Genomic DNA, 288,358 nt, shown 5'->3' on the forward strand with positions numbered 1-288,358 from the left:
AAGATGGTTTGTGAGTTGGGTTTGGTATCTGTGGTTATGAGTGATGTAATGTCCTCTATAAATGAGGAGATGGGACCTGGTGGTCGGTAAATAAGGTGCATAGTTGCCGTGTGGTTGGGTGATAGAGGTATCTTGATAGACAAGGATTCAGCAGAGGGGATTTGTGCGTCCTAGATGACTTTAATGTCGAATGTATTTCTGAATATGAGGGCGAGTCCACCTCCCTTCGTTTGAGTGGTGTTTCTGTCGCATCTAATAATAGCATAATCATTAGGTATAGCAAGGGCCAGAGATGGACGGGAGGCAGCATTAAGCCAGGTTTCCGTGACTGCAAGGAGATCTAGCTTTTCGTGAGATATAAAGTCAGCGATGTCGAGAGCATGGGCAGGAAGAGACCTAGCATTCACCAGGGCTGCTTTAATGAGTTTGTCTTTTTGGGTAGATTTTGTCAGGTGGTATGGGTAAGTCATGCGAATGGGTCTGGGCTAACTTGTCTGAGTCAGTGGTCGAATTGGCGAGGTTGTGGTCAATATGCGAGTGTTTAATGCTGTGGGCTCTTAATCTAAAGTTTCTGGTTAAGATGCTAGGGTGGAAAGAGCATGGAAAGGTAGGTAGGCTGGTTCTGGAATTCAATCTAGAGTATCTATTATAAATGCTAGGGTGGTGGGAGCATGGAAGGATCGGTAGGCTAGTTCTAGAATTCAATCTAGTGTTTCTAGTAGCAGTAGTACAAGGTTGGTTAGGTGTTGGTCTAGTAGCAAAGTGGCGTATCCATAGTGCTGGATCATCCTTTACTTTACAAGAGAAGGATGTGGCTGAGTCAAACATGGCAGGACAGGGTTACAAGGAGAAAATGTGCAAGCAAGCCCAAGAGATCTTGGGAAGTTCAAAAATCACTCTAACAGTGTTATTAAAGGTGGGAAAAATCCTCCCAGTATTTGAAATAACAAACCCTCGGAATCTAAGTGGGGGAAATTGTCTAACATTCCTGTTGAATTGAACACCCCTACATTGGCTAACACAGGAGGCAGGGTAGGAGAATTACCATCAACAACAGAAAGGGAGACAAATATTGCAATCTAACCGCCCAAAGTGACAATTAAGAATCAGATCCAAGCCCCAATGGATTCAGAGCACCAAGCACCTTGGCGGAGGGCGTTGCCAAGATTGATACTCATTTGGGAGAAAAGGGCAAGAGTGGCTCACCTGGGGGCTCATGTTCAACACAAAATAACACTCCCACTTGTGAAGAGTACACATCTATGATACCTGTCTTCAATAACCTTAAACTGGAAATTGAGGTTTGCGTGGGGAGCTGGGATGTATCATGGGCGCAGTGGGAGAAATTAGGGTAAACATAAGGTCCCTCATGGGAGATGCTGGTATGAGATCCAGCACAACCCACAGCGAGACCCAGAAACCCGAGGCCAAAACAAAGCCCAACCAGTAAAATATAGTGAGCACAAGGAGGGTGCAGTCAAGGTCATCAAAATCCAGGAGGGTGCTCAAAGGCAGAAAGCCCAACAGAAGTCTTCCATACATAAGCAGAAGGTCTGTGGGGAAATTGTTGCTGGACCAATGGCGAATCTACCATCTGGAAATAATTGTTTTTACTTGGTGAATGTGCCCAAGTTAAATAAACACTCCTACAAGTCATACGAGGGTCTGGTCATCATCCATTGGCTGAGAGTAAAGAGGGGATGCTATTCCATAATACAGATTGATATAGCGCATTCATCACGCATGGTGGCACCAGACTAGAGAGACTGCATAAAAGGGCAGCTTTTGAGGGAGCAATTGATAGAGGGTATACTGGCAATTGAACAAAGAGCCCTACCACCTGAGGGTCAAGAAATTGAAATAAGAATGAGTCCACCGATACTCCATGTTAACCTGGCAGATGGTCCATGTAAGTTTTATGACAAACAGATTGAGCAATTGCATGGCCACCATGCCTGCTCCATATTGGCTGGTTCACCAAGCGAACGTATGGAGCAATTAAGTTGTCTCTATTAACCGCAGAGCAACCAGCAGTGATGGTTAACCAAGGCCAACAGGGTTATAGTGGCCAGAGTCAATGGGCACTAGTCACCAGGCCAACAAATGGTACAATGCAGAATAGTACATTTGCGAAGTAAATTTCATCACTACATTCCGGGTCGCTTGCTTTGCTCTGAAAAAGCACACCTAATGGTGATACCTACATTTTGTCTCTCCAGCGTTGGTGGCCAAGCCTTTTCAGTATGCGCCGCCAAACTTTGGAATAAGTTACCTATATCTTTGAGACATACTGAGAACTATTTCCTTTCTCGTTGACTTCTTAAAAGCTCCTGTTCTAGGCCATCTCTTTTAGTTGTACAGTAGCTTGTCCTTTGTGGCTGGTCTTCACGCCAAGATGCCCTTGGGTGGATGTGTGCGCTATACATTTTGTTAACATAACATAACATAACATAACATAACATAACATAACATAACATAACATAGTCAAGAGTGCCTGCTGGCAAATGGCCCCTTCTTAGGGGGGATCTGTGGGCAACAGGGCAATAGAGCAATTGGGATAACAAGGCCTGCACCCTACCCCCGAGTACCACTGTCCGGTATTGGAAAGGGATGAGATAACTCGGAGGAGTCCCAGCACATCAGGTGTAAATTTAGGTACAGGGCTGGGGTGTGCATATTTTCAGGGAATATAGCAGGTGTGAGTAAGCATTTAACAGATGAGGATTGGCTAGAATGTATATGCAAATTCAGACTAATTAACATGCAAGAGACATGGGCCATTAACCCCCCCTGCCCTCCATTTACAGGGATATGCCACCTTTGCAGTCCCAGCTACCCGAGGAAAGGGTGGACGGCCTAGTGGTCGTCTTCTAATCTGGGTCAATGCAGCTCTCTTTTCATCAGCAAATATTTTTGACAATGGGTCCAGAGACTTTTTAGAACTCCATGTTAAAATGGTTGTCTTCTTCTTAAATATTTCCATCAGGTATGCTACGGAGGGAGGGATGATGCTCTTTCATCTGCCTCAGGCGAGAATAGCCAGCTGGCGATCCAAGTAAGTCAATTGACCCAGACTGATAGTGATGGGAGTTATTAACATGCAATTTGAGCCATTGGGATTAATGATAGGGATCCCGCAGGAGGAAGGTGGTATCTGGAGGGTGGAAGAATTGAGAGCACAAAAGCCAAAGAGGAGATATAAAAAGATGGAAGAAGAGGCTGGCATCCTTATGATCCCAGCCTAAGGGCTTGCAATGGCAGGTTTAGGGGGGACTCTCCTGCAAGTAAGACCTTTTGCGTGGGCCACCACACGAGCCTCATCAACTATGTTCTGGTCAACCTTGAAGCATGGGTTCTGATAAAGCACTTTACCAGGCTCCAACATTTTGAGAGTGACTATTTTCCTTTGAGCATTACAGTAGATGGTTCTTTTTTGGGCCCAAACAGAAGAACATCTCCAGTTTGGATATGGACCCTACATTCACAGAGAATGCTAGACGTAGCATAAAATGGGCAAAGCTGGACCTTGATGTCCTGTTACCAGAAGTCTATGGCCACTTACTCCCAGCTCTGGAAGCTTTTTCTGTGATAGACGCTGATAAACAGGCAGATATAGTGGATGCTCACGTGAAACGTCTAATACGAATATGGGTATAACACTCTTTATTTGTTATGGGGGCTCGACTCTTGAGGGACTAATCAGATAAGGTGTATACATAATTGAGTACAGGCTTCTCCACCCTTTAACACAATATGGTATGTATAGTAGCCAACAGACGGATTGGGGTACAAATCATATGTCATGCTCCTGGGCATGTAATGTTGGCACAGGCTGTATGGTGTTGATTCGAAAAGACAAACATGAGCATGCAAAATTGAGTTTAGCTAGCATATGTCCTTTTTTGGGTACCAGAACTGCACCTTGTGAGAATGTGTGTGGGGTGTGTGTTGTGCAGTGGCATTCACATGGACCATTCACAGACAACATGACCTCAGAGCCTTTTAGTACAACTGACACACATGGAATTGATGTAAATGTCCTTAATATGTTATAAATAAATTACACAAATATGTCCATGTACTAGGGTGCATTTAGAATTTCAATGATATGCATGTGTGATTGTTTGGTTCTAACAGGCATTGTTCCTGTCAAATTGGTGTGCAGACAAAAGGTGTTTTGTGGGTGGGAGCTTGAGCATTCTCTATCTGTGCTTTGTGAGTTGTGGGTCTGCTTGACTGTGTTTGTGCTTGTCGTTGTCACTTTGGTGTGGTGCATTCTGGTACATGTACTTCTTTTGTTTATCGCTGTACAGAACTGATGTTGTTATGTATGCACTGGATATTCTTCATACATGGTGACACGCCTGTCAAGGCCTTGCGCTCTGGCATGCTACTACTGTGTTGCACCTTCAGTAACACTTATACACTTGCACATTTAATGCACTGAGTCGGTTCATATGCCCTTAAATGTTTGAAGTTTACTTCTATTACAATTGTCTGTAATAATGATCCTTGCTCTTATTCTTGATCTACCTTGCCCTTTTACATCCTCTGTGCACTTTCGTGGAGTTTTTGTAATTGTTTTTATGAAATTGTAGTAGGAGTAATAATGGATTGATGTATGCAGTGGGCACATCCACTGATCATGGGTGTCATATTTGTCCAAAATACAACACTGCAAATGGCCTTGTAGTTAGACTCTCCCAGCACCCAGGTACACTATGCTATTTTCTGCCCCCCACTCAATTCAACACTGCACATGGCCTTGTAGTTAGACTCACCCAGCAGCCGGGTACAATATGCTGTTTTCTACCCCCCAATTCATCACTGCACATGGCCTTGTAGTTAGACTCACCCAGCAGCCGGGTACAATATGCTGTTTTATGCCCCTCCCCCAATTCAACACTGTACATGGCCTTGTAGTTAGACTCACCTAGCAGCCAGGACGGTGTCCACCGTGATGTGCCATGTACCGAGGCAGCGTGGAGTTGTGCAGCACCATGCAGTCGTGTGTTGACCTGGGACATCTTGCAGAGCAATGGGTGATGAGGTGGCGGGCATCACAAACCATCCGCACGTTCAGTGAATGAAAAAGTTTTCTGTTGCTGTACACTGCCTCCACAGCATGCCTGGCCACCAGCTCCACATGTGTGCAGTTCCAAAGCACCAATGACATTTGGCATGCCTGCAAGGGTATGGAAGGCTATGTTTGTGCCATTTACCTAGTCAGCAGTCCTGGGTAGGCTGATGTGTTCTCGAAAGTGACACAGTAGTGCATCAATCACCTGGAATAGCACACAGGAAAAACAGGGTTGCAATATCCCATGCAGCTCACCAACAGTGTGCTGGTATGTGCCTGTGGCTAGAAAGTGTAGCAGAGACACTACCTTGGGCAAGGGGGGATGGCTGTGCGGATATTGATGAGGCTGACCAGGTTGTCATGGATCATGTCCACTATTGTGGTGATGGTGTCCCAGTCTAGCCGGTACAGGTTGTGAATCTGGCTTTGGCTCAGGTTGAATGGTGTGGCCCTTAATTGTGGGATTGGTGGCTGCCTGCGGGCTGCAACCTGCTGGACATGGGGGATTTGCTGGGCAATGATAGCCCTCCTTCTACTCAATCGCCTCCGCTGCATCCTCTGCCTCCCTGCCTCTTCAAGTAATAGCCCTGCAGGCATGGACTCCAGCTGCAGTATTACTACAGCTGCTGCTAGCATTGTGGGGTTGGAAGGGGTGTGGGGTGCTGCAGTGGTCCTTTTGTGCTGTGGCACAGCCCATTGGGACCACTTGTGCTGATTTTGTGAACCTGTAGCATGTTTCTACACACCAGAATCTACTTAACGCCTGGTCTGCGATGCCAGTGCTTACGGCATCAGTTTCACGTTGTTACCGGCATAGCATGTCCGTGCACCTCGGAATGTGCACTTACTGACGCCATGCCGGTATCTCAGGCACAGCTGCTGCGTCTCTCCGCAGATACCGGCAATGGTGTTGCCAGATGTGGTGGGTCACTTGCAATGCTGGTGTTACAGGTATCGCAACGCAGACTAGACCGGTCCGGAAAAAGGTGCCGGTACGGATCTACCGACAATGCTATTTCCGGACCAGCATACTTGTAATGAGGCTCTATGTGTCCCTTCTGTCTGACCGAGATGGAAAGCTGCATCCATTTTGTTCTCATATACCTGGCTTATTTTGATTTAAGGAAAAAATACCTAAAGCCCCTCTTTAGAGAGAGACAGACAAGAACTACGGGAGAAGTCATGTGGCTCTGCAGTCTCTCTACAGGCACTTTGGTTGTGTATTCTTCTGCTAACTGTCTAATCCGGGCATGGAGAAGAAGGCCGGCAAAGTTATTTCACAAAGACAGCTAGTAGCAGTCTAGCAGTGTCACTAATGTATCAGATTATTGCACCTGCACTTTAAACAATCCCTTTCCTTTTAGCTATATAACTAAAGTATGCCAATATTAATGAAATGTATTAACTGAACAATGCTTTTAGAATTGTATTAACATTGTATAAGTATTGGTTGTGTGATGTTATTCTGTACATGACATGTATTGTATAGTGCTTTTATGGTGCTAGATACCGAAGTAAAGTTACACTGAACTGAACTGAAAAAGTCTCCCCGTATTGTGAACCAACAACACATTATCCCTCCACTAACTGCCTCGCCCTCACCAACATAACTGCAGAAAATTCCTTATGGTACCCTAAAAAAAGCAGTGCTCCTGCTCTCAGCATTTCTGCTCTATGTATGTCACTTCTTGTAGAGGGTCTGGCCACCTAAAAAAATTTATGCAAAATGCAAATGGAGGGCCATGCACCAGAGCCAGATAGCTACCAAGGCATATGATAGGACTGAAACGACATGTACAGCTTGCACAATACGACTCAATATACCTGATTATCAGGGCACATTTTTTAACTAGTAAATATTGAATGAGTGCCTCTCATATACACATTTTGTACAGGGCTCAAGTCGAGGGTACACGCGGGGGGACGGAGTCCACCCACTTTATTCAGAGGGTCGACTCAGTCCCCCCAGCTAAAAGAGGAACATTGGATGTCTTCTTTGAAATTATGTAGACCTCAGGGATCAAACCACAGACATCAGGTTTGTAGGCCAGACACTTCATCACTGCACCACATAACCTGATCAAAAATAACAAACAACTAAAGGTGAAATATCCAATTTCGTTACTGCAAGTCCCAGGGAAAACATTTGTATTGGTTCTTGGATTTTAAAACATGCACACCTTTTAATGTTTTCAAAACCACTATTAGAAGAAACTATCATGTCTTGGTTTTGTGTGTCTGTTTATTTTTATGAAAGGCAAATGCCAATTCAATGAAATGTGCATATTTCACCTTGATATGCTAATTTCTGGCCACGTCACATCCCATCGCGTTTGTTGATGAGTCCCCCCATTTTAATTTTTAGGACTTGACCCCTGATTTTGTACCCTATACAAAGCTGATGATTTGCTGCTAGCCATTGTCAACCGAACAAATTAGGGCAATTGTGTGGAGCCATACAACCTGGGTCTACACCAGCATTCACTATAAAGGGGGATACTTAAATTAGAATCTACCAAAAATGGCATTAAGTGTTGGGCTCCACAGAGGAGGTTAAAAAATCTGGCTCGATGTGTCAATTTGGCAGTAAGATTTTAAGGGATCAAAGGGTAAAAGACCCTGTTAATTTTATTCATCAGTTACCATTCTAGAATGTCTCTCTGTGTAGATCTTTTGGTAGAAGCGTAGACAAAGGACCAACTGTCTTGGGAATAGGATGGGACTAGAACTAACCGGAACTAACATTAGGAACTTGCTTGGCAACATTCTTTGGTGGATCAACCCAAGGTCTGTTTTATCTCCTTGTGAATTACTTTTGATTTTGCTTTGGGGGACATTTGGAGGTTCTAGCCTCTTCTCCATCCTACATGGAGATTTCTCTTGCTTCCTCTCTCCGTGTCTCGCTCCTTCTCCCTCTAACTTCCCTGTTTTGTCCGTAACCCTCCTTTTTGGACCATTTCCCTGTGCCTCCTTGGTCAGTCTCTGCCATATTCAGCGCTCCCGGGGCTTGCCCTGATTCGGTGCTCCACGCCCTATCCCTTACAGAAGTAGTCATAGTAAAATGATGTCCCACATTGCTTTGCCAAAATCCTCTGGCCAATAGCGTGCAGATATGTGGCTTTCTGATAAGCTGTGGAAGAGAAGTCTTCAATGGATGGAGATTAGGACCTGACCAGAAATAGCATTAGTCACGTATGTAGTTTTGATTCTTTGGACTACCTCTAATAATAATAATAACTTGTCGTTGATATAGCGCTTTTATGCAAAACACATAACATATATACATACATATGTACAGTTATTAGTACCAAATAAAAATTGGTATTCACTTTATCAACCACGGAAGGATAAAAAGTTGAGTCGACCCTGATGGGATTCAAACCTGCGACCTGCAGATCACACACAGATTGCAGGAGCGAGCAGTTAACCCATTGCCTAGCTTTCCTATACCTATACTCTAGGTATCGAGTAACAGGGGAATCTTTCCACAAATTAAACTTTTATCTATCATCTTTCAGTCTTCCTTGAGACTACATGTTGTGCTAGAGTTTTAATGAACACACCATTGCACCAGTTAGTCATGGCACACATGTTTTTTGTGTTTAAGACCTGAAGCTCACTAAATAAGCATTGTATATACCGTTAGTTTTGGCTTTTGTGTAGGCATGGGAAAGGCACTTGCCACGCAATTTAGAAGTGGAAAAAACTGTTCATTGATGGTAGCAGGTGCACAATGGCGCGAGTGTTTAATAGCAGTGCCTGGCAAATGCCTAGTATTTATACATAAGGTAACACTGTTGGCTTTGCCTATGCCTGTTGTTTACAGGGCTTCAGTGAAGTACACACATCAGGCTTATAAATCAAGTGGCTAAAAGCAAACCTGGTTAAGACATAATTACACGAGTAATAATGGGCTTACTGTTCCATAAAGTCATTAACTCTCAGAAGACTGCTTGGAAGAAACACTGGCAAGCACTTTGAAAGCAAGTTTGATTGTAAGGCTTGGTTAAAGAGAGCTCAAAGGGTTCCCATGAGGACGTGTTTTGGGCAGGCAGGGGCAAGAACTGGGTGGGAATGGTCATAGGGATTAGCATGGCTATGGGCAGTCAATGAGTGGGCAAATAACCAAATGCAAGTATACATTGGCGTGAAAGAAGCAAAGTCCCAGCACTTTGCGGAACGTATACTTATGGCCCCATGTGCCTTCAGAGAGTTGTTTAGAATTGCTCAGGAGCTGCCCGCCTCTTCCTTGGCTCGGCTTGACCCTTCCCATTTTCAAGATACATGCAATTCTATCAGCCTGTTGTTTGCTGACAAAAATTGGTACGATCCGGAAGTCCATTATGATGTCTGGGTCGGAGGTAGGGGCCGTCACATCACAGGCCCAAACCAGTGGGTGTGAGCCTGCAGTGTTATCAAGCTTTGAGCCGGTTACAGATGCAATGGTTTTAGCTGCAATCTGCAAGCTTAAATCTGCCTCCCTCTCAGACCCGATTCCCCTGAAAATGTTCCAATCCTTTCCAATTGATTCCATTGCACTTTTCACCGCTGCACTTTGCCACTCTTTACAAGTGGGGCGATCCCAACTCCTTTGAAACAATCAAAGCTGAGGTCACTCTTGAAGAAGCCTCAATTGGATCCTTTGTCCACGGCCAGCTGTCATCTTTTTTCCCTCCTACCTGCCAATTGATGGAAACCAATGTTACTCCCCAACTCTCAAGGCTTCTTGAAGAAAAGCATCTTCTTCATCCATTTCATTCGGGATGTAGGCTCCTTATGGGGACAGAATTAGTAATGATATCCATCCTGGATGATATGGCTTTGCTTCAGGAATGCAGAGAGGTCGGAGTGTTGATTCTCCTTGACCTCTCTTTGCCATTCGATACTGTTGATCATGAGATTCTGCTGGAGCGTTTGGAGCATGCAGGGTTAACAGCTCCAGTCCTGGCATGGTTTTCCTCTTTCCTGTTGCATTGTATGCAAACCATTTCATTGCCACCCTTCTATGCCCCCCAACTCCACCCTGTGTGATGTCTCTTAGGGTTCATCTTTATCGCCACTACTTTTTCATCTTTACTCACGACCATTGGCCGACCTCATTGCTTTGTCTGGTGTATGTTTGTTTAACTACGCCGACAATACATGATTAATTTCTTAGACTGAACTGCCCTGTGTCAGAATCGCCATCGAAGCTGAAATCTTGCTTGCCAGACATCGGTCACGGGATATCCCAGAATTGGTTGATTTTAAATGGCGAAAAAACAGAGATTTAGTGGTCGGTCCGCCAAATGCCAGTTTGCTCTGGTATGCTGATTTTTGTCCAGCAGCTTTAGGACTCTGCCCAGCGCCTAGCCCTTTCATTAAGAGTCTAGATGTGAAACTCCTCCCCTCTGGCTCTAGAGAGGGGCAGATTGCAGCAATTTGTAAGGCAAGTTTCTTTAAATTGAGACTTTGTAAGAAAGTGCTTCCTTTTATCCCTCAGCAGTTTCGTGCAACAGTAGTCACAGCCTCCATAATGGGGGCATTGGACTACTGCAATGGTATCTTCCTGGGATGGATGGATTTTCTGATGCAAGGGCTTCAAATATTGCAAAATTCTGCAGCACGATTGCCACTGAACGCCCCGAGATAGTCTTCTGCCTCGCTTTTATTGGCTAGACTTCATTGGCTGCCTGTGAGAAGCTGTATAAAGTTTAAGGCATTGTGCATTGCGCATCAGGCCTTTTTTCTGACTGGTTCTGCCTTTCTCCATTTAAAACTCATCCTCTTTACGCTTTCTCGCATTCTGCACTCAGACTCTGCAAATTTGTTGCAAGTCACACGTTTTTAAAAAATTCGAGCAGGGGGACATTCCTTCTCGGTTTTGGTGCCTATTCTATGGAAATCATTACCAGCACATTTGCGTGAGATTCCGGACCATTTAAGCTTCCGGAAGGCTCTCAAGACCGTTTTGTTCTGATGAGGGGGGCAATATGCATGGCTTTCTTTACTGTTTGGCTTTCAGCACCCATATGCCTTCTGGCTGTGTCTGCTCTCAAAACATTTCTATACATACATACATACATGCATACATACATACATACTACATACAAGCTTTGTGTCCCTCCTCTTATGCCATTTCGCCATATATGTACTGTAATGCAATAGTTCCAGCTAATAGGTGGCGCAAGCGCCACCTAACAGCACTAACTAAAAAACACTTGGAGACTCTAAAAAAAGTCTGACAAATTCTTAAGCCATTTCAGCACTTAATAACATTATTTTGTTATCACATTTGCATATAATTTGAAGCTGCATAACTTGAAATGCAGTTTTCATGGATGTGCCTACCACTGTTAACAAAATGAAGGCTAGAGGTTGTTAACAATACATTTGAAGGCTGAATTGTTCTTATTTTGTTGCGTTCAGACTAAGCTTAAGCCTTGCCTGCCATGCTCCAGCTAGTTTCAAACTACAGTAGCTCGTAAACACAGACAAAAAGTGCTGTCAGCAGAACTACATTTTGAGTAGTCTAGCTCTCTTTTTTGCCTACTATATTTATTTTAATGTATTGCTGATGTTATTTCAGAATTGTTGCAAAGCTTGCCTCCAAATAACAAAGTGATTGATTTTAATGTTTGGGAATCTGACATGTTACATGCTATTGACTGGTTGCAACACAGTTCTAGGAGATCTTCCACCTCTTGAGTTTTCTTTCAGAATTCTTTGGCAAGCCACTGGCTTTGCAAGAGGCTCAAAAACATTGAACCGAGCTTCTAGTAGCTTCCTGAGGCAGCGATTTGGCATTGAGTTTGTGTGCTTGTTGACTGAGTCCAACATGCAGTGGGGGCAAGCAGAAATGGCATATGGCACAAAGAAACTTGAGACAAGCAGGCCATTTCAGGGTCAGTGTAGGTCACGGGCAGTTAAATGCAGGAATCAGGGTCACAATTTGTTCCTTGACTTCTGGGTTGATCGGAAGCTCAATCCAGGGTCCCCAGGGACAGGGCAGGCCATTCAGTTCTTCACACACACTCCAAAAAGTTGCCTGTCACCTACAGGGGCCCCATTTACCTCCAGTGTAGTATCCTAGTTCCAATACCACAGCAAGCAGAGATGCTGGTTCACAGCAATTCAAATCTACTGTTCACAGGGGATGGTTTGAAGACATAGCCCTCCTCTGCTCTGGATGCCATTGTCTTCACCTCTCTGGCAGAGAGGTTTGGGATAGACTGTATCCTCAAAAGAGGTCCAGTGAATTCTTCTAATTCGTCACAGAGTCTAAAGATGACTCAAAGAATGTGGGGTTGCCCCTCTCATTATGAAGGCAATATGTCAGAGGGGATTGGTGCAAAACAAGCAGGCTGTAAGAGGCCCAATTCATGTTGTTGTAACAAGTGTCCCTTGCCTTATGACATCACACACACAGTACCTTGGCTGGACCGGAGGATGAAGAAAATGGAAGAAAGCCCAAACAGAAACCAAGATGGTGAGACCCTTTTATCAGCCCACTTCTCCTCTCTGGTTACTGTAAATCCATTCCCTTACCATACCTGCTGACTTCAAAGGAATTCCAGTCATCAGCATGCTGGTGTGAGAGTGTTTTTTTTTTTTTTATCAGTGCTGCCATTGAATCACTCGTTCCCTGGAGACCACTTGGGGAAGTGCTAATGTCCTGTGGAAAGTGCTGCCCTTCATGCAGTAGAATCAAAGAGACAGCATCCTGGCTATTGTTCCACATGGCAGCTCTAGAGACAGTCAGACCAGACACCAAGGCACATCAGTCCTGACATACCTGGGCCCTGGTCACAGAGCTGACACTAATGTGATATAAACAAGACTGACTAAGGCATAGCGTTAGGCATAGCATTAGTACGTTTGGAAACAGAAACAGAGGTCCAGAAGATTAAAAAACCATTTGTGCCTGGTCTCACTTTGTATTCCACCAACTGTCAGGAATGCATACGCGACCCCATAACCTGCCCCATCTGACTGCTGTACTGGGGCAGAGAGTGTCTGCAGACTATTTCAGCAAAGGCACATGTTTAAACTATCATTCTGGCATGGACCAGTTATGAAAGGAGGCCCTTATTAGCAGACCTCTGTTTCAGAAACAGAATTACCTGCATCATTTTATGTTAATTAAAATAAAAAAAGACTAGGGCTTTCACACCCCCACACATTTTGAACCCCCATCTGTCACATGTCCCTCAACAAACATGTTGAGTCTCACCTGGCTGGGGCCTCCCTCGGGAACAGCCTCCCTGCCACTCCGAAACTTGAGGAGAACCATCTCTGGTTCCGGGAGCTCCTTAAGACCTTCCTCTTTGCTTCTGCCTTCACTCTGCCTCTCCCCTGCTGATCTGTTCTGCTTCCGCACCCTGCATCTGGCCACCCTCTGTTTTTGGGGTCCCAGGTCCCTGCGCACTCAGCCACACAACTGTACTAATCGCACTGCCTTCTTGCAACCCTTGCACTTGGGTCTGTATATGAAACCCTACATTTCCCTTACCTGCACTTATCAGACACCCCTTGACTGCACCTCAAATATTGCACTTGCCACCTTGGTGGCTGCCCTACCAGTTGTTGTGTTTTTTATCGCTTGCTCAGCACTTCCAGAGCTCCCCTCTCGCTTGCACTTTCCCCTTACCTCTTCCCCGCACTTTCACATTCTCAATTTCACTGTGCCTAGTAAGATCGTTGTTTTGTCCTCCCTTGTGCCCCTCCCTTACCTCGTCGCTCTCAAACACTTGTGTATGAGCGCTATACAAATATAATATCATATCATATCATCATATCACCTCTTTAAGGGTCTGGCTAATCCTCAAGGCAATAAATTATACTAAGACCACCTGTCTTGAGGTTTTGATCCAGGTTTACGTGGTCTGTCCTTATGGAACCTCTGTCGCTATATTGCCCAGTTCCAGAATTCTAGATTCTTTCTGAATTGTGTCCTTATTTCTACCTCTTCACATCAGCGACCTGCTAAGGTAGGCCATGGGCTGATCAACCTTCTAAGCTCAGTTGCGTGGAGTCTGCTCCAAACCCACATTTACAGAGGCCTGTCTTTCCAGTGCTGAAAGTATTTTTGGCAGCCAGAGGTCCGCTGACCTTTCTGTGATATCTGCATAGCCATACACATGAAGGGGGGTCCCCTGTCAGATATGACTTCCTGGGGGTATACCTTCTGAGAGAATTTCCATTTCACCCAACCTCAGGTAGTGGATTTAGGGGGTCTCGGTTGCCCCTCCTGACTTAACAGTGCCTTGGCAAGACTGGAAGACAGGCACTCAAGTCTTTATTTTTACAACCACCTGGTACCTGAAACAATGATGTGAAAAGCTGTCCGATTTCCCAGTCACCTTTAAGCGACTAGCAAGATTTTCAGGAGCCATGCCAAGTAGGAAACTCATGGGTACTGGGAGAACAACCTGGCTGCTCTGTGCTTCAGAATTCTTGGAATTACTATTTTTTAAGATGCCAGGACTCTTGCCTTGCACCTGATTCTTGTCTTACGATAAGCCAGGGCTCTCACCCTACACCTGCTCACCTTTCTGCTTCCGCAGTCCCACAAGAGTGGGACACACAATATCTTCCTGGCAAAAGTCAACTTGACCGGGCCTCCAGCTGAAGACAACTCAATATATTCGCAAAGGCCCTCCAGATCTGACAATACTTGGTCGTCTGTCTCAGGTACCTTTACCATAACAGTAGGCAACCCTGAAATCATTGAATCCTGTGCTACATCCATAGATACCTCTGTGACTCCTGGGTCCTCTCCGCCCTGCAAATTGAGTAAACACTGATGGCATGCTTGTTTATTTTTAATTGTGAGTATTGCAAGTGGCACAAACAATTACATTCAAATGCTGTCCGACATGCTCACATGTCGGACAACATTTAATTTTCGTTATGAACACTGCTTACCATACATGCAGGGTAAGCAGTGTTCACAATTACAAATAAACGATGTCCAACATGCAAGCATGTCGGGCAGCATTTAATTGTAATTGTAAATGCTGCCTACCATGCTAGCATGGCAGGTAGCATTTACAGTGGATCCTTACGGGATCCACCTGCTTTATGCTGGTTTAGTAAGCTGGCAGACCACATAGGTATCTTATTGTGTCTATGTCTTATACAGCGCAGCATTCTATTTTCTGTACATTCAATTCCATTTCTGAAATTGTGTTTGTTTGAGGTGAATCGGTTATGCTCTGACCCAGCAGCAGAGATGATGCGCTCTGCAAATAAAGTTATTGGCTTAACCTACCATACACCTCCTCATCAATGGAGACAAGGATCTGCAGCCTGTGAAGAGGGGGTAAGCGGAGAGGTCAGCCTGCGAAGTTCCCCTCCCCATGTGTGCAGCAGCTGCTGGTGTTCCGGGCCCCCATAGCCAATGCTGAGGGAGGCAGAGGCCTAGAGCGAGCAACAAAGTGAGATGGGCAGAGAGCGAGTTGCAAGGAGCTGGACCCCTTCCCAGTGGATGCAGCTCGAGTGAGGGCAGTCCCCAGGCCTCACTTCGATGGTGGATTTGGAAAAAACAACCTTCAGGTGCGAGAAAGCGTGCATGCACAGCAGGTTGCATCCATAGTTTAGTGGCGGCTGCTATCATAGGGCGGCCGGGCCCCGCCCCCCCAGAAAAGAAAGAGAGAAGCTAAAAGAGATTCAATCAGAGAAGGTGACGCTTCTAGAAGGTGCATTTCCTTTGCCACAGCGCGGGAGTGCTGTGGCAGGGCTACAATACCAGTGTGTATGTGTGTATAACAATAAGGGCCGGGCCCAGCTTTCACAGCGGGGCACGTCCCAATTTACTCTTCTTTTTTTAATAGTAGAGTGCGTGGAGCTCGTAGCTCCATGCACTCTACGTAAGCCCCTTTAATTAGCAGGCTGGCGGGGCGCTTCATGGGTGGCCCAGCCAGTATAAAATGTGTGCAAACAGCGCAAGAGGAAATGAAATTCCCTCCCCTGCATGGATACAGTAATGTCAGTGGCTGTTTGCCAGCCAATGACAACCCTTGCATTGGCTGGCAAACAGACAATGACATTACTGTATCTATGCAGATCACTGGTGCAGGGTGTGTGTGTGTGCGCCTGCGCCACCTTCACACGTCTCTCCCTGTGATTCTTTCTTTGAGCACGACGACACGACGAGTCACAACGCGACTGCTGAGCTGCTGCTTTCCAGAGACCACCACAGCCCAGCAGAGGTGGCCTGGTCCACGAGCTTGCTTGCCGGCGCTGCGGTAAGTACCCAGATGTTGTTTCTGTAGTTTGGGCACGGGGAGTGTAACACTGTGGCCCACGGCCCCAGTCAGCACTGAACGACGTGTAGGCCAGGGCCTACACACCGTTCAGTGTTGCTGACTGCCGTCAACTTGGGGCCTTGTTGTGTCTCCCACTCCCCGGGGGCCGGGGCCTTGGTGGTAGCGGGCCGCCCGCTATCACCAAGACGGGGCTGCCTGGCCCAGGCCTTTCTTTACCCCCGGTCCGTGCCGTGGCCCAAGTCCACAAGGCCCAGGCAGGCGTGCTGCTGCTGCCCGTACTAGAATCTCCAAAATGTGCCATTTTATATTTTCGGCATTTTTCGACAAAAAATGCTGAAAATATAAAACCGCACAAGTCACCAGGGAGAGGAGAGCCCTGGCAGCGCGAGGGAGAGGGTGAGGCCCGGCACGGCTGGTGGCCAGGGCCAGGCCTAGCATCATTAGCATGATGCGGGAGTGGTCGTGGCCCGCAGCTGTCCCCGTGTCTGTTTCTTGACAGTTTTTGGGCAGAAAAGGGCAGCACCGGCCAATGTTGCTCCACAATGCTTAGCCAGGACACAACATGTGCTATGCTTTGTTAATAACTTATATGCACAGCACAAAGTCTGTCACCTTTAGATGTGGCCTTCGGGTGAAGACTGCGAGGAGGCTCAGAACGTAACGTTTGGAGAATAAACGTTCATTCATCAATAACGGTCATTGTTTTGTTTTGACTCCTCCTGGAAATGGCTTTAGCCACCTATGCGAGAGCAAAACTATTGTGTGGTATCCGAGGTCGTCCAAAGCACCTGGTGGGGGTTCAAGAGCATGAGGATGTTAGGCCAGAGGAGAGAGAAGCAGTGCAGAACTCTGCGTGTATACTAGTATCTCGAACAAATACTCTTCAGTATAGATGGCTTGCCTGGTGCCTAACCTATTAGATACTGATATAGAAAGTGGATGTGAGCTTGGCACTTTATGGTATTTGTTATAGGCGCCACTACCATTATCACTGGCAAATTTGTCTGAGTTCTTGTCACATTAATTTGATGTAATGTAGCCATTTCTGCCTTCAAAAACAGCTACCTGACATGTAATTACACTTATTAAGCTGCTCATTATCTAAACTCTGAATCAAGGCCATTTATGGCAGATGTCTCTGTACCAAAAACATCTAACTGTAAACCTAGGGTTAATTTCATCTACAAAGCAGACCGTGGCGTATTTATTTTTTAAAGTATTAATTAATTGTGCCTTTAATCGCTTGATTTCTAAGCAGTGTAGTTAGTATTCCTGCACAAGAACGGAACTGCAGTATTTGGCTTTTCTTTTATATAGAAAGGTAACGTTTATTAGTAACATGTTATTAATTTTATGGGGATGATTTGCGTAAACGTGTAATATATGAAAGCTGTAATGTTAAACATGTATGAGTATATCTGACAATGGAAAAGCCAAAACCGTTGGCTTTGCCAATTCTTGTTTATTGTTCTTGCTTTTTCGTCTTACTTAATGAAGGTGTCATAGCAACTCTGACATGGTACCAATCCGTACGGAACCTTGATTTCTGAAAACAGCAGGTATTTTGTTTTGCATCTAAATTGTATCTTAGCCCATGTCTGCAGGAACCTAGTACCAAGCAGGTCAAGCCTCTATCCAGAGTCACATCGCTAGCAAATCTCATCCCACCTGTGAGGGCCACGCCATTGAAGCGCTTCAGCCAAACGCTGCAGGTAAACTCAAATACTGTACTACTGCACCAGTCATTCTCCATTACATTGCAGGCACGTCTCATTGTAGACGTGGAACTGAACGCAAATATTGTATTGAAAATGACCACAGTAGAATGCTTCCAAGGATTTTCTGCATGACTGATATCCTATAGGTTGTCACAGCCTGCATTTCTAGATTAAAATGAGCATTGGCATAGCCAACAGTTTGGGCTTTTGTGTAGGCATGTGATAGGCATTTCACAGGCACTACCATAATGGTACTACCTAACCCTAAAATGGCCCCATCTGGAAAATGGTATAAGTACCTGGGCACATGATGTCAGTAATACCTTTACACAAGCCGCGCGATTGGCTTTTCCAGTGCTTGTTTTAACCGGACTTAAGTGCAAGGAGCAGATGCATGGGCATATATATTTCTTATAAATCAAGTGGCTGAAGGCACACTTTGTTAAGTCATTTTCACAATGTCTGTAGCTCGTCTACAGTGGCAATTAAGCCTTTAACTCTCAGAACACCGCTTAGCAATAACATTAGCAGACACTTTACAGCACAACGTTTGGTGTTTTCCAAACGATAATGCTAGCTCAATGAAATCTCAGGCAAAGGTCTTTTGAGCAGGGGGAGGCAGTCAGTGGGATGGATTGACCAGAGGCATTAGCATGGCTATGAGCAGGCAGTGGGTGCATACAAAGCCAACCACCCACAAGCAGGGAAGGAATTGGGCCGGACATTGTGCTCCAGCAAAAACTGTCTTGCTGGAGCACCGTTCTGTGTAGACACGAGGCCTTTGATCAATAGCCCAGAATGAAAACATAAACCATCCAAAGCTGTATATGTCTCATGCTTTGCACACATTTTACTGTCAGGGTGTCTACTCTGACAGATGAAATGAGCACCATACCAAGTATGCATTACATGCTCAGGAGGAATTGTTTGAATTACTGTTACAGACATGTTTGATAAGTTGTGGTCATTCTTATATTCTCAAAATGCACTTTGATTTTATGCAAAGCAGCCAGCATCCCATATTCAGGGCATGCATATTATTTGACACTTAGCTCCGAGGTGCACGTTTAAGGCGCGTTACTGACCGTGGCGTGTGCACCTGCGTGCCAGACAAAGATGGCTCAATGTGCTGTGGGTCTTCTGTTCCCGCAGGCAGCCAGTGTGTCTGTCTGCACGCAGGCTCCGCTCCCTCTGTGAATTAAGGCCTAATATAATTCACTGGGAACCTTGTAATATTCATGTTAACGGGACATGAAAAGGAGAAAAAAAAACAGTTCAAAGAAAGCGAATAGATGAAAGGAAAAATGGCACTGGAGGCCTTTTAAGCCGTGAGTCAGGCATCGTGTGCAACGTCACACAGGGACAAGTAGGCAGGTTTTGAGTACGTCAGCAGTCTTTTTGAGTGGTGGCGTGACTCCCCCACCCCCTGGTAACTGGCCAGGTTTCGGGTTGAGCTAAAGTATAGTGACCCCCTTGGCAGCCTGACATGGGAAGGGGCATACCAAGAGTTTAACTCTGCCTAGAGCCAGGGATATTAAGGGCGGGGATTAAAACTGGGACGGCCAAATCAGTCACTACAAGTTCCCCCTGGGCACAATTGTGGGGCCTGTTCAGCTTGGAAGACAGGTCGGCCATCAACATCACCCATCCCCCCTAGTGACTTGAGGCCCTGGTTGACAACAGTTAACCTGGTTGAAGTGGCGGGTGTTCTAGCAGCCATGGTAGTGTCAAGGGTATCAGGGGTATCGGTGGTTGTCCCATCCCCGGGGATCAAACTGGTGGGGGCACTGCGTGTGCCCAAGAACTGCTGGCTTTCACTAATTAGCAGTTGGGAGTCACCAAAGGTGCTAGCTATGCCAACTGTACTAGTGTCCATCACGTCAGCAACACCTGGAAGAGCCAGGGTAGTTCAATCTAAAATTAGCTTTTTCCTCTTTAGGGTCAGTATTTTCCTTTTTGTTCCGAGGCCAAGCCCGGCGGAACCCAGTCCAGGCCCACGTCCAAATACAGGGCCAAAAACTGCAGCAAGTACAGGTGCCTCCCCAAATTCCTGGACAGGTAGGGCTGACATAATGATAATGCCAGCACAGTCAAAACGAAACACACCCAGCCGCTTGAACAGAGTGTGCTAAAACGTTTCACCGAGAATTCCTTTGAAGTCCCCACCCCCACCAAGAAACCTATCATGATCTAGCAACAGACATGTGCAAATACAAGAAACGTATATGCATCACGAGGAAAAGGGAGGCATTACCACTAAATTCCTGACTACAGTGAGCGATGCACATGCATACAAAACTGGTGCGCGTCCCCTGCTTTGAGGAAAAAGCAATGGCAATGTCAACAGTTTGGTCTTTTGTGTAAGCATGGGAAAGGCACTTGCCAGGCACAGCTGTAGCAGAATTAACTACCCATTGTTGTAGAAGCAGAAACATGGTGCAAGTTCCTGGACATCTAATAGCAGTGCCTGGCAGAAGCTTACACAGTATGCACAAGGTCAAAATGTTGGCTTTGTCAATGCTTACGTTTGAACAGGATCTCAGTGGCTTTGCCAATGCTGTTTTTAACAGGACTTCAGCGAAGGACACGCAGAGTGCTTATAAATCGGGTGCCTGAAGGGCTGCAGCAAATTAATTTTGTAATGTGAGCTCCGCAAAGCGCTCTTTTAAAGCCCCCGAACGAAAACATTACAAAAATGTATATATTGCAGCGTTATCTAACTGATGACTGGCACATGGTGGTAGTTGCTGGTACCTTCTTTACACATTGTACTAATGATTATTCTGGTGCAGCTTCAATGTTACAAGCAGTTAAGTCTCTCTCCTTCATGTGTGAAAACCATTTTAATACTGCTCTGAGCCTATGTTGCCCTTTCTCAGATCAGTCTCTCGCTTTCTCTTTACAGACCATCAGCAACACCTTACATGAACAAATCCAACCAGTCCAGGGTAATTGTGAAACTAAAAACATCAGACTTCAACCTCCACAGTGCACCTTCCGGGATTTGGATTTCCCATAGCCTGTGAAGGAGTTCATTGCAGTGACCATTCTCCAGAACGAGGTGAGCTAGCATGAGTCTTTTGTAGGGTTTGGTGCTCAGGGCACTCCAACTGTTTGTGTTCATCTGTAGTAAAGAAGGCACACAGCTATCTTGTTTAAATTTCTTTTTAAAAGAAGCCCATGTTTGTGGAGATCAATGAGGTGGGGGAAAATCTGATGAACAGTACAGACTACAGAATGGCATCTATGACTAGCTGAGAGGGTGGCATGTGAAAAGGGAAAGTCATACATATAATGCAAAAAGGCCTGCTTATGGTTCAACGGAAGCAAACCTGTCCATTTGGAAACTGTTTTTTGAAGGATAGGATTGGGTGGTGGTTCCCACTTACCTCATGAATTCCTGGTATCTTCCAGTTGAATGGTATGCAGTCATTTGTTTTACCGCTGAAAAATCCCACAGTCTTTCAAACATCTGAATACCTTCTTTCTAATCTTCACCATTGCTCCCACAGTGCTTGGGAGGGTTTGGGGTTGTGTGATGCAGCCATAAAAATCTCCCTACATTGTAAACAATGTTTTTTTTATAGAACAGTATTAACAGAATAAACTTGCCTAATTTCTTCCATAAGTACTCATTTGCCAAACACGCTGCAATACATACTGTGTCTGGTGTCACATTTGCTAATGGGCATATGTGTTAATGCATGCATAGATAACATCGGCAATTATACTCAACTGTACTGGTCGATGATAAGTACAGCAGAGTTGTGTATAATTGCAGATGTTGTCTGTGTCTAGTACCGACAAATTATACTTATGTGTTATTAAAGAGAATACCTAACAATGACTACATGATCCCATATACATGTACATAATCGATTTGGGGAACAGGGGCAGTGCACAGCTTTCTTTGAAACCGTTTTGGGTGTTCATTAGGGCTGTGTTGTGGCCCCGGTAATGTTTGCTCTCTATGTAAATGGTGTCTACCAAACCTTGGTCAAATCCTACACTGACTATATTACGGTGGGTGGTGTCCCTCTCCCAGTACTAGGCTATGCAGACGACATGGTTCTAATCGCTCGCACCCCTAGAGCCCTACAAAGTCTGGTGGATGTTTACACCCACTTTATGGCTTCACATGGGCTTTCTGTTAATTCAAAAAAATCTGCAGTCATGGCATGTAAGAACTCGGGAGTTAGACACCTTAAAATGCACAAGATATGGAGTGGAGGTAAACCCATTCCGACGGTCACTAATTTTGACTACCTGGGAATTTGCTTTACGGAGAATTGGCGAGGGTTGGGCCATGTTGATAAGCAGTGTCTGAGGATGAGGCAGGCGCTTGGGGGTCTGTCACGCGTTCAACAAAACTGTGTGGGGCGCCCAATTAAACTTATCTTAGAAGTATACAGGGCTCAAACAAAAACTTCTACTAACTACGGGGCTGCACTGTGGGGCATGGAAAGGATCAAAAAGATTGAAAACGTGGAGAATGCCTTCTTTAAAAAACTTCTTGTATTGCCGCAGTCTACCTCAAACTATGGGACATATTTGGAACTAGGATGCCCCCATATTGCTGATGAGTGGTTATTGGCTCTCGTCTCGCATTGGTTGGCATTATGGGCAAACAGAAAGCAATTCTCTCGCATAAGAAGAGCCCTCCTAAGCAGCTCAGCAGTAAAGAAAATCCCATGGCTTAGGTATATTCAGAAATGCATCAGACAGTTAAACGGCGCCAACCTAGTTTGCCCACCAAACATCTTGACCCCATGTATGGTCAGGGCAAAAAAGCAACTGTTCAAAACCATTTTGGTGGTAAATAGGGAGTCTGCTGCCTTACGCATTGTTGCAAACAGAAGGCATATTGTGTGTGCAACAACAGATGCTATTCAGCCATATCTAATCCATAGTGATAATCCTGTAGACCACTGGGCTTTGACTCGAGCACGGTTTGATTGCTTATGGTTAGGAGCACGAACTAAAAGCTGGACAGATAGTGTGCAACCCACAGCTTGCCCCTTTTGTCAGTGGCCGGCGGAGGATCTCCTACACTTTGTATTGTTCTGCCCACATTATATAGACTTAAGACGGAGAACACTTTTGCCATTACTCAGATCAGCCGGCATGTTTCAGGCTAAGCCTGCCTTATGTTATTTGCTGTCGGCAGCTACGATTCCAGTGGCCTGGGGTATGGTGGATTATTTGAGAAGGGCCTGGTATCGGAGATCCAAAACCATGGCACAGAATTTGATTGAGCTCTGAAATATTAATCGTAATGAATTGTTTGGCTGCTCTCTGTGGATGTTACCTGATTTACACACATGCACATTTTAAATCTGTATGCATTGTTTGTAAATGTATACTCTAGATATTTTTTATTACGTTGAATTGACTTTTGTAATGTATGCATTTTTTATTCTGTTAATGGTTTTTGGATAATTTGTTTCCAAATAAACTTTTATGATGATGATGACATAATCATTTTGCTTATTAACAGGTGTCACTCTTGCCGAAAATGAATTCACTGGACCAATTACTCTCAAAACCATTTTCCGGACTTGCACACAGTGAAAAACTGGAGGTGAAAAGACTAGGGCCTGATCGGCCAGATTAAAAAATGGAACACTCCGCAAAAAATAGGGGAAGGCTTACACACGCACATTTTCCATGGTGTGGTATGAAAAGAAGACATGGCTCACTGGTAGCATTGCTAAGCGGTCTTTGTTCGGATTCCCTTCCTGCTGTTTGGAGGTGAAACAGCCTGGACAAAAACAGGAGTCACTGACTTAAAGCATTTGTCAGAAAAAAGCAAGAGACATGAATCGTGCAAATCTCATATTGAGAATATATTACAGCTGTGCATGTTGGGAAGTGTAAACATTGCAACACAGTTGGATGATGCCTATTGCCGGAGCGTGATGAAGCATAATGAGGATGTGGATAAAACATCTTGTCAAAGTTAATCGACTGTGTGCGTTTTTGTGGTGCGTTTGAATTGGCTTTACGTGGCCATGATGAAACTGAAGATTCTTTGAATCCTGGTGCATTTAGAGGCCTGGTGGATTTTGTATCCAGCATAGACAGTGCAATGGAACTACACTAAAAAAATGCAACAGTATTCAAGGGCACGTCAAAAACAATTCAGAATGAACTGCTGGACTGCATGCTCACGGACACCAGAGAGATCATTGTAGAGCAGTTAAAATGCACAGATTATGTGGTTATTCAGGCAGACGATACAACTGATGTTTCCACTAAGACTCAGTCTGTGCTAGTCTATCGCTACATTGATGAATGATACAGAATTGTTGAAAGGTTTTATGGATTTACTCATCTGAAAGACTCTAGTGCGCAGACCATTGCTACTGCCATAATGGAAAAATTGGACAAAGTATTCCCTGAAGATTGCCACAAAAAAAGTAATTGAGCAAACATATGATGGTGCAAGTGTAATGAGGGGGGTGTCTGTTGGAGTCCAAAATAAAGTAGCTGAAGTGTATCCAAATGCACATTATGTACATTGCTATGCACACCAGCTTAACTTCATCATTGAACAGGCTGTTTCCAAAATCTCAGAAGCTCGAGTTTTCTTTTGTGATATCTCTGGCTTCTGTACATTTTTTTCTCATTCTCCAAAAAGAACTGAAGTTCTAGATGAGGTATCAGATAAAAGACTTCTAAATCCATCTCACACTCGCTGGAGCTACCATATTCGGGTGGTAGAAGCCATATATCAGCACAGGGAAGAACTACGTAGATGCTTTTAGATCATTGAAAGACAGACTGATTTTGAGGGGGGTTACTGTGCATGAGGCCCGGGGATTCATTCAAACTCTGAAAGAGAAGGAGTTCCTTTTCTTCCTTTTTTTGTTCAATGACATAATGCCCCATATTGACATTCTATACAACCAGCTTCAGAAGCGAGACATTGACTCTGTGTATGTGCATAAAGCTACTGCAACTTTTATCAAGTGCATTGGCAGAGTGCGTGAAAGCACAGACAATCTGGAAGCTAAACTTCCATCAGAGGCAACTTTTGCAAGTCGCAATGTAAATATGAACACTTTGAATCATTTGGCTAAAGAAGTATGTGATATTATAGTTACACAAGCCCAAGAATGCTTTGCATTTACTAACCACTTGGAGGGGGCCAAATTGTTGCAGAGTGACCTATTTCAAACACATGGAAAGTCTTTTCCCAGTGATGCACTGAATGCAACTGTCCAAGCGTACCCCATGTTAAACAAGTAAAGACTGCGCACTGACCTTTCAATTGTTTATGAGAGACCAGAATTCTGTAGTTCAAGTGGGGCAATTTCTTTATTAAAATTGTTCATTGAAAACAATCTCGAAGAAGCATTTAGTGAGAAAATGCAGTTATTAAAAATCCTGATTACTACACCCATGACAAGAGCTGTGTCTGAGCGCTGTTTCTCCACTCTGAAGCGAGTAAAAACATTCTTGAGAAACACAATGACTGAGGATCATCTGAATGCGTTGGCCATGCTGTCCATGGAAAAACAACTAATTCAAGAGATCCCTGACTTCAATACACGGACTATTGATAAATTTGCCTCTCTGAAAAATAGACGTGGACAATTTGTGTACAAATTTTCAAAATGATTGACCAGTGAATGTTCTGTTACAACAAGCTATTTGCAGTTATATTGTGGGTTACCTTCAATTCTTTGTTTCAATGGCGTTATATGTTAGGATTTTGTGTAAGGTTGCAGTGATCTATTTGACAGAACAGTGAGAAATGTGAAGTATGTTTTGATGTTATGGTTGTTGGATGATAATAAAGCACTCAACATAATAAATTTAGTAAACTATTTCTGTTGCATTTTTCTCCATGCAATATGTATGTGCTATTTCTGAGACCTGTGCATTCCACGTGTTGCAACTTTGAGCAACTGAAGCAATGGCAACTCAGCGAGGCAGACAGCCATTAGAGGTAGGGCAAATGTCGCATTAATTAAGTGGTTAAAAACTAAAGTAATATTTTAGCTTGGTTTCCCCCTTTCAGAAAATGCCTAAAATCCCACCTTAGTAAGAGGATGAACGCATGTGAATGCCAGTAACAGCATGACAAATATATGTTTCCATCATTACTGACTATATAATGAATTTCTTTATGCATACACCATAGTACCAGCTATTCTCAATACAAGCTGCTGTAAAATACACCATCACATTTGCACACGTAAGCATAGTGTACTACCATTAATATGTAAAACCTAATGCTTTTTTCATATTTTGGTGGGTTTTTTGGACAGTAAATTGCACATTTTGTAGGCCATTTTTCCAAAAATTTCACGGGGGAGAAGCCCCGGCACCCACCTTTGGAAATTTACGCTCCACCAGCTTTCAAACTCATCAGCCGCCACTGTCCATATTAATGAGACAGGTACGGAACGCGTTGCTGGCCTCTTTGTCTGACGGCAGTGCACATCAAGCCACAAGGATTGCCACAGCTTGTAGGGGTGCCAACGCGGATAGAATAAAAGATTTGAAAAAATAAAGTAAAAAGAAAAACATGGCATATAAGGAAAGGAAGCGTTGTAGACACAGGAAAATTAGGAGGAAAGGGGTGCCCGGTTAAAGGTGCGATTACAAAAGGTTCGAATGAAATAGGCTCGGGTCAATAGGACCGAAAACAAAAGGTTCGATTTTTTTTTATTATATATTTTTTGGGGGGTTTCCGTATAGGTAAAAAAGTGGTTTTTACCACAAAAACAGGGGTTGGGCAGGGACCCCCCCAAAAAAATAAATATTAACATTTTGTTTTTCAAACCTTTTGTTTTCAGTCCTTTTGTTTTGACCATATTGTATTTCGAACTTTTTGATTCGAACCTTTAACCTATAACCGAGGAAAGGAATTCTCCACCAGCTAGACTAAAGTAACCACAGCTAGTATGCCTCTACACATTATGGCAATGGCAGCGATCTCACACTCCCACCATTTTTGGCTGAACCCGGTACACCCCCAATTAGGTGGGACAGATGGAAATGATAGTTTGAAACATATATGCTTGCCATGGGTGGAGACAAGTTTGCCACAGCAAGCAAACAAGACCTCTTACTTCACAATTTGTGTACCAAAGGGTGCAGTGCGTTTGATGGTTTGCTGGATCTGGAAGCTATAGGTGCTGGTGATCTGGATGATTTCGCTGTGGGAATCAGGAAATTGCAAGATCTGTTACGCTCACCTGGCTCCCACAGAGGCGTCGATCGGAACTGGACAGCTGCGGTCTCCACCAATGTGACGCGTAGGGCCGAGATAACGGACTGGACTGGCCCACCTAGCTTCATTTGCTTGGCCCGTAGGAATATTCTTCTGCAAATGGAGAAAGGAAATTAACCACCCGTGGAGTTGAGCGTAAATTCCCCCACCCCCGCTGTTCTCCCCACAGATCACCTTTGATATCCCCTCTTATAGTCTCACCTGATGGTTTGAAAAGATGAGCTCTCCATCCTGCATTGAGCACAGGGGCGCGTTGATAACCAGTTGGTTCACTGGCTCGAAGGAATTGGTGAGTTCCAGAACAGTATTGACTCCTAGATTCCCGGCAAGACGCCGTAAGTATAAAGTTCGTAAGAGTTCAAATGCCTGACTTTCACTCTTGTCCGATTCCATGCAGGTTGCAGCTTGACCCTAATGAAGAGTTCCTCGTGGCAACCGGTAGTATTCTGATAAGGATTTGTATTTTCCAACACAGTTCGATAAAATAATGTCAATATGTAACCTGTTGCTTTCTCCCTTATTCAGGCGTTGAGAGAAAGTATGAAGTCTCGGGGAATAATACCTCCGGGGGTAAAATCAGGTAAGTCTATTGTGGTGGTGAGGAGGGTTCCCCTTGTTAGTCCCTTTGTTTCACCTTGCTGTCCTTTTGTTTCCCCTTAGGGGCCGGGGTTCGGCGAAGATGCAGTGGAAGCTGCACCGACCTGTGAAGAGGAATAGTACCCCCGGTGGTAAAATCAGGTAAGTCTATGGGGGGTAACTAATATTCCTCTGTGTATTCCCTTAGCTCACCTTGCTGTTCTTGTCTTCTCCTTAGGTGCCGGAGTGCGGTGGGAACATGCAGGAGGATGCGGTGGAATGTGAAGATGCTGCGAAGGCCGGTGAGTTCAGCGCGGCGCTGCAGCAGGCGAAGCGACGCGCATAAAATAACTTCTTTCTTCCAGCTCGAAGGCGCGATGGATCGGGAATTCAGGTAAGGATCATAGGTATTGCTCTTGTTCTAACCTTTTCTCCTTCTTTCTCCCTTTTTCTAGGAGCTCCAAACTCAAGGCGGGCGTGGCAGAAGGCTGGATGCAGACTTGCAGGCACGGTGAGCGTTACGCTGCTGGATGCAGAATAACGCGAAGCGTGTGCTGCTCTTCAGGCGTGGTTTAAATAGCCACCAAAGTAGTCCCAGGTAAGTATTCCTCCCAGCCCCGCCCGAGTAAAAAAAATAGTCCCTAAGTAAAGTAGTCCCTTCCAAGCCTCTTTTGGCTTGGAGCTCTTGCAGCATGGTCTGCATCAGGAAGTTTGCAGCATGGTCTGCATCAGGTAAGTTTTAATCTATGAGCCTGGCGCCTATGGCGCCAGGACTGACTCTCCATATAGACCCAAATAGCCCCTAGCAGGTGTTGTTGGGCTTTCTTAGGATAACTTGATGCTTGCTTCCGGGGTTGCTGGACTTGGTCTGGGTCCCCGGGGGTAGGCATCATGACAAGATCATAATGAGCCAAAAAAGACTGTAAATTTCAAAAGCCACAAGTTTTTTCAGAGGCGTCCAGAGCCACTGGAGCCAGTTGAGAATGATATTACTGTTCTTCACACCTTCACCTATGAATTAGGCCCTTTAGGAAATTCCCTGATGATGGACCAACTCGTAAGGTGCACCAACAACATTAAAGTTCAAGAAAAGTTGTTGGCAAAAGATCGTTCTTTAGAGCAAATTGTAGAATTGAACCGGAGTATAGAGGATACGGCTCACTACATGAGAAATATGAAGATGCCCCTAACAATGAGGTGTGTGCTCAGGAACAGGAGAACAAATGAAAGCAGCAGGGAAGTAAGATGCTTCTAATATGGCAGCACCAGGCATCTTTCTTTGAATATATTCTGTTCAGCCCGGAATGTGAACTGTATGAAATGAAGGCTTAAGTTTGCCATTTTGCTCAAGTTTGTAAAGAAGGAGGAGTGAACGCTATGAAAGAGGCCCCACTCAGAGTCGAACGAGAAGTGACACAGCCATCCCAAACAGAGGGCGGTGGAGGTAATGTCTGATATGAAGTGGCACAAGTGTCCCAATCAGAGAGCAAGGGAGGCAATGTCCGATGTGTTTTAAGTTTCAGCACTTAATGAGGCAAGAGAGGGCCTTTGGATGAGTTTACCATCAATGGAAAAACACTGACAATGAAGGTAGACAGTGCTTCTCCTTGGGCTATATTATCTGGCGAGACCTTCACAAATGTCATTGGGGGTAGAGTACAGAATCTTCTGGAGCATAACATCCATCCTCATGTTTATGGCGAGGTAGAGATAGAGATGCTGGGGAAATTCCATGCCACCATAGAGTACAAAGGCAGGGGATCTGCAGCTTAAGTGTTCATGGCAAAGAAAAGTTCATCCATTTGTTTGGGGGGGATGAACAGGCTAATCTGGGAATTTACATCCAAGCCAACCTGGAGGAGCTGTTGTCTATCGTAAGTGCAAGATAGATGGGTTATCGAGTTTCCAGAAGTTATCTCTGAAAATCTGGGGAAGCTAAGGGAGTTTGAGCATTTTACAAGACTGAAGAGGAATGCCAACCCAGAGGTGCACAGAGTTCATCCGGTACCCCACCATCTGTGGGGAGCAGTTGAAAGATGAATTTGATACACACCTACAGAAAGGTGTGATAGAAACAGTTAAAGGTAGGGAGTGGTTGTTCCTGGTGGTTTTAGTTGCAAAGGCACATGGCAAACTGAGACTGTGTATAGATCTCAGGGACCTCAATAGAAATATGTTGATGGACCGTCATCCCCTACCACTGATCTCAGAGCCGTTTCACAGTAATTGATCATTCGGTGGCTTACCATCCAGTGACCCTGGCACAAGAATGCCATGAACTGATGTCTTTTGTCAGACCGGAGGGAACTTTTAAATACCGTAGAATGCCCTTTGGGCTGGCATCAGCTGCTGCCGTGTTCCAGCGAATTATGGAAAAAGTCCTTAAATGTGTAAAGAATGTCATAATTTTCCAAGACGATGTGTTAATTCACGCTAGCTCAGTCCAGGAACATGATATGATTTCAAGAGAAGTAATGTGCAGGTTGAGGAGAGCGGGATTTACCGTCCAAAGAAGCAAATGTAAAATTGGTGTGCAAAGTGCAGAGTTTTTGGCCCATTGTATTTCTGCTGAAGGAATTGTTCCATAACACAGTTTGGGTGAGGCAATAAGCCCAAGGATAAAGAACAATTGTGTTCATTCTTGGGATTATCTGAATATTACCATAAATGTGTTGAAAATGTTGCACTGCTGTCAACACCCCTCAGGTCATTGCTCAAAAAGGGGGTGAGTTGGTTGAATGAATGTAGGGTGGGTTTTGAGAAGATTAAGGAGAGTATTGCTAATGCCCCATCTCTAGGGAAATTGTGTTCCAGGAGCAGAACTTTCCTTACTGTTGGCACCAGTATTTTAGGGTTAGGAACCTCTTTGACACAGCGTGACAGCAATGGAGAAGAATGTGTGGTGCCTCCAGACCCTTAAGGGGTGCAGAAGGAAACTATTCTGTAGTTGAGACAGAGGCATTGGCCGTATATTGGGCAAACTTGCATTTTAAATTGTTTGTATGGAGCCATCGCTTTATTATAAGGTCAGACTACAAGCCTCTTGTCCAGATGATGTCTAGTGTGGGGTGGAGTAATGGTTCTCACAGGATATCGAAATGGTTGCTGGTCCTACAGGGGTATGGTTGTGTGTGTGTAACCTGCCTGGGAAAGGGAAATCAGTAGCAGACTGCTTTTCAAGGTTGCCAGTTGACTCATCTGATCAAGAAGAATGCAACAAGGCATGAGAGCTGGTAGTGGCAACCATTGAGGGAGGTGCAATTAATGAAGAATAATGGGAACATGCAGCTGCGGAAGATGAGGTGTTAAGTGTGATTGTTGAATGGACAGTCATTGATTAGTCTAGCAGAGACATGGTGGACAGGAATTTTGAACCTTATTTTAAGATCAAAGAGTTATCCTTAGAGGGGGCAGGAGTTAGAAGGGGAACCAAATGTGTACCTCTCTGAAGGAAGCTAATAAAGATGGTACACCAAGGTCAATAGGGCATGAATGGCACAAAGAGGAAGTTGTACCGGAACTATTGGTGGTCTAGCATGGATGGAGCAGTGGAGAGGCAAGTAGGAGAGTGTGTGGAATGTTTTATGAGGGTCAAAACCAAGGTGGTGAGTGAGACGCCTTTACTTCCGGTAACAATTCTAGCCCAACCCTGGCAGAAAATTGCTGTGGATGTAATGGGAACGATTCCAAGGACTAGGTGATGATTTCAAGTACTTGTTGGTTTTGGTGGACTGCCACTCAAAATGGATGGAGTGGGAAGGCGCAAGAGTTGATTAATTTCCTGGAATTTTTTTTTTTTCAGAGAGGGATTTCCCAGAGTGTTGGTGACCGATAATAGTGTCCAGTTCCCCTCTGATATGATGAAGATGTTTTTAGAAGAATATTCTATATTACATGTCCATCCACCTTATATCATCCCAGGGCGAATGGCTTAGTAGAACGGGTGAACAGGTTTATCAAGGGTGGTATTCAGTTGGCACTGAGGTCTGCCTTAACCTGGCAGGCCATGTTGAGGCAGATGGTTTGTGGGTACTGCACTACCCCTCACTCAGTAACAAGAGTTTCTCCTTTTGTCACTTTGAACGGGTGTGAGCCAGGTACCAAATTCTGCACTGGATGGATGGGCTCAGCGGTCTCGGTTTGGGTAGGCCATGAAAAGATCACGAAGGTGGTGGAGAAGGGGCAAGAGCATTATGAGAGAGTTTTTTATGACTGTCATGGAGTGAAGGATTGTGTGTGGGCTGTTGGTGATTTGGTTTTGGTGAATAACCCCAGAGTGGGACAATAATGTCTTGAAAGCAAGTTCTTGGGCCCCAAAAATATTACTAAAGTGAGGCACGGAATTGTGATTGTGGAAAGATATGAGGTGTGGTCTATGGGCAGATTGGCACCTTAAAGAGGAGTAACGATGGGAAGTTATACTGTTGAGAGAAGTGATGCTGGTGAGAGTGCCAATAGTAGTGTTCCAATCAGAAGTTATCCAGTGGTGGAAGGAAGTAATGAGCATGATGGGTTTAGAGTTAATGAAGATTGAGGAGGGCTCTGTGTCACTTGAAGGATTTTGTACAATGTTAATGTTGTTGAGAATTCTGGTATGCAATGTTGATTATCTAAGCAATGTTCCATTATTCAATTGTTTTGTACTCATGGGCAGTCGTTCTGTGCATGCTAAATTGTTCTTTCCATGTGTTCTTTACCACTTTTGGGTTTTTTTGTTGCTATCTGCTCAATAGGTATTTCTAGCTGTTCTTTATCACTTTGTTTATTTTGTGGGTACATTCATTTAGAGGGGAAGATATGTTGTGAAAATCCATGCCAGTGCAGATGCTGGAGCATTTGTACGTCAGAGTAAAGGAGGCAGCGAAAATGACAGTGGCGTTTCGCCCCTCCTCGCCACCATACAAATGGAAAAACAATGTGCTGTGGTGTGATTGAAAGGTGTGACAGCCTTGCTGAATGCTTTCATGCCTTTTAATCAAGTTATGCCACAATGAAAATGAGCACCCAGATGTCTCCATGTCCTAGTGGAGTCCTACTCGAGTTACTGGACATCTCTATCACCAGCTTGATAGTGCAAAGCTATACTTTGAGTCTTAATATCTGCAAGTTGAAAAAGAGTCTCAAAGGGGCTTGGCTACGGTCATGAATGCTTTAAAGCAGGTAGGCTTGATTGGGCAGTTCTACTGGCAACTTGGGGCTTGATGGTTCAGGTGATAGTCCATTGCATGAAACTGTCTCACTAGTTGAATGCAGCTTGAAGATGGCGCAAAAGCTCAAAACTTGCTCAAAGTCCTTTTGGTTCTATTAAACAATGTGAGCTTCCAGAAGTAATACTTCTGGACTTTGGGAAGCTGGGGGTCTCTCCGTGAGACAACCACACAAACTGGAGACATCTTCTGCTTCTTTCCCCAGAGGCAGAAGTGAATCGAGACACGTCGAGGAACACTGCCTCTGCCCGGTTAACTAGGTGTCCAGGTCCCCGTTCCTCAGCATCAGGCAAGATTCTAGTTCTGTAGTCAGCGGCCCTCTCTTCTCTAGGGATGTTGAGTGAAAGGGCATTCTCCTTCCTTGAGTTTCCTTTCTTCACTTCAGTGGTTGGTGTCTTTGAGTCCTGAACATTCCCACCAACTCACCCACAGAGTTGAGTTCTCCCACAACATTTATACCTTAATCCTAGTATGGGATTGTTGGTTTCTAACCCACATCTAGGATCACATGAAAATATCTCTTTTATGGAGTGTGCTCCTTTTTTCACTAATACAAAGTTTCATTGATGCTCATGGAGACTGGGAGGCATATTCTGAGCATGCTGGAAGTTCTAACATTGTCGAAGGGATCTTCTCCGTCCCTCCGCTGGAGTATATAACCTGTCTGGCACCATCAAGGGTGCCCACTGATTACTGATTACTTCATACTGCAGTGTTGACAGTGTTGGCAGTTGCCATGACAGGTCAAAAGAGGAGATTATGCTTATGCTCTGCATCTTCCAGGTGGGAAGCACACTAGAGAGGATAGTGGCAAGGTCTGGGAAGTGTAGTCAGTAATGTCCTTCAGTAAACTCTAAAAGACTGCACAGGCAAAGGATCTGCACCCCACAATGTGTATTCATTACTTCACTAATTCTTTTTCTGATAATCTGTGTAGCCATTGCTGATTTTGCCTGCAACTGGCTTTCGGATGTTATTTGGCCCTGGATTCAATCCACTCATTGCTGAACTCGCATTTCCCTTCTCAAGCCTCCTGCTGAATCCTTATTCAGCTTTGGTCTCTTCATGGTTGTTGCCAGACCTTTTTGCAAACTGACCTGCCTATGGACACTGATGTGTTTTCTGACTTTGTCTGCACATTCCTAACCTTGACCATTTGTGAGATGTTGATGATCTGTAGAACTTTACACTATGTTGACCTGGAATACTTAATCTACATTGATTGAAATCTGAGCATTAGCTTTGTGTACGTCCTCTAACAATTACCTCTAACGGACATCCGGATTGCTAATAGCTCCATCAATGTTCTGTCAAGAAGATCCAAGGGCACTGCAATCTGCAATTATTGATTGGAGGGCAAACTTTGGTCTATGGATTCAGGGACTCTATGTTCATGCCTTTGGTGACTTGTCCTAAGGTAATACAGGACTCTGTGGTGTATATGCCTGTGTTCTGCTAACATCTGGGAGAGCATCTGTGATTTGCTTGTTTTTACCCTTTTCCCACAACGCATAAAACGAGATCTCCCCCCCAAAAAACAGGTTTCAAAATGGGCTTTTCCAGAAAAGAGTTAGATTCATTTGTCCTCAGGAACATCACCTTGTCCAATGTCCCTTCCACAGAATGCAGATGACTAGGCTTCCTCTGCCTCAAGGTAAATGTTTTTGTTCAAACAGGTCATGATGGGTTGCCTCACGCCTCAGTCACCTACCACCTCTAAGCTTCCACTCTCCAGGCCTGATGTAAGTGCTTCCTCCTGTCGAGGCCTTTCTCCTGACCTTATCACCTCCCCAAATCCCTTATTTCCTACCATCGCCTCCTTCTCTTTTTCATCCTCTGATGCTACATCTCCTATTTGGTTACAACCACCTGGTGTTCAACAATGTATTAACATTTTCCTATCAGTAGAAAAAATTGTGCTGAGGTCCCATACGAGGATTAAGAAATATGCAGCTATCTATTGTCTGGGACTTAATTTTCTTGGGCACAGAAAGGTTGCAGATAGATTTCATATCAAAAGCGATGGGTTGGAGACAGAGTTTGCCAATAGCTTGAATCCCACATTAAGTGATATATCTTCTTTGTCATGGGCACAACATCCAAGTATTCTCGTGGAGAATAAAAAGAAGAGCACGAGTTACAAAATCACAACAAGGTTCCCATGCCAGGCACAAAACCGATGTTACATTAAAAAAAGTAGTCATCCATTTAGCTTTAGATTGAGGCTAATCGCTCAAAGATTGAGGCTAATCATGCAACGTGAGCACTCAACTGGAAGGATGCTGCTGCTCAGACAGCCAGTGATCACTGACTGAGTCATGGAGAAAACTCAAAGAATGTTGGTTGATGTGACATGAGTGCAGATACAATTATTAAATACTTAAAGTAATAATAATAATTTATAATCACATCCAGCATACAGGCACTACTGGTTCAGTAAGCAGAGCTACATGTAGATATGTGGTTCAAAGTCTATTAGAGGGAATAATATGCATAATAATAAATGTTATCGCAGGCTATTTGAAAAAAAATTCCAATAACAAGCAGCAAGGCCTGTTCCTAAGATTTAGGCTGAATGTTCTCCATAACAAAACCACTCTAAGGAGATATTTATTTATATATTCAAAAGGCTTTGCATATACAACACAATACAATACATAGTTACATATTTAACACAGGACATAAAACAATCTAGCCTCATAAGGACAATAAGATAAGCTAAGCACACTTCAATGATCAATACAAGTCATTGATCGAAATTAAAACATGGTTGCAATGGAACAGAATTACAGGAATATATTAAACAATTCAGCAGCATAATGTTTTTAAAATTGCAGCACATTTCCAGTAGAATTTCACCATATAAAAGATTAAATTACAATCATTTCCCGCTTACAAACTCCACCAAAGGGAGGACATGTCAGACACATTAAAAGCATTTTCATAAGATTTCATATAACTTGCTTTGATACACATTAGATTCCTCCACTCAGTCATGAAATGGACTAATGTTTCTATTTCAAATGAACCACAAAGACGACAGAGGGCCTCATTCCGAGGTTGGTGCTAGTCATGGCGCTATTAGCGCCATGACTAGCACCAATACCGGTACCGCCACCGACTTGGTGGTATGGGGACTTACCGTCTATTCCGACCATTGCGGGACCGGTAAGTCCCCATTTGAAAAGCCATTCCCCATTCCCATTCGAGCCCCCATAGGGCTCAATGGGAAGGGGCAAGGTGGCAATAACGGTACCGTAAATTATGGTACCGTTATTGACCCGGTATCCCTTTGCGGGTCCTGTCCTTAACGCCTGCTAAAACCAGGCGGTTAGGAAGGACCCGCAAAGGGACCTCGGAATAGGGCGCAAAGGGATTTCCGGCACCAGTGTCATTACCGGTGCCCGGTATCCCTTTGCGCCCAGCTTGTAATGAGGGCCAGAATCTTTCAGCTGGTGGTATGTCTTCAAAAGCGCCTTTAGTGACAAGAGCTTCACTGATGTTAAACTTGAGTAGTAAGTATTGTCTCGCAATTTCGCTATTTGGATATGCAATAATATAGGTTTGTTTAGAAATGCTCGAAATTCTGTAATCACAATAAGGACTGCTGGAACATTATGTGTAAAGGTTCATGAGATCTTGAGCATGACTGTGCGCGATCAGAGCCTGTTTCAATCTATTTCCCATCAGATATACCTCTGCACATGTCTAGAAATGTTTAGGCACCCTGTCTGCCATTTAGTATAGAGGGATACAATGCCCCCATAGTCCCCAAAGATTGCCAATTATGAAGCTCCATAAATGAGCGTAAGAAGCTCACCATCATAATGCTGTTATGGAACACCCGCAGTTGTTCATATGACATGACTACTCTAAATATAAAGTCATAAGTTATACCTTTGAGCTCCCATTCTAAACACAGAAATACAGAAATTCAATTGACATGGCCTGGGGCATTCGAAACAGTTTACGCAACAATTTTGCTTCAAAACATTTCATATCTACTAAATAGTGGTGTCCCAATACCTCAATTCCAAAATAACGAATTGACAGCACTTTCGAGGGGTACAGTAGCAAGATTGTCGAAAAGATATGGATGTGAACAAGTAAACGACTAGTGCCGCCTCTGAGTCTCTCAGAGCAAAACTCTGAAACATCTGACACTGTTTTGCCCAAACTTGAAGGATTATGATCGATCCATCTTTACGATCAAATGTTTGGAAAGGCTGGTGTGGATGCCGAGAAGTTGTGGGAGGTTTTATATAGGGGCCAAAACAAAAGAACCACCCTTGCCCTGGTAAAATTCCTCAAAGCCGCTTTTAAAAAACTGGAGGAGAGTGGTAGCGAACAGTCTTAATTACCTGTGGGAAAACTGGACTTAATGAAGGACAGTACAAGTAATGTGGAAAGTGTTCTTCCTTTTCTTTTTTCTTTTATTTGTAAACGGAATTAGATGAATGTTGGAGTACAGTGTAAAGTTTGGAATAAACTAAACACTGAATATAAAATAATAAATTAAAAATATTTATGTTTGTTCCTTTATCATGATTGAGTGCATCGCAGATTCAATAGGGACATTTCTGGAGATGATTATTGTGATTTTGTTCACTGCTAATTAGTTTGTTGTTTGTAAAATCGTTTTTATGTCACTCTTCGATTACTTATAGATTTGTGCAGAGCATTTGCATTTATTTGGGATTTTATTCAGTTTTGCTTACCCAGTGAGTTTTGTGCTCAAATAATTTGGCGTTTAATTTCATTGCTTGCATTAATCCATTTCTAGTAACAGATTTCTTTGTGCTTCATCATGGTATGAAGGTAGAATATGAATTGTCAGATTTGTCAAGGCCTTTATTCATATTCCTGAATGGTTGGTATTTGCAGTGGCTTATTAAAGCATGTGAACTAATCAAAACATGTGGTTGTATGTTCAAACATGCATGCACACTGTCTAAATCCTGCACTTGGTTCCTTCATATTCAGTGGTTGATGTACCTGCCAGTGTTTGCTTATGGAAGGCACCAGCTCGCTTGAGTTATTGTATGTTTAGGAAATTAGGTCAGTGATTTAGATTTAATATTGATCTTCTGTTTTACTTTGAACTTTTTTTAAGAATAGTTTTTAATTCTTTATTCTGTAGGTCCTTTGATAAAGGGGCAATGCTCTGGAACATTTTATGACTATTACGAGGAAGATGAGTGTGGACCTCTTTTTAAATTGAGCATTAAAAAATTTGGGAGATATATATATGCACTAATAAACACCTACCAAATGCAGTCAAAAAACTTTTTTAAAGGGACGTTATGATTAAGTTGCACTAATAAAAACCTTTGGATTTGTATTTGTTTATTTATAAAGCGCCTTACGCCAAAGCGCTGTACATGGAACAACAATACATAAAACTTGAACGATATAACAGTGAAGCAATTACAGTGTGAATTGATCAAGCAATAAAACAGTGAGAAGAGCAATTAACTGAGAGGGATAGGGAGGACAGGGAGAGGGACATGATAGGGGGGAGTGGAAGAAGAGGGAAGGAGGAGGAATGGGGAGGGTGGAGGAGGGAAGGTAGAAGAGGGGAGGGGAGAAAGTTGGGGAAAAGAGTGAGGAAGGGGGGGAGTACAAGGGGGAAGGAGTTTCAAGGCGGAGAATGGAGAAGGAGAGATTTAAGGGAAGTGCGGAATGAAGTGAAGGTGGAGGAAGAACGGATATCAAGAGGAAGGGAGTTCCAGTGTAGAGGTTCTTAGAGTTGGAAGGAGCGAAAACGGGAGGAGGCACAGGGGGGTGGGGGTGAAGTGAGGAGGAAATGGTCAGCGGAACGAAGGGAACGGGAGGGGAAGTAGAAGGAGAGAAGGGAGGAGAGAGGAGGGGGGGCAAGACCATGGAGAGATTTGAAGACAAGGCAGAGAAATTGGAATTTAAGTTGGGAGTGAAAGGGAAGCCAGCCAAGGTAGGAGAGAGAGGTAGAGATGGAGTCACAGGCGGTGAGGAGACAGAGAGTGCGAACAGCAGAGTGGTAGATGGATTTAAGAGGGGCAAGGTGAGAAGTAGGAAGTCCGAAGAGTAAGGAAGAGCAGTAGAAGAGGCGGGATAAGATGAGGGAGGCGATTAAGAGTTTAGTGGCGTGGAAAGTGAGAGAGGGACGGATTTTGTGAATGTTGAATAGGTGGAAGCGACAGGTGCGAGAAGTGAGGGATATGTGCTGGGAGAAATAGAGAGAGGAGTCGAAGAGGACGCCTAAATTACGAGCTTGAAGAGAGATAGGAAGGTTGGAGGGAGGGAAGTGAATGAAAGGGGGAGGAGAGGGAGGGGGAAAAGAGTTAGAGGGAAAGAATAGCACTTCTGTCTTGTCTGCATTGAGAGAGAGAAAGCGGGAAGACATCCAGTTCTTAATGGCAGTAAGGCAGGAGGAGAGTTGTAGGTGGAGATCAGTAGAGTAGGAGGAGAAAGAGAGGAAGAGTTGAGTGTCGTCAGCGTAGAAGTGGTGGGAGATGCCAAACGAGGAGATAACAGGAGCAATGAGGGAGGTGTAGAGAGAGAAGAGGAAAGGGCCTAGTACAGAGCCTTGGGGTACGCCATAATCAAGAGGATAGTTGGGAGAGGACCAGCCACCCAGGAGACTGTGAAGGAGCGGGAAGAGAGGTAGGAGGATAACCAGTTGAGTACGGAGTCTTTGAAGCCAAAGGAGGAGAGAGTATGAAGGAGAAGGGGGTGATCAACAGTGTCAAAGGCTGCACAGAGATCAAGGAGAATAAGGATAGAGGATTGTTTGGCATGGCGAGCAGTAAGAAGGGAGTTAAGAATAGAGGTGAGAGTGGTTTCAGTTGAGTGTTTAGGACGAAAGCCTGATTGGAAGGGAGGTAAGAGAGAGGAATTAGTGGCAAAACAGGTGAATTAACAGGCAAAAAACCTGTCAAACTCAGTGAAAAAACGTTGTTAAAGTTGACGTTATGGTTTAGTTCCACTAATAAAAACCTAATAAAATCATGGAAAAACATTCTTAAAGGGTTATTATGTTACAAATAAAATAAAAAAACAGAAATGCACCAGTTATGGTAAGGTAAGCAACCATAACTCGTGCCACCACTCTGCACTTTTAAGAGTAGCATCCTTAATTTTTCTACATGTCCCTTACATCATACTGAACCAGTGCTCCCAACATGGGTTGCCAGTCATTTGGTTGAAAACATTTGGTCGACTGCACAACTGGTCGACACCATTTGGTCGAAAACCAAATGGTCGAATTTTTTTTAATTTTTATTTTTACCCCTTTTTTGTTTTTCCTTTTTTTTTTTTCCCACACGAAAACCCACAAAACACATATATAAATAAAAAAAAAGAAATTTCGACCATTTGGTTTTCGACCAAATGGTGTCCACCAAATTGCAGTCGACCAGTTTGCAGTCGACCAAATGACCGGACACCCCCAACATGATAACATGATAGCCACAGAGTCTGCAGACTTTGCGACTGTCTGCGGACTTCCGACTGCATTCCCACTGCCCAAAAGCACAGGGATTATCTTACGTTGTTGTATCCTGAAACGGGTAAAGACATATACTTGGAACAATAAAAGTTATATGTAGCACATCCAAAAAATAAATATATATACAATTTCTGTACTTACGAATTTAGAAGTAAGTTTTCATAGGTTGCACAACATAATGGAATGCACCAAGCACAAAGGTGAACTGTACACCTCAGTGGAACATTCCTTACACAGTGAGAAGCAGCTGGCAGTTATTCCCGAAGAAAGTCTTAGAGACATATTAAGTGCACTATATTTCTTTCTGTACCATTACAATTTATTATAGATATATAACTTGTAAAAAGTAGCAGTATTGTTTTCTTTCAACAGAAAATGGCAAGCACCCTGGAGTGGTTGGAGGAACATTTCCCCATGACAAAATTACTGAAGGAAACATCTATAATGGTACAGAATACAATTGTTAAACCAGAAAGGGTGATGTAAATTGTTGATATGTCATTAAAACATGATTTTCTTTTTAGCAGTAAATAGTGCAATTGAAGAAAGTGGCCATGAATTATGATTAAATGACCCAGAAGATGGCCACAGACAGCCTCTCACTCCAAATGCAGAAAATGAGCTCCTAAACCTATCTGCAAAAATTGATGAATTAAATAATAATGTTGTACATTTGTTAAAAATCATGTCAAAGTAAATATCCGATACCACTGCACGACTTGTACCTGTGCCCATTCACCTTGTCCCAACCAATCATCCCCATTAAATTCCCTAAATTAAAGACGCCATGATGAAACCTCAATCCCTTCCTCCCCTCCTGAACAGTGCGTAGAAAACCCCAATTCCCCCATATATGTTTCCCATTCTGCTACCCCATCTCTTTCCTAATTGATTTTATGTATTTGTTTTAATAAATATATATGTGTTTGTGTGTACTGCTGGTGAGTGAATTTTCTTTTTTTTTAAAAGCCCAATTTGGAGTCTGCGGACAGTGCGACTAACTGGGCTGTCTGTAACCAAAATGGCGGTGACCCTGGACATCGGGCCTGTCCGGAGATGTCCACTCGGTTGTGTCACACTTTTAATTAGTTCAGGGACTCCACCCCTCTCCTTTGGACACCTGCACTCATGCACACCTGTTCTCAATGTGACCCCGAACATGGTGGCTGTTTGGAAATGTGTGCTCAGTAGTGTTTTAATTAGTTTGGGTACTCCGCCCTTGTCCAACAGACAACGGCACACATGCGCAACTGATCCCCTTGTGCCCCTGGACACCTTGAGGTGCTTCCGGAACCAGAGATGGTTCTCTTCAAGTTTCAGGGAGGCAGGAAGGCTGTTCCAGAGGGAGGCCCCTGCCAAAGAGAGAGATCTACCACCAACTCGTTGCTTGGAGAAGCGACTGACCCTGAGGGAGTTGGATGCAGATGAGCGAAGAGCTCGAGAAGGAAGATATTTAGGAAGCGAGAGTTGCAAGTATTGCGGCCCCATGCCCCAGCAGGCTTTGTGGACAATGCAGAGGGTTTTGAACTTAATCCTCGCAGCCACTGGGAGCCAGTGCAGAGATTTCAGTCCTGGAGAGATACGATCCCTGGGCTTGAGGCCAAGGACAAGTCTGGCAGTCCTGTTCTGGATAAGTTGCAGAGGACGGAGAGTAGAGGCAGGCAGATTTAGATAGAGGCTGTTACAACAGTCCAGCTTAGAGAGAACCAGGGCTCTGGAGACAGTGAGCTTCTGGGGAAAGGAGAGGAAAGGAAGAATACCTCTGAGGAGGTGCAGGTGATAATGAAATGTTTTATATAGCTCCTTAACCCAAAGCGCTTTACAGAGCACATATTTACATACAATATCACAGAACCGAAATTGGTACTCATTTATCGACCTCGGAAGGATGAAAGGCTGAGTTGGCCTTGCTGGGATTCGAACCTGCGACCTACAGATCACGCTCAGATCGCAACAGTGAGCGCTCAACCCACTGAGCTATCTTACTTAAGAAGACAGGTCAAATAATTCACACTTTTTTGATTTTTCAAGCCTGAAAACAAAATATAAAACAAACCTGTGTATTTGTAAACATCTTACTGTGGGCACAGGGCATTAAAGAAAGCTCTCCAGGAGACATTAAGGAAAAGAGGAAACACACCAGCAAGCATAAGAATACGTTAAGAATACTTGTAAAACCCCACGAATGGAACTCGTATTTTAAGCACAGCTACTCTTTAAGAAGTCTTTGCCTTACTTACTCACATTGTTTACACTTTTAACTTTTCCTGGATTTAATTTATTACTGGGAGCACAAAAATTCTGCCACTGCAAAGCCAACTTGCCTGTGTTTGCTTGATGAGCTGGTGTAGCTCGCACAGGAGCTCCGATATACGGGAATCGGCAGACACTAGCGCCATTGCTGCATCACTCACTGCAGACACCCTAAAACATATTGCAAGAAGAATTACAGAAGCTCACTGTCTCTAGAGCTCTGGTTCTCTCTAGGCTGGACTACTGCAACAGCCTCTTCCTAAATCTGCCTGCTTCTACTGCTCGCCTTCTGCAACTCATCCAGAACAGGACTGCAAGACTTGTCCTTGGCCTCAAGCCCAGGGATCGTATCTCTCCAGGCCGGAAATCTCTTCTTTGGCTCCCAGTGGCTACACGCATTAAATTCAAGACCCTTTGCATTGTCCACAAGACTTTCTGGGGCATGGCTCCAAAATACTTTCAACTCTCCATCTGTAAATATCTTCCTACTCGAGCTCCTCGTTCCTCCACCTCCGACTCCCTCAGGGTCAGTCGCTTCTCTAAGCAACGAGTTGCTGGTAGATCTCTTTCTTCGGCTGGAGCCTACCTCTGGAACAGCCTCCCTTCCTCCCTGAAACTTGAGGAGAACCATCTCTGGTTCCGGAAGCACCTCAAAACCTTCCTCTTTGCTTCTGCTTTCTCGCCTCCTCTCTCTGCTAAACTCCTGGCTGATTCTGAAACTGCACTGGTCACCTGGTCACCCTCTGATCTGGGCCCAGGTCTCCTCCCCCACCAGTTGCACACCTGCACTGCCTCCCTGGAAACCCCTGTACTTGGGGACTGTTTTTATGTATCCCTACAGTCCCCTACCAGGACTTGACACCTGATGTCTGCACTTACCCTTGCACTGCCACCAGCTGGCCGCACCTTTTTACTAACGTATTGCTTTTATTTATTCTATTTATTTTTTACTGTCGATCCCTTGTACTGAACTGCCTCCTACCCCTCCCCCCGCACTTTTAGCCTTCACCCTTCCCCTGCACCTGGGCAATCTCAATGTCACCTGGCCTAGTAAGATCGTTGTCTCTGTCTTCCCTCTGTTCCCTCTCCCTTTCATCGTCGCGCCTTGAAACAATTGTGCATAGGCACGTTGTAAATGCTATAATATATTATATCAACAAAGTCAACCTGTATCCCCAGTCGTACAGCAATCAAAAGTACCATTTGCACTTCAATTTTATTGTGTCACCATGTTACAAAAAAAAATATACTACCCACACACTATGTTTAATTATTATACGCATATTATCATAATACTTGTTTCCAATGGCCGGATTCCATTTCTGTACACATATCATTACAATGGTTATGGCCAGTGGCCAAATTCTTAGGTGCATGGCTGTATTATGCTGTGGTGGTTGGGGCCATTGCCTAGATTCTTGGGTGCATGGCCTGCAGCCTATGGCCAAGCACCCAAGAATCTAGGCACTGGCCACAACCACCACAGCATAATACGGACATGCACCCAAAAATCTGGCCGATGGCCACAACCACCACACCACAACTTCCCTGAACATCCCAATTCAAATGACATCTGCCGACATCAAAATGGACCACAACCCTATTTTTCACCTATGCCAATATCCCCATATCATCTAGATTCCACTCATCTACCCTAACCAAGCCCTCTTGTAGTCACCAAATAACCCCAACTGTGTTTCTGAATCTGCCCGCCCGAGACTTATTATTACAATGATTGTGGTCACTGGCCAGATTCTTGGGTGCATGGTCATATGATGCTGTGGTGGTATGATGCTGGCCACCCAAGCAGTCTTTCATTCACCAAATAACCAAAACTGTCCAGCCAAACCTTCTTTCAGTCACCATATAACCCCAACTGTGATTCTCAAGCTATCCACCCAAGCCTTCTTTCATTCACCAAATAACCCAAGCTGTCCACCCAAACCCCCTTTCAGTCACCAAATAACCCCAAATGTGATTCTCAAGGTGCCCACCCAAGACTCTGTCTGTGGACTACCGCAGTGCCCGTGGACTGCCGCACCCTGTAAACGCTTTTTCCACCTAAACAAATAGCACCATATTATCTTATTTTCACTCTCCCACCCTTCCCAGCCCCTCTTTCCAACACCAAATGACCCAAAATGTGTTCCTCAGCCTTGTTCCCCACCGCGCTGTGCTCGGACAGTCACGGCTATCCGTGGATGGAACATGGCGGGCATTTCGGAAAAATATGACGCTCCTCGTGCTTTACACCAACCAATCAGTCGGCATGGCAGTTGTCTGCCGACATCCCGCCGCCCTCTGGACCAATCGGAGGCCTGTCCACAGAGCGAACAGAGAAGTGAGTTTGTGGACCGAACTCAGATATCACCTATTTGTTTGTTTGATATTTATTATTGCTTCTGAATTGACTAACAGCCAGATAACAATAATTGTTTATACTGAACACAATTTAACTGTATTTGCAAGTTCTGCTGAATTGACCAACAGCCATATGTTAATAATTGTTTATACAGAATATGGTCTGTTTTACGATTTCAACATAGTACCAGAATATGAACCAACAGCTAAATAAAAAAATCTGCTGCAACATAACAGCTTACAGTGTATCTTCTCAGTTTAGCATCTCAGTGGGACAATGAGTGTCCTATCCCACTGATGCATCACAAAGGTAACAATGTCTATGCACAAAATGATTGCATACACTGCGATTTGAGGGTAGGACGCCCCCCTGTTTATATTTATATGCCGAAAAGGGGTACACCTCTTGGAGCATGCTGCTTAACCAAAGTGTGCGCTCCATGGCAAATAATGTAATCGCATTGCCTAAAAATATTGTGAGTTCTCAAAGCCCGCATTTTGAAAGACATGGCTAGTGGTCTGGTAGCTTTTTAAAAGGGACAGTGGGCACGGCTACAGGCTGTGTCCACTGACCATGGCCAAAGACCATGCTAGTGGTCTGGAAGCGTTCTAAAATTCTATAGAATGACAAAATATTGCAACAGTGTAACAAAACCTTTGAAATTCAAGGAAGAAACTTTAGTTGCAGGGACGTTAAGTTCTCACATTAAGTTGCACCAATAACACCTAAGAAATTGAGTGAATAAACGTTGTTAAAGGGACATTATGTTAATGTAAATGTTAAAGGATATTTATACAGCACACTATCACCACCAGAGTGGTCCCATGGCGCTCTGGTGGATCTGAAAAAGAAAAAGGGGGTAGTTTCGGGTATGTTAGTAGGACAAAGTTTGGAGAAGGAGCAAAGGAGTAATGATGTGCTGTTTGCAGCTTCAGTTCGGTTAACACTGTTCGCTGAGCTTTTTTGTGTGGTATCCGGTCGGTATCCGTAGTCTTCTGTTGTGTAGGGCTAATTGTGGTTTGTTTGTTGTTGCAGTGTGGTGAAGTGTGTGAGGGTTGCTGTGGTTTTAGAGGTATGGTTTGAGGGGTGTATGCAGAGGGATGAGGTTTTAGTAGGGTTGGTTATTTTCATAGTTCAATCTTTAATGTGGCAGCAGCTAATAATTACAGTCCTCTCTAGATGTGACAAGGTAGCATTCACAGTCCTCTCAGGATGCGACACAGGTTAGTATTCACAATTCTATCTAAATGTGACTCAAGGCAATATTCGCAATCCTCTCTGGATTTGACACAGGCCAAGATTCACAGTTCTGTCTTAAATTGGCACACGCTATTATTCACAGTTCTTTCTCAAATTGGCAAAGACTAATGGTCATAATCCTCTCTTAATGCGACTCAAGGTAACATTCATAGTCCTCTCCGGATGTGAAGCAGGACAATATCCACAAATCTATCTTAATGTGGCACAGTCCAGCATTCACAGTTCTATCCTTATGTGGTACAGGCCAAATGTCACAGTCCTCTCTAGATGCGACTCAAGGTAACATTCACATTTCACTTTTGATGCGACACAGGCCAATATGCACAGCATGTGATTCTCCGCAAATGAACACGCATCAGAATGTATGTTATCGAAAGACTGTGTAATTAAAGTGGAAGCTCCTGTGAGAAAAGAGGAACTGTGTGCAGTGCTGAAAAACAAGCAAAATATAGACATCCAAAAAAGGGGAGCTGTGTGAAAACCTAAGTGGGAGCAAACTCCAGAAAGTAAAGGAAAGGAGAATTTCCATAAATATATGAATATTGAGAAGCATTGGGGTGGCCCTTCAAGCAGGAGACAGATCCAGGGGGGCTGCAGCGACCCCACAAAGATAACAGAAGGAACGCTAACAAAGTAAGGCACCTGGTTGCATGACGTGTAGTGTGTGGACCGTGCAGTCTGACAACTGTGCCAAGACCAGGGGAGTCTTACCTGTGAAAGAAAGCTGCCTGAAGCAGGGGCGTTGCTAGGGGGGGGCTAAGGGGGCTATAGCCCCTGATCTTTTGGTTGTAGCCCCGGATAGAATCTCAGGAGCTACAGCCAAAAGACTAGCTAGCCCCCAGTCCCAACAGTTCCAACATCAGCTTAGCCCCGGGTCTTTTCCAGACCTAGCAACTCCCCTGGCCTGAAGTACAAAGGTGGCAAACCCAAAAAGGACCTGGTTCAGAGTGGGGAAGGGAGACCCACCCGGAACCAAGGGGAAGAGAGACATTTTGCCAATAAGACGGTGTATTGAACATTTGTGTTTATCAAGAGGCAACCTTGAAACAATTGAGTATTTGTAAACAGTGGAGAGGGTCTAGCTCTGGCAAGGGAAGCCCTAAGGACCCGTTGCAGAGGAGTACCTCAACCAAAAGGTAATGTAAATGTTTTGTCAAATCTACAGAGTTGCCAAGGGAATCCTGAGACCCTGTGAAACTTGAAAACCTGAGTGCCTTAAACTTGGGGAAGGGAGCTCCAGAAGAGCTCCATTGTTACACTAAGTTTGAACACTATTGAGTTGGCCAAATCCCATACACCCTGTTATTCTGTAAAAGTGAGGGCAAGCATGGGTTTTGACGAAGACAGTTTTACTTTTGACTGACAGACTTAAACTTCCCTTACTTAACCTTTCGTTGGGGAACATTCCTACCTTAGAGTTAGGGCAAGTTAGGTATTTTTCAATCCTGACCACTGAAATAAAGGTTGTTGAAAATCGATATATCGGTCTGTTTCATCTCTGGATACCCTGCCTGTTAGGCAAGATTGTATGTAGAAGCCCTGTGGGAGATAACACCAGCCTTGTCCTCTTGGCAGTAGGTAACCCAACCTTTGGTATAGGCCTGTACTGGTAGAGTGGCTGAGCAGCCAGGCTTATCTCAAGAGGGTTCAATGTGAGCTGTAGGGTTGTAACATAAAGATTTGCAGTGACAGTTATTCAAATAACACTTATACTCAAGGTTTCTTGATTAAATAATTATTTATTGATTTAACAGTTTTAAAATAAGCATTCCTTAGAAGGGAGCAATATGCAACTCTTAAAATACACTTCAAAATACACTCCTTCAGTTCAATAAATTAAGTAGATACCCTTTTGGGATGGCAAACAGATATTCCTTCACCCTAAGGCAACTTCAATAGTTAAGGCACTGTGGACATTAACATATCACTTTTCACACTTAAATGGTAATGCTAAAGTTCTAGCAAAAAGGAAAAGGTTAGGGAAGGAATCAAAGTTTAACAAGTTTCTCAAACAGGTAAGCACTTTTCAATCCACCAATGCAATGTAAGTTAACCCTTTCCCTTTCCCGGCTAGGTACAGCACCCCCTGACAGGGATAGTGTGTGTTTCTGACTAGAGACAGTGATAGTGGATTCATTAACTGAGTGTATGAAAATCCATGTATATACTTAGGAGTGCTCCATCCCTGTTTTGTGTGTTATAACATATCAGTGAGATAACGGTGGAGTGTTTATACAGAGAGGGTTCCACAAACAATTTTAGTACCTGATGGTTCTGGTGTTGAATCGTTGGTAGAAACAAATTAACTAGCGACTTCGAGATACCACTACAGCAATCTGTGTTCACAACGCCTCGATATTGCAGCTTTCCATATGGTTGCAGAAGAGCTAAAAATAGCACGTGTCACGTTTGTTAACGCTCAACTCAAATGAAATGCCATTAACTGCGCATTAACCGATGATGACTGAAGGGGTTCTTTAAGAAGAGATTATCCATAGAAATCGGACAGCTTAAAGAACCATTTTGTTAGGAGAGAGAAATCAGAGAAATGTAACTTCTCCTACGTACCTATTGAGCTAACACTTAATAGGATACTACAGAATATTATGGAGTAGAAGACACGTCTTATTAAGTCTGATCGCTACCAGAGAATATTTTCAGAAAAAATACCCTGAAGAAGTTCCAACAATATTTGTCAATGTACTGCTAGGAATTAAACATGTTGGGTTATTAATAGCTTCACCTAATGTGCTATAACATTCTAGTAGAGTTAAAACCTAAGCACTTTAGCCAAGCACTTTAGTAGGATGGCTGATTGTTATAAATTGTGATTTGTTTGTATTGTGTTTTATAAATATTGTTCTCTATACTGTAGAGGAGGAGCCAAGTACCCCTACCTCAACCGTCCCGCATCTTTTACCTGTATGCTGGAAACCAGAGTATGTGACGTACACAGAACAGTTGAACCAACAAAGGGCAGAGTATAGACTCTGTGCGGTATCAGTGAAAATACTGTTAGGCTGACTGTCCCACATGCCCCACAAGCGGGCTCCCACCAGTCTACTACCACCGCCCTCTCTGGTCCCGGTCCTCCACATTTGCATTCTCATCAACCCAATTCGCCTCCCATTCATAGATCCCCACTTACTCATGGGCGGCAGCCACATGGTAAGCATAGGCAGCGCACATGGAGATAGCCTATTGGATATGGGCGCCCGAATTCCTTGCATCTGTTCCGCAACTACCTTGGTGTCTCACAGCTGTTCGGCGCAGCCACCGGCCCAACTTGCTGCAACGTCACGTGACCCGGAAGGCCCGGCCGGCTGTTGTTGCTGTGGATCACGTGGCACAGAAGCGTATGGGACCGCGCGTCATGTGATGCGATCACCTGACGGGTCCCTATTCCTTCAAATGCCCTAGGGAACGCTTATTCAGTGCTTCACAGCTGAATTGATTCAGCACTGTTTGGCGTTCCTGTTCCTTCGATCACGGTACTGATTTACGGACTGTTTTCTCTGATTTCTTCTTGCCAAGCCCTTGGATTTGTTCTGATTTGCTAACTACCGGACTTCTGGGCTGCTTCTGGCTTCCTTCAGATTATCCCTCGAATTTGTCGTGCTCATCTGGTTTAAGACCTCAGAACTCTATCGGATTGTCTACGGATCACCCCACTTATTGCAACACCCGAACTTGACATTCCAGCTCACGCAGGTATCCTAGTCCGAGTCCATCCAGATTGCCGTCCAGTGTGCTACACCACTTGCTGCTGCCAGTCACACCCTGTAACAACTCGGACCACCTCCCTTCCTGTCTTTCTAATTCAGGGTTTGGTTCCCTCCACCTTAGTAAGCTCCTTTAGTACTAAGTTACATTGTGGTCATCGCCTGTTTTCCTTGTCACTGTACTTACCCATTGCTTGCTTTACAGTGGTCGGGGGGTTTCCGGTGTTCCTGGTTCCTGGCATTCCGGCACGCAATACCTGTGGCCTCAAGGATCGCACAGGGAGTTGTTTCTGTATCTCCCTGTGTGGTACTTGGGGACAGAGGCCCTCATAATCTTCACGACCATCAAGATATAACAGACTGTGAAGCCTGATTGGTCGTCCGGATTATGGAGGCATCAACCGGGGACCCCGTGACCGCTCTGGTGCAAGCTGTCATGGTCTTGAGAGCGGACATGGCCGCAGCTACAACGGCGATACATCATCGCCTTGACTCCCTCCAAAGCACCCGCCATCCTCTACCAACTGACCCCGAATTCAGGGATACCACACCGCAGACCCCCGGTCCCTCTACTTCTCCATCCGCCACCATACCAGTGGTGGTTCCCATCCCCTTTCCATTGGCACCCCCTGAGAGGTATCAAGGCGACTCTAGGAAATTCCGTACATTTTTGAATCAATGCAAGCTCCACTTCCTCTGCAGACCCCTAGCGTTTCCCGATTCAACCACCAAAGCCGCGTTCATGCTGTCCCATTTGTCTGGCATTGCCGCCACCTGGGCGAACCCACTACTTGAAAACGACCACCCGGTCCTTTATGACTTTGACCTACTGGTGAGTGAAATGTCCAAGGTATTTGACACAAGGCACAAGGCCCAATCTAGGCACCTGGAGCTGCTCGAATTATCTCAAGGGAAACACACCCTCATAGAGTGCATAACGCGCTTTAACCAGTTAGCGGCAGAAACATCCTGGCCTGAAGACAAGAGAGCTGTGGTTTTCTATAGGGGTTAAGCGGCTCCATGAAAGACGCTCTATCGGTGGTACCATCACTTCCGGCTTTGTATCCTGACCTGGTTGACCTGGCACTACACGTAGACGCTCGACGAACCGAGCGAAGGGCAGAAGCCAGATTTTCTGGTACACATACTCCTGTACTGTCTGATTCGTCCAGCGAGCCCATGCAGGTGGGCGGGATACGCAGCCCCATCACTTTGACAGAACGGGAACGCCGGAGAGCAGACAATGCTTGCTTTTATTGTGGCCTTAACGGGCACTACATTAAAGACTATCCACGCCGCCCAAAACACAAGAGCCAGGGTTTTCCGACTGCTCGTCCCTGAATACGGGGACCAGGTCGAGCTCTCTTCAGTCCCCCTCCGGTTCACCTCCTGCATTTGTGTCCGTTAGACCAGTCATAGTTCATGCTATACTAAAACCTACTCCAGGTGTCATACATCCTGTTCAGATAGTTATTGACTCTGGGGCCACGGGCTGTTTTATCGACATACAATTGGCCAACACTTTGAATCTCCCATTAGTAACCAAGGAATGCCCTGAGCCTGTGCAGGCTGTGGATGGTACTTCCCTTGCATCTGGCCCTATCCGGCAACAGACAGCCCCTCTGGAGATGATCATTCAGGACACACATAGGGACACTTACGTTTGACCTCATAACCACTCCTCAGTTTGGTGTCATTTTGGGTATACCCTGGTTAAGACAGCATAACCCGCTAATCAACTGGGGAACTGGCCAAGTCCATTTCGAATCCGGGGTATGCCAACACTTCTGCCTTGTTGAGAGGGAGGGGATGTTCACGCCAGCTCGAGCGTTGGGTGCAGTAGCTCATCTGACTGTATCCGAGGAAGACAAATCCTATGCATCCGTCCACATGTGATCAGTGCTGTACTTGCCAATATACCCGCAGTCTACCATTATTTCCTGGCATTCTTTGATAAGGGTACTGTGGAGGGAATACCCCCGCACAGACGTTACGACTGTCCCATAGATCTGGTCCCCGATGCCCGATCCCCAAAGGCCAAGTTTACTCTCTCTCATCTTCAGAAGACTGGGCATTAAAAGACTATGTACAAGAGGCTCTATGTTTAGGCCACATACGGCCTTCCACCTCGCCCGCGGCATGCCCTATCTTTTTTGTTCTGAAGAAAGAGGGTGATCTTCACCCTTGTGTGGACTACAGGCATTTAAACACCATCACAGTTAAGAACCGATATCCGATACCCCTCATATCTCCGCTCCTGGATCGGTTAACACACGCCTCCATCTACTCCAAACTTGACCTCCGGGGGGCCAATAATCTGATCCATATCCGCAAAGGTGACGAATGGAAGACAACGTTTTGCACCCGACAGGGTTTATATGAATACACGGTAATGCCCTTCGGGCTGTGCAACGCCCCAGCCACATTCCAGCGGTTTATGGATGATGTCTTCGGGGACATCCTGGACACATATGTTGTGGTCTACTTGGACGACATCCTTGTATTTTCCTCCTCCTTGGAGGAACATATCCTCCACGTCTGAGAAGTTCTGTCCCGACTGCGCAAGAATGTGCTTTTTGCTAAACCTGAGAAATGACAATTCCATACCAAAGAAGTAGAATTCCTAGGCTTCCACATCTCGCCAGGAGAGTTGACCATGAACCAGTCCAAGGTGCATGCCATCTTGGAATGGCCTGTTCCAGTATGTCTAAAATCCTTACAGTCATTCCTTGGATTCGCCAATTTTTATTGGTGGTTCATCCCAGGTTTCTCCTCTATCGTGGCCCCGCTGACGGCACTAACCAGCCCACACGTTCCATTTGTCTGGTCTCCCAAACATCAAGCGGCTTTTGACTCACTTAAATCCTCCTTCACTACAGCTCTTGTCCTTCAACACCCGGACCCGGAGTTGCCCTTCGTGGTAGAGGCGGACGCCTCGTCTTTTGCGTTGGGACCCGTGCTTTCACAACCCTGCCTGACATCTGGCCGCCTACACCCGGTGGCATACCACTCACACAAATTCACCTCTAATGAGTCCCACTACACAGTTACAGAGAAATAACTCCTTGATATTAGGGACGCATTCCAAGTCTGGAGACACCATCTGCTAAGGGCTAGGCATCAAACCATTGTATATACCGATCACCGGAACCTGCAGGACCTTGCATCCCTCAAATGCATCAACAGCCGGCAGGTGCGCTGGCACCTGTTCTTTGCGGCCTACGATTTCTTGATTAAACATCAACCTGGTGTATCCCACGGCAAGGCGGATGCGTTGTCTCGTTCTCCTGGGGGGGTGTCCCTTCCGATCTTTCCGGAAACTGTGCTCGATCATGGCCATGTAGTCTGCATTTGCACACCCTCACAGCCCTTGTTGTCAGCCATACGCCTCTGGGTTTCCCAACACCCACATCAGTTATCGGAGTGGGATCCCGTTTATCAGGACGGTTTGCCTTTTGTACAAGAAAAGCTGTTCTTGCCCACTAGTGACACCTGGAACCTGGCCATGGAATGGTCTCATGACGCTGCCATCAATGGACACCCTGGGCAACAGCGTACTCTGGACTTACTTAAACGCTGGTGCTGGTGGCCATCGATGAGGCGTGACGTGGAAAACTATTTCAATACATGCTCAGTATGCGCCCAATGTAAGCCGCGCAGGGGTCGTCCTTTGGATCTACTCCAGCCCCTGCCTGTGCCCCCGAAACCTTGGCACACCCTCAAAATGGACTTCGGAACCGATCTGCACCGGATACAAGGCTACGGCACGGTGTTGGTAGTGGTGGATTCATACACAAAAATGGCCCGCTTTTTACCCTGTTCCGGTATCCCTTCTGCACCCACACTGGCTAGTCTGTTCTTCAAGTCCATTTTTTGTTTGTTTGGGCTCCCTGCGGTCCTGGTTTCCAACAGAGGCTCGCAATTTACGTCCCGTTTCTGGCGGGCTCTCACCAAATTGCTGGGTATAGATGGCCAATTCTTCTCTGCTTACCATCCGGAAACCGACGGCCAGACGGAGAGGGTGAAACAAGCCATGGAGCAATACTTACGCTGTTTATCACTACAGTACCAGAAATCATGGCTCAGTTTGTTACACCTCGCCGAGTTCGCACATAATAACGCATTGCATTCCTCCACCGCCTTTTCCCCGTTTTACTCTCTCTATGGCCAGCACCCCCGGACACTTCCCATCCTCAATCTCACACTGTCTTGCACCCCTGCTACTACTGCCTGTGTTCGTGACCTTGCCACTGTCCATGCCCAGACTCTTTCCCATTTGCGGGAGGCTCAGGTGTCCATGAAAGCAAAGGCCGGCAGGAAGCGGATTGCGGCACCCGATTACCGTGTGGGGGACCGTGTCTGGTTATCCTCTCATCACCTGCACATACCCGGCTGCCGCAAACTCCTACCTCGGTTCATAGGTCCATTTCGGGTGTCTGGGGTCCTGAATCCGGTTGCCTATTGTCTATCCGTACCCTCTACTTGGCGCATCCACCCGGTGTTTCACACCTCACTGCTCAAGCCTTGCCCTGGCCCTACCCGCATTGTTTCTCCTCCTGCTCCTGTGTCTGTGGCCACCCCCGATGAGTGCGAGGTTGGCAGCATTTTGGGTTCTCGCTTTATCAGGGGGAGGTTGCAGTATCTGGTGGATTGGTTGGGTTACGGTCCTGAGGACCGCTCATGGGTACCTGCCCGGGATGTCCATGCTCCTCGTCTGGTGGCCCAGTTCCATCGGGATTCACCTTCCAGCCCACGGGGTCGTGGGCCTTTGGTGGGGGCTCGTTAGGCTGACTGTCCCACATGCCCCACAAGCAGACTCCCACCAGCCTACTACCACCGCCCTCTCTGGTCCCGGTCCTCCACATTCGCATTCTCATCAACCCAATTCGCCTCCCATTCATAGATCCCCAATTACTCATGGGCGGCAGCAACATGGTAAGCATAGGCAGCGCACATGGAGACAGCCTATTGGATATCAGCGCCCGAATTCCTTGCATCTGTTCCGCCAGTGGAAACTACCTTGGCATCTCACAGCTGTTCGGCACAGCTACCGGGCCAACTTGCTGCAACGTCACGTGACCCGGAAGGCCCAGCCGGCTGTTGTTGCTGCGGATCAGGTGGCACGGAAGCGTATGGGACCGCACGTCATGTGACGCGATCACCTGACGGGTCCCTATTCCTTCAAATGCCGTGAGGGAACACTTATTCAGTGCTTCACAGCTGAATTGATTCGGCACTGTTTGGCATTCCTGTTCCTTCGATCACTGTACTGATTTACGGACTGTTTTCTCGGATTTCTTCTTGTCAAGCCCTTGGATTTCGTTCTGATTTGCTAACTACCGGACTTCTGGACTGCTTCTGGCTTCCTTCGGATTGTCCCCCGAATTTGTCGTGCTCATCTGGTTTAAGACTTCGGAACTCTATCGGATTGTCTACGGATCACCCCACTTATTGCAACACCCGAACTTGACATTCCAGCTCACGCAGGTATCCTAGTGTGAGTCCATCCAGATTGCCGTCCAGTGTGCTACACCACTTGCTGCTGCCAGTCACACCCTGTAACAACTCGGAACACCTCCCTTCCTGTCTTTCGAATTCAGGGTTTGGTTCCCTCCACCTTGGTAAGCCCCTTTAGTACTAAGTTATATCGTGGTCATCGCCTGTTTTCCTTGTCACTGTATTTACCCATTGCTTGCTTTACTGTGGTCGGGGGGTTTCCGGTGTTCCTGGCATTCCGGCACTCAATACCTGTGGCCTCAAGGATCGCACAGGGAGTTGTTTCTGTATCTCCCTGTGTGGTACTTGGGGACAGAGGCCCTCATAATCTTCACGACCATCAAGATATAACAAATACTGACTGCAAAGATAGTCCAGGAGGCAAGGTTCCCATTGAGAAAACCATGCCTGCATACAAGAAAATATGATGGTCATTTGAATGAAATCCCTGAAGAAGCAGAGCCAATAAATGGCAAGGACGAATGGTAAGGAGGCCAACCATCGCCAGTACACATCATGCAGAGCTGCGATGATGTACCTAGAAGAGATGCAGAGACCAGAGAATGCAGATATTGTGAAAGGCATCAAGAAAGTATCCAGGATAAATGACATCTTGGAATCAAGATGAAGAAGCTTATGCCACAGAAACAGATGGAGATATCAAGTCATTTTACACATGTACAGATGCAAAAGAAACGTAAGCAGACAAAGTAATCTTAAGGCTGGCTTTGTAGTGAATAGATTATGGCAAGCGCCAATATATATGCATATGGATAAGTAAAGGGTGGATGTTTCCATCACGCATTATACCAGTGCTGGACAGTAGCTAGAAGGCCTAATTTCTAGTGTGTCGCAGTTAAAAAGCAAATTGAATTACAAAGTGAATCTCAGCAGACCAGGCTGGATGGGCCAAAGAAGCTAAGGTCTTATCAAACTGGAGTGAACTGAAATTGGTTACAAATCATGTGAAAGAACAAAACTCCTGTTCAGAAGGCATGAACATAACAAGGAAGACGTCAGAGGTTTATTAAAAAATAGTATTAAATACACAAAAAGGCTCAATTGCATGGTGTTCAGTCACATGGAAGCATGAAGTTGGACGAACAAAATGATCACACCTATGCACGAGGGCAGATCGCGTTTCTCACTCCCTAAAATTCTCAGAGCTAAGAGCAAGCTCAAGGCCGAGCTTCAAAGGCCTAATTGACAGTAGACCACTGAGGTGATGATGGATTGATATGCTAATTGGTGGGTAGCTAATGTTAAGGCAAACTCACCAGCACCTGGATGGTCAGCCTGCAGGTTGCTAAACGTAGGTGGAAAAGTACTGACGGATGTTAGAGTGCCAACCAATTGTAGAGGACTGAGTATTTAGGGGTCCTATAGTTGTGTAAACCAATGGGGCATCGTGTAATTAGTGATGTTCATAGTGGTCATTTTTAGGGGAGGGCTTAGTTGCCCCACCTGATGTTAAGTAACCAATCACATAGTCACACTTTTTTGGATTAGTATGGATCGAATACTTAGATATTCACTCAGAACCAATTACCCATACTCATAGGTTTTTGTAGTTTGCCACATAGGATGACGTTGGTAACACGTAGGTTAGACATCATTGATGGTGAGTATTGCTTATAAGATCTCAGTTTTTACTAAGAATGTTTGAGTAAGAGGAACGAGCAAATTTGTTGATGTTTGTTATGCTCCCTGTTCTAGATACTTGATATTAAAACAGTCTTCCTTTTGCCAACTTCCTGAGTCGTCTCTATTATTGATGTATGAATAAAGTCTGCATCCCCATCCATCTCCAGGGTAATTGCTACTCATCAAAGGGGCTGGGTTGACCAGTTCACTTGGTAGCGAGAGGATGGTTCTGAGCCAGCAACCTGAGTAAACTTTAGAGTTTTGGAAATATCAGACAACCTTTGCAGTTTTGCTGAAAGGACGTGAAGCTCCCTGTAGGTTGTGGTTAGTGTAATTTGAAAAAACTTGCAAGTTGGGTGTGACGAGTGCCCTAGTTTCTATAGAATCCCCTCCTACGTCTACGAGAAGAGGATCGATCAGAAGGTTGAAGAGGCGGTAAAAAAAGGCAGACGATCCCGATAAGCAGAAGATGAAAGTGATACCGTGAGTAAAAAACTGAGTGAGTTGGCAAAAGTATGGGTGATGAGTGAAGAAACAAAGTGAGTAATGGAGGGTGGTGGGATAAAACATAACATGAGAGTAAGAGTGTAGTATATATGGGGAATAAGATATTGACTTGAGTGTGGCTAACTAATATATAAGAGAATATGCCCTGGCCTGCGTTTTTTACAAACGTAACAGAAGAAATTTGAGTCCCTTAGTGGAACATGTAGAAAACGGATTTGATTAAAAGGCAGATCTAAAGGGGTTAATTTAGACTACGTATGAAGTATTTTAGAGGCCCAGACGAGTCTTAGAGAGAAGATTGTAGGAGATTTATGTGACCGGTCAAGTTTGTTTGTTTGTTTTAAGTGGGTTTTGAAGAATGATGATGTCATAAACGGAAAAAATGTATCATTTTTAAAATTAAACTTGATGGGTTTTTTTTGCAAGATTAAAGTAAAAATTATGGTTAATGGGATTGGAGCTTGCGACAATTGGTGCTCGCTCATATTGTATTATTTTTCTGAAACATAACTTTTAAATCTGTGATTAAAAACAAACGAGTGTAAAACAGATTAAAAGTAGACGAGTTGAGAATGGAGAATATTATGCCACATGTGCATCTCTGCAAGCAGTTGCCAAAACATGTACCCAAGATTAGACAGTATAGCGCAGAATGGGTTAAAGGAACCGCAGATAAAATGTTTATGCCGTGGCCGCAACAAGGGTCACTATAGAAGGTAGTTGTCAGAATATGTCGTATTGTTGACCCCGTAGTGTAGCCGACAGATTCTTTTTAGCAATAGAACCCCCGTCGGGATTTTCACAGACTCAAAAGAATGGAAGCAGCAAACACTGTCAACCTAAGATACAAAAGAACACAATTAGAAGTCTTTACATAATTTGAACAAGGAATTTGGAGTTTCTAAGGGAGTAAACCAACCTTCTAATATAACGACCACTCCAATTAATATCCCAGAAAACCCAATAATCAGCACATTCTCAGACCTATGAACAAACAATGTAATTTTAATTAATGTGCTGGAAGGATGGATGTATGCTGGTATAAGTGGGAATATGTGTAAGCACTCACCAATGGTGGTAATAGTTGGAGGCCGTATTCTGAAATCCACTGGAGAAATTCAGCAGATGGAGTACCCCGGGACCTAACCCGATGAAACAAGGACGCCTAAGGCGAGCTGACAGTCTCAAGTCCCAGCGACTGACACCGACGGCACAAGGTCGCCTAATAAAATACCAAACACACAGGTGGGAATCCAGTCCGTGTGCCAAGGTAAGTTGATTGAGTAACTCCACTTGGCTGAACACTTTTTCAGAGATGTAGCTCGAAGAAAAGGCAAACTTGTACTGCAGTGGGTTTCCTTCGTAACGAAGAATGCCTAGATGGCAGAATGGTTCTTGCGTGAGATGGTGAGCTGTTTCAGAAAGTCTTCAATAACTTGAACGTTCCAAAACATTGTACAGCAGGAGCAAGAATTAGCAGTTCCGTAATACAGACCGGAAGTCAGAGAATAATGGATGTCAACAACAAAGTACTTGAGGAGGAGACAAGGCAGGTATGAGGGACGCACCGTGGTCAGGCAGGAAGCAATCCATGAGGAAAAATAACAAAAGTTTCTTTACCGAGGCAACAAGACCAAGAGGCAGAAACATAGCAATCCGTAGAAACGAGAGCCAGAAATTCCGTAACCAGAGAAACAAAGTACCAGGCAAGATTAGAAATCACTTCAGCAATCAGAAGCGCCGAACCATGGTGGTTATAATGTTGAAATGAGTCAATTCACACCACGTGATGCACGCGTACCTCGCAAGCTTCTGGCTTCCGTACACAGCCGTAGTTGCCATGGCAGCCTCCAATCCCAGCCGTAGTGACCATGGTAGCAGAAACACAGAGGCTTATGGTTCCTGTAGTACAAATGGAAAATCTTGTTATAGCGCTTTACAAGAGGAACTGAAGTTTACTGTGTGGTAATGTGTCTGCGTTTAGCTGTGAACTGTGTGCAATGTTTGCCAGAACGTGTAGTGAGGCGTGCTTGATACCTAGATAATGCCGTAGGCATGACAGTAGTCCTGCTGCATATGACGACATATTTACATGCAGCGTATACTGGGAAGAAGCTAGACAAGCGCCTAGAGAGCTTAGAGCTCTGGAAAAGGTACCAGGAGGAGCGAGTTGAACTGCCCCATGTAGATTGGATACTTAATATATGCAAAGAGCGGGGTGAGGAGCCCTCTGCTCCTCTGCCCTAGTTGAAATAGAAGACAAGAGCAAGAAAGACAATAGGTTATACCCACTGAGGGAGCTCAGGGAAGCAACAGGGTGTATTAACCTGGCATCTGAGTTACCTATGCAAAGTAGTGACGAGGGTCCAGAGAAAAGTACAGAGAGAGATGCAATTCCTAAAGTCCCGAGGGACAGGGGGAGACGCGATAAAGAGAGAAGTGATTGAGCAAACCCATCTCTAGATATAGGAAGAGAAATAAAGAGATGGAAAGGAGAAAGAGATAAAGCTGATGATATGGTGCTCTTACAGAATGTATGGATGGGTGGTCAGCTTTTGCTTAAACTCGATGGTAAAAGCTTTGAGGATGTAAGACAAAGGGAAGATCAAGACAAGCAAGATAAAAAAGATAAAGAAAGAGAGCAACGATTGAAAGACGATGGAGCAAAAAGGAAGGATAGGCAAAGATGAGAGCAGTTATACCATGAGGAGCAGTCAAGAAAACAAGAGGGAGCAGAAGAGCAAAGAAAACGAGATAACAGACAGAGAGCAATCGATGAGCAGGAAAGGCTAGAACAAAAAAAATAGAAGTGGAGGAACAGAAGTTAAGGGATAAAAGAATACAGAGACGAAAAGATGAGGAGATACGCAGGGCAAACGAGAGAAGGGATATGAAGAAAAAGGAAGAAGACAGAGTTATAGAGGAATCAAGGAAGCAGAAAGATTTTGAAGATGATATGGAATGTAAAAGAAGGCAGAGAGCACGCAATCTCAATCGCCTGGAAAAGAAGATAAGAGTTCCTGAGCCAGAAGTAGCATGGGAGGATATAGAGGAATTCTTTCCAGAATACGAGTCATTACCAGGCCCGTCAAGAATAAATCTAGAAGACGAGTTTGACTCTAGGAGCATTGGGGAAGCGATCGATAAAGTATATCATGACATGAAAGCCCAGAAAGACTCAAAGGGGAAGGAAAAAAATGATCGACTTGAGAGCACTCAGTTGTATGACACAGAGGGAGCCTCATGTAGTATGAGGCAACCGGAGTTGTCTCTAGATAGACTGACTCTGAATAGAGATGACGAGGAAAGAAGTTGCACGAGTTGGGCACAAGAAATGTCAGACGAAGACAGAGACACCATCCATGGGGAAGAGAGAGGGAATGTATGTGGTCCTGAGGGATGTTTTTCAATGGAGAAAGAAGTCAGATGGTCAGATTTAAACGCACCTGTAACTAGGGCGTCGGAACCATTGACACAGTCAGACCGACCAACAGGGCAACTCCATGGTGAGATGGGGAGTCGCGCTTTATGTGAGCAGATTAAGAGCACTACCAGGAAAAAGGCGATGTGGGAATATTGTCCCTGCAGTGGACAGACAAATGAAGAGAGATGAGAATGAGTTTGGGGCTTCACAGTTTCCCTTGTTAGAGAAGGGAGAGACCAGACTACAGTATATACCATGGCCCCACATGGATAAGGATAATTTAAGGTGTAAACTCCCAAGTTTAACTTCTGGTGCTGAGAAATGGATACATGAGTTAGGAAAAATGACGGGATGAAACACGTTAGCTATAGGGGACATTAAGGATCTCCTGATCGGCATACTTGGTGAGAGAGCTGATGATGTATGGACGAGGGCAGGATATGCTGGTGTTACTACAGTTAACACTGCTCACGATGGAGCACTGTTCAATAACTGTAGGGCAGCAGTCTGGAAAGCGCTTAGAGTACTGTATCCAGACACGTCCGATATGGGAGCTATAATGACAAAAAAGATGCATGGCGGAGATGATCCGCTTGTTTAAATTCAGAATTTTCAGGAACAGTGGTCCTTAGAAACGCGTGAATCTTGGGGAAAATCTATACCTGTGTTCTATCATATATTGTGCCAAGGGCTGCCGGACCCTGTACAGAAGCAGCTCAAGAAGTTAGTGGGTATAGAAGCCAAACCGTGGTTGGAGATTCAGCTGACCATTGCGCATTACTGCAGACTCTTGCAGGAAAAGAATCGGAAAAAAGACGATGCTCGGAAGAGCAAATTGGCAAAATTAGTGCAGAAGAAACTTCTAAATATGCCATTGAAGGGGCAATGTTGACTAGTGTAGATGGATCGATACACAGCAGACTGCAAATATGCCACAAGTGAATAACCAAAGGCAGTTTGATCAGAACAATTATGGGTTTACTCCTCGAGGACGGGTGGATTTCGAGGAAAAGGTTTTCTAAATAATCAGGGGAATTGGCAGAATAATCAGGGAAGCTTTCAAAACAATCAAGGTAGGTTTTCAAAATATGCAGAATGATGGTCAAAACATGCAGGATGGGCAGATTAGGAGGCCACCTACATGTTGGACATGCGGGATGACTGTGCATTTTGCTCGTATGTGTAGGAGTCAAGGGTTTCTGCAAAACAGACAGTTTTTGAGAGGAGGGGCTTAAACACGCCTGCGTATTGACAGCAGAGTGGTGATGGGTTTGCTCAGAATCAAACGATGCAGCAGCAGTAGGGCCAAGAGTACAGCAAGGTTAGCTAACACAGCAGGTAGCTGTCAACCCACCTCAAGGGCAGTCATAGCAGTCACCTATGCAGATTCAGCAGAGCACAAGTACAGGACAGTTTATGACTCCTAGAGTAGGGGGGTCACTGTACAGGTAACGGAATGAGGTTGTACCCACAATAGGACAGCTCACTGGGAGGCTTGATGTGTTCAGTACTACCTGTGACACTGAATCCTCACGAGGAACCGAGGGTAGACATCAATATAGGAGGCAAACGTTTTTTGTTTTTAGTAGACACGGGTGCAACACGCTCATGCGAGAGGGAAAGTTTTCAATGTCTGGCAATGCCATGAATACTCAAAGTGTTTCAGGAGCTACAAGTAAAGTTCCTTTCACTGATGAATTACCATTCTCCATAGGAGAATGCCAAATGAAGGTGCCTTTGCTATATTCGAGGCAGACACCTGTCAATAGATGGAATGCATTATTTAAAAGTGAGCATGTTTATTATGGCATTTTCAGGACAGATAGCCATGAGAGCAATACTGTTAGAACCAGAGGCTTTTCATTATGGAGTATGTATTCTATCGACATGGCTGCTTAGTAGACAGAACAATGAGAGTACCTGATGAATTTTTGTTTAGGCCAAAGATACCTATGCATGAAAAAGAGGGACAAGTCTTTCCCTTAGAACTGCAAGCAGCCATAGTGCGAGGTGAAATGGGGTTTCTTGATGGAAATGATGACGGTGTGCAGTAATTGCCATCGGGGAAGATAACAGATGAACTGACGTCACTGATGGCGATCTTTTTGGCGATCATTCATCTGTTGACGAAGTAATATGTAACATGAGTATTACTTACTGGGTGAGAGCAATGAAACGAGAGGTTCCTTAGAAAATTATGTTTGCACAAAAACGTTCTGCGTATTTTGATGAAGACATGGCAGAAGTGCCAACCTCATTATGGACTACAGGTCCTCATGACGTGGACTGTTGAAGGGGGTCGGAGAAGTGAAGATTCAATAAAAATCAGGAGCAATTTTATCTCAAGCACGACAGTATCCCATGTCTCGAGAGGCAGATGAAGGTAGTTTTAAGACGATTTCCGCCATGATGGATCAGGATATCTTAGTGATGTCAGAGTCACCATGTAATACAGTAATTTATGCTGTGAAAAAAGGGAAAGGGGGGTCTTGCAGACTAATTCAAGATTTAAGGCCAGTAAATCAGATTGTAGAGGCAGAGTTCCCTCTAGTTTCTAATCCGGCCACAATCTTATGTAATATACCTGCTGGAGCACGATATTTCACTGTGATTGATTTGAAAAATGCGTTTTTCTCTATCCCGTTGCACAAAGACTCACAGGATCTGACGTCATTTACGTTCAGACAGACTCGCCTGACACGCACTTGTTTACCCCAGGGGTATTGTGAGTCTCAATCGATTTTCAATAGAGTCCTGCAGATGGACTTGAGCAATATTGCTTTAGAAAGTGTTGTTTTGCAATATGTAGATGACATTCTAGGTTGCAGGACTTCAGAGGAAGAGTGCAGACGTGATTCTGTTCAGCTGATGATTACACTTGCTGACAAAGGATATAAGTTTAACAAAGAGAAGTTACAGTAGTGTCAACAAGAAGTGTTATATATAGGCCAATTGATTTTACATGAAGGAAAGAAGGTTACTCCTGAGAGAGCTGAGGCTATTTTGAAAACCACAAAGCCACACACAATAATGCACATGCAGAGATTTTTGGGATTGTGTAACTATGTCAGAGCATGGGTCTTTCAATACAGGTCATACATAAGGCCTTTATTGCAGGCTTTAAATAAAGCACAGAGGACACAGGAAATAATTGTGTGAACTGAGGAAATGGAAGGAGCATTTGATGAGCTGAAAAAAGCAATTTGCATGGCTCCAGTTTTAAGGAGTTATTCTTTTTATTCTCGCATACAGATGGCACTGTTATGACAGCAGTCCTTACACAGAGAACTACATTGGGGTACAAGCCCCTTGCATATTACAGTGGGATTTTAGACAAAGTAATGAGAGGTCACTTCCCATGCTAACAATCGCTGGCAGACGCCGCGTTCGCTAAAGAGAAAGCTGCAAGCATAGTGATGGGATGCTCTATGACGTTGTTTGTTGAGCACGCACTATTCACCATTCTAGAGAAACCAAAAGGCACGTTGAGTTCTCAAAGGGCTTCTGCCTACGAGGTAGTCATATCAAATCCAGTGATCAAAATAGTTTGATGGAGAATAGTGAACCCTGCGATGTTTATAGCTGAACCACTGGCAGAGGATGAGCATGCACATGATTGTTTGAACTATGAAGAGTTCTATGATGAAATCCCTAGGATAAAAGAAAATGCTGTCACGGTCCATAACCCCAAACATCAGGTACAGACCACCCTGCCCAAGGCGTTGGGTCCCATGGGGGCCTTGAAAGCCCCAAGGAATCTTGCAGGGGCTTCCTGGACTCGGTCCTGGCGCCGTTGGCGCCAGGCTCATACTGCCATCACCAACATGGTACGTTTCAGACCCAGAGAGGCACGTACAAAGCAATATGAGGCAGGGTGAAGGGATTATTGCCGTGGGACTATTTGCTTGGGTGTGGTTGCTGGAACTACTTTCAGAAGATTATATAAGCCACACCCTTCATACAGAACACGCTTCGCGTTATTCTGCACTCCTGCAGCATAACGCTCACTGTGTCTGCAGCTCCAGGCCAGCAATCAGCCACGCCCATCCAGTTGTCTCGAGCTACCTGCAAAGAAGAGTGAGAAAGAAGAGCAGAACAAGATACTAACCAGTCTCTTCATCGCGGCCGCTCGGGAGTCCACGCTTCTTCAGAACTGAAAAGGAAAGAACATCAGATTAGCCTTGCAGACCACAGGCTCTTCATCGCAGTTCAGCGCCGCACTAATACTTACCAGCGAACCATCAGAACGTCATCACTCGATCTCCGCTTCATCTTCCGATCGCCACTCCGGGACTGCCGCATCTGTAAAACAGAAAGAAGACAGGTTAGCAGAGCAGTGGGAAGGCCTCATTCTGACTTATAATCCTGCATGAGGGAGCTCTCACCTGAAGGCAGCAATCCTCACGGGCTCACAATTCTTCGTCACGCAGCCTTTGTTCAGGAGATTCCGCACCTGCAGAATACAAAAGCAGCAGGTTAGTTGTGCAGAAAAACAGTATTGGGTGGAAAGACTTTTGCATAGCACTGGCGCAAATCTTACCTTGGGAAGCTAGCTACCAAGAACCTCGCTCCATCGTATGCACTAAGAGGGAATCTGTAAAGAAAGGTACAGAGTGAACTTTTGCAACTTGAACTCTTTGCTATCCATATCTTTGGAATAAGACTTACCATAGAGTCACAGTTGTCTGGAACTTTCAATATGATCAGTGAAGTAACTAGATCCAAGAATTACAACGCACCCCTGCAAACAGTGGCAGGACGAAGAGCCCGCTATTTGTAACTCAAAGGTGAGATATGGCGGGGCGGTGCAAGAGGACGCCACGGGAGGCGGGAGCCGCCCTCATCCACGTGGTTGGGTAACCTGTGATTTACCTTTCTAGGCAAGGGGAGTACAAGACAACACTCACCACCAGATCATCCTGCTCCGTTCGGCGCCCCTGTGGAGATCAGGTGAGCGTAACAAATGCCTTGTCAGGTGGAGAAATTGTTTTTATTGACGGTTATTCAAAAATTGATCAAAATGATGCACAGAAGTATACGGGTGCATCTGTGGTAAAACACACAGCCAATGGGGAGTTTCAAATATTGGTAAGTGCATGACTCCCATCTCACTTTTCATCACAGGCTGCAGAGCTCGTGGCGCTGATAGTCCCGCTCGAGAATCATGCATACCGGAAGTAACAGTGTACAGAGACTCCACCTATGTGACGTCGACCGTGCACACAGGGTTAGCACGTTGGAAAAGGAGGGGCTACCTCTGAGTGGATGGCATGCCAGTGCAGCACGCCACCTTATTGGACAGACTTATTAAGGCAGTGCAACTCCCAGTGGCCATTGTGGTCATTAAATGCGCAGCTCATACTAAAAGGGCAGCTTGGGAACCAAGCAGCAGATGATGAAGCAAAACTTGCTGCATGTTCAGAAAACATAATGACCTTTGAAACACCTGATATAAATGAAAAAATGATTGTGATGATGACTGTGTCTGAAAAATATAGTGATTTGTCTAAAATGCAGCTCATGGAAATTTAGGGGGAAGCACCTCAAGATGAGAAGGATTTGTGGAGGTGAAGAGGGTGTTCTTTAAACCCCTCTGAAGCATTGCGGCAACAAGACAGCACTGGTAAACTGGTGATGCCTGTAGCCTTATTAAGGGAGGCGCTGGAACAGCTACACTACCCTCCACACACAACTAGAGAGAACCTCGCTGCAACTATTACAGAAGATTGGTTCGTACCAAACTTGTCAGAACATGATGCATTCTATGTAGTGAATTGCATCATGTGTCAAAAATATATGGCTGGGTTTACACTGCGCACAGTTAGGGGAGTTATTCCAGGGCCCACTGGCCCCTTTCAGCATTTGCATATCGACTATGTCGACATGCTGCAAATATGTAATGAATATAGATACATGATTGTAGTAGTTTGTCCTTTTTCAGGATGGATTGAAGCTGGTCCGTGTACACATCCAGACATGACCTATGCAGCTAAATTCTTAGTGCGGGAAGTGTTTCCCAGTTGGAGAGTATGTGAAGTAATGAGGTCAGATAATGGCCCAGATTTTGTGAATCAAACATTTGAGTAGATCAGCTTGTTGCTTGGTATAAAGCACAAGTTTGTCATCAGCTTATCATCCACAAGGAAATGGGATCTGTGAACGTTTCAACGGCTTACTTAAAGTAAGGATAGCCAAGTTAAAGCTTACTTTGAAGAAAGGGTAGTTGCATTGCCTATCACTGGCATTGTATGCATTGCGGAACCAACCAGGTTCAGACCACCATCTCACCCCCCCATGAGATAGTGACAGTGAGACGGATGAGAACACCCCTCACACCTCCATCCAGAGTTAGAAGTGATGCTCAGCCTATCTCTGAATTGTTAGGCATGGAACTACGAAAGTATCTTATGTGTATGACTTCAAGTATCTCTGTCTTTTCAGGTCAGCTACAGCGAAAAGGGTGTGGGGCAATACAGAACACAGAAGGAGATGCTTCAACAAATAGTGTTCAAAAACTTTGTGTACCCAAACTATTCCCTGGAGATGCAGTCCTAATCTGCAACCACACAAGCAAGAAGTTGGACGAACCCTGCTTCAACAGTCCTTTCATTGTGGAAGACGTCACACCGTCTGCAGTCAGAGTGCAAGGCAAACGTGCTTGGACTTTCTTAGGTGACGTCCTACTTTATACTGGAGAAACCCTTCTGCCCACACCCCCAACCAAAGCAAGCATCGGGGAAGAACATCAGCGAGTTCAGACAAGCTCTATGACGAGGAAGAAGGATGCAGAAGCTATTGAATAAAAGAAAAGGTTTTATCGGACTGTGGCTTGGTTTGGGACACATTTTTAGCCATTTCTGAAAGGGTTAAGGGAAGCTGATGCAAACACTGTGCTGTCATGTCAGGGTGAAAGAAAAATCATTTGTTCTTAAAGCCACAGGAGCTTGTTAAATTTTGGACTGAGGCATGCTTGAGCCTTGACAAGAAGAGAAATATGTCAGATTCTGATCGTGGTTTCGACAATTGGAAAAGTGCAGTATCCTGACTCGTTTCACACTGAGTTTTTATTCGGATTTGCCCATGGTGTTATCCAATGACAAAGTTTCAAGGATCATATTTGAAGTTCTTCTCTTTGTTCTGCGCTCTTATCTGGCAATGGTGGGGAGAACTTCTAGTATTTGTGTTTTCCTGCACAATCCTAAGAATGGCCCCATTGTAAGGAGACTACTTGCAGAAATCATCAAGCAAGTTTTGCATTTACCAGAGTATAGTGGGGAAAGCACATATGCCCCTATCAACTGATGCTGCACACAGACTTGTCAGTAGGGTGTTCTTTTATTTAATTGAAGAGTGTCTGCATCTTGCTGGAAGACACACGGATGTGCTCACCTTTCTAAGGGATCCTAGAAACACTGCACATTTGAATGTAATCTTGGAAGGTATTATAATACAAGTAAGCTTATATTCCAAGCAAACGGTGTGAAACTTCCCTTTGAGGGACAGATCGAGAGGTTGCTGATAAAAAAAGACTTGTGTTTCATGCTGAAAGAAATTCATCATGTCGTCTGGTCTAAGGCAGATTTGGGGAATTGACTGGGCGCTAGTGTATGTCATTGAACTTGTCTAGACATACTGAGAGCTGTTTTCTTGTTGCTGGAGAGGCCTACATTTCATCTGGTTAAGGACTGGTTCCAGGGAGACATTGAGAGTTTGTTCTCATTATTCAGAAAGCAGACAGCAGATCGAGGACGAAATTGCTGAGTCAAGACAGCAGCTCCAGAAACAGTACATACTGCTGTTGTATTAAAGATTACTTTTTTCTTCCTCAGGCAATAAAAATGGGTAGCATCAACAGTAATATCATAATGCCTGATGTAGAGAGACGTCAATGTTGTCCACGAAGTAGATGCTGTAAATTGACATACCTTTGTGTCATTTACGCTTGCATTTTGTTCATAATTATACTGCTTTCACTAACAGTTTGATTAATCTTATTATGTTGATATACATGGAGGTAAGACTCCAGTGAATCTTCCTGAGCAGAAGGAGGTTTCAATTGTGGCAATTACTAGGCACCCAAGACCCTTTGTAGTAATTCCAATTCCAAAGAAAGATGATAAATTGCCTGAGTCTGAGAGAAGTGTCTCTGGTAATCGTTCACATGCAAAAGGTGTTTTAGAGATTTTGTTTGAACACGAGCGACAGTCTTGGCAAGAGAGGCAAGACAAGAGATTATTAGATGGTGTGCCTATACAGGTAATGCATGCAAACACACCTGGTCCAGTGATAAATGACCCAAAGATAATTCCTAGAAGACAGACACACATGGAGATTCTGCAAGACATTTTCATGCCCAAATGGTATGCTGAGAGAATGAAACTTTCTGAACTTTCTCCTACTCAGACAACACATGTAGGTGTACCCTCTCCACTGATAGATGTGCCTATGATTTATTCAGATAGAAGAAATAATGCTGGCACACTTCATAACATGATTATGGAAGCTCACATGAGAAGAATGAGAACTAAAAGGAACACTCAAGAAGATGATTTCAAACTAAATGATTACATGGGCAGTACAGCTCACTTGGGAAACAACATCTGGTATCAGCATATGAAAGAAGTGGCAAGAAGAACCTCAAATGAGGAATAATGTGTGTGTGCACCCCTGCCTTACAGTATGGGGAAGTCCAAAATCTTCAGAGCTATTGAAATAGATGTCCAGACAGCCATTGTCTGTCGCACATGGCACTTTGCAAAACCAGAGGTCAGTTCATGGGTCAAGATGCCTATCTAAAATGGGCAACGGAATGGATGGATCCAGATGAAGATGACTATATCCAAGATACAAAGACAAGAAACAGAGCCCATACTAAGAATCATGTGATCAGATATGAGAAACCAGGAGTGAAAGGAGCTGGAATTAGATGGTAGGTAAGCAAAAAATTGGAGGTTGCAGGAAACCTGCAAAGGACATTCGAAGATGGAAGAACAGAGGACAAATGCAGATCTGGGGATACGTGTTATCACCAGACGGGTGGGAAGACAGAGTGGTGATCTGCAGAGCCTGAATGGGCATTGGTTGCTACAAACCTGTCATTGACATAGTGCAGAATGGCTGCAAGCCATTATGACCAAGACTTGCTAAACTACTGACTTTGATCGAAGACAGAGGAGGGCCCTTGCAGATAGTGCCATTGGAAAGTTCAAAATTGTGCTTCAGAAAAAATGGCACAAGAAAGGTTGAAGAGAACCAGAACTGTGGTCAAATCTTTGATGTTCCAGGAATGATACATGGTACAGCAGTTATCATGGATCATTATTGGGCTTGTGGATTCAGAGCATACATGAAGTTACCCAAGGATTGGGGAGGATGATGCTCATTAGTAATTGTCCATGTTCCAGCATTGGTGATTCCAAAGAGTGATCTAGAACTTGACAGTTTCCCGAAAGCAGATGCTCACCTGAGGAAGAAGAGATCTGTGGAGCTGATAAAGAGGATGAAGAGGGATAACTGTTTCTCAGCTATGTCAATAGAAGCTTTTGACTCTATTCCTTATGAACACAGGCTGTTAAGCCAGACATCAACAGTGTTCACCTTAATATTCATGCCGAGAATCCAGGTTGGAACAAATACAAATTGGCTTCAAATCACCAGATGGGAATTGGTACAGACGATCAACTCTACCATAAAGGGGTTCAATGCTATCAGAGAAGAAATGAGAGCCATACGACTGATGACTCTTTAGAAAAGATATGTCTTGGACATGATTACAGCAATGAATGGAGGTGTTTGTGCAAAAATCAGAGAATCATGTTGCATATTTGTGCCTTCTCATGATGACGAGAATGGCGCCTTGACATAGGCCATAGACATGCTGACAAAGCTGCATGGTCAGATGATAGACGAAGTAGAAGACATTGCTGATGACAGCTGGTTTGGATCACTCTTTTCTTGGGTTCCACAATGGATGGCAAACATTTTCAAGTTCCTTGAAGCCCTGATCGTGTTGGTGTTGCTTGGATTCTGTGTGATCAGGATAATACTGTCACAATGTAAGAAGACAGCAAAGAAAGCCATAGGGATGAAAATTATGATCGATATCGATATTGGATGGATCGATGGGAGATGTACCAACAGAATATAATCATGGAACCAATAATGTTTTTCTTGAAAGAAAAAAAAGAAAACGTTTACCAGATGTGTTACAAGCTAGTAAAAAAAGAAACATTTCTAGAAGAAAAGGTAGCAAATTTGCTATCAAGTTGAAATAGAGGAATAAAGATATATATATATATATATATATATATATATATATATATATATATATATATATATATATATATATATATATATATCACTCTCGAGTTTTTACAAATCTTTGGAGAAGTGTGAAACCAAAATCTCGATATGTGATAAAGCATTTTTTGAAAAAGAAAAAAAGTAGAAGTAATAATTAAGAAAGCTTTTGATATGAAAAGAAAATTGCTCATTGTTGCATTGAATAAACTTAAGAACTTACATAAGGTAACTATACCATTCTATACAAATATAGAAACAGTCAATGTACTTACACATGACAACTATTGTGACGTGTTTGGTGGTGAGTGGAAACACACTTCTCATATGGAAAGATTTTTTAATGAGGAGCTTTACATTCAAGGAAAGAATGCTCCCCTAGCTATTTATTTATTTTATTTATTGGTTCTTTATAAAACGCCTAATACCATACCTGATCAAGATGCTACAAAGAATAGATGACTGGGAAGTTTGTGAAAAAATAGGACTTTGGATAATTCTCTAGCTTGTCTTGATAAAAATAGATGTAAGAGTCAGTTTCATCATAGACGGATGCTGGCTGCACATCATACTAAATTTAGATACCTTGTAGTTAAACTGTATGAGTGCAAAACACCAAGGGCCTGATCACGACTTTGGCGGTAACGCCGGCGATATTACCACCGGCGGTATTAGCCCTACCGCCGAACTCACTGGAGCTAATAGCGCCGGATCACGAGTTCGACGGTAATGTAATTCCTCATTCCCCATTGAGCCCATTCGGGAATGCCCCATTCTCCATTGGGCTCAATGGGGAATATTTGCGCTCTTACCGCCGGCGGATTTCCCGCCGGTGGTAATAGCGCGAATTTTCGGCGGATTTCCCCCAGCCAAGAGCTGGGGCGAATTCCGCCGAAGTCCTGATTTGGCGGACCCTTAAATTCGGCAGTAATAGCGCGACCGCCGGATTTAAGGGTTACCGCCAAAGTCGTGATGAGGCCCCAAGTGTGCCTCATGCAGTTTTAAATCAAATACTTTTGCCTGGAACTGTAGAAAGTTTATTTTCTACAATGCAAATGATAAATATGATGCATTTAAAAGAGTATGTGTATGTGGATGAAACACTTACAGGAAGTGGAAATGATGATCCTATGCATTCAAAGGATCAGATTTTTCAACAGTATGAATGAAGTATTGCAATGTTTGAATTGGCTTCTACTGAATGACCTGACATTGTTTGCATATTTTGTCAACGCACTTTTTACAAGTCTCAAGTGCAACTATTGTACATTGACGAGAAAATTAAACACACTGTAGGAGATGTTTGGAAAGATCTTTATCTGTATTTGTTTGTAGAAGAGCGATTTGACACAAGAGAGGCACTTTATGTTTGTAGACAGTGGGCCTCATTACGAGTTTGGCGGCAACCAGCGGTTTTTCGCCGGACTTGTATTTCCATTCAGCCTCCGTGACTCCCGGAATTACCAGGGCATTACGACCGTGGTGTCCCGGGAATTCCGGAGGCAAAATTCGGTAAATCCCCATTCCCATTGAGTCCCATCTCGTGATGGTGCTGGTGTTTCCACGTCCGCCTACAGGAGGGCGATGTTAAACCCGCCAGGTCAGACCTGGCGGGAACGCCACCTCCCGCCTGCAGGACTCGAGATCCGGCGGTCCGGAATTAACAGTGGCGGCGGGTTTACCACCACTGTTATTTCTGGACCGCCCGACCCGTAATGAGGCTAACTGTGTTGGGTTTTATCATCAAAGAAGTAATCCTCCAAGAAGTGTTTTGAATGACATGATAGTGCCTGATAGCCCTTCTGTGCTTCAAAAACGGAACATGTTTGAAGTGATTGCATTGCAAACTGTTCATCCTTTCAAAATTATGTTTAGCTTGCAAACAAAGATGTTCAATCTGCCGAAGAAATCATTAGTGCAAGGTGTGAGAGGCAAAGTTGTGTATTTTCCTCTTAATTAGGAAGAAAATGTGAGCACTCTAGAAGTGAAGCATGACATTGCAGATTCTTTGTTTGTTTTAGTAAATGGTGTTGCCACTAAAGATAAGAGCATTTGGCAACAGCTTATATATATTGGAAAAGTGAAAATCGCATTGGGGTTTCTATTGGAGGACGATCATTTATACAAAGGCATTCTGACTGTACCAGACTTGTCTATGCTTCATGTTGAGACAACACAAAAAGCGGTGAAGGTCAATTTCAGCATCTATCTGTTGCAGAAGGGAATAGTTTGTATGAACATTACACTGTTCAACCTCTTCACACAAATGAAGTCATGGGTGACAGTTTAGAATTGTATCAAATGAAAGCAACAAAATGTGCACCAATCAGTGGGAAAAGACATTAGAAGCCTTTTGTTTCCCAACAGTTTTTTCCAACTGGTACAGGAGGGAGAATGGATGATCGGAATATGCAAATCTCTGCTTCAGAATATCATTGCACAAGAAAGTATTCTGAAGATTCACAATTTCCCACCAATGTTGAATATTTTTTTCACTTATTGTATGAAAGTGAATTTTCATGTTATGCTGTTGCTCATACACTTCAGACTGGAACTAGATTTAAACATCTTTCTGTATGTGAGATGCTGCAACAGGTGAAAGAAAAAAATGAAGTTTTAGAGGGTAAGCTTACAAATATTCTTGCTACAATGAAAGGAACCAAATAATATTGGTACATGAGACACTCTGAGGTTAGATGCATGAACAGAAACTTGAGATCTACAACTTGGTTTGTGAATTTGAATTGCACTGAGTTTGGTTGGGATGATCTTGCAGAGTGGATTCATGAAACTGATCCACAGAAAGAAAATATAGAACACATGACACCAGGAGAATTGTGTTCTGTGGATCCTGTAAGTGTATCGCATTGTGGAACATTTATTTTGTAGGAAAGAGTACCATGCACATGTGGCTCCTCATAAACATATGCTGTTGTGGACTCAGTTTGGTAAGGAAAGTGATGGTTGTGTGATGGAGTTCATTGAAAAATATATTACTTGTTCCATTACAGCTCAGCACGTGAATGCTGATCTAAGGGACAAGGGGGAAAGATGTCAAAAGCACTCATGTGGAAAGTACTGTCAGAGAAAATACAAAAGTAAAGACAAGTGCAGATTTGGCTTTCAAAGGCTTGTGACATCAGTTGGTCAAGTGAATAGTTAAATGTCATCTGTTCGACACCATGTGATGGTTAAGACACCAAGAAATACATATAATTTAAAAAGAATTAAGGAATGCCAATTTATTAATGATTACAACCCTGTAATTGGGCAGATATAGAATGCAAATACTGATGTACAGTTTGTCCTGATGATTCAACAGCTGTTACTCGTTATGTTTCAGCATACATCACAAAGGCTGAAAAGAGCAATGCATCTGAAGTATGGAAGACTTATCAGCAGATATAAGTCTTAGTCAGGAACTTGTAAGCTTTGGTTTGAAGATACTTTCACATAGAGAGTGTGTAGCTATAAAGCTGAAGATCTTCTCACTAGTTTCCCTCTGTACGGACCTAGCATTAATGTAGTTTGGCTAAATCTTGAACCAGCTAGTACTACAAGTCGAGTATTGAAGCCTTTGTTTGAAATTGAGCAGTTAGCCGAAACAGTACCTGACAGTACAGAGATTTTGAAAAACAACCTGATTGATACATATTACCCCAATTGTTCTGATATGCAGGAGATCTTTCTTTATATGAAGTAGCACAACTCTACTCATATCAAAATGTTGAATCAAACAGTGACAGAGGACGGTTTAAAGTACATGGATGTAATGGTCTCATTAACCACATTAAACCGTCTTGCTAAACTTCAGAGAAAAATTAATTATTTTATTTGTGTGTTTTGCAGTTGTTTTTCACATGGCATGCAGAGAGTGGTTTGCTTGGAAGTTTTGAAACTTTTGAAAAATCATTAATTGCAACAACAAAAAAATCCCACATTTGAGCAGTACTTGGAGTTACTGGAGAAAGATCTACATCAAGAAGAACTTTTGCCAGCTGAATGGGCAAATGAGACTCCTGAGGGAAGTCAAGATTCTACAGTAGGAAGTCAAAATGTGCTTGTTGAGCCAATTATTGAAACTGATTTTGAGCTTACCATTGAGGAAGTAGAAAGTGCAATGCAACCAAGTAAAGTTGCCAATGCTAATTGTGATGTAAGTGTTAATAAACGTAATGTAGAGCAAAAAGAAATTTATTATGACATTTAGAAGTGTATTTATTGATATACATTTAGCAACAAGGCTTTGTATAACACAACATACAAAAGATAAAATACATTCAGCATATTCCTTACAATCTGATTAAAAACAGTCTTATTAAAAGCACAGATCATCTTAACGAAGACATGTTAGAACTTCATCTACTTGAAGATAAAACTTAACAATAAAAAACATTAGGTTAATATCATTGCCTTGGAAAAAAGTCAACCATGGTGAAGGTATTTCACTCACATTTACTGCATTATTATATGCCTTAAAATATTTCAGACGTAAAAACACAAGGCTTTCACATTCCATAATCAAGTGGAAAACTGTTTCATTGACAAGGTTACCGCACATCCAACAGTCTATATGATGGTATACTAATTTATTCTGCCAACTCTTCAGTGATAAAGCTACTGATACATAAAATTTCAGTAGCAGATATGTCCGAAAGATGTGCAGGGCAGGGTAAGCAGATATATGTTTTGGAATGGTCATACGAGACCATCTCTCCTTGCAGAAGTCAACAGTCGATGATAGATTTTCGATATGATGAATGTTTTCTAGAAAAGCACACTTGCCAATTTTTCCGCTTGAGCCAGTATTTTATGTCACCAGCAAGGAATGTAATAGGGCCCTCGTGTAACCACTTCTTGTGTACCTGTTTTAGAACGCCAATTGTGCCAATCGGTATTTTGTCATCAAGGGCTAAGAAAGCCTTCATATAGGGGCCATATGGACGTTCCAAATACCCTTGATGTTAAATTCTAGATATAGATATTCAACACTAATGCATTGTGGAAGACCAAATAATCAACGCAGAAGTTTTTCTTCAAACCTAATAATACGTGTTATAGCATATAATAACATTGCCAAGATTTTGGTGTTATAAATGGACAAAACTGCCGATGCACAAAAGCCGCTGTTACGACCAATGAAAGCACTAAGTGCATTTAGTGATATCATACATTTCAGTTTCAGTTCATCCCAGTGCATGTCCCATTTTAATTTGTCATCCAAAATTACACCCAAATATTTGTATGACTTTACTTGCTCGAGTGGTTCTGAAGCTAATGTCCAATGCAGTTTCTTTGGCCTAAGTGTCTGGGTAAATACCATGATTTGACTTTTCGCGGTATTGATCTTCAGGCCATTGTCCTTTGAGTATGAGACAAGGCCATGCAGCAATAATTGCAAGCCCGCGGGAGTATAGTTTAAAAGCAGGTCGTCGTCGGCATAGGCAAGCCAGCCCAGGGACACCTTCTCTATTTTTATGGGGTTGGAACCTTGAATATTAAAACACTCAAACATATCGGCAAGGTATAAATTAAATAAAATAGCCGCAATCATACACCCCTGTTTAACCCCACATTGGGTTGGCAATGATTTTGATAATTTGCCTACTGCATTAAGGCGGACACATACAGTTGTGTCAGCATGTAATAACATTATCATGCGTAACAAGCCAGGTGGAATCCCCCATGCATCGAGTTTGCGCCACAGATGATTTCTGCAGACAGTATCGAATGCGGCGGAAGAATCGATGAAAGCGCAATATACATCAAGTTTGCGCCGCTGCCACGAGTGTTCAATTGCAGAGCTAAGTATAAGAAGGTTATGTGATGTACTTGGTTTTTCTCTAAATCTTATTTGGTTCGCAGGGGGGATTGTATTTACTTTGATCCATAAATTCAGTTCATGCAACAGAACTTTTGTGAATATTTTTGATGTTGAGTCTAGCATAGCCAGCATAAAGAAGTTCAGTGTATTATCCCAAGCCCCTTTCTTATGGACTGTTAAGATGTTACTAGATTTCCAAGATGGGGGAAGGGTTCCATGTTTACCAATATGACAGAATAATGTATGGATAGCAGCGCCCCATAATGATGAATCTCCTTTAATTACAAGATTCGATACACCATCAGGCCCGCGGCACGGGAAGATTTCACGGGAAGATATCTTACATTCCCAAGATACTTCAGGGATCGGTAGGGGTTGAATAATAAATTCACCACTACCCAAATTAAAGATACGTACGTAAAGATACATACTTACATGGTACATGGTACTTACATGGTTTACTGCATGACAAGCATGAATGTTCTTGTGTGCAATTCAAACCTGTATTGTTGTATGTTAGTGGAGAATCATGAACAGGTACATCTTTTTTAATTCATGCAATAAGAGCTTTGATCCAAAATGAAACAGATTCTTCTTTGTTGTGCATTGTAACTGCTCCAACAGGTTTAGCAGCACTTAATGTAGAAGGTGTCACTTGACATCACCTGTTGATGCTACCAGTGGAGCATAGCAACAAACTAGAGTATCGAAAACTTGAAGGTAGGGTAGCCTTATGAGAGAGCACGTGCCCCCCTCCCCCTCCACGGGGGTAGATTTGTTATTTCTTTTTTGGAATATCATTGGTGCAGGGACAAAACTTTTGAAGAAGGAAGTAGTTTTATTCTTGTAGTCCTATAACATAATTTTTCTGTAGGAAACATGGGCATTGACCCCAGTATGTTTGGATGGTTATGTCTCAAAATGTGTCCCAGCAAAGAAGGGTGGGAGAGGTCGCTGTTATGGGTGTATCCAATTCTGTTCAAGTCTTCCCTAAACTATGTAATTTTGGTCAGGGAATGTAAAAACCCTACTTTACAGTGTGTGAACGCCTCACCTGAGCAAGGCCGGGAATTGATCCTAGTGAATTTTTATAATAGCCCAGATGTGTCTAACAAGGGGTTCCCAGGGGCGCTGAAGGAACTTTTTGAATCAGAATACTTGTCACAGGGGAACCAAAATACAATTGTGATCCTGGGCAGGGATTTTAACGCCAAATTGGGTAAGGGGTTGATAAGTGATTTGGTGGACCCAGGTGAAGATTTCGAATATCGTATACCAAACCCCCAATTGACTGATGAGAGAATGTGGGCTAGGGCCTTCAGTTTAACACATGGTTTGTGGAATGGGAAATCCAACATTTGACTGGCCATACAGGCTCAGATCTTCCAAGGAAGATTACATTTGCTAGTAGCCAAGGCACCTCCACTATCGATTATTGTTGTATCCATATGCAACACTGGCCCCTAATTAGGGATTTTGAAGGGATAGCTTTATAGTGACAACTTCTCCTTGAGGCTGGTATTGAGGGTGGGTTGTCCTGGGGTGTCTCCTGTTAACTATATGCACTTGGACCTCTGCGAAATTAATCCCCTATGCAAGCGCAGGGTGAAATGGGCTAAACTTGACTTAGTGTCTACACACACCAAGGCGGTTCAACCTAATATGGAGCACATTGTCTCTATCTTAACTCACAATGAGAAACCTAGGACAACCATTCTCACCTCACAAAAATGATGGAAATCCCTCACAGATTTATTCCAACTTGATTTCAAAGCGGGGAGGAACAATTTACACAGCTGGTTTGATGAAAGGTATAGGGCAGCATGGAATAATCTGAAAGGAACTTTGTGGTATAGGGTTAGTACCAGAACTGAGATAATTAATGCCCGGGCCCAGTACAAAAGTGTGCTGGCTTCTAGAAAAAAGTGTTTAGAAGAAGAACTGCTTTTGGCTGTCTCGGTCAGGGACTCCAAAACATTTTGGGAATTTGTTGCAGATTTTCCGGCTTGTAAAAGGGGAAGACCCACAGAGAGAACAATGTGAGTGCCAAGGCCTGGAATGAACATTTTCGGTCCCTATTTAAAGCCCATGCAGTTAGATCTTATGACGGGGGTGGGCATGACACTCTGCTTAACCATGAGCGAAGTGCAAACTGCAGTTAACCAACAAATGCATAACCGTGCGTCTGGCCCAGATGCAATCCCTGCAGATCTATTTAGGGAGGAATTAGAACTGTGGGCCCCCTTACTGACCAACTGTTTCAATGCTTACCTCCAAATGGAGTAAAGCTATAATTTACCCAATTATTAAAAAGGGTGACCCCAGAAGCTCACTATCATATAGGCCTATCTCCCTACTGGATACTTCCTTTAAGATTTTCAGATGCACAGTTTTGCAGCACCTAGAACAATTGATTGCTGATAATGAGGCCCTTGTAAACATCCAATATCGCTTCCGGCCAGGTTTGGGGACTCGAGATCAAGCCCTTAATTTGTACATTGTGGGAGCATCTTCTATTTTCTTGAGGGGTGAACCTCTCTACTTGGCATTCATGGACCTGAGTACAGCATTTGATAAAGTGGATAGAGCGATGCTGTGGCAGGTGCTCAGGTCCATGGGTTGCCCTGTCAAGTTGGTAAAAGTACTACAGATAATCCACGAAGATACCAGTGTATGCGTGAGATTTGGTGAACAGGGCCAATGTACCGTTTTTTTTAGGTGGCTCTGGGAGTGCGCCAGGGTTGTGTGGTAGCCCCTGTGCTATTTGCCCTATATATTAATGGGTTATAAAAGGGACTGGTGGAAACAAATGCTGACTTTTTTAGGATGGGTGAACTCCCCCTTCCCGTGCTGGCCTATGCAGATGACACGGTTTTGACTGCATGCACCCCTATTGCCCTACAACACATAATAGATGCTTACACTGCCTTTATGTCAAACCTTAAGTTAGCTGTACATTCAGTCAGTGATGGTATGCTCAAGCAGAGGTGGTAGAGGGATAAAGCTACGTAAAATGTGTAGTAGTGGTGAAATTATTCCTGGGGTGGAAAAATGTGATTATATGGGCATTACCTTCAGTGATAAATGGTGAGGGACCACACACCTAGAAGAGCTGTGCACTTTTGGAAGTCTATAGAACCAAACCAAGGCTGCAACAAACTATGATGCTGCCCTGTGGGGCACTGAGAAAATCACCACTATTGAAACACTAGAAAACATCTTAAAAAAACTACTGAGTTTACCTAATTCAGCTTCGAATTATGCCATACGTATAGAAATAGAACTCCCCCATGTAGGTGACGAATGGCAAACTGACCCATTTTTACATCGGTTGGCACTTTGGTCAAACCGAAAAGCTAGTTTAACATACACAATTATTAAAACCATGAGTGCAAGTTTGTCGTGGTGTAGAATACCATGGCTGAACTTTATCGCTAAGTGTGTACTACAGTTGAATTCACAGAGCTTACAGTGCCAGCCTATTCTTTTAACACCCGCTATTGAGAACAACTTTAAGTAGTTGTTTTCTTCCATCATTGTGACTAATAGCGTAATATGAGGGCTCTAAGTGGAGTCAATTAGAAAACACCTACTTATCTCAGGTCTATAGGGTATTCAGCCCTATCTTCTACATAGGAAAGAAAATAAAGGGCACCTGGCAACGTCCTGATATGCCCAGGTGGGTACATATATTGATAACACAAAAAATCAGGATGCGAGATCCTCACAAAAATCCACGGTTTTTAGATATATTTATTTCCATCTCAAAAACCAGTGTCTTCTATTTTTATACAAACTTTCGCTAAGCACGAAAGCGATACCGGACAGATTTTCAATAAAAACATAGGGAAGTGCAGTTGTGCACCCTCATCGGGATGTAGAAGATGAGTACCCTAGTAACATGCACATGTGAGTAAACAACATTGGTGACATAGGTAACTCAGATCAGTGCTGCCCGTGGTTGTTTTTCAACCCGGGTGTGGTTTTCAAACAAAAACAGTGTACACAACACGAAATTCGAAACATACAACAAAGGGTATTTTCACAGTTGTGCCACAAGTGATCGACACAGTTGTGTTTCGGCCACAATCGCTGGGTTGAAGCTAGTAGTTGTGGTGGCCTTCATCAGGAGAGACTAGTTGAAGAGTCTGTCCGTTGGTAAGATCTATGGGAGGGAGGAGAACTATGAGGATCTCATAACGTACATAATGAATTAGGGGTTAATAAATAACAGCTCATTGGTGCTAGAGAAATACACCATGACTCACACAACGCTGTGATGGGCATGCCTGGCTCTCCCCCCGGCTGGTACTACAATGTCCATAATCTGAGCTAGCCCTTGCTAGACAGCGCACAGGCTAGCACACATCACAAAGCAAACGCAACTGGGACTGTGCAAACAATGAGTGCCATAGTATAATGCCTAAAGGCGCAGCCTCCAAGAAGAGCGGCATGATGGACAGATTTGTCAAACCAGCCCCCAAAATCGGCCAGCAAGGACAATGAAAGTGCCGATGGTCCAGAGACGATGGAATTGACACAACCGCTGGCCCCCATGGATGTACTCAGTGTCTTCACCAGTATGCAGCAAGGCTTCGCTTCCATAAATGACAAGCTGGATGGCATTAACATTAATGTCACAACAATCTGAGCCCAGCTGGAAAAGGCCATGCAGCGCATCAAAGACGCGCAGACACAGATTGGAACAGCAGAGGATGCAATAGAGGCACTACAGAACACAGCGACAAGTATGGCGAAAGACTTAGGCACAGTCAAACTGAAGTGCAAGGATTGGAAGCCAGGTCATAGCGAAATAATGTACACAACATAGGGGTGCCAGAAGATGCACTAAAGGGGCACATGGAATTGGCTGTCGAAGAACTACTGAAAGGTCTACTAGGGGGCCCAGACTGTTCTCCAATGTTTGTAGTCGAGAGGGCACACAGATCCTTGGCGGCAAGACCCAAACCGGGCGCCTTCCCTCGGCCGATAATAGCACAGCTCGTGAACTACAGAGACAGGGATTTGATATTAAAGGATGCAAGGGAGAAGTAAGACCTGAAGATGGGGTCCAGTGTGATCCGTATTACCCTGAATATACCCTGGCGGTCCAGCAAGAAAGGCGCACGTTCATACGAGTGAAAACTGAATTACTGAGAGAACGCAAGATACCCTATGTGATGCTATATTCAGCCAGGCTTCGCATGCAATTCAAGAATAAAACATACTTCTTCATGTTCCCTGATGAAGCAGCCACCTATGTAGAAGCTAATATCCCTCTACCCGACAAGCAACCACCGGAGGAAGATGGGAACTAAACGTAATGAAATGGCCTACGACACCTCTGAGGACACTGAACATGATGCGTAAGTAGGTCATCATTGCTGTACAGATCGCATCAAATGTGGCTACGAGAAGAACTGATGGTGGCTGCACCCCACCCCAATGGCTGCAAGTTGAACACATGGTGAGTGCAGGAAGGAACTGCTTACTCGGGCTGATGCACGGCGGGTGGGCGGCTATGTTGCTGGTAATAGACCGAGTTAATCTGCAGGCCCCTCTGGGCAAGCGGGGTTAAGGGGCACTTATTAGCCGGCCAGAACTTCATGAGCAGGAAGCGTCGTATGCATACGCACAAACATTCTCTATGTCATAAACTGTCGGCCCACAGTGTCCACTTGATGCTCACGTTTCTGGTCATGGCACCTACTGCTCCACACAAACTTGGATACAGGACCTGGGCAAGTGGATATAAGTAAGGGCTTGTGGGCAGTAATACATGTATAAGGGGATGCCCAGAGAAGACTGACATGTACCCTTTAGGCCATATCATTTCATGATGTGTGTTGGTAACGTTATTATGTGGTTGAAGAAGGACTAAGAACGGACAAAGATTTGATACTGTAACCGGGACTCTGGCTGCCACGGCGGCGGTCACCCCAGATGTGAGTACACAATTTAGTTAAAGGAGAGAGTGAGGGGTGGGGAGCGGGCTATTGAGGGAAGATGGGGAGAACATTTTTTAAAAAAGCACATATTTTTTGCAACATGCCATAGCCATACTTATAGAGTGTGTGGGAAAGTGAAGGCGAGACTAGAGCGTATGAAAGACGATGGTTGACAGAGAGGTGACAGGGATGAAACTGCTTAGCTGGAATGTGAGAGGCCTTTGCATGCCTGTGAGGATGTGGAAAGTGATAGCATATGTAAACATGCAACATGCCCTGATATTATTTCTGCAAGAAACTCAATTGTTAGACCATCAGGCCCGTAAGTTTGCACCCGGATGGGGAGAACACCTCCTAGTATACACAGGCCCGTGGGGTCATGATTCCGGTTCATAGGTCACGCATGTTCATCCATTATGCAACCGAGAGTGACCCCTGTGGTAGGTACGTGATTTTACACAGATGGGTGGGCAGTGCTGAAATATTACTGATTAATATCTATGGCCCCAACATTGACGATCCGGAGTTCTATGCAGAGGCTTTACAGAAATGTGCTAGGTACATCAACGCTCAAGTAATATGTGGCGGCGAATTTAACACAAGACCTAAATCGAACATCAATCAGACCCAGAACACTCACAAATGCAGCACGCATGATACATACTCATAGTGCAGACCTGGGCCTGAAAGACGCATGGCGCTCGCTACACAGGACACACAGGGCCTATACTTTCTATTCGTCAGTCCACAACATGCACTCCGGGATAGATCTTCGGTTAATCTCTCAGAGAGCTCTAGGCTGGGTTTTAGAGACCGGGATATTGGCTAGAACGCTGTGGATCACTCCCCCGTATCCCTCCTGTTAGATATCACAGAGGGAACCCCCCCACCATAAAACACCACAGTGGTTTAAGGCAGCAATACTGCTTGATTCTGTGTTCAGAACAAGTTTGTCACAGCATGTCGCTGACTTCTTTGAGAACAACGAAGGGTCGGTGTCACAACAGGCGATCTTATGGCAGGCATTTAAAGTTTATATACGAGGCATTGCCATGTCCACAGAACTTGGGATACTTCAAGATATTAGGCGGGAACACAAAAGGAGGGAGGAATCATTGGCAAAACTACAGAGGGAATATGCAAAAGGGCCGACAGCACAGGTTAACATAGACTTTAAAACACAACTAGATGAATACCCAGGAGGCAGCGGAAAGGGAACCGCGATAATTTGACAGGCCAGCTGCCGCATGCAGGTACTGGAAACAGGATAGACCGGGTAAACTACTGGCACGCATGGTACATAATGAGAAAGACAACACACACATTCCATGTATCGCTAGGCATTATAGGGTTACGCTAACTAAAACAGAAGAGGTCAGGAGGGTATTCTACGACTTCTACGCTGAGTTATAGTCCCCTCAAAGCGAGGCTACCGACTGCAAAATTTACCAATATTTAACCAAAATACCTATGACGCTGCTATTGGGAGAAGCCTGCAATGCACTAGAAGGACCAATAACGCTGAGCGAGATAATAAGAAGCAATTAAGAGCCTTCTGGGTGGTAAGGCTCTGGGCTCGGATGGGTTTGGCGCAGAGTTTTATAGGGAATTCATGGACCCATTAGCTCCTTGTCTTTTATCAATGTGAACCGAAGCACTGGAAACTGGCACTTTCCCGGATACAACACGAGAGGCGATCATCACCCTATTACTGAAGCCCAGGAAACCACCAGAGGAATGTGGGTCATCCCACCCGCTGTCCCTGATCAACACTGATGCAAAGATATTGGCCTCTCGATTAAACTCTCTAATGCCACCCATGGTTTATGAGGGTCAGGCGGGATTCGTGCAGGGCACATCAACAGCATCCAACATACAAAGATGCTACAATATACTAGCGAGGATCCCGCAGGATGCCAAAGGGGTTATAATATAGTTAGATATGCAAAAAGCATTTGACACTGTATACTGGCCATTTCTATTCACGGTATTGCACAACTATGGGTTTGGCCCAAATTTTATTTGGTGGATGCGCATCTTTTACGCGCAGCTATATGCGTGGTTGTGTGTGAATGGGTGCTCGCCTGGATTCTGGAGTTGGCATGAGGTACTAGACAGGGATGCCTGCTCTCCCCATTGCTGTTAGCGTTGGTGATAGAACCGCTGGCAGACCTGTTGAGAGCATTACACGCCCGGGCAGAGATAACCATAGATGGTAGGGTGGAACTGATAACTCTCTATGCAGACGACATCATGGTTTTTTGTAAGAGATCCTGGGAAATACATGCAGAGGGTGCTGGCGGTGGTCAGGGAGTTTGGGGAGTATTCTGGCCTCAGACTAAATATGAACAAGTCAGAAATAGTCACGCTGACAGACAGGACTGGAGAGCCCACCGATCTCCACGGATGAAGTGGGCGCCCCAACGGGTGAAATACTTGGGTGTTGAGATAGCACGCACAACCAAATTGGTGCACTCTCTTAACTATGACAACCTGGCCGATGTACTTGGTGCCAAGATTGAACGCTGGAATCGTCTTCTGATTTTACTTATGGGGTGGGTAGTACTAGTTACAATGATTATACTCCCTAAATTGTTTTATCTCTTCAGCACAATATCACTGTGTCCGGGAAGGGGCTTGTTCAACATTTGTGTGGAAGTGCCAAGAGCGGGCTGGTTGGAAGCATCTCACAATGCCATACGAACAGGGGTGCTGGCAACCCCTGATTTCAAACTGTATTTCCTAGCAGCACAAGTTTATTTTGCAGTGTACTGGGCGGCAGGGGGACCGGGCTCGCCCCATGTGGTGCTGGAAAAACAAAAGAAGGACGCAACCTTCCTCTGAAGGGAAGTTACAGAGTGACAACTAAATGGATCCTGTGCTGGTCATGCAAGGAGCATGGGCCAGGCTGATCTGTCGCCCCAGAGATACCGTAATGTATAACCCTGACATGTCTGTCTGGGATGCACCACACCTGCACCCATCACAAGACGCAGGCCTGGCTACACACTGGCGGACAGGGGCCTACTATACTTCAAGGACCTGTTCCGCGATGGTCAATTTGTAATCTGGGATGAGATTGAGACATGTATAGGCAACACACAGAAATTGCAGTATCTTAGGCTCCGCTCTGCAATGGCAATACGGTGGGAAGATTTTCCTTGAGAACCACCCTCACACCCGAACCTGAGGTATGCGCTCACTCCTGGCACAATGAAAAAGACAGCCTTGGCGATATACAAATTGACACTGTCAGCCAGGTGGGTGCAAACGCCCGATATCAAGGGGGAGTGGGAAAGAGACCTAGGGATCACTCTCACGGAAACTCACTGGATGCAGCTATGCAGATTAACAAAACATATTTCATATAATTCCAGATAAAGGCTAATCCACTTTAAAATACTGAACAGGGTGCACCACACCCCTGCCTGCCTTATGCAATGGTTGAAGGAAAGCGCCCAAGATGCGGGAATGAGGAGGCGTATATAGTGCATATGCTGTGGTCCTGTGGGGCACTCACTGAGTACTGGGTGAATGTGTGCAATGCGCGTTAGAAGAGATGGTGGATCAGCCTGTAAAATAGGAACAAGGGGTATGTCTGCTGGACTCTGTAGGTAAAATGAACCCTGTGCAGCGTAGACTCCTCAATCTGGGTCTCTTGTTGGCTAAGCGTGCTATACTGATGCAGTGGAAAAGCAGGCTTTCCCCCATGATGGAGGACTGGGTGAATGACATGTCCTGGGCAAATGAAAACGAAGAGGTGTATTCTAGCCTATTGCCCTTAACAAATCGCCTGAAGGATATATGGGGTGGATTTAGGCAATACTTACTTAATCAAAATGAAGGAGGAGACAGTCGAGATGAAATGTTATAATGTCTGGATAAATAACCGCCTGAACATGTACACTACAGTAATTCATTGTAAATTGCAATTCATTTATGTGGAAGGTAATGTTGTAACTCTGTGCAAAAGTTAAATAACAGTTTAAAAAAAAAAAATATATATATATATGTGTATATATATATATATATATATATATATATATATATATATATATATATATATTTATATATATATATTTATATATATATATATATTTATATATATATATATATTATGGAGATAAAATCATGTGATGTTTTAGATGGTCATGTTATGCCTTTAGAGTTGCATAAGAGAGCAAAACTTGATTAGGTCAACTAGAGAACTCAATTTCTAAAACAGTAGGTCTGGAAGGAGTTTTAAAATTGTGCATCAATGTATGAGTAATGATGAAGATGAACTTGAATGTAGGAATCGGTGTAGTCAATGGAGCCACGGGAAGAGTGATTGCATTTCACACTTTTCCTCAAAATACAAGTATTGAACATGTTGTAGTTAAGTTTGATAGTGCAGAAGGAACTCATTTGATTTCTCGGACCTCTGCACATTTCATGCTTTTTAAGGATACATTTGTTTAAAGAGCACAGTTTCTATTGTGCTCTGCTTAAGGAATTACTATTCATTAATCACAAAAGGTTGACTTAAGAAGCAGCACTTATTAACATTGGTCATACAGTGTTTAAAGAAGGAATGTCATATGTAGCTTTGTCATGTGTGAAAAATATAGAAGGTTTATTTGTAATAAACTTTGATGAAAGAAAGTGATGGCTCACATTTCTTTCAATGAAGAATATAATAGTTTGCATGTACTGTAAGTTCCTCACCTGAACCTTATACCTGTACCTGCAAAGCAGTCATCCAGGAAACATAAGGAGTTATTGAGAGCACATTCAAATGAAATCAGTCCTTGTAAGAATAAAAAACAACAGAATTTAAAGAGTTGGAGAGTTGTTCAACTATAACATACTCTCATTGCAGATTTAACAACGAAACAGGAGTTGAATGCTTTTGTAATGCAGCTTTGTGTATCTTGTTTCAAATGGCTCAATTGATGCAAGAAATAGCTTCCACAGCAGAGATTCAGCTATGTATGGAACTTTCATTTCTTAAAATATCTGTAGAAGAAAAACGACACAGTTTACACTCAGCAATATCATTCCAAAAATGTAGTACCTGTTGCAATTGGAAATCAATATTTTTCTCAAAATACACAGAAAGATGGTCAATCATTTTTAATGGCTGTCTTTGATTTATTAGTGAAGGAAACTATTAATGGAGATGAGTATGTAGGAATTAGTTACGATTGGAATTGTATGTTTCCACAATGTAATAAAGGTTATTCTATTCCAGATATCTATGAAAGATTTGTGCATGTGCATATTCCTGATCAGAAAAGTGTACTTTTTTCTGATATTGTATCTTAACTAAAGCATTCCATGACATGCAATGCAGTCACGCACTGTGGCTGTGATTTACAATCAACACTGCAGAATCTAGTTTTTAATAAATATCTATTGATTATGTTCCAAAGATACAGTGTAGATGGTAGGGAAATTAAAATGTCAATAATGAGTTTTAAATGTGTTCAAGTTTCTGTTAGTAAGAAAACATTTAAAATGTGTGCAATTATTGTTCATGAAGGGGCATCCATTGAATGTGGACATTTCATGACATGGGTGCATACAGAGTAGATTAGCTTGCTTGTAATAAATCTATGTTCACAAATAAAGCTAAATTGCAAAAGGGGTTAAAGAATGCCTACTCAATGTTGTTAGAACCAAAGTTTTGAAATATATGTGTAATATGCCTTGTGAATATAAACATGCAGAATAAAAGTTGGAGATGGATTGTTAGTAGGATGTACTTTGAAAATAGTATAAAATAAATCTAGAGGTAATATTCTGAAGAGGATATAAACTAGAAGAGAAAACAGCATTCTGCAATATTCTACTTCTGTTTTATCGTGTAAAACACTGTATATTTTAATATGTATATGCATTACCTATAAGTGCTGGGTTTCATAAATGGTTCATTATTTTGAGGAGAGGGAGTATAGAAAGGCATGACTGTTTACATATGAAACAAATATACAGTAGGTTGTAGATACAAAAACATCTAGTACAATGTTTGAAAAATAAAAAAAATGTAAATACTGATAAGAGTTTTTGGGAACAATTAAGGTATACTGTATTTACTTATTATGTGTATAGGTGGTGAAAATAAGTATGCACACAATGTATTTTGAAAAGTATTCTAAATAAAATAAAACATTAAAATACCTCGCTGAAAGGGTTAGTTTGTTTAAATGTATAAATAACTTCTGTATGCAGCGTGAAGTTTTCAGAAAAGTTGTCCACTGTATCCCGCCATTAAACTGTGCATGTGTTTCTATTTTGTATGGTAGGTTTAAGAAAATTCTCTTTAACTTTTTAGGTGTGTAGGTGGCCAAAAAAAGATGCACACCAAATTATGAAAGAAGTTATCAAATGGAAATGTTGATAGAAATGTTATAATTTAGAATGCATATTTATAGAGTTAAAAAAGTATTGCACACAGAGTACAACTATCAGTGCCAATAGAAATGTAAAAAACAATTCTTAGTTTTTAAGAAATTTAAATATGATGTGTACATTATAAAATGTAATTATCTACTTCTCATGTGTTTAGGTGGCCAAACAAAGTATGCACAACTGTTTTATAAGTATGAAAATAAAATGTATTAGAGTAGTGTAGATATTGCTAAGTGTTCATATGTTTACACACAAAAGATTTTTATTGTCTACCTATTATGTGAAATATAGGTATGACTAAACTTTAAAAAGATGAATACTTCATTTATTTATTTGTAAAAATGAAGACATAGTTAGGTTGTATATCTTGATTTGCAGGTTAAAGTTGCATACATTAATCTGTGAATTTGTCATCATTTAATATTAAACAATGTTTGTACAGTATTTTAACATATCTTCATTGCAGTGAAACAGCCCTGTGTACGGACTGTTGATATTGTGGGCAAATCTTTTTAGAATTTGCTGATACAAAATGCAGTTCGTAGTTGCCTAAATGGTTAGTTGAAGGGATAATACTGCATGTTTTTCCTATACTGCAATGTAGCAGCTCTTAGTTCTTGAAAGTGTTATTTTCTGAAGGGTGTTTTTTGTTACAATTTTTATTTTATAAAATTATTAACATTTTTGCTTTACATGTTATTATTACAGGACCAGCGATAGCAGCCCTGTAGTTATGGTTAAATTGCTCAACCCACAAGAATAGCACTTTTTGGGTGGCTTATAACTTCGCCCTGCTGGGGAAATCCTCACAAAACGTTCCCAGAAAAGTACCTGGCCCAGTCAGATCAATCCTCAGAAGTTTGGTGAGGTTTCGTGAAGGGGGGGCAAAGTCATGGGGGGTTCCCAAAATGGGTGGTTTTTCTCATCTATGCAATGGGAAACATGTTTTGGTCAGGTTTTCAGCCCAAACCGCTGGACAGATTTTCACCAAATTTCTGGCGGGAGCGGTGGCTTGGGCCCAGAAACATGCTTTTGTAAATTCGGTATATATCCATCCAGTATTTTTTTTTTGAATGACCAAAAAGTAGGCAAAAAAATGTGTGATATCTAGGTTCGGTCCGTGGACTCATTTCCCTGTTCGGTCTGCGGACAGGCCCCCGATTGGCCCAAGGGCCGATGTGATGTCAGCGGACATCAGAATCACTTGCTGATTGTATGTTGGAGAGCGTGAGGTGTGTCATATTTTTGGGAAACGCCCGCCATGTTGGATCCGCAGACAGTCGTAGAAGACCGCAGAGAGCTCAGTGGGGAAAAAGTCTGGAAAACACATTTTTGGTCATTTTGTTGTGGAAAGAAGGGCTGGGAAGGGGGGGGAGTTGGAAAAATATGATATGCTGCTGTTTTGTAGGTTGAAAAAGGCTGGCTAGGTGCCGTGGTTGTTTGCGGGCAACGCAGTAGTTTGCAAACAGCTCCGTGAACGGGTGGCTTCGAAAAGGCATTTGGGGTTATTTGATGGCTGGAAGAGAGCGTAGAAATGGCAGGGAAGTGTAATGAAGGTAATGTAGAGCTGTTTTTATAGATGAAAAAAGGGTTTGTCAATTTTGGTGTCCGCAGACATCACTTCAATTGCAAGTGTGTGGGGGCGAGTTTTATTGGTTGACCGTTTTCTGATAAGTACTTGTTATATAGCGAATTGTGTTGTGGTCAGTGGCCAGATTCTCGGGGGCATGGCCGCAGACCCTGCACCCCGCTTATGTGCACTGGGTAAAATCACCACAATAGTAATGTGTGTATTGTAATTATAGGTAATCTAATAGGCGTACGGCCAGAATCACCATAGTAGGAATATGTGTATAGTAATTGTACGTAATGTAGTGGGAGGACAAAGTGTTTGTAATATGGAGGAATTATGTAACTGAATTGTAGAATTGTATACGATACTTAAGATTGTAGAACAACTGAGGATAGTGCTCACAGAATATGTAGTTTATTAAGATGGCTATGGCTACTTAGTGTTAAAAAGTAAAATTGGTTAAGCATGATAGTTCAAAAGCTGTAGTGGTATACAGTTTTTAATATACATTTTCTTTTTTAGACCCTCATAAACAGAACATTTTAAGTACTATTGAGGTTTAAGGCAGCAGACAGGGTAGGTCTGATAAGTGCAGGAAGAAAAAGGGGGGAGCTGCATGGGTACAGATACAGAGCCCCGTGCAAGCGGTGGCCCGGAGGCAGTGCAGGAGGGTGGCAGGGTGAGCAGGTACCTGGGCCCGGAGGACAGAGGGTGGCCAGGTGCACGGTGCCAAGAGAGAACAGATCAGCAGGGGAGAGGGGGAGCGAAGGCAGAATAAAAGAGGAAGGTCTTGAGGTGCTTCCGGAACCGGAGATGGTTCTCCTCAAGTTTTAGAGTGGCAGGGAAGCTATTCCAGAGGGAGGCCCCAGCCGAAGACAGAGATCTACCCCCAGCTTGTTTCTTTGAAAAATAACTGACCCTTAGGGAGTTAGAGGTAGAGGAGCAAAGAGCTCGAGAGGGGAGGTATTTGCGGAGGGATAGCTGAAGTTATTTTGGACCCAGGCCCCAGAAAGCCTGTGGACAATGCAGAGGGTTTTGAATTTGATCTTTGCATCCACTGGGAGCCAATGGAGAGATTTCAGATCTGGAGAGATATGATCCAAGGGCTTGAGGCCAAGGACAAGTCTTGCAGTCCTGTTCTGGATTAGTTGCAGAGGGTGGAGAGTAGAGGCAGGTAGATTTAGAAAGAGGCTGTTACAATAGTCCAACCTAGAGAGAACCAGAGCTTGGGATACCATGAGCTTCTGGGGGAAGGAGAGGAAAGGCAGAGTATCTCTGAGGAGGTGCAGTAGAAAACGTGACTTTTTAGAGACCTCCAGAGATGTGGGCGGAGAAGGAAAGGGTGGAGTCAAAGATGACCCTGAGGTTCTTAGCCTCGCAGGTGGGGGTAGGAGGAGGGCCAAGGGAAGCTGGCCAGAGAGTGAGGGGAAAGGATGGTGAAGGTGTGCCAATGAGGAGAATTTCCGTCTTGCTGGCATTCAGACAAAGATCATTGCCGGCACACCAATCTTGAATGGCAGTTAGGCAATCAGAGATGAGAGAGATAGAGGAGGTGGCAGAGGGCAGCCTGAAAATGAGTTGAGTGTCGTCAGCGTAGCACTGGAAATTTGAGCAATGAATGGCAATGCAGTGGGCGAGAGTTGCCAGGTATTGGTTGAAAAGCCAGGGCGAGAGGTCCCTGGGGAACACCACAGGTGGAGAGGAAGATAGATGAAAGGAAGGACCCAAGTTGGACCTGGAAGGGTCGATCTGAGAGGAAAGAGGTCAGCCAGGCCAGAGCCTCATCAGTGATACCCAGGTTTTCACAGAGATGGTTGAGCAGGATGGTATGGTTGACCATGTCGAAGGCGGAAGAGATCGAGAAGGATGAGGACAGAGGGAATGTTAGAGTCAAGGTTAGAGAGCAAATCTTCACGGATGTTCAGGAGAGCAGTTTGGTGGTCATGGAGACAGCCAACAGAATTGGAATGAAGGTTCAGCTGAGAGATGGCCAACTTTTCCAGGAGTTTGTCCAGAAAGGGAGTAATGGACATTAGGTGATAGCTGGACAAGAAGGATTAGCTGTGGGTTTCTTGAGAAGAGGATGCACAAGGGAGTGCTTCAGAGAGGAGGGGAAGGATCCTGAGGCAAATGAGTGGTTGCAAAAATCAGCAAGGGCCGGAGCGAGGGTGTCAATGTTAATACAGCCAAAAATATTGTTTGTTAAGTTTTGTAGAAATGTGCTGATTATTTTAATTAGGAATGTTTTGCCAGAACCAGGTTCCCCACTTACATACAGGAGCAGAGGTTTATAATTTTTGAATGCACAGGTTTTACTTTCATGTTTAAAACCATGCTCAATTTCTTGAGTGACTTCCAGATAAATGGTGAGTTGTTCATCATTTAGCTGAGATTCCAGAACTGACAAGTTTTCCTCAGATTGTTCATATTGATACATGGTATGTTCTACCTTAGCTATGGCTATTTCTGTTTCATTTAGAATGAGTGATTCTTCAAGTGGGTCTTGGGTTCCTGTAAGGGAAGGTTGACTGCCCTCAGGAGTGTCTTTTTGTAGTTGAGCTTCAATTTCTTCCTCTTGTTGGCGTTCATTGTCCAACATTTCTTTGAATTGTTTGAAATTGTCCTTTGTTATGCTGCTTTCATTTGTTTAAAATGCAGCTTCAAAAGAGTCATAGTCACCTAATAGTTAGTTTTCTTTTCTCCAAGGTTTAAAACATTGGAGTAGGGCCATGTAATACAGTTCTCTATGTTGTGGAGTTTTAAATGATAACTTTATATAATTAATTAAACTGGGTTTAGTTAGCTTCACTAGGCTTCCTTCACAAGTTGAAACTGAATATTTGCCAGTTGTCTCATTTGGTGTGACATTGGGCCTCATTCCGAGATTGGTGGTAGTCATGGCGCTATTTGCACCATGACTGCCACCAATAACGGGTCCGGCACGGTGTTGTTCAATGGGGACTTACCGGTCTAGTCCGACCGTGGCGGGACCGGTAAGTTCCCATTGAACAAACCATTCCCCATTCCAATTTGAGCCCCCATAGTGCTCAAATGGGAATGGGGAGGGCGCTAATAATGGGCTCGCAAATGGCAAGCCTGTTATTAGCGCCCTGGTCCCTTAGCGGGACCTGTAAGCTACGTGTGGTCAGACCACACGTTCCTTATGGTTCCCTCCTGCGGTAGTTTTTCAGGGAAGATCATGACTTTTCAGATGTTTTCATAAGATTGTGAAGAACTCTACAGTGGTAAAGTTTTTGTCTACATAACAGTGGTAGATAGAGGATTGGGTTTGTTACTAGGTGCGCTTTTCTTTGTACATAATTGTTTACTTTTTGTTTTTGGAAGAGGGGCCTTGCCTTCTTTAGTTGTGGTTGGTTTAGTTTTGTTAAGTGAGGTTACTAGCGCTTTTGTTTTAAGGTTTTCTATCAATTGTTTTAGAGGTGGATGACTATGTGGTGTACGTTTAGTCTTATCTGCTCTAGATTTTCTTTCTTTTCTACAGAGTTGCTGTTTAGTAGGCATTTTGTTGTATCTGTTAGGAAAAGAGAAGTTGTGCAATGCATATGCATGTGTGGTGCATAGGTATGTGGGTGTGATTGTAGAGATTAATAGAGTACTGTTTGATTGAGAGGTGGTATATTAGGTGTGGTTGGAAAAGTTGTGGGAATACGAGTGTACAGAGGTGTGATGGTGTTGAGTTAGTGAGAAAGGCAGTGGTAGTGCAATGGAATCTGTATGGTGATTGTACTGTTTTGAGGAACAGAGTGGGTGTTGCAATGGTGGTGTGTAGATGGGGAAAGTAGGAGTGTTTATGGTGGAATGGAATGGGCTAGAGTGAAACAAATGTTGGTTTGAAAAAAGTAGTATGGGGTAATATGTATAGTAGCACTGTGTCGCTATAATAACATACATATACCTGGTCCATTAAATGTACTTACTTTGTTGGATGCGAAGGGTATTCGTTTTTCAGTTCTTGATTGCAGTGATGTGCTTCTTTTCTGTAATTGTAAAAGAAAGTTAGTGGGCATATGTGGTAATGGTGAAGTACTGTTAAGAAGCAACGGTTTTATTTGCAATGGAAGGAGGAGTGGTGAGGAAAAAGTTAATAAAACCGGTGGATGGTTAAACATGGTTGCTTTAAGGAGCATTTTCTTTACATTTTAGAAATGAGCATGTGCATTTGCAGAAGCTCTGTAACAATTTTGAAAAGCGAAGAAAATTGGATGGAATAGATTTGTAGTACACTTTAAATCGCAGCTGGTGTGTAAAAGTTTAATGTGTTCGGAATAAATGAATACTTGCAAACATGATACATTATAATCTGTAGATGTGTATGTAGTCAGAGTTTTTGTTTGCATTATGGAACTTGTAGTTCCACTTTTACCATTATAAACGTTGGAGTACAAGTCACAGAATGTAGAGACAAAAGTAGGACTGTATAAGCAGCTGAGGATTGGAATGGGTTCTGTTAGGAAATGTGCAAAACTGTTAATATATTAAACTGGCACACACTGAGCACCATTTACAAATGGTGTACACATCCATTTTTCCTGCTTTTGCTTTGTTTTATGAAAAAGTGACACGCTGCAGCTGGAAATGCAGATCTGCATTTGTTTTCTTAAAAAGACTTCCAAATAAATATTTAGAAAAACACAGCATTACATATGTTTATTTGGAATACATGTCACAGTTTCGAATTGCAAAGTTTAGTTGTGTTTTCCTTTGCATTGTGGGACTTGTACTTTCAATTTTATAATGGATGAAGTCAATAGGAACTGACAGAATGCAAAGGAAAAAAAAGACTTAAGAAGCATCTAAACATTGGAATGGGCGGTGTTGGGATGTATGCATGTGCTGCCAAGTTATTAAACTGTGAGACACTACGTAGTATTATAGAATGGTGTACAGGTCTATTTTATCTGGTGTTCCCTTATTTCATTGAAAAGTGACAGAGTTCTGCTGTACATGCACATCGCATTTTTTTTAACTTTCATCAAAATGCTTGTAAAAAGAAACATTTTTAAATGCAGAGATTTGTAATTGTTTGCTGCTTCAAGTGAGCAGGTGAAGAATGCTGCACTGCATGGCATTTGCTAGAGTGGTTAAAAAAGACAATGTGCTTATTACAGGGCGAGTAACAAGAAGCCTATATATATTTATTTATTTGTATTTGTAGAGTGCACTACAGCCCACAGGCATCGAGGCGCTATAGCAGTGCTTAAAGAAGGCTCGCTCAAGGGTTACAGTGAAGCCGCCCAGGTAGATAGACTTAGTGAAGGTACAGTGCATAGTATAGGGTTACAAAAAGACCTAGAGCATGGTACATTGAAAGAAACTCGGTTGCAAAGTACAGAGAAAGGGGGGCAGCTTGTTATTAGATAACAATTAGAGCAGTGGAATTTAGGACTGTGCTGGATCATACAAAGAGACTAGTTTTGATGGCCTTGCGGAAGGCTGCATGGGAATTAATAGTCCTAATGTGAGGGGGGAGTGTGTTCCAGTAGGTGGCTGCCAAAGTTGGGAAACTAGTGCCGCCGACACAGGCTTTGCGTGTTCTAGGAACAGAAATCAAGTTGGAGTAGGGAGTTCTGGTAGGCCTGGAGGTGGGGGGTTTTGAGATTCTTTGGACCAGGTAAGGGGTTGCCTGTCCATGAAGACACTTGTGTGTCAGGGCAAGGGTTTTGAATATGATCCTTTCTTTGACTGGTAGCCAGTGGACCTGTCTTCTAAGTGCAGAGATGTAATCCCTGTGCAAGAGTCCAGTGGCAGCCCTGAGCGCATTGTTTTGAACAATTTGTAATTTGGCAAGATTCTTGCCTGAGGTGCCTACTAAGAGGGCGTTACAATAGTCCAATCTAGATCTGATTAAGTCCCTGGCAATGGTAAGGCAATTTTGTTGTGACAAGAAGGGTCTTACTGTATTGATGAGTTTGAAATGGTAAACTGAAGTGGACGCAATGGCGTTGACCTGTCTGTCCATAGATAGGTTAGGTTCCAGGTATACACCCAGTGTTTTAATTGATTGTGAGACAGTGATAGGGATGTCATCAATGGTGAAGGAGGAGTATTGTTGTTCTAGTTTGTTCAGGGTGGAGGGGGAGCCTACTAGCAGAAGCTTGGTTTTCTTGCTGTTGAGACAGAGCCAGTTTTCTGCCATCCAGGATTGGATAGTCGCATAGATGGAGTTGAGGGTCTTAGTGCCGGACAGGTCATCACCTGTGAGGGGGTGATTATATATATATATTTGTTTGAAAGAGTTCAAGAAAACATTTTCTAAAATATAAGCATATCTGTACTCTGTTTTCTTAGATGCAGATCTTGCTGAATCTGGAAATAGAAATCTTGGGCAGTTGCACAGTGGTTTTTGATGCAGATGTCTTTCATTAACAGGAGATATATACTCTGAGAGTTCAAGTGAACATATGAAGTATTGAAGAGAGATGACAGGGTTAGGTGCAGAGGTTTTGGATGTGATTGGTGTATGCATGTGTGACTCTTTGAAAGCAGCCAATGAGGGAGTGTCAAGAGCATGGAAGTGGAAAGGGTAGAAGGGCTGCCCTCTGCAAGCGGTCCCACAGACACTGCGCCAGTCTGCGAATGGCACGTGATACATGGTCTTTTGTGGATGCCTGGCATGAAAGGGGACTGTGGGGATTAGTCAATCAGGTTTGCTGGATATGGTGTACAGGAAGAGCGGGTAGTAGGAGTTTTGTTTGCTGGAGTTGTGAAAGCAGTGATAATGGCTATGGCTATGTGTTTTAGAAGGCAGAGTGTGTGGATTGTGGGGGACTCTTCAATTCAGTAATTGAAGGTATATGCTGATAATCAGGGCATCCTGGGAAATATTGTATTGGCAGAGGTGGAAGTTTCCTTGCATGCAGTTTGTGGCTCAAACTGGGCAAGCTTGCTTTCATTTTGTGAGAGTATGGATCACTTCAAATATTCAGATATTGTGATTGTCCATTGTGGAGGAGACAGTTTGAGGTTTGTGACTCCAGTTTCTTTGCAAGATGTGCTAACAGATTTTTTTAAAAGCCTAATGCAACTGTTTCCTGCTGCACAGATTATTTTTTCAGAAATAAATCAGAGACACACATGGAGATGGCCAACAAACTTTTTAAGTCCTCAAATTGAACAATCAAGGCAGACTGCCAATAAATGTGTACCTGTCTTTTTGTATGCTTCAGGAATGTCATCTTTTGAGAATGATAATATCAATCCTCAAGGTGTGAATTTTTTTTTCTCCAGAATTCACTTCACAGATGTCGGAAATGCAATTCTCCTTTATAATGTAAGGAATGCATTGAAGAGGTTCCTGTAAGTAAAAAAAATAAATAAAAGAAATTACGACCCAGGCGGTAAGTTACCGCCTGGGTCGTACCTTTACCACCTTTACCTTTACTACGTTTACGCCATGGTGGTTGGCGGACTTACCGCCCCATTCCGAGGTTGGCGGGGCGGTAAGTCCCCAATCCCCATTTACCCTTCCCCATTCCCATTTTTGCCCCATAGGGCATAATGGGAGTGGGGAAGGCGTTAATTACGCCACCGTAAATTACGGTGGCGTAATTAACATCAAGGTCCCTTAGCGCCATGGATTTTAACACCTGCTTTAAAAGCTCCATGGCGCTAAGGGACCTCGGAATCAGGCGGTAAGGGTCGGCGCTGTTTACGCCGCCGTAAACCCCTTACCGCCTGAGTCGTAATGAGGGCCAAAAAAAGGTGTTTGTTTACAACTTCCCCAAAAAAGGTTCTTTTCAGAGCCACTACTAAAGATTAAATAACTTACATTGGGCCTCATCACGACTTTGGCGGTAACCCTTAAATCCGGCGGTCGCGCTATTACCGCCGGATTTAAGGGTCCGCCAAATCAGGACTTTGGCGGATTTCACCCCAGCTCTTGGCTGGGGGGAAATCCACCAAAAATGTGCGCTATTACCGCTGGCGGGAAATCCACCGGCGGTAAGAGCACGATTTTTCCCCATTGAGCCCAATGGGGAATGGGGCATTCCCGAATAGGCTCAATGGGGAATTACATTACCGCCGAACTCGTGATCCGTAGCTATTAGCGCTGGGGAGTTCGGCAGTAGGGCTAATACCGCCAGCGGTAAAACCGCCGGCGTTACCGCCAAAGTCGTGATCAGGCCAATTGTGTTTAATTTCCAACCTCGCCCCATTCAATTGGACAGCATGGCCATGGATACCGTGGTAGTCTGCGGATGGCACGTGCCACATCCGGGTCTTTTGATGCTGTCTGACAGGGAAAGGGGACTGCGGAGGCCATGGACAGTCAAGGTGTCCGCGGACACCACGGGATCAGCCAATTAGGTTTCCTGGGTGTGGTGTACAGGAAGACAGGGTAGCACGAGTTTTGTTGGTAGGAGTTGTGAGAGGACTGAAAATGGCCATGGCAATGTCTTTCAGCAGGCAGAGTATTTGGATTTTGGGGCACTCTTGGGTCCACTGAGTGAAGGTGTATCCTGAGCATTGTGGAATAGCCAGAAATCTTGGATTTCCTGAATTGGAAGTGTTTTGATAGGGAGTGTGTGGCACACAGTGAGTGGACTTGCTCCCATTTTGTGCAAATATGGTTCAATTGAAGCATCCAGACATTATTTTCATTATTATTAATAATTGTGGTGGGAACAGTTTGGGATGTTACTGGAATCTCAATCCAGTTTGCAACGAAGGAGACATTGGGAAAGTTGAAGGAAACATTCCCTAATTCCAAAATATTTGGTCCACAAATGGAAAATGTGAGGAGCAATGTCAACAAAGCTCTGTGTGCTTTTGTTTGCGATGTTGGCATGACATTGTTCCATAATGAGAACATTAAATCTGATAGGGCCAACATTCCTTGGTGAGATGGAGTCCATCTAACTTATGTGAGTAATCAGATTTTTGTGGAAAACACTCAAAATGCATTGAAGCCGCTTCTGTGAAAGTGAGAAGAAATAATGAAAATCAGTGCAATGTTTTCTTACTTCACTTTGTAAAAGCAAATTTTTTAAAAAAATATAAAAAAGCCTAAAACCCCCCAAAAGGGTTCTTTTAAGAGCCTCCTTTTTTTAGCGCAAAACAATTTCAATGATCACAAGTGTACCACAGGCAGAATTTTGTGCATGTCCGTGGACTACCACCCTATCTGTGGTCTATGCAGGTTGTGTGGCGGCCTGTGATTTTTTTCCTCACTTTTGTTTTTTAACTGTGAAAGGTGGCTTCTATTTGTTGTATTTTTTTGCCATTTTTTCTAAGGGAAGGTAGCGTACGGATGTGGGGCAAGGGCCACCAACCACAGGGATGAAGGGGCAGGTGGAGAGAGAAAGATGTTGGGCAGGCCTTAATCAGGTAGGTGGCAGGGTTTCTCATGCACCTTGACCGCAGCCTTGAAAGCACTCCGAAACTGCCCCCCCTACAGATTGATGCTTCACAGTACATGCATAGCACTGTGACCCTTGAAAGGTAAGCGTCAACAGCATTTTGTATGGCCTGCAAAGCCACTACCCAAAAGGAGTATCCTTTGTGGTGAAAAGAGCAGATGAAGATGATGGGGTGGAGGTAGTCAACCTGCTCTTACCTGAGAAATGTATTGCCTTTCTCAGAGCACTCAGGTGGGCCAATTTTGGTTTGGCACCTCACAGAGGTAGTCCCGTAGGAATACAAACCAGGTTTCCCATGACTGAGTACAACTTTGCACTCAGTGCATCGAAACTTCCTTACATGCGCCTTTGGGACATTTCTAATGGTGGTGAAAAATTGCCACACCCAGGACTCACACTGAGTACTGGTGACAGGGACTTCCGCCATTTCATCCTCTTCTTCCTCATGATCCTCCTATGTATCACTGCGCCTATTTCCCTCTTGAGGCCCTTCAGGTTGTTGAGGTGGTGATGGTGGTGGTGGTGGGAGTTCTTGGGAAGCAAAGATGGCCATAGCAGATGTCATTGCAGCAGGTTTTCAGAGATTTGCAAAGCAGGGGTTCTCCAGATTATCTCTCCTGGACAGCCAGATTGAGATTGAGGAAAAGTAATGGGTGGGCTCCTTTAAAGGAAATGTCCATGGACAGTCATGCTGTTTGGGGACTACAAAGTCGAAAATAGGCGTTGGCAAGTTTTAAAAAGCTGCCAGATCAATGTAGAATGGGCCTGCGAGCTGTGCAATGGTAAAGTTTCTGCTTGAAACATCCTAGATTGGCTGCAAAAGCACTTTTAAGGGCTCGGACACCCCTGTCATGCCACACGGGTGCGGTCACATAATGACATCCCTGGATGTTTCCGCAGCCCCAACGTCCGTCCTCGGACACCCTGCAGGCAGGACATGTCAGCGTACATGCGCCAGGAGTCCGTAGAACAGGCACAGTGTCCGCTGACTAATTAAAAGTGTGTCACACGAAAACAGACATCCTGCCTGTCCAGGGGCACCTCCAGTTTCAGTACGGGCACCCCAGACAATCGCATGGTCCGTAGACACATGATGGGAGTTTCTAAAAAACAAGGGAATACCACACAACAATAAACAAAACATTTGTAGTTTAAAAAATATATTTATTTAAGAAAGGGATGGGGTATCGGAATGGGAAACATAAATGGGAGAATTAGGCATCTGTGTAGAATAATCATGAGGGGAGGAAGGTACTGAGGTTTCATCAAATCATCTTTTATGAAAATATTCAGAATTGGATGGGGATGATTGCTAGGGATAAGGGGTACAGGTGCAAGTAGTACAGTGGTAAGGACAATTTTTAATCAGTTTGCTTTTGACGTATTGTACAAGTTCTTTGACATCATTACTTAGTTTATCCAATTTTATTGTCAAGTTTTTGATGTCAGTATTTAGATTCAGGGATACGACTTCTCTTTCTGATTCTAAGGATTGTAAATGATGAAACTGGGGCGTGTTTTCATCATGAACACTATGTACCGTAAGAGAAATAGAAATAATTATTTTAGTACGGTGTGCACAAAGTACATTATTTTTTGACAGTAAAATATGTTTTGCTTAACATTGGAGATGTTATCGTCGTGCATTTCATCTCTTTGGAAGTTCTCTTCCAACCATTCTAATGTACCTGCCATTTCTGTGAGAAAGAAGGGCTTCTGTTTTATAACACATGTAATGAAAACCAATAAAAGAAAAATAAATTCAATGTACTTTCTATTTAGTGACAATGCCTTGTCCAGTAAGCACCTGCTGTTTCTTAATCTGTATCCAGAGTTGTAGTGGGGAGATTATATGAAATGTACAGTTATGGTTTGTGATTGGTGAATTCCATTACAATGTGTGTTACTTAAAAACTTTAAAAAAAATAGTATTTCTAAACGTAAGTATTTGCTCAAAAAGGTATACTTACATGTTGTAAACATTACTTGTGATTTTAGGTACATCTGTTTGTTGGCTGACGGTTACAACTTTTTTGGGTCTCCCCAATGACTTTAAGGCTTGCAAATAGTGTCTGCTGTCCGTGGACGACCGCGCTGTTCACAAACTCCAAAGCTGCCACATTGGGGGGTGCGGGGGGTACAACATAAGGGACTTGTAGCAGAGGAAAGGTGCACTAGCAAAAACCTATGAAATTCACTGAAAAAACTGTGTTAAGGGATGTTATGGTTAAGTTGTACTAATAGAAACCTATGGAATTCAGTGAAAAGAGGTTGTTAAAGGGATGTTATGGCTACAAGTAAAACCGAAAAAACTCAGAAATTCACCAGTTATGGCAAGCAAAGCTACCATAACTAGCGCCACCTCCGTGCACTGCTGAGACTAACACCCAGGACATCAAAGATGACATCACACATCACTGATTACATTGCATATCAGTGCCACTTTTTTTTTTGTTCACTGACATATCTAGGCCAAGTGGTTTTGTTCGATGACAGTAATTCAAAAGGTCCTATACATCTAGACGCTAACCTTGTCATATGTTTTTAAAGGACTTTCCTTAGGGTTTTGTCTCAGCTCATGGTGCACACACATGGGGCAATATGCAGGCCTCAAACACACAATTCATTTGTGCACATGAAGATGAACTTTAATGTTATTAACATTTTCTGGTGATGCTGTTTCTTTCTTCCTTACTTTAGTTTCCCTGTATGTGCCTCTGATTTGTATGCATTGTAGGTCTTCATATGCATTGTTTGTATTAGCACTAGTGTGTAGTAAGTCTTGAATTGTTAGCTAGATATTACATGTTTAACATTACTGAAAACTCTGATAAGGTAGCATGCATTCTTTTATTATCCAAAATTACAAGATTATAGATATTGTACTTCTATGCTGCAAGCTGCAACTATTGCCTATGTTTATGTTGTTTATGTATGATTAGGTTCCTGTATTAACAACAACATGTAAAGCTCTGGGTTCTCAGTGATGACTCTGACATCAGATGTTGTTCCAGTTACTTCTTTATTGAAGTTCCAGTACATTTTTCTCTCCCCCTCCTCCCCCTTTGGCTGGCTCTCACCCTGACACAGCCCTCTCCATGCTCCACTCTGCTATATCTGATACTCTTGATATCCTTGCCCCTTTCATGAGAATCCGTCTGAAGCCCAAAGCCAAGTGCAACTCCTGGTACGACTCAGACCTCATCACCTTAAAATGCAAGTGCAGGGTGGCCGAGAGGAAATGGCTTGCTTCATGTACACCCTCTGACAAACTGGCCTGCCGCCTGCTCCAAAGGCAATACCGGCTGTCTGTCCTAACCAAGAAGAGAGCTCATATGCCTGTGTCTCTGCGGCATCCAACAACTCGGCTGAACTCTTTAAAATCTGCAAGGAACTGGCCAATCCTGCTGCAGTCTCTACCTCTCCTGTCCCTTCCCAGGCCCTCTGCATGGCAATGGCCTCTCACTTCATCTCTAAAACTCAGGACATCCTGTCCTCACTCTCTTCCTTTCCCCCTCCTCCCTCTACTCCCTGATCATCCTCTGGCCCTTCTGAAGCCACCTCTCATCCCTTCTTCTCTGCTTTTTGCCTGTTCTCCGCAGACGAGGTTTCTAGACAAGTCCGATCTATGAAAGTCTTGTCTAAACAGGTTCACCCCTGTTCCTCCAAAACTATCAAGGACCACATCAACTCCCTGGCTCCTACCCTGGCTGATTTCTGCAATCACTCCTTCGCCACTGGAGTCTTCCCATCCCCCCTGAAGCACTCCCTTGTGCACCCTCTTCTTAAGAAACCCACCGCCGACCCCTCGTGCCCGGCTAACTATCGCCCAATCTCCAACACTCTCTTCCTGGGTAAGCTCCTGGAGAAACTGCCCATCTCCCAGCTTAATCCCCACTTTGAATCTGTGGGTTGCCTTCATGACCATCAGTCTGGCTTCAGAGCTGCCAGAAGCACAGAAACTGGTCTCCTGAAAATCCGTGAAGACCTGCTCTCCAACCTTGATGTGAACCCCCCCCTGCGTCCTCATCCTGCTGGATCTCTCTTCTGCCTTTGACACTGTCAACCATGCCATCCTGCTCAACCGTCTCCGTGATAACCTGGTTATCACAGGTCAGGCTCTGGCTGTCGTAAATCTCCCCCCGTCTCACCTGTGATCGGGATCTCCCTTGTTCGGCCGCAGGACTCTTCCTATGGATGGTTCAGGTCTTGAATAGGCTCGCACGAGCCTCGTCAGGTTGCAGGATGCGTTCAGAGTTCCGGGAAGTTCGTGGTTCCAGGGTATCCAGGATAGTGATGAACAAGTAAGTAGGGGGGGAATCCAGGAACAGGAAAAAAGGCAAGGAAGGAAGTAAGAGGATCAAAGGAAACCAATGTAGAGAGTAAACACACGTCGGGTCACTACCGAAGATAGCGTTGAGACGCGCGGACCCGCAGGGGCGTGACCAATTTATAGTACGTGCCACGACGTGAAAGCTAGTGTGTAGCACGGAGCTTGGTACGGCCATGTTGGGAGGAACAAGGAGTACAAGCCCTTCGTGACAATGACCATGAGGTCCAGAAGGGGCAATTTCGCCGGGTCATGACACTGGCGTGGCTAACTTCTTTCCTCTCCAACCGACCCTCCCAGGTCCAACTTGGGTACTTCCTCTCTGATATCTTTTTCTCTACTTGTGGTGTCCCCCAGGGGTCTAACTCTCCTTCCCTCATCTCTGAATGTCTGTCTGCTATCCAGGAAGGTTGTGCCGCCAATGACCTCAGCCTTAATGCCAGTAAGACTGAGATTCTCCTCATTGGAACTCCCGCTCCCTCCTTTCCTGTAGCTCTCTGGTCGGTCTCCCTTGGGCCTCTTCCTGCTCCCACCTGCAAGGCAAAAAACCTTGGGTTCATCTTCAACTCCACACTCTCCTTCTCCCCTCACATCTCCGACATTTCACATTACCAGTTGCACCTCCTCAGAGGTATTCTTCCTTTCCTCTCCTTCCCCCAGAAGCTCACTGTCTCCAGAGCTCTGGTTCTCTCTAGGGTGGACTATTGCAACAGCCTCTTTCTTAATCTGCCTGCTTCTACTCTCCGCCCTTTGCAAACTTATTCAGAACAGGACTGCGAGACTTGTCCTTGGCCTCAAGCCCAGGGATCGTTTCTCTCCATGACCAAATTCTCTGCACTGGCTCCCAGTGGCTGCAAGGATTAAGTTCAAAACCCTCTGCATCGTCCACAAATCCTTCTGGGGCCTGGGGCCTCAATACCTTCAACTCTCTCTCCCTAAATATCTTCCTTCTCGAGCTCTACACTCATCCGCCTCCAACTCCCTCAGAGTCCGTCGCTTCTCTAAGCAACGAGTTGGTGGTAGATGTCTATCTTTGGCTGGGGCCTCCCGCTGGAATAGCCTCCCTCCCTCCTTTAAACTTGAAGAGAACCATCTCCGGTTCCGGAAACACCTCAAAACCTTTCTCTTTGCCTCTACTTTTTCTCCACCTCTCCTGACCTCCTGGGTGTTACCGGAACTGTGCCTGCTACCTGGACACCCTCTGATCCAGACCCTGGTCCCTCCCCCACCAGCACCACACACCTGCACTGCCCACCTGGCAACCCCCGCACTTGGGGACTGTTTCTGTATCCCTACAGTACCCCACCAGCCCTTGACACCTGACGCCTGAACTTACCCATGCACTTGCCACCTGATGGCCGTTACTTACTTTTGTTATCTATTCCCATGTACTGCACTGTCCGCACCCCCTGCCCACACATTTGCACAATCTGAATGACACCTGGCCTAGTAGGATCATTGTCTGTCCTCCCTTTGTTCCCCTCCCTTGCCTCGTCGTGCCTTGAAACACTTGTGTACAGGCGCATTATAAATGCCATATCATATTTTTTCATCTCATTATATTGGTTTATTATATCAAGTTCATCAGAGCCTAAGGTAACATGCACCGGCATCCTCTCAGGTAGGCTACATATCTCCAACTGACTTACTCAGAACACTCAACCATACATCAACATTCTCACAGGCTACATTCCATGTCACTCACCCAAAATTCTATTCATTACTGCAAAGGTAAACAGGAAAACCAGGTCACTACATATCTTCCCTCTTTACAGAACAACCAAATGACACAACCTGAAAAAATACACACTCACAACACACAGACACTGCACGCACACCATCTCCTGCTCGTGCATAACTACCAAACTTCAACCACCATATCTGCACACCCTGAAACCCGTCCACACCTAGGTGGTACAAACTCACACCAACAATTCCCTTCTCCTTTCTACATAGTGAAGAAAAGACACCAAACACTGAAAATTGCACCACTACAAATCCTCACGATCTCAGGCACCTAAACTTCTCTCCACTTCAACACAACTTGCACCCCTTAACCAACTTCACATCCACTACTCTCCTCACAGCCACACCAAACACACAACTCCGAGCTGTGCACCCACACATTCCAAAGAACCAGGCTGGGCGTTCCAAATGCCCGAGCGGATGACACACAACAACAAGAACACCTACGGTGCAGTGTCGCCACCCCCATCCGTCACCTGTGATCTCTGACCCACCATACTAGCTAAAAAACCAGCTGTGAGGAAGCATCATCATAACACACACCACATAAGTAAACGCCTCTAGCATGCACGCAACAACAATTAACACATTACTAAATGCCTCTATCCACAAGCAAAGGCCATCGCACACCACGTCCACACACTACAATAAGATGTTACTACAGTAATATACTAAACATTTCTACAAAGGTCAAAGTAACTTCCTTGTTCACAAACTAAAACAAAAGTCCCACCTGCAAAGCAAAACATTAACGCGGCATAGCAATTTCAACACACGTTTGAATTAGATTCACCATAACCCTACAAGTTCACACAGCCGATAGCTCTTAAAAAGTCCATCTGTGGAAAGAAAATCATTGGACAACCTTTAACTCTTAACATAACAATAATACTCACACAATTTTTATCTAACAGTGGCTACAGCATCATACGTCCCCATTCAATGCGCTAAATCAGTCACTCACTTTAAAAATGTTGCAAAACAGAACAGGCCTCACATCATTCAAAAATCAGCATCATCACCCATTTGTCTTGGTCAGCTGCTCATCTTGCCAGCACCCATATAAATAACAGTACCTCAGGGGACACAACCCCTCCTCCAGCTCGCAACTGGACCAGCATTCCAACATCACTGCCAGAACTGTGCTGCAGCAGGTCTCCAGAACACCTTCTTTTACAGGCAACGCTGCGGCTGTACACTGCCTCCTCTACCTTGCAGGCAGCATGTGCCTACATCCAATGGATGCCTGCTGTGACCCACGACAAACCTCGCCTCGCTCCTCTTCATGCATTGCAATTTGGCACCCTGCACCGCCGTCGAACGCCTTCCACTTTCTTGTTTCTTCTCCCTTCGGCTACATCTTAGGCGGAACAGTGCCTTATGTGGAAATGTCTCCATCCCTGCTACTATGATAGCCGCGTTTCCTTGAATGCCATCCTCGTCCTACTGTCAAGAAATTCCAGTCAACAAGAGTACGGAGATATCAACAACCATACGTCACTAAGCCGCCTCACCTGCAAGGTTCTTTACTTTAGTAATCAGCTCCCTCCACGCTCCAGACTACGAACCTCTGATTGCTGACGTCTAAGGCACAGGGCACAATGGCCATACCCGCGGGCATTCCATGTGACATCATCATTCTGTATTAGCTGCAGAGGAAAACAGAGCTCTGTGGACCAACGGTCACCTCCCACTGTGACATCCCCTTGCCACCAGCCTCCTGCTTCAACAAAAGAATCTTCTTTTGTTGGGGGGCAGTGCATGTCTCATCTGTTGTGCTGTCCCCCAGCACCGCTAGCATCCTCGTTGCCATTGTAAAGCTCTGGGTTCTCAGCGATGACTCTGACATCAGATGATGTTCCAGTTACTTCTTTATTGAAGTTCCAGTACATTATATTGGTTTATTATGTCAAGTTCATCAGAGCCTAAGGTAACGTGCACCAACATCCTCTCAGGTAGGCTACATATCTCCAACTGACTTACTCAGAACACTCAACAATGCATCAATATTGTCACAGCCTACATTCCATGTCACTCACCCAACATTCCATTCACTACTGCAAAGGTAAACAGGGAAACCAGGTCACTACACAACACTCCAATATAATATTTTGTTTAGATGAGTACATTCTTTAATAGTTTTAGTAGTTCATGATAGGTCTCCGGTACACCGCTGACAACTTGTTACCAACATTATTAACACAAGCCCTTGTAGGGACTTTTCATCAAAATGTATTTCATATGTGATGTCATCCATGACAATTTTTATGATGTCATCTTTGATGTCTTGGGTGTTAGTCTTAGCAGTGCACGAAGGTGGCGCAAGTTATGGTTGCTTAGCTTACCATAACTTGTGAATTTCAGAGTTTTTTTCCGGTTTTACTTGTAACCATAGCATCCCCTTAACAGTTTTTTCACGGTATTTCATAGATTTTTATTAGTGCAATTTAACCATAAAGTCGCTTTAACAAAGTTTTTCACACTGAATATACATATACTTGTAGAAAGTGAGATAGTGTATAATTTGGATATGTATATATAATGTTTTCCTCTATAGTATGATTTTATTCACTTGGTACCATTTTGAAAAAAAACATAGAATTTTGTTTTTAATTTGTTATAAACTACATTTCATTTGGTTTCAGAGTTACTAATATGGAAGAAACAAGAGAAAATGAATAAACGCATTTGGTAAGTTATTTGACCAATATGATATATAAAACTATAATACAGTTAAGCACAGCACAGAGTTATATATTGTTTTTTATATTATTTTTTGTAGCCGCGGCTACAGCATCAGCCAAAGAATTGCAGGATTTTGCTTACGCAGCTAAAGAACGCAATGACTTGGGTGCATTATTTGTGGCTGAACTACTTCACCTGTTAGCAGTGTAACCGTGGCTACAAACAAACAATTGGGTGTGCTAGATGACTGTTACAATAGATATTGTACTATATTTTTGCAGTTTGTATTCAATTTTATCTATATTTATAACGTAAAAAGTGGTCGTTAAAAGGGCCGCTTTGGGGGATGGAAAGAGGGGAGTAGAATAGGGGAGGAGAACACATAAGGATGAAACATATAACAAAAATAATTAAAATAAAAAGCAACATATATTTGTTTTTGTATTTGTTTTTGTATTTTTTTTTTTAAATAATTGAAAAAAGGGGGGAAAAATGTCAACTTTAAAAACCGAAGTATGACAGGTAATCAGATGTTCAGCAATTTTCTTCTGCCAATGCTCAATTGTGGCTCCCTCGACTACCCATTTGAGGCATTTTTTACAAATGATGTGCATCATGGAACAAACGGACGTCTGTGCAGTTGACACTGCTGTTGAAGTTGAGTCTTCATTTACAGTTGGTGATGTTGATGCACTGGTAGATGAAGATGCTGCAGGTGGTTCTGATGTCCGTCAGTGCTAGGAATGCGACCCATGCATTTTTCTTTTATGATGTTTGTGTGCTTTTCGATACACATCATCAACATCATCCCAGTGGACTCACACTAGATGATTTATCATTATAGATGTTCCCAGGCTTTGAGAAGGAACATTGGAAGGCCCACAGCGTACAGTTGTCTTACAGATTGTGCAAAGTACCTCCTCTGCCTCTTTTCGGGAACAGTGTTTTTTGACTTGAAAGAAGCGCCAACTGTCTGCACTGGTTTTCATTCCAGTTGCCTTCTTCCTCTGTGGCTACAAAGTAGAGAGCTTTGTGGAAAGCCTTGTAGTCTTGGTTGTGGGGATTATTAGTGGCTACAGACCGACGGGCCCGCTGATTGGATGGTATTGTATTGGACGGTATTGTACGTGCAGATGTTATGATATGCATGGGCGGAGCCACGTCAATGAATCTGAGCATGCGATTGGATGGTCTTTGCGTGCGGGTAAGAAAGACGCATAGGTGCAAAGCCACAGCGTGTAATATGATTGGCTGTAGGGTAACTGATGTTGATGTGCAGCCGTGTTGATATAATTCAACATGCTATTGGTTGATTTTGAACGTGCAGATGTCACGCAATGGCATGGACATAGTCGTGTCAATACATTTCTGTGTGCCATTGGCTCGTTTGTTGACGTGAGTAAGTAACACAGGAGTTTGCATGCACAGATTTCATGGGATGGCATGGGCATAGTCACTTCAATGCATCTCGGTGTGCCATTGGCTCATATGATGACACGGCTATGCAACATAGGAGTTTGAAATGCGATTGGCTGGTAGAAATAGGCACAAAGCCACATAGCTGTGTCAAAGGAACTTTGGGCCTTCTATTGACGTTGCTGCGACCATTTGGCAGTTAAACCACCTCTGTAGACGCGGCTACAACACTATTTTTTTGAAAAACATATGTAAATATGTACGTGGGCAGTTGTGTTGTAAAAAAGTGTTTTACGATATATTGAGTCTACTCTATGTACATAGTTATTGTACACTTAAAAAAGGTTCCGTCCATAAACAGTACATATAATTGCAAAGACTTTTAAAAGTTAAATTAATATGTAAAGAAACATTTTTAAGAAGGTTATTTGGGGGAATATGGGTGCACAATTGCTTTTTATTTTACTTTGTACACATGATACATTGTTTTGATTAGCCAAATTGTCTGTATTATTAATTTTAATTATGCATGGAATACAAAACCCTTGAACTTAATGCAACAAAACACCTGAGATTCAGCGAAAGCCACCTTAACTGCATGTCCCTGTTGTGCAGCTGATGACCGCAATGGTGACGACATCAGTTTACAGTACTGATGACATCACTAATTGCATGTTGTATGAGAACACTGATGACATTACAAATCACATCACTGATGCCATCACTGGTGACAAAACTAATTACATTGTATATAACTGATTACATCAATAATGGCACCCCCTGGTGATTTAGCGGTTATTGGTTTAGACCTAAATAGCTCTTGCTTCTCAGCACACACTCTGGCGGAAAATGTATCTGGTTTGCCAGTTTTATTTTCTGAGATTAGCCATCCAAACTCTAATCTTTCAGGTTCATATATTGCCCCTACACCAAGAAGACCTAAGAGTGTAGACATTTTCCCTGATTCAGGACCAAAAGAGGTGAGCTCACAAAATGTATTAAAGATTATACTTCATGCTATGAATGTGGCTCTACGGCACCTTGGATGGTAAATTAGTAGCGCAGACAAAGCAAGTTGAAAAAATGCTAATGTGGCAAGAAAACATAACCAAGGCCATGTCCCAAGACATACATTCTGATGGCTTTGTATCAAAAAAACAATACAAAAAATGAATAAAGTATTTCACGATTGCTACACAAACATCTGCAAATGAGGACTGTCTTGCACAGGTGGTCCTAGACAAGGAGGTCTCTACTGAACAGGGCAATATAGGTATAGGAAGTTATGTACCTCCCTCCCGTGCTTTGAAAAAGTTATAAGAGAAGATACAAATAAGGCTCCAGATGTTTTGGTAGAACAACCACTAAGAGTGGGCATGTTAAAAGAAGCATATACTATCTTTGCTCCTGGACACCCGAAAGAGAATGTTTCTGATGGCAAAGATAAAACTAAGAAAGGTCCACAGAATAAGTTAACTAAAAATCAAAAATCCGTGAAGAATTCCAACTCTTCTTCGGTTTCTATGCAATTCTCTAAATCCATTAAGTTACCTGCAAAAAATCTATTACTGGCCTCAAGTGCGGTGGCAAAGAAATATCTACACTTAAATCAGGCTAAGAACATTAACTCTGTCCTAGCTACGAATTTAAAGGTTTTATCATATGCCCCATTGGATGACTTGATTTGAATGGCAGATGAAAGCGATAAGAACAAGAACATCTTGAAATCGTCTCTGGACCAATAAATACATCACCAAAACACACGAGAAGTCTGGAACCTTCTCAGTCTCTGGCGAACCATCGCCATGAAATATGTAAAGCAGTTGAATCATATATGGCTGGGCTTCCTCCCATAGTTATTTTGGGTCCATGCCAAACAAATTGCCTTCAAGCTTCGGATCAACAGCGGTCCGTACTAAGGCTAGCTCAACCTGAGATAGAAGAACCCAAAAATGGCCATGTGTTCAACTGCCCTGTTCCACCCAAAGCTCTGATAGATGCAAGTAAGAACCAGGGTATTTTTCTGGAGGCCCCAAGTTTAGCAAAAAAAGTGCACTTTGAAATCTCCCCCCCTACAGAGGAGAATCATAACATAAATAGCTCAAAGCAAGTAAGTAGCACGGTCCTAACTGCGCTAATGCCTCAACTACTTAAGCTCATTGATAGTGCAATAATGTTAGAGGATATAGCCTCATCTGATATAAAGATGGTGGAATTTATTAACAAACCCAATTTAATTCTTTAAAACTTTGGGTGCATTTTCAGGTTATCCAGAATACCATATGGGCTGCGAAAAATCAACTATTTAGACTGGGCATTGAGGTATTTACAGAGAGTGCTATACAAACACGAAATGTGCCTGTGTGGAAAAATAAATTCTCTCATAAATCCAGTGTAGGCACTATAAACAGCAGTCCTCAAACCTCAAGCTCTGTTCCTCGTACAAAATGTGTTAATCATGGCCGGCAACTGGATCCTGTCGTGAAAACTCAAGAACTCTCCCTTGTAAGTTGGAATACGAGGGGGTTTCGTCATCTGCTAAATAATGATACAAATTTGATAGGCAAACACTTTGTGGTATTATTGCAAGAGACATGGATGCTAGTCCCTCCAATATGGGATGACTATGAAGTGCACTTAAATCCGGCGATTAAAGATGCCCTGAGGCAGACCATCTTCTGTCCTCTTAACCACTGTTAAAGCAGGCTAAGGGTTAAAATTGGAGCCCTGGGCAGCCCCAAATGCTTATGTACAGCTGGTGAGGTTATCTACTCAATCTTCTTCTATCGCAGTGTTCAATCTCTACTGGAATCCATTAGGGATCTCGAATACTAAGTTCATTAACAATTTGGATTTGTTGATGAACCTGGTAGTGTTGGATTCCTCTGTTAATTGTGTCATACTGGCAGGTGATCTAAATCTGCAATGTATGAGGGAGGAAAATATGTCTGACAGAGTGAGGCTTTCTATGTGGAGAAGTTTTGTTGACTCAAGAAACTTACATGTCCCAAAACTTGTCTGACTCCCCTGCCCATCCTACGTGGCATACAGGTAAATCTGTAGCCATCTTAGAATACATTTATGTTAATCATGCTCTAATTTCAAGTGTTGTTGATTTTTGCGTTGTAGAAACTGATGAAAGCGATCACGACATTCTTGTGATGAGATGGGTACATGGAACTCTGGGTAAGGCATTTAATGATGTGATGAATGGAATGAACCAGGGTGATGTTATGGTGATTAACCAACAAAATAGGCTATGATGGTCGGAATCTTCAGTCAGAGCCTTTGGATCACTCCTCACCTATGAACTAGATAAAGAACTTTTGGCAGGAAGGTCACATCATCTAGTATACAGTGACATAATGCAAATGTTTCAATGCCACACTCATGCCAAAGTTGGCCCTAAACCAAAGCTACATGTACATAATCATGCAGTTAAGATGAGAAAATCACAATTTAGACTGGAGAAATGACAAATCCTAAATTATCCTGTGGAACTAAGGTCAGCCATGCTAATTTGATTACGCACCAACTATAAAAACTGGCTACGAAGCCAAAAAGCTGCTCTCTATCAAGCAAATGGTGCTGAAATGCTGCGTGCCCTCGAAACCAAAAACACAGCCAATATATGGGCTATCCTGAATTACACTACTCATGGTTCCCAAACAATTGTTCCGGCGAATGGAGTAACTGAAACAGACTCGATTCTACACTTTCACCAACTATATCCGTTGGCATTGGGTAGTTCTAGTTTGGAATCGGCTGTGGCAGATAGTGCCTTTCACCTGAACTTTCAGTTGGATGATATTTGCTTCCACATTGCGAAAATAAGTGGATCTCGAGCTCCAGGACCTGATGGTCTTTCCAATCTTGTGTTCAAGCAACATCCGGAGCTCTGGGCATCCATTTTATTCGATATTTTCACAGCCATTAATCGAACACAAAGGCTGCCCAGATCCTGGAAGCACTCAATAGTCATCCCAGTATTTAAAAAAGGGGATCGAATATTGGCAGTAAGCTATAGGCCTATAGCTCTACCGGACGCCCCGGGCAAAATTTTTAGTAGATTTATATTGAAAGAACTAGATGCATGGACCCTAAAGTGTGTTCCAAGCTGGGTTTGTCCCTACCCTGGACACGTTCCCCAACATCATAACACTCCATATGCTGAAGACACAGTATGCTCAGCGAAAGCTGCCTCTGTATCTAGCATTTATAGACTTCAGGGTAGCTTTTGATTCCATCGATCGACTTCTTTTATATCGAAAACAGCAACGTTATAAATGTCCTCCCTCTTTGTTGGCATTGATTATGCTTTTGCATACTGTGACCACAATGCAAATTAGACTTTCTAATCAGGGGCGACTATCTTCTACTTTCTCCACTCTGAGAGGCCTTAAACAGGGCTGTATTTTGGCATCAACACTGTTTAATTTATTTATCTTGGATATGGGAGAAACTCTGATAGAAACCGTAGGAGACGCACCAAAACGTGGCATTCAAAAAATTACTTGGCTATTATACGCGGACAATTTGGTTCTACTGTCCCAAACACTGACTGGTCTTCAAAATTTACTATCTTTTTTTTTTAAAACTTTTATTTTTGGCGGCAAACGTTACGTGGTACATACATCAAGGCAACAAGTATAAGTAAGAAACATTCATTGGGTCAATGCATGAGCGGTTGTACAAAATCACAATAATGTCAGACAATGATCATATAAGACACATATGATTACGAGTTTATGTTATAGCAGTGGACATTGACGGGGTGCGGGACGATCCAAAGCCGGGTGTGTCTTCACTGCGCCTGTTAAGGTACGAATTGAATTCCACCCAGATATTCTTGGGTCGAGAGGTGACGGGGAGCATGGATATAAATTCCTCCTCACAGTTCCGAGCCCAAGTAAGCATATGGAGCCATTTCTGGTGGACCGGGGGGATGGGACTTTTCCAGTTTTGAAGTATGCATTTTTTGGCAATCATGCACCCAATATTAAGAAACATGGCCAAACGTCTGGTGTCATCTGTTTTCCAGGCTCCAAAGAGGACGGCTAAAGGATCAGGGTCAATTATTGTGTCAGTGATGGCCGGGAGCGTTTCTAGGATGCTTTCCCAGAACCTCAGCAATTTATCACAAGACCAGAACATGTGTAAGTGGTCAGCTGCTGTCGCTCCGCAGCGGGGGCAGGGGTGCTCCGTATCACGGGCGAACCTCGAGGTCCTGTGTGGAGTGTAATAGAGTCTATTTAAGAGTTTGTACTGCATGGCGCGAAAACGGAAATTGAGGGAGACTTTCCGAGTGTGTAGGCACATATCCCCCCAAATCCCATCTGATATTTCTAGATCTAGTTCGCCAGCCCATTCATCACGTGCCTTGAGAGTGGGACTAGGGGTAGCCTCCTGTAGGATCTTGTAAAGTGATGAGACTACTCCATGGGCACCTCCAGAATTGGCGATATATGCAACGGCTGGGTTGTCAGGGGGTTCATCGGGGAATGTGGGCCATTTGGTGCCAAACGCAGCTCGCAGTCTGTAGTATTGGAGGGTCTCCGGGGCGGACCCGGTGTGCCCCGAATTTCCAGGTTTGGGGGTCGATGAACCTGCCCTGGGGGTAGAAGTCCGTCAGTGCTTGGTATCCCAGCATCCCCCAGTGTCGGGCCAGTGCCGCATCATGAGTGGGTTCCAAGCCGGGAAAGGCCCATACAGGAAGCCACTTGTAGTATGGAGAGGCTTCCGGTGTCTGAAATAGCAAGCGGGCCCAGGCTTGAAGGGTCGTGCTGATTGGGTCAATGGGAGAGGCTGGTGTGTAGTGCCGATGTAGTATGAGGGACATCAGATTGACACCAGCAGCTGCCATTCGTTCCAGTTTGATATAGCCGTCCAGCAATGGATAGTGGGAGGGTACGCCACCGTAGGAGTTTAGTCTCGGCTATTTGTGATATGGCGGAATAGTTGTCGGCGATGAGGGTGGATTTGTCTAGCGATATTTGTACACCCAGATATCTTACACCATTCGGTGACCAGCGGAGGGGGTATTCAGTGGTGGGTTGTCGGGTGGACTTAGTGAGTGGGAAGATCTCTGATTTGGAGTAGTTAATAGTGAAACCGGAGTGGGTGCCAATGCGGGTGATGTCCCTTAGTATGGGGTCAAGGTGTGTTGCGGGGTCTCTGATGTATAGTAAAACATCATCCGCATATAAAGATATAATTTCAGGACTGTCTTTTAGTCGTATTCCCTTGCGGGCGTGATGAGCACGGACAAAGTCTGCCATCGGTTCTATTGCCAGGGAGAACAAAATAGGAGAGTAGGGGCATCCCTGTCGAGTGTGAAAAGGTCAGATGTCAGTGTGTTGGTCCTAACCCGTGCCACAGGAGAAGTGTACAGTAATTTTATGAACCTAATCATGTTTGGGCCAATGCCCATGGTCTCCAGGAGACCATATCAAAGGCCTTCTGGGCATCAAGCGTAACCGCCACAGCCTGCACATTCTGATCAATGCGGGACATCACGTTAAACAGTCTCCTGATATTGTGGGAGGTAGACCTACCGGGTACAAAGCCAGCCTGGTCTTCATGGACTAAATACGTCATAATGGGCAGGAATCGGTTGGCTATAATTTTTGCGAAAATCTTTGTGTCGAGGTTCATAAGGGAGAGGGGTCTATAGGACCCGCATTCATTGTCAGGTTTGCCAGGCTTGAGCAGCACTGTAATGGCCGCTTCGCGCATGGAGAGGGGAAGGATAGAGGCACAAAGCGATTCGTCCCAGACCTCAAGCAGCCTGGGGGCGATTATGGCGACGTGCTCTTGATAGAAATCGGCGGTTAGGCTGTCAGGCCCCAGAGCCTTGCCTTTGGGCAGATCTGAAATGGCTGTTTCAATTTCATCTAGTGTGATTGGGGAGTCCAATTTGTCACGAGTAGCGGAGGAGATCTCTGTGGTGGGGATCTGGTCGAGGAGTTCACGCATATGTTGTTCTGTGTGTTCAGCGGGTTGAGAGTAGAGGGACCTGTAGAACTCAGCGAACGTATCTAGGATTTGTTGGTCGGCCCATTGTGCGTTGCCATGTTTATCATTAATAGAGGTGATCTACATCCGGCCAGATTCCCATTTTAATAGGGTTGCTAATGTTCTCCCAGGCCTGTCTCCCTCTCCATATTTCCTGGCTGCCCTCCAGGCTGCCTGGGTAAAGTATTGTGTCTCACTGACGGCGAGCTTGTTGTATGCCTGGAGTTCATCGGCAACCTGAGCAAGTATGGCAGAGTCAGCCCTAGTGGCACATTGTAGTTCCAATTGCTTCAGTTTGGTTTCAGATCGATCCAGTGCGGCTTTGATCGACTTCAACACCCCAGCCTCCCGGGAAATGGACATACCCCTAATATATACTTTGAAGGCATCCCACCTGACTGCAGCCGAGGTGTCCGAAAGAGAGTTGTGTTCAAAGAAAGACAGAATGTCAGCAAGTATTTCAGCCCTAAATACTACATCCCTAAGGGCCTCAGATTTGAAACGCCAGGTGGTGAACGTCGGGACAGGTATCCCCAGCCTCGCCAAGAGTGTAATTGGGGCATGATCAGACAGTGTACGAGGTAAAATCTGGGCCTCCGCCACCCCACCCATAACTCCTTTTGATACAAGAAATAGGTCTTTTCTAGAGGAGCTATCGTGTACTGACAAGTAGTAGGTGTAGTCTCTCCGTTGGGGGGGTAGCTGTCTCCAAGCGTCACAAATGTCAAGTGAATGTGGGCTTGCAGTCTGCGTGCAGCACCGGACAAGGAACGAGGAGCAATTCCAGTTCTGTCCAGGACAGTGTCGAGGATAAGATTGAAGTCCCCACCCCACAGGATCGGTATGCCCACAAATCCCAGCAGTATGGTGGTGATATTGTCGAAAAATTCGGGGGAATCCACATTAGGGCAGTAGGTATTAACAAGTAGATATTCTTTGTCAGCCAAAGTGCAGTGCAGTATTACATAACGACCTTCGGGGTCGGTGTAGTTTTTGTGCAGTGTAAACCTAATGGATTTGTGGACCATCGATAGAACACCCCTGGATTGAGTGGAATAGGAGGTGAAGAATCTCGCCGGTCCCCATGCAGGGGCCATGGTTCTCGGTATGAGGCCATTGGAGTGCGTCTCCTGTAGGAGCAGTAACTTGCAGTTGTGTCTGTTAGCATACGCTATGATTTTACGGGCCTTGGTGTGGTTGCTTAGCCCACGGACATTCCAGGACATTATGACGGTAGACATTGCAGTGGTAAATATCCTAATACACTGCACACATTTTCAGTGGACATCCCAGACCCGGCAATGGTGTGTGCCCCAATGTTTGAAGTCGAACATGCATTCATGGGCCTTTAATGCTCGCACCATGCAACCTCGTGTGCCTTTTTTAGATAACACCCCATTACCACCCCCCTCCCTCACCACTAACCCAAACATAGTAGTGTAAGCACCAACCCACCCGCCCTGTGCACCGCCGGGTCGACCCAAACCCGAGCCAGCTGGTGCAGGAGCCCAACAGGGGCGAACCCATAACAACAGTATAACAAACAGTGCAATCGCAATGGGGTGCGCTATTGCCGTTCGCTAGCACGCTTGGAGCCCAGTGGGATCCTTGAGAAAACAAGCAGTGTTTGCGGTACAAAAATGCATGTCGCTGCAGCTATGCCGGGCCCGCGTGTGGAACAGAGGAACGTTACAATAAACAACATTAGGAAGTCAACATGGAAAAGATGAGAGGTTCAGTATTATGGTAATCTGACTGTGCGTTTTCAAGAGATTAGGTACTGTGAGTACAGCCAGGGCTACATAAGAAATGTAAATAGAACAACCAGATACTTGTATAGCCATAAAGACGCCCGGCCATAGGGCGATCAGAGGGAGCACGCCTCAGATGGAGTTCAGTCATTCTGCATCATATCCTCAGCGGGTGGATGAGGGGGAATGTGTGCCTCTATAAATTTCACCGCCTCCGAAGGCACCGTAAAGAAATAAAGTTTGTTGTTGAATGTGAATTTCAACCGTGCAGGGAATAGTATGGCATAAGGAATGTTCCTTTCCCTGAGCAGTTTCTTGACTCCAAGGAATTGGCGACGTTCCTATTGGACTCCATTCGAGAAGTCAGGGAAACTTCGGATCACCTGCAAGTCCATTCTGAGCTCACCCTTCTCACGCGCGAGGCGGAGGATTTGATCGTGGTCTTTAAAACTCAGGATCTTTGCAATGATGGGTCTTGGAAAGTCCCCAGGCCTGGGACGTGGGGCCAGTGCCCTGTGGGCCCTCTCGATCGTGAAGAAAAAGGACAAAACCGGGTTGCCCAATAGATCCTTCAAGAGGTTCTCGACAGCCAGTTCGAGTCGGCCCTTCAGCGCGGTCTCCGGGACCCCAATAATGCGTATATTATTCCTCCTCGATCTGGATTCGAGGTCATCACACTTAGCCTTCACTGACTTCATGTCCGTGACAAGAGTGGACACTGTACTCTGCAGTGTGGCCACAGTGTCTTCGCTGGCACCAATTCTGTTTTCAGCCTCAGTGAGCCGCGTCCCCTGTTGATCCAACTTGGCCCTAAGAGATGCCACATTCGCATTGATGTCGTCGAGCTTTTCATGAAATGCAGCAAAGTTTCTGGCCATAGTTTCCATCATGACCGTCAGGTCCGCCTGAGGCCCCTCCGCAGGGAGCGGTGTGTCGTTCTGATCGCACGCCGAATGGGCCGATTCAGATCTCGAGGTGGCTTTTGCAAATTTATCCATAGCCCCAGTCTTGCTGGTATTCCTGGATCGGTTGGACATTATGTGATTTCTGATCTGGGGCTATGTAGAGTGATGGCCAAATGGAGGAACCCACTCTCTCCTAAATGGTGTCGCAGTAACTCACAGAGTCATCCGGAGCTATCAGGGGAGGCCGGGTCAGGGGGAATGCCACAATAGGTCCTAGGAGAGCCGGGCTGGCGTCGCGAGGCCCCAGGGGTGTATAACACGGGTGAGGGCGCGAGGGCCGCAAGCGGAGCGGAGGGATCACAGGGACACCCGTGCGCGGCAGCCACCCTGCTCCTCACCTCAAGCCAGCGATCAATCCAGATGACAGGGTCCCCAGCGATTCCACCCGTCACCCGCGGGTGTCACACGCGTCTGGCGGCACATCAGTGCACCTCAGAGTTCCCCGGCTGCAGGCCCAGCGGGGGGGGAGATGTTCTCTACGGGAGGGAGGGGACCAGGCAGCGGCGCCACGAGAGCGCAGGGCGGCAGCCGGCCACGGGAGATCCCAGGCGGTGAAGTTTCGACGCGGGATCCACCCACGCGCAGCAGGACGATGAAGGCGGCCCCCGTGCTCCAGATCAGCCCCAGCCTCCAGGCGACAGTAGGCCAGCGCCCAAGTGAGGGAGGCGGGTAGTAGGATCACGTGAGCCGCAGGGCCGCAGGCAGCGGCGAGCCCGGCCCAGTAGGCCCAATACGGGGGGCAGCGCCGACGGACCAATCCAGGCTCAAAAGGACCGGTTCGGCCCGAAACTTCGCTGGTAGGTAGCTCCAAGTGTCTGGAAGGCAGGAGCCGGGTTTGACGATGGGGCAAGATGTTAAACCGCAGATGGAAGCAGATATAAGGTGGCAGCGCACAGAGTTGAAAAGCTAGGCAGCCATTTTGTCGGCTGCTCAACAGCGCCCCTTCAAAATTTACTATCTAAACTGGAAAGCTATGCTGATGCAAATCATTTGACAATTAATACGGAAAAAGACAGATTGTTATCTGCAATAATCAACGCAGAACTAAGAAAACAAGACATAAATGGATACTACAGAATACCAATTTGCAGGTTGTTCCACATTATAAGCACCTTGAGATTTTCATTTCTTCTAATGATGCACAGGATACTTATGTGTTGGATTTAAATAACAAATTGAGTACATTAATATCTCAGGCAAAAATATTAGCCTATAAATATGGAAAATGTTCATATAAACACATTGTTACCTTTTATCAGCAGAAAGTAATACATATATTATTATATGGTGCTGAAACTCGAGCTCCGAAAGATCATGCTGGTTGGGACAGTTTAGAGTCGCGATTTTGGTAAAAAGTTCTGCGACGACTACAGTGTGTACCTTTGCCGATTATATGTTTTGAAATGGGCCTTTTGTGTTTACAATCGCAAGTTCTGTGGTATATATGCTCCCTGCTGAGAAAATGCTTGGTGGGACTTTCAGCAGATAACATACTGGTGGCTCGCCATTTATTAAATTCTAATGATCCATTTCCATCCCAATGGCGTCAGTATATATTTAAAGCCTTAGCCGAGGCTTCAGTTACCTTTGAGATGATTCTGCACAATCCTGGGCAAGCCAAAATCAAAATGTTCCCATACGATTGGTGTAATAATCAGGCAAAGTGATGTACATACAAAGATTTTGATGCACTACTATTTGGCTCTAAACGTTACGGTGAACCGGCAGATTACTTGTTAGCGTGTCTATCTCCTTACATTCTTTCACAATATATGCGGTTCAGATTTAATCTCTGGCCTACCAATGAGGTGCTAGCTAGACGTAAGCAAATTCCCAATGCACAAAGCTATTGTCGTTTTTGTAAAAATAGCAAAGAGAAGGAAACCTTACAGCATTTAATTATGGTCTGTCCATCGTTGGTTGCACAACGTAATATACATTTTGAAGGGCTTTTTGCCAATTATCACCCAGTTGAAAGATTGCAAATTTGACAAATGATTTTTGGTAAACACTAAGCAGGCCGTAAGAGTGGGGATAGTTCACTTCTTGTATTCAGTTTTTGTGGCAGGTGGAAGTGTGAAAACTAAATAAGCACTGTCTGAATCTGCTCGATACTAAAAAGACATTGACACAGCACATGACAAAAAAGTTACTGTCATCGCTATCTAATCGAATGTGAGCAGATATCATTGATTTTCCCTTGGTTCTTATTTGCGTATAAATGTAACTTGGCACATAATAAAATGAATTTGATTTTGATTTTGTTTCAATATTAAGACGATGGTATGTTCTTACTTTGTGTGTATTATATGTTAAATGATGTTGGTCTTATATTTGATTCATTGTTTGTGAATCATTTATGATGAAATACTTGTAAAAATGTAATTGTAATAATGAAATTTCATATTTGAAAGGTTGATTTATCAGCTAACCAAATTTAAAAACATACAATTACAAAGACTGGGGTCACTGACCAGCACAAAAGGCCATAGCTAGTGGTCGGTTAGTGTTAAAAATTGCCAATGTGCTTGGTTAAAAGCCATGCCTTGTAGCCCATCTCTATTTTAAAATATACAGTGTGCAACGTTGAAAGCTCTAGTCAGTGGCCATGGCTAAAGGCCATAGCTAGTGTCCATTAATATTTTACAAAATACAATCGGCACAGCAAAGGCCATGGCCACTGGCTAGTATTGTGTTGAAGACCGTGGTTAGTGGATACAATATACAGTGGGCACAGCTGAAGGTAATAGATAGTGTCTGGTTAGTGGCCGAAGGCCATCACTTTTGCATTTTATTATTTTTAAATATACAGTGGACATGGCCAAACGATTTACAAACTGGTCAAGGTCAAAGGCCATGGCTAGTGGCCCATTTATATGTCATAATATATAGTGGAAAAGATTGTGGACACTGGACAGCATTGTGCTAAGGTCCATGGCTAGTGCCTGATCAGTTTATATAATATACAGTGGACACAGTTGGAAGCTGTATCCACTGGTAAAGGCCAGAATCTATGGTTGGTAGCCTATTTGTATTTTAAAATATTCAGTGCACATGGGTGAAGGTTGTGACCACTGTCCATAACTGAAGGCCATGACTAGTACCCATTCATGAGTTAAAATATATTTGGCCATGCACATAAACCATGGCTGAAAGCCATGCTTAATGCCAATTACTGTTGTAATGTAATTAGTGATGTCATCAGTGATGTCATCTGTGATGGCATCATATTGGTCATAGGCTGCATAGCAGGGGCGTGGTTTTGTTGTATTCTCACCTTAACGTCTATGCAAATGTTTTTTTCCTTGAATATATATATATGCATATATGTAAAATAGTATTTTGTAATTTAAGCCATAAGTACTTCGCATTCATTTCATGATAAGTTCAACATTTGAGGTTTAAATTTTGATTTTATTAAACACCAATGGAAAAAACAGAAAATACATATGTAGGCAATACAGTCAAAGCAGATAAATAACAGAATCTTACAAATATAATGATAAACAATTCATATCGTAAGACTTGGCGAGCATGAAGTGAGCAAGAATATGGAGAAAAGAAAAAAAAATACATCAAATGCATTACATGTTGTATCAGTATTACTTCTACTACCCTCCCAATAAGCAATATGTCCTGAGCCGCGGGGCCATCACTGAGTCATTAACATTGGCCCCGGGGCACTACCTGACTCGGTAATGGCCCTGCGGCAAGGGGCTTATTGCTATTAGTACCACGACCCACAAGACCAGGCGTTTTGCAACAGAAAATAAAATATGGCCAGAAAAATGGCAGCCGAGAAAGGGAAAACGGAGTCTGTTTTCCGTTGCAATGGCGGCCGTCGGGAGCGGACGCGCTGGGGACAGAGTGCTCAGCGTGTCTGTTCTCAAAAAAACAAGGTAAGTGGGGTTGGGAGGGTGTGTGGGGTGTATTGACCCACTTTGCTATACTATACGGCATCACTCTGCTATTTATGGTGCAAGAAACAGCAACAATGGTGGCAAAACTCTTGTGCGCGCCAAAACCGCGTTTTCCAACACACAAAAAGATGGCTGCACAACCTGCCACCCATGGTGCACCTGTGTTGGAATAGAGCACACTAAAAGTGCCAGTGGGCTCCATGACAAGCAAACATGGGGTACAGAGGGAGAAGCAGTGCTTTGCAAAATGAAACCCAAAAATGTGCCTGTAAATGACATTTATAGTGCTGCTAAAACTCCAAAAGGCCTGTACATAATACCGTTTCAACACTCAAAATCTTGCTTGGTGCTAAAATTCATTTAAACTAATAAAGCACTGTGCATGTGCAAAGTCCTAAAATGTGAAGAGCAAAACATTTTCTCTGAGAAACTGGATTGCCTGTGAATGACAGCCCCTGTCAAAATCTGTGTGCAGCACACTGGGCTACCTGTGAATGACAGCCCTGTCAGAGGGGCTCTCCTGATGAAACTTCAAAGTTATCTAAACTAAAAGTCTGCCGGATTAGCAAACATAAAAGGATTGGTGCTAAAAGGAATACAGATCTCAGTTGTTTTTGATTCCACATGTTTAAAGCTAAGAAAGTAATTTATCTATGTCATTTGATGCAACTAGTTTGGTTTCTGCTGGATTTTAAGAAAAGAAATTAAGACTAAATTAGCCTGGCTGGGCCTGCAAGAAGTGGAAAAACAGGTTTCCCCCAAGGGGAGGGAAATCCTCTCAGCAGAAACTCAATGACATATGATAATTGTTGGTTAGGCCAGACTTTTGTCTACAACCAAGGAAAGTACATCAACAGACATTTTCGGTTTGCCTGTTGTGAATAGTAGCAGACTCGGGCAATGGAAAATATAAAAAAACACGAATGAAGTAGTACTGCTACTAAAAACTCAACCCAATTGCATCCTCATGTGAAGCAAAATATTTTGGTTGTATCGGGGAACCTTTCTTCTTTTACTAATGGAGTGTATCCCAAAGTTAATTGCCCATGAAATTGTCAAGGAAGAAAAACACACATAAGGGGATGCATCGTGAATATAAGTATTTGTATTTTACCTCTTATATACACTTGCATATACAACACATTTCTAGACTGGGAACAAAAACATGTATATTGGTGTCATAAACAAAACAGCATAAATCATATTCTGGTCTGAACGCTAATGTGATTTTAAGAAAAATCAAAATCACAACATAAACAGCATATATGATAAATACACCTGTGAATTTGCACCTAAATGGTGCTTAAAAGCCTATATTATAAGGAATATCCAGATTCAAAATATCTGGTCCATGGACTTTTCTTAACTTGCATGCTTCATCATGAATTATTCAGATGCCTTAAAAAGTACTAATAATCGTGCATCTGCCTGGTAACTTCTGCAGGAAAGAAGGATAATCCTGATAACCATATGCCAACGTCGCAGGGGGTGGAGTGGTGATCAAACCACCAAATGTGTTTGGATCACGTGAGATGTATCAGTCAATGAGCCCATAATAATAGGCTTGTTGTTCCCCCTTGCATGAAATTGACATTTCGGCGGCAATAAAATCCATTTTAAGATTGAATAAGAAGGATTTATAGTTGTCCATGGTAGCCGCCTTCATCAGGGCAACAAAACGGCCCCTGTAGCAGAAAAACCAAACGAGGAAAGAATGAATATGGTATCCTCTTGGTTGAATTGTGTTTCCTTTCTGGACATTTCGGGGCAAATTAGCAAGAGAGGGTGCACTCAATGCACAAAAAAAGGGAGAATAATTTAACAATGCATCATTCAGTGTGGGCTAAAAAAAGGTCAGGGTAATGGGATGATTAAGTCACTACTACCTCTGACACACTGGGGTGGGCGTGAAGTAGTAAATGTCTCACCCCGGGTAGCTTGTGGATGCTCTCTGCGTGAGACGCGCTCCTCTGCCAGAACTCTGCAAGTAGCAAGACTGGTTGATAAATCTGGTAAGAAATGTACGCATTTGTCGGCAGCGTAAAATGCTGGCGTTTGGTGCATCCAAAGGTCATCTATCTCTAAGGGAAGAATTGGAAAAGAAAGGATGTGTAAGTCCATACTACAAACTTCCTATGCTGAATCACACATGAGGAAAACCTCAGCCCAAAATTCCCTACAGTTCTGGACTCCAAAAAATGAATTGGAGCCATATGATGTTTTGGAAGAAAGATGAGAGTAAAATTCAGTATAAATTTAGGTCGGGTACTTGAGGCAAATGGGTGTTAATGTGGTATGCATTTCAGTCCTCCTTGGATAGAGAGCAGAGGGCAGGGCACACCTCATGTCCGTGAGTCAAAAATTACCAGAAACCTCATCTCAGAAGGCCTCTTATACCTCCTAGCAGTGAAAATAGAAATTTTATGTAAGGTGGAGCATAACTGTGGTAAGAGCGTGCTCTCAATGGCAAGCTCAGCTTACTACTGTTAGTGCCAGCGCCATATGTGCCTTGGAAGTCCTCTGTCTGCACTGGGGCGGGAGCAGCTTCATTCTCTGAGGCAATCCTGAATTGGTTGTCTGCCTCGTAAAAATCTGTGCCTTACTGCGGCCAGAGGACCATTTCCGACGTGGCCGTGCGGCGTCCACCAGCAGTGCTGGAAGAGTGTGCGGAGACATTGGTTTTGGGGGAGTATATGGGTGTGTTTCAGCTGTCCAATCGGGATCCTGAAAACTCAGTGTCCCGATTGGTTGTGACGTGCTGAATGCGGAAGCTAGTGCTTCGGCAGCGGACGAGCCCCTCAGGGACGTGTGGTCTGTGGTCCAATCGTGGCCCTACAACCATGGGGCCGTGATTAGCTCTCACGATTACAACCCGGAAGCAAGAACGCGTAGCCCGGGCGCAGACCCATGGTACTCCCAGTTAATCTAAATACATCAGGCTAGTTTGTGTGCACTCATCCCCCTCATTATGGTAAGTCCTCATGTGTGGGCAAAATAGAAAGTGTAAAATAAATGTGTGCACGTGTAAATCTGGGCCTGCATTTACCCATGTGCGATATAGATCGCATGTATGTATAGTGGTCTTGTTATTCAGTATCAGTGTGGCCTCAGCCCTGCATCCTAGGTCGAGGGTGTCACCACATGCTGTGCATGTCTCAAAATCAAAAAAAAACTCCAACACTGCCATGAGTTTTAGAGGATGACAGCTGTCCATTGGGCATCCAAAGTGCCATATTGGAGGCTCTCTGTATTGTAGTCCTTCAGTCATGAAGAAGGAAGTGGGCTGTCAGGGACTGCCTAGTTGTCTGTGTGTAGCGCGTGGGACTGTGACTAGCCCTGTAGCTATTTTGCCTACAAGTGTGCAATCAGTCTGCCTCCATTAATCATTGGTGCGGAAAGAGTTGTTGTTCATTAAGCCCATGGGCTGCCGAGTCCATTCTGTGTACCCACCTACATTCCAAGTCTAGAGGTCATCCTTGGAAGTTGGGACCACTGCGGACCCATTCAATGACCCACTTTTTATGTTTTGTGGGCTGTGTTTGTTGTCTGTGTAGTGTTGGATGTAAGATTCTTACAGCGGATCCATGATCTGTGTTCAGAGATCTGTGTGCCAACATTGTGCATCGTTTGCCTGACATATCGCAGGTGGCACGGGCACTCAATACAATATACAACTTGATTTGTTTTACAATTGGAGATATCATTCAAGGTCCATGTTTTTTCTCCAAAGTGAAATTTTTGTAATTTTAGGGTAAACTGGCAAACCGAGCATGACCCACAGGGGTAGTTTCCTTTGACGGGTCAAAGATTCCAAAGTCCGCCCTGAGTGGATTTTTTGATGTACATTGAGTGTACCAAATGCTCTCTAAGGTTCCGAGCCCTCTTATATGCGAATCTGAGTTTCTGTTGATCAGGTAAGCTGAGTCTGACTATAGGCCAGTATTTGTGGATGATCTTTTTAATTTCAAAAGCGTGTTGACCATGGGTTATTACACACGTGATTTGGTCTTCCCCTGCTTTTGATGTTTTGGGGGTAAGGAGTGAGTCACGGCAGGTAAAGCGTGCTCTTTTCAGAGATCTTGATACCAATTTCTTAGGATAGCCTCTGTCACACAATCTGTTGCTTAGGAGACTACCGCCATGGTAGAAGTCGTCTAGAGAGGTACAGTTTCTGTGGATCCTCAGAAACTGCCCGTATGGTAAATTCTCTTTGATGTGTTGAGGATGATCACTATCAAAATGCAATAGAGTGTTGCGATCTGTGGGTTTGCGGAAAGTGTTGCAAGTTAGTTTACCTTGGTTATGTCCGATTGTGATATCTAAAAAATGAATTGTTTAATTGCTATGTTCCATGGTGAAATGAATGTCAAGACTGCACGTGTTCAGCCATGAGAAGAAATCTTTCAGTGATTCCTCTGTTGCCTCCCAAAGGCATATCACGTCGTCTATATACCGACGCCATTGTTTGATATTGCCCCACCACCTATTGGTTTGATTGAACAGAAACCTCTGCTCAAAGGTGGCCATAAACAGGATTGCTAAACTGGGGGCACATGTTGCCCCCATGGCTGTTCCCTTTGTTTGCAAGTAGAACTGTTTGTTGAACTCAAAAAAGTTTTTACATAGGTCTAGTGTCATTACTTCAATGATGAATTCAGGTGGGGCTTTTGTCTGTATATTGGCTGCGATAAAATGTTCATACACACAGTCAATAGCAAAGAAATTCTGACTCTTTTTCTGTTATCCAGTCTCTTTCTGTGATGCTGGAAATGCATCTGAGGGACAGGGCCTCTGAATCCTTGTCATTTTACTGCTTTTTACCGTGTTTTCTGTTATGTTTTCTGCCCCGGAGTCCATGTGGGACTCCTGGCAGTGCAGCTCTCTCTTTTGGTTTGGTGAACAGACCCATGGGATACCCTTATGGCACCCATGGGTAGGGGTACAACCCTGTGCCCCTAGTGTATGTTTTTGGGCACCTGTGGGTGGCCCCAGAGCAGGGTATGGGCTGGTGGCAGCTCCATGCTGAAATTGACAGGTGCTCCGGGTGTCCTCCATTTTGGGATACCCCGGCCCTGCCATTGGGATCTGTTGATTCCTGATAGGAAACAAGATGGCCCCTGTGGCCTCTTGCTTTCTATTGCCTGTTATCTTGTTTTCCCAAAGTCCTGGGAAGCCCTGTCTCTGTCCCTTCCCCCTGACTGGCTGGTGGGTGGAAGTTCCATATATGGTGTTGTGGTGAAGGCCCAGCTAGACTGACTGGAGCCTTCCCAGTGACTGTATGTTGTGGGTACCTCCTGTGGGTGGGACCTGGGTGAATGGAGTGTGTGACCAATATACACTCCTTGTTGTGGTTGTCTGGTTTCTGGCATGAGAGACAAAGACTGAGACAGCCCTGCCCGAAACTGGCCTGAATGCAGTGTGTAGTGTTGAATGGCTGGGTACTTGTCCCAATCCACATTCCTTGTTGTGAGTGTCTAGGGAGGGAGGAGTGTGGCCTGAATGCACTGTGTGCCTGACTGGCTGACTGACTGCATGAATGCCCTTCTGTATGATTGGCTGCTGAGTGTGTGCCAGCAGTGTGGATGAGAGACAGGATAGTTTATCTGGGGACCTCTCACCACTGGAAAAGTGTCAGAAGGAACCATTGGTTCAGAAGCGACCATTGAGTTCAGAAGCAGCCAGGTGTTCAGGAACGTTCAGGAACGTTCAGAAGCATCCTGGAGTGGAGTCTCCACTCTAAGAGTAACTGGAACTGCTGATCCTCGACGTCCAGCTGGAAGAAGAAGGCTTGCTGTGGCATTTGCTTCGACCGATCCGAAGGCTGACGAAATCGTCGAAGACTGACCCGAGAGAGGACCTGGTAAGGCGCCCTCTTCCTGTGCTCCGAGGGACCATCGAGCACCGCTCCATCTTCGCCGAAGCGCCCTGGAAGACAGACCCTCGAAAGGCTGTCGACCCGAGACGGGACCGCCGAGGAGATCGAAGTGAAGCACCCGGACATCGACGCCGTCGAAGTCCATTGCTGTCGACCAGGGTTCGCAGGTTTGTGTAACCGCTGGAGGCCCGTCGAAGTTGTGTTGCCCAGCCGTGGGAACCACTTGACGCCGTGCCGCCGACGACCAGAGCCGTCCGCTCCTTTGCCTAAGAACATTCAATCGAAGGACTCTCTCAACCGCATCGTCGACCGCTTATCCTGCCGGAGAAAGTCGAGGACGACCAACGCGCCGAGGAGAAACCTGCCGGTGGGTTTCCCGCCACCCGAAGATCCCAAAGACTCGAACGACTCGACGCCCTTGCTGGGCCTCCGTCTCTACAATCTTTGCGGTCCAGAACTATTGTCACCGAGGTGCCCCGCACGCCTCTGCCTTGCAGGACGCCGACGCTCCGACGCCGACGAGCACCGCTCGGACGAAGCTGCCGCCTCATCGACATCGTTGTACCTCGTTTGTCGACGGACGTTCGACGCCCCGTGCCTCCCGCTTGAAAGGGAAGGCATTCAAGAAGGGCCGTCGATTCCCCGTCGCCGAACAGCGAGTTCCCCGACGTTTGTCGACGCCTCTTCAAGGAGCTCGACTCCACCAGGTACATTGGGGGGGTAAAAACATTATAGGAGAGAATAAGACTTGCAGAGCAATATATGGACTGGGCGTGTGCTACATCTTTGTTTTACAGGTTGCCCAGGTGGGGGGATCTCCACACAGAACTGTGCCTAGTGGTAGGGGCCAGTATTCTGCCTATTGCTCAACCATCTTATTTCCTCTCCTCTCTCTACTGCTGGTTTCACTCTATTGGTCTGTGTGACATTGTACAGTATTGTTCATGCACTTTAATGAGATCTAATACAAAGGGTGGTACCACTTTAGAGTTGTATATATTTGCCATTGTTGATTTTTTCTGGAGTACAAAGTGAGTTATTATGATAAGTGTACATAACCTTAAATATTGATTATATAAAGGCTGTGTTCTAACCAATACAGTGTGTCGACATTCCTTTGTGGGGGCTTGGGGACTACACTGTACTTAAGAACCAGCCTGCATCACCTCCTGAGAAGCTAGGCCTTGATTGCTCGACCATTGCTACCGTACTAGAGAATCTTGGCTGGGGTCCTCTGTGCCTCTCTTCTACCATATAGAGAGCAGAAGTACAGACACCCCCCACCGGTCTTCTTCACACTGGTGACCAGCGGTGGGATGCTTATGGTTTTAACAATCAGTGTATAACCGTGCCACTTACAAAGGATATCTGCACTTTATTAAATTAAGGTTTAGTTGTGTACCAGATAACTGCATTACAAACGATGGAGTCTATTGCGAATGGCAAATTGACTCGGATGAGCTTGGAGGCTCTCCAGAGTGCTTGTGAAGCCAGGGAGTTAGACTTTGTGGATAAGTCTAGGGCTGAGCTGATAGTTGCCCTGGTGGACTACCAGACTGATAGTGAAACTCTTGATGAGGGGGGGAATGCAACCAATGAGGACTCTGCCCCTGGGGTTTCTGCTGAATCTGTTTCTGGGAATGCCGCCATTCCTGCTGCCTCTGTTCCAAACCCCAGCAATTCCTTGGAGCTTGAGTTATTAAGGATGAAATTGGCCTTTGAATACCGCAAGTTGGAAATAGATGCTGAACTTAGGAAAGAGGAGTTGGCTCAACAAGTGGAGCTCAAGAATAGGGATCTTGAACTCAAGAGCCAGGACACTGAATGTCAGAGAATCCAGCTAGAGAAAGCTAGAGTGGAGACTTCAGCTAAAACCAGTGAGAGTGTCAGGTCCCCAGCCACCAAGTGTATGAAAGATTTGGTTGGTGTATTTGTGGATGGTTCAGATATCCTCCAATGGATTGAAGCGTTTGAAATGGCTTGTGCGATTCATGATGTTGATAAAAGAGATTGGGCTAAGTGTTTGTTAAGCAGAGTGCCTCAAACTGGATATGACTGTATTCTGAAGCTGAGTGTGGAAGAAAGGGGTCAGTATGAGTGTATGAAGTCTGCTTTGATTGCCAAGTTTGGCAAGACACCTACCCAATACCTTAGAAGGTTCAGGGATTTTAAGAAAAGAGAGAATATGTCTTGGGTTGACTGGGTGAGTGCTGCGCACATGAACATGATGGGGTGGATCGATGGATACAAGGTTAAGACTTTTGTGGAATTGTCCCACCTCTTGTTTTTTGAGCATTTTTCTGAAGCCTGTTCACCAGAGCTGCGTCAGTATGTGGCTGACCAGAACATTCTGGACCCCTTTAAGCTGGCTAGGTTGGCTGACAAGTGGGTCTCCCACCGGGTGTCCCATAAGGACTCCAGTGGGAAGGACAAGGACAAAGAGAAGGGGGCCTCTCAGAAAGCTGAGGAGTCCCCCAAGCAGTCACAGTCGGGTAAACCAAAACCTTCCTCTCCTAAGACCCAAAAATCTAGTGGGGATAAGTCATCTGGGGGTGGGAATAAGAGTAGTGGTCCACCTGCTGCAAAGCAGGCTCCCAGTGGTTCCAGTACCGTACCCCGCACTCCTGGCGCTTTTTGGGACTGTGGGGCTCTGGATCACAAAAGGGGTGACCCCAAGTGTAAAGGTAAGGCACTTGGAGTACAGGCTGTCAGCCTGACCTACCCTTACCCCGTGTCTGAGGTGGAGGCCACTGTCCTCCCCTCCTCTACCGGGATCACATTTGGTGCTCCAGTAGAGATTTCCTTAGTGTCCCTTGGGGCCTGGGACCAGTATGCAGAAGTACTGGCGACTATCCCACAGAACACCCGTAGGTTTTTGAGAAGTGTCCTCTTGAATGGCCAGCCGTCTACTGGTTTGAGAGACACTGGGGCAAGCATGACAGTGGTGGACAGGACCCTGCTCAAGCCAGAGGACTATGAAGGTGCTCCTCTGCAAACCACCAGGTTAGCTGGTGGGCCTCCCAAATTATCACCTGTAGCCTTAGTCACACTCATGATTGGAGACAAGACAGCAAAGCTTCCTGTCCTGGTTCAGGACAATGTCCCTGCTAACATTTTGTTAGGAAATGATCTAGTAGAGTTGGGGTTGATCTCGGATGGTCTTCCCATGACTGCTGCTGCAGTCACTAGGTCACAGGTGACACCGGGTCTGGCTGTGGGTCAGGTACCCGAGCCAAAGGCGAGGCCTAAGGCGAGAAGGAGGAAGACCAAGAAGGCCACCTCTTTGGAGGGAACACCTTCTCTTCCTGCTGTTCCGACAGCACCCATTGGGATCCATGCTCCGGACGGGCTGGGTCCAGTGGAAAACCCCAACTCAACTCCTGTGGGAGAAGAGACAGAAGACTCTCCTGTGGGAGAGGTTCTCAACCCGGAGGATCATCCCGACCTTCAATGCTTGTTAGCTGAAGGGGGACCCTTCCGGGCAGACTTCTGTAAGGGACAGAGAGAGTGCCACTCTCTCGAGGGACTGAGGAAACAGGCCCTGTCCCAGGCACAAGGAGAAGTGCCTAGGACATTCCGGATTTATTGGGAGGGTGAGCTCCTTGTTAGTGAGCCCACTAAGCCTGAACCTGGTGCCCGCAAGAGGTTGGTGGTACCCCAGGTTTACAGGCCCTTCCTACTGCAGTTCGCGCATGAGGTGCCCTTGGCTGGTCATCTTGGGACCAAGAAGACTAAGCAGAGGCTCTCTGCCCATTTCTACTGGCCACGGATGGGAGTAGAGGTGGAGTCCCACTGCAGGACCTGCCCAACTTGTCAGTTGTCTGGCAAGACTGGAGGCAGTGTCATTGCCCCACTGCAGCCATTGCCAGTGGTTGGCACAACATTTGAGAGGGTGGGCATCGACATCGTCGGTCCCCTTGACCCTCCCACTTCAGGTGGACATCGGTTCATCCTGGTCTTGGTAGATCATGCCACCAGGTACCCTGAGGCGATACCCCTTCGGACTGTTACTGCCAAGGTGGTTGCCAGGGCTCTCCTGGGCATTTTCACCGTGTTGGATTCCCCAAGGAGGTTGTCTCTGACAGAGGATCCAACTTCATGTCTAGTTACATGAAAGCCATGTGGAAAGAGTGCGGGGTAACCTACAAGTTCTCCACCTCTTACCACCCCCAGACCAATGGTCTGGTTGAGAGATTTAATAAAACTCTCAAGGGCATGCTGGGGGCTTTGGAAGAACCCCTAAGGAGGAAATGGGATCTCCTCCTGCCATGCCTGCTGTTTGCTTACAGGGAGGTACCTCAAGAGGGTATTGGTTTCAGCCCCTTTGAGTTACTCTTTGGACATCCCGTGAGGGGGCCCCTCGCCTTGATCAGAGAAGGCTTGGAAGCCACCCCTCCAGGTCCCGCCAAGCAAGTGGGAGACTATGTGTTAGGCCTCAGACGGAGGATGACACAGATGATGGGTCAGGCGACAGCAAATCTCAAGGCCAGCCAGGAATTGAATAAGTACTGGCATGACCTTAAAGCCTCGCAAGTGGATTGGACTCCGGGACAGGAAATCCTTGTGATGGAGCCTACCAAGCCTAGAGCTTTGGCAGACAAGTGGACTGGACCCTTCAGGATCATCTCCAAGATGGGCGAAGTCAATTATCTGGTTGACATGGGAGCCTCTGGGGTAGCCCCTCAGATATTCCATGTCAACAGGCTCAAGCCTTTCCACCGGCGAGCAGAAGTCTCATGTCTCTTGCTAGCTTCCGGGCAAGAAGAGGATGAGAGTGAGCCCCTTCCTGATTTGCTGCATAGCAACCCTCAGGATGGCTCAGTGGAGGGGGTACATCTCTCTCCAGATTTGACAACAGAGCAACAGAGGGCCTGCAGGGCTTTGCTCCAACAGTATGCCTCTCTGTTTTCACTGAAGCCAGGCCTTACACCGTGGTGTAAGCATGAAATTGACACTGGTGACAGTGTGCCTGTCAAAAGCAGGTGCTACCGTATGTCAGATACCGTCAAGAACCACATCCAGGCTGAGGTCGCCAAGATGTTGGACCTGGGTGTTATTGAACCCTCAACCAGCCCCTGGTCCAGTCCAGTGGTCCTTGTCCCCAAGGCAAGTTCCCAGGCGGGTACCAAGGATTGGAGGTTCTGTGTGGACTACCGAGGAGTCAATGCCGTCACCAAAACTGACGCGCACCCATTGCCCAGGGCTGATGAGCTCGTGGACACCATAGGTGCTGCCAAATTTGTGAGCACCTTTGACCTTACCTCAGGCTATTGGCAAATAGCTCTGACGGACCATGCCAAGGAAAAGACGGCCTTCTCAACACCTGAGGGACTCTACCAGTTTAGGGTCATGCCTTTTGGGTTGAAGAATGCCCCTGCCACCTTCCAGAGATTGGTCAACCATGCGCTCAGTGGGCTGGAAGCCTTTTGTGTGGCTTACTTAGACGACATTGCCGTCTACAGTTCCACCTGGGAAGAGCATTTGACACATCTGGATAAGGTGTTGCAGGCCTTGAAAAGGGCTAACCTCACTATCAAGGCCACCAAGTGCCAGATAGCTCAGGGGAAAGTTACCTATCTTGGTCATGAGGTAGGAGGGGGTCAAATCCAACCTCTCTCCAGTAAAGTACAGGATGTACAGAACTGGGAGACTCCCACTACTCAAACCCAGGTGAGAGCCTTTTTGGGCCTCACTGGGTACTATCGCAATTTCATGGCAGACTATGGAACCATAGCTGCACCCTTGACAGCTCTAACCTCACCCAAGCAGCCTAGGAAGGTTAATTGGACCGAAGACTGTCAGAGGGCCTTCGATGGCTTGAAAGAAAGTCTGTGTAGGGCACCTGTGTTGTGTGCGCCTGACTACAGCCGACCCTTTATCGTCCAGACGGATGCCTGCGACACCGGAATTGGAGCTGTCTTGTCCCAGTTAGATGACAAAGGGAGAGAACATCCTATCATATTCATCAGTAGACAACTCAAGGGTAGAGAACTTAGGTGGGCTACTGTTGAAAAGGAGTGTTTTAGCATAGTTTGGAGCCTTAGGCGTTTTAGGCCCTACCTTACGGGGTCTACCTTCAAGGTCCAAACAGATCATAAGCCCCTGAAGTGGCTTATGCAGATGAAGGGTGAGAATCCGAAATTGCTCAGGTGGTCCATTAGCCTGCAAGGGCTAGACTTCACCATAGAGCACAGACCAGGGAAGAGTCACGATAATGCAGATGGCCTTTCCAGAAGGTATGTTGACCGTCTGGATGAGGGTGTCTATCCCGTGGGAGATTAGACACCCTCCACCTCAGTCTGGGGGGGGCGACTGTGATGCTGGAAATGCATCTGAGGGACAGGGCCTCTGAATCCTTGTCATTTTACTGCTTTTTACCGTGTGTTCTGTTATGTTTTCTGCCCCGGAGTCCATGTGGGACTCCTGGCAGTGCAGCTCTCTCTTTTGGTTTGGTGAACAGACCCATGGGATACCCTTATGGCACCCATGGGTAGGGGTACAACCCTGTGCCCCTAGTGTATGTTTTTGGGCACCTGTGGGTGGCCCCAGAGCAGGGTATGGGCTGGTGGCAGCTCCATGCTGAAATTGACAGGTGCTCCGGGTGTCCTCCATTTTGGGATACCCCGGCCCTGCCATTGGGATCTGTTGATTCCTGATAGGAAACAAGATGGCCCCTGTGGCCTCTTGCTTTCTATTGCCTGTTATCTTGTTTTCCCAAAGTCCTGGGAAGCCCTGTCTCTGTCCCTTCCCCCTGACTGGCTGTTGGGTGGAAGTTCCATATATGGTGTTGTGGTGAAGGCCCAGCTAGACTGACTGGAGCCTTCCCAGTGACTGTATGTTGTGGGTACCTCCTGTGGGTGGGACCTGGGTGAATGGAGTGTGTGACCAATATACACTCCTTGTTGTGGTTGTCTGGTTTCTGGCATGAGAGACAAAGACTGAGACAGCCCTGCCCGAAACTGGCCTGAATGCAGTGTGTAGTGTTGAATGGCTGGGTACTTGTCCCAATCCACATTCCTTGTTGTGAGTGTCTAGGAAGGAAGCGCTTGGAAGCACGTAAGTAAGCGCTTGTTGCCTGCTTCACGATGCGCTCTAACTGTCTTTTATTTTGCAGGTACGAGTTCGGAGCGGCTGCAGGGTGCCGGAATACCCACTGGGGTTGATGTGGAAAGGAGTAATGGCACGTGAGTATCAAAGTTCCCCAATGTCTTTAAACGCACCTTGTTTTGTCTTTCAGATGCAGGATGCAGCGCCGAAGGCCTCCGGAGCGTGCGAAGAGTCGGTAAGCTTTTGTCTTTCAGATGCCGGAATGCAGTGTGAAGACCTCCGGAGCGCACGAAGAGTAGGTAAGCCTTTGTCTTTCAGATGCCGGAATGCTAACCTGTTCTTTCTTGTCTTTATAGGTGTTGCTGAAGACTGGATTCAGGATGGTAAGCCTTTTTCCTTAGGCCCAGGATCCGATGCAGAAGACACGATGAGCGTTCTGCTGCAGAGGATGCAGAATAACGCAAAGCAAGATTCATCCACCGGGTGTGGTTTAAATAGCCTCCTGTAGTGCTTAGGTGTCTCCTTCCACAGCCACGCCTAGGTAAGAAAAGAGTTCCTGCTTTCCAGAAGAGTTCCAGTGTTCTGAATCTAGGGAGTGGCTCCTGCCCCACCCAACAGGAAAAGTAGTTCCAAACAGAAGAGGATCAGAGGCTCAGCTGGCAGGCAAGTAAGCAGCATGGTCTGCTGCAGGTAAGTCCACCCAAGCATCATGAGCCCGGCGCTTCCAGCGCTGGGACTGGGCACATTTATGAGCCTGGTGCCACTGGCGCCAGGACTGGGTCCAAAAGGTCCCAATTGGGACTGGTTGGCCCTCGGAACCTGGGTTATGGATCTGCTTCCAAGGGAGTTGGGAAAACCCTGACCTTTTGGAAGCAGAGATCATGACAGAGTGTGGCCTGAATGCACTGTGTGCCTGATTGGCTGACTGACTGCATGAATGCCCTTCTGTATGATTGGCTGCTGAGTGTGTGCCAGCAGTGTGGATGAGAGACAGGATAGTATATCTGGGGACCTCTCACCACTGGAAAAGTGTCAGAAGGAACCATTGGTTCAGAAGCGACCATTGAGTTCAGAAGCAGCCAGGTGTTCAGGAACGTTCAGGAACGTTCAGAAGCATCCTGGAGTGGAGTCTCCACTCTAAGAGTAACTGGAACTGCTGATCCTCGACGTCCAGCTGGAAGAAGAAGGCTTGCTGTGGCATTTGCTTCGACCGATCCGAAGGCTGACGAAATCGTCGAAGACTGACCCGAGAGAGGACCTGGTAAGGCGCCCTCTTCCCGTGCTCCGAGGGACCATCGAGCACCGCTCCATCTTCGCCGAAGCGCCCTGGAAGACAGGCCCTCGAAAGGCTGTCGACCCGAGACGGGACCGCCGAGGAGATCGAAGTGAAGCACCCGGACATCGACGCCGTCGAAGTCCATTGCCGTCGACCAGGGTTCGCAGGTTTGTGTAACCGCTGGAGGCCCGTCGAAGTTGTGTTGCCCAGCCGTGGGAACCACTTGACGCCGTGCCGCCGACGACCAGAGCCGTCCGCTCCTTTGCCTAAGAACATTCAATCGAAGGACTCTCTCAACCGCATCGTCGACCGCTTATCCTGCCGGAGAAAGTCGAGGACGACCAACGCGCCGAGGAGAAACCTGCCGGTGGGTTTCCCGCCACCCGAAGATCCCAAAGACTCGAACGACTCCACGCCCTTGCTGGGCCTCCGTCTCTACAATCTTTGCGGTCCAGAACTATTGTCACCGAGGTGCCCCGCACGCCTCTGCCTTGCAGGACGCCGACGCTCCGACGCCGACGAGCACCGCTCGGACGAAGCTGCCGCCTCATCGACATCGTTCTACCTCGTTTGTCGACGGACATTTGACGCCCCGTGCCTCCCGCTTGAAAGGGAAGGCATTCAAGAAGGGCCGTCGATTCCCCGTCGCCGAACAGCGAGTTCCCCGACGTTTGTCGACGCCTCTTCAAGGAGCTCGACTCCACCAGGTACATTGGGGGGGTAAAAACATTATAGGAGAGAATAAGACTTGCAGAGCAATATATGGACTGGGCGTTTGCTACATCTTTGTTTTACAGGTTGCCCAGGTGGGGGGATCTCCACACAGAACTGTGCCTAGTGGTAGGGGCCAGTATTCTTCCTATTGCTCAACCATCTTATTTCCTCTCCTCTCTCTACTGCTGGTTTCACTCTATTGGTCTGTGTGACATTGTACAGTATTGTTCATGCACTTTAATGAGATCTAATACAAAGGGTGGTACCACTTTAGAGTTGTATATATTTGCCATTGTTGATTTTTTCCGGAGTACAAAGTGAGTTATTATGATAAGTGTACATAACCTTAAATATTGATTATATAAAGACTGTGTTCTAACCAATACAGTGTGTCGACATTCCTTTGTGGGGGCTTGGGGACTACACTGTACTTAAGAACCAGCCTGCATCACCTCCTGAGAAGCTAGGCCTTGATTGCTCGACCATTGCTACCGTACTAGAGAATCTTGGCTGGGGCCCTCTGTGCCTCTCTTCTACCATATAGAGAGCAGAAGTACAGACACCCCCCACCGGTCTTCTTCACACTTTCTAATGCAAAGGAGACCATTTCAGCAATTTCTATATTTAGATCTTTAGTTGGGTCTTTCTTTAATAATTTGTAGCTCTCCAGGTCATTCAAAAGTTCCATGACCATTTGGTGATAGTGTTCGGATTTCATAATGACTATTCCGCCTCCCTTGTCGGCGGGTTTTACAACAAGCTCAGTTCTTTTGGATAGTTCAGAGAGGGCATCACTTTCTGCTCGTGTCATGTTTTGATGTTTTTTGGTGCAGTTCCTCTTACTCATGTATCTGAGGTCTCTCAGTATGCATCCTTCAAAAGTCAGTAAATCATCAGGGATCTGATTGTCAGACGGTGTGGAAGTGGATCTAGGGTGAAGTCCTGTACCGTTGGGGGCTTCAATTCCTTCATGTTCCTGAAAGAATGCACGTAATCTGACAGTGCATAGGAACCGGCGTATTTCCATGTCAATGTTGTACCAATCTGTATTAATCGACGGTACAAATGATAGACCCTTTGATAATACTGATATTTGTGTAGCTGTGAGTTGAACATTAGCCAAATTGAAGATTGGTAATTCATTGGTCGCCTCTAAGTTTATCTCCTCCGTCGTCTCGGTCATCTGCGTTGACCCTGAAACGGAGGGTTCCATGGTGGGGGGCCCCACCCTCCGCCAGTCCATCCTCTTCCTAAAAAAGGGGGAGGAGGTGGTGGTGGGTATCCTTGTGATTGGGGTTGGCCAAATTGGTTGTATTGACAGGGGTTATAATTGTAGTTGGAGTTGCCGCTTGAAGAGCTGCTACTCGACCCTGAAAATGTCACTCCTCTCCTCCTAAGTCTCTGCTGTCCTGGCAGGATGTTTCCTGACTGCTTAGTGGATTTTGAGTATTCTTCAGTTGTATATGGATACACCAGTTCTGTTTTGAATTCTTTGATGTCTTTCTGTAATGTATTTGTTTTTCTTGTCAAGGTGTTTGCTTTAAAGGTGGCAAATTATATATTTATTGCCTCTATTTGATTTCTCGCGTCTGCAATCAAAGTATTGTTTGCAAATTTTGTCTCTTCAGCATCCAACATCTTTTAGAGCTCCGAGCTTATCCTTAGTGCGGTTGTAATTGTGAGGACCATAAGGTCCCTATTGCACTTGGTAGCGATATAGCTAAAATTGGTGGTGTATTCTTTGTCTTCTAAGAACAAACAGGGTTTGTTTCGAACAATTAAACCAGTTGGAATGATACTAGCTCTCAGGTATTCTCAGAGAAAGTGCCCATGCAGTTCCTTCCTGAATACCTTTTTCTTAAGTTTCAAAAGGTCATTGCCTGTGCTGGTTGAAGCCACAGGTGTGTTTGGTCCTGTGGGATCAAATAATGACGGTCCTGATAATAAGTCTGATGTTTGTTCCTCAGAGTAGCTTAAAATGGCACTTTCTGCCATGGTTTGTATGCGAAACAGTTTTGCTATGCAGCCATGCCGAAAAACCTGCCCACTCTAGAGAAATGTATATAGATACTAAGGTGTGTCTTAGCCCAAATAATATGCACAGAAGAGGATTCCTTCTTAAAAAGTGCATTCCTGGATAGGGATGTGGCCCAATGTATTAGGTCCTTATTAACCTCATACTCGGTATCACCTATCAGAAAGGACAACTAGTAGCTGTCCTAACTACAATGTACATCAACAGAACTTTTCGGTTTGCCTGTGGTGAATAGTAGCAGACTTGGGCAATGGAAAATAGGAGCCCTCTGCTCTCTACCCAAGGAGGAATGAAATGGATACCACATTAACACCCATTTGCCTCAGGTACCCGACCTAAATTTATACTGAATATTACTCTCATCTTTCTTCCAAAACATCATATGGCTCCAATTCATTTTTTTGAGTCCAGAACTGTAGGGAATTTTGGGCTGAGGTTTTCCTCATGCGTGGTTCAGCATAGGAGGTTTGTAGTATGGACTTACACATCCTTTCATTTCTAATTCTTCCTTTAGAGATAGATGACCTTTGAATGCACCAAACTCCAGCATTTTACGCTGCCGACAAGTGCATACATTTATTACCAGATTTGTCAAACAGTCTTGCTACTTGCAAAGTTCCGGACGAGGGGCGCGCCTCACTCAGAGATCATCCACAAGCTACCTGGGGTGAGACATTTACTACTTCAAGCCCACCCAAGTGTGTCAGAGGTAGTAGTGACTTAATCATCCCATTACCCTGACCTTTTTTTAGCCCACACTGAATGATGTATTAATTATTCTCCATTGTTTTGTGCATTGAGTGCACCCTCTCTTACTAATTTGCCCTGAAATGTCCACAAAGGAAATGAAGGCGGCTACGATGGACAACTATAAATCCTTCTGATTCAGTCTTAAGATGGATGTTATTGCCGCAGAAACGTCAATTTCATGCAAAGGGGAACAACAACCCTATTATTATGGGCTCATTGACTGATACATCTCACGTGATCCAAACACATTTGGTGGTTTGATCACCATCCCACTCCCTGCGACGTTGGCATATGGTTATCAGTATTATCCTTCTTTCCTGCATAAGTTATCAGGCAGATGCACGATTATTAGTACTTTTTAAGGCATCTGAATAATTCATGATGAAGCATGCAAGTTAAGAAAAGTCCATGCACCAGATGTTTTGAATCTGGATATTCCTTATAATATAGGCTTTTAAGCACCATTTAGGTGCACATTTACAGGTGTATATATCATATATTCTCTTTTCACGGTTTATGTTGTGATTTTGATTTTTCTTAAAACCACATTAGCTTTCAGACCAGAATATGATGTATGCTGTTTTGTTTATGACACCTATATACAGGTGTTTGCCCCCAGTCTAGAAATGTGTTGTATATGCAAGTGTATATAAGAGATAAAATACAAATAATAATATTCACGATGCAGCCCTTATGTGTGTTTTTCTTCCTTGACAATTTCATGGGCAATTAACGTTGGGATACACTCCATTAGTAAAAGAAGAAAGGTTACCCGATACAACCAAAATGTTTTGCTTCACATGAGGATGCAATAAAGTTGAGCTTTTTAGCAGCAGTACTACTTCATTCATGTTTTTTTATACAACCAAGGAATGAACAATGGCAGATCCTCCAGGCCATGAAATGGACGTGTGAAAAGGTTGTAAACTGCCCCCTGAAGGAATTCCCCAAAGGAGGGGGGCTACTCCTTGAGCTCCAGGGAGAGACAAAAGGCGGACCCTTTGCTGCTAAGAATAAATAATGAACAATTTTTAGAGACTCATAACTTGCTATATAAAGTGGTGAAAAATATAAAAAGGACAGATTTGTTAGTCTAATTTTTGGCTTTACGTTTCAAGAGGCGGTGGAACTGTGTAACATATTCTGGACAGGAATGGCAATATATGTGGTTGTATGTGAACTGTATTAATGCTACAATTCTTAAACTTTACACACACATCCCTATGGTAAACATACATATTTGTGGAAATTTGCAGAAAGTTTAGAAGATGTTTTCATGGCGAAATGGACACAATTCTGCAGAAAGGTGAAACAAGGTCTCACAGCTGCGGGATTTTGATGAACAGATACTATATAAAATATGGAATCTTTGTGTGTGATTTTTGTAGAGGTTACCGAGGTATAAATATGTATTTAGGACAAAATTTGAGTTTGATACTAGTGACTAGGGGAGGTTTCTAAGGACTGTAAAAGCCAAACCATAAATGTGACATCATCCGTCCTTGATCCAATCACTCAGATGCAAGGCGGAGATGAGGCCCTGACCCAATCCCAGTTCACAGGGGCAAGCTTAGTAAAGCCGGCTCATACACCCATTTTGTGATGTCATTTGAAAGGATACATAGAGACACCTGACAACTCACTCACTCTTCTGATTCCAGCGAAGCACTTTGTTCCAGCATTTAACATCCTTCCAGACCCAGATGCCAAGAACCTTGCCAAGCAGTAGCTGAACCATTTTCAGCAAGGCCTCAATCCTCAAACTTATTCTCACAACCCAGTGTAGCGCTGTGGTGTGAGAAAGCATCCTGAACTAGCATCCTGAAACTATCTGGCTTGCTAACGGTTCATAGTGATAATTTTAAAAAAAAAGTATCTACAAAAGTTTCAAAAACAAAGTTTCAAAAAACAAAGCTGTGACAGTCTATATTTAACATGCAAAGTGCATTTATTTCAAAACCAATCCATCGACAATAGGCATGGACAGGGTTCAATAAAAAATGCACGTTTACATGTTAAAAGTAGCATTTCAATGCTTTTTTTTTGTAACTTTGCAACATTAGATGCAGCTGTACAGTGCTGAAATTACAGCACTGGACAGCTCCATGTAACGTTTCAAAGTTACAAGAAAAAAAAATTAAAATGCCAATATATACAAAAACTTTGAAATGGTACATGGAGCTGTCCAGTGCTGTAAATCCAGCACTGGACAGCTCCATGTAACGTTTCAAGGTTTTAGTGTATATTGGGGGTTCCCCCAGTCCCCCAACCCCCATGCCACCCTCCCACCCCCAACCCTAACCCAAGCCCCAACCCTAACCCTAACCCATGTCGACGGCACTTTGAAATTGTTTTCAAAGAAATTGTAATTCGAAACACCTGTAACAGTGTCCAAATCTTTAGCGCTATCTTATTCTGTCTAGTTGCTAAAGCGCCATTTTCATAGTCATCTTATTTGTGTAACTCTGATCCATAAATCCCACTTTGAGTCTTTGGACTGGTGCTGCCGGAGAAGGTGATGGGGATCTGTTACTGACGTTATGAGTGAGTCTCAGAGCTTACTTTGTCCTGACTTGGTTGCCTAGTCTAAACGCTCTAGCCTTGAGTAAAAGCATAAGCCCAATTTTCTGATTCTAAACTGAAGTCCTTGTCCAAATGTGTGTCTTTATTTTAAAAAAACACCACTTACTAAAACCTATATAACTCCCTCAATTTTAAAGACAGAAGCGAAATTTCAGCTCCCACTTGTACCTAACATCCTTAGCTGGTTACCAGTCATTTGGTCGAAAACCAAATGATCGAATGACCATTTGATCGAAGTAAAATGAACGAAAAAAAAAGGTCAAATTTTTTTTTTTCTTTTTTTATGAGGGGGTTACCCCCACAACACCCTTTTTTCTTTATTAAAAATATTTTTTTACCAACCAAAAATAAGAAAATATATAAATAAAAAAATTCGACCTTTTTTTTCAACCATTTTACTTCGATCAAATGGTCATTCGATCTTTTATTTTCGACCATTTGACCGGACACCTCCTTAGCTATCTCTACAACCCAGTGCTAAACGGTGTGATTGACCCGTTATATCAAAAACTGCATAAGTAAAAGTTTCCTGCGAATTGACATTTTGAAGAGTTTTACACGTGTGAATTAGCTTTAAATAATTTCCCACTTGGCCTTTGAGATTTCAAATGTTTTCTTTTGATTAAATCATTGCTTGTGTTTGCATGCATCTGTTCAAAGCGGCTCCCATAGAAATTTAGAATAAATTAAGCCTTTTTTACCGCATTTAGTGTTTTTGCTCAGCCAATTTCAAAGCCATCCTGACAGTTGAAAGGTCAATTCTTTTTTTCTCTTGTGCTTAAAGGGGGAAGGTGGGAGTGATATTCTGTTTGATCTGTGTTATTTCTGAGTACCTGCTCTCTCCTCACATCTATTTAAATTGCCTATTGGTGGGTTGAGGGGTGTTGCAGGGGGAACCCCTAACCATTGTGCTATCTTTTCCAAACCAACCCAAAAGTATTATTTTCAGTGCTGCATTCTTTTTGTGTTCATTACTTGATGCCCAGTGCATTAAAGATATTATTCAGTGTTCTGTCACCCCATTGGTGATTGTTGTTACATATCAAAATATATTGTGATTTAAATTCAAAATACATAAATAAATATTTACTTTTGCAAGCTAGCCTGATTCCTGGTTCAGAGTGCCCAGGGGGTCTCAGGAGAAGGGTGTTATATGAGTGGTATATCATTAAGAATATTAAACGTATAGATAAAAATAAATAAGGTTTTCATTTGCACACCACATGCTGGGCCAGACTTGGGTGTGTGCCGGATTGAAATCTCTTACAGCTGTGGAGGGGATTGTTGAGGGTGTGGGGACAGGGTGGTGAAAACACTCACCTGAATCTTCAGCAGGGGAGGATGGCAGACCCCAGCCCTGCGAAGGCTTGGAGCGGGGGCTGCCACCTGCCCCTGCCTGGGACATGAACTAAGTGAAAGCTTCGAGGGATTCTCTGCGAGGTATGGACCGGGCGATGGCTAATCAGAATATTTGTTAAATTCTGGTTGACCCTCGCGGGTACTAATGTAAAATATAGCAATGCAATAAAGTCATATACGCAATATACATCAGGAGACATTTTTATACCACAAATTTCATAATGCTTGAATTTAACCATATGCATACAAGAACGGGTCCCAGATATCGTTGAATTTCATCGGATTCCCCTCTGTATTTGAAAATAGCGGTCTCATACATGGACACTGTCAGCAGCTCCTCCACCCAATCACCAATGGTGAAGCAGTTGGGGGGTTTCCATGCACGCAGGATCATCTTTTTTTGCAAGCATGCAGCTTCTTAATACCCATATTTTCTTAGGAAATGATGTGTCTTTTAATGCGGCGACATCCCCAAGAATCAGAAGGTAGGCCTCCGTAGGGATTGAACATTCTAACACAAGACCCATCTGCTCACATACTCCCTCCCAGAAATCTTTGGTTCTTTTGCAAAACCAAAGTAAGTGGCTCAAAGTGCCTACTGTTCAATTACACTACCAACATAGATCATTGTCTTAGAGGTTTTTTTTAAACATTATTTCTGGTAGTTTAGTCTGTGAGGCCCTCAGACCCCAATCCATGCTTGAGAAGAGAACATTATTGCAGCACCTCTGCCAGAAATCAGAACCAATTTTCTCACCGAGTTCTCCAGCCCAGACGGTTGCGAGTTCAGAAACCCCCATTCCATTAGATGCAAAGACGCTGTACACAGTCGCTTCTGGCTGATTTGCATGGGCACAAAGTTCCAGCATTGACCAAGCAGCGTTGGACCCACAGTCCTGGTGTGCAAGCTCAAGCTTAGTGGATATTAGACCACTTAATTGTCTCAATTCAACATTAAGGTCCTGGAATGAAGACTTTTCGGGTAAATGAACCCTTCTTTAGAAGGAGACCACAAATCTTTCTATTTAAAAGTCAATTTTTTTGATTAAATTGGCAATTGGAGTAACTCATATTGCCCTCATTCACAGTACAGTTAAAAAGTAGACCTGAATATAAGTCAGAGAAAATATCGCTAGTTATGTGTAGCACTAAACTTAATTTTCAAGTTGAAAAAAGTACAAGAAGAATTCTTGTGGGTTGAGACTACTTTCAAACCCCCTGCCCCCTTCACTTAAATCAGTAGATATTCACTGGCTGTTCAGGAAAAGTCTGAAGGGTTGCTGTTCATAAAACCTTTGACTGCTGAACTCTTTCCCATCTGGGGTACAAGCCAGGGTTGCATAATTGTGATGGATGCCATATTGGCTTCGAGAGGGCCTCTCTGCACTTAATTCTCTGTACTGTATACTCTTCTGTGTTTGCACACTCTTATCAATGTTCCCTCTCCCTCACACTTAACTTGGCTTGAAGATATTGGCTCTTCTCCCGACAGTCTGCTCTTAACTGATCTGGAATATTCCAAGGTTGAGAATATTCATATGTTCCCCCTGTTACGAGAAATATCGGGCGCTGGTCCCTGTGGCATCGTTGGCGCCACCTGGCATTCATTGGTAAATCTACACCCAAGATGGCGTCTTCATTACACGTTCTCGATCCAGCTCTGCAGATCGGCATTCGGGAGGCTCCTCCTCTAGCCACGGGAGAGCTATTTCTAATCCTGGAAGTAATAAGACAGTGCATTGCTACTGTCGTATGTAGTCACGCTAAGTGAGTTATCGCCGTTACAAGTGATTGTTTCATCTACTTCCTCTGACTCTTGCTCTCTCACTAATCCTCTTTATTTCTTGCTGCCCAGGGATTCTGCTTTCTCTCACCGTACGAACCCCGGGCTCTCAGTGGCCTCAGCGTTCCAACCTTTAGCCACAGCTCCTTTGGAATCTTGTAGGTGACCAGTGCTACATTCTAAACCAATCCCTCTTCCGGAATTTGTCCAGAATAACTTTAATATTATTTATCCCAGACTTTACGTGGGTATGTCCGACTACAACTGCCAGTTTCCATTGTGGCATTGTTACCGATACGGCCGCTCCTTCTCTTAGGATTCAGGGAGTATTACACTGGTAGGTGAGAACCATTGTCTCTACTTAACTCTCCAACCTACTCTGTCTCTTTTGATTTTCACTCTCTCTCTTTCATTCAAGGTACTCATATCAGACACAGCCACTCGCGACCTAAACCCTCCATCCTCCCATTCAACAGGTCGCGTCACTGATCAGGTACCGATTCTTCCAGTTGTGTAAACAAAGGGAAAGGTTTAGTTCTTACTCATTCCTCTCTTTATCATTATAGTCATTGTTGGAACTAGAAGCCCGAGCAGCTCAGCGTTACAACCTCCAGTGTGCTTCGTATTTCAACGCTCTCTAGCGACACCTTGTTTCAGGCTCTTCTACACAAACAACACAGGGTTTTCTTCCCTCCGAGGGTTTCCCTGGCCTGCACTTCTGATGCTCAGCTTCTGGAGCATGGGAAAGGTGAGTTAGGTGAGCTTCTCCTAGCTTCATGCAGTTAAGAACAGGTAAGTCTATGTATTTTCTGTATAACTGTTATCCACTGGATTGTTGACCATTGAAGTAGTGCTGTCTATTATTCGCTTTCTGGTAAGTTAGAATAACACCCCCCTTCCTCCATCTTCCTTTCCCTTGCGGTTCTACAAAGTGACTGTGTTGTTAGTGGTGCGGGCACCTTACAAAAAAAAACAATAAAGAAATACTTCTAAATGTAGGTACCCTCATCATTTACACATGCACTCAGATGAGGCTGTTGAATGGGTATTGCCTTCCAAAGAGAGGGCATGAAAAAACACAACACAAGGGCCACCATCTGTCACTGCATGCACACTTTCTTCAGTTGGATTCATGCCTCCCACGACAATTTCCATCCAAGCCACCATGATGTGGTGCAATTAATGTTCCTGTGGACAAGACTACAGTGCTACAAAGCCAATGGCAGCATTGCGCTATACAATATGCCTTTGGCACTGACAGTGGCATATGTCGGAAATAACTGGCACATAGTGGGAGTGCCTAAGTATATGGTCACCGAAATTGGAAAACATTGGAAGTATAGGTATCAATATCTCCCTTATGTTGGGCCTGTCAGAGTATATCGACATGTAAAAGGTCAGCGTATGTGTACTTTAATGTGTGTTGTCAATGTGTGTACATGTGTGTTTTTTGTGCTTCATGTGATGCATGTATGTGTGTATGTGTCAATGAAATATGTTGCATCTGCACATACTTTCCTCAGTCTTGTTTTGTGTTGGCAATGGAATTATCGGTGCTCATTTTTATCACTTTGAATTGAGAGTAGCAAGCAGCACCACTTATTCGGTAGCTGTTCCTGTCCTTTACTTGGATGAGTGAGTCACTGTATTGATTGTAACATACTGGCTTACAACTTGCAGAAACTGTTTGCAGCATACTGACTGGTGATTACTTGCAGGAACAGGTTTCAGCATCCTGGCCGAGGACAGCTTGCAGGAACAGGCTTCAGCATCCTGACCGAGGACAGTTTGTAGGAACAGGTTTCAGCATCCTGACCGAGGACAGCTTGTAGGAACAGGTTACAGCATCCTGACCGAGGACAGCTTGTAGGACCAGGTTTCAGCATCCTTGCTGATGATTGCTTGCAGGAACAGGTTGGAACATACAACTTAACGACAGCTTGCAGTGACTAGTTGTGACATACTGGCTGAATACAGTTTTTAGCAGTGGTCTTCAAACTATGGAGCGTACCCCTGCGGGGGGGGGGGTGTCGCATCTCTGGGGGGGGGGGGCTCAGTGACCCCAGCATGAAAGTAAAAAAGTATACATATTAATATTGTGAAATGTGATATTTAAAGAATATTTATTCAGCACCAATGGTCAAAAGTACTAGCTACATAGTGAAGTAACTCATCAAACTGTCCCAAATTGGACACAAAAGTAGCCTATTTTGACTGGCCCACACTAGCATTTTGCATTTTTGATACGGGCATTGCCATATTGCCCTATAGGCCAATCCGAGCCTGGCGGCTCATCCATAATGGCGAGTGGTCATCCACCCACTGGCCCCCTCACCCATTACGGAGGAGCCAGACCAGTGAAACACTGAGCACATCCACCGCTGCTTTTTCCAGCTGAGGGAGTGCTCCTGGGCTGGCTGAACTGTCAAAGGGAAACACTATTTCCCTTTGACAGTTCAGTTCAGTTCCCAAGCCGCACATGCTCACTGAGCCATGCAAGGCTGGGGGCATTTTGCTTCGCCAGCTTTGCATAGCTCTTTGGAGATGCTGGCTGGAGCATTGCATGTCTGTATGTGCAAGGGGGAGCTCCTGCACCCCATGCAGAATGTACGTTTATGTTCATTTATTTTTTATTGAAATATGTGTATGGAGAAGTGTATGCTTGTGTTATGAGTGAATGCATGGTGATGGGTGCTCGTGTGAATGATAGAGTGATTGCTGTGTGAATGTGTTTGTTTTCGTCCATTGAGTTGATTTTGGCGAGTGGTTGGTCGAGGGGAGAAGGAGGGTTGTACAACAAAGGCATTTTAAAAATGTCTAAATGCCTTTGTTGCACATTCCCCCTGCCCACCTGCCAAAATCAGCCCTTCTTCTGAGGTGCTGTGGAGCCCAGGGGATAGGGGTGGTATTTTTGTTTGCTGGATATCTATCATAGATGTTCATTCAAAAATACCATGCTTTCCCCCTTGGCACACCAGCGCCTTGCATACACACATAATCATGTTGATTGTGTTAGGCCCAGTGGGACCCAGAAGACAAGGATGGTATCTTTTTACTAGACATATATCATACTTGTCCGGTACAAAATGTCATGCCTGCCCACTGGGCCCCCCCAGCACCGTTTGCAAACTATTTGGCTTTTTATCCATTTTTATTTTAAGTATGCTCTACAGTGCAACATGTCAACCCATTATTTGAAAAAAAATCACAGGGGAAAAACCCCTGAACCCCCCTTGATTGGTTTGTGCTACCGCACTACGCTCGGTCACTAAGGCATTTCTGAGGAAATATTTATGCCCCTCCACTTAAAAAATTCACCAGCCGCCACTGGCCCTCGGACTGTGTTGGGAACAGGGTCGGGGGGAGGCCAGGGACTTTGGTGGGAGCAGGATGGGCGGGAGCCATGGGATAGTGGTGGGAGCAGGGTGGGTGGAGCCCAGGGTCTCTGATGGGGTGGGGAGAGCCCAGGAACTGGGAAGGAGTGTGATGAGCGAGCCCAGCGAGTATGATTAGAGCAGGCGGGGGAGCCCAGGGACTATAATGGGAGTAGGGTGCGGTGGCGGCAGGCAATAGTTCAAAGCCATATGTACATACTGTCCATTTGGCATTTTTGGGGGGCCCAAATTCTGCTCAGGGGGGCCCAGGCCAAAAATGTTTACATGAACTGGTTACTGATTGGCACATGGATTTCTAGCAGGAACTGCTTGCAGGATCCTGGCTGATGACTGCTTGCAGGAACTGGTTGCAGCATATAGGCTAATGACGGCTTGCAGGGACTGGCTGCAGCATATAGGCTAATGATGGCTTGCAGGGACTGGCTGCAGTACAGTGCCTGATACTTTCTTGCAGGAACTGGTTGCAGCATATAGGCTAATGACGGCTTGCTGGGACTGGCTGCAGCAAATAGGCTAATGACGGCTTGCAGGGACTGGCTGCAGCATATAGGCTAATGACGGCTTGCACTGGCTGCAGCATATAGGCTAATGACGGCTTGCAGGGACTGGCTGCAGCATATAGGCTAATGGGCTTGCAGGGACTGGCTGCAGCATATAGGCTAATGACTGCTTGCAGGGACTGGCTGCAGTACACTGACTGATGTTTATTGTTGTTGCAGGGACTGGTTGTGACTGGCTGGTGACAGCTTACATGAACTGGTTGCTGACTGGCACATGGCTTTCTAGCAGGAACTGCTTGCAGGATCCTGGCTGATGACTGCTTGCCCGAACTGGTTGCAGCATATAGGCTAATGACAGCTTGCAGGGACTGGCTGCAGCATATAGGCTACTGACGGCTTGCAGGGACTGGTTGCAGTACAGTGCCTGATACTTTCTTGCAGGAACCGGTTGCAGCATATTTGCCGAGGACTGTTAGCAAGTAGAAGCCTGTTTATGACTGTATTTTCCACTGAGACTATTTATTTATTTAAGGCAAATTGGTTGTTTGTCCTCTGCAGAACAAACCTTTTAAGTAAGAGTTTTGTTATTGTGGCACAAATGCAAAATTCGACAACGAGATGGAAAGAGACTGATGGGTTTACTCTAAAACACCTCTTTACTTTGAGTGCTGCCATTTCTTAAGGAAAAAATCACGTTATCTGCAAAGCCGCCATCGGTCTGGAAGTGTTTCAGTGGCAAAATTACCCATTCAAAAGGCACGGTTTGCAATCCATCGTGTACGGCAGTGTCAGGCGACAGCGCGTAAATGCCACGGGTGTCAGCGATGCGGCCATTTTAGCCTTGCGAGTGACCTCCAAATATCTCCTGGCAAGTGATCCGTGCTGGATGTGAACCCACGTCTGCTTTCGCGCCCTTACATTAAGAACACCACACACAAATTGGCACGCACACTAATCAATACAGGTTGAAAGGGGACATGTGACCGATGCATCCGCACTGCTTGAACGGTTTCGAAATGGCATAGGTTTTAATAATGCTAGATGTGGCGGCTCTAAAGTCTTTAGGGCACACTCTTTACCTCTGAGCACGGCATAGTTGTAAATGGAAAATCGTTTTCAAGGATATTTCCCATCTAGCCGCCCTCTCCCTGCTCATTCAAAGTGCTTTTGCATGCGTTTAGAAAGTGTGAGTGTATTTAAGAATATGCGATATTTAATGCAAATGTATTTGTCAAGAAGCAACAAAGAATTGTTGGGCTTCCAACTCTAAAAGCGTCAGGTGCAGTTGCAGGCTCTGCACCCATGATTATGCATGCTGTGCAAATCAACGCTGGGGATCCCAGGCCCGAAGCAGTGGCAGAAACTAAATTTTAAAAATAAGCTGGGAAGCAGAGAAGGCATCGAACTGTACTTCCCCGAAAACCCACCCCTTTTGGGGTTTGCCCCACAGATGACTGAGACATTGGCTTCGGTGCTGGCAAAAAAAAGGCTGTGGATTTTATTGTACATACATGAATCATAAAAAAATATTTGTAATTTATTTATAAATTACACTCATAATAAATAGTCTGACCTCTTGTTGCACATTTGGGCACATTGGCCAGAGGGTGTCCCTCTGGCCCGTGCCGCCACACCAGGATGGGTCATCGGCCATCCAGGTTCCCCCCAAAAGTTCTTACTTATCTATCCCCCTTGGCAGCTAGCCCACCCTTGGCCTTGTTCCAGGGCTCTGGGCCTGCCCACAGTTAGGCTACGTCTGATATTTTTGGGGCTCCTTTAGCTCCTTTTCCCACTCTACCACCACAATGGTATTATCGTAGGCGGCCCAGCATAACTATTTCAGCCTCTTTACCCCTTGCTCAGGTCTCCCTGGATGCCTGGTGCCCCTCTTTAGCTGTTTCTTACCCAGGTAACTAGGTCAAACCTTATGAGTCCCGACCAGTGACCCCTTGGCACCACCAGGTACCCCTTTCTGAAATATTCTTCATGGAAAAACCCACTCCAATTCTAATAGTGGTAACAACATTCATGTAGTGGGGCCCCACTGCCCAGCACATGCTTTTGGTGCTTATGTTTGCAGGTCTTTATGGTTGAGCTCCCTCCAAGCTCCTATGTGTGTGAAAACTGATTCCTGGTGACTATTCAGTTTACCCCCGGCCCTCCGAGTTGGTAAATACCAGTTTTATTTCTAAACCCCCCACGCCCACCGTTCGGCGTGGAGTTGCTGGCTCCTTTTACTTTTTACCTCCGGTCGTTCGACGATGGGTAAATGGTAACTTTTAACTCCTTGCCAATTGAGGCCCTTGTTGGATCCCTTTCATTCGACCCCTCTGTTCAGTCTCTTAATGGCTAATCTCTCTGGTGTTATGTGAGGCCATCCTGTGTCCTGCTAATAACAAATCTTCAGGCCCTCCTTCATGGCTTGCTACCCACTGATGCTCTTGGCGGTGTTTCTGCTTGCCATTGTTCCCTTACTTTGAACGACCTGAGAGGCGGTTTATTGGTCTGTCACCAGCATTTTGCTTTATATTAAGACAGGCCTTATGCCTTTTACTAGCAGTCTGTCCTAACACCTGATCTGTTTTGACCTTCTGGGCTCCTACGCCCCTTTTCCGTGCTGCTGTTGCTGCTCCTGTCCTGAACATGTGCTTTGTGTTGGGTCTAATTCCCCCTGTGATTTCACCAAGGCGGGGGCTGCTGCTGCTCATGCAGGCTAGCCATGGACCTGCCACACTTCTGCGTATAGGTCCATTCTGCCACGCCTTTGGCACCGCAGCAATTATACCCTTTCCGACCCATAGTTCTATTGCGATCTTGTGGGGAAGGTTTCCGGCAGCTGCCTGCTTCTGGTCTACCAGTAACCCCGCCATGCCTCTGGCCACTGCTACTCGCGGCAACGTTCCCACGTGTTTGACCCGTAGCTTTAAGGCATCCTTGTGGCCCAGACGGGTTTGAGCCTGTAAGTGTGTAGGTATTACTTCATATCGCGATTAGGAAGCTGCAGTTTAGCCCAACTGCAATATCTTGCCTTAAAGCACCCGGCACGCTGTGGCCTCATTGTAAGCCATTTCGTTTAAAAAACATGCAGCCATGCCATGTGCCTTATTCTACTTTAACCTGGCGTGAGTTTCCAACCATTTGGCACTTTGAACCCAACCTTCGTTTTGAGGGGTTACGATACTGGTGCTTTATGGCGTTAACTTAATATGCAAAATGCCATCTCTAAATCTTCTCGCTAATGATTTAGCATATACATTTAGCGCTACGCACCCTCGGGCCTCTGAGCGCTGCTTGTTATTACCCACAGTGTGTGATTCTAATTTATCTTTATCGACCCCGGAAGGATGAAAGGCTGAGTTTGGTCCTGCAGGCAGGGGTCGAAGTGGGCGGGAGCGGTCGGGAGTGGTGCTCCCATACTTTTAATTTTCAAGTTTCACAGTTCCTATACTTTTATTTTAAAAAGAAACCGTTTTGGAATGGTTTAGTTTTAAAAGGAAAGTGTAGGAAGAAGTTGAAGCTTGCACTTCAGTGCACTGCTCTGCACATTCCCATAAATAGCAGGTGTGTTTGTTTGGGGGATTGGATTTTGTGTGGCAGGGGACGCAGGGATGGGGTTTGTGGGGAACGGGCCAGACCAGCAGGGAACATAGTTCCACTACTTCTTTTCGTACACTTCGACCACTGCCTGCCGGGGTTTGAACCTGCGTCAGCAGGCTCTGCACAATGTCAAAAACGAGTGCTCTACTCACTGTGCCATCTGACCAGCTACTGGCTTTACTTTGTTCATACTGTCTGTGACTTGTAAGTCCCCAAACTTTATTCACCCTACGGGAATGTCAGTTATGTACCTGAATGTTAGAGCTCAATAATCTGTACAATGGATACCCCTATTTTTCGACGCCCCATTCCAGTTCACTATTATTTTTTATGCTGAAACATTTGATTAGTGACTTACTTAAAGCCACTTAGTCTGTATTTAACTTGGCATCAATCGTTTATCTTGAAAAAAATGTTGGACCTTTGTGCTGCGCCCCTTAACTATCAGTGTTTACATGGTTCGTAACCCCAACTTCTCAGGGCACAACTTGCTGCCCTTAGCCTCCTTCATTCTCCCAGGCGCTGTTCCACCCTCTAACCTTTCCATGCTGGGGACCCCAGCCTGCATCTGACACTTGGAGCTGTCATCCTTGCTACTGGCTACTTGTTTGCTCTGCTGTGCTATTCGCCACCTTTCTTTTACCTTAGTTGAATTGGGCCCTTGGTCTATTCCTGCCTGGTAGACAGAGGTTGGAAACATGTTCTCTTGCTGTTTTCAAGATTCCCCTGAGCTGCATCATTCAGTGGCTGGGCTAAGCAAATGTATGTTTGTCCCTTGCCATGAACGATCATCTTTTCTTATATTTTGTCCTCTGCGGTATAGTTTGACCCCCGATCTTCTATTAATAGCCCCTGTAATTGCTGCTTGAGCCACTTTGGCTGGCAAACGATCTCAGCCAAGTGTTGTGCTGTAACTTATATCTGTGCAGTTATTGTGCTAGAATCTCTCCACTGGCCCGACGCAGTCATCTACCATTGTGATGGTTGTGCACGCACCCCCCCCCCCATTCGACCCCACTAAACTTGACTACTTAACCACTTCGCTTGTTACTGCCAGATATCGAGTTTTCATGTGCCCTTGCTGGATGTAACAGAACCGTGGAGTACCCTTGTTGTATTTGCAGTATTCTGCATACACAGAGTAATACCGTTGTGCTCTGTTCGGAGAGTTGTGCGAACTGGAGACCCCTTCTTTCGGGTTCTCCTTTTATTCGCCATACCATATCTGGTTCTTTGTCAATCACTTGTATTCTTCTTCTCTTGATTGCTCTTCCTATGCTTCCTTACTGGCTGGCTTGCTGCTTTCTTTCATACTGCTGTTGTCATCCCTTTTCTTTCTGTAACGTGTTCATTTCCTCCATCTCGGACACGTGATCGTTCCCCTGTTGCGGATGCTGCAATTGAATTCTATTCCAGTCTCTTCTCTCCTCCTTTTGTTTATTGCTTGTTTTGTGTATATTTGTTTGTGCATATTTCACTGTGCTGCTTCCCTCTTCTAGTGGCGTTCACAGTGATTAATTCGGCGAGCTGCGTTTTCCCTGGGGTTTACTTCCTGCTTTTTGGACCAGCCGGTGCTTGAAACCCTGTTGCTCTGTGCTGTTTTGCATATTGACAGTGCATTGCCCATGAACTGTTCTCTCCCACCCCAGTGTACCCCTAACTGGTGCACTTACCTACTTTGTGGCGTTATGCGTGTCCAGGCTGCCTTAGTCCTGTCGGGTACATGAGCTGTACTCCTATTCTGCGCCATTGTTTTCATTGGACCGTCTGTGCCCGAGTTGAGCCACTCGTAATTCGTGCCTCAGCCATTTATTTTAGGCAATTATGGTTTTAAGAGGCTAACTACTCTTGGTTTACTTCGCCCATTTTGAATTCTATGAATTCTGATTTAAACCGCGCTTTGCATAAGGCATATTTACATGCCTTAATATTATTTTAGCTCAGCGATCACGTGTTAACCACCCTCTAACCAAACGCTTGCATGCCGTACATAGTTGCCTGCATCATCCCGTTTAGTTTATGGATGGCCTTGCCTTGAACCTGTGACCAGTAGATCACGCATAAGCTGTCAACTGGTTGGCTCTCTTTGCTGTGCTATTTTGCAATGCTTCCCCATGTTGTCTTTAAAATCAGTTTCATCCGACCTCTGTGACTCTCTCTCCCTCTCTATTCTCCCCTCTGGCCCGACTCCCTCTGCAGGGCACATTCTGGATGCTCTAATCTCCTCAGACCTTCCCCTTTCTGTCCCTCTCACCACTCCTCTCTCCTGGAGTGATCACTTTCTGCTTTCCTGCCATCTCACCCTCTCTACCCCACAGGCCAATCCACGTCCATCAATGCCACCCACCTTATTGGTCATCCGACCCATGAAGCGCGTGTCAGTTGTGGCTTTCGCCGCCACTTTCTCGCCCCCACCCTTGGCTGACTCTCACCCTGACACAGCCCTTTCCATGCTCCACTCTGCTATTTCTGATACTCTTGATATTCTTGCCCCTGTCATGAAAATCCGTCTGAAGCCCAAAGCCAAGTGCAATTCCTGGTATGATTCTGACCTCATCACCCTTAAACGCAAGTGCAGGGTGGCCGAGAGGAAATGGTGGGCTTCAAGTACATCCTCTGACAAACTGGCCTGCCTTCTGCTCCAAAGGCAATATCGGCTCTCTGTCCTCACCAAGAAGAGAGTTCATATCCAAGTCTGCGTCTCTGCGGCATCTAACAACTCGGCCGAACTCTTAAAAATCTGCAAGGAACTGGCCAGTCCTGCCGCAGTCTCTACCTCGCCTGTCCCTTCCCAGGCCCTCTGCACGGCACTGGCTTCTCACTTTATCTCTAAAACTCAGGACATCCTGTCCTCACTCTCCTCCTCTCCCCTCCCTCCCTCTACTCCCTGCTCTTCCTCTGGCACATCTTCAGCCACCTCTCCTCCTTCCTTCTCTGCCTTTCCCCTGATCTCCGCTGATGAGGTTTCTAGACATGTCCGATCTATGAATGTCTCGTCAAAACAGGTTCCCCCCTGTTCCTCCAAAACCATGAAGGACCACATCAACCCCCTGGCTCCTGCCCTGACCGACTTCTGCAACCACTCCTTCGCCACTGGAGTCTTCCCATCCCCCTCAAGCACTCCCTTGTGCACCCTCTTCTTAAGAAACCCTCTGCCAATCCCTCCTGCCTGGCTAACTATCGCTCAATCTCCATCACTCCTTTCCTGGGTAAACTCTTGGAAAAACTGGCCATCTCCCAGCTCAATCTCCCCACTGAATCTGTTGGTTGTCTTCATGACCATCTCTGGCTTCAGAGCTGCCAGAAGCATGGAAACTGCTCTCTTGAACATCAGTGAAGACCTGCTCTCCAACCTGGACTCTAACAACCCCTGTGTCCTCATCCTGTTTGATCGCTCTTCTACCTTTGACACGGTCAAACATACCATCCTGCTCAAATGTCTCTGTGATAACCTGGGTATCACCGTTCAGTCCCTGGCTTGGCTGACTTCTTTCCTCTCTGAGTGACCCTCCCAGGTCCAACTTGGTTCCTTCCTCTCCGCTATCTTTTTCTCTACCTGCGGTGTCCCACAGGGGTCTAAGCTCTCTCCCTGGCTGCTCAACCAATACCTGGCACTTCTTACCCACTGCATTGCCGCTCTCTGCCCCAACTTTCAGTGTTATGCGGATGACACTCAGATAATTTTCAGGCTACCTTCGGCCACCTCTTCTCTGCCTCTCATCACTGACTGTCTGTCTGCTATCCAGGAATGGTGTGCCGCCAATGACCTCTGCCTTAATACCAGTAAGACTGAGATTCTCCTCATCTGCACACCCGCTCCCTCCTTTCCTGTCGCTCTCTGGCTGGCCTCTCTTGGCCCTCTTCCTGCTCCCACCTGCGAGACTAAAAGCCTTGCGGTCATCTTCGACTCCACACTCTCCTTCTCTCCTCACATCTCTGACGACTCTAAGAAGTCACACTACCAGCTGCACCTCCTCAGAAGTATTCTTGCTTTCCTCTCCTTCCCCCAGAAGTTAACTGACTCCAGAGCTCTGGTTCTCTCTAGGCTGGACTATTGTAACAGCCTCTTTCTAAATCTGCCTGCCTCTACTCTCTGCCCTCTTCAGCTCATCCAGAACAGGACTGCGAGACTTGTCCTTGGCCTCGAACCCAGGGATCGTATCTCTCCAGGACTGAAATCTCTGCACTGGCTCCCAGTTGCTGCGAGGATTAAGTTCAAAACCCTCTGCATTGTCTACAAGGCCTTCTGGGGCCTGGGGCCTCAATACCTTCAACTCTCTCTTCCTAAATATCTTCATTCTCAAGCTCTTCGCTCATCCGCCCCCAACTCCCTCAGATTCAGTCGCTTCTCCAAGCAAGGAGTTGGTGGTAGATCTCTTTCTTCGGCTGAGGCCTCCCTCTGGAACAGCCTCCCTGCCTCCCTGAAACTTGAGGAGAACCATCTCCAGTTCCGGAAGCATCTCAAAACCTTTCTCTTTGCTTTGGCTTTTTCTCCTCCTCTCCCCTGCTGACCCCCCGGCTCAACTGAAACTTCTCTGGTCACCTGGTTGACCCTCTGATCTCAGGCCCAGGTCCCTCTGATCTCAGGCCCAGGTCCCTCCCCCTCCAGTCACACACACCTGCACTGCCTGCCTGGCATCCCCCGCACTTGAGGACTGTTTCTGGATCCCTACAGTCCCACTACCAGCACTTGACACCCAATGTCTGCACTTACCTTTGCACTTGCCACCTCCTGGTCGTTACCTATACTTATTGTTATTATTCTACTCCCATGTACTGCACTATCCCTTCCCCCTCCCCCCGTACTCTCCCCTTCTCCCTTCCCACACACTTGCGCGATTTGCATGTCACCTGACCTAGTAGGATCATTGTCTGTCCTCCCTCTGTTTCCCCATCCCTTGCATCATCGCGCCTTGAAACACTTGTGTATAGGCGTTATAAATGCCACATCATATCATTTCATATCGCTTTACGAGCGTGTGTCACCTTTCTTTGCAGGCTGCATTTTAACCTATTGATTTTTCAACATGTTTTCAACTAGGGCCCTGGCTCTAAACACTGGGCCCTGGCCGACCTGTCATGATCTGGACAGCCCTGCTTTCCAGGCAAGGGCTTTGTCTCTGTGCTAAATATCGCAGCTGTATGTAACACTTGTTTTTTGTTCTTGTTTCATTTTAAATGCACGCCCTGATCTAGTGAAAATGCTGATTAGGTAGCTAGAGCTCCCCATCCCGGAAAAGGAACCCTCGGTCCTTTCATTCTGACTGCTTGAAGCATTTTGCGTAAGCTCTTTCCGCACCAAACATCCAAGCGCTTTCCTCTTTCTTCTTTTAGCTTATACTAAACAGTCTTCTAAGTCCAAGCACACTTCAATGATCTTTTCATTCCACCGTTTATTTTTGCCCTTTAACTCTCTGTCATTCTTCTCCGAGGAGTCTTGCTTTTTGCACTGCGTGCGCAGTGCCGGGACATTCTGTTTAGCTTCCTGACGAAATTGACAGCGTTCTTGCTGTGTGTAGGGATGGCCCACTCGCTTCTTGGATGGTGTCTATCCAAGTTTGACTTTGCCTTTGCTCAACTGCAATGTTTCTGCCCTGATGGTCCATTCCTCTCGCACTGCTTGTGTAGTACTGCAATATTCTGTTTCCTTGGTAACCCTGGACAGGCTTCCACTTTCGTGTCCTGGCGTGTGGTTTCTCTGACGTAACTGACAGCCTTCCTGCTTTGTGCAGGATTAGTCCTCTGCCTTCTACAATGCTTGGCAAGCTGTGGCTTCAACGGGTCCTCTGCTAGTCCTTTCTTCTACTGCGGGCATCCCAGAGACTCCTCATCTGCTTTTGTCAGTGAGTTTTGTATGTGCCGCTTCCCTCTTCCCTCTTTCCTCTCCCTCCGTTGCTTTTGTGGCTAGCTGTCAACTCCATTTGTTATCGGCCCCTGCTGGATCTTCAAACTCTGCAAACCCATATGCCCAGAGCTGAACTTGATGCAACACCGTACTTCATTTGTCTTCTTCACAATGTGCTTATCCGGAGCAGGGTAAAGCTCAGGGCAAGCACATTTGAGCAGAGCAATCTCAAACGAAATTCAGGGCTGAACTTGATGTTGTTAACGTTCATTACACCTTTAAGGAATATGCCTGCCAATCAAGAGGGGCGGTGTTGATGACGAAGGGTTTGGAGGGAGGTGGTTTGGCACTGTGGCAGCAGTTCCTGTGTGAAGTTAATAAAGAGAAGTTGTGTTAGATATACCTCTAGCTACACGTCCTTCTTCCATCCGAGCAGGCCCAGTCCGGGCCACATCTGGCGATGAGGATCTCTCCCCGCGAGCCGGATTCCTCCTTTGCTGGTGATTCTACCACACATCCTCCATTTGATGCGGCTGGTGATCCCACTGGGCCTGTTCTCCTTCACAGTGCTGCATGGTGATCCGAAGTCGGCGAGTCCCGCCGCGTGCCTCCTTTATAGTGAATGGCGCAAGTCCATACGCGATCTGGCTGTGGGTGCAAGTCCAACCCGCCCACCACCCAGGGAAGACCTGTTGGGGCCTGCACGTCACCCAGAGTTGCAGCGGTGAAGGAGAATGCCGGTGGTGGCTAGGGACAGCGCCCTTGCCACTGCGCCTGCTCGTAGCAAGGAACCCGAGCCAACAACGCTCCCACCGGAGCAGGAGTACACTGACGGGAGCGACCAGGTTTGATGCGGCTCCACCCCCTGCATCCCGCTAGTGCCGCCTGTGCCTAGAAAGGCACATTCTCCTCTCCGCCCGCCTGTTAAGCCGAATAGACCTGCCCAGAGCCGGCCTTCAGACGCTTCTCCTCCCCACGTGGCCTCATCTCCACACGTGCCCATTGACACCCTGGGGACCTCTGGGATACGATCTCGGCACACTTCTGGATCCTCAAGATCTCCTTTTCTTCTTCCTGGTGCTAGTCTTTCCTACATGCCAAGGCAGAGAGGAGCCCAGGGACACTTACCCACTGACAAACCCACGGCTTGTGAGTAAGAAGATAAGCACACACCTCACGTCCATCTCAAAGGACACCTACGGCCGCCATGAGTAACCAAGCCTCACCACCACCCGCTCGCAGCATGAAGTCCATACAGCTGCGCATGCCCCTACCATTTTCCATGATGCCACAAGGCACCAAAGGACCTTGATGGACCGAGTGGATGGAGGACTTTTACCACTTTGTCAGGGGGTCAGGAGATGGTGACTCACCCCATCTACGGGACGTCTTCCTTAATTTGGTAGGGGGAGGTGAAAACAATTGTTAAAACCATCCCAACGGCCGACCAACCTGACTTTGCCTCCCTAATTGCCGCTCTCGACAGGTTGCTCCTTATCGAACCCAATATAGACTATGAGAGATACCTTTTTAATGAATTCACCCAGAAGCCACAGGAGACTTTAGATGAGTACATAAACCGTCTAAGAGTGAAGGGGGCCCACTGCCAGTTTGACGCCTTCTCCTTGGACGAAGCCATACGCTTGTGCATCATTGAGGGCTGCCTATTACCCATGCTTAAGAAACAACTACTGAAGAAACCCTTCACGATCCCAGAGGTTAGCAAACTTGCCAGGATCTTTGAAAGGGTGGACGCCCAGGCTGCGTCGTTGGCAGGCACCCCCACACCAAAGCATGACACTACTGAACTCATAGCGGCAGTTCAACCACCTGCCCCATGGCAGGGGGACAGGGGCATCTACCCATACAGATAACCAAACCAACAGGTTCCCAGACAACAGAGACAGTGCTACCGCTGTGGCATGGTGTTCCCACACTCAGGGTCCTGTCCAGCCCTATCGCAAAGATGTGCCAATTGTGGGAGAGAGGGCCACTTCCAATCCGTTTGTAGGGAGGCAAGACTGTTCCCCACCATGAGGTCCCAAGCGCCTACCAGAATGCCATACCGGCCACCACAACCTCAATACTTCCAACAGAGATTTTTTCAACCTAATCAACAAAGGTATGTCCGGGCCGTCAACGAATACCACTATCAAGACTATCCACAAGGCTATGGGTGCCACGAGCAACCGTCTCATCTGACGGACGAGTACGACAAACCCCCGGAGGGATACCTGGAAGAAGAAAACTACTATACTCCCATGCCCATCACAGGCGCCTCATACTACGACCCAATGACGCAGGATGAATACGTCAACCTCGCCCAAAACAGTGAGGAAGCCAAGGAAGCTCTGAGGATCCCGGTCAAGATGGGAAACTGTTTGTTTCACTTCCTGGTAGACTCAGGCACCACAATGAACATAATGGTTGAGCAAGAGCACATGAGAATCCTTGATACACCGGTACTTGAACTGACCCAATACAGAATCTTCCAATGGGGTGCGGCCACACCCCTACAGACCATCGGCCATTTCAAATGGCGCCTCCTCCTCAAAGGTCAGCAAACCGACACAACCATGCACGTCATCAGGTGCCCCATAAAAGGTTGCTGCCTCCTCAGTTATTACACAGCATCATGTCTGGGGCTCATTGGTATCCATGTGGGAGATAACGATGTGATAACATCAGCCGAGGTCCATCAGGGCTGTGAGGACGCTGTTAGAGCCATCACTACTGGAAACACCCAAGGCTTCATCACCAAACTCGGCGTCATGGAAACATTTTCCCGACTGTGCACAGGCTTAGGAAAGCGGAAGGGCACTCCGATCAAGCTACACATTGAACCATCGGTGAGACCAGTTTCACAACACCCCAGGAGAGTTGGATTCCACCTTCAAGAAGCGGTCTCCAGAGAGCTCGACCAATTGCTCTCCGACGGCATCATCGAGCCTGCAACAGGGCCCATCCCCTGGCTCTCACCCCTGGTCATTGTGCCGAAGGAAGGAGGGAGACTGCCACTGTGCGTGGACATGAGGATGACAAACACTGCCATCCAGAGGGAGAGACACCCAGGTCCATGCATTGAGGACATGATCGTGCAGCTCAACAACCCCCACAAGTTCTGCAAGCTCGACTTGATGCAGGGGTGCCATCAATTGGAGCTACACCCTGACTCCAGGGTAATAACTGCTTCACCACCCATGAGGGGCTGTTCCGATACCGGAGGTTGATCTTTGGCATCTCCTCGGCAGCTAAAATCTTTCAAGAAGCTGTGAGGCCGATCATCAGGCCAATAGCGGGTGCACTAAATTACAGCAATGACATTCTCATCTTTGGTGTGTCCAAAGAGGCCATGACGCCGCACTCCTCGCCACCTGTGAAGCAGTCCAAGCCGCAGGCCTCACGCTCAACATTGACAAATGTCGATTTAGCAAATCGAAGCTGAAGTTTTTTGGCCACATATTTTCTGGCGAGGGGATGATGCCCGACCCAGAAAAGGTAGACACCATCACCAAACTAAAGGAACTGCAGCAAGTTGCCGACGTCCGTTCCTTCGTAGGGATGGCCGGGTACTGTGCAAGATACATTCCTCATTACGCCTTCATCACTGAACCGCTTAGGAAGCTGCTAAAGAAAGAAGCCATGTTCGAGTGGTCCCCGGCATCCCAACAGGCGTTTGAATCGATCAAGCAAGCCCTGATGGAAGCCCATCGCTTTGCGTTCTTCGATCCCTCCTGGCACACGGAAATAAATGTGGACGCCAGTCCAGTGGGCCTAGGTGCCATCCTGGCAAAGACGAGTGATGCTGACATCAACCCCAGACGCATTGTGGCATATGCCAGCATGGCTTTGTCTGCACCAGGGTCTGCCTACTCGCAGGCTGAGAAGGAGAGCATGGCCGCTGTCTGGGCCTGTGAGCATTTCCACAACTTTATAATTGGCAAGAGGTTCAACCTGGTCACCGATCATCAGGCACTGCTATCACTGTTTGGCAACGCACACACCAAGATGCCCCCGAGAATAGAGCGATGGGGCATCAGAGTGTAGGAGTATGACTACAACATTGTGCACCGGCACGGGGGCGACCAAAATCCGGCAGACTATCTGTCTGATCATCCTGAGGGCCCTCCAGTTACCCGCGGGGGTGACGTTGCTTATATTGACTACGTGGCGGCCAAATTCACTTCCGCCGGCGCTATCATTGGAGGCAGTTGCGGCTGCATCAGCTGTGGACCCCACAACCTCCCTTGCCATCAGCCTGACCAATACCAACAAATGGAAGGACTACAGACGAGCGATTTTGGCCCACCCGGGGGTGTGCAAGGAGGAAATGGAGAGATTGGCAAAGGTGCAATCCAAACTGGCTGTAAAAGACTACAACATACTCCTGAGGGGCTGCCGGATCGTCATCCCCGCCGCCCTGTGAGCAGACATGGTCCGGCCAGCCCACGAGGGACACAGAGGAGCTGAAAATACCAAAAGAAAACTATGATGCCATGCCTGGTTCTAGTTTCCGGACTCACTGGTCGACGAGTGGATCAAGAACTGCCTCGCTTGCCAGTGTATGGCGCCGACAGAGCCACCAGTGCCCCTTCAACAACCACAAATCCTGGAGCAGCCATGGGAAAGGGTGGCAGTCGACTTCAACGGACCCATGGAGTTCGGGGAGTACTTCCTCCTCCTCATTGATGAGCACTCCTGATTCCCCATTGTTAAGAGACTTGCCACCACTGCTTTCCCAGGTATCCCTAAATATTATCCCCACCAAAAATATCACCATATATATATTTGTGGGAGCAGGGGTTGCGGGGGTGTCCCCCGCACATTTAAAAATAATGCAGGGGTTGCAGGGGTGTCCCTCGCAGGGTCCATGCCTCAATATTGCTGCAAAAATATGGCAATATGTTTGTATTGCGATATTTTTGCGGGGATATTAACACATGGAACCCTTTCCCCCAGGTAGCAGCCACCCTGGATGAGGTACTCAGTGAATGGGGCATCCCGAGAGTGATCAAGTCTGACAACGGGCCGCCGTTCAACGGTCACAAGTTTGAGGCGTTGGCAAAACACCTCGGGTTCAAGCACCTCAAGATACCTCCCCGCTGGCCACAAGCAAATGGCATTGCGGAACGCTTTATGGCGTCGATAAATAAAACTCTCCAGAGAGCCCGCATAGAGGCCACCAATCCCCATCAGGCCCTATGCCGGCTCCTAAGGCACTATCACAATACCCCGCACAAGGCCACAAACAAAACCCTGGCAGAACTGATGGTTCGATATAATGTACACACACGCATTGTGAGAGGTTCCTGCTGGGGCCCGCACGTCGCCCAGAGTCCCAGGTATCCCTACATATTATCCCCACTAAAAATATTGCCATGTATATGGTCGTCTGGAACGCCATAGGCAATATTTTTGGGAGGGATAATTTGTGGGAGCAGGGGTTGCGGGGATTTAAAAATAATGCAGGGGTTGCAGGGGTGTCCCCCGCAGGGTCCATGCCTCAATATTGCTGCAAAAATATGGCGATATTTTTGTATCGCAATATATTTGCGGGGATATTAACACATGGAACCCTTTCCCCCAGGTAGCAGCCACCCTGGATGAGGTACTCAGTGAATGGGGCATCCCGAGAGTGATCAAGTCTGACAACGGACTGCCGTTCAACGGTAACGAGTTTGAGACGTTGGCAAAACACCTTGGGTTCAAGCACCTCAAGATACCTCCCCGTTGGCCGCAAGCAAATGGCATTGCGGAACGCTTTATGGCGTCGATAAAAAAACTCTCCAGAGAGCCCGCATAGAGGCCACCAATCCCCATCAGGCTCTATGCCGGCTCCTAAGGGACTATCGCAATGCCCCGCACAAGGCCACAAACAAAACCCTGGCAAAACTGATGGTTCTGTAACGCTTACCTGAGAAAACTCTGCGGAAGCGCCTTGGAAATTCTAGGTGGTATTTTCTTTTTTTTAGTTTCTTAACATGGGATCATCCCTGTTTACTAATGGAATTGACCAATCAGCAGCGTAACCACCCAAATAGGATAATACAAAGGCTACCTTGGCTTGATCGGTGGGGAAAACTCCTGGGCGGCAGAGAAAATGTAACCGACATTGGTTTAAAGAGACTGCACATTTCTTGGGGTCCCCCAAAAACCGTTCAGGAGGGGCTAAGGGAATATTACCAGGAACAATTACTTGAACAGGAGCTTGGGGCAGCACTGGGATTGAAGCTGGTGGATTGACGGTTGGTAAAGGAACTTGTCCAGCTTGTGTTTGCAAAAGTTGGCAGGATAACTCCTGTGTCCGGTCTCTGTTAACCACTAACTCCCGGCGAAGGGCACTTGTCTTGGAACGAGCCACGTGGACCTCTGCTCTTAATTCCCCCAATAATTGTGCTAACTGATCCATTTCTGGAGTTTCCATAGCACCCATGCAGAGTGTATTCTTTATTTGGGAAGGCTTCGCGTTCTGTAACGCTTACCTGAGAAAACTCTGCGGAAGCGCCTTGGAAATTCTAGGTGGTATTTTCTTTCTTAGACCATCAGGTTAATTCTGTAAGAAAAAAACATGGAAGGCTAATTATCTAACTAAACTGTTTATCTCAACCAAGACCCTTAACAATATGACCCCCTTATTGTTCAAGAATTTCACCAAGCTCACCTTAACCTTTATTTTGTGGGGCTATCCATCCTGATCTCAAGCAGGGGCGCTAGTTCTGAAGAAAATGCGACGTAATACTGTGGAGTGGACCTCAGGACAGGATTAAGTGATAGGAAAGGAGAATGCTATGCAGTGAGAAGGAAAATGAAATTCCTAAATGAGCATTTACAGGGTTGGCGCTAAAGTGGCAACAGGTATCTAATGTGCATCATCTGTGGACAACCATAAGGAAAGGTTCATTAACCAAACTTGTCACGAACCCAAAACTAAACACGGTACAAGTGCAGGAAGCTTAGCAATGACCGTAATTAAACAATAGCGAACAGCGCTAATTTATCTCCAAACAACGTCGCAGATATGCAGAAAAACCCTGCAGTGCACTTTTAAAATGAGCACTCGGAATGCTAAATACAATAAGCAATAAAAATGCACATGTATAGTCCAAGATAAAAGTCAAATGTACTTGCGTGACCATGAGAACAGGGCTTTGATTTTTGTTCCAAAAACCCAACTACAAAGGTGCCAGCAGCGGCTGACACAAATTCTCAATCGCGACTGACAGGAATAACAGCTGTTACTGACAGGAATTCTAGTCACGGTTGAATGGAACTAACAGGATTAGTAACAGAGATAAACTATGGACTGACTGGAAATATGGGGGCAGGTTAGGAACTGTGAACAGTGACAGAAAATAACAGAATAGACTTTGGAATTCTCTGAGGAAACTTATGTGGCAACTCGGAGCTCACGGCAAGCGCTGTTCTGCTGTAGCAGTCACGACGCGAAGCGCGGACCTCCAGGGGGGCGGGGCTTAAAAGGAAGATGTGGTCTGAAGCCTAGACCTGCAAGTTAGTTTCAAGAGGACACAATGCAGGCGGCCATGATAAGAAGGCAGAGTGTACCAATCCAAAATGCCTATGCCTACTCTAAAGCAGTTTGCCAACTATGCCATACCAGAGCCCAACCTTTCAAGACCCTCTTATGGGAAGTAACACCTAGTGTCCTGCCCGTGATCATGACAGGTTCAATATGATGTACACACACGCATTGTGAGAGGTTCCTTGATGCCTGGAGGTGCCGATGCCGAGGTGATCCAGCGAGATACAGAGGTGAAGGAGAAAACGAAGCAGGACTTGGACGCGAGGCGCCGGGCGGTGCCTAAGGACTTCCAGGTTGGGGACGAGGTTCTCGTCCAATAGCCCATGGTAAAGAAGACTGACTCGCGGTTTGCCTCAAGCCCCATGCGGGTTACGGCCGTGAAAGGGACAATGGTGACGGCCCAGAATGAAGACCAGGCCATTATGAGAAACAGTTCCCTATTCAAACACTATGTCAAGAGGGAAGATTGCGAATCTCCCCCGCCGGAACCAGACCTGGTGCCTCGAGAACCATGAGATGACTTGCGGGTCCCGCCTGGAGGAGGTGTGAGCCAAGGGGGAACTCTTGGGGATCCTTCGGCTGGGGAGGAAATGTACGTCCGACAAGACAGACCGCAGCGAGTAACCAAGAAGCCGTTGCGCTGGGTCGAAGAATGTTGACTCGGATGTTTGAACATTTGTCCGGGGGTGGTGTTACCATTCACTACACCTTTGAGGAATATGCCCGGCAAGCAAGAGGGCGCAGTTGATGACGAAGGGTTTGGAGGGAGGTGGTTTGGCGCTGGGATGGCAGTTCCTGTGTGAAGTTAATAAAGAGAAGTTGTGTTAGATATACCTACGGCTACGCGTCCTTCTTCCATCCGAGCAGGCCCAGTCCGGGCCACAGATGCAAAGCCGTTACTTTGATTTTCTTCGCAATGTGCTTAACTGGAGCAGGGCTAAGCTCACAGCAAGCACACTTGAGCAGGGCAATCCTCAAAAGACATTCTATCTCCTGCGTTTGCAGGATGACTTTTGGTGCTCCATTTGGATAACCACGAAGGACTGGAGTTTCCCTCCAGTTGCCTCCCCTTATAATTGCAATATATAGCCTGAAGCTATGCCATTTGTCCTTTGTCTGGATGCCTGGCGGGCTGGCACAGACGGCCCTTCACACTTCGGTGTGAAAGGCCTTTCTTCTTTTGTTGCCATCGTTACTTCCTCCCTGCCTCATCCAGTTCTTTGATCTTAGTCACCTAGCTGCTGTTAGCACCCTGGTGTGCCTCCCTTCCTGTCTGGTGTTGGTGGCATTGGGCCATGTGTGATGGCAGGCGAATTCGGCAAGGAGTGATGATATTTGTTGCTGCTTATTTCACTGTTATATTCCTTATTTCCTATGGCATTGCCCCTTAGCCCCCTGTTTATTCCCTCATGTCCTGTAGCTCCCTGTGTCCCGCATTCCATGGCATATGCCAGGATTCTGAGCCATTCAAGATGGGATCTCCAAGTGACTCAGGCAAAGTAGATGGCATTGAACGACAGGCCACAAGTTTAGAAGCTAGAATTGACACCCATTATCTAAAATTCTAAAGTAGCTCCAGCAGATATGCTCAGGAACACATAATGTGTCAAGTTGTGGCACCAGGATTTGACACCAGGCCTCCACAGTTTGGAATTTAGAGAGCAGATTTCAACTCCTAATCGATCTTCAGTTTTCAAATGAACACACAAGTTCAGGGAGCTACGTAGTTGTCTTTCAAGGCCTGCATTAGTACTTTGTGTAATATATGTGTCACACTGTTGAAAAAATCTGGATTGCGAAGAACCAACTAATAAAATAAAGCAACCTGACAATCCGGTTGGTGGACAGGCCCTAAATCTAGACAGAAGGTGGATGTGGCAAGAGTTGTCTTGCAACCCAAAGTAACTTCTGGTAGTAGTCTTTGTTAAGCAAACTAGACTTTTCTAAAGTACAAGCGGGCGCCAAATAGCTCTGAAACCCCAGTTATTTCAATCCCAATGCAATAACAGCAGTGGGAGAATTAACCACAGGTATAGTACAGGTCCAAATAGTGCTGTTACCAAAGTAAGATGGAGGACTGCGTTTCTTATCAGCCTCATGGTGTTTGCAGTAACCTTAAAGTTGGCGTGCCGGAGACAACTGATACGTCTCTCTGAATCAGTGCAGCTTGACCCTTGCTGTGTGTGTTGCGCTTAAGGAAGCCGGAAGGTTCTCTCCTCTAGCAAAATTTGCCTTGCCTTACTGACGGAGACTGACAGAGGCTGGGAGGCTGTGTGGGCATGTGGCGGCGGGCTGTCAGGGGCTTGAGCACCGATAGCTGGTGTGAATAGAGATAAGGTGAGCTGGAAACCTGGTGAGCCTCTGGAGATATGCTCGAGGAGTGGCACCTGCCCTCCACTTTCCGGCCAACGGAAGTGATGAGTAAGCTACACCAGCCGCCAGCCCGAGGTGAAGCTTATTGATTGTTTTCTTAATTTTGAAGTGCTCAAGCCTGGAACTTCAGTAGCTCGTGGCTTCTTTATTTGATCTTGCAATGGTGTAAGTGAGGGTGATAAAGTGCCCTTAGCACCGTTGGTTGTAAGTCGTCCGTGGTGACCCGCAGGTAGCAGTGTGCTAAGTGTATTGCTTACAATACCTACATTGCTTACAGTTGTGCCAGCTTTAATAGCCACTAGAGCGAATAATAGGTGCAAAACAAAGTGCAGTTAATGCAGCTTGCGCAAAGGAGTGCAGTATCCTTTGTGAAGTAGGCCTGATGATAGTATGAAATGATTTGTCTCAGGGAACCCGTGTTTGATGTACTATCTTCACAGTATGCATAAGGAAGCAACTACACTGCAATTGTGCATGTACGTGAGGAGGAGGAAGGACAGAAAGTTGACCCTTTGATAATGAAACATTTGGCTGCACAGCTTGAATTGGCCCGAGCCCTCCCACTGCTTGCATCTCTAAATTCCTCTCCCACTAGGTTGAAGCCCCATCAGCAAACCGAGGGCACAATGGACGAGGGGCCAAAAGCGGTGGACTAGTCGGCAGAAGTAGGAAAGGTAATTGTTATTGGGAGGGAAAAAGCTGCCATGACTAAAAAAGGCAAACGAAAAACACCAGGGGGGCCAAAGGGTGTAAAATCACATCCCTTTTTTTAAAAAAAGTTGGGGTATCCCAGCTGCAAAGTTAAATGCAAGGAAAAGGACAAGGACAGACTTCAGATACAGACTTATTACATCTGAATTTAAATGTGAGTCATCCATTGAGGGAGAATGTCATGGAGATACTGGATAATAATGCATCCCTCCAGTTTGATGAAACTTCTCCCTACACGCCCCCTTTGCTGGAAGCGTCATACTATGACCATCTCGAGGATGACAATGTTAAATGCTCCAGTCCAAGATGGAGGGGGGATGAAGCGCACAGTGTTAATAACAGTTAGCAGATTGAAAATTGGCAAGAAGGGGTTGAAAATACAACAGAGAGCATCAATAGAGAGGTGGATGGGTCGGTGTTGCATGATTTAAGCTTTGTGCTCACATACTTCATGAGCCTATATGAAAATATCAAATGTAAGTGAAATTGCACACTGTGATTTTAGAATCAGTAACCTCCAAATTAGACTCTTTGAAAGAAGCAGAACTGTATGCGCGCTTCAAACAACACATTTGTAAAGATCCCAGAAAGGAAGAACAGGGCTCTCAATCTGGTTGCACACTGTGTACATTAAGGGTACATGCTCATACCACAGACGGGGGCCCAACAAGACAGATAGGGGAAGTAATATTGGGAAATAAAGGAGGTTGGGAAAAGGATATCCCATTGACCATGTTGGAACTAGCAGTCCTTATTAGACCAGGCTCAAAACCAGGAAGTCGTTGACCTTACAACACTTGTTAAACATTCAACATGGTCACCTGATTTGAAGGGGCAAGATAAATCCCATCAGAGGAGTCCACAGCAACCTGCAGAGATCAATAAAGGGGTGTCCAAAAAGTCAAAAAATCAGAAAGCAAGAAGAGCGAATGGCAAGGGCTTGAGAAAATTCTTCAGAAATGTGTTGAATCTGGTAAAATCCCTTTCCTCATCATCGGCAATTCGACCCTTAGAAAGAGACTATCAGCCCGACTCAAGTGGTGCAAATAGAAACACCAAATAGGGGGCCCTCAACTTGGAACAAATCCTTGGATGAAGGTCAAAGGGTCAAGGAAGCTAATGTCCAGGACAATGGGTGCGCAGATAGAGGGAAAAAATGACTCTATGCTGATGTCATCAAAAATCAAACAGAGGATACAAAGAGCATGGTGGACAAACTGGGGAAGAAACTTCGGAATTACTTGGCTGCCATGTTGCTGAATCAACATAAGGAGCAACAGCAATGGATTAAGACACTTGTTAACGATTCCTTGTAGATACCAAGTGTTAGTAATATGGATGTTGCAATAGTGCCATGTATGGTGGATCATATACAAGTCCTGCCTAGCCAAGGCCTAGAATTAAAGGTTCATGATGAAGGGGTCATTATCGCCCCTAATAATATAACAAATGTTGGAGTTCCTCCGCAGGTAGTCCAATTAAAAAAGGAGGAAGTAAATTATAACTCTAACCATGGAATAACAATGAGGGTGAGGGGAGGAGTAAACAGGAAAGAATTGAATCAGGTGACATATCGAATACTGATGTTTTGCATCATGTAACAAATACAACCCACACAGCTTACATAAGTAGCATAGCTGGCGTACAGCAGGTACAAGACACAAGCCATATAGGCAATAGATGTGTGGGGGATCAAAGTACTGAAGAGGGCTCAATGAAATAAACCACCAGTGTGTTGAGAGGAGCGCGATCAAGGGATGTGGGTCCCGATAAGCAGTGGGTGGAGCAGGGAACATGGGAGTGTGTAACGATACCCACTGTTAGTATATTGAGGGAAGCTCAATTCAGAGATTAGCGTGGTGATAAGCAATGGGTCTCGCATCCCTGCAGCCTCTAACAACATGGCTGAACTCTTTAAAATCTGCAAGGAGCTGGCCAATCATGCTACATTCTCCACCTCTCCTGTTCCCTCCCTGGTCTTCTGCACGGGACTGGCTTCTCACTTCACCACCAAAACTCAGGACATTCTGTCCTCTCTCTCCTCTTCCTCTCCCTCCACCTCTCTCTCCACCTCTGTCGACCCCTCTCGGGCCGCCTCTCATTCTCCTCCTCTGTTCTCCTCTTTCTCTGTGTTCACTCCTGATGATGCTCCCAGGTAATTCTGATCTATGAAAGTGTTGTCGAAGCAGGTGCTCCCTTCCCCTCTAGAACCATCAAGGACCACATCAACAACAACGCTCCAACCTTGGCCAATTTCTGCAATCACGCGTTTGCCAATGGTACTTTCCCCTCCCCCTAAAGCACTTCCTTGTGCACCCCCTCCTGAAGAAGCCTTCTGCGATCCTTCCTCTCTAGAAAACTACCACCCGATCTTTATAACTCCTTCCCTGGGCAAACTTCTGGAAAAGCTGGCCATCTCCCAGCTTAGTATCCATACCCAATCTGTTGGTTGTCTCCATGACCATCAGTCTGGCTTTAGAGCAGCCAGAAGCACAGACTATGCTCTCCTGAACACCCGTGAAGACATGCTCTCAAATCTCTACTCTCGCCTTCCTTCTGTTCTCATCCTCCTTGATCTTTCCTCTGATTTAGACATGGTGAAACACGCCATCCTGATCAATCGTCTCTGTGACAACCTGGGCATCATGGATCAAGCCCTAGCTTGGTTGATCTCCTTCCTCTCCGATTGACCCTCTACCGTCCAACTGGGTTCCTTTCTCTCCACCACCTCTCCCTCCACATGTGGTGTTCCCCAGGGTTCTAAGCTCTCACCCTGGCTTTTCAACCATTACTTGGCATCTCTGGCCCATCTCATCTCTACCTTCTCTCCTAACTTTCAATGTTATGCGGATGACACTCAGCTCTCCTTCAGGCTCCCCTTAGCCTCCTCTCCTCTCTCATTTATTCCTGACTGTCTATCTGCGATTCAGGAATGGCATGCCTCTAAAGATCTCTGCCTGAATGCCAGTAAGACTGAGATCCTTCTCGTTCGGTCCTCTGCTCCCGCTTTACCTCTTTCACTCTGGCAGCCCTCCTTGGGCCCTCTACCTGCGCCTTCCTGCAAGGTAAAAAACCTTTGTTTCATCTTTGACTCCACCCTCTCCTTCTCTCCTCACATCAAAGATGTCTCTAAGAAGTCCCACTACCAGCTGCACCCCCTCAGAGGTATTCTTCCTTTTCTCACTTTCCCCCAGAAGCTCACTGTCTCAAGAGCCCTGGTTCTCTCTAGGCTGGACTACTGCAACATCCTCTTTCTAAATCTGCCTGCCTCTACTCTTCGCCCTCTACAACTAATCCAGAACAGAACTGCAAGACTTTACCTTTCCCTCAAGCCCAGGGATCGTATCTCTCTATGCCTGAAATCTCTCCACTGGCTCCCAGTGGCTGCAAGGATCAAGTTCAAGACCCTCTGCATTGCCCACAATGCTTTCTGGGCCCGGGGACCACACTACATCCAACTCTCTTTTCCTAAGCACCTTCCTTCTCAAGCCCTCCGCTCATCCACCTCCAACTCTCTGAGGGTCAGACACTTCTCCAGGCAGAGAGTGGTGGGGTAGATCTCTCTCCTCGGCTGGTGCCTCCGTCTGGAACACCCTCCCCTACACTCTCAAACTCAAGCAGGCCCACCTCAGGATCTTCCTTTTTGCTTCTTCTCTCTCTCTCTCTCTCTCTCTCTCTCTCTCTCTCTGTCTCTCTCTCTCTCTCTCTCTCTCTCTCTTTCTCTCTCCCTCTCTCTCTCTCTTTCTCTCTCTCTCTCCTACTGATGTTCTTGTCTGCTACACTAACTGGTTCCCTGGCCTCCCTCTGAACCTTAGAGTAACCAAGTTCCTTCACGACCAGTAGCCCCATTGCAGTGCCTCTGGGCCTACAGTGCACGAGGGACTGTATCTGGAACCCTACTGTCCTCTGCCTCCTTGCACTTACCTCGAACCGGCCACCCCGGCAGCACTTACTGAGCTTTGTTTATTGCACTCTTCCTTTCGCTCTCCCTTGCACTTCTGCTCTCACATCCCCTGGCACTTTCACAATCTGAATGACACAAGGCCTAGTAAGATCATTAGATTTTTTCCCCTTAGTCTTCCCCTTCCTTGCCTTGTCGTGTCCAGAAACACTTCTGTTCATACGCGTTATAAATGACTTATCATATCATGTGTCCAGCAATATGTCCAACAGAAAGATATGAAAGCTACATTGTGTAGAGAGAACATCACTAGCGGGTTTAATCTACGGCGGGGAAATGAATAAAAATAGAATGCATAATGAAAGAACCCCTACCTGGTGGTGATGAATAGAAGAACGTTTTACTCCTCTTTTCAGAGATGCCGAGTTTAAAATCAATTTCTACTAAAGATATAATGAAAGTTTATTTTATCGAAGATGTGAGAGAGGATCTAGTCACATTGGATCTAAGATCGAAAATCGGATATGATGTCATTATAAAGGAAGCTTTGCTAATGAACCAGTAAGGTTATGATGTAATTCTGTATAGTGCCACAATGCAAAGTAGTAACTTCAGAAGGAGATTGACTTGTGTTAGTGATGGACCTCTCTCCCTGAGAGGATGATGGATGCAGGAGGATGAGGTGCCGCGGAAGGTGGCACAATCTGTTTTATTTAAGGAGACCGACTGGACGTGGGTACCAAGTATTTTGTGTGCAAACACCAAGGGGGCAACTAATGCTGGTCAATCATTGTAACTGAATTTAAAATGAGTCTGTTGGAACTCAAGAGGCCACATGAAATTGTGTGAAGATGAGACATTAGGGAAAGTGTTTAGAAATTATGAAGTAATTATGTTACAGGAGACATGGTGAAGGACCCAGCCGGTAATGGATGTTGTGGCAGTCCAAAATGAAAAAATTGTATGGGCGGGCGTCCATCAGGGCGCCCACTAATTACAGTAAAACTGCAGCCACAGTGGCAAGTGGGGAGACAGTTTGACATCCAAGAGGGGGGCCAAGGCCTGAAATTGAACATAAGAAATAACTCATACTCTGCTGCCATACTGATTGTAAATATATGCTGGCATGTGGGTGTAGCTCCTGTTGCTTTATTCACCAAGACAATTTGGGATTTCTTAGAGAATTGGTCCACCAACCATCTGAATGGCCTGATCCTGGTGGGGGTAGCGGGATTTCAACTCGTGTTGTATGTGGGATGGAGATGGGGGATCCAGGTGGTTGGGTAACTGAAGGTAAAAGGTCCACTAGAAAAGAATCAACAGGTCGAGTATGGTGATCCTGCCTTATATCTTTGGGCCTGAAACAGCTCAATGGGAACATCAAGGGAAATTCCCCTATGAGAGCCACCTGGTCCAGTGGCAAGCCTGAATCAGTGATTGATTACATCTATGTGGATCAACATTTGTGGAATCACTGCGAGACACTATGTATACTATAGACTACAGCAAGCACCCACAAAATGCTGTCCCTTACTCTAAAATTGAGGAAAGAGGATTATCAGGATACATTACAGGGTGCGATGGTGGTGAATGCTGGGGGCAATAGAATTAAGTGGGCTGCCAAGAAAATGTTGATGTATGATCAAAGTCGGCATCAGGTATTATGTAGTTCTGACTGTGTGTCTAAAATAAAGATATTTGCACCGGATGTGTTTTACCTGCTGATGGAATACTTGATCAATCATACATTTTCCGGGGAAAAACTGTCTGGGGGTCTAGCTGGGCAACCTAAAAAACATCAACATCCATATGACGTCTTATTAAAGGAGAAAAAAATATGAATGCACAGGAATCTTAGGAGAATTAGGAAAGAAACTATGTCAATGGAAAAAAGAAGGCAGGGCAGTGCTCAAGATTAAACAGGAGTACCATAATTGGGCAAAATTCCATAAATGAAAACGTGTCCAATGTGATAATGAGGCAATGTTGGAAGTAATGATAAGAAAGGAAATTAGGGGCTTCTGGGACTTAGTGAATAATCATTGCGGTCCCAAGCCTAGGTTCATGCAAATAGTGTCGAAGAAAAATAATGGACAGATTGTTTCCAGGGGAAATTTGGTGAAACTATGAATTTTTGAATTGGAGTTAACGGACGTGAGATAGGACCTTGTTCAATGGAATTTGATGATGATGAGTTTCTATTAAAAATTCGAAAGGTGAGCACATCATGTGCCATGGGACCCAAGGTGCTCACAAGTGTTTTATTCAAAACTGGCCCTGATCATTTGCGATATTCTTGGGAATTTATTTTAGATAGATTTTACTAAGAAATTAGTTCCCTGTTTCATGAAAGACTTCATATGTCATACATGTGTATAAAAAGGGCACGCACTCTGACCCCAGTACCTTTCGTCCATTCATGATCATGGACCTGGATAGTAAGATTTTCACATCTTTGGCCCTTTCCCAACTGGAAAGATGGGCGGATGAGAAATGCATCATTTAGAAAAATCAGACAGACTTTAGACGAGGTTGTGGGACCGCTTTAAATGACTTTATGCTGCATTGTTTCGAGGATTTGGAGCAAACAATATGAGTCTATTTATGAGGTGTCTGTTGACCTCACATCGGCCTTTGACCGTGTGGAAAGACGTGGCCTTTGGACCAAGTTGGCGTTGTGGGGTCTGGCAAATTAACTGCTGAATATTCTCATTAAGCTCCATGACTCAACAAACATTCAAGTCAGACTAGACAAGAATTGGTCCCTAAGCAGAAAAATTGAAACAAAATTGGACCTGAGGCAGGGTTGCGTATTGGCACCCTCCATCTTTAATCTGTTTATGGCAAATATTGATGATTTCCTGAAACCGGTGGCCTCTGGCTCCCCTAAACTGGTCATGGTGTGATATACTTGGTTGTCCCACGCAGACGATTACTTATGGCTTGATTGCACACATTTGGGACTAAAGAGAGTGTTACAGGCCTTCTCACATTATGTAAGCAAAAATGGTCTTAAGATAAATCCAAGGAAATCGATAATCTTGGAATTGCCTGCCAAATGCAAAGTTACTAAAATTAAATGGTCCATCAACGAAGCACAAATAGAAAAGGTGGATAACCTGATTTACTTTGTTTGTGCGGTGTTCAGCCGGGCGACAAAGTATTCTTTGGGGGAGTACTATTGGTGAAAGTTAACAATACATTTGGGGAATTCTCTCTAGGACCTGCTGTGAAGTTCTATGAGGCAAAATTGGTGCCTAAATTACTTTATGGTATAAAAACTACACAGCTGTGGATCTGGAAGAAACTAGAGGTGTTGGAAGCCTCAGTGTGGAGGTGTACATTGAAACTACCTGATTGGATTCCTGTGATGCTCATTAGATATGAGCTGGGCCTGATGTCGCTGAAAGCCAAGGTAAATTGGAAGTTGCAATGTTTGATACATTTTGTAAACCGTTAGCGCAATAACTATACATGGACATGAAAACCTAAATCTTTCAAGTCCAGAATGTGACGATAAAATATATGGTTGCATATTGTCAAGAGCTAGTAAGGGGCCTGGATTTGAATGAGGAAGGTTTGTTTCTCAAGCCTGTTTATGTAAAGCTTTCTTTATATCAGGCAGACTGGATTGTCACAATTGAGAATTTGCATAAGTACACCTCTCTGGTTCACTTGCAGTATGAACACAAAAAGGTATGCGTGATAGCCCCCTGTTTATTGCGATGTCCACATGGGTATATGAGAGGAACATTAATGCAATGAGGTTTACCATCCTGCCGACGAGGGAAATTATGGCTCGAAGAGGGGTGATCTTGAAGGAAGCCTCCAATTGCAGACACTGTGGCATACAAACAGAAACAGAGACAAGGAATCATATGTTTTTGTCCTGTCCCGACCTCTCATTCTTTAGAATGTTGCACCTGAAAGAGTTTGTGTACTGCATTAGCAAATTGGATAATGATGCACTTTAGCAAAGGGTATTTAGTCTACAGAATGTTAAAATTGCGATGGCAGTCCGGGGCTTTATTAATTGCTTAAATGTTTATGCAAATCCTGTAAGATGAATGAATGAAACCATGTTTCAGGTGCAATGTAGGTGTTATTTAAATAGATTATGTAGTACTTTATGTTTTTGGAAATCGTTGAATGAAATAAATCATGTCTTAGGCGTAGGGAAAAAGGTGACGTTAAAATTGTTTGGGGGTGGTGTATGGTCTTAAAGTGATGAATGAATTAAATCAAGTTTTAATTGTTAAAATGACGTCGGGTTAATATGGATAGGAATTATTGTGCATTTTAAAAATAAAAAAATTAAAATGTCTGTTTGAATGGAATTAGAGTCAACGAAAGTGCTAAATTATAGGTTTCTTATTTAATGAAGGCTGAGGGTCTGATTCAGAGGTCTGTGTAAAAATAGAAATGTGTTGTTCCAATACGGGACACCACATTTCTTAAATGCACCATATTCTGACAGGGAAAGAATGTGGTCAGGGACATGAACTTCACAGCAGGTCCTATTGATAATTCCTCAAATGTATTGTTAACTTTCACCAATAGTACTCCCCAAAAGAATACTTTGTCGCCCTACTGAACACCAGACGATCAAAGTAAATCAGGTTATCCACCGGTTCCATTTGTGCTTCGTTGATGGACCATTTAATTTAAAAACCTAAATTATAGGTTTCTTATTGAATGAAGGCTGAGGGCCTGATTCAGAGGTCCATGTAAAAATAGAAATGTGTTGTTCCAATCCGGAACACCACATTTCTTAAATGCACTATATTCTGACAGGGAAAGAATGTGGTGCAGGGACATAAAAGTCTCAGCTTCTGCATGAGCCTGATTTACAGCTTGACAACAGCCCTAGCAACCATCTGGAATGCAGCGAAGCCACATGGAGGGGATTCTCCTCCCAGCAGCACCCGTTTAGCACATCAATACAAGGAGCTAAAATATGACACCTCTGAGGTGCCGTTAAACTCCACTGAACACTAGTTCCCTTTATAACATAGCATTTCTTAGACTGCAGCGCCACTTTTCTAGTTTAAAGAAAGTTTAAGAAAACTTTCTTAAATTCGAAAAGTGTCAGTCTTTAAAAATGCATAAAATGCCACTTGAGCACATGTTTGACCCAGAATGGGAGATATTAGTAGCTTTTGCTAGTCGAAAGTAGTACATACTACCAACCACTTCAGAATGCTGGTGCCGGAAACCGGAGGGGAGAATGCCGTATTTACACACTTTTTATCATGAGCTCAGAATCGGCCCCTGAGTTTTTTTTATCTGTTTAATAGTGAATGAAATTAGGATATGTGTTAGAATAATGTATTCATTTGATTAAATGTTTATCATCTTGGTTCTTATGATGATAAATTCTAACGGTTTATTTTATTCATTCAAAACTTTAACCAAACAGAGTAAATCATTTTTTTAAAAAATCAGCCTCGAGCTCTTCTGACTATAGAGACACACCTCTTGACCGTGGCACGGGACTATGGGTCAATGGGGGTTATGGTGTAGCTGGGGCACTTACAATAATGTGGGGTTTTGCACCTAAGAGAAAAAAAGGAGACAATGGGCCTCATTACGAGTATGGAGGTAGCCATGGAGCTATTAGCTCCATGGCTGCCTCCGTACCGGGCTCCATTACCGGGTTCCTGCAATGGGGACTTACTGGGTTACTCCGACATAGGAGGACCCGGTAAGTCCTCCTTGCAGAAACCCATCCCCATTCCCATTTGAGCCCCCACAGGGCTCAATGGGAATGGGGAGGGAGGTAATAACGGGCAGATTACATCTGGCCCGTTATTACCTCCCTCTTCCCTTCGCGGCACCCGGAAAAGACGCCTGGTTTGACCAGGAATCCGATCCGGGTCCCGCAAAGGGCAGCTCGTAATCGGCGCTCCCGCAATGAAGGGGCCCGGTCCCGTACCGGCACTTTCATTCCAAGAGCGCCTGCCTCGTAATGAGGCCCACTATATTAGTTTGGACTCTTTGAAAGGAGGTGAAGCTAACTAGACTCTTCTAAGGTACCAGCAGCTATCAAAGAAATAACTGCAGTTATTCCAATGCCTGACTGCCCATCAGAATGATCTTTGGGCAGTAGTTGGCAGCGGCTACTCTGTCTCTTCAGTACTTATTTGTAATCAGAGACGGTGGTGGCTACCATCGCAAAACGAGAAGCAGCCACGGCTGAATCTCTCCGACAGTGCAGAGCAGAAAGACCCGGTTTTGTGCAGAGATACATAAAAATGTCTCTTATCCTTCAAATGCAGCTGGCATTCTTACATGAAATTTAGAAATGAAGACGCCTCCCTAAATGACTTGAAAGAAAAAAATGGGGGGCCTTGTACAAATCTCTTTAAATTGCACAGTGGGAGATTGTGTGTTACATGCAAAAGATCCCCTTCCGTGCAACTCTGGTCGTTTCCAAAACGGAAAGATTTTGCTCTTCCCTTTTCTGATACTTTTTGGAAAAAATGGAAATTGACACCTGCAAATAATGGTTTGGCAGGCAGCTTTTACAAAGGATTCCTGTGGAATCAGTCTGCTTTTAGCAGGTCTAAAAGTCAGGTGGATCCCTTAGGAATCCTTAGGTTTTCTGCCAGCACGAAAATACATGTGGGCGGAAAACCATAGTTCCGTTTGAAGGCGGAGGGGGAGACACGCAGGGACACGTGTACTCTATTCGATGCCTCTTGTCTGCCTTCAAATGGATTGAAAATCCACATGATCATGAAAGTGAAACATATAACACCATCTACCTTGCATTTATGGTTCATTTGACCTATGCATGGGACTATAAACTGCTCCCCCATGTTTTAAAAATATACATATTATGAGTACAATCCTTTGTAATTATAGTCCGAAGCTGTAAACCGAGCATTACCTTAAAATGTAGGTCAACCTAAAGTACATAGGCCCTCATTATATGTTTGGTGCTATCCCGCCGGTAAATCCAGCAGGATATCTCCAAACGGTAAACTCTTACTTGTGTCTGACCTGCCGGAATTACCAGCAAATTACAGGTGCCGGCAACGGGATGTTAATCCCCATTTCATGGAGCCCATAGGGATTGCTGGTATAACCGTCAAGGGTAATACCAGTACCGGTATTACCGGCTGTTTTTTTTGCCACTGGGGTGCCTGACTTACCTCCCGCTCGTGGCCGGTGGCAAACTTGTAGTTTGGTGTTGCGGCAAAAGTGAAGGTAACGGAATTACTGCCACTTTTTTCCCACACCGCCAATGTTATAATGAGCCCCATAGTCTATTTGACTGCAGTTATAGTTTGTGATAATAGCAATAAGGCAGAGTAAGGTAAAGTGATTTGCTCAGGACATTTTGCTTTTTTTGTTTCATCCCTAGACAACTGTGTATTTCTCTTGCTTGTGCATGCTCTTTATGTCACGCTTTGCTCGAGACAAAGCAGGCAAGCATTTATCCTGTTCGTACATACTCTTTGCATCATACTTCCCATCGCAGTAATGCCAACAGTGCGGTTCTCCTATCCGAGCATGCACTTTGTGGCAAAGCATGCGTTTCTCCGGCTCATGCCTGAACTTCGATTTACACTTTGCTTCAGACAAAGCAAAGCATGAGTTTTTATTGCTCGTGGATTCGCTTCACATCAGGCTTCAACCACTGGCTTCAGGTTTAGCGAGGCATGAACCAAAGCCAAGTGACAGGCTGAGTTCTGTATACATTACCCCAATCTTCAAGTCACCACCACACCTGTTCAAGTGGGGAAGAGGTTCCTGGACAGGAGTCTCATCAGCATCAGCATCCAAAAGCAAGCACCACCAACTCCAGCCACCACCACATCACGTTCACCCCTTTCCATCTTTTTTCCCCTCATTTCTGCCTCTCTTCACCCTCACTTTCTGCCATCCATTCCCCCTGGACTTCCTTTCCCCACTTTCAACGACACTTATTTTAATGTATTTGTATTCATTTGTATGGGATGGCACTGGAGAGGATCAGAATTTGATGCCACCTCCAAGCAGTGCAGCAGAGGCAAATTAAAGGCTGGGATTCCAGCTCTCAGATGTTGGTTTCAATGACAGAAAAGTTCACCAGCCAAGAAGTGCCTGCATCTCGCCCACCCACTACTGAATTAGAGTTTAAGGAAGCCACTTTCATCAATGAGGAGGAGAAGAAGGCATACCAAGTAGCCATCCTTTTTACTTCATACTTTGATTAACTTGAACTTCTATCACTAGTCAAGACGTAGGATGAGCCTTGCACTAGGAGAGTCTACATTATGGACCATGAGCAGGAAGAGGGCCAATGCAAGGAGCAGTACACCCCCCTTCAAGAACGCGCAGGAGGGAAACAGCACCAACAGCCAACATCGCCAGGCCAACAACCATCACCGGATCATCAGCCACCACCAGCAGACCAGCCACTGTCACCACCTCTGGATCAGCAGCTGACCCACCACCAAACCAGCAGCCAAGACCACACCAGAGCATCACGGTGCAGCAGCCTTCACCAGACCAGCAGCTGTCACCTCCACCAGACCAGCAGATGCCAGAACTGCGAGACAGGGAGCCACTACTACTATCAAACAAGCAGCCACCTGAACTGCCGAACCAGCAGCGGTCAAGTCATTGTCATGAACATGGAGCTACTTCACCCTTCCTGCAATAGTTGGCAGCAAAACTGCTGGTAGCATTGCCTGCAACCACTGCTGCCAGATGCCTAGAGGGGAGTCCTGACTTCGAGAATTTCACTTGAAATCCCACCATAAAATCAGGCAACGTGTTCCAGCAGCAACCACAAAAATGACAACTACCACAGGCATGGTGATGATCACAGTCACAGCCTTGACAACCATTGGCACCACAATAACCACTGGCACTGTCGCAACCACCACCAGTAACTCTAAAACTGCGGTAACCAGGGGCCGACTAGAACCTGTGGTGATAATGACCAGCACACATTTGAAACCTGCGTGTCAGGTCCCTGAATGTCCTGCTGTACTGTGGTGTGGAATCCCGATTTCCTTGAACACACCAGGAAGTATCACCCAGAAGAGGAGTGACAGAGGGGAGAAGCGGGCCCAGTGGACAATATGGAGACCATGATTGGACAGCAGCAAGGGAGAAGGACAGGAGGAGCAGGGTGACCAGCATGCACGAAGGACTGAGCTCTTAACAGGGGCATCCCTGAATGATTCTTTCCCTCACTTTATCTTTTACACTTTCTCTCCCTCTCTCTGTTTCTCGCACAAAGACTAACCTAATTTTTTCTTCTCCTGGTAGAGACAACTGTAATGGAGAGGTGTTGATGGTCCGGAAATGGGTGGTGTTTGGAACCACCAGAATATGACCATTGAAAATGTCAGACACACACATCCAGAAAAGATATGCATCTCTTATGCTCTCTTCCACTCTGTCCCCCTCTTTCTTTTTCTCTCTCTGTCTGAATCACTCTGTTTCTACCAAGACTAAACACGTTTTTCTTTGTTTGTTCCCGTGGCAGGGCTGACTTGGAAGGAGAGGTGGCAATATCAGGACAGGGAAGGGTGTGAAGATGGCAGACCCACACATCCATAAAGAATACTTATCTCACACTCTCTATCACACTGTTGCTGTCTCTTTCACTCCCGTTCTCTTTCTTTCGCTCTCTCTCTCCCTCTCTCACTGTTTGTCACACCAAGATTAACCTACTTTTTCCACACTTCCTCTCCTTGAAAAGTTCAGTGGGAGCGAGAGGTGGAGATGGTGGGGCAAGGGATGTTCTCAATGGCCATCCAGAAGAAGACCATTGAAGACAGCAGACCCAGTGGATATAGATAATGTCGTATGGGGAGCAATGATGCAAAATGAAACTCAAATGAATTCGTAAAAGAATGTTTTAATTATCTGTGCAGGGGTGGATAAACACCTATAGGTGTCACCAGACTTCAGATGCCATTCAAGGGGATAGTCCTCCTTCCAACCTATCAGTATAGGAGTGAGAGAAATCACTACACAAAAGAGCTAGGTGAAAGGGCAGGACAAACGTTACCTAGCTCTCTCCAATCTCTAAGGGAGAGAGAATGAACACTTCATCAGTACTCTATAGCAGACAACCACCCTTCCCACTCCTATCCTTGCCTTCGGGAATATGGTTACCTGTGGTTGTATGGATGATGGCAGGAAGCCTAATCCCCTGGCATCTGGGAAATTGGTGGAGTACATGGTAAGGCAAGAATTGTCGGAAAGGGGGACGATGCCAGATAAAACAAAAAGCCACAAACAAAAGATCCAACCACAATCCAGAGCGGAATCTAGAGTCTGTGCCAAAATTGTTGCTGTGCAATTCAATAAATCCCAGCCCAAAGTCCAAACAAATCCAAAGTAGTCCAGAATGCCAGAGTCAAGGTTGCTCACCAGGAAGAAGACCATCCAATGCCAAACATGAGGAAAAGAAGTGGTCCAACAGAGCAGGGTCGAGGAAGAGAGAAGCAATGTCCAAAGGAAGACTTCAATATGAGAACTCACTAAATGGACGCCAGTCTTGAAGCTTCATCTCATGTAGCAAGCTTCCGTATGGGATGCATCGGGCCGACGCATGGCATCATCACCGGCGGATACGTATGACGTGTTGACGTACTTGGCTCAGAGGATACTGATACATGTTGGTGCCCCTCTCTCAAGCGCTATGGTAAACCCCAGCAACGGGCGCCTCTACGGTACCGGATGTCTAGGAGAGGCATGGCAATGGATTTTAGGGGACCATCTACAAATAACAGGGGCTCTTGTAAATCAAAAAGTGCACATGGCATCTTAAAATAAAGTGAGGTTTTCCAAGTGGTGGCTAACACCTTTAATTCTTCTGCCACCAACATGTTCCCAACCTATTCTAATGAGTCTCTGTCTCTCCCGGGTGATGATTTTCTCTAAAGTTTCAAAAGGAGGACCAACAAAAATTCTGATACCTGTTCTTAATAAGTCCTTAGACTCCATGATACCATAGAGCAATAACTTAAATGCGCCAAAAGCTGGCCCAAAATATATGTTCATAATCCGCTCTTCAAAGTTACTGTCCTATTCCAATGCAACAAAACATAAGGTATCTTTGCAGTAGTAACATACCACCTAGTGACTGTCTCAGGCCAGTCTGCTTTCACCTTGTATTTCAAATCCTGTCTTAGTCTGTTGAGGTCCCGCTGTTCAGCGTTTCTTCAGGGCTCTATTGCTCTGTAGAATTTACTGGTACACATTCCTTAGCCGATCAGGCTCCCAGGATTCAGACTACTTCTTCTGTCGAGACCTTCACTTTACTAGGATTCACAACTCTTTCCTCCCAGATCTTATCGTCCTTGGAATTTGAATTGGTTCCTCTTGGACATTGGGCTCTTCAGGATTCACAACTGATCTATCTTAGAGCTTAGATTTTTCAGGTTTTACAGATGGACCCTACGGGACCATTGGTTTTGCCAGTTTCAAAACTGCAGAGTTGGGTAATTCTGCTCCCCATATCAAGGTCTTGCCAGGCAGCTGATATTATGCCACCATTCTGCCACATGTCAGATCTTGCTTCCAATTACCTTGGGTTTGTTGATGGATATCCACTGGTGTAAGCCTTTCAATTCCCTCAAGGACAGAGGAGCATCCCCCCAAACAGGCTGGTCACTTGCTACTTCTGTGGTTTCAAGGCCTGGATCACTTCAAGCCTGGTCTTCTGGATATTCCCCCAAAAGGCTCTGAATATCTTCCAAGCAGCAGTCCTTACCTGGGTTCGACTTCGAGGAGTTTCACCTTATATCACAGGAGTTCAAGCAGGCATGTTTCTCTCCTCTGGGATCCTCTCAATGGCTGAGATTTTCCCAGTCCATTATATCTTCCCTGGCTTGGGGCGTGCCTTCAAATGTTATCTCTGATAGGTTATTCCTTATTCCTGCTTGAATCTCCAAGTCCGATAAGTTAGTCCCTTGGGAATATTTAAATTCTCTTATTATTACATTATTAGTATTGCTCCATTATTGATTACTTGCATGAAATCATTTTTGCTGTTGACAAGGGCCAGCAAGTCTTTAAAAGGTATTTGCACCACCATCGAAAATCTGTGCTTCCTGGAAAGTGTTCAACTGTCGCTCTGCTGGGGATTCTGCATTCCAGCAGCCCTGCAGCATGATGTATGCACTTCTTTGCTTGTTTTGCCCTCTTGTCAGGTAAGGGTTGGATATTCCTTCCTTGTTGTTTGCAAAGACTGCGGTTCGCAGAATTAGTCGTTGTTCAAGCAGCATGTCATTTGCTCTGGTTCCCGGGCTGCAGGGACCTTTAACAAGGATTTCAGAGACCAGTAGTTTTCTAAGCCACAATCCGTCAGCATAGTTCTTAAAGGGATACTACTGCATATCTGGGTAGGACAGCACGCCAGCAGGGTTCCTCCTGAATCACCCTCTTGGAAACACATCGGTATAGCAGCTGGACCCACCCAGTCCCTGGTGGCTCGCTTCCCCCACATTGAAGGATGAGGAGTTCAGACTACTCACCACAGTGCATAGGGCCTCATGACGAGAGTTGTGGAAATTCAGCAGTAAATCCGCCGAATTACAGCCAAATTCAATTACCGTTACTGCCACTTGGTCCCAAGTGGTGGTAGGGCAGAGTAATTCCCAATTTTTGGAATCCATAGGACTCCATGGGGATTTTTGGTGGATTTGCCACTGGGAGAATTACCTTGTGGTGAACCCACTGATTTTTGGTGATAACGTGGAGGATTTGCCTCCAGGAACGAGCTGGAGGTGAATCATCCAATTTTCTTCCAGAAATTAGTGTGTTTACAGTGCAGTAATTCTGTCCGTGGTAAATACACCAAAACCTATAATTTGGCAATGCAGAAAAACTGGGGTAATTCTGTTACCACCCAAAACGTGGTGGTAATGAAATTGCTGCTACTTTTTTCCCACACCGCCAAACTTGTAATGAGGTCCACTGTGACAAGCATCCTCCTGCACTTCATTAGACACAGACCTTGTCATGCGACCACATGACATACAAATATAAAACCATTAATTACTGCATGCTGTAATGGTACATTAGAGCAAAGGGAGTCAGAAGTGTATGGTGTGTGCAGTTATTTGAAATCACACATGTTCATTCAATCTGTGGCAGGCAATGCAGAAGACTGTTAAGTTATTATTGATTTTTGAGGAATTATGTACCATCATTGCAAATCATCATCACCATTGCTGCTGACATCTTTGTCTCGAAAGGGGGTGAGTTGGAGAGAAGGGGTTTTGAATATGAAGATAAGAGATGTTATTCTCTGTACACTTGATCTCGACAAACATCTCTTCCTGTCTGTCATTATCCCCCAGCAGCAATGAAAGCATGATCAGAAGGGACACTTGCTTGGGGAATAATAAGAGTTTCAAACACAGCTCATGTAAGCGCAGGCCATGCAACATTATTTTCTTTCCCCGTCAGTTCTGGAGCGGCTACCTTAACTCACGCATAGAGCCTTTATCCTGCACATAGGCCTGAGGCACTTTGACCAGGCTCTTGCACATGAGAAGCCCCATTGAATAAGGCAGACAGGTGAAAGGTTGCAATTGCACTTCAGGTTGCGGCAATAACCTGCACATGGAGGCCCTCTACCCTTCTTTGGCTGCAAGGTAGGAGCAGGACCACTTTCTCTGTTGTTTAAGGGTTTCAGTAATGTGGTTAACACAATGTTTTTGTACCGGAAAGTATTAAGTGAGCTAAAACATGGTTGTAGACTCTCCAGAGTGGGTACCTTCCTAGAGAACAGATTATTTTGCTGTGTTTGTTCTCGGTAGAGGGACTCCAAGACCTAGGTACAAAAGTTGAGGACCTTGGGATTTCACCCTAATTTACCCAGGGTAATCTAGACGTGGGCCCCTTGCTCACTGCGCTCAGAGAGGTGCAGCTTCACCTCAGTGATGAGGCCCAACAAGGCTAAAACACTTGTCTACGGTTGCTGTTGGCACTCTTGTTTGGAGGAGAATTGCATAGCATTTCGGTGCTGGACTGCCAAAGTGGGTGGGACTAGACTGATATGCACATGGATATTTCTCCTCTGTGAAAGGTATATTGAGCTGAAACTTGGTTGTAGACCCTCCTGAGTGGGTACCTTCCTAGAGAACACGTTATTTCGGTGGAGGGGATCCCAGACATCTTTGTAGAAGTATTAAGATGCGCTGCTGATCATAGATGAACACATGTGCAGTCCTGCACTTGTGGGTCCAGAAAAGTGGTGAGAAAGTACGTCATTGTCTTGCACAGATCTGTAGGTCGACCCAAAATAGAGTTCCAAGTTCCTCATTCTCTGCACCACCTTGCAATGTGCCGCCATGCATCTTGTTGCCCAGGCACTTTTCCAAAATGATAATGAGTGGGAGGATTTCACTGAGGACTGATTCCACATAAAACACCCTCAAAATGTGGACATTGTAGCATGAAAACAAGGTGACTCATGTGCTATTGGCTCACCCACATTGCACTGTCGCCTAAAGCCTTGACTTACTGGCTTGCTCTGGTGATGTTCAAGGAAGCGTTCAAGCAAATAAAGGGTTGAGTTCCAGTAAGTTACAACCGCCAGCTTGAGTTCTTAAGTGCCAAGGACAAGTATGCTCGTCCTTTTTGCATAGACTTACATAATAGCCTCGAACTTACGGCAGATGGTGTGTGTCCTGGAAGGAACGCCTGAAGTGTGTGCATATCGTACTAGCACACTCTAGCAGGTCAGAAAATGTGGGTCCTTTCAGGAACCTTGGCACAACAATGATCGCATGCTCAAAAAATGAAAAGCTGATTGTTTTAGTCTGCTTCAGGGCTGCCACAGCACTGCAGCTATTGCCTTCTATGACAGAGTCACAGTAAGAGATCATGAACCAAGCTCAGTGATAATGACCTAACATGTTGTCCATACATTGTATGCCTTGTGTGGTATCTTGTCAGAGCTCTGCACACACAGCATTCATATTGGTTTTGTCTGTTGCAAGATGTGGCAGGATAGGGTATGCTGGAAGACCCATCGTCACAGCATGGTGTCTGTGTAGTGCGTGGCTTGGAAAAGGGCACGTGTGCGCAGGTACAGCCATGAAGTCAGTGCTTGCCACACTCGTGCACATCCTTCACAACATGCACATTTGCTCCCTATGACTTAGGTAGTGTTTACCATAGCTCTCCACCCTACATCCTTTTGATACTGCTATGGAGCTGCAGCGCTTGAGAAATAATGCCGACTTGGAATCTTCCACCTCAGTGTCTCACACACACACCATCAAGCCATGAAGGACAAGCATGTGTGCTGTCAGAGCCTGGAGTGGCAGGGCAATGTAGTCTTCCAAGCCGTACAGAGTTTGTTTTTCAAAAGCATCAGTTAGATTTGACTGGTGCACGTTGCCTACATGTCTGTCCATTGCAGTTGTTGCTGCACCTTGCTGTGTCTGCTCTCGCACTAGCACCCAACCAGTGCTCCTTCTATTATTGCCACTTTGGTGCTTTTTCATGTGGGCCATCGGGCACGATGTGCCCAGATGTGAACCCCAACTTGCCCTTGCTCACCGCCATCCTGCACAAGGAGAAACCGCAATGTTGTTAATTGCTTTGTTAGCATTGAAGTAGTGACACATTGCTGACTGTGTGTGGGGCACGGTGCTGCATTCAGTATAAGGCGGGGTGTGGCGGGTGCTGGTGGAGGTGGGATACAGGCCTGCACCTGCAGGTCTTATTGGGGCATGTTCCTGCCAAAGATGCCATGAACCCCAAGGGCATTAGGGGTTGCCTTTTTCATGTCAACTGGTGGCGGTGTGTGCACAGGATGTCAGATTCAAATTCAAAGACTTCTTCATGTTTCTCTATCACGGACTAGTTCTCCACCAGTTCAGAGTCCTCCTCCTGAGTTGGGGACAGTGTGTGCAATGAATCCCGTTGCTATTTCACCCGGCTCTCTTGGTCGACATCTGTTTTCTGTGGGTCCACTTTTCATTTGCCAAGGCGAACATCACTCGCCAGCAACACTGTCACGTCCTGTGTTGACCCATACTCATACTGCGAAACAGTATTTCAACCTGTCCCCTGCTATAGACTGTTGAACCAAGGGTCTAGATTAGGTGATCCAAAAATGAGTCTGCGAACACCCCAAGTAACAGGATGGCAGACAAAAACAGTGCATCTACAAACATGGAACACGACAATACAAGCTGACCCCATCCCCCCTTCCCAAAAACATTTCAGTGTAATTTCCACGCCATACCTGTGCTGGGTGACATCCTAGGCATTTCAGCACTGTCCATCAAATGTTTAGCCACATTAATTAGTGGAACAATAATTCAACCTGTCCCTTTATGATTTCTAATAAAATGACAAGAGCACACAGACACATGAAATAGCACCATACCGTAGCATTTTTTTGTGACATAGGGCCTCATTACGAGTTTGGATGTAGCCCATGCCCTTAATAAGGGAATGGCTGTCTCCAAACCCAGGTCCTGGTCCGGGTTCCCTGAATGGCCATTCCGACCTTGGACTTTTACCGGTGCCTTTAACCCCTTACCACCCACCTCGTAATGAGGCCTATAGTCCAGATATAAAGTAAATAATAGTACGCCCGATGCACCAGGGGCCCTAAAGCTGCACAAACACTTGCCTGTGTGTCATTATAATAAGCTTTTTCACTGTCTCAGACCATTTGTGTCAGAAAAGAATTTCCGAAACCATGGCAAGGGCCATTATTGGTGCTAAGATTGACTATTGTTGTAGTCTCCTAGTTGGTCTACCCTTATCTGACTTCCATCGTCTCCAGGTGATCCAAAATGGTGCCGTCCGAGTGGTTAAACGCCTGGCTAAACGCGATCATGTGTCAGAGGCATGCAGAAGCTCGCATTGGCTCCCGGTGCAGGCTAGGGTTTCTTTCAGACTGCTTCTTATCACACACAAATGTGTGCATGGCACTATGCCAGCTTATCTGAAAGAACTCCTCACTCCCAAGCAAAACATTAGAAATCCCAGATCCGATGAATCTTTCACTCTTCTGGTTCCTCGCTTCAAGCTGAAGAAATCTAGAGATGGTGTATTTGCAGCTGCAGAACCCCAGTCTTGGAATTCTCTGACCCACGTGGTACGACCTATAACCTCGACGGAAGTCTTTAAGAAGGGTCTAAAAACAGCTCTGTTCTCCTCACTCTTCACTGCTACCTTTCTCTTTTTGATGAAACCGGTTTCCCTCTTATCTATGCCTTTTCTCTCTCTCTGCTGTGTTTATGTATGTAGTCCGCGCCCTTAAGCCCCAGGGTTACCTGGCGCGCTTTATACATTTAATAACATAACATAACGTAGGCGCTATATACATAAACAATCCCAATAGCATACCAGAGGCAAGATATGACTACCTAAACTTGGGGCTGGGTGCAGTGGCAGTATCCTCATAGCAGAAGTAGTCGTAGAAGCAGGAGATGGCCACCTCTGCCTTTACACCAGAGTTCCCACACAGATGCATAGTACCCCAAATGAGCCAGAAGCTCTATGCCTGTCCATGATAGGGCCTTACACCAGAGTTCCCACACAGATGCATAGTACCCCAAATGAGCCAGAAGCTCTATGCCTGTCCATGATAGGGCCAGAGATAGCAGGTTAAGTGAAAGTCCCCGAGAATTGGCCATTCCCAATGTGTATTTATGAATAGTAACAGGCGTCCCATTACGAACAATTAAGGCCCAAAATTAGCCATTCACGAAGCACTAGACCAAGTCCCTAAAAAAGCCTTTATGACATTTCGAAATATGTAAAGTGCCAGCAGACCTGCAAAACAGGCGCATGGCATTTCACAATAGCTGAAGGGCCACCCGGATCACACCATCGGAGGACGCATTTTAGCTGAGCACACAGGCAGATCCTTGAAAAAGGACTCCTGTCCGAAATGCATTGGATGTTTAATTAATGAAAGCCTGGTTTCTTTTTTAAATAACTCGATTAAAATACCGTATTGCTGCAATGAATAGGTAGCAACTTGTGGATGAATAAATAATAGCTATACTAATAATACGGCATAGCCTTTGGAGGTTCGCCTAGTTTCTAAAACATCCTCTGTTAGAATTCATTTATTTATTTATTTTTCATTTTATTGATTGCGTGACTTAATTTCAACACATTAAATCTTTACACACATCACACTACAAATAAAGCACAGTAACAACCTGTGAAATGTTAAAAAAAGAAGAAACAGGAACATAGAACATACAATTAATTAAAAATACTGCATGCAAATCATGCATCTTTAAAATGAGCTGAATGAATCCGCTAAAATACTATTTAGAAAGTTCATTACAGTAATAACAAATTGATCACGTCTACGCCAACAATTTCAACCAGAGAAGGTCCCATGTAAAAGGAGGTATTTTTAAAAAATATAGGTCAAAGGTTGCTTCGCGATATTTCCCAAGGGCAGTGCATTCAACAATTAAGAGTTTTACTCACCCTCTGGGGCCTCATACGTGTACCTGTAACATCTTTTGTTGGTAATACATTTAACGTTCCCTTTAAGCAAAAGTCTCTTGTTTTCTTTTAGGGATGTTTTCTCATAAAATTCTGCAGCGAATTATCAAATTCATGTTCACGTATTCCTAGCAGGTATGCCAACCAAAATAGTATGCCAATGTAAGTTAACAGAAAATGCCTCATGCTTCCCTTTTGCAGTGTTTCATTTCTGCTAAAATGATTTGCTTACCATACCATACTTTCTATTGTCACATTATACTACAGTAACAGGAAACGGTTTGTCAATAGACGTCTGAATGATATGAAGTTGTTTGCTTAGTGTCAAAGGTACTTTTAAATAGGCAGCTAACATGCAAAATTGAGGTACCATTTCTGCATGCGCACATTTCCTTGCTGTGCATGCTTTCATGTTAGATAGCTATGTGGCCTGTAGCTGCTGGCATGCCAAACAGCCGATGTACAGCATAAGGCTTACTTACAGTATTTTATGTATGGTTGTCAGTCATTCATATGGGCTGGCAGTACCATCTGGGTAGAAACCACTAACACAATGTTTAAGATACATAGGGTCGGGGGGCGTGGCTAGGCGCCGAGGCAAGATGGCTGCATGAGGGATCGGCTCCGCCTCACATAAAAATAAAATAGCATTAGGCTACATAATATATTATAAAAACTTACCTTATTCTTCATTCCGAGCGTTATAAACATCCCGCTCGCACTCGGTGGAACTTCTCCACGGCTCCGGCGTCAGGAAGGGCTTCATACGCTGCAGGCTGCTATCAAGGACTTCCGCATCGGAAGGACGTCGGAACGCGAACCGCCCCTCGTGAGGAGAGGTGCGGCGTTCTTCATCAGCTGACACCGCAGGCTGGGCCTTGACTTCGAGCACATTTCCATGAGAACGCCACCTGCTGGAAGATAAAGTAACAACCATACAGTAAGAAACAGCCTTTAAGCGTACGCACTAACATTTTATATAAAAGCATACTGAATGGAAAAGGCTTAGGAGGGAAAGGAGGAAAAAAAAAAAAAAAAAAAAAAAAAAAACACTTTTAAAATTAACATGAAAGACTGAAAAGTTTGTTTTATAATAGAGGCAACACGGATCTCCAACCTTAATAAGGAAGCTAAAACTAATTAAAGGGGCGAATAGGCTACTCTACAAAGTTACACAGAAAATCACAAAACTGAGCACGTCAGTCAATCTCCCTTCAACATAAACCCATTTCTCCTTTGGACTTTACTTCACTACCATACCTTCTTGCTGCAAATTACCGATATTGTACTGTTAAACAGGATTATAACCACACAGCCGGTTTATGCCTACAGCTCCACTGGTCCAAACCTCTATCTATGGACAACAGCTCTAAACAACAAATCCATTGCAACCTCCGGTAGTATATTCCTTATTATTCTGGGCTTTTCCACGTTTTGGTCTCTCCAGGTCAGAGGCAAGCTTTGCGAATAATATGGATATAATAATTATATACTACTCGTCAGCATAATTATCTTCTACAAAGAATTACAAGCCATAACTACTTGTACAAGTCATCATCTTCTCAGATATGGCAACCAGCAAAGCAACCCAAAAAAATGGTACCTCTACCAAAGACGCCGCCGCCTCCTCAACTACTCTAAAAAGACCCAAAAGTGACTCACCACCTCCAATTAGAACCTCAGACTCCGCTATTGAAACCATTCTTGCTGAAATAAGGGCACTCAAACCCTTTATGGAAACCACTAACATTAAGTTACAGCAACTGGATGAAAGGTGGATGGGAGTTATCAACAGAGTAGATGAGGCAGAGAAAAGAATTGGCGTGCTTGAAGATTTATCACCTAAGGTAGCACAAATGGAGAAATCCATCAAAGAACTTCAAAAGCATAACGAAGATTTGGAAAATCGAAGTAGGCGTAATAACCTACGCATATCTGGCCTTCCTGAAGGAGCTGAGGGCACAGACCCCATTGCCTTCCTACAAAAATTCCTACCGGCCATACTACATTTGCCTTTGGAAACTACTTTTAATATACAACGAGCCCATAGGATAGGTCAACCCTCAATCTCTCCCTCAGCTCGTCACCCACCAAGAACCCTCATATTTTACCTTTTGGAATATTCTCAACTGCAACTTATCATCTCCACAGTTAAAGAACGTAAATCTCTAATCTGGCATGGCAGCAAGTTATATATCTCACAGGATGTTGCCAGAAGTACAGCACAAAGAAGAAAGGTCTTTTTGGCGTTCCGGCCTGCTCTTAAACAACTTAATGTCCGATATGGCCTGTTCCACCCTTGCTCCTTTAAAGTTACATACGAAGGACGCTCTGCAGTCTATGATGATCCCGCTGACTTAAGGCTCTTCATACAATCCATCAAAAATGAGAGCATGGACACCTCTTCTCCAGCGGCGGCCTCTAATTCATCTACTACTTGAAACTGGATCTCCATCACTTGACTTTTACATACATAAGTATCTAATTACCTAATGCTTTGAATTTACATTGATATTAACTATGTGGGGTGGGCGCTCTTTTGGGTCCATCTTCCACAGGTAGTCGCTTTCTCCTAGCTAGCGACTCGGTAGGCGTTTCCTATCCCCCTTATATATATCCCCTCAACTCCTTATCCCATGTCCTGTTTGATCCCCAAATTCATTCATTCGTCATGGTATACTACCGGTCAAGATGTGATCAAACCCCTATCTCCCTTCCCTGACCCTCAATGTTCCTTCCTTCAGCACAAATATTGGTGTATACATTATTTCAATCGAATGACAATGGTTTATGTGTATTTTTGTACGATAGCTATAAGATGTATGAATATCAAATTTCCGCCAGCTAGATGATATTAAAATGCATAACATGGAATATTAAGGGTTGCAAGAATCCAATGAAAAGATGTAAAGTACTATCTCACTTAAATAAATTTAAACCAACGATAGCTTGTCTACAAGAGACACACTTATCCCTCAAAGAATCAATGAAACTCAAGTCTCTTTGGGTGAAGGAAGTTGTTGCTAGCCCAGCTTTATCCAAGAAAAATGGTGTCGCGATACTTATTAGCAAAAAACAACCCTACAAAATCCTTGCCCAAGATGCAGATACAAATGGTAGATGGGTTTGGGTGAAACTGCAAATTGACACGACACAATTATCAATTCTCAACATTTACGGACCTACACTACCAGATCCCTCCTTTTGGATTAATATCAAACAAATGATTTTGAAAAATGATTTCGTCAACCTGATAATGTGTGGCGATGTCAATCAGGTTCTTGACCCCTTTTTGGATCGAAAATCCAGTTGCATATTCAAACCCAACAAAACTCACAAATCCTTTATAAATTGTCTAGGAGAGACAGGACTAATTGATTCATGGAGGATATCTCATCCTTCACATTTGGATTATACCTACCATTCTCCCCCACACAACACATTGTCACGTATTGATTATATTTTTGCTACAAAAACTCTTTCGGGATCCATTATAGACTCAAAGATTGCCAATATCATTATTTCAGACCACGCTCCTGTCATTACTTCCTTCTCCCTTACAGATATGAAAAAGGGTTCTCCCAGATGGAAACTTAACAATTTTCTTTTAAATGATCCTAAATCTATTCAATCCATCAACGCTTTCATTCAACAATACTTTAACGAAAACCAAGATCAAGATACCTCCACTGTCAATAATTGGGATGCTTTCAAAGCGGCCCTTCGTGGTCACATAATGGCCCTATCAGGCAAGAATAAAAAAATTAGGAAAAAACATCTCGATGATCTTTACTCTAAACTCACTATTGCAGAACAACATTATTATACTGACACTAACTCAGCCAATCTACGACAAGTCATTAAGATACGCTTTGAAATCAATAAAGAAATTACTGAGTTGGCGGCAGGAACCATTCTTAAGTATAAAACTAAGATCTATCAAACTTCTAATAAAGCAGGTCAAATGTTAGCCTCTTATCTAAAAACTAAAAAAGAAAAAGTTCAAGTCTCTCACATTCAAGATAAGCTGGGCAAGATGCATCAGAGGCCTGATGAAATATTGGAATGCTTTAGAAGATTTTATACGGAACTATATACTCCAGAATGCGCTATTCCCAGAGAAAACATTGATTCCTTTTTGAACAACATCAGTAGAACCACCTACCCTGACATTGATCTATCACATCTAGAAAAAGACATCACGTCTATTGAGATTACCAAAGCCATCCATGGCCTCGGAAAAGGAAAAGCACCAGGCCCTGATGGACTATCTACTGAATTCTATAACACATTCTCTCAATCCTTAACACCTAAGCTCAAAAACCTTTTTTCATATTTTATCTCACAAAAATGTTCCTCGGGATCATTTTCTGAAGCTTTGCTTATCATTTTTCCAAAACCTAACAAGGACCCTACTCTTCCTAGTAACTATCGACCCATTTCCCTTATCAATATTGAAAGCAAAATTTTTGCCAAAATACTTGCCAATAGAATCGAATCCTCACTCCCAAGTCTAGTTAAACCAGACCAAACAGGATATGTAAAAGGACGTAATATATCCTCTAATGCAAGACTCCTATTAAACGCCATCAACCTTGCTGCCAATGACAAAAAAGACACACAAGGCTATGCGGCCATTGCATTAGATGCGGAAAAAGCTTTCGATCGTGTCGACTGGAATTTTATGTTTCAAACTCTACGGTGGCATGGTTGCGGTGAAAAATTTATTTCACTGGTCAAACTGCTTTACTCTGCCCCCAATTCGGCTATTTACTTAAATAGTCAAACTTCCTCCTCCTTTCACTTACTAAGAGGAACGCGTCAAGGTTGCCCCTTCTCACCATTACTATATATCCTCTCTCTTGAACCACTTCTAGAATCAATAAGATCTACCACAAACATCCCAGGAATTCAAGTCGGTGCTTCAATAAATAAAATAGCTGCATATGCGGATGATATTCTTATATTAATTAAAAACCCCAAACTTCACATTCCCAACCTCTTGAGTATTTTATCACAATTCGGTCAAGTATCAGGATATAAATTAAATACACAGAAATCAGAAATTATGCCCTTAAATCCATACTGCCTTAAACATGATATCGTCACTTTTGGCCTCAAATGGTGCAATAGCTCAGTCAAATACTTAGGTCTTCGTTTTGCCCCAACTATCCCAAATACGATCAAACTCAACACTGAAACACTACTGGGCACCCTCAAGGATCTAACATCCAAATGGTCTCCATTATACCTCTCCTGGTGGGGTCGCTTAGATACTATCAAGATGATGCTTACTCCCATAATACTATACTATCTGCAACTTCTCTCCGTCCCATTATCCCTTTCCTTTTTCAAATCCATTTACTCTATACTACTTAATTTTCTATGGGGAAAAGGAAAAAGTAAGAGAATTGCCCTGACGAAACTGAAAGCCCCCTATGATATGGGGGGAGTAAGATTCCCTGACTTTAAATCATATCATCATGCATTTCTTATAAAACAATCTCGTCAATGGTTCATTGATCCTATATCCGCTGATATCCCAACCTGGTGTACATTAGAAAAACAAGTAGTTTTACCACACGAAATCACGGACTACATATACATTTTCAAACATTCAACTAAAAAGATTTCAGACCCGATTAAAGCTTCAATATCTGCTCTACAAACCTTTCTTTTTCCTCACACTATAACTCCTAGTAAGCATCTTTCCCCACTATTATGGCATAATAAGAACATAGTAATTAATAACAAGATCCTTAACCGCAAAACATGGATTCAAAAGGGTATCAGATTCGTCCAACAGATTATAGATGACACGTATGTCCTTTCCTTTCAGCAATTCTCCACCATTTTTAACATTACTAAGAAAGACTTTCAATTTTACAACAACTTAATTAATTCCTGCCTTGATGCACTTGCCCAATTTTCCAATGAAATTCTTACTCCTGATGCCCTTAGACTAATGCACCTTACCACAGGTGGTGAAGTTCGAGCCTCTAAAATTTACAATATGCTCACCTCAAATTTTAAGATTTGCCCTATACGTCTGAAATGGGAACTTGATTTGGGCTTCATGTTTGAAGATGAAATATGGCATCGTCTGTTTGCTAAAATCAAACATATATCGGTATCAGCAAATATATCACAACACTATTATTTCTTCATGCACAGAGCATTTATTACTCCAGCCAAATTGGCTAAGTCTAATCCGAATTATAATGCTAAATGTTGGTCATGTGGCATATCTCCCGCCACGTATATGCATATGTTTTTTGAATGTTCATTTACTGTTAAATTTTGGCAGGAAATCTGGAAGCTTCTTAAATGTATCTTCTGTGTTGATGTGCCCTTTTCCTTTGTTAACATATTTTTAGGAAGTATAGCCATTACAACTTATTTCCCATCTGACTCTGCAAGACTTTATGACTTATTCATCTGTATAGCTTTAAAATGTATTACGGCTAACTGGAAAGACTCTAGTTTACTTTCCACCAAAATCTGGTGGAACACTATTTGTAACACTCATAAACTAGAGATGTGCATGGCCAATAATCACAACACAATTCCTAAATATAATGCTAAATGGTATTTTTTCACCAGGTATCTTAACTGTTTTAATGCAACTGCTCATGGTACATGAATCTACACCCTTATATTAGCATCATTATTCATATTTCCATACATATTCAAAAATGCTAGAACTTGATAATGTTTGAAATGATTATATTATTTTGATGAAATAATCCAATATACCCATTCCCCCCCTATCCTCTTCCCTCCTTATCCTTATATATCTCTAGTCTGTCTCCCTGTACGTCTCCCCCCAAATCTCTATTCTCACTACATATAAATCACTCGTTGCAGACCTGCGATATAATCAATTCTAAACTACATGTTATATTAAAGCGGTTTTTATCTATTATAGTTCATATTATATTCGCAAGTGAATTTAACAAATTACTTAGCCTTATAGAAATAATATTACAAAGGATCAAAATCACTTACTATGTCATTTCTCTGTGGTTCTTGTTTTATTCAAAGTCTGTAACCTGTTGATATCTGTATCAAAATCAATATTTGAACAATAAAAATCATTAAAATAAAAAAAAAAGATACATAGGGTCATTACGAGTATGCCGGTCAGGAAACAAGGTGCTGGTAACAACGTGTACTGGCACTTTTTTCCGGACCGGCATACTCCGAGTCTGCCAGTAGGGGCAGTGAACTACCGGCAGGCCTGACCTGCCTGTAGTTCAGGCCTCTACTAACAGTGAATTCACTGAATCACCTGCACTGTTAACAGGGGTGCCCGTGATTCAGTGGTTCCCAAGCCATGGAGTCAAATGGGACTCCATGGGAATGGGAACTTACTGTTACTCCGCTGCCTGTAATATCGTGGTAATACCGGGATATCGGGTGGCGGAAACAGTGCTGTCGGCGGCTTACTGGCATATGCATAATGCCACCAACAGAGTGCTTAATGAAGATGAGGCTGTTTAGTATGCCTCACTTTCATGCAGAATCCATTTACTTGACTTTTGGACCCTGATTCACAGAGCGTTTTCCAAAGGGGTTTTCCCATTAAAAACGCTTCTGTGAATTAGGCCCTTGGAAGGTAAAGAAAATGGGAAGTTTGCGATGCAGATGGAAATCTGTCACAGTGAATGTACATCATGTGAAAGAGCGACACCAATTTGCGGCCTTTTGCCATAACATATTCCATTTGTTCCATTTTAAAAGTGCTGTGCACACCCGAAGGCATCTTGGAGCTCAGAAATGAAACACTGAAATAAAAGATGTTAGAGAATTACTTAGAAAACAGCCAAGACTTGACTGCCCGGGAAGCTGAGAAATGCTTCCTTTGCTCTGATCTGAATTTGTAATGAGTGCCACAGTTTAACAGCCAGGAAAGGAAGCTTGCTGGGAAGGATAGCTCAGGGGCAACACGTTTGTCTTGGAAGGAAAACACATCGCAACACAGGTTCGAATCCCGACCCTAGAACATAATAATTATAAAGGGCACCATTGCACATAGCCGAAGCCAGTGTGGCAGAGCAGGAATGGGCTGGAGGAATAAAGCTTCCAGCAGGAATCACTGTTTCTTGAGCTTGTCAGGTGAATACATTGGATCAGTGCCCAAAACAGTGTGAAAAGCCACCCATGGATGCGATGGGCCATGAACAGCCAGTGCAGGCCCTTGAGAGCAAGGGTAATAAGGTGAAGGGCCTAGAAAATATCAGGAAGGCCTCTGCATTTTGAACGTGTTGTAGCTGAACTATTTGCTTAGGGAAACAGCTTTACAATAGCCAATCCTAGATGATACAACTGCATTTATGGTTGTATTTCTCTGTGATATTGGGATAGGAATTTCATTGAGTGGTGCACCCTATGAAGAAGGAAAATAACATGGCCTTGTTTTAGAGGATTCCATGCCATAGCTCAGAAAGCTTATCCAAACTCAATTACCGGGAGCACAGAGTTAGCCTTTATTTTTCCATAAACCTTCTAGCATCCTACAAGGGATAAAATAGCATCTCACTTTCTTTACTGGTGTGGTATATTTTGGGCCTTACCGTGCCAAGAATTATCACTCTATACCATTCCTTCATAGCATAGCCAAGCCCCTATCTTTATAGTTGATCACCTTAGACCAACAGTGCCTCAAACATGGGCATGACTGATGGTTGGGTGGAAGCCGGGGGGGGGGGGGGATTTTCTGGTGCTGGGGAAAGTTGGGTGGGAATGTTGACGGTTGTTATCTTAAAATGCCAATAAAATGTTCTTTAAAAAAAAAAAAAAACATGGGCATGACAAAAAACAAGTGGACATTTGTGACAGCCTCTATTAATGTAACGCTCACCTGATTCCCGCAGAGGCGCCGGTCTTGACTGGGTGAATGCCGTATCTTCAAAGGTGATGTGTAACACACGGTTGGCTCTTTGGGCTGGACCTCTGTGCACTGTATGTCTGACTCGAAGAGTAAGATGTCTGCAGATAGAAAATATGGGATTAATGAACTGGGTTTATTGGGTGCCTCTCTCCTCTTCCCTTTCTCTTCTCCTGTAGAACCCCAAAGGTTAACGCCCTCACCTTAGGTAAGTGAACGCCGAGCTCTCCATCTGCCTCGGGGCAGGGTGCCGTAACCAGTTTCTTCACTGGATAAGGGTGCAGGCCTCTTGACCTCAGAGGACTGCTGTCCGTCGTTAACTGCACGAACGGTAAGTTCTGGGCACTTCAAATGTCTTAAAAGTCTTTTGTAATGATATCTCTTGTTTTGCAGGGTTCTGGCGATGGCGGATGGCGGGCTGATGAGAGTTGACGATCGAACCCGCATGAGGAATAGAAGCGCCTGGAAGCACGTAAGTAAGCGCTTGTAGCCTGCTTCACGATGCGCACTAACTGTCCCTTTTATCTTGCAGGTACAAGTCCGGAGCTTTAGAGAAGCTGAAGGGTGCTGGAATACCCAGTGGATTCGGCGTGGGAAGGAGTAATGGCATGTGAGTAATAAAGTTGCCCAATGTCTTTAAACGCACCTTCTTTTGTCTTTCAGATGCGGGATGCAGCGCCGAAGGCCTCCGGAGCGTGCGAAGAGCTGGTAAGCTTTTGTCTTTCAGATGCCGGAATGCAGTGCGAAGACCTCCGGAGCATGCGAAGAGTAGGTAAGCGTTTGTCTTTCAGATGCCGGAATGCAGCGCGAGGCGTTGGTGACTGCCGATGGACCAGGTAAGAGATGCGCTGCCACTGAAGACCGTAGTGCTAACCTGATCTTTCTTTGTCTTTACAGGTGCTGCTGAAGACTGGATTCCAGGTTAGTAAGCCTTTGTTCCCTTAGGCCCAGGATCAGAAGCAGAAGACACGATGAGCGTTCTGCTGCAGAGAATGCAGAATAACGCAAAGCAAGATTCATCCATCGGGTGTGGTTTAAATAGCCTCCTGTAGTGCTTAGGTGCCTCCTTCCACAGCCACGCCTAGGTAAGAAAAGAGTTCCTGCTTTCCAGAAGAGTTCCAGTGTTCTGAACCTAGGGAGTGGCTCCTGCCCCACCCAACAGGAAAAGTAGTCCCAAACAGAAGAGGATCAGGGGTTCAACTGGCAGGTAAGTAAGCAGCATGGTCTGCTGCAGGTAAGTCCACCCAAGCATTATGAGCCCGGCGCTTCCAGCGCTGGGACTGGGCATCTTTATGAGCCTGGTGCCACGGGCGCCAGGACAGGGTCCAAAAGGTCCCAATTGGGACTGGCTGGCACTCGGAACCGGGGTTATGGGTCTGCTTCCAAGGGAGTCGGGCAAGTCCTGATCTTTTGGAAGCAGAGATCATGACAGCACCCCCCCTCAAGGCCCCTCCCAAACCGGGCTTCTCCGGGGGTTTGGGCTTGTTAGGAAATGTTCGATGAAATCTTTTGATTAGACGAGGCGCGTGGACATATTCTGCAGGTTCCAGGATCTTTATTGGGGACCGTAGCCTTTCCAGTCAATCAGGTAAAATAGTTTAGATTTGGAGATCTTGGAATCCAGGATGCTTTTGACTTCAAACTCGAGTTCTCCATCAACTAGAATAGGTTTTGGAGATGTAGTTAGTCGGGTTTGAGGTTGCACAGGTTTTAATAGAGAGACGTAGAAGTCTGGATGTATCTTCATGTGAGGGGGCAAGTCCAACTTGACCGCTACTGGATTTACTATGGTAGTGATGGAATAGGGACCAAGGTATCTTGGGTTGAATGTGCGTGGTCCTTTTAGAGGTAGATATTTGGTGGATAACCAGACTTGATCTCCTACTTGATATTGGGGGGCTTCCTTCCGATGTTGGTCTGCTCCTTTCTTGTATTGTTCTTTAGCCCTTTGAAGGTGAGAAACGGCTTCCTTAAAGGCTTGGGTGATTGTAGAATGCAGGTGGTCTACTGCTGGTGTTCCAAGATCTTGGAGTGGATCCAACTCCGAGGTACGAGGGTGACTACCGTATAAAAGAAAAAACGGGGTCTTCCCAGTTCCCGAGTGGACAGAGTTATTGTAGGCATATTCGGCTATCCAAAGGATATCTTTCCAAGTTTTTTCAGTTTGTTGTAGCATGCAGCGCAAATACTGTTCCAGAGTTTGATTGGTCCTCTCGGTTTGTCCGTCGGTTTGAGGGTGGTGGCTGGTCGAAAGTCTCACATCAATTTGAGCCGACCGACAGCAACTTCGCCAAAAATGAAAAATAAATTGACTACTTCAATCCGAAATTAGAACTGAAGGAAAACCGTGCAGTCGGATGATGTTTTCGAGAAATTCTCGGGCCAGAGTTGCTGCTGTTGGTAAGCCTTTGAGTGGAATGAAATGCGCCATCTTGGAGAATAGGTCCACGATTACTAGGATCGTATTGTATCCGGAGCATGGAGGTAGATCGGTGATAAAGTCCATAGAAAGCGTATGCCAAGGGCGAGGCGGGATGTCAATAGGGCGTAAGAGGCCGGCTGGTTTTTCCTTTTGACTCTTGTTTTGGGCGCATACTCCACAGGACATTATAAAGTCTCTGATATCTTTTTTCCAAGACGGCCACCAGAAGTAGCGCTTGATCTTTTCCGAGGTCTTGGTCATACCGGGATGTCCTTCCATTAAAGAATCATGATAACAAGAGATTACCTTTTTCTGTAAATCTGTGCTGGGCAGGTATAACCGTTCTTGGAAATATAATAGGTTGTCCTTCACCGTAAAGTCCTTTCCCTGCAGATGCCAATTCTGTATGTCTGCTGGAGTTACCAGTAGCCTGGCTTTATCCTTAACTTCCTCTATGGATTGTGTGGCGATTACACCTAGAATTCTTTGTTCTGGAATGATAGGTACAGGTTTAGGATTGATCAAATGTTCTTCCACTCCCATCCGAGAAAGGGCATCAGCTTTACCGTTTTTTGTACCAGGTCGATAGGTAATTATGAAGTCAAACTCGGCAAAGAATAGTGCCCAACGGAGTTGCCTAGAGGATTGAGCTTTTGCGGTTTTCAAATATTGCAGGTTTCAGTGATCTGTAATCACAGTAACGGTGTGTCGAGCCCCCAGAAGATAATGCCGTCAAGCCTTAAAGGCGGACTTGATAGCTAGAAGTTCCTTATCAGTAATAGTGTAATTGATTTCAGGAGGCGAGAATTTGCGGGACCAAAATGCCACGGGATGCAACTGATTGGTTACTGGGTCCTTTTGTGATAGAACTGCCCCCATGGCAAGGCTCGAAGCATCAGTTTCAACGATGTAGGGGAGTTCTGGGCGAGGATGTTTTAAGATCGGTGCAGAGATAAATCTAGTCTTCAAATTCTGGAAAGCTTGTTCCGCCTCGGTAGACCATTCAAAACGTTTGTTTTTCTTTAACAAGGCGGTGATGGGCTGGACTATTCGAGAGAATTCGGGGATAAACCTGCGGTAAAAGTTAGCGAAGCCTAACATGCTTTGAACACCTTTTACGGAGGATGGCGATGGCCATTTGAGAATTGCATCGACCTTCTTTGAATCCATACGCACTCCGCTAGGTGATAATATGAATCCCAAGAATTCAACTTCAGTCACGTTGAAAACGCATTTTTCCAACTTAGCGAAAAGTTTGTGTTGACGCAATCTCTCGAGGACCATTTTCACGTGTTTCCGATGTTCAGTTTCCGATGAAGAATAAACGAGGATGTCGTCAATGTAAACAACACACACATCTATGAGCTCTCTGAGGACATCGTTCATAAAATATTGAAAGGCGGCCGGGGCATTGCAAAGTCCGAAGGGCATGACCTGATATTCAAATAGCCCATACTTGGTGCGGAAGGCCGTCTTCCATTCATCGCCCTCTTTTACTCGTACCAAGTGGTAGGCTCCTCTAAGATCCAGCTTTGTATATATGCATGATTTTCTGACTTGGTCCAGGAGTTCAGGGATCAAAGGTAACGGATATCTATTCTTAACTGTGATCTGGTTCAGGGCGCGATAATCTATACAAGTTCTAAGGTCCCCTTCTTTTTTTGGAACAAAGAACAAAGCTGAGGAAGCAGGGGACTTGGAAGGACGAATAAACCCATTCGCTAGGTATTGATCCAGGTATTGTCGGAGGTGAAGATTCTCAGGCTCGGTGAGGGCATAAATTCTACTACAAGGAGGAGTAGATACAGGTATCAGGTCTATCTGGCAGTCATAAGACCTATGAGGAGGTAGAGAGTTAGCCTGATCCTTCCGGAAAACATCTTGGAATTCTAGGTATTCAGGAGGTAACTGGGGAGCCTCCGAGGAAATTGCTGCCAGTGCAACACCAGGTCGAGGGTGACAAGTAGAGACACATTCTGGAAACTGAACCGTTCTTGCTCGCCAATCGATCTGAGGATTGTGCTTCTCTAACCAAGGAATTCCTAGAATAATCTGGAACTGAGGGGCTTGATCACATCGAACACGATCTTCTCATGGTGTCCATCTTGACTTACTAGCGTCACTTCTTGGGTGGTATGCGTTACTGGTCCGGAGGCTATCTCCGTACCATCCACCGTAGTAATGACGTCCTTTACAGCCTTTGGACAAAGAGTCAGATTCATCCTCAAAACCATTTCATGATCCACATAATTGCCGATGGCACCGCTGTCGACGTAAGCTTCAATCGCATGTAATCGATCCGGATGTTCAGGGCTAATGAGGACCATAGGTATCACGAAATGCGAGATCACGGAACTGGTTTTAACGCTCGGCAAGAGGACCTCTATTCTTGTCGGGCGAGGTCGTTTCCCTGCTCAGAGTTTGTGACCCTGGTAACTGCAGCTCCTACTGCCTTCTTGGCTGGTTTCACCAGATAGTCTCGAAGAAAGTGCCCCAAGTTTCCGCAATAGAGGCATAATTGCAGCTGTTTTCTCCTTTCCCGCTCCTTTTGTGTTAGTGGTCCTTTCAGGCCCCCTATTTGCATGGGTTCCCCGGAGTCTACTCCTTTGGTAGGAGTTGGTGGTTTGGAAAATACTCGAGCATCAAACTTGGAACGATCGGCCTTCCTGTTCTGCAGTCTGTGGTCAATTTGAACGACTAAGTCAATATAGTCCGAACAGTCTTGCGGGGGATTCACTACTTGGGCTAACACATCTTTGAGCTCTCCACGTAGACCTCTATAAAACAGCGTAATCCTTTTGTCCTCAGGCCATCGAGTTTCCACTATCAGTCTGTTGAAAGACGCAATATAAGACAAAAGGTCTTGATTACCCTGTCGCAATGAAAGGAGCTCATTGTCCAAGGCCTGCCCCAGTGAATGTCTTGCAAACAGTTTTTCCATACTGAGCTGAAAAGCTTGAAAATCATGGAGAACCGGATCATCTTGATTAACTAGAGGGATCGACCAGTCTGCCGCATTGCCACTAAGGTACGAAAGCACGAAAGCTACCTTAGCTTGATCAGTTGGAAAGGCTGCTGGCCGGCATAAGAAGTGCAACCGGCACTGATTAATAAATACTGCAAACCTCTTTGGGTCACCAGAAAATCGTTCGGGCGGAGCCAGAGGTACATTCCAAGGTAGGTTGATCTGCACTGGGTTCGTAGAGGATGTTGAAGGAAGATTTGCCCCTGATGCGGGTAACAGAGTTTGTCCGGCTTGTGACTGTAGCAATTGTCTAGCGAGATCGTCTGTTCTCTCCTTGGAAATAATCAGTTCCCTTCTTAGAGCATTCGTTTCCTGACGGGCTACATGCACTTCTGCTCTTAGTTCCCCAAGTAACTGGGCTAGCTGGTCGGTATCCGAGGTTTCCATAGCGCCTGGGTGGGAGTTTTGCGGTAGGCTTTGCGTTCTGTAACGCTCACCTGATTCCCGCAGAGGCGCCGGTCTTGACTGGGTGAATGCCGTATCTTCAAAGGTGATGTGTAACACACGGTTGGCTCTTTGGGCTGGACCTCTGTGCACTGTATGTCTGACTCGAAGAGTAAGATGTCTGCAGATAGAAAATATGGGATTAATGAACTGGGTTTATTGGGTGCCTCTCTCCTCTTCCCTTTCTCTTCTCCTGTAGAACCCCAAAGGTTAACGCCCTCACCTTAGGTAAGTGAACGCCGAGCTCTCCATCTGCCTCGGGGCAGGGTGCCGTAACCAGTTTCTTCACTGGATAACGGTGCAGGCCTCTTGACCTCAGAGGACTGCTGTCCGTCGTTAACTGCACGAACGGTAAGTTCTGGGCACTTCAAATGTCTTAAAAGTCTTTTGTAATGATATCTCTTGTTTTGCAGGGTTCCGGCGATGGCGGATGGCGGGCTGATGAGAGTTGACGATCGAACCCGCATGAGGAATAGAAGCGCCTGGAAGCACGTAAGTAAGCGCTTGTAGCCTGCTTCACGATGCGCACTAACTGTCCCTTTTATCTTGCAGGTACAAGTTCGGAGCTTTAGAGAAGCTGAAGGGTGCTGGAATACCCACTGGATTCGGCGTGGGAAGGAGTAATGGCACGTGAGTAATAAAGTTGCCCAATGTCTTTAAACACACCTTCTTTTGTCTTTCAGGTGCGGGATGCAGTGCCGAAGGCCTCCGGAGCGTGCGAAGAGCTGGTAAGCTTTTGTCTTTCAGATGCCGGAATGCAGTGCGAAGACCTCCGGAGCATGCGAAGAGTAGGTAAGCGTTTGTCTTTCAGATGCCGGAATGCAGCGCGAGGCGTTGGTGACAGCCGAGGGACCAGGTAAGAGATGCGCTGCCACTGAAGACCGTAGTGCTAACCTGTTCTTTCTTTGTCTTTAAAGGTGCTGCTGAAGACTGGATTCCAGGTTGGTAAGCCTTTGTTCCCTTAGGCCCAGGATCAGAAGCAGAAGACACGATGAGCGTTCTGCTGCAGAGAATGCAGAATAACGCAAAGCAAGATTCATCCATCGGGTGTGGTTTAAATAGCCTCCTGTAGTGCTTAGGTGTCTCCTTCCACAGCCACGCCTAGGTAAGAAAAGAGTTCCTGCTTTCCAGAAGAGTTCCAGTGTTCTGAACCTAGGGAGTGGCTCCTGCCCCACCCAACAGGAAAAGTAGTCCCAAACAGAAGAGGATCAGGGGTTCAACTGGCAGGTAAGTAAGCAGCATGGTCTGCTGCAGGTAAGTCCACCCAAGCATTATGAGCCCGGCGCTTCCAGCGCTGGGACTGGGCATCTTTATGAGCCTGGTGCCACTGGCGCCAGGACAGGGTCCAAAAGGTCCCAATTGGGACTGGCTGGCACTCGGAACCGGGGTTATGGGTCTGCTTCCAAGGGAGTCGGGCAAGTCCTGATCTTTTGGAAGCAGAGATCATGACAATTAAGCACTTCGTACTTGTTCCCACCTCTCTTCATTAACCACCCGTAAGATCTTCTCTGGAGTCAAGCAGATGTGATATCTCATGCAGAAAAGCTGTTTAAACAGACACACTGGCTACACTAGCATTTCCATGGATACAGACCGATGTTCGTTCCAAATCCGGCAGGGACGGGGGTCGACTGGGAACCAAAAGAGGCCCGGGAAATGTTTTTCAAAATGGCCACATGTTGCACTTTTTCCACAGGCCCAACCCTTTTCTTATGAGAACATTTGGAAATGCCACATGAAAGAGGCCCAGGGTGCAGAGGCCAATTGGGAAATCTCCAGAGTTCCCTAGACGCCAGTCCACCCCTGGGCCCAGTGTGCAGATGCCCACTGGGAAATTTCCAAAGTTCCATATAGGCTGGTCGACCCCTGGGCCCAGTGTGCAGATGCCCACTGGGAAATGTCCAAAGTTCCCTATATGCCAGTCCACCCCTGGACCCAGTGTGCAGAGACCCACTGGGAAATCTCCAGAGTTCCCTGTAGGCCAGTCCACCCCTGGCCACTGAGTTCTATTTGGCAGTTTTCAGCCGAGGCAGGTGCTTCGTTTTCATGCAACAATGACACGCCCTGGCACCAGCTAACGATCTCCTTCAGTCCGTGATCAGCAGCGCATCCTTTCATGATAGTAAATTCTGATTGGTGACAAATGTATCTTTTTATGTTAAGAAATGAAACCTCTGCTTTGAAGAATCTACAACTGTGTTTATCTGCTGCTGACGGCATCATTGACCTCAAAGAGGGGCAATATTCTGCACAGTGATCTGATGTTAGCACCTATGGAGGGTTCAACACCGTGCCCTTCCATGGAAATCCCTTGCACATTTACCCCCGTTTTCTTGTCATCAAAAAATATGTTATAGCTCCACACAATTGCCTTCCAGATCATGTTCAGTGCACTTAAAAAGTGATGACATGGTGGAAACACCCTGCCATCCTAAGAACATCACTGCCTCTGCTTGTAAAACAAGTAGGTCCCGTATTACCAACTCCACCTCGTATGTGGGAGGCACAGTCCATCGTTAAACGTAGAGTCACAAATCAGGGCAACCTTTAGAAGAAGTTGTTACCTAAATTCGGGAATATCGCACAGTTTCTTGGGTTCCCCACAATGTTTGTATTATTCACATTACGCTTTTTGGGCATGTTATTTTGAAAAAGTGAGGAATCCTAAATTTGAATATCATATTTTCGGTTGAAGATCAAAACATTCATATCATCGTTTTCGGAAAGAGTTGAGATCCAGTCTTTGAATTACTTAAAGTGCCCCTCTTTTCACCTGTGTTGCAGTCCAGGATCAGATAAAGTTCAGAAGTGCTGATCCCATCACACGGCGCATACATTCCAGACTCCTCCATGTGACTTAACCTGTGAGCAAAATGAATTAATGAAACTCTGCAGTGACTTCAGATGTGAGGTCAATAACGATATCAAATAAAGGTCCCAGAAGAGAAATACCACTTCAACATACCCCTTATTACAGGGGATCTGGGCGTAGTTATCCTGTTGATAATATTAGCAGAAACCCTTTCTTTGCACAGTCTGCTTAGCAAGTTCATGACCTTACCACTTAAGACCATCAGTCTTGGTATGCCATTTAAATACAGCAATGCTACTCAGTCAAGTGATTTTTCTGCATCACCTGTTTATATTGACTGGGGCATATAATATATGATGTGGCATTTATAACATACCTGTAAACACAAGTGTGTCTAGGCACTACAAGACAAGGAGGGAGAAACAAAGGGAGGACAAAATAACAATCTTACTAGGCCTTGTGCCATTCAGATTGCGCTAATGCGGGGGGAAAGAGAAGTGCCAGGGGGTGAGGGGAAGGGGGAAGTGCAGTTAACTCACAAGTGCAGCCAGAGGGTGTCTCAAAAGTGTAGAGGGAAGGGACTGGAGGGTTGCAGATACAGTCCCTTAAGTGCTGGGGAGCCCAGAGGCAGTGCAAGGGCAACTCGACATGATATAGGTCGGTAATTGCCCAGTATTTCAGGTTCTAGCTATTTTTTTTTCAATAGCCCAATCACAAGAGAATGTGTAAGTGAGGAGGGGATCACTCCATCCATAAATGAGGCATTTAATGCGGTAGTAATATGTGAAATAATGGACTGTGAGCTTTCCTTCAACAGGGCCAGGGGAATGGCATCAGTTGGCGAGGCAGATTTCAGATGTTGAATAGCTTCCAGAATGTCAGGTTCCGTGAAGGTGGGTAATGACGACCAGGACCCCCGAGTGATGGGGGGGGGGGGGTCAGTAGGGCCATAGGCAGCCGACGGAGATGTAGCTCTGTTTTTAATGTTAATACGAATAGAGGAGTACTTAGATACAAAGAAAGCAGAGAGGGAATCACAAAGAGCTTGAGACGGAGTAGGCTGAGAACTAGACATTGCTGGAGTGGAGAGTGATTGGACAATCTGAAATAGAGCCCTAGGCTGGTTTAGGGCACCTTCGACCTTGGAGGCAAAGAAGACTTTCTTTGCCTCAATGACCAGCTTGTGATAAAAGGTAAGAGCACGACGAAAGTCGGATTTAGACTCAGCCGGGTAGTTAACCCTCCATTTTCGCTTGGCTTGTCTGCACCGCAACTTCTCAGCCTTAAGCTGATCAGTGTACCATGGTTCAGAAGGACGAGTTTTCTGCTTACACATCAAAAGAGGAGGCAGCAAATCTGCAGTGGCAGTGAAAGCAGACTCAAGCACAGGGAGAGAGCACTGGGCAGACTGACCGCACTGAGTTAATAAGGTAGTGGTTAGTAGAGGAGTGAGTACCCTATGCCAACTACGTTTCAAAATTGCTGCCCTAAATTGCAGACAGATAGAAATGGGCAGGATGATGGAAAAAGGTACCTAACAGTGATCAGACCAGGTAATGGGAGTAGGAGGAGACATGGTGATAGATTTTTCAGACGCAAAAACTATATCCAGGATATTGCCCCGTTCATGGGTAGGTTTAGCAACCCATTGATTAAGGCCTAAATCCCTCATCATGTCCAGGAATTTTTCCACCTGACCTCTAGTGTCAGGGTTGTTGTGGAGATTAAAATCGCCCATCACTATAAGATTAGGGTATTGGATCTGCAATTCCAGTGCCAGCGCCAGAAAATCAGCAGAGAATGAGCTGTCCACCCCAGGAGGCTGGTAAATCAGCAGCATTGAGAGTGTAGATGTAGGAGACACCCGAATACGGGCAAGAAGACATTCCATTTGAGAGTGTGATTGGGGATAAAATAGGTGACTTTACATATAGTGTTATAAATGATTGCCAGGCCACCCCCAGGGTGAGTAGCCTTACGATCGACATGTATCAGGTCATAGTTAGGGTGAAGAAACTTACAATGGCCGGGCCGGATGCCTCATTCAGCCAGGTCTCAGTAAGAAATAGCAGATCCAGTTCCAAATTGGATATTAGGTTGTGGCAGTCCATAGGATGTGCAACGAGAGAGCGAGTATTTAATAGCCAACAGTGGAGTATTTTGCCAGTTATTTTCTGGTAGTTAAAACATTTAAGAAATCCCTTAGGCCACTTGGTGGAGCTAGGGGTCAGAGCTATCAAGCAATTCCGTGACAAATTGATGTTCTTACTGGCAGGATCGGGGAGGGGCAGGTTCAGACTTTCCTGCACTGTCCGAGCCCAGACAGGCTTGCTTTAAACGCGCCTTCGGTATATTTTATTTGGCACTGGTTGCCTTTGCACCCCCCATGTCTGGATTATCCGTCCCCTGTACGGCTGGTCCGTCAGGACAGAGCAGCCAATGGAAAAGGAGCCCTGTGTGGCCCATGCACAGCAATAACATTGTAGATGGGAACCTACCAATGACCAGGTTCATTTCATCTTAGGGATCAAAGTGACATAATAGTCAACACGAGCTTCACCCGTATTGCCTGTCACTAGGAACCCCCCTCCCCCTTTGGAATATATTCTCATTGGTGAAAGTTGTCAAGTGTACATTTTTACATGAGCTCAACCATTCCAATAATGGATCTTGTTTAATTTTCATTGAAGGTCATTTACATTCTCACTAAGCACTTAGTAGCTGCCCCTTTTATCTATGTGAGGGACTGTTACTTGCCCTAGTCATTCTAAAACATATCATTTAGCTTTTTTGTTCGTAAAATTCAGAATAATTGTTGGAATAAACTGCTGTACCTAAAATAAAATGTTAAACACGTTTCTAAAATTTCTCTTAAAGCTCTACCACTGTCCACCTTTCCCCAACATCAGAGCTGTGAGGTTCGATAACAAGGATAGGAGTACCAAGTAGGTGATGATAGGAATGCTTTATTAGGTGGCTTTGTTTGATAACGGATTGTTTTATGTGGTAAAGACAGGTCAAGGATATCTTAAGAGGATAAGGGATCATTTGATAGGTCGGTCACGGTACAAAGGAGGAGCTGGAAATTAGTCGTTAGGTGACTGTTGATGATTCAGTTTAAGACTCCTGATTAAATATAACAACTTTCAATATAAAAGTGCATTTCTCCCTCTTCCTTCCTCCTGCATTTTTGCGCTGTCACGCTTGCACGATCAGAATAACACAAGGCCTAGTAATATCGGTTGTCTTGCCGTCCCTCTAGCTTCCCCTTCTCTTTGGGTATTGTTGCATCTAGAAACACTTCTGTACAGGTGTTTTATAAATATGATATCATTGAGGGAACATGCTGTAAATGACTGGAGTTATGCACCATAACAAGTTACATTTTTGTTGACACCTTATAACAAAGTAACCATTTTGTTCCCATCACCTTTGGTCAATTCGAAATGACAAGAGAGGGGCATCAGATCGGGACCAGTCGGGACATCAGCAGGGGAGAGGAAGAGAGAAAGCGGAAACAAAGAGTAAGGTCTTGAGTTGCTTCCGGAACAGGAGGTGGTTCTGCAAAACTTTCAGAGAGGCAGGGAGGCTGTTCCAGAGTGAGGCCCCAGCTGAAGATAAAGATCTGCCGCCAATTCTCTGCTTAGAAAAGCGACTGACCCTCGGAGATTTGGAGGTGGATGAGCGGAGAGTTCGAGACGGCAGATGTTTAGGAAGAGAAAGTTGGAAGAAGCGCGGTCCCAGGGCCCAGAAGGCCTTGTGGACGATGCAGAGGGTCTTCACCTTGATCCTTGCCGACACTGGGAGCCAATGAAGAGATTTCAGAGCTTAGAGATACGATCCCTGTGCTTGAGGCCAAGGACAAGTCTTGCAGTCCTGTTCTGGATAAGTTGTAGAGGACAGATAGAAGAGGCAGGAAGATTTAGAAAGAGGCTGTTGCAGTAGTCCAGCCTAGAGAGGACCAGAGCACTGGAGACAGTTTCTGGGTGAAGGTGAGGAAAGGAAGAATACCTGTGAGGAGGAGCAGCTGATAGTTTGACTTCTTAGACTAGTCAGAGATGTGAGAAGAGAAGGGGAGGGTAGAGTCAAAGGTGACCCCAAAGTTCTTAGCCTCACAGGTAGAAGCAGGAGGAGGTCCCAGATTGGGCAGCCAGAGAGAGAGAGAGAGAGGAAAGGAGGGAGCTGGTGTTCCGATGAGGAGGATATCAGTCTGACTGGCATTCAGGCAGAGATCATTAGCGGCACACCATTCCTGAATTGCGACCAATCTGGAATGAGAGGAGAAACGGTGGCTGAGGGGAGCCTGAAAGAGAGCTGGATGCCATCCGCATAATACTTAAAGTTGGAGCAGAAAGCAGCGATGCAGTGGGCAAGAGGTGCCAGGTATTGGTTGAACAGTCAGGGAGAAAGGTTAGATCCCTGGGGAGCACCACAAGTAGAGAGAGAGAGATAGCAGAGAGAAAAGACCCCAGTTGGACCTGAGAGGGAGCAAGGAGGTCAGCCAGGCCAGGGCCTTATCAGTGATACCCAGGTTATCACGGAGGTGATTGAGCAGGATGGCATGGTTGACGTATCAAAAGCAGAAGAAAGATTGGGGAGAATGAGGACAGAAGGAAGGTTAGAATCAAGGTTAGAGAGGAGATCATTATGGGTGTTCGGGAGAGCAGTTTCTGTGCTTCTGGCCACTCTGAAGCCAGACTGGTGGTCGTGGAGACAACCAACAGATTCAGTGTACAAGTTAAGCTGGGAGATGGTCAGCTTTTCCAAAAGTTTTCCCAGGAAAAGAGTGATGGAGTTCGGGCGATAGTTAGCTGGAGAGGAAGGATCGGCAGAGGGCTTATTTAGGAGCGGGAGTGCTGAAGGGGTAGGGGAAGGTTCCAGTGGCAAAGGAGTGATTGCAGAAATCAGGCAAGGCTGGAGCAAGGGTGTCGATGTGGTCCTTGATGGATCTGGATGAACAGGGGAGAACCGAACTGAGAAGATGAGCTTTGACGCTCCGGTTTCGGCCACGGCGGTACCCGATGGAAGCACTTGAGCCAGGTTCAGGCAACGGGCACAGAGTCCTTTATGGACATTTGAGACTCCTTGTCAATGAGATTCAGTGGTCCCGGAACATTACTGCATAGCAATCTATAACCAGAGGCGGACATCCGCTACACTGCAAAACCAGAAGTGAAAAGTGCCACCCGGGGACAGTAAAACGCATTGTAAGCCTGAAAAAACCAAAAGGGTTACCTTAGAAGTCTAAGTAGATTGCTTTACTTATTTATGACTCCAATAAATGTGATCTTTGGTTTCCAAAATATATACAAGTGTCTCTGTGATTATTATGAAGAATGTAACCATTGCATCAATATCTTGGACCCTAGGGAGGAGGGGGCAGGCATAGTGGAGCATGGCCGCGCTAAGAGATGTCAATCCTGGCATTGTCTAATACGAGCATTTTGCCTGTCTGTCTACAACAGCCACAGCATTGCATGTTCATGTGTCAATCTTGGCAATCGTCTAATATTCTAATAGTCTAAGAAATCCTTAATTCTGTGTGTTGTGTTAAAGGTATGCATGTTGCTTTTTTGTCCAACCACAAGTCGCAAGGAGAGATAGCCACAGAAGAGCACCTCCTCTGGTGCCACATTAGTAAATACCCATCGTAACTCAAGAGCGACTGTCACTTACCAAACTCATTCATCCCCTTTCAGCATTTGCAGAAAGCATACAGAGTGACTAGGTATTCTGGTACAACAAAAAGTACCATATTTATTTTTGCACCATTTTAAAAACCATCACTGGGGCAATGTCACATTTTGCACTTGCACCATTAGTTGTCCTGGGTCCAGCTTCATATCTCACATCTTATCTGTATTCTTCTGCAGTATTTATACTTTTATTTTGCAATACTAAACATAGCACTGCGCGTACCAGCATGCAATTCGATGGAAGGCTAAAAGGCAGCAGAGCATCTCATATGCTCCAACTTGAGATTTCTTTAACATACATGCATGTGTGACAAAAGCATCTGCTCTTGGTCAGTAATTCAAACACCAATGCATCTCATTTATACAGATGATGGCTCCGCAACACACAGCTGATGATCCTACTTTATCTGCCAATACCCACAATGTATCACTTCCACCAGAGCAAGCTCCTCCTTAGCCCTGCCCGCCATCCCCTACCCCTGTCTTTTATTTCCCAACGGAGGTTGAAAACCTCCAGCTCCCAAGTAGTTGACATCCCTTCTTCACCATCTTTTCATGCAGTAGAAAGAGACATGGGATTCATTACAAGTGTGCGTGTCCGGTAACAATGTTACTGGTAAGGCTACCGGCACCATCGTTACCGGACCGGCACACTACGAGTCTGCAGGTGGGTGCCATCTTTCCCACCAGGGTCAGACCTGGCGGGTGGAACGGCACCCGCCTGCAGACTTTCACGGAAGCACCGGCACCGTTATTAACAATGGCAGTGCTTTCGTCATCCCCATTCCCATTGATGGGAATGGGGATTAACAATTTACCGGTGCCTGACTTCCTGGATCACCGGGGTCGTGATCCCCCAGTGATTCCGGCAAGCCAGGCGCCGTTAAATATTGCAAATCCGTGGAAAACTGCCACCAGCACCGGCAGGGTTACCGCCGGACTTGTAATGAGGCCCAATGGGCCTGATTTACAAACGCGTTTTTCAGTGGAAAAATCCCATTGAAAAACGCTTTGCAGATCACGGCCAGTACGCATTACATAGAGTATTGTGTAATGTGGGTGGTGGCCGATACCGTGGATTTTAACAAATATAATTTTACCTAAGGAGAAGTGACCGAATGTATTTGACTGAAAATGGTTGGTAATGTGGTATATGTGTAGTGCATGATAGGTGGTGTGTGGGGTAACGGTAAAAATTAGGGTAGGGAGGGTTTTGGGGCTGTGGGGGGTCTCCCTCGCATTATAAATACAAAAAAAGTTTTAAAAGTAAAATGTTAATTTCAATTTTTGGTAAAATAGATTCGGTCACTTCTCCATTAAGTAAAATATTTTTGATCAAATCATGGACATCCGGGGGTGGCAGTTATCTCAACACTCAGTGCACACGAATCTGAGGAGGCAGAGCTGCAACGTAGCAGGGGTTTCAGGAGCTGGTAAATAAACTATCACAAATGAGGGTAGTAATGATGGAAATTAGTAACACTGGTGAACAATCCCTCTAAAACTCGAATTTCAGGTGTGCAGTGATATAAAAACACCAAATATTTATATTATTCAACTAGCAAATATGATAGCAAGTTTAAAAAAAAACTGAGGATAATTATTGGTGACAGGATTTAAAGTCCAGTACAGCATGAAAGCTCCCTATGGAGTTCAACCTCTTCATTTCAGCCAAGCACTGGATGTAGTCCCCGAAAACTTCATTCTACAGAGGATGGCAATCTGTCAGTAGAACAAGGTGACTTTTTTTCTGACAAAAAAGAAGCAACCTGCTCTCATAAGTCATGCGGCAGAAGCGTGCTCCACAGGCAAGCGCTTTATGGCATCAGGGCTTAAATAAGATTAATTTGTCCCGGTTCTTTAAAGTAAATGAGTTTTCTAATTAGATTTGTTTTAATGCAGTCCTACTGCTTACTACAATTAATGTAGCAAATGCTATTTCTCAATCTACACCCGCATAAGGGGAATTCACTTTTCAAGTTGATTAATACCAAGGTTTGTGAAGGCTTTGCAGCTGGGTCTTGTAAAAGGCCTTTATAAAAAGGTTGTTTTTAAAACAGCCTTGCCAGACTTTTGAAGAACTTCCTGGTTGTGTGGCACCACAGAGGGAGGAAATGGGAGGCAGCCTGGTGTGCATCCTGCCACTGCCACATGGGGAGAAAGGGCAAGTGGGGACAGCAAGTCTAGGGCCCTCATTATGACTCAGGCGTTGGACCATGGTGCTAATAGCACCATGGTCCATGCCGGTAACTTACCGACTCTGCCATGGCGGAATGGGGAATTACCGCCCCATTCCGAGGTTGGCGGGGCGGTAATTCCCCATGCCGCCATGGCGCTTCCCCATTCCCATTTTTGCCCCATAGGGCTCAATGGGAATGGGGAAGGCGCTAAGTACGGTGCCGCAAATTGCGGCACCGTACTTAGCAACAAAGTCCCTTTGCGGGTTGGTTTTTTAATGCCTGCTAAAAGCAGGCGTTAAAGTACCACCCACAAAGGGACCTCGTAATCAGACGTTAAGGGTTTAACAGCGCCGCCACTTTTTACGGCACCGTTAACCCCTTAACACCTGGGTTGTAATGAGGGCCAAGGTCAGTTAAAGCAGAACATTCTTCCCCAGACACAGTTGTGAGAATAGAAGTAATGCAGGCCTGAATCACAGCTAATTATTTTAAATGGGGCACATCCCGAGTAGCAGCAAGGGGTGTTTAATCGGGCTCGGACTGGCCTATAGGGCAATAGGGCAATGCCTAATTAAAAACACAAAATGCTAGTGTGGGTCCGGTTTTTGGCGTCAAAGAGGGCCACTTTTTTGGCCCATGTGGGCCAGTTTCATAAGTTACTTCACCATGAGGTTAGTCATTTTGACCAGTGATACTGAATAAATATTCTTTAAGATGCACAATTTGCATCACATTTTGAGGGTAATTCATGGAATTAATGTGCGCTGAAAATGCAAGCGCCCGATTCATGGAAGGCACTGCGTGTAGCTTACCTGGGACATGCGCTGAATCTGCTTGTGTCTATCATGTCATTGCGACATCCTGAAGGCTGTGCGCTAGACGGCCAGTGAAGGCACACACCACCCAGCGCACACACCTAAAAAGGGGGCGGAACAAGCGGAATGGGGAACAACACACTAAAATGTGGGTGTTACGGGGGAAGTACTGCTTCATGTTGCATAATCCACTACCCCCTTGCAATACAGCACAGTATGTCACCTAACCCCTCCCAAACCCCATGTGTAAGTTACTGTCACACAGTGCCCTCCTTGCAAGCCCATGGAAAGGTGAAGCAGGAGTGGCAAATGTGTCTGGACCACAAGCCTCAAACACAAACAAAAGACAAGCCTGTATGGGCCCAGCTTGAACACACAGTGGATGCCTTCAGATGCCACACAAAGCAACACACTGTTACATGAATGCACAATAGACAAAAAAGTGAAAGATTTAAAATAAAAATAAAAATAAAAATCAAACATCAAAAATGGCCATGGTTTACCGGGGGGAGGGAGGACCACCCAGGAGGGAGGATGTGCAGGGTGCACCTCAACACCCATATGCGTGGATGTTGAGAAAAAAAAGCCTCCATGGGCTCATGGCCTGCACGGCTAGCCTATAGCGGGAGAACTGCTGTCACTTTCGTCACCCTCTGGTGCAATATGAGATGGTGTGCGTGGTACGGGAGACTGACCATGCATAGCCCTGGCATGCTCCTCCATGGCAGCAAACATGCAGTTCTGAAAGGTTTGGTTCTGCAGGATGATAATGCAGAGTTCCGCCTGCAAGGCCTCACGTGATGCACAGATCTCCTCACAGGTTGGCTGGAGGTCAGCCGAGATGTTGTGTGTTAGCTGCTCCAACTGGTGTTCTGCCGTCTACTCTGGGCCATCTCAAGTACACCCAGAGTAGCTCTGAGGGAGATGTTATCTTCCCTCAGGGCATCCCTGTGGGCCTGTGCCTCTGCAGATATAGTTGTGCGCAGACCCCCCAGTTCAGCCCGTCAGTCCCTGTTGGCGGCCAACATGTCCTGCCTGTGTGAGCTGCAGGTGGACCGCTTTGCCTGCTGCTGGAGCTCCACCGGCATTTCAGGGGGGAGAATGGAAGTGGCTACCCTTTCCACAGTCTGAGCCATCATCTCACACGATGCCCCCTGTTGCTGAGCAATGGCATACATGGAATTCTCCTACACAGTATTACCCAGTGGTGCATGACCACCGTGTTGTCGGACACCACAGCTGTCGGGCCCAAGGAGACGTGGACCTTGCTGTGCTGGCACTGCCTGTGGCAGCAGGACTGCATTCCTCCTTTGATCTGCTGACCCAGGAACAGGAGCAAATAGTGTGGAGCGTGACCCTGCATCCGTAACCGCCACAGGTGGACATTCCAACCTGAATGGCCCCCTGAGGGTCTACCCCCAGTGCAGGTGTGTTGGACAGAACAGCATCCCTGCCAGAATCACTCACCTGCTACAGGACATATGGGTCAATATCCGATTAAGCACCAGAGGCAAAGAAATCCTCAGAGGTGTACTCAGAGACACCTGTGGACAGGATGGTTTGTAGGACCAAAGGATTCTCGTGCGCTACCACCCCATGTCCTCCACTGCTGCCTGGTTGAGGCTCTGAATACTCCTCCCCCTGCGCCATCTCCTCCTCCTCCACTGCTTTCAGTGCCTCACCACCTGCACACAATAAAAAAGAAGACAGGAACACACGTGTTAACAGCATAGGCCACACACATTGGCATTACAATGTTGACATCCAACACATTAATCAGACATGTCACACATGACACAAACTCAGCCATGCACGCGGTGCCAATGAAGTGTAAGAGGACCCTGAAAGCAGACATTGATTAATCTTAAATGGAAAAGCAACACATGTGCTGCATGGTGCATAGTACCAGCATCACACAGAAGCCTGTGAGTGGGATGGACCTTCAAGAAACATGACAGATGCAAGCACACAGATGGCACATAGCATAGCCATGGCAGAACTGACAAGCAGGCCCAGATGGGAGTGAATCACTACTCTCCGCCATTCATGTCAAATGTATGTCATCAGACAGTACATGGAAATCACTGTGACAAAACACACGTGTCACACAATGCAACAATGCCAGTGTGTTGAAATACAGTGACAGGAACCACATCGATACATCAATGGTAGCTCACTTTGACATGACACAAGTGAATAGGCATGTTCAATGTTGAAACAGGGCTCAGAAGTGAGCGGGTGCAGTCCAGTACATGTGTAGGTACTCAACTGTCAATAAGAAGTCTAAACCATTAATTAGAATGTCGTGTCATGATGGCAGTGTAAGGGCAAGTGCAGTCATCATGTGCAAAGTGTTTGCAGTGGGTTGTAGGGATACAGTGAACCCCAAACCCAAGGGCGGGGATGGCTTGGAAGCAGTGCATGGGTCACACATGGCAGTAATGACTATATAGCCTGAACTGGCAGTCAATCACAACACATCACCCAAGCAACATACACATGGCCTGGACACACACGCATGGACACTCACCAGACATTGTCTCAAGAACTTGGAGGTTTCCCATGCCTTGGATCTAATCCTCTGCGATGAACCCTCCAGCGGTCGCCTCATGTTCTGCGAGTTCATCGTCCTCTGGTGGTGTCCCACTGCCAGTCACCAGAGGAGAGGCGTAATTAGAAGCCCGCTTGTTTTTACCTCAGCGTTTGAGGTCAACTCTTCGAGCAATCATCAGCTGTGCGCTTCACAAATCCCAAGGCACTAATGCGATCCACGATGCACTGTCAGTGGGCCCTATGCTGAGCAGGTGCAGTTTTGCACCCTGCCGTCACCAGCAAGTTGCGGCCATGTTCCGACACATAGCCCACAAGTGAGTCCAGTTCCACATTATTGAAACTCCGCTTCCTTGCCATGCTGGAGGGCCGAGCAACTTTCACCGCCACACATGCTTGGACTTTGTGACACGGAAGTCGGCCTGTGAGTCATCCCGTGCCTGTCCCGTGACCAAACCGGGTCGGGCTAGCAGGCCCTGAGCTTGGGTAGTGTCAGCTGCATCTTTCTGACCCACTGGGGGTGGCATAGCTGTCCCTGAATGGTCCTGGACACAATGCCCTCATGGGCCAACCTGCCCACGTCAGCCACCTCTGCCACCTTTGCCACCCTGGGCATCCTGGCCATGTGCCCTATCACGGACACCTCTGGGATGTCGCCCAGCTTTGCCTCCCTTACCACTTGGTAGCCTCCCAACCATGGCAATGATGTACTTGTGCGAATGGGAGGAGCAGAAAACAATTGTCCTGGGCAATTGGGGTGAAGGGGGCAGGGTACTAGATGGAATAGGTACCGCTGTGCTCCTGCAAGGCTGGCTGTGGCCCCTGGGTAAAAATGATGGGTCACACAATGCTCAAGCACCACAAAAACAAACATGCATGTGACCCCTCAGTAGCCCATGTGCATGGAATTAACATCCCACAGTACGCTGTGGCACCCAGAAACACAAAAAATATGCACACATGTGGAACACGCAGGCTACTATGACCTCTAAATGGGGTACGCGACACATGGGGGCAACCACAGTGGAAATAATACGTGCACAACTCACTGTCGGCCTGGAAAAATGTCGAAAATCACACGCGTTGTCAACTCCCCCACCAAAAGAAGAAGTAAGCACTGCCTCAGTAAACAAGAACTATACACTGGAACCGTTGTGAAGCAATTGGTGTGAACCCACAAGAAGAAGAAGTATCACACGCTTGCTCTCCACAAAAAGCATGTACAGCAAAATGGCATCCTATGTGGACCTTTAACTCGTAAGGAAGGCAATGCCCGCGCACGTCACGTCACTCACGCGCTTAAGCGCTAAGGGCCTTTCCTCGATTTCCACGCTAACATGCTGTTTTTGCACGTGCGGAGTCACTCTGCATCAAGATGGCGACGCAATAATACAAGGAAGACCACGCTCCTGCCCAGAAGGCCATTTACCTGCCCCCCAGAGCCCGAGCAGCCTCCTACGCCTGCTGCCAACGTGCCCTGCAATTTGGTGCCTCCACAAAAGCCATTGCCAGAGAAACTGTTCGTGAGACCACCTCTGCTGACCCAGAAGACTCCCGACTGGTGTACCATCACTCCACAGCCCAGACCCAGGACCAAGTTGCCCATCAACACCTGCCTCGGGGTTTGCCATGTTCGACTCAACATCATCTGGGGCCAGTGGCAACCCCCCGGCAGAGAGGCAGAGAGCTGTCAGCTTCAATGAAAATGAAGTTGGCATCCTTTTGGAGTAAGTCCTGGGGCATTATGATGCCCTCTTCTCGACATCGAGCCTCGACAAGGAAGGACAGAGGAGAATCTGGTCGGATATCGTGGATGCCATCCATGTGGAGGGGGTGGCATCCCACAACTACCAACATGTCCGGAAGCGCTGGGAGGACTTGAGCTCCAGGATCCACAGCAAGGCCCGGCACCTCATTGAGGCTGGTGGAGAAGTGGGGCGCCGGGACCAGTTGACCAACATGCAGATGCAGGTCCAGGAACGCACATGCCGAGCACTTCACTTCCGGGTCCTCGAGTTGCAGACCCATCTGCAGTCGAGTGGTAAGTGTCCATGTGTTCATGTCCAGCATAGTGCATGTCGAGGTGTGGCAGGAGTATGCACCTCGGCCGTATGTCTGGCATGCCCCATGTATGGATGTCTGTGTGCAGGGACATGATGGTGCTGCATGTGAGTCCAGTCATGTATGATCCACATCAATGGTGTCTGTGTTGGAATGTATGATGTGCACCAGCATGTGACGACACACACATGTTTGCATGCCTACGTCTGTACCGGGCCATGTCTGGGTTGTGAGACATGGATGCTTATTTCACCTTCATGGACGTGCACAGTGTACATGTGCGTATGTGTGAGTGGTGGGTGTGTGACTGGGAAATGCCATGGAAGCATGACATATGGCCATCGCGATGCCTGATTGACTGATGCAGCACAGTTGCCAATGTGTGCTCTGTGACACGATGTCGACATGGGCAGATGCATGACTGTCTGATGGTGTGTGTGCATCTGATGTGCAGGTCCAGCCCCCCTTCTGATGTTCACACAGTGCCTTGGACATGGATGCAAATGTCTGGTTGACCCGTATGTTGTGGAGGCTGATGATGGTAGTGACGTTTGACAGTGCCACTCATGTGAAATTGCTTTGTGTCCAGCAGACTATTGTACAGGGTTGAGCCCGTCCTAGTCAGTATCGCGATGCGCACACACGTCATTCTTGATGATGTGCATGCTTCCTGACAGGACCACGCATGTCATCACGAACAGGTGTGTGCCATCCTGAACTGGCTAGGACGGCTCATTTCACGGGTCTCCAACATGTGATGGGCGCTCCTGCAACCCCCTCCTCCTCTTCACACACTATGTGCCAGTCGTCCTCCATGACATCTTCTGGCCCACATGCCACCAGGGCCCCCTGTGGACCTGCCCCAGCCAACGCGGCCAGGCTGGTGCAGATCCGATCCCTGCCACAGTCAGGAGTCGGAGGTACAGCAGAGGTGGTCACCCCAGCAACAGGACCCCTGGCAATGGAGGTTGTGCAGGCACCTTCAAGCAGGGCACGTGCACGACGGGTTGCCATCTTCCCAGAGGTAGTCGTGGTGGCACAGGCAGATGGCTAGAAGGAAGCACAGGCTCGACGTACGAGGCGTCTGGACTCGGGGCCAAGTGCATCACAGGGGCAGGAGAATGGGCAGGAGGACAATGGGCAGGAGGACCCTGGACAAAGTGTGTCTTCCGTGTGGCAGTGGATGGGCTGGCAGATAGATGCAGAGCGGCAGCGGGCAGAGAGGGCACGGCTCACCGTGGTCAGGGCGGAGAACTCCATGCAGCAGGCAGAGAGGCGGGCAGAGTTCCTCGAGGAGACTCGCAGTTGGTGGAGAACATGGTGGCATCCCTGCGAGCCCTTGAGCATAGAGCACAGTCTCGCCTCCAGGCCATTAACTCAGAGTTCGATGATGCCCTGGCCAAAACACTTGGTAAGAACGGTGAGCCGTAGGACTAGCCGCCGCCATTGTAAATAGTTCTTAAGGGTTAGGTTTCCTTTCTTTTTTCTTTGGAGTCCATGGACATTGCTCCACTTTTTGTATATTATAGGGTTTTTTGAAAGTTTCATTTTGTTTTGGGATCATGGATCTTTCAAACTTTCCTTGTACATAGTTGGAGCATTGTGGATTTTGTTATTTATTATTTTTACCCATGGAGGAATGTTTTTTTTTTTTTTGTTTACCTCTGGATGTGTATTATTTGACTTTGGACATGGACCAGTTTTAGGATTTGTATTTTCTTTGGATTTCATGTTCCTTTGGATTTTGCATTTCATTTCAATTGACATTCATTTATTTTTCATTGTCATGTTTGCTTTTCCTTTGGTCTATTTCATTTATGTTAATACATTTCCATGCAGACATATATTTGTGTTGTCTGCGTTCATTTGTTTGGTGCATGTGTCAGTAGTCATTGCCTAAGTCAGGTGTCACTGCTGTGTGGCCATGTTGTGTGTCTCTTTGGGTGCATGCATGTACGCTTCTATGAATGACATGCCATGGGGCCTGTACTGGGAAGTGGGGACAATGAATAGGGTTGAAGTTGCACTGTGGGAGGGCAGCGTGAGGTGGCATTTGGGTGGACATTTGCTACATGAATGTATGTTGTGACAATGTGTTGGTTGGCGGGTCATGGTGGGGGTCATGAGTCGGGGCCTGCTTGCAGGTGCCAGTCACTAGTGGGGGTCATGAGTCGGGGCCTGCAATGCAGTGTATGGTGCCATGTGGGCTGCCTGCGGGGCATGGTCACGGGTGATGGGGTGTCCCCTGTGGTGTGAGCTGCCTGCAGGGCATGGTCACGGGTGAAGGGGTATCCCCTGTGGTGTGGGCTGCCTGCGGGGCATGGTCACGGGTGATGGGGGGTCCCCTGTGGTTTGGGCTGCCTGCAGGGCATGGTCACTGGTGATGGGGGGTGCCCTGTGGTGTGGGCTGCATGCAGGGCATGGTCATGGGTGATGGGGGCCCCTGTGGTGTGGGCTGCCTGCAGGGCATGGTCACGGGTGATGGGGTGTCCCCTGTGGTGTGGGCTGCCTGCGGGGCATGGTCGGGGGTGATGGGGTGTCTCCTGTGGTGTGGGCTGCCTGCGGGGCATGGCCCCCTGGTGCTCTGGCGAATCTTAAAACCAAGCAGGTAGGGTAATTTATTAGGACTTAGCAGGAAAAGGCTCCGGAGAGTTGTGATGTGCTTTTGGCAGCTTCAGTTTGGTTTACACCGTTCGCTGAGCAGGGGTGTGATTTTTTTATGTTCTGTAGCTGTCTTGTGCTGTTGTGCGGGGCTATGTGTGGTTTGCTTAGTATTTGTGGTGAGGTGAAGTGTGTGCAGTTTGTTGTGCAGTATAGGTATGGCTGTGTTGTGTTTTAGAATTTCAGAGGTGTGAGCAGAGGGATTAGATTGTTAGTGGAGCTTTGTTTAGTGGTGGCCCTAGATCGTACCTCTTATGCTCTGGCCGGCTGTGATACACCTTCCTGTTAGTGCCTCGTATTTGTGTGCTCTAGGGGGAACAGCAGGGTCTTCCTCCATTATTCTGTCTGTGGTGGAGGGTTGACTGCAGGACTATCTAGAGGCCGTGCCCCCTCTCCTTCCACCCTGTGTCCTGGGTGGTATATTTCTGCCCCAATTTTGTCCTTTGGACTGTACTGTTGCACTCGGCCACCTCTTTCCCCTGCCCCTTCGGGGGTGCCTCTGGGTGGGTGTCGATGGGACCTTTTCTCTGTGCTATTGATCTACCTGGTCCCCATGACCCTCTGTCTGTGGTTCAACCTGGGGCACTCCCCTCTTCCTCTTTAGACTCCATTGGGACCCGGGCCTCCCACCCAATACAAAGGTCTCGCCTGATCCCTGCACTTGTCGGGGTTTGCTGTAATCCTTTGTTTTGTGAGGTGTGTGTTCATTCCGGGGTGTGTGGGTGGTTTCATTCATTTTCAGTTCTTTCAGTCTGCGAATAGGGGTTTTGCATGCAGGGTGATAAGGCTTTAGAATTTGACAGGCACTGCGCCTATCCACATTCTGCACTTACATTGCATTGTGAATTGGACCAGTAGTTTATGCCTAAAATCGCATTGAGGAGCTTTTCTAAACAAACATTTTTTTATACCAGTGTCCAGATTCGCCAAACCTTTTTTGGTGCAAGTAATGAGATGTGCCTGCACCAAAGAAGCATGTGCCCTATTCTCAATGGGAAAATTCAGATGCCCTTTCCCACTTCGTTTGCAAATTTGCACAAATAAGGGGGCATTTCAGCACATTTACAGGTACATCCCAAATTCACAAGTGATATGTTCTTTGAAATGCACAAACATTAGGCTCATTGTTAGGATGTGGTAGATGACTCTGACACCTCAGGTAGGGAAGTGAACTTCTTTACTAAGTTCCAGATTGACAAGGTGGTACAAAAGGATAAGTTCAAGGTAAGTAAGAAAGAAGCTATAGGAGAATATCCACCAGCCACCCTCTCACAGGCTCTGCACTCCAACTGACATTCCTGGAACATTCAGGGGACACTCACACCACAACATTCCATCAAGCAAGCATTCATGCAGGACCAGGGCAAAGGAAGACACAACACTCACCCCCCCCTGTGCCTGTTAGGGACAGGCACAGGGGTTAATGGGTTGCACACATCAGGACAAGGCCATTTCTGTCCCGGTCATGCATTTTGCTTGAATGGTTGGTTGTCACATTTCCATTTCTATCCTCCAAACAGTGCTATGCATGCTTTTATGTTAGCATTTCACAGTGACTTGCCTTTTAGAGCCTGTCACTATGAAATGTGCTCTGAGGAACTACGTGGGTGATGGGAGTTAGTCATAAATTAGTTTTGGGAGCGTGCAGTGGGCAAGATGGAAGTCGCCACAAAGGCCCTCATCAAAATACACTCCTAGGTATTGAAATACCTTCACCACCTCCAATCTAACCACTTCCAGGTGCCAGGGCACTGTGGTCTTGTGGGGATCAGGAGGATGCAATACCAGAATCTTGGTAGTTTTGATATTAACCACAACATCCAGGCAGTCTGAGTATCTCTTCAATGAAGCGTGAAGGCTGGCGGGGGTAAGATCCAGCAAGATGATGTCATTCGCCTAGCCCAACCATTGAAGAGGGAGGTCCCCCAGTTTGGAGGGGGATAGAGATAGGGTTAGTCAAGGCCGAGCCCATGTCTGCTAAGTAAATAATAAACAAGAGGGGGGCAAGAACACAACCCTGCTTCAGACTGCGAACCGTCGGGGTGCAAGCAGATGTAGTACCAGACTGATCCAACAGGACCTTTAACCTGGTTTTGGTATGAAGTGAAATAATCATTGACAAGAGGCTAGATGGAAAATTCCAAGATGAAACCTTTGGCCAGAGCTTGGTGCGGTTAACAGAATCAAAATTTGCACTATAGTCAATGAATGCAGTGTAAACAGATCAATGCCGGGTAAACCAGGTCTGTTGGATGACAGACTGGAGAGCGAGACAGTTGGTAGTGCTGCTCAGGCTGCGTTGGAAAGTGGTCTGATTAAAAGGAATGAACTTGGACTCCACAGCCCAGGTCTAGAGGTCTGAATATTTTGGAGGAGGCATCAAGCATCGCGAGAAGGCAGCAATTTACAGGTAGAGATTGATCACCCTTTTTCCAAATGGGGATGATGATACTGCCTCTTCATGAGGGTAGGATCAATTAAGATTTGCCAATCCAGTGGAAAAGGCAGTTTAATCCTGAACCCCAGCAGTCCGCATCTTTTTTAAGGACGTCACTGCAAAGACAATCAGGACCGGGAGCTTGCGAAGACTTGTTAGTAGCAATGATCTTAGTGATGTCTGCTGAGCAGTGCGTGTAAAACTATCTGCTCCAGAGGCGGCCACAATCATTCACAATGACAGTGTCTCCTCCCAGCATTTCAGTGACATGCTCAACCAATACCGATTCGGTAGCACCCAATAAGTCGCGCTCCTGGTGGTCACCAGAGACCAAATTCCAGAATTGGTGAGTGTCATTAATGAGAGCAGCATTGACCAGCCTGCACCATCATGTATATTCCTGGATATACCGGTGCTGTTTAATCCATTTCTGGTGGGAGTGTTTGGCCCTGTTCAGTCGGGTTGCACATACCTGTGGGTCCAATTCAGTACTGGCTATGTTGCGAAGTACCCTGAGTAAGTCCTTCTTCTTAGATGCAATGATTTTATCGTAGGAGTGCCAGTGGATACGCGACAGAAGGGTAGTGCTCTTGTGGTTAGAGGGTTTTCTTCTGAAGATTGAGTTTCCCAAAAGTCATGAATCACCTTAAAGGGGCAGAGACTTGAGACACCCAAAGCCTCGAAAGTTGAGCAATTAACAAAGGAGACCAAAGCAGCACATAGTAATGGAGAGGCTTCTTCCAATCTTTGCTTACTCCATGGAATATGGTTAAGTGAGGAGTTAACCTTTTAGGGCCCCAGTTGGTTCAAGAGCCAGAGGAGGCTCAACCAGGTTTAAAGGCTTCACAAGAGAGGAATGGTCACTCTCAAGGAGAGACTAATTATGTTTGTAATACTGGTGTGAGTAGGGTGGTCGGGTAGGGCAGAGAGACTGGGGATGGGGTGGGTAGTTGTGGTAGAGCAAGAGGGAATAGAGTAGGTAAGTCGGGGTAGAGAGACTGGGGGTAGGGTGGGAGTGGAAAGTCGGGGTAGGGTTGTTGGGTTGGGATAGAGAGCGTGGTGTGGGTGAGGGTAGTGAGAGTGGTGGTGGGGTGGGTTTTAGAAAGAGAAGGGTGAGTGGTTTGGAGTAGAGAGAACAGGGGGGGTGTGAGTTAGAGAGAATGGGGGTTGGATGGGTCATTGGGGTAGAGATGGTGGGGGTAGGGTGGGTGGGGCAAGAGTGATTGGGGTGGGTTGGTGTATGGGGTAGAGAGTGGAGGTAGGGTGGGTGGGGTAGAGAGAGTGGGGGTGGTTGTGGAGGTGGGGTTGAGTGCGCGGGGCTGGGGTGTGGTGTTGAGGGTAGAGAGAGTGTGTGTGGGGTGTGTTGGGGTAGCAAGACATCATGGCAGAAAACATGAAGAACAAAGCAGCCTTGGGAGGACTAGACAAATAAAATGGGATTATGTTTATCACAACTACCTGTCTCTTTTGAGGATAGTGGCCCTCATTTCTTTTATCTCATGCCTTAGTTCAGGAGCTCCTCCTCGGTGGCAAACAATCTCTTACAATGTCTGAGACTTATACTATCCAACATCTCTTTCTAGGCATATCCTCCATCTGTCTTGGCCCGTGCTAAAGCTGTTCAGGTCACAGTTTGGCTACTCCTTGACTCTCCTACCAAGTGTCCCCACCTGGTACCATTAGGTTTGCAGGCAGGGGCCTGTGCCAGGCAAGGTCAGGACCCAGGGTACAATCAGTTTCCCCACATGATGGCTATACAAGCTTCTATCTTAAGATGAGCTAGACTCTTCTCTCCAGTTATTTATCAAGCCCTTTCCTGGCCCCACTAAGGTTGTTAAGTGCTTACCAGGGTTGGCCTTCCTCTCATTGCATCATTTTTTGCTCCGCTTTGAAGGTTTTCTTTCATCCTGATCTTGTTCTCTGACCTTTGTGCTGTCCCTCCTACCAACTCCTTCTGGCACGCTTCCTTCACACTTTTGGGGACTCTCTCCCTCCTCAAGGCCTCTGTTTTACCACTGTAGTTTCTCTGCTTTGCTCGCAAGTTTTTTCACCTCCTCCTTTCCCCCAAGCTCCATTGATGTTCTTACCCCCCTGCTTTCCGATCTTTCTCCTTCTCCTCTCCTCCCCATCTCACACTTGTGTCTGCTCCTCATTTCCTCCAGCTCTTCTCCAATCCACCACTCCTCACTCCCTTCTACTCCTCTCCATCTCAACTTCTCTCTTTCTCCTTCTTCTCTTTCCTTCTCTTCTACACTTCCTCACTGCTCCACTATCATGAACTCTGCAATCATTTTTCCTGCACCTCTGCATTCTGTCAGCTAACATCCAAACGTCTCTGTTGCTGTGCCCACTTATAGACTCTCACAGGTGCATTATATCAAAAATGGAGTCGTCAAATTGGCTAAGGTTATTTTTCAGCATTTGACTGCTTCGCTCTGTCCCGCCATCAACCCATGCACGATAATGTAACTGTTCTAGGGGGTGCTACTACCTTATGTTGGTTCTACCTGCAGCGCTCCTCCAATGTGGGTTGTATCGGTGTATAGGCGCATTGAGATTTTTTTTATAGTACCATTACTGGCACTAAGCACAAAGCTGGCTCTGCCAATATATGCCACAACTCCTATGTAAGAAAAGACTTGCCTTGGTTTGGCCATTAAAAGTGAAATGTAACAATAAGAAAACATGCCCAAACTGATTCATGTAAACCACTCTAGACCCATAGGAATACTTATCACCCTTGCTTCATCATAGACGCTCAGGTAATACAAAGTCATTCTACAGTAATAAATATACAGGCCGCTACACCAAAACGTCAGTCTAGCAAGGTAATACTACTTATCATGCTTGCTTTATCAAAGTTGCTGAGTAATAAATGTCAAGCTACAGGCAGCAATGGCTAGACTGGCTGTACCAAAATGCTAGACTAGCCAGATAATGACACACTGAACTTGGCTTTGCCTGAAAATACCAACAAAACATGCAAAGTCAATAAAGAATGTGTCAAAAATGTGATCCCCAGTCTCCCAGGGCCTTACACACACATGCATTCCCTTTCATCCACCCATACATCTCCTCTCACATTAATTTGAACTGCATTCACCACACAGGCATGCACCCACCCACCCAGAACATTCACACACACACTTTATAATTAATTATAATCATAATTGTTCTTTTATAACGTGCTTAATACCAGAGAGTTGTTTCTAAGTGCAGGATCAGAATTCAAACTTGTGTTTGCAGCGTTGTTTTGTTTCCAAGACAAACGCATTGCCCATGAGCTATCGTTCCTGCACTCACATTCCTACTCACTCACGAACCATTCACTCACCCAGAAACCTGTCACGTTCACTCGCTCTGCATACTCCACACAGCACACAGGAACCCACCTACACACGCAGAACATACAAAAACATACTATCACATTCCTACTCATTCACCCACCACTAACTGACCCATACACCTTCTCTCACATGCACTCACGCTGCATTCTCCACACATACACATGCCCATACAGAACACTGAAACAAACTATCGCATTCATACTCATTCATCCACCAGTCACTCACTCATACGCCCTCTCTTAAATCCACTCTCATTGCATTCTCTACACAGGCACACACCCATCCACCTACCCAGAACAGTCAAACACACTACCATATTCATACTCATTCACCCACCAGTCACTCACTCCTACACCTTCTCTTACTACATTATGTAAACAGGCACATGCCCACCCAGAACATTCAAACACACAATCACATTTCATCTAATTCACCCACCACTCACTGACCCATAGCACATACATACATCTGACACACACTTCACACATGCAAAATATACATCATTTTTTTTTAAATGCCTTCTTACCTGATTTTCCATATTCGGACGGTTACTCCAGGCCACCCTCGGCTCCTTTGAGCTGCTCACAACCAGGAACCAGGGGGCTGAGAGAGTTTATTGGTTTCTGTATATGAGCCACAAGGAAGCCCAGAGGTGAAGCGGTTGGAGCTGAACGTGGTATGTGGCATGTGGCCTTCGAGCACTGCAAGAACCGACACAGCCTCCATCCTGATGGGTGAGGACTGCGCCAGGGCACCCCAGAGCTGGTGTGGCAGAACCTGTGCACCACAGGGGCTGCGGATACCCCCGCTACTTCAGGAGCTTCAGTTTAAAAAACGTTTTTTGTCCTTTTTTTTTACAGCGGTAGCAAGGGAAGCAAGGGAGATTGCATGGGTAGCAAGGGAGACCACAGGAGTCATGGCTGCGACCCATGGTGACCCCCAAATGACGTCCCTGCGAGGTGTACAGGTGGTAGAGGAGGTATGGTTAGCCTGTCCACGTTATTCGTTGAAAGAAGGTGGAAGAGAGAGGGAGTAGTATCGAGTTGTTGGAAGAGGTGAGTAGGAGGAGCAGCAGGAGTAGCAGGAGTGAATGTATTTTAGGTAAGTAGCACAGTGCGGAGAGAGACAGTGCAGTTATTAGGAACCTAGAGGTACTCACAGCTTCAGATGTAAGCAAATAGTTGTTGTAGTGGAGTGTTGGGGTAAGATTTGAATGTTATTTGTGTATTGTATACAATGCATTTTTATGGCAGCCTGTAGCAAACGGGCTAACAGGGAAAACAGAATGAAATAGAGAAGAGTCTAGTTCAGAGAGAACGTGGCTAATGGGAATTTAGCCAGAAAGGAAGGAAAACATAGGAAGGCAAATATCAGGCAAAATAGGGATAGAAAAAGAGCCAGGGCAAGGCAGGTGCAAGAGAGAAGAGTAACAACCTGACAAAAAAACTCAGCATGACTTGCGGCACTGTGACACAAGATCCTGTACTTGGCTGTGATTTAATGACCACCAGCATGAGATTGAAGCTTCCAAACGGCCTAGTTGTTGCTCCAGACAATGGTCACACTAAGTGCATTGTGCAGAAACGAAGCTGCGCATCTGGGCCCTGGGTCTGCGTGGTCCAAAACACGTCGGCCTTTATGTCAGGTGACCGCCGAGCCAACAGGTGCCATGCATGCTTTGCGAGCTCCCCGGGCGCCAACGGAGGAGACAGCCGTGTTTCAGGTAAAGTGGCACCTTAACAACATATGACTTTACATTATTTGTCTGCCCAGCCCGATGACACCTAGTTTGCAAAATAATCTCTAACAAAAGTTGCACCAAAACGCAAGTGGTCTCATTGGGGGAGGCCAAGTACTGAATGATGTTGGAGCTCTAGAGCAGGTCTCTGCGACCTTTGGCTCCCCAGGTGTTTTGGGTTTGCAACTCCCAACAGCCCTAGGCATGCATTGTCAATACAGAAGTCTAACTGGCGGCATGGTCGAAAACATCTGATGTTTTAGACTATGCTGCAAGATCTGTGGCATATTTGTGGTGGGTTAAATAATACTGCCAATGTCACTTCTGTTCATGCTCATGGGACAGTAATAACTACGGCTGGAATCCAGTCGGGTTTATCAGAACAAGAGAAACATAGGCAATTATTCTCCTGTGAAATACATTATATTATGTACATGTTGCACAATGCAGAACACTGCCCACCACAGCTAATCTGAGACCTGCACGAAGAGAGTGATTCGCTTTTTTATTGTACATGAGCTCATATAATTAAAAACGAGGAACGCCTAGAGGGCCTGCTATGATTTATGACGCGGTTTTTGCTCTCATCGCCAGGTGATGCATGCTCGCGGGCACCCTCGCATAATGGAAAGACAGGCATACAGTCGTTTTTAATGACTGCTCGGATTCAATTTACTGCAACGCTCCCTCCGATCTAAAAGCTATTAATTAGGAAACAAAACGGACAAGACTTGTAAACCATTGAAAATAATTGTCGTCTCTCATCCCTCGGGAGGTAATACAATTGAGAAGGTGTACGCGAATGCCTGACCTGATTTCAAAGAAATCCTTCAGTGTAAAAATCACTTTCTAAAGCATGCAGTACGAAAACAGACAATACCCTTCCGCACAAGTCGAAGAAAAGGCTAGAGGATAAGACATGCTGGGAAAGACTGAAGAGGGGACTTAAAAACGGAATTCTGGGATAAATACAACATTCTCTGCATATGGTCTTCTACAAGACTGGACCTCGATCTCTGTTATAATCAACTGAACACATTTCAACGTTTGAAAAAATATACTATCAGTTTCACTTTATTTTTGGCGGATGAAAAATATTTGTAGAGAATTAATAATGACCATTAATATAGAGCAGAGCACACTTAGACGAAGCAATGGTTTCCAAAAATGAATATTAGCACTAATGTTATATTGAGATAAAGATGAATGGGATCCTGTGATCAGCAGGGTATTTACAGAACACTGCAGATGTGCATGATGTCACTGAGGGTGAAGACATAGAACATACACACAAAACATTGGATTCAACACCTTTATTCAAATTGGGGAAGAGGTTGGATGATTTCCTATGTGACAGCTCAGAAGAGAATAATGTAAGTAATACTATGAGAAGAAGGAGGAATAAAGAACATTGAGGGTCAAGACCGGAGCTACACCGCGGAAGGGCACATTTAGAGTTTACCAGACTTTGACTAGAAAACCCACTATACAGTCAAAACTGTTACCGTATGCAGAGTTCCTACAAGATTCGATTTCATCACAGGGTAACATCTCACAATTTGTGAAAGTAGAGCAATCTGCATGTCTTAATCAGGAAAAACCTTTGAAAATCTGACAAGCAATTTGGCGACCATCACTCATTTAGAATCAATAACTTGCACAAGCCATCCACACACTATGTATAGCCAGGAAGCCAGAGGAGGAGGTTCAAGAGGCGATGGATGGTTTGGTACAATCCAAACATTTCTGATGATAATCTAGAGGGCTCTATGTTGTTTTGCCGACAGTAGTTTTTTTTATTGATTTTTTACCCAAAAATATACATTGAAAAAACAAATCGATTTTTCTTCTATATTGGGGGGAACCTCAAGCCCCCATTTCCCCAAGTTATTAACCCCCCTCTGACCCCCACCCTACCCCTTTTAACTACTTACCTGCCCCTCCCCATATATATTTCGAATAGTTTTTTTGATAGCATTTTTTCAGTAAAAATTCCATCGAAAAAAACTGCTGTCTGCAAAAGGATGTCACACCAGCTAGAGGAGCGGGAAGTGCTTGCAGATTGGGCTGCCAAGGAGTGCCCCTGTCCGTTTGGCACCTTAATGAAAAAAAGCATTGCATAGCGTGACCACCTCTGGGAGACATCACAAACCGGCTGTGGCTGTCTCCACCTACCGCCACACTATCAAGGATTGCAAAAAGTGGAGGAATGACCTGACGTACAGGACATGTGCTCTTGCTGTTGGACAGTGTAAAGAGAGCCCCTCTGCAAGAGGAGGATCTGTTACTCTGCTTGTCCGCAGACACTGGGGGAAGACAGCCCTCTTTTTTATTGATATGGGGGTCAGCTAAGTAGGAACAGGAAAGGTTGGAGCTGGACCTTCCATAGAATTCGGTGAGTAAATTAAAACTGCTGTGTTCCCAACATGTACATGTACCGAGAGCAACACTGTGTGTGTCCATGTGTGCGTTTGTGGGCTTGTGTTACTATCCTTGTGCGGACATGGGTATGAAAACACACACACACACGCTGTGGGGATTTGATTTCACTGGGGGCACCTAAACCCAAGTCTCCACATGGTAATGTATTCCAAAATACTTAAAACGACTTAAAAGGCATCTGTGTCAATTTGTACAATTTTGAAAAAATTGCCTTGTGGGGACATATGTTTATTTTGGTGTGTTGATTTCTTTCTCAGGTCTGCTCCTCCCCACCCCGAGGCTGAATATTGTACTACTGTCATCAAACCACAGACATTTAAAACACACTTCATAAATCTGATGCCCTACAAGCTCAGACAGCAGACAGCAGATTCATGGGAACCATTTATACAAAAATACAATTGTGTTTTTGTGTTTTTAATGGCCTGACCCCTTTCCTCTGTGTTTAAATGGAAAATAAATGAAATAAAGCTTTTTTTGCATTGTGTATGTTTAATGAATTTTATATAATCAATACTTAACGGAAGTGTTCCCTTATTCCACAACACGTTTCCAGATTCAGTTTCAGCACTGGCTTTTTTTGCAACAAACCAATCAAAATGTGACTTACTTTACTTCCTTATGTTTCTATGATTATGTTGAAGTCCCCACAGAGGTGGTGTGTGATAATATTGAATTCCACACTGTGAAGATAATACACATATTGTGTGCACTGATGCCATCTTGCCTAAAGTCTGATAAGTGAATTAATTGAATGTTAACCTGACATTTTGTTCACAGGGTTGATCCTTATATGATTCTAATTGGGTCTCATTACAAGCTTGGCGCTAAGGGGAAAAAGTTGTTGTAACGGAATTGCTGGCACTTTACCTATCTGATGATGTAAGGGTTAATGAAAAGGGACACTCATTTATCTGGTGGAATTAACCCTGCAGAAATTAGCACTTGTGGAACAAATTATGAAAACCAGCGATAATTCCCCCAGGACTAAATCCGCCGTAGGATATAGTGCCGGAAACAAGAATGCTAATTCCATAGTATGTTGAGGTTGAAAGACCAGATGAAACACTGCCAAAAATAGTAGCTAACTCAACCAAAAACATAGTGCATTTGGCTCCACCCAAAAGTTGATGGTAAATGCATTGAGGTGATGGGAGGGAAGCCACAGGTGCACCCATTTGGCCCTGAAAGGGTATGGGAGGCTTACACCTTCCCCAAATACACTTTCCAACACTATGCAGCCACTATATTACACCACTAGAAGTAGCAAACCTCAAGCTCCAAGACTTCCTGCTGTACATTGAGCTGAAGAGGCATGCACAGCTGCAACACAGAGTACAACCAACACAAAGTCAGAGAAGATACCTTGGAAGGAGAGCACCCAATCTCCGGGTCAGGCAATCTCCCTGGGCACTACCTGATCTGCAGCTGATGATAACCTAGTGCCTTGATAGAGACATTAGTTAAACTACTCTCCCTGATGCAGGCGAATCTACAAAGAATAATCAACTTAAGAACATCCATCCCCTCAATATGGGCAGGCAGCACGGAATGTCGCAGACCATGTTTTCAATTGTGCTTGCCCAGGTGCTGGACACGCTCATGCAGCATGCAACCCAGCACACCACCCTGCCCACCACCCCTGCAGAGGTAAATGCCACAAAAGCAGAGTTATACATGACTTCCCACTTCCCCAACCTCAGCGCAGCACTGGTGGCATTGGTGGCGCCCTGGGCATTGGAAGTGGTGTACCATAACAGGAAACAACAACATTCCCTTAGCATACAGGTGACCTATGATGCAGAACTCATAGTGACACATTGATAAGCCCACTACGCCGTGTTCTACACATGATGACATGCTCTTGTGCAACAGTACACTACCAGCATATATGAAGACCCAACAAACGCAAAAGATCTGGATCCTGCATAAATACAATAAACATCAAAGAAACATACAGGGTTCACAAGTGCAAAGGGTAGGCCCGATGAGGCATGGAGTTTCACCTGTGATTGTAATGTAGTGAATGTCCCATCAAAGCCCTGTGCTAGAAGGACCTGACCTGTACTCCACACATAAAAAGCACTACCCCACTGGACAAAGCCTTGCACAACAACATATGGGCATGAAAGGAACGCAAAAAGAAAATGAAAAAAACTGAACTACAAGTCCCCCAATGTATAGGAACACCATATCTAGAAAGGAGGCAGCACAGTTCTCCATTGCAAGATGACAGCGCAACACTGAAAAGCAGAGATGGCACAAAAGCTGCACCATATGAATACCATTCCCAAGAGCAGGGTCACTATCACAAAGTGCACAATAATTTCAGAAAGCACATCAGAGCCCATGCATGAGTGCACAGTACAGAAGATCCAAAGATAACATGCAACCTACATAAGGAGCCCAATCGACAAAAGCAGATCTCTAAATTGCAGCAAAGTCAGATTTAAGTTTTGAAATTGAGGATATTAATAACTTAATTGGCAAATCATCTAACTCTAGGGCACCCGGTCCGAATAGACTAAGCAATTATGTCTTTAAGAATGCAATCAATCTTCTGGCACCCATACTGTTCTTATTGTTTAAGGATATTCTAATTTAAAAAAGCATACCAGATAGTTGGAAATTATCCTAATCTATAAAAAAGGGGATAAAGAAAGTCCTGCTCATTTCTTTTCATTTTCTTTTCATTCTTTATTGTTATTGCTGCATAAACAATTACACCATTTACCTTCCCAACTTTTAAAACCAGGATTACAAATTCTAATTACAATTTCAATTTGCAATTAAAATTCAACAATTAAAAATACAAAATATAGCATTCAAATTAAAACCTAGCATCACTCCAAGAGCCTTCCTCTCCCACCCTCTTTAAATCAGTTATACAAATTCATCCTATTACATAATATCAGTTATTCTTATCAAGTTATCTGTTTTGTTTCCAGAAATTTAATTGTTGCTATAACCAAAGGGACACATTCCCAACTAAAAAATCCTTGCCCTGGTTCCTCTGAGAGTTGAATGTAATCTTTAAAATATTTTTTCAAATATAATTGCCTTTGTTCGCTCAACTTCGGGCATGTAATAATTAAATGTCCAATGTCTCTATTTCCTTAGCACAGAAACAACATATGCCTTTGCTTCTGGTGAACCAGCTCCTCTAGTCCCACTTATCTCTCTCGTTAACCACATATTTAGACACAATTTTAAAAACCGTCTTAAAATTCTGGCACATGGGAACCATCCTAAATAATTTGTCAATGAGTTCAGTGCTCTGATCTCATAAGCATAGTTCTTGAAGCTTTTATATTTCAAACATTCTTCCCTTGTCAAACACCAATCAAATCTCCATAGTTTCTGCTTTGTACTATCCAGTCTCCTAGGTTTCCAGACATATGCTGCCTCGTTTAACCAATTTAGACATTCCCCCTTCCAACTTGACAAGTCTAATTGCTGAGCCTTTAGTAAATGTTTTATCCAGGACAAGATCAAACCTGATTGTGCCACCACAATTTTTCTAAACAGTGTTAAAAATGTTCACTTAACCATTGCCGATAAGGAAAGCAGCCCCAACTCAAAACGTATTATCTGGGTAGGGGTCTCCCCAGTAGGGTTAATACACTCCTCCAGAATTTCCCCTCCAGTTTATTCCAATCCCCCTTCAGCAAAAATAATTTTCCTTCCACTCCATCTGTTATGGTTGGGACCACATTCTGTTTATAAAAGATTAGCAAAGGTTCATAAGAAAATCTACCATACTTTTTATGTAGTAAACGCTGTTGTTATTTTTAATATCAAACCATTCTTATATGGGTTTCCGCCTACATATCATTTATCAAAATACCTAAATACTGGTATCCATACACCCATGCAAGTGGAACTGTATCAACCATTGAGGTCTTAATTTTCATTTTCTTCCTGCTGTGGCCTTGAAGGTCATGACATTTGATTTTTATATATTAATTAAAAACCTATTTTCTTTACAATCGTGTTCTAACATGACCAATTGCCTTTGAAGTGCCACAGCTGTCTGATCCAAAAGGACCAAATCGCTGTGTACAGGAGCCACTGCACCGGGAGCCCCCCAATTTAGGCGGGAAAGCCCTTGCCTTCCTACATAAAATAAAAAATTCTGCTATATACAAATTAAATAAAGCAGAGACCAAAATGCACCCTTGCTTTAGGCCTCTAGCAGTCATAATTGGTTCTGAATGCAATTCTCGACAAGTTAATGGTACTTGGATCGAGGTTTCATTATTTATATCCTTTATTATCATCAATAAATAAATTGGGCATCCCCATTTTTCCATTTTCAACCATAGTTTATCATGCTCGACCGAGTTGACAATAATTTACAATCAATAAAAGCTACAAAAAATTGGTTGCCGTGTGCGCTTTACTTGCTCCTTTATCACAGCTAAATTCACCAAGTTTGTCGTGGTTCATATGCCTGTGACAAAACCAGACTGAAAAATATCCAGTGCTTCTGCATCTTTTACTTAAATTATTCATTGCCTCAAAATCAATCTTGCAAAAATCTTGGCTGTGACATCAAGAAGTGCTATACTCCTATAATTATAAGGCTCACTTCGGGCCCCCTTCTTAAAAACCTGGACTATCACCAACTTTCTACACGTCTGCGGCACCCTACCGTCCTTCAAAATATGTTCAAATAATATTGCCAGTATATTTGCCCAGAGATCCCAATAGGCCTTCAACATCATGTTAGAAATCACATCCGGGCCCGGTACTTGTGAGTTACTAGATAGAACTATAATTCTCTTAATTTTGTCCCTGTCGGACATAAGGTTCCATGCAACCTTTCCACAGTCACTTTGCTCCTTTTCCCCTATCCCACCAAAACAACGAACAGAAATGGGCAATCCATGCTTCCTCCGAGATAACGTTGCCTGAAGCTCTAACTGGCTAACATTATTTTTTTTAATTTAAAAGAGACCATATTGCAGCACTTTTATTACCAGCAAGCACTGGCAGCATTTGCTCTGCGTCTCTTTGATACATAAGACATTTATGACTTTTCATCCAATTTTTGTCTGCCTGCTTTTATTTGAATCCATGACCATTCAGCCGTCCCTAGTCTGATCTTGTGAATCTCCCTTCTAGTTTCCCTCTGTTGTGTGCAGGTTTTCGGGAATTTATGCCAGTACCTATAATTGCAAATTGATCTAATACTAACAGGTAGTCTTGGATCGAGTTAAGTTTGGATTGAAGCAGTTCATTTAAATCCATCAATGATTTATTTGACCAACTGAAATGATTCCCCTCAACCCCTCACTAACAGATTTCCCATATAAATCTCTCTAACCTGCCCGGCTAGAGGTAGAAGCCATTTTGAGGTAACCAAATCATGAGCAAAATATTTTTGCTAGATTACCTCAAGATCCACCATCTAATCATATATATTCCTTGAGACAAAAACATAATTGAGATTTGCAGTGTTCTGACCTCTCGGCCAATTACTCCACGGAGACTTATCCTTTCTCTGCATCCCATTAGCCATAAGAAAGCCTCTAAATTTCATTAAGGCCATCCAGGTCTGTGTCCTTGTCTGCTTTGGATCAGCTGAGTTAGTAAAAGAGGAGGTATCAAATCTCCCATTATAATCACGCCGTGTATAGACTGGTCCAACACACATGCATCCAATAAGCCAATCACACCCTCCATAAAGGCCTCTACCATTAGCCCCACTGGGTTCCAGTACAGATTAATGAGACCCAGAGAACCCCTCGCACCACCCTTCTAGGCCGACCAACACAATCTCGTAAATTGTGCAAATCCATTTGGGTATGCCCAGGACTGCACCTCCAATCCCAGGCCATTTCTGTATGTCATCAAAAGGCCTGCTGTAGGTCTACCAAAAACTCCTTGATTTGCTCTTACATGACATAAGGTACATACATCCAGGACTAAATCTTCCCTAAGCCATGTCTCCTGTAAACAGAAGACATCAAGACAACCCACAGGGTTATCCCTCTTTCGCAAAAGATGGCTATGTCCTCTTGTATTCCAACTCCCCATCAAAACGTTTATACAGGGAGCCACTACTTGTGGCTAAGTAGCTCCCACATTCCCTGCTAAGGTCCCTGGCAACCAAAACGAATTAGAGACCCCCTGTGGAACGTCCTGAAGGTCACCACATTGGACCTGGCGAACCCCCTCACCAAAACCCTTGAGGCAAGTCACCTTTAATGGCAAGAAATGAGAGTGAAAACTCTGTTTTTTCAACACATGTGGCGGGAGTAGCCACACTTGTTGCTTTTCCCACTCAATGACTTCAAAAATTGCATAGCTCAATGGGTGAAAGATGGAGTCCGCATCCATTATTGTATCTCTAACCAAACTCAATGGAATATATAAAAGCACTGTATATAAATATGCTTCATGAACAACCACCACCTGGGAGATATTACTCAATTAATAGATTCTAATTGAGGGATCATATAAAATAAAGCCAGCACATTGGTTCTATTCAATACCCAAGGGTCATGACAATTCACCAAATATTCCAAAAGAAGGGAACAGGTCTCCTTTGTATTAGAACCTTTACCTGATACTCTCCTGCTAGGTCCTGTAGTAATATATATATATAGCGCTTTATAGTATTTGTAGCACTTCACTGAATGTGATGGCATTTTGTTGCCAGCAATAATGTGGCACCCACATATAGCCAGTTTTATATTGCCAGTATAACATATGAGTATGTGGCTGGAGGCATGCAAGGTACAGGATTTATAATATTTAAAAAAAACTCAATTTGAAGCTGCAAAGTTTAAAAGTGCACCCATTTTTTTTTCTCTTCTTTGAAATACCTCATACATAGGAGACTACATTATTTATATAACTGACTGATTTAATTAAAAATTACTAATCACTAGTGCTAACTCATTAACATTATAATGTAAACTCTGTGTGCAAAATGAGGTGCAAATACATATTCTGAAATTCGTTTTTCAAACATGCACTGGAGGTTTTTTTTCTTCCTTCTCTTTCTGTGTTTGCAGCAAGCAGAGAGCCTGCATACCAGGAAATTATATTAGATACAGTTGCTCCCTGGGTAAAGAGCCTATTGTACAAAAGTGAAGGGTGAGCTGCCTTTCAACCTGATTGGAGAAAAGTGTCTGCAGATTTATTACGTAGGCAAAGTGGGAAGGTGCAGAGCTCTGCTGGGGGAAGACTGTCAGAGAGAGAAGTTAGTTTGTATTTGCTGGGCTCGGGAGACAGACGATCTTGGTGTCACCTGCACTGGCTTGGAAGTTTTGCTGTGCATCTCAGACACCAAGATTACAGAGGCAATTCATGCTGACTGGGCCTGTTCTTCTGAGGCGAGTGAAAGAAGGTCGTGTGAGAACTAAACGTTTTTTTTGGTAAGCACCCACGGTTGAAGTGACGTTACTGTGTGCCGTTGTTTGACAAATGTCTGGTCTAAAAATATCATTTAGGGAGTGTAGCCAAAATAAATACCCTGCATTTCATTCATCATGTTATAATGTTACAAAGTGAATTTTGCTCTGTCTATGTATTTTTCTCTTCTTGTATTACAGATAACGATGCAAGTACATGGTAAGATTTCATTGTGAAGGATATTTGTATGCAATACAAATAATATATAAAAACAGATGGTATATGTTTTTTTTTATTGCATTTGGGAATGTAATTTTGACACAGGGGAGAATTATTCTCCTTGGTAATGCATTTGCCATTTTGCTCATGCAGATAGAATAACAAACAGAATAAGCTGTTATAAAATAAGACTGTGTGTGTGTTCCCCTTTGCATGTTGCTTGGGGAATTTTAATATATATATATTGCTGGAGGTCCATGAGCCAGCAATGTCTATGGGCATAGATCACTGGTGTAGATAAACCTGTGATACTGGCCACAGGTTGTAGGGGCACTCTATGTAAAAGTGTTTGGTATCACTGGATGTAGGCCCAAGGCTCTCTATAGATCACTAAGAATATTATAATAGTAAGGAAGGTTTTGTGTATGATGGGTCATAATGTAGGGAAGGAAAATGATGCTCACCACTAAGTAACCTATTACCACAAAATACCGCCAGTAGTACATATTACTAGATTCTCCAATATAATGTAACAAGGTATGGTCTCTAGGATGATATGAGGCTAAACCCAATCTAAACGCAAGGATAAGTATTACTAAACTACCACTCTTCTTTTGGCGGTAAGAAAATACCGTCAGACCTTAAATTTACACAAAATATGCTACAGTCCTCCCATTGCTGTGAGCCTCTCTGCTGATGGTATACGAGGTCTTCCTTTAACCAGGGTGCCCCTGGACCTTGTGCGGCATGCATACTAGTCACCTGGTTATTGTTTCTCTCTTCATCCCAATCGTGGGTTTCTTGTGTCACATGGCCGTGGATTTGGTTTACCCTAGCTTCCCCTTTAGATAGGATATCTCTCCTCTGCTTTAGGGTCATAAACCCTGATTGATAGCTTCCCTGTCTCAAGTTATCCCCAAGATCCCATAATACCTAACCCACCTGCCCCCCACCTACTGGCTTCAGCTGAGTTGTAGTCTCTTCCCTACGGCCTCTATTAAATAACAGAGGACCGTTAATTGACACTACCTCTATCTGTTCATTAATCAAATGGGTAGTTTATTCAAGTATGTCCCTAGCCAAAAGGAGATGAATATTTCTATCATCTGAATCACATTGTCCTCCTCCAAGATGATTTGTTTGACGCTACAAGACCTTGCTTGAGCTAAGGACCCTTTGCTCTTTCTTCCGCACAATCTTTTCCTCTTTGGCAGAGTCAGCGGGTCGCTCCTAGCCGGCATTTGGAGAGCTTTAAAAAATAGTCTCAAGCCAGTCACCTGGAGGTTATGAGGGACTTTTGATTGTTTTATTATTTTGCCTGCTTTAGCTGCTTAGCAGCAGATTTCTTCATCGCAAAGATTTTGAAAACCGTCTGTGGTGAGCTCAATGCTTTACAAGTAACCAACAAGCTGGAAGCACCAAGGTATAATTTGTCCTCCATATCATTTGCACTACTACTTTCAGTCTCCAGTGGGAGTTTGTCCCCTCGCTCTTGTTGCCTAGGGTAGACTGAGGGAAGCGCCCCTTCTTCCAATGGTATATTTCTTATTGAGGTCCATCTTTCCCCAACACTGCAACAACTGGTCTGAAGGGAAATCTCTCTGTGGCAAACCCAATGGGGTAATGGGTAACCTATTTTTAACCCCAAGTTCCTCCTTCAGACCCAATACCTTGTCAAATAGGGTACAAAGTAACACTGTCTGTGCAGCACTCTTTCCATTTAAAGAATCGTGAAGCTTTGAAAGAGATGCAAATGTCATGTTCATTGCTGCAAATGTCAACTCAATGGATGAAGTACGCTGGTTGAAAAGCCCAAACGATCTTCTAGGCGTTGGATGGTTGAACGAAACAGAGGAGTTGGTTGAAGAATGTGACTGTGGCAAAACAGACTTCACGGCAGAATGTGCAGAGATGCGTTGCCGGGCAATTAAATTCGCATACTTACAGGTTGAATCTACTCCTTGTTTCTGACTCGGCCCGGCAGTTTTAAGCGTGTATGCATAGGACATGCCAAAGCCAGGTTACTCCAAAATTAATAAAAAAATGGCACTAGTGCAGACACGGCACACCATGCGTTCTTACTGCCACCACTAGTCTACTCAGCTTGTGCCAAGGAGAGAATTAATCTTGAAGCCTCCCGCAGGAAGATAAATATATACTTAAATATAATTGGCTGACACAAAAGCCAACAACTGCTAGGCAAAGGTGCTTATAAATTGTACTCCACCAATAATTGTTTCTCACTAGATGTCCTGTATGTCGGGAGCCTTGGACTCTAAAAAGTATGGGTCCCACTGAAAATAGAGATCCAAGATGACCTCGCCATCCCAGTAGCAGCCGCCAACGCCACTCACAATGAAATTGAGTAGCGAGGACATCTCGTTATAAAAAACAGATAACAGAATACACAGAAGCAACAAGAATCAAGCCGCACTGTACCGCAAGGTACAGTCGCTTCTGACACTAGAATCACTGCTCTCTCACTACGCCCCTGCCTTACCGGCAAACCGATTGAAATGTCAGGCACAGAGTATGCGGCACACTCATGGTTTGGTAGGGTAAAGTATGGGGTGCAGGCTCACGACGATCTTTCTGTTGCTTCAATCCAAGGAACAGGAACTGAGGATACAAGGAAAGGACCTCACACCACCAACAGCGTCACCATGTCAGAATGCTCTGTCAAGCCGCACCAGACTCTGGAAAATCACTGGCCACTTCTGACAGCAATTACAGGCCAATGCCCGTACAAGATGCCGAGAACAAATTATTTGCTCCTATTTCCTAAGGAAACCAGAGGAATGGGCTTCCTTAACAGGACACTCATCAAAACAGCAGACAGGCTTTAGGAAAAGAATAATCAGACTGATGAACGGATTTGAAATTGATGCACTTGTACAAATAGCCATGACAAAGGATGACACCCTCTTATTTGGTGCCTGTATTGATCTTTCACTAGCATTTGTCATGGTCCCTTGCACCATATTTTGGAGTAAACTGAGAAGCTGGAATATTCCAGGTAGTCCCTTAGACATGCTAACCTGTATTCATTTAGATGCTAAAAAAAGAGTAAGATTGAATTAGCAGGGGGCAATCTCAGAAGCAATTGCCACACATTGTGGATTGAGAATGTTTTGCGTTTTCACCCCTGCTTATTCAACATTTATATTTCAGACTTGGATACTTACTTATCAAATCTGCATTTGCTCCCCCACATTTGGGCAAATTAAAGATCAGCTGACTTGCCTATGAACTGGAGACTTAGAGCCCTTTACGATGAGTAGCAATACCCTGGAGATGGATGGGGATGCAGATTTTAATCAAACTTCAATAATTCAGAAAAGTTTGTCTGTTATAATGTAAGTAAGTAAAATAGGGAGTACAATGAACATCAGCAATCACTCAATACTCAACTCTCATTTAAGAAAAAACAATACTTTTATAGACCAAACGTGTCACTACTGACATGTAGATTGCGTCATTACCAACGTCATCCTACGTGGCAAACTTCTTAAACCTATCAGGACGCGGGATTGGCTCTAAGTGAACTACTAAGTATAGGTGTAATAGTTGTATGAGTAACAGAGAGAAATAATTGGGTAGTCAACAACAGATGAGGCAACTAATCCCTCGCTTCAAGATGGCCACTATGAACATCACTAAATGTACAACGTCCTATTGGCTACACAAACTATAGGACCCCAACTACGTGGTCCTCTACAATTGGTTGGCTTCTAACCCCGTCAGTAACTCTCCACCTACGTGAGCAGCATGCAGACAGAACAACCAGGTGTGGGTGAGCTTGTCTTGCTACCAGCTTCCCACAAATTAAAAGAACATCTCCTTCATCACCTCAATGTTTCAGTGGCAATTAGTGTTTGAAGTTGGCCTTGAGTCTGTACTGTTCTCTAGGATTTTTAAGGAGTATGGGTACTGTCTGGCTTCCGTGCGTAGGTGTGATCTCCTCATGCGTCCAACTTTCTTCGATCACATGACTGGACACCATGAATTGAGGCTTTTCTTGTATTTCATTTTATTCCCCAATAGTCCTCTGACGTCTGTTGTTTTCACTTGACCTTCATGAACAGGAGCTTCTGTTCTTTCACATTAATTGAATCTAATGTCAGACAATTTTAGTTCTGATAAGACCTTGGCAGTTTGGCTCATCCAACTCCTTAGCTGAAATATATTCTGTTTAATGCAAATGCTTTTGTAACTGTGACACTGAATTTGAGGACTTCCTTGTTGCTCAAGACTGCTGTATACCTAGTGGAACCTTTATTCTTTAGTCAATCCATATTTATCTATGAGGTAGATTTGTATTTGTTGGCCGCTATCTATTTACTATAAGCATTAGGCTAGCTTCATGATTGCTTTGCTGCTTGCATTTCATTGCATCAGTACACATTTAAACTACCTAAGTATCTTCATCATGCTTATGGCATAAATCTCTTTATCTTGATCTCAAGATGTCACTTATCCTTAGTACTTCTTCATTCTTCATAAATCGTCTGCCTCTCTGGTCTTGTTATCTTCTATACATGGGGCCTCATTACGAGGTGGGCGGTAAGGGATTACCGGCACCGGTATAGGCACTGGTGCCGGTAATCCCTTACCGCCCTACTACGAGGTCCCTTAGCGGGTCCCTTCAATACGCCTGGTTTTACCAGGCGTTATGGAAGGGGCCCGTTAAGAGACTTCAGAGCTAATAACGGTACCGCAATTTGCGGTACCGTTATTAGCACCTTCTCATTGAGCCCTATGGAGGCTGAAATGGGACTAGGGAATGGCTTTTTCAATGGGGACTTACCGGTCCCGCAATGGTCGGAATAGACCAGTAAGTCCCCATTGAACGGGACCGGACACGGTACCGGTATTGGAGGTAGTCATGGCGCTAATAGCGCAATGACTACCTCCAACCTCGTAATGAGGCCCATGGAATCGATTCAGTTTCGTACGACGTCACCATTTATTCTAGTAATTCAGTTTCTTTATTTCATCAGGAATCGCATTCAAATGGCCATCATATTGTCTTGGATGTAGGTATGGTTTCCTTAATGGATACTTCACTTCCCATATTCTCTGAGGTATAGGTATTCTTATGGGTTCTGCACAGAGTTGTTGCTCTTCTTCTTGCGTTCTGATTGGTGTAGTATATGTCACATACTTTGGTTCATACGTCTCAGGTAATGTAGGCATGGTAGGTGGAGTAGGGGTACTTGGCTCCTCCTCTACACCTATGTAGATGATGTGATCCTCTTGAATCACACACAGCTGGGACTCCAACGTCTGATCGATTCCTTTTTATCGATCACAAAGGAGAACGTTCTCTTGATTAATCCACAAAAAATAAAAATCATCAATTTTACCAAAAACACAGTTAAAAAAATAAATGGTTACAACTGGAAAATAGGGGGTTCCCCATTATCAATCCCCAAATGAATTCTCTTATTTGGGCTTCAAATCGAGAGTGAGTACCTCGAAAGAGCACTGTTTATTTTATGGACCTTTTTGATGATGCAAAATAATGCGTCTCTCAATTGAAGCACACTAACTATCACTATGGAAGATTCACCATATCTCTCTTATTTGATTTCTTTAAGGGTAAAGTAATTCCCTCCATCATGTATGGATTAGAAATGAATCATGTTATGGGTTTTATAGACCTTATCAATATTGAAGGACACATATCGGGAAAAACATTAAATGTACTTTACTGTGTACGAGTCCCAATTATTAGACATGAATTGGGACTGTCATCATTGACAGTTTGGCGCCAGTGGAAAATGCTGCAACTCTATGACAAATTCCTGGTGCCCCAGACAATACTCTTTGTGTAGAATTTCAAACTTCGATAAAAATGGGGCAAAAAAAGGCCAACATCTACCTTCACACTAAATTGTGATAATATCCTTAAAACAAATCAGTTAGTTGAAATGCTTTTTCGAAATCCTAATGTGGTAAAGAAACTACTCTTTTGAAATGATTGGCATTGAGTGACACTCAAGAATTAATACTGAGGTATAAACTTTATACTCATTTTCTTTGGATATTATAATTCATGGCACAATCCCTAAATCTTTAATTACGTTCCCCAACATATAATACTGCATTCAATTTCTTTGTTTTAGGATGTATATCTTACTGACAGAAGTAGTTAATATAAGGAATAAAGAAAATGGGGCTGCTGACCCCCGTAAACATTGTGGTGGGACTGGTGAACCGGAATCACTGCACCGTCTGATGACTAAATGTCCTTCTTTAACTGATCGAAGAACCATCATTTTGGCCAGGTTTGTTTAAGATGCCGGTTGGCTAAATACTGAGAGCATTCAGCTGCGTGTGGCATCTGGTAATGAAACATCACTGTCAATTGCCCTTATCAGATTCCTACACAGGATTAATTTAATTACATTAAAATAAATAGGACACCTAGTATAAGTATTAGAATTTAATCAATTTTATTCTTGGAGTTGTTTATGAATTTGTGAATCTGTGGAACTGTATCCATGTTTAACATTTAATGTATTTGAGGGATATATTTATAATGTATAAACTAAAATGTATATGTTTATTTTATTAATTATTGTCTTTTCTACTGTTGATTGGCTGAAAAGTGTTTTGTAAACTGTATCAAACGTACGTTTAAAAAAAAAGATAACATGTCAGTTTGCAATCTATTTACAGCATATGTCTGTTACCTCTAGTGGAAATGAGGTATTCCCCTAATGACATTAACTATTTCCCCTGTCTTTCCATGAGGCATTAAATGAGTCAGTGAGAGAAATGATTTAACAATCAATTGTGTCATTCGTACATTATTACCTGACATATTGAGCATCATGCTGTGACTGCTTGTTAAACTTGCTGATTGTTTACAGATCTCCACAGCCTCCTACAGGCTAATGGTGCTGATAGTAGGTGGGGCTGCGGCAGCAGTGTTGGTTGGTGTGGTGGCTGGTAGTGGCATTGTCAGTAGTGGTTGAGTCAGCAGCCAAAACTGCTCTGGTCGAGCCAGTCTGACAAGTGGGTGCAGCTGCATGCTTGTTCAGGGCAGCAGAAGCTGTTTTGCCAGGGATCATCTAGTGGGTGCCATGACTGCGGGGTATAGGGGTGGTTGCTGGGCTGCTGGTGGTTGGTGTCAGCACCTTGGTGCTCTCAGTCACATATCTTGTTGACACAGATGTACTGAGCCCGGCTTCCTCTCCTCAGTGGTGTATGATCTGCAGTCACTAATCATGTGGACTGGTACATGGCAAAAGATGTTACGCTCACCTGGTTCCCACGGGGACGTCGACCGGAACTGGGCCGCTGTTATTTCCACCAGCGTGACGTGTAGCGCCGAGATGACTGACTGGACTGGCCCGCTCAGCCTAGTTTGTCTGGCTCACAAGAATATTCTTCTGCAAAGGAGAAGAGGAATTAACCACCCGTGGAATTGAGTGACAACCCACCTTCCCCACTCCCGTTGTCTTCCCACTGATCACTCTTGATGTCCCCTCCTTAGTCTCATTGATGACCAGTTACTTCACTGGCGTAGAGGAATTGGTGAGTTCCAGTATTGACTCTAAAGTCCAATTGTTCATAAGAGTTCAAATGTCTGCTCTTCACTCTGTCCGATTCCTTGCAGGTTGCCGATTAATCCACTCGAAGATTTCCAAATGGCACTCGGTAAGATTCAGGTAAGTCTATTGTGTTTTTCCCCTTAGGGGCCGGGGTACGGCGATGAAGCAGAGTTGACTGTGCCGACCCGAGATGAGGTGAGACCCCCGTGGTAAATCAGGTAAGTTTTGTGGGGGGTAACTGGTATTGTCCTCGCTTTCTCCCCTTAGGGGCTGGGGTACGGCGATGAAGCACAGTTGACTGCGCAGACTCGAAATGAGGTGAGTACCTCCCGTGGTAAATCAGGTAAGTCCTTGGGGGTAGCTTGTATGGCCTTAGAGAGTCCCCTTGCTCACCTTGCTGTCTTTGTCTCCTTAGGTGTCGGAGGGCGGCCGCGAGATGGAGAGAGCGTGATGGAATGCTGAAGTACCGCCAAGCAGGTGAGTTCAGCGCGGCGCCGTAGAAATGCGAAGCGATGCTTCAAAGACTTCTGTCTTTCAGTTCCTTGACTAAATGGATCAGGATTCAGGTAAGGATTTAAGTTAAAACCCCTGTTCTAACCTCTATCCTTTTTGTCTTCTTGTTTCAGGAGTCCCAGGACTGAAGCGGGCGTGGCTGAAGACTGGAGCTGCTGAAAACACGGTGAGGTTACGCTGCAGCAAGCAGAATAACGCAAAGCACGTGTGGCTGTCCGGGCGTGGTTTAAATAGCCTTGGAAGAAGATCCAGGTAAGTATTCTTCCACAGCCCCACCCAAGTAACAAAATAGTCCCTTCAGTAAAATAGTCCCTCCTAAACCTCATTTGGCTTGAGTCTTCATGCAGCATGGTCTGCCTCAGGTGAGTATGCAGCATGGTCTGCCTCAGGTAAGTTATCAATAATGAGCCTGGCGCCCATGGCGCCAGGACTGACTTTATCTTTATGAGCCTGGCGCCATAGGTGCCAGGACTGTACCCAAACAGCCCCTAACTGGGGCTTTTGGGCATGCTCCAAGTGGCATGATCCCTGCTTCCGGGGCTGCTGGGCCTGGTCTGGTCTTCCGGGGGCAGGCATCATGACAAAAGAAGACACTTATGCATTTAAGAGGATGCTGACCGAAGGATAATTGGGGTTTACGTGCAGGAGGATGACTAATCAACCATTGGCAAATATGGCCTCTGAGGTGTACACACAGGGTTGTATTTTGTGTCAGCATGGTGCTATACCTTCATGGACTTTATTTTGTCAGGGTCCGCACACAGCACTGGAGAGATTGGACCATGGTAAGGAGATGTGGGTACTTAGCTTGCCCTTTATGAGAGCCCTCATTGGAAGATGCATTGCAGTTTTGACATGCCCATGGGCCAGGCCAGTTATTGGCACTGGTGTTTTCAATGTGGATTCAATTGAATATTGGTGTTTTCGGGGTCCATGTGGGCAGAAGGGATTTTATTTTACTGCATGCCCATGGGCAACCATGATCGGTGCATCTCCAGATGACATAAGGTCACATGGCCATAGATACAATGGTAATTTTCTGTCTTCAAACTCACGTGGACATGATGTCACTCAATTGCTGGTACATTCATATTGCTGCCCTATCGTTTGTGCCATAGACCTTTGAGCATGGTCCTGGCCTTGCTATTGTGGCCATATGATTCCACAGCCTGTCACATGGCTATGTTAGAGAGGTAGGTCATGCATTCACATTACAAAGGTGGCATTCCCACTTACCAGGCTCGAGTGGACTGACTGTTGCAACCTCTGCTCCTTCAATTCCCTTGGCGTGAGGGTGAATGGCTTGACTGTTCCATCTTGTGTGGCAGCTGTCTCCTGCTGGTGGATAGAGATTAGTATCCATACTCTTGCCTTCAAGCCATTCCACTTTATTTTGACAGACTACACTGTCCCATTATTCAATTCCAACCTCTACCACCTTCTCACATATCTCCAGTTGGTGCCCTTCCTACGGGCAGAGGATATTTGTTGTTGCGTCCCAAAAAGCATGTCTGACTATTTTGTCGACAAGGACGTGGAGCTCTGCCTCACTGAATTGGGGGTTTTAAACCCACATTTCTGGAAGCTTCACTTTGCCTTCATCAACTGACATGTTTGGCACAGTTCCTAGGGTTGGATGGCAAAAGGAAAGGGATGCTTCAGAAAGGGTTGAGTTTGCAATGAAGGCCACCGCTGAGGTTCCAGTTTGCAGGATAATGTTCTTTCCACTTGTTTCTAAGTTTTGTTGGAGGAATTACCATTCAATTATTCCTCCAATTCCCTGGCGATAGTGCTAATTCCACCAGGCTTTCATGGATTTACTGAAAGATGTTTTATGGTGCTAATTCCACTGCATGGTATTACCACTAACATCAAGGGTTGGGGCTTGCACACATGAACTCATAATTTGGCACTTATTCTGCCAGACACAATAACAGTGATGATAATTCTGTAGAGCATAATTGCAACCTGTGACTCAAATGTTAACCTGTTGTCAGAATCAGAATTGCATATTCATTGGTAGGAATTTGGGGATTAGCAGCTGAAGGCTATACATCTTTGATTAGGTTAGCATGTTTAGTAGTGAAATGGTTGACTCATACCTCGCAAGCTTTACAGGAACTGCTTCTAGATAACCAAATTATTTGAAAGGCAACCTTGCAAGATCGAGCTGCTATCGATAATTTGTTGCTGAAACATAACCTCGGCTGTAATGCAGTTGAAGGAATGTACTGTTTTAATTTACGTGACCATTCCCAGTCTACTGAAAATCACATTCAAAGTTTGAAATACTTAATGAAACAGATAACCAAATATCATACTAGGAATTGGTGGGATTGGGTGTTTTTCTTGGATTCCAGATGTTGGAGGAATTCTGTGTTACACCTTTGCTTGTATTTGTGTAATTGTTTACATTTTGTGTTGTTGTATTCAATGTATTCCTAACTTAGTTGTGATGTTTTGTTGGTTTCAGAAACTGCCTTTAGTGTCACTGAGGTTTGGAAGTCACATGTCCAAGATTGAATTGTAATGCTTGTGACTAAAACATGGTGCCTGGTGTGGTGCATTTTGGGTACCCCAGAGCCATAATGGACATTTTTCTTCAGGCCTCAGTGAAATTTGCAATTTTTCTCCAGGCTTCAGTGAAAGTTGCATCTGATGTGAACGTGGTTTGTATTTTTCCACTGGCAAAACATGTTTTCTTGCTTCTGCATTGCTTTAAGGACTGTTTTGAAGAAGGTGCCAGCTGGTACTAGATAACATAGGGAGGGAATTTTGCAAAGCTGAAGAAAGGTCATGTAGCTGTTTTCACTCTTTCATCAGAAAGGGGAGTGATTGCCATGGGTCACTATGGCTGGGGGCCCATTGGAACTGCCAACAGATAGAGACTTGGAAAATGACATCACGCATTTGCAGATGGCTTAAAAATGAAAGGCATCCAGACAGTCAGACAGAAGAGTGGACGCACTGCTTCCTGGCCCATTGATGCAAAAGATCGCTCTGCCTGCCTGGTTTTGGAGCTTTCCAATGAAGTTCTGGTGAGATGAGGGTGTGCTTTGCAGCTGTGTCAATGGTGATGTATTTTATCTAAACTATCTTTTTATTCATTTATTTACTTATTATTCATGTATTCATTTCTGTATGTTTTTGGTGAATAAATAGGTCATATAAGAGCCATTTTACAGCCTAGTTGAGTGTGCAAGTGTGTGAATAGTTGCTTTCCAGCATATAAGGTTTCTTCATGCAGTGTGCTGGAGCTGTGAAATATATCTGTGCACTTATGAAGCAAAACAGCAATGTGGCATAAGGAAGTCAGTGTCTACTATGGACAGTCACATGCCCAGGGCATTACATAAGATGTGCAAAGTGCAGAAGGAGGCCTCAGGAGTAAAATACCTCTAGTGCCAGTATATCTGGAAGCTGACAAGAATATGTCAGCTGGAACACCTGGCCAGGTTCTAGGCCCAGAATTACCCAGAAAATGTACCATGGCTCCATCTCTGTACAGCACTCTTCCTTGCTCTGCCACCCAAATCCCATATCAGCCTGCCACTAGATCAGTTGGTCTCCAGCCCCAGAGCCCTCCCAGACTTAGCAAGGGAAAGGGTTAGCGTCTGGCTGAGTCTTTTGAGGGATGGGAATCGTTTTTCTTGGGATAGGGTTGGTAAGAGGGAGGGTGGGATAGATTTGTAAGTTTGCTAGTTATCAGGGAGAAGGTGGTTACTGTTTCTATTGGAGCGAGGGTGAGAAAAGGGAAGGGTGGGGTAGACCCATACGTGTGTGTTGCTTTTTGGGGAGTGGGTGCAGTTTCTCCTGGGGAAGGGGTGGCCAGAGGGGAATGTGAGGTAGATATATTGGTGTGTGCTGCTTGTTATTTTTTTTTTTTACTAAATACTATATTTGAAGCAATATACTGTTGTCAATCTTTTTCCATTGTGAGGATGCATTTTCGTTTATGTGTACATGGTGTGTTAAAACTGTGAGGTTTCTGGTTACAGCCAGAAACTAAGATTAGGAAAGAGTAGAGGTGTGTACCTGATACTAGCCCCAAAAAAGTGCATCCAGCCAGCATAAGGGTTGAAGTTTTGGGGCCTGCCACCGTACCACAGAGAACTAGCCCATCTGATTTTGACTGCCAGTTGAACACACTTCTGTTGGTAACTCTGTGGCTCAGCCTAGCGGTATCCACCAGAATGACTGCAGTGATCACTGTATAGTGTTCAACATATATAGGGCACAGAGACTCAGGGGAAATAGATTTTACCAGCAGGTGAAGAAGAATGATGAAGGACCTAAGTCACCTGAAAGGAAAGCCAAGAAAGAAGTGTGATGATACTTAACCCCAAGGTCAGGAGTGAACAAGAGATTTACATGGAAGGGATTCATTGATTTCATCCTTTTTTGGATTGAAAATTGAAAACTGACACTTTTTTTTTAATGAAAAAGGACTGCATGGAAATCAGAGACTTTGATATTTGCCAGTGATTAGTTATTTTGTTGTTGTTAGGACTTAGGGGTAGACACATTTTATTAAGTTTTATTTTCCCTGAGCTGGTCTGCCCTATGCAGGAAGAAGAAGGACAGACAAAGGAACTGGAATGTGTACAACATAACTTCAACCGCAATAAAAATCCTTCAATAAAGAAGCATTATTTCCTCTTAACTCTGAGTCTCTATGTTTTTGTCTCCTTGAACTTCATAACACAAATTAGAGGGCAGAGCGTTTTTATGAGTTATGATGAGTTCGTCCCCGACTTCCTCTGGTGTTAACCTACTGAGCCATTTCACAACAGATGTTGGATTTGATACACCATTTTCATAAGGGATTCCTTCAGTGTTTTGGGGACGTTCGTAGCTGTTGGCAATGACATTCTGGGTTGTACCCTAAACACTCTAAGTTTAAGGGTATAATATGGGGTTTGCCCATCTGGATTAAGGTCCTGAAAAGATGCTTGTAGGTCTTTGGTCAAGAGTCTCACACACACACAGTCACACACACACACAGTCTCTCACACACACACACACACACACACACACACCAAACAAACAGGTCTTCTAGGTCATTCAAGTCAGCCACAGAAGGAGTGGACCCGAAGAGTGAGATCCTGGAGGGGGCATGCACTAGTAGAACAAAAGGCCAAAGATGTATGACTCATGGCCAAAAAAGACAATGTAGAGGGGATTCAGTGGTGGGTCCGGTGCCCGTGTGCTGCAAAACACAAGAGGAAATCTTGTAAAGATTTCCATTGAAACCCTACAGGCTCAAGAAATCTCACAAGATTTCATGAGGCTTCAAGTAAACGCAAGAGAATTGGAAACCATGGTATTGAAGGCCCCAACTTCCTAAAACACGTACCAGACGAGAGCCTTACCGGACTCCTCAGTGCTGATGGACTGTGCATCCTGTTCTCTGGAGACTCCCGACAAACCTTCCCGTTCATTAAGTATCCACTCGTCCATATAGAAGGAACTAATACAAAAATTACTCAAGAAAATTAACTGCATTCTCAAGACACTGTGCAAGAAAAGTGTTCAGACTCCCACTGGTCATAGACTCAATGTACAATACAACTAAATCAAAGGGAGTTCTCTAGTATGAGGTAACACAAAGAATGTTGGGTGAAGCTTCAGGCATGAGGGTAATGCATATATGCTTTTGTAAAAACATACAGACATGAAGTGAATGCACTGTCGCTCAGTGGTACTGAGTAATTGAAATTGTGGACTTTAAGTTGGAAGCTCACCTCATCCAAGCACATAGCAAAAAAAGAAAATGTGTTTAGCCAATTCAACATTGAAAGACATGGAAAGGATATTTCTTATAGCAATATAAAACTATTAAGTTGATTCTTGGGTTAGTCATTGTCAATTGTTTTGCGGTATATTTTTTGAATGTTTATAATATGCATTTGTTGTTCGCTTGCTTACTGTTTTTTATTTTAAATGTTGTGTGTCATTCTGATATTTATGAAAGGTTTTTCATGTGTATGTCCTTTTATGAATTTTATTTGATCAGAAATACATTTTTGTGCGATATGCTAATGATGAACTATTTGACGCTCTTCCTGTTAAGATAACCCTATGAATATTCTGGTTAGCCAAGTACAATCCCATGATTTCCTGATCTAAATGGATACTTCATTTTTCTTCACAGTTCTGCATCAAGTAATGTTACCATCAGGATCACCACAACAACATTGCTTGCTAACGCAAGAGCCTGGAAGCACCAGTATTTCAGCTATCAAAGATTTACCTGCAGAGTGCCAAGACTTCTTAGATGTGTTTCTGAAGGACAAAGTCAATAACCTGCAACAACACCAACTCTATGATTTCCCAGTCAATCTCATACCAAGGGCACAGTTTCTTTGCAGCCACATTTACACACTGACATGAAAGGAAAACAGCCATCTCCGAGATCACTTGGATCAATACTTAGCCAATGTGTTCATCCACCCATCAAAGGTACTGGCTGCTTTGCCTTTGTTCTCAATGTCAGAAAAGGAAAAAAACCTGAGTACGTCTATCGACAACAGGGTGCTCGATAAAATAACGATAATCACTACGCATTACCATTACTCCCCCTCGACATGGAAAAAGTCAAGGAAACAACGATGTACATCAAACTCGACCTAAAAGGGACATACTGTCTGGTTCGGGTAAAAGCAGGAAGTGGAAGACCATCTCCCCTATAAAATGTGTGGTCTTCAAATACAGAGTCACGCCATTTGGTCTTTACAATGCTCCATGCTTGCTCCAGCAGCCTTCTACTTTTTTAATACAAGGTATATTGAACATCTGTGTCATAGTTTATACAGATGACATATTAATATATTCGGAAATACTCAAGGATCACATAGACCATGTACGGACTGTACTTGACAAACTGAAAGAAAACTGATTGTTTGCAAAGCTAGAAAGTGCAGTTTTCCTGTATCAAAGTTAGAGTCTTTGAAATGCATCATAACACGCAAAGGAATCAAGATGGATCACAAGAAAGTGGAAGCAACTCTGGGTTGGTTATGCCCCTGTTTATAAAACATCACAACGGGTGTGGTAATGTCCTAAAGGAACACACATTTCAATTGACTTCATCTGCTTGCCTACTGATCCAGAAAGATCTCCCAAGCAGAAAGAGACTACACAGTCAGAGACAAAGAACTTCTAGTAATCAGGTGAGCATTCAAGAAATGGCTTCACCACCTGCTTATGATTTGCCATACTTTCACCATTCTCACTGACCAATGGAACCCTCAATTCCTCTGGTAAGTTCTAACAGTCAGCCATTTGTACTTGATGCTCTTTTTATGGAATACAATTTTGTGGCCATCTATCATCCAGGAGTATGAAATGGAAAAGCAGAATATAGAACCACTACTCATCCTGCCATCTTCTAGAGTCATCACAATACTTAGAGGCAACAATTGAAAGAAAACCAAAAGTAAATGTAAAAAAAACATTTTGGGTTTCTCCCCCCGCATTCTTGGCACTCCACCAGCATGGATTTCATCACAGACCTTCCTGAATCGCAAGGTTTCAATACGATCTGTACAGTGGTACATTCTTTCACAAAGAGGGGTCATTTCGAACCTATGATGGAATTACCATCTGCAGCAGAACTAGCTCAAGCCCTGTTCCAGACCAAATTCAGATATTATGATTACCAGATGCCATTGTTCCTAATTGAGCATCCCAATTCATATCACAGTTCTGGAAAAAGCTGCATCAACATCTAGGAGTTAGTCTCCACCTTTCTACAGGATATCATCCCCAGAGTGACGGCCAAACAGAACGAATACATCAAAATCTGGAACCGTATTTCTACTGCTATTGTGGCCAAAGAGAGCAAGACTGGGCAAAATATCTACCATCAGCTGAATTCACATATAACAGTTCCCTTCATACTGCTACAGGGGTCTCAACCCTTTTATGGATGCAGTGCACAACATCCGAAAAGCATTCCTCTTGAGGCAGTCGAGTCCTCTACTGTTCCTAGAGCTGATGACTGGATAAAAAACCTACAACATGAACAAAAGGCATTCACAGGTAAACTTCATCGAAGTCAGATTCAAGTCCAAAAATATGCTAACCACCAACGACACCAAGAACCTAGCTACACTATTGGACAAAAGATTTGGTTATCCACCAAAAACATAGGAATGTTGTAGAAATTCAAACCTCGCTTCATAGGACCATACATTTTCACTAAGGGCATCAATCCAGTAGTCATCAAATTACTTCTCCCTTCCTCCTTCCTCCTTCCTCCTTCCTCCTTCAAGGTCAACCCAGTATGCCATGTGTCGCTCTTCCAAATCCACCAATAAACATATCTGCTAACTCATAATAACCTCTGTCCTCCCCAGTTACTTGTGGAAGCTGGGGAAGAATATGAAGTCTCTCAAATCATAGATTCCCGGTGGCAAAAGAAAAAGCTATATTACCTTTTGGAGTTTAAAGACTATGGCCCAAAAACCGCACAAAGGAACTGCCCTTTAATTTACATACCACTGAATTGCTCCAGGCATATCATGAGAAACATCAGAAACCTGCACTGCTGGGAGACATAGAAGGGGACCAACTTTTAGGAACTTCCCTGTACAACAGGGCCTCACACTCAAAATGGAGGGATCACTGCTGCACCTGAATTTGGCAGAGCCTCCACGACTGCCAAGCGGGTCGTGCACCGATGCCTGGTGCCTGTACACAAGATGGCGATTCTGGGAACAGCACCATTCTAAAAAACGGGCTAATGGCACCCGTAAGCACTTTTTGTCAAACGTGCTAAAAGGCAACGACATGCACAGGGCCACTTCTGATCAAAATTGTTCTGCCAGAAATCATGACTCCCTCGTTGATATACAGATCACCCTACAGAGGTTCCCAACTGACACAACCTTTTTTTGTGAGTATATTTTTTAGATATGGACAGTAGGGAGATAATATTAATCTGAAAGAGAGTCCCTATCATGTTTCATTGATATGTTCCACCTCATCCAGGCACCTTAACCCAGGTTGTAAACAACCAACCTCCTGCCCCCTCCTTAAGACAACATTTTTTATTGCTTCTCTCCGTGTATTTTGGCGCTAGGTCCACACTAGCTAAGTAAGTAGTCACTATTTTAGGCAAAAATAAAGTGGGAAGTACATATTCCTGTCGGTAAAGTTGACTAATCAGTTTCTTTGGTATTTTCCAAACTTGGAAGACTGCCCTCACATAGAACAATCTGATTTCCTGAACCTCAAGCTGTCTCTGTAGCTGTGGAATGGACCAGAGATCGTAACCCTGACCATAGCCCATTAGGGGGTTGGGGGTCCTGTCTCTCCTATGATTCCTAGCATTTGCACCCTGCGTGGACTAACCCTTCAGTCACAACCCCTCAGGTACTGACATCTGGAAACCAGACAGAAACCAGACCAAAGGAGCTATGGAGGACTTGGTTATATGGATGGCAAAAGCGTTCCTGGCAATGAACCAGCTAAAGATTGACTTTGAGCCTTACAAGCACTCCCTGAATTTGTTCAGTTCTCCTTGCCTACATATTATTGTAAGGAGCCGTATCAATTATTAATTTTTGGATGACTTAATTCTAGAAAGTTTGCATCACAATAATCTATATTTAACTCCACTTCTTCTCTCAAACCCTTAGATCGATCCCCTGTGGTATGACCAGGGATTATGGTGGAATCCTATGTTGGCATTTCACCAGCTTTGTTAATTTGGAATTCACTTTTTTACCTCTGATTGTGAGCAGGGAGTTGAAGGATGTGGTTTGGGGTTATATGTTCAGCGTGAACATCTGCTTGCTGTTTTTCCAGTTGATTTTTTATAGGCCAGTGTGTCTGTATACAAGGCATGCTGGGCTTTGTCCCGAAAGCATGAAGAGCACTAGGACAGTGCTCCACACAAGGACCTGTGGAACCCTTATAGGCTAGGCAGCCTGTATTTATTTCTCTCATTAGCTGCTTGTTCATGTGTGTGTGTGACACAGGATCACTGCTGCATATCTGCAGAAGGTACCCGTTTTCTATTTTTCTCTTACCAACACGGGGAGGACTGTGGGAGTTCTGCAGGAATCTCATTTCACTCGCTTGTTATGGGGGCCGGCTATTGGCATCATACCGACCCCATTGGTGCTGTCAACATCAGCACCTTAGTTGGAGGACCAGTAGCTCTGGGGGTTTGCAGGGGAACTCTGAGTCTTATGTAGGGGCAAGGCAGACCGTACCCAACTCATGTGGACCCTGGCCACTGTACTGGCAAGAGGGCCCCATGGCACCATGGCCTGCAGGCCTGTGCTCAATCGGTGTGGGCCTGCAAGCCTAAATGAGACACGGACTCAGTCATTCCATTCTTGGAGTCTGCAGCCGTTCTGGCTCACATGCCTGTAGTTGCTCATTTTATTAGTTTGGGCCATGACATAGTCATGGCCCTTCTTAAAAGGTCACTATACTTGGGAGGGTCACAAACCACACTCCTCCTTTTTCATAACAAACAAAACAAGTGTTACAAAAACTTAAACTGACCCCCCCCCGTTCCAGAACGACAATAGGCCACACTGAAATTATAGAATAGACAAATCGTGGAATGAACCAATGACACATACATAAGGACTCCAGAAACTACAGACATACAGCACATAACCAAGACATCTGTTTCAACTGGGGCCACTTTAAGCATATATAACTTCCATGCAGGCTCACAGCATCAAAGCACATGTTTACTGAGTCTTCTTTGAGCACTTGCAGGCTGCAGGATACCAGTTCACTTTGCATCAGTTTTCGGTGCAGGATAGTCACTCTCACATGTCAAGGGCAGTTCATGGGACAGTTCTTGAGGCCAGCACAACTTCACCTGGGTGCACCTGGAGCCACACCGGATCAGACCCTTGATGTTGGGGAGGGCAGCGAGATACTGTTGGCAGGACATCTAAGCTGTGCCACATTCAGGCTCCCACAGGTGGGAATGCCCCTGGATCTTGGCAGGGCAGGGGTGGTGGCACATTACTCACCCCCCATCTCGGCAGGAGGTCTTGCGGTACTCTTCGTGACCCGTTGCACTGTTTGCTCTTTCCAATGCAGCAGGAGGCCGCTCTCAGTTGCTCCCCACCTAGGCAGGAGATGTTCACTTTTCTGCGGCATGGGCAGTCTGCTGGGCAGAATGATCTGTGGGCTGCATTCACTTCGGCCTCCCCCAGTCAGGGATGTTGACCCATTCACCCTTCTCCCCCAGGCAGGATTCACTGCTGTAGATGAGGCAGCAGTCGTGGCCAATCCTAGCTTCTCCTTCCCCTGGCAGGAATTGTTGGGCGATTGAGGTCTCAGTTTAGGGGCTGGCAGCAACCCGCACACAGGCCCACATGAGCTTTATCCATGGATGGTGCGGTAGGCAGCAAGACACTGGCAGCAAGGTGCTGGGGACTTGCCACCTCCTTCACTCCCCCAGGCAGGAGATGTTGGCAGGACACTTATAGTAGCAGAGGGCGTACAAGTACTCACCCTAGATCTGCAAACCTTGTGCTATTCTGCAGTTCATTTCTTCCTGACAGGCCTGTGCCAGTGCAGTACTGCCACGTTCCTTTCCACTACTCACCCAACAGAGTTCCTTTTTACTTCAGTGCCACAGATCTGTGCAAGGGCATGGCATGTAATGCAGCTGTGCGACACTCGGCACTGGGTTGGCCAGGAGTATTTGTTTGATCATCATGTGCATTATAATTAGGCTTCACTGTTTTCAGTGAAATCCGCTAAACACCGGAAAAACACCCCCCGAAGAAAAGGTGACTCCTAGGTTTAAACTGAAAAACACTGTTTCCCCTTTACCAGTGGTGCCTTAGTATGAGCGGGGATGGGATGAAGATTGGAGTTGAAGAGGTGGCTGGAGAGGGGGCTCGTCAGACAATAGATAAAGGGCCCTACTGCCCCCATGTATGCTTGTTTGCTTTCTCCCATTGCTTCCCCTCTTGTCCACTGACCTTATTCAAAAACACTATACATTCAATGTTACATCATTTTCTTTGTAAATAGAAATGTATTCATATCTGGTCAGAGCTATTTTGAAGAATTGTAGACAAATTGCAGCCATTTTTATGGTTGCCGATTCACGTCTTAAAATTAGCTAAAATTCATCAAAATAGCCCTTGACAATCGGCCACCAGGGGGCGCACGGATGGGCTTACTTTCTGTGTGAGCTCCGCACAAGGGTCCTGTAAAGTGGACTGATCCCCCACCATAAGACCCCCCCAGTGGGATTATCCACAGACATCGGCGTCGGAGGTGTCCGTGACGCACTGAGAGAAAATCCAGCCTCAAACAGACCATATTTCGTAGAGATACTTCCCTCGGCACATTTTGGTGTACAAGGTCAGAGAAGGCCCGTGAGTTTTCGCCGCACTCCTGAGTCATGACGCTCCCGTGATACGTGCAAGGCCTGGGCGCGTCCAGCGACGTGTGCCACTGCTGGGGCCCTTTTGAAGGTACTGTGCACAGAAGCGCCCAACCCCATACAGCTCCCCTGCAGCAATTACGGCCCCCAGGAGGTTGCGCACATTCACACCTCCACTGCAGAAATCGGAGGATTTGGAGCACGGCCGCTCGTTTGCTGGGCACTGCCGGCACCATCCCTGCATGACCGCGGGGTGAATGCTGAAGGAGCCGCGGTCTAGGCGGTCTCCACGTCTACTTTCACTACGGGCGCGCACTCCGGATGTGGCAAACGGAGACGCCTGCATCAAGACTACGCGCTCCTGGGTAGTACAGATTCACCCTCCCCTACAACGCTACAGTACCAGCTCCCCTCGACTCACCTGATCGAGTTCCCCTAGGAGCCCAGCACATGTAGACTTTCCTTGGACGCCACAAACGCAGCTTGCAGTGGGCCCTATCTTTGATCCCAACACATCTGGGTGGTCACGCAGGAGGAGTGTACGTCAACCTGCGTAGAGCCGTTTAAGACTCCTTTCTCTCTCTTGGCGTCCTGTCCCCGATCCTCGTGGGGGACATAACCACCTGCTGAGCCTGGAATCAGGATAGTGGAACCCCGGAGAGGTGGAGGAAGCTATCGTGCCAAGGGGACCACGCATTGAAGGGCACTAGTAGTTCTTTCTCAGGCAACAAGGGACTGAGGGTTGGGCCCCTGGTGGCCAGGCCGTGTGCCCTCCTCTGATCCCATACACACCTCTAAACTCCCCAAGCCCCAAGACCAGGACCCCAGCTTTTCGCTCGGAGTGGACTTTGTTGACTGCAAACTGCTGTCCCTCATCTTGGGAACCACGCCAGACTTTTCTGGCGTGCTACGTTGCAGGCAAGCCTCCATCCAAATGAAACAAAACGGGAGACAAAACGGAACAAGTGGCTCTTGACCACACGAGGGATGCTGCTTGATAAGGGAGCCCTCTGAAACATCTCGCCTCAAGCCACGTTTGGCCACCGAATGTTTTTTTTTTTTAATTTCTTTTATTGATTTTATACAAACAAAACAACAAAAACCAAACAAGCAGCATAATCATAATAGTTCCATTACACATCAAATTATCTTAATCACTGATCCCACTACCCCTCCCTCCCCTCGTGAGCCTATTTGTCAATCTCATTCAATGTTTGGCACATGCTGCTGGGTTTCGTTCTCTTCGGAGTCAGTTGGATCTGATATTACTCCAAACAATTCTGCTATTAGCGTTTTCCAAGCCAACAGGGTGCCCGCCTCCCCCTCATCAGCCCGGCTACTCGCTTCTTGCCATGCCACCGTTTCAGCCTCTGCCCATTTCTGCATGTCCTTCCACCATACATCCACCCTGGGTTTGTGGCATTTCTTCCACCCCATGGCGATCCTACATTTCGCAAGCACATACGCCAGATTTCTCAGTTTCTCAATATGCTTAAGTTTCCATGGCCTAGGAAACCCACCCAGTAAGCAGGCCCAGGCCGTATCTGTGACAAGAGTAACCCCTTTATCAGCCAGTTTCTGCGCCACTTCTCCCCAAAAACACCTAATGATCGGGCACGACCAAAACATATGTGTCATGTCAGCATTCTCCAGGTTACATTTAGGACACACTTGTCTTCCAGCGTTTCGGAACTTAGATATCCTCAAGGGGGTCATGTATGCCCTATGCGTTACATACAGCTGTATTTGTTTTAATCTGGCATTTCTAGACACTATTTTGTGGTAGCCCAGGGCACGCTCCCACACCCCATCCTCTATCGGGCCCCCACTTCCCACTCCCAGTCCAGTCTCAGATGTGTCAAATCTTTCCCCGCTATAGTCATCACCATCTCATACAGTCTCGAGATCTCATGACCTCCTTCGGATATATCATATATTGCTCCCAAAACTGCATCTGGTTCTTCTATCAAAACTGTCTCTGGACAGATGTTCTTAATCATCCGCACCAACCTAATGTACGTGACATATTGGCCCGTGTGTAGCCCCGCCTCTTCGTTGATTTCTATGAACTCCTTAATGGATCCCTCTTGCCAAACATCGGCCTAGCGTTGCCAGCTCCACCGATTCCCAGTAGGTTCTAACAATCACCCTCAGTTGATTATCCCCTCCTGTCAAAGCAACCAGCGGTATCTGCAGGAGGCACGGGCATGGGACTTCCATCAAACGACAAGCCCTAAGCCAAATTTTCCATCCAAGCCTCAACATCGCAGGACGCCCCCTCATTTCGGTTTCAGACAGCCAAATCATCTCTTTCAAATAAAACGGGGCGCAGTCCTGTCCAAGCACCCTGTGATCAGTGGTCACTTCATCAGAAAGCCACATAGCCACATATTGTAACTGTCCCGCTAAATAATAAACCTCAAAATGAGGCAGTCTAATACCTCCTTTTTCATAAAAGTTCTGCAGTTTCCAAAACGCCACTCTATTTCGGGTACCATGCCACAAGAAATCCCTACACATGCTGTTCAATTTACTGAAAAACTTCTTGGGTATTATGTATGGGATATTACTAAAGTAATCCAGGAGCCTGGGCAGAACTACCATCTTAAACATAGCCCCCCGCCCCATCATCGCCTAGGGCAATCTTGCCCAGAACTGCATGCTGTTCCTAATTTTCTCGACGGCTACTTCCATGTTATGTCTGTGTTCTTCTTCCACCGTGTGATATACCTCTACGCCCAAGTAACGAAAAGAGCTAGTTGCCCATGGTACCTGTAGCACCGGTAGTCCATCTACAGGGGTCCCCTTATAGCTACCTAGCGGGAATATGACAGACTTTTGGGGGTTCACCGATATGCCCGACAACTCTGCATACCTTTCCATCACTTCAAGTATGTATAAGAGATTTTCTTCTGGGTATTGCAAGTACAGTAACAAATCATCTGCGTACAAGTATATCAAGTGTTGTTCCCCTCCTACCTCAATGCCTATCGCATCATACTGTGCCCTAAGGCATATTGCCAGAGGCTCCAGGGCTAAGATGTAAAGCATCGGGGACCAGGGGCACCCTTGTCTGGTGCCTCTACCAAGTTGCCATATCTTGGATATCACCGCTCCAGTTCGGACCCTGGCAAGTGGCTCACTATATAACATCCTAGCCCACCTGATATAGACCGGCCCCATTCCATACCCTTCCAAAGCTGCCAATAGCCATGACCACTTGACCGAATCAAAAGCTTTAACTGCATCTAGAGACACTATCGCCGTCTCACCCTCGTTCTTACTACCCCATTCGACCACCCGGTGAAGTCGCCTATGGTTGTGTGTTATGTTCCTGTTCGGGACATAACCCGTTTGATCAGGATGTATGAGTCTACCAATCACTTTCTGCAATCGATTTGCTAGGATAGCCGTGAGAATCTTGCTGTCCTGATTTAGCATCGACAAAAGCCTGTAGGAACCACATCTATGCTCTGGCTTATTGGGCTTGGGCAGCGGTATTATGATCGCCTCTCTGAGTGACTCAGGCAACCGTCCTATCTCAAACGCTTCATTAAGCATGTCTAGCATTGGGGGAAGGATTTCCTCTCTGTATACTTTATAGAATTCGCTGGGGAACCCATCTGCTCCCGGGGTCTTACAGGTAGGCAACTGCTTCACAACCTCCTCTAACTCCTCCAACGTGATTGGTTCGTCTAACTCCTCCCTCTCTTCTTCACTTATCTTGGGCAGCCCTATGTCTTCTAACGTTTCAATTATCTTGCGTTGGTCACCCATCTCATCATCTCCATACAGCACTCTGTAATATTCCACAAATTCTTTGTTAACCCCCTCTTGCGTGGCCACCTCAACTCCGTCCTCTCTAATGATGGTCCTAATCGGAGGCCTAGGGGTCTCGCTTTTCTATAGCCAGGCCAAAAGGCGGCCTGCCTTATCTCCCCCCGCGTGCTGCCTCTCAACATATTTCCAATAATTGAGATTGTAGAGTCTTTCCCAATGCCCTGCACATTGTTGCTGTAGTTGGAATACCAGCTCCGTGTCTACGTCACCGCTCTTCAATGCTGTTTCTAGCTCAGTTTCCATCCTCTGCAGGTCAGCCAAGACCCCACCCTGTAGCCCTCTTGACTTAGCAATGGCTGCCCCCGCATCACCAATTTAAAAGCTTCCCATAACGTGCCCGCGGAATCAACAGTCCCAGTATTCTCCTCAAAGAAATTAGTAATCTCTTCCCTTATATCTTCTCTGAAGACCGGATCTTTAAGCGCCTCCACTCGGAGGCGCCATGTAGGGATCTTTGCCCTCGGGGGGCAATATTGCCATCCGAGGATCAGGGGCGAGTGATCCGAGAGGACCCTGGCCTTATATTCGATTTGGTTTATCTCAGACATCACATCTGCTGTAGCAAAGACGTAATCAAGCCTAGTGGGCAGTTGATGCAGGGCTGAATAGTGCGAATATTGCCTCTCAGTGGGATGTTTCATCCTCCACGCATCTGTAAAGCCAAAATCAGTTAGCAGTGTCTGCAACGCTCTCGCCGCTGGGCTAGGCTTACCCACCCCGCCATCAGATCTGTCCACCACAGGATCCAACACACAATTAAAGTCCCCACCCCAGATCACCGCGCTCCCTATACACGTACTAAGATTGGTACACAGGGCTCTGAAGTATGCTGCTGTGTTTTGGTTGGGGGCATACGTATTTACTATGCATACCTCCCTGCTCTCCACCAGCCCTCGCAATATAGCCATCCTTCCATCAGTTTCAACTACCTCTTGTGTCGATTTGAACGGGACATGCGGTGCCACCCAGATTAACAAACCCCGGGCATATGCAGAGTATGGCAAGCCCACTTTCTCTTAACCAGGTCCAACTTCTCTCGCGTCAAGTACGTCTCCTGTAGTAGTGCAATATCTATTTTCTACCTTTTCAGATACATCATGATTTTGTTTCTTTTCAGATAACTGTTAAGGCCCCTGACGTTCCACGTTATTATCCTGAGGTCCCCCATAGGTCGTTAGTAAGCACCCTCCCGATCCTCCGCCAATTCCGCCCCTTCATGCACCACAAGTACAACATGCTAATTCCTTCAAATAGGCTCGAAACAAAACTCAAACTCCCCAAAACCACACACACACTCAACTTCCCGTCCCCCCACCTTCTTCCCACCTACCCCTCCCCCAACAATACCCTCCCCAACCGTTGCCCAGCTCCATTTCTGGATCGCAGGCACCCCCACATCTAGCCCGGCCTAGCACAAGCTTCTACTCAGGACTCAGTAGGGTAAAGCCGCCCTAATGGCTGCTGAAGCTAATAATCTATTGGGGTAGGTCGTCCACGTTTTGTTGCTCCTTTCAAAAAACATTACGCATACAGATGCCAAACTGTTACCAATTACAGTTACACTCACTATATTCCAGTCCAAGTCGAGCACCAGGCTCAGATTATGTTCAAAGTTCAGCCAGTTACAGTTTCTCTGTACAATCAGGGTCCTCCTCCCGCTCACCCTCACAATGTCCGTATTACAAAATCTTCATTCGGTATGATCCTGCCGCTCACGATCCGCTTCTTGTTCCGGGCAGCCCTGCAGGTCCAGCCATGTGACAACATCCTCCGGGATATCAAAAAATAGCGCTTTGTTCTTGTGTAACACCTTCAATCGTGCCTGGTACAGCAGCATATATTTGACTCCCGCCGCCCTCAGCCTTCTTTTGACGGCGATGTAACTATACCTCTGCCTTTGCACCAGTATCGTATAGTCCGGGTATGCTGTGATGTTGGTGGATGCTCTCTCTATCGTACCACCCTTACGAAAATATTCGAGGATCTTCTCTCTGTCCCTGTAATACAGAATCCTCTTGATGATCGGTCTTGGTGGGGCCCCCGGCAGGGGTTTCCTCATTAGGGCGCAATGCGCCCTCTCCACCGTAAATCCCTGCGAAAGATTCCCTACTCCGATCCCTTGCATGATCATGTTTTCCACATAGTTTGTGGGGTCTTAGCCTTCTTCCCCCTCCGGAAGGCCAACCACGCGAATGTTGTTCCTCCTCGCCCTTCCTTCCGCCTCTTCCACACGATTTTCCAGGTTGGCGACCTGTTGTTTTAAGACATGAATCTCTTTCGCATTGCTCGTGCTAACATCAGCGTTTATCTTCACCCCACTTTCCAGACCACTGGTCCTTTCTGCAAGCGCCCTGACATCTTGACGTAGCAGGGTGAGTTCCGTACCCACAGCATCAATCTTATTCTCTAGAGCTGTGCGTAGGTCCGCCATTACTCAGTCCTGTTATAGCCTCCAGGATCTGGTGCTTGTCCCCTTCGGGGGCGTCTTCCGCAGGGGTCACGACCATGCTCTGCACCGATGTTGAGGGGGTCCGCTGCGTTTTCGTGAAAGCCTCCATCGTGGGTTGCTTAGTCTTGACTCTCAACCCTTTCACCGACATAGCGCTGCCCTCCACTCCTCTTCGACTCCACCTTAGTGCAGCTGTTGCACTGTCCTTGGCCCGACAATGGTCTGGAGACCTGGGTCTGGCTCCCAGGTCTCCTGACTCACATTCGAGATGGCACTTCGAATTGTCTTACGGGTGGGCTATGGCCTCACACTCCTCGTTCAACTTCCCTAGGCCTTGTCGCCCAAGCATCCAATGTTATCTCCTCCTGCAGTCAGATCGCCGAGGTTCCATTAGCGTTTGCCAGGCCGGGCGCTCTCATGGTGCTAGTTCGAACACTCTGCCATATTTCCCTATTGTACTATTCCTCCAGGCAATTTTCGCAGCCATGTCCCGCAGTTCCGGGGAATCGGTTTCGTTTCTCCTGGGAGGCCTCTCCTTTGTTAGCCGCCATCTTGGTGCCGAAGCGGCACACAGCCGTACCAACAAAAACATGTATATCTCGCGATTCCCCGGGACTATGAACTTCTCCAACGAACTTCACTTGGTGTGTGGCTTCCGACGCCTGATCCCCAAAGTTCTAGGCTCTCGTTGCAGTTTCAACGGGTAACTTTGGCAAAATTAAAGTCGGATCATCAGGAGCTCCTCACGCGGCACTTCCTATTCCATGGCCAGTTAGCCACGCCCCACTGGCCACCGAATGATAAGGCTCGCACACACAAGTAAATTCCTTCAAGTGACCACCCTGACAATATAGCCCTCCTTTGTGCATTTGAGACCCACCGTCCATGGACCTTAAGGGCAAATTGGCGAAATACAAGTTCACACCAACCACTGAGCCCACAAAGTCACTCATTGAGTCCAGGATGTCGTCTGCAGGGTCTGATGCTGCTGCGACCAAGGCGGATGTCGCTGACCTACTTACCGAGATGAGAGGCACGAGAGCAGACATCGGCAGCAAAATAGACAAAATTACACAGAGGATGGACAAAATGGACGACAGACTGGAACAGGTCGAACATAATCAAACCTCCCTGAACACGTTGGAGGCCCAAATGGACCACCGCATTGTAGAGATAGAACACAGGGAAGAGGAAATACGCCTTAAGGTTGATGATCTTGAAAATAGGGAGCGCCGTAACAACATACAGGTATTTGGCATCCCTGAGAAAGAAGTCGAAACCGAATTTGATTTAAAGCAAACCCTGCACGCTATTCTGAAGCTCCTCTTCAAGGATGAATCAGTAGATGAACCTAAAATTGACCGGATCCATAGAGCCGCAGGCAGGCCGGGAGGCCCGAGATCGGTGTCGGCTCTATTTCACAATTATGCTGACAGAGCACGTATCTTGGAAAAGGCCAGAAACATCCTACAACTCTCACTGAATGACTCCAATATTTCTCTTTACCAGGATTTATCATCACTTACGCTGGCGATGAGGAAGAAGTGCTCTCCAGTCACAAAGATGCTAAAGGACAAAGGCATTAGGTACCGATGGGGCTACCCGTTCTCGCTTACCTTTGATTGGGAGGGCTCGACTACGAGGCTTATCTCCAAAAAGGACATCGCAGACAGTATAGCCGACCTGATAGGTCCCTAGATGGAGGGATCCTCCCTTGGTGAATCCAAGAAAGAAGAAGGTGAGTGGCGCACTAAGGGCCTGCGGCGGAGAAGGATCCAGGATCCAGGAAATTCCAGAGGATGAACAATTCTCAGGATATGGAGCACTAAACTGGATTCCAGACGGTCACATTAGGCCGTATGATGCAAAAGAAATGATGGGACGGATGGCATGGCTGAAGCTGGGAGTTTGAACACTACCCGATGGTGGTTGGAGTAACCTAGATTCACTTGGACGGAAAATAATCCTCGGCACACGCCAGTGGTGCGCTCGACTCCGAGGTCTGAACTCATGGATAATTGCCTAATTTCAGTCATGTGAGCGATGAATTTGGACCTGTATGTTTGGGGTGCCTGATGGACTCATGAGGTAAAACTGACACTGGACAGACGCCTATGATGGAGGTCAGAATTCATACTTACGTGTTGGTTTTGGTGAGTTATGAGCACATGGTTGGGGGCTCACTGTTAAGACTGTTTATATTAAGATAGGACCGCTTGGTTTGCGGTTCTCCATTGGTGGTCCGAGACCGACTGGGTGATGTTAAGCTGGATGCGGACCGGATGCCAAATGTGTGGGGGGGAGGGGTGGGAGGGTGGGATGGGAGAACGACACATAATACATCAGAAGGCATACCTGGGGGGTGGAAGAACACGACACAAGACCATGGAGGGGTGAGATCAAAACTGTGAGGGTCAATTCTTGACCCATTCAGGGTTTAATGATTCCCAATTTAATAAAGACGGATCACACTCTGTGCTACCGAACATGACAGGGACCATGCAGCAGATGATTTGGTCATTTATAAACTCATACGTAGCTCAAGATGTCTCTCACAATCTCCAACGGCACATTACGCATGTGCACACTTAAAGTAAAGGGTTTAAATTCCTCCACAAAACGCTCCATGGTGGCATGGGAATTCAGGCGGTCAAACATAGATATTCTATTTCTCCAAGAAATTCGATACCGAAGGGGGGAGGAGAAACTGATCCCATCTCGTGAGGTGGGCCTTTCTTTTTGGAGTTCTAATATCATAAAAAAGGGGGGAGTGGGGATTCTAATCCGCAAAGGCCTCAAGATGGCGACTCTCGAGTCGTGGACGGACAACGAGGGCAGGGCCCTCGTTGTGGTGAGAAACATTTGCGGCACAATTGTCACTTTGGCTACACTGTACGCACCTAACCAAGGGCAGAATAGGTTCCTTCATAAAATTACCGAAAAAGTCTTTAATATGGCACAGGGACATATAGCCCTTGGCTGAGATTTTAATACGTGGATGGATACTTCAGCAGACAGACAAACCAGGGCTGATGCCCTTAACCCACCCACCTCCCGAGATGAAGCGGAAATCAAAATAACCCTTGACCTATATGGTCTTACTGATAGTTGGCGCCACCTGCACCCAGCGGATAGAAGCTTCACTTTCCACTCCCTCTCCCAAGACACGCTTATGCGTATCGAATATGTCTTCCTGTCCAATGGCCTCCTGCGAATACTTCATGTGGCAGATATATACCCTGCCGCATGGTCAGATCATGACATGGTTGTGGTTGATGTGTGCTGGAACGACTTGACCCCTCTGAACTCTAAACGGAGATGTAACGACTCCCTATGGGCTGACTCAGTTTTCAAGGAAACTCTTGAGACCGAGATCGAGCGATTTTTTCTTACCAACGATACGGGAGAGGTTGGGAAAGCACTCGTATGGGAAGCAGCTAAGGCCACTTGGAGGGGGATGCTCATTAGGGAAGGGGCCCCAAAAAAAAGAGAACGCGCTTTGATAGAAAAGAACATTAGGGAAAAGCTCTATATAGCCCAGAAACTAGCACAGTCTTCTCCAAGTAACAGACCCAACCACATGGCCGAGGCCAGACGGCTCAGAGAAGAGTTAAAATTACTTATCGTAGGTAAAACAGCCCGAACCCTACAATATCTAAAACAAAAATATTATGAAAAGGGCGAAAAGGCGGATGCCCTCCTGGCGGCCCGTCTTCGTGTCCAGAAAGCAGAGAGATGGGTTGATCTCATCGAAAGGACCGATGGCACCCTCACAGACACAATAGTAACATCCCCGGAAGGTATACAGGAGGCATTTGCCTTCTTCTACGAGGATTTATATACATGCGATCTCCCCCCTCTCCCAGGAAGCATTGACACATATCTTAAAGGCGTTCTCTGCACTCATTGCCCCCTTCCTCGCATCCTTATTCAATCACATCTTTGAAACACGCCGCGCGCCCCCGTCCTTCTCACAGGCTCTTCTTGCTGTCATACCAAAGGAAGGGAGAGACCCAACATGTTGTAGTTCTTATCGCCCCATTTCTCTCCTTAACATTGATGCTAAAATTTACACTAGAGTCATCGCGGTTTGACTTGAAACATATCTACCATGATTAATACACTCTGACCAGGTTGGCTTTGTCATTGGGAGACAGGGTGCAGACACCATTAGAAAAACACTTCACCTAATTCATGAAGCTCAGGGAATGGGAGGTGACCCGTCCCTTCTGTCATTAGACGCTGAAAAGGCCTTCGATAGGTTGGCATGGGACTTCCTAGAAAGGGTACTAGTTGGGAATGGGCTGGGGCCGAAGCTCCGCTGCGCCATCAAAGCACTGTATACATCTCCTACAACGTCAGTGACAGTGAGCGGGGGCTATTCATGCTGGTTTCCTTTGGAAAGGGGAACAAGGCAGGGCTGTCCACTATCAGCGATATTGAACCGTTGGCGCAGAAACTAAGGCAGGATGGTAGAGTTAAGGGTATCACAGCGGGAGAACGCGAATATAAACTGGGCCTTTATGCCGATGATATACTATTACACTTAACTGACCCCTTAAACTCTGTCCCTGCTGCGATCAGCATAATCGAGGAGTATGGTGAGCTGGCTGGCCTGAAAATCAACACCGGAAAGTCAATCCGCCTTCCAATTGATAAAAGTAGAGATTCTGAGGTGAACCGCTTTGCTCCCCTAGGAGTAAAGGTCAGCCTCTCCACGCTTCGATACTTGGGCATCAATGTAACTCGAGACCTTGAATCCCTTTACGAGGCTAATTTTCCCCCACTATCACTTGCTCTTCAAAAAGATATCCAACGGTGGTCCAGACTTACCATCTCCTTGCTGGGCCATCTGAATACAATAAAGATGGTGATTCTCCCTAAAATACTTTACCTGTTCCAAATGCTCCCCATTAAAATGCCTCCAGAATATTTTACGAACACGAGAAAATCCCTTTTAACTCTCCTGTGGCAAAGTCAAGAGCCGAGAGTCCCCAGATCTCTGCTCCAGCTCCGAAAGGACAACACAGGGGTAGGCCTCCCGGACATAGAAACATTTTACAGAGCAGCCCAATTACGTGTCCTCGTCCCGCACGTCAGGCAACAGTCAGAAACACAGTGGATAGCCTTGGACAACTATCATCTTCAACCATTCATCTTAGGCAAATGGCTGTGGGTCCCGGGTCCCCAATTGCGAAACAGCATCTGAAATCACCCCATTATTGGGATGATATGGGCAATATGGACACCAGGCAAGACGATGATGGGAGTCACGGCCTGGCCCTCTCCCCTCGGACACTTATGGTCACCAGGGATCCGAGACGCAATTCCAGTCCCAGGGAACTTCGAGACATGGTACGATGCAGGATTAGAAAGGGCTGGTCAACTCTGGAGAGACGGCACCTTCATCACTATTCAAGACCTACAGGAGGCGCTTGGCATAGGCCCACTCTCGGTCTTCCTATATTTGAGACTCAAGGGGGTGATGACAAGGGCAATATGGAAGGACAAGTTACAAAGGGACCTCACTCTGTTTGAAAGAACTCTTAACACATGTACGAGCTCTAGGGGCGTAATAAATGCGATGTACTCGGCACTGATTGAGGTCGACTCTACACCATCCCACATACTGAAGAACAGGTGGGAATCAGACATGGGCAGAGAGATTTCACAAGAATTATGGCTTCAAATATGTAGGTGAACGGCAAAATCTTCCATATCTTGCCAATATAAATTACATGCCCTCAAGCTATTGTACAGGTGGCAATATGACCCGATCCGGCTTGCTAAAATGTACCAAGGGGTAAGCTCACACTGCTGGAGGGTCTGTGGGAAGAAGGCCAATTACTGGCACATGTGGTGGGGATGTGAGGTGGTCCAAGCTTACTGGACGGAAGTTCTCAGCCGGATCAAGGAGTTGGATGACGATGAGAGAGAGAAACAACCACTCTTGATCCTGTTTGGCCTGGTTGAAACTGAAGACACGACTATAAAAGCACCCAAAATGATACAAGGCCTACTCATGGCCGCAAGAGCATGTCTAACCATGGTATGGAAGAGAGCCAAGCCTCCCAACAAAACTGAATGGCTGGGTGTTGCCCTGAATATATATAGAATGGACAACCTGACTGCAGCTCTGCATGGGGATCGCACCTCAGTTGAGAATGCATGGTGGAATTTCATGCTAAATATGTGACATAAAAGGAATGTGTGCTAATGCGTTTTTACATTTCAGAGACAATCTAATTAGTGTATTGACAGTGTCTGCTATATCAAACCCACAAGGTCTAATGCGTTCATGTGCCCTACGTCACAGATTTAAAATTGGCCCGGATGTGTATAGTGATATCTTCCTGCCCTTCAGATGCTACTGTGTGAAATAGGGCTAGGGGGAGGGGAAAGGGTACTTAGGTTTGATGACATTATTGAAAATCTATGCAATTTACAATAGACGTTAAAGGTTTTATATACTGTTTCTCTTTATGTGTAATTTTTCATACATGACCGGTTGATGTAAAAAGCCTCTAAATGATTGTCAAACTTTTACCTTGAAAACTAATAAAATTTTAATTTAAAAGAAAAAAATAGCCCTTGACCACTGACAAATATTTGTATTTACAAAATATGGTTTACCATGGATTATTCAGTGTCTCGGTTTGTGGTCAGAGACCCACTGTGTATGTGTATTTGTCTGGAGGAGAGCTGAAAAGTGTGAGCTGCCTGTCTGCTTTAAAAGGAAAGCTGTGGACTGGCCACCAGGGGCAGCGCAGATGAACACCACCTCCGCGTGAGCTCCAGCACCCATGGACCCTGAGGCAACCTGAGCCCCCGTCTCACGACCCCCCCACCAGTTGAGAAGTGCTGATGAGCTGTACGAGGGCCCCTCCCCTTCACCTGGGAGCAAACGCGATCAAAATCAGACCGGTAGAAGCGGAGATACCACCGTGTGAACATCTAGGCCCGAAGGTGGCCCAGCAGCAACAGTGAGACTGCGTTCTCGCGTCACGGAAATCCGGCAGAAGACTTCCTGCGCCCACTAATCGTGTGGGCGGTGCTTGGAAGGCGAATCTCCCAGCCCCCGCTGAATGTGGATGGATGTGCCCCTCGCATACGGAACGTAGTAATTAAGGAGGGTCATAGACTGTGGCCCAACCCTAACATCAGGCTACAGGGTGAGTATCCAAGTTAGTAGTTGGCACCCTGCCTTGCCGCCTAGAATGACAGCCTTGTATCAGTGTATGAACGCCCCCGGAACTTAATCGCCGGTGACACACTGGAGAGGGTAAGGCCCCCGACTCAGGGGCGTGTGCCTCCTCTCACCCCGGACCCAAGCCCCGATCGAGGAGCACGAAGATCTACGGCACCATGCTACCATCGTGCCTTAGACCCCCGAACCCAGACACTATTAGGCCCCACATGACTGGTGATATGCAGAACCCAAGCCGTACTGAAGACCATCCCGACATCACAAGCGAAGCATCCGAATTTGTCCTGTGCTTAGGACCCCACGCGACCCCGCACCCGCAGAGGGCAAGGCCCCCGATCCAGGGGCGTGTGCCTCCTCTGACGGTGGGTTCATCTTATGAACGTGCGACCTGGACTTTCCAGATTCGCATACACCCCATCCTCTCCGACTGTTTGACACATCTCCACCATGTCGCTGGAGGCCTCGGAGGCGGGAGCCGCGGCCACTAGGGGGGACATTGCGGCACTACTAAGTGAGATCAAAAGCATGGGCTCCAACCTTGGTGGCAAAATCGATAAGATCACCCAGAGAATGGACAGCTTCGAAGAAAGATTGGAAGGTGTCGAAAACAATCAGACGTCGATCGATACACTCGAGATACAAATGGACATGAGGATACGGAATATTGAGAAAAAGGAAGAGGAGATGCGCCTTAAAATGGATGATTTAGAAAATAGGGAAAGAAGGAATAACCTGCGCTTCTTTGGAATCCCGGAACGTGAAGGGGAAACCGAAAAGGATCTCAAGGACACGATCCACGATATCATAAAAATTCTAACGGCCGATGAAGAAATCGATGAGCCCAAAACTGAAAGAATACACCGAGCTGGTGGACCCCCGGTGGCCCCCTCTCGGTCCTGGCCAAATTTCATAGATACCAGGACAGGACTAGGATTCTTGAGAAGGCCAGATCCGGAGGCCCACTCACGATTGGAGGGGCTCAAATTACGATCTTTCAGGACCTATCTGCGCTTACGTTAGCACTTAGACGCCTTCACAGCCCCCTGACAAAATGGCTCAAAGAACAGAGCATATGATACAGATGGGGCTACCCGTTCTCGCTAACTTTTGAACTCAGAAGTAGGAAAATCATCCTTAGATCAGAGGATGACATAAAAGAATGCATCGCCGACCTTCTGAATACAGGCCCGAAAGACAACGAAAATGGGGATTACGGACGAGACGGAATGCAATGGGAACAACAGGGGCGTAGGCGCAAAAGAGTAAAAGGATCCAGAAAATACCGACACCCCAATAACACACCCGATAACGAAAAGTGAGGATGTTCCTCCTGAATGCCATGACCAGAAGCACTAGTACCCATGGTTGAAGCACGGGACGCTGTCGTATGGAGACCGAGAGCTGGGACGTCAAGTGCTCGGGGGACGATGGAAGTAGAACACCCCTCTGAAGTAAGAGGGGGTAGGAACCCGAGTGAGGCGACCCCGGGAATGCACGTAACGTTATATTGTTATATCTTTGTATGATTATTGTTGTTACCACTGTTGTATTACATGAAGCGAGGGGGGGGGGAGTGGGAAGGGGGCTCACCCTTATGTTGCGATGGAAAATTGGAATGGGACCGTGAGGTAACGGTCCCCATTGATGGTCCGACAATGGACGGAACACTGCCACCAAGTCTGTTTCGGACGCCGCCAAAAGCTGCTGATGCAGCACCCTCAGTTCTTGGGCTTCCTTGAGCCTCAACAACTTATGAGGGAAAGGGATGTGGGAATAATGAAAGCACCATTTGAATTTGTTTGCAACACCAACGTTGATATGGGCCTTGAGAAGCAAGCAATTGTCTGGCCAACAGTCTTGAGAGACACCTCAGAGACACTCGAAGATTGTCAGGATTCGTAAATCAGGGAGGCGTACTGGCAATCTTTCCTCTCATACTCGTTTGCTTTCCACACCTGGGGTTCCTTCGCTTTTGTCACGAAGACGCTGCTGCAGAACACGGAAGTTTGCTCAGCCAGTTCGTTCGGTGTATCTGAAGCAGCGCTGGTCTTTGCCATGGAAACGCAGTCGCTCTGCGTACCTGAGGTCACGTGTCTTTACACATCCTTAGAACCTCACGTGACTTTTTGTTTTGCCTTCTTATACCCCGCCTCCCCGCTACTCGCTGCTTCTGAAATTGTTATTTCTCTTGCCGCTACGTGTCCGACCTTTCTCCTGTTGTATTCTGTGTTTTGACCCGGACCGCCTACTGGATTCCTGTTTCTGTACCCTCTTGTTGTTGTCTCGACCCTAGGAACTGCTTTTTGGATTTGTTACGGATCACGGACGTCTGTTCGATTTTTGCCCTCATGGTTTTTGACACTTGGAACATTTCACGGATTTCTCCTTGTCAAGTTTTTGGCTGGTGCTACCATCTACGTCCTTCATTCTGCTGCTACTGGAACATTTCTACGGACTTCCTCGTTTCCCCTTGGAACTGAAGACTTTATACTAGGCGTCCGCATGCCGTCGGTTTCAGTGGACATTGCTGTTTGCTGGATTCTTGTTTAGGCGTCCTCGTGCCGGCGGTGGGTAGGTGGATCGCATTACTTCTGGATCACTCCGGCGCTTCATTGGTTTCTTCAGTTTATTTGGAACTCCCTGGGAAACTCTCATCCGGTAAGACTGTTCCTTTCTTTCTGATTCCCTTTTTGGTCATTGTATGGTTCCAGTTACTTACTGGTTATTCTTGTCCCCTTAGAAATCTGACGCCACCTTCCTTTCTGAATTGCCAGTCAGTCCACTATAGTCTATTTTCAGGTACTTGAGGTGGGCTTGTTTGAGCATTGCTATTCAAGTTGTCTTCTGCCACTAATATACGGTTCCTTTACAGGTTGACTGGTTCCCGTGACGTCCTCTCATCACTTGGTCAATTGACTGGTCAGAGAGTTTATGCTACATCTCTCTTGGGTTCATTGACACTCATCTTTTGGTCAATTGACTGGTCAGAGAGTTTTTTCTACATCTCTGTTGGGTACATTGACAAAAAGAACTCGTCCTCTACACGACGAGTTCAACGACTTGAAGTCAGGATTCTGGTTACTTGTCAAGGAATATCTCCTGACTTAACAAAGATGGCGTCTTTTGATAACCCAAAAAAGAAAGACTCACTCAGAGTGGCGTCCATTAATGTAAAAGGGCTGAACTCTCCAACTAAGAGGTCATTAGTAGCAAGGGAATTCCGCAGATCCAACATTGACATAATGCTAGTGCAAGAGACCAAGTTTGCCAAGGTGGAGGAGAGAAGCATCATCGGGAAGCGGGGGGGTCTGGAATTCTGGGGCTCAGGCCCGCTGAGAAAAGCTGGGGTTGGCATCCTGCTCAAGAGGGGCATCCAATTTGAGGTAGAAAAGACATAGTCTGATGTGGCAGGTCGGGCCCTCCTGATCTCGGGGAAAATAGCCAGAGTAAAAGTGACTATTACTACTGTATACGCCCCAAACATTGGTCAGACTGCATTCCTACAGAGAGTAATCCCAAAAATAATGATGGAGGCAACGGGGCACGTAATTTTGGGGGGTGACTTCAACCAATGGGCAGACCCAGGTATTGATTGGAAACCGGGGAATCCAGACACAAGGAGTCAGATTAAAGAGGGACGCACCGACCTTTTCGAGATAATGGACCTGTACAACATGGGGGACATATGGAGAATAATCCATCCCGGTGTAGCTGGATACACCTTCTATTCAAATCCCCACCACACTTTTACGCGCATTGAATATATATACATGTTGAACGACCTCATAGCAACCAAACAGCACTCAGATATTATTCCAATAACCTGGTCGGACCACGACATGGTGCAGGCTGACATTTCTTGGGCGGACCTACCCACCATGGGAGGGAAATGGCGGTGCAATGAAACCCTCTGGAAGGAACCGGTTTTCAAAGCGTCGATGGAGACCGAAATCGAAGAGTACTTTAAAATTAATGACGATGGGGAGGTTTCCAAACAAGTGATCTGGGAGGCAGGGAAAGCCACATGGCGAGGGACTCTAATACGGGAGGGGGCCGCAAAGAAAAGGGAACGGAAAATTATAGAGCTAAAGTTGAGGGCCGATATAGGTCTATTAGAAGCGGAGATGAAAAAAGAACATAGAGTTGACCCTGACAAATTGAAAACTGCGCAGTTGAAAAGGGAAGAATTGAGGCTCTTGGAGCACAATCAAGTGGTGCATAAATTGCAATTTTTAAAACAGAAATTTTATGAGAAAGACGATAAGGCCGACGCCTTATTGGCCGCCAGACTTAGGGAACAGAGAGCTGATCGTAGAGTGAACGAAATCAAGGACCCTGTCCCCCCTCCCCATACCCCACCTAATATCCCAGAATCCTTTGCCAAATTTTATGAGAAACTCTACACCTCTGAGATAATTCCCGGCCAACCTGACCCATCAGCCTACCTATCTTCAATCCCTATGCCCACAATAACGAACGCAGAAACTGAGTTTCTGGATTCCCCGATTAATGAACAGGAAGTGCACAAAGCGATCAAAAGGCTAACACTAGGTAAATCCCCGGGTGAAGATGGCTAGACCGCCGGTTTCTATAAAACCTTTGCCAAACAACTAGCCCTCTTCCTCTCAGTTCTATTCAATGTAATATTAGAGACAGGGCAGGCCCCGGACTCCTTTAAAAAAACCTTGATAACGGTGATTCCCAAAGAGGGTAGGGACCCCAAAAGCTGCGGATCTTATCGCCCTGTTTCCCTTCTCAACCTTGATGCCAAAATTTACTCCAGGGTATTGGCGGCTAGATTAGAAACGCTAGTGCCCCGCCTGGTCCATTCAGATCAAGGTGGGTTCATACTGGGGCGACAGGGAGCTGACTCCATGCCCAAAACATTGCACCTCATTCATGTGGCCCGCGACCTCCCTGGGGACCCTGTCCTGCTATCAATTGATGCCGAAAAGGCCTTTGACAGAGTCGAGTGGGATTTTCTGGGAACCATTCTGCAGAAGGTTGGAATAGGCCCCAAAACTAGGAGGAGCATACGGGCGATATATACATCTCCTACAGCATCGATAGCCATAAATGGGGAATTCTCCCGTTGGTTTGAATTACAACGAGGGACTAGACAGGGATGTCCCCTCTCCGCGATCCTCTTCGCCCTTTCATTAGAACCCCTAGCACAAAGGATAAGATCTGACCCTGCGATAGAAGGGATCTGACTAGGCCCGGTGGAATATAAAATAGCTCTATATGCGGACAACATTCTCTTACACATGACCAATCCCACAGAGTCAATTCCCCAAGTCCTTAGACTAATGGACGAGTATGGTCAATTCTCCGGCTTTAGAGTGAACAAGGCAAAATCCATTCTATTCCCCCTTCAGGGAAGTAGGACAGAAAATGATCCTAAGTTTCGCCCGCTAGGTCTTAAGCTAGAACACCTCACTCTACAATACTTGGGTATGCAGATCACTAGGAACCTGAATGACTTATTTGAAGCTAACTTCCCTCCACTCCTCCAGTGGTTCACTGCGGACCTTACGAAATGGGGAAAACTTACGATCTCTTGGCTTGGCCGCATCAACGCGATTAAGATGACATGCCTCCCACGCTTCCTGTACTCATTCCAAATGCTACCAATCGAAATACCCAAATCGTTCTTCAGGGAAGCTAAGAAGATCTTGATGAGATTTATAAGGCAGGGGAAAAAACCTAGAATTGCATACACCACATTGATACTCCCCAAGGACAGAGGAGGGGTTGGGCTCCCGGACTTGAGATCATATTACATCACCTCCCAATTACGAGTCATGATTCCCCACCTCAGAGAACACAATGACCTCCAATGGGTCCAAATGGACAATCATTACTTTGCACCGGCCACAGTATCAGAATGGCTATGGACCCCGCACAAAAGGATACTACGGAAAATCAAGGGCCATCCTATAATGAGCACGATCTGGAGTGTATGGCGTGCGAATCGGGAGATGCGCGGGATCACCACCTGGCCATCCCCTCTCAGCCATCTATGGTCTCCTGGCATGAACGATCGCATACCAGAGGTTGGCAGATACCAATCCTGGTACGAGGCTGGCTTAGAGAGAGTGGGCCAGCTCCAGAGGAAGGGCTCCTATATCTCCCTCCCGGAACTGACGGAAGCATTGGGCATAGGTACACTATCCACATTCCAATACATCCAACTGTAAGGGGTCCTGACGAAGGCTGAATGGAAGGACAAACTGAACAGAGAATTGACCCCATTCGAGAAAATATTGGACTCTAGAGTGGAGAGGAAAAGTCTCATATCAATAATGCACCAGGAACTAATAGCAGCGGGAGACGACTCCACGGATCCTCTGAAGGCCAGGTGGGAAAAGGACTTTGGGGAAGAAATAGACCTCGAGCAATGGAAACTAATGTGCAGGGCTGCCTCTAGAACATCGCTATTGTGTCAGTACAAATCGCATGCCATCAAACTTCTGCATATGTGGCAATTACGACCCCCTCAGACTATCCAAAATGTCTCAGTCAATGAGTCCGACATGCTGGAGGAAATGTGGGCAAACGGCTAATTATTGGCATATGTGGTGGGGTTGCCCGCGCATCAATGTTTTCTGGAACGAAGTACTGGGGTGGATCAAGGAAATTGATGGTATTCAGAGAGATGCTGACCCCTACCTGGTGCTCTTTGCCTTGGAACGAGATGCAGACGAGTGGAACAGAGTGACAGGCCTGTCCCCCTACCTACTCCTGGCCGCCAGGGCCCTCCTGGCGATCAAATGTAAATCCGGTACAGTCCCTAGGAAGAGTGAATGGATTGGCCCAGCCACCAACATCTACCTGATGGAAACCATAACGGCCGCTCTGCATGGAAGGGCAGCCCAATGTGAAACCCTATGGATGGACTTGTCGACACCTAACGCCAGATAATGAGTCCCTATCAGATGAACCTGAGGAGACCTAATGGAAATCCAATGCCCAGGTAGCAGTGACTGGAAAAAAAGAAGAAAAAAAAGGGAAAATCTCTTGATACACTTGATACAAGCGACCACTGTGTGGTCAGACACTGGAGTCGCAAATATTGCCCTATCAACGTCTCGACGCTCTAATTGCAAAAAACAAACTGGTGCCAAGTTAAGCGAGGGGGGAGGGGGGAAGGGGGAAAGGGGAGTTGTTTTTTCTTTTTTCTTTTTGAGTATTAGGAAATGCACTTTCATTGAGAACTGAGATAACTGTATGACACTGTGAGCTGACATTAAGCCTTTTTTTTATTTATTTATTTATTATTATTTTTTTCTTTCTTTTCCGTACCTAATTGTGTCAACCGGTGCATTATTTCGTATGTATCTTGATGTTTCTTCATTGTTCCTTCTTGTTTCTTTTCTTTGCTGTATATGATAAAACCAATAAAAGCACATTTTTTTTTAAAAAAAAGGAAAGCTGTGTGAGGCTTCCATGTATGAGACTTGCGTGAGGCCACGGTGTTACGGTCACTTCCAACCTCATGTGGCTCCCTGGAGCACCCACACCCAGCACCCCATCAGAAGCTGCAAGCCCCTTAATTGCTGCTTAGCACTTTCTTTCTTCAAGAGAGTTTTTAAATTAGGAACAGTTTATAAAATGATGGCTCATTTAAGGGATACATGTGGTTGGACAGCGTAACTTGAGGGCGGACATAACCCCTTGGGTTTTTTTGAAGTTGGCAAGCTTGCTCAAGTATTTGGCTACCAGGATTTTACCCAGGTTGTCATATTTCCAGTGCAGACGCTTACCCCCAAGAAAACAAGCATGTGTCTTGTATTGGGATTTTTCTTTTCCAGGTAATATTTCACTTCAGATTGCTCGGTTTAAAAGGTGAGCACCTTTTATACTTTTCGAGAATTTTAATTGGAACATTTCCTCTCTCAGGTTATTTTTCTGGTCTTCATTACTATTTCAGTCCAATGTTCTTTTGTTTTGCACACTTCCTTCTAAGGGGAAGGTCAATTGAACTACATTTGTATATTTGTATATTTTACTTTAAGATATGTTCACTTACTGTGCGTATATTCATGGATGCCAGCTTTTGATTTTCGCTATGGGGACGAAAGTTCCCACACAGAGTGAAGCGAGAGAGCCGTGCTCATCCCCAGTCAAAACAACACTTTTTACAGAACATGTTGCAGCAGGAATAGGAAAAAAGCCATATTATTTACAGGAAGGTATAAACATATAACATCTCAGCAACAATCACCTAACCTGCTGAGTTGCCTTTGAATAATTTTGCTATAGGATCCCCTGATATTCTCACACCAGGCCAACAGTTTTGGCCTGCTCACCCCCTTCAATCAACTCTCAGGGGGTACATTAATGAGACTCCCTTCTCATTTTGTATTGAGCAGCACTTGATGAACAGTTATTATCTGCTTGGAGTTAATTTATTTTGACAGTCAAAATAATCCTTATCTCCACCAAAGTGAGTGCTCCCCGGCAAAACCTTTTATCATGCTATGCCTTATCTGCTCAAATTAGAAGTCTGTACAATGTGGAAAGGTCATTTTCACAAATCAAAGTCTTCATGGGAAGAAAAGAAAGGGCAGGGATGGGCAAAGAGTCCCTGAAAAAGTATTGCATAATTTACTACAATTCTTTTGACTTGTAGAAATGTTAGATATTACTGGATTAACACATTCATATTTATTGTCCGGAAAGTGTTCATAACATCGTGCTCTAAGAGACATTACCCTACTTATGCCCGCAATGAAACAATAAAAGAATATGGGTGTGTTTACGCTGGAAAAAATGGGATAACACTGATAAACACAGATTCTTTTTGAGAACACCGAAAAAACACCCCAGAAGTAAAAAATAATAAACCCCTAAAGTAGGAAACCCTAATTATAATACCTGCTCTGGGGTGGAGAACTTCATTTGTCACCGCCTCCTGTCACTGTATATTGCTGAGGCCTTGGTTTTCACTGCTGATATGCCCTGAGTCTTCAGAGGGCCCTTTCCCATTCCCAGTCCCAGTGCCTTCACGGAGCGCTTCATGAAGTTCACCACCATGGCCCTGGGATCACGCAGGAGGCTGTCGGCACAGCACAGTGCTGACAGGCACT

This window comes from Ambystoma mexicanum, chromosome 14 (genome assembly GCF_040938575.1).
Source record: "Ambystoma mexicanum isolate Mex_15411 chromosome 14, UKY_AmexF1_1, whole genome shotgun sequence".
NCBI classification, from domain to species: domain Eukaryota; kingdom Metazoa; phylum Chordata; class Amphibia; order Caudata; family Ambystomatidae; genus Ambystoma; species Ambystoma mexicanum.